The sequence below is a fragment of the Balaenoptera borealis genome (genome assembly GCF_965194805.1).
Source record: "Balaenoptera borealis genome assembly, chromosome: 2".
Classification (NCBI taxonomy): domain Eukaryota; kingdom Metazoa; phylum Chordata; class Mammalia; order Artiodactyla; family Balaenopteridae; genus Balaenoptera; species Balaenoptera borealis.
Genome location: NC_138867.1, coordinates 184728226 through 184972034, shown reverse-complemented (window position 1 = coordinate 184972034; position 243809 = coordinate 184728226). Strand labels below are relative to the sequence as shown.

General features: G+C 61.6%; 15 protein-coding genes across 47 annotated transcripts; 10 read left to right on the top strand and 5 right to left on the bottom strand.

The window, feature by feature from the left end:
- Positions 1-2029: 2029 nt before the first annotated feature.
- Positions 2030-4926, top strand: ELANE (elastase, neutrophil expressed; the record flags this gene model as incomplete). Its single annotated transcript, XM_082381270.1, has 5 exons — positions 2030-2810; positions 3151-3307; positions 3506-3647; positions 4322-4552; positions 4720-4926. The coding sequence occupies exons 1-5, from the start codon at positions 2621-2623 to the stop codon at positions 4924-4926; spliced, it is 927 nt and encodes a 308-aa protein (XP_082237396.1). The 5' UTR covers positions 2030-2620.
- On the bottom strand, positions 4897-30267 carry MED16 (mediator complex subunit 16). Of its 9 annotated transcripts, none has more exons than XR_014241718.1 (17): positions 30116-30266; positions 28551-28728; positions 27875-27982; positions 27431-27600; positions 24550-24981; positions 23776-23881; positions 21581-21736; positions 20592-20803; positions 19596-19802; positions 18409-18619; positions 17876-18009; positions 17509-17701; positions 16794-17010; positions 15570-15653; positions 14919-15061; positions 14426-14463; positions 13154-13305 (listed from the first exon to the last, which is right to left on the bottom strand). XR_014241718.1 is itself a non-coding variant. In XM_082381261.1 (17 exons), exons 3-16 carry the CDS (start codon positions 28681-28683, stop codon positions 14935-14937), a joined length of 2490 nt encoding a protein of 829 aa, XP_082237387.1. In that variant the 5' UTR covers positions 28684-28728; positions 28875-29019; positions 30116-30255; the 3' UTR covers positions 13662-13797; positions 14919-14934. The 9 variants fall into 9 exon arrangements, 7 of the variants coding, with proteins under 7 accessions (XP_082237390.1, XP_082237392.1, XP_082237388.1 ...); XM_082381261.1 differs by lacking the exons at positions 13154-13305; positions 14426-14463 and adding exons at positions 13662-13797; positions 28875-29019 and having other exon boundaries at positions 30116-30255; XR_014241719.1 differs by lacking the exon at positions 13154-13305 and adding an exon at positions 13697-13797.
- On the top strand, positions 7328-9720 carry CFD (complement factor D). Its single transcript, XM_082381275.1, has 5 exons — positions 7328-7494; positions 8155-8311; positions 8398-8542; positions 8633-8890; positions 9502-9720. The coding sequence occupies exons 1-5, from the start codon at positions 7437-7439 to the stop codon at positions 9661-9663; spliced, it is 780 nt and encodes a 259-aa protein (XP_082237401.1). The 5' UTR covers positions 7328-7436; the 3' UTR covers positions 9664-9720.
- A 2129-nt stretch (positions 30268-32396) lies between the features above and the next one.
- R3HDM4 (R3H domain containing 4) lies at positions 32397-41488 on the bottom strand. Of its 4 annotated transcripts, XM_082381273.1 has the most exons (9): positions 38547-41255; positions 38037-38195; positions 36587-36741; positions 36067-36191; positions 35527-35650; positions 35247-35332; positions 34693-34778; positions 34559-34614; positions 32397-33404 (listed from the first exon to the last, which is right to left on the bottom strand). In XM_082381273.1, exons 2-9 carry the CDS (start codon positions 38048-38050, stop codon positions 33301-33303), a joined length of 750 nt encoding a protein of 249 aa, XP_082237399.1. In that variant the 5' UTR covers positions 38051-38195; positions 38547-41255; the 3' UTR covers positions 32397-33300. The 4 variants fall into 4 exon arrangements, with proteins under 4 accessions (XP_082237399.1, XP_082237397.1, XP_082237398.1 ...); XM_082381271.1 differs by lacking the exons at positions 38037-38195; positions 38547-41255 and adding an exon at positions 41337-41488; XM_082381272.1 differs by having other exon boundaries at positions 38037-41255.
- Positions 41489-44651: 3163 nt separating this feature from the next.
- KISS1R (KISS1 receptor) lies at positions 44652-48275 on the top strand. The gene is made up of 5 exons (XM_082380692.1): positions 44652-45178; positions 45965-46089; positions 46601-46736; positions 47046-47278; positions 47468-48275. The coding sequence occupies exons 1-5, from the start codon at positions 44767-44769 to the stop codon at positions 47966-47968; spliced, it is 1407 nt and encodes a 468-aa protein (XP_082236818.1). The 5' UTR covers positions 44652-44766; the 3' UTR covers positions 47969-48275.
- Positions 48276-54547: 6272 nt separating this feature from the next.
- On the top strand, positions 54548-90520 carry ARID3A (AT-rich interaction domain 3A). Of its 4 annotated transcripts, none has more exons than XM_082380423.1 (9): positions 54548-54691; positions 58231-58885; positions 59886-60204; positions 79050-79122; positions 82484-82667; positions 83027-83274; positions 85441-85722; positions 86682-86780; positions 87288-90520. In XM_082380423.1, the coding sequence occupies exons 2-9, from the start codon at positions 58497-58499 to the stop codon at positions 87461-87463; spliced, it is 1770 nt and encodes a 589-aa protein (XP_082236549.1). In that variant the 5' UTR covers positions 54548-54691; positions 58231-58496; the 3' UTR covers positions 87464-90520. The 4 variants fall into 4 exon arrangements, with proteins under 4 accessions (XP_082236549.1, XP_082236550.1, XP_082236548.1 ...); XM_082380424.1 differs by lacking the exon at positions 54548-54691 and adding an exon at positions 54762-54852; XM_082380422.1 differs by lacking the exon at positions 54548-54691 and adding an exon at positions 54861-55014.
- A 2512-nt stretch (positions 90521-93032) lies between these two features.
- On the top strand, positions 93033-102090 carry WDR18 (WD repeat domain 18). Of its 3 annotated transcripts, XM_082381269.1 has the most exons (11): positions 93040-94058; positions 95275-95385; positions 96590-96723; positions 97006-97147; positions 97648-97791; positions 97880-97944; positions 98030-98154; positions 98379-98545; positions 99238-99306; positions 99540-99705; positions 99850-102090. In XM_082381269.1, the coding sequence occupies exons 1-10, from the start codon at positions 93816-93818 to the stop codon at positions 99669-99671; spliced, it is 1332 nt and encodes a 443-aa protein (XP_082237395.1). In that variant the 5' UTR covers positions 93040-93815; the 3' UTR covers positions 99672-99705; positions 99850-102090. The 3 variants fall into 3 exon arrangements, with proteins under 3 accessions (XP_082237393.1, XP_082237395.1, XP_082237394.1); XM_082381268.1 differs by having other exon boundaries at positions 93041-94058; positions 99540-102090; XM_082381267.1 differs by lacking the exons at positions 99238-99306; positions 99540-99705; positions 99850-102090 and adding an exon at positions 98692-98967 and having other exon boundaries at positions 93033-94058.
- A 2558-nt stretch (positions 102091-104648) lies between these two features.
- Positions 104649-114009, top strand: GRIN3B (glutamate ionotropic receptor NMDA type subunit 3B; the record flags this gene model as incomplete). The annotated part of the gene is given in 15 exon segments (XM_082379868.1): positions 104649-105104; positions 106756-106770; positions 106774-107157; positions 107159-107349; positions 107821-107962; positions 107965-107997; positions 107999-108856; positions 112183-112328; positions 112395-112410; positions 112412-112514; positions 112617-112768; positions 113100-113264; positions 113362-113420; positions 113591-113636; positions 113638-114009. Coding segments are annotated over 15 exon segments (3114 nt in total). The 5' UTR covers positions 104649-104672.
- An 80-nt stretch (positions 114010-114089) lies between these two features.
- Positions 114090-122507, bottom strand: TMEM259 (transmembrane protein 259). Of its 3 annotated transcripts, XM_082379862.1 has the most exons (11): positions 122021-122499; positions 117620-117898; positions 116921-117020; positions 116698-116808; positions 116293-116415; positions 116113-116213; positions 115975-116032; positions 115801-115884; positions 115576-115708; positions 115404-115503; positions 114090-115290 (listed from the first exon to the last, which is right to left on the bottom strand). In XM_082379862.1, the coding sequence occupies exons 1-11, from the start codon at positions 122249-122251 to the stop codon at positions 114745-114747; spliced, it is 1866 nt and encodes a 621-aa protein (XP_082235988.1). In that variant the 5' UTR covers positions 122252-122499; the 3' UTR covers positions 114090-114744. The 3 variants fall into 3 exon arrangements, with proteins under 3 accessions (XP_082235988.1, XP_082235987.1, XP_082235989.1); XM_082379861.1 differs by having other exon boundaries at positions 115801-116032; positions 122021-122507; XM_082379863.1 differs by lacking the exon at positions 115801-115884 and having other exon boundaries at positions 122021-122503.
- A 372-nt stretch (positions 122508-122879) lies between these two features.
- CNN2 (calponin 2) lies at positions 122880-136655 on the top strand. Of its 3 annotated transcripts, XM_082379866.1 has the most exons (9): positions 122880-122945; positions 123756-123817; positions 125456-125599; positions 132806-132927; positions 133451-133517; positions 133618-133755; positions 134683-134799; positions 134952-135098; positions 135658-136655. In XM_082379866.1, the coding sequence occupies exons 2-9, from the start codon at positions 123815-123817 to the stop codon at positions 135931-135933; spliced, it is 1014 nt and encodes a 337-aa protein (XP_082235992.1). In that variant the 5' UTR covers positions 122880-122945; positions 123756-123814; the 3' UTR covers positions 135934-136655. The 3 variants fall into 3 exon arrangements, with proteins under 3 accessions (XP_082235992.1, XP_082235990.1, XP_082235991.1); XM_082379864.1 differs by lacking the exon at positions 122880-122945 and having other exon boundaries at positions 123659-123817; XM_082379865.1 differs by lacking the exons at positions 122880-122945; positions 123756-123817; positions 125456-125599 and adding an exon at positions 128831-128994.
- Positions 136656-137842: 1187 nt separating this feature from the next.
- On the top strand, positions 137843-155730 carry ABCA7 (ATP binding cassette subfamily A member 7). The gene is given in 58 exon segments (XM_082380473.1): positions 137843-138800; positions 138888-138981; positions 139175-139519; positions 139671-139747; positions 140049-140129; positions 140363-140573; positions 140662-140776; positions 140979-141000; positions 141004-141096; positions 141098-141112; positions 141301-141356; positions 141358-141466; positions 141608-141763; positions 141766-141836; positions 142114-142290; positions 142503-142795; positions 142798-142829; positions 142969-143190; positions 143282-143483; positions 143767-143862; positions 143865-143882; positions 144115-144286; positions 144653-144784; positions 144885-144972; positions 144976-145024; positions 145227-145364; positions 145543-145727; positions 145817-145889; positions 146228-146430; positions 146687-146735; positions 146949-147103; positions 147105-147284; positions 147508-147632; positions 147715-147813; positions 147991-148278; positions 148519-148551; positions 148665-148842; positions 148928-149097; positions 149468-149645; positions 149879-149994; positions 150279-150423; positions 150516-150639; positions 151377-151503; positions 151575-151703; positions 151705-151750; positions 151752-151832; positions 152893-152999; positions 153218-153339; positions 153342-153358; positions 153915-153941; positions 153943-154050; positions 154133-154139; positions 154142-154235; positions 154564-154613; positions 154616-154655; positions 155110-155350; positions 155452-155473; positions 155476-155730. Coding segments are annotated over 58 exon segments (6771 nt in total). The 5' UTR covers positions 137843-138734; the 3' UTR covers positions 155598-155730.
- A 125-nt stretch (positions 155731-155855) lies between these two features.
- ARHGAP45 (Rho GTPase activating protein 45) lies at positions 155856-170590 on the top strand. Of its 5 annotated transcripts, none has more exons than XM_082379850.1 (23): positions 155856-156324; positions 158224-158554; positions 161927-162070; positions 162256-162340; positions 162416-162488; positions 162672-162738; positions 162824-162961; positions 163124-163188; positions 163371-163481; positions 163555-163635; positions 165296-165484; positions 165731-165868; positions 165983-166173; positions 166293-166417; positions 166491-166574; positions 166701-166805; positions 166917-167089; positions 167428-167616; positions 167711-167848; positions 168081-168307; positions 168388-168598; positions 169323-169431; positions 169802-170590. In XM_082379850.1, exons 1-23 carry the CDS (start codon positions 156043-156045, stop codon positions 170170-170172), a joined length of 3627 nt encoding a protein of 1208 aa, XP_082235976.1. In that variant the 5' UTR covers positions 155856-156042; the 3' UTR covers positions 170173-170590. The 5 variants fall into 5 exon arrangements, with proteins under 5 accessions (XP_082235976.1, XP_082235977.1, XP_082235978.1 ...); XM_082379852.1 differs by lacking the exon at positions 155856-156324 and adding an exon at positions 157121-157375; XM_082379854.1 differs by lacking the exon at positions 155856-156324 and adding an exon at positions 157475-157593.
- A 3073-nt stretch (positions 170591-173663) lies between these two features.
- POLR2E (RNA polymerase II, I and III subunit E) lies at positions 173664-181263 on the bottom strand. Its single transcript, XM_082379867.1, has 7 exons — positions 181122-181263; positions 179412-179586; positions 175578-175693; positions 175064-175144; positions 174634-174692; positions 174450-174528; positions 173664-174323 (listed from the first exon to the last, which is right to left on the bottom strand). The coding sequence occupies exons 1-7, from the start codon at positions 181176-181178 to the stop codon at positions 174258-174260; spliced, it is 633 nt and encodes a 210-aa protein (XP_082235993.1). The 5' UTR covers positions 181179-181263; the 3' UTR covers positions 173664-174257.
- A 5802-nt stretch (positions 181264-187065) lies between these two features.
- GPX4 (glutathione peroxidase 4) lies at positions 187066-189551 on the top strand. 3 transcript variants are annotated; one of them, XM_082383133.1, is made up of 7 exons: positions 187067-187224; positions 188272-188366; positions 188447-188591; positions 188725-188876; positions 188984-189008; positions 189168-189227; positions 189300-189551. In XM_082383133.1, exons 1-7 carry the CDS (start codon positions 187141-187143, stop codon positions 189330-189332), a joined length of 594 nt encoding a protein of 197 aa, XP_082239259.1. In that variant the 5' UTR covers positions 187067-187140; the 3' UTR covers positions 189333-189551. The 3 variants fall into 3 exon arrangements, with proteins under 3 accessions (XP_082239258.1, XP_082239259.1, XP_082239260.1); XM_082383134.1 differs by lacking the exon at positions 187067-187224 and adding an exon at positions 187595-187942; XM_082383132.1 differs by having other exon boundaries at positions 187066-187224; positions 189168-189551.
- Positions 189552-190668: 1117 nt separating this feature from the next.
- On the bottom strand, positions 190669-238119 carry SBNO2 (strawberry notch homolog 2). Of its 7 annotated transcripts, none has more exons than XM_082381852.1 (32): positions 238008-238119; positions 221934-222125; positions 217556-217629; positions 216851-216959; positions 204691-204852; positions 203467-203550; positions 203079-203175; positions 202589-202743; positions 202348-202481; positions 202177-202267; positions 201921-202064; positions 200196-200313; positions 199815-199920; positions 199242-199395; positions 198336-198512; positions 197752-197849; positions 196875-196957; positions 195775-195966; positions 195371-195540; positions 194693-194824; positions 194097-194232; positions 193910-194022; positions 193706-193777; positions 193486-193594; positions 193306-193380; positions 193072-193218; positions 192900-192994; positions 192735-192827; positions 192464-192595; positions 192192-192268; positions 191904-192094; positions 190669-191815 (listed from the first exon to the last, which is right to left on the bottom strand). In XM_082381852.1, exons 2-32 carry the CDS (start codon positions 222084-222086, stop codon positions 191337-191339), a joined length of 4152 nt encoding a protein of 1383 aa, XP_082237978.1. In that variant the 5' UTR covers positions 222087-222125; positions 238008-238119; the 3' UTR covers positions 190669-191336. The 7 variants fall into 7 exon arrangements, with proteins under 7 accessions (XP_082237978.1, XP_082237977.1, XP_082237980.1 ...); XM_082381851.1 differs by lacking the exon at positions 238008-238119 and adding an exon at positions 234352-234491; XM_082381854.1 differs by lacking the exon at positions 238008-238119 and adding an exon at positions 234352-234491 and having other exon boundaries at positions 193072-193215.
- Between the last annotated feature and the right edge of the window lie 5690 nt (positions 238120-243809).

The following is a 243809-nucleotide window of genomic DNA, read 5'->3' as shown; positions in this document are numbered from 1 at the left end:
ATCTGGTGGCAGCATGCGAATTCAAGCTGGAGCCAGAACCCCCAGGGCTGCCCCCTTTTTAACTGTTTCACACCTCAGCCGACCACCCAGGGGAGGAGATGAGACTGGTTTTCCGCTTCAGCAGGAGCAAGGGTGTGCTGAGACCTGGGACAAAGCCGAAATCCTGGCAAACGCACGCTGATAAGTGTTGTGGGAACGCAGGGAATTTTCCGCATTTCCCACGGGCCAGCGGCAGGGAAGTGGTTTCTATAAAAAGCCCAGAGGGATTTTGGTGCCCAGCACTGGGGGTAAATGAGGTTTGCTGGAGGGAATGTTGGATTGAGCCCATTGATGGGAACAGAAAGACCCAGAAAGAACAGCCCCGGGTGTTTTCTATTTTCTTTTTTTAAACTTTTTTTTTTTTGACTGCCTTGGGTCTTTGTTGCTGCGCGCGGGCTTTCTCTAGTTGCGCGAGCGGGGGCTACTCTTCGTTGGGGTGCGCGGGCTTCTCACTGCGGTGGCTTCTCTTGTGGAGCACAGGCTCTAGGCGCACAGGCTCAGTAGTTGTGGCTCACGGGCTTCAGTAGTTGTGGCTCACGGGCTCTAGAGCGCAGGCTCAGTAGTTGTGGCGCACGGGCTTCGTTGTTCCGTGGCATGTGGGATCTTCCCAGATCAGGGCTCGAACCCGTGTCCCCTGCACTGGCAGGCGGATTCTTAACCATTGCGCCACCAGGGAAGCCCGTTTTCTATTTTCTATGAGCTTGTGTACATGTGTGTGACAGAGGAAAGTTCTGCACAGCAAAGATCAGATCCAAGAAGGGGAGGTGAGGCTGGGGGATATAGGGGCCTGGGTTGATTTGCTGGAGGTTGGCCGGGGTTGTTGAGATTCAGGGGACAGACCCACAGGAATCATAAACAGGATGTTGGGCAGATACGACCTGGGGGACCTCGGGGAGAGCAGGGCGGCTCCCAACAGCGCAGGGGTCCCCCAGCTTCCAGCCGTGGGAAGGACACGCAAAGCATCATTTTCCTGTTGCGGTGTGACAGGGATCAAGCGAGGGACTCCCCGTGGCATCACGGCTCTGATTGTGAATCAGAATTCCCCCAGATGCCCAGCCCTGCTCCCCAAGCCAATCACCACCGTGCCCTTCGGGAGCCGGTTAATGGTTAACAAGCCCTCAAGGACGGCACTTTCTCATCTGAGAACTTTACAAAAGTTCATTCATTTAATCCTCGGGATTAAATGTGAGATGGGAGCCTATAACTTCCATTTTACAGACGAGGAAGCTGAGGCATGGAGGGGTTACACCCATAGCCTGAAGTCATAGTGGGCAAGTGGCCACTCCAGGATCTGAACCCAGAGTCCACAAGCTTAGCCCCCATGACCTGCGAGGAAACAGCATACAGGTGGTGCTCAATATAGATGCAGCTTTTGTTTAAATCCGGTCTCCCTGCCTGAGGCATGGTCTCCTCCATTCTTCCCACCCCCACTGGAAACAGTGTTGTGTATACAGCAGGTGCTTACCAAGTGCTCTATGGTAACTTTAACTCAACAGGGTGGGGACCCCACTGAGAGGGGAGAGATGGGGGTTTGCTTGCCTGTGGCCACAGACCAGGGAGGAGCCCAGGGACAAACTGGACTCCAGCCCCAGCCCACCTCTGGGTGTCCCTGAGGGCCCCCGCCCGCCTGTTCCTGCAGATGGATCCGTTGGTTCCCTCCCCTGAACCCTGCTCCGAGCCAGGAGAACGTTGCTTCTTGCGACAGCCTTGGCTACGGCCGTTGCAGCTGGAGCAGCCTGGGACAGGGGTTGGGGGGTGGGGAGTGGGAAGGTGAACGGGGGCCACGGGGCTGGGAACTGGCCCTGGTGGACCCCATCTCCATTGTTCGGCTTGAGTTCTTCCAAGGTCCAGGCTGAAGTTCTCAAACTTGGCTGGAGATCCATGGTCCAGCCTCCAGGCCTGGGCGGGAATTTTTTCCTCTGTCTCAGGCTGGAAGGGGGTTCAGAGAAGCTCAGAGGGGTGCGGGTGGGGTGGGGGTGGGAGGGATTCCTTCCCAGAACCTCTGAGGGCCCCCAGAGACTGACCAGGTCCCAGGTGGGAGTGAGTTCCCCGTTAGGAGCAACAACCAAAGAGAGGTTGGAAGTCCGGGCTCCAAGAGGGAGATCCAAGGCTGAGGAATAGGCAGCAAGTCTCCCTCCAGCTGTGCATTGTGGGCACCTGGGTTCAAAGCCCGGTTCCCCCACCATGTCACTGGGTAGGCAGCTCATGGGGGGGCCCCTGCCACGCCTCCCAAATGTCAGGACAGGGCTGCGTGCACGTGGTTGCCGTTGCCCTGGGTAAACTGAGGCACGTGGGCATCCCAGCCAACTCCTCTGGGCCGGGGTGGACAGATTTAGCAAAAATACAGTACGCCCAGCTAACTTTGAATGTCGGATAAACAAAGACTAACTTTGTACGTAAGTACATCCTGTGCTTATACTTGGGATATACTTATGCTTAAAAAAAAAAGTTTATCTGACGTTCCAATTTAATTGTGCATCCTGAGTTTGATCTGGGGACTCTCCTGGAGCCAGCCCCGCCCCTTGCACACATCCTCTCCCCGCTGTTCTTCCCATCACCCTTTCATCCCCCACGTCCCAGGATGGGGAGAGGAAGTGGGGGCACCAGGCCCCCTCACGGGCAACTGCAACGGCCTCCGGCCATGGGGGCTATAAGAGGGGCAGGTGGGCACAAAGGGCAGAGACACCAGAGCTCCCGCCCAACCATGATCCAAAGCTGCAGACCCTCCGGCCCTGCCCTGGCCGCTGTCCTGTTGGCCGTACTGCTGGGCGGTGAGCGGGGCCCGGGTCTGTCCCTGGGGTCCGTTCCTGCCTCTCCACCTGCTGGGGACCCTCCCGGCCCCCTCATCCTCATGGGGAGTGACAGCTGGGATAAGGAGGAGGCTGAGGTCCTGAGTGGTGAGGTCTGAACAGCGGGGTCTCTAGGGACTCCCAGCAGGTGAAGTCCAGATCTAGCTGCGCCCTGGCAGGGGGACCGTGCAGGCCCCCTCCCCTCTCTGGGCGACAAGCACGCCAAGAACCCGACCCGGTGGGGTCCTGGGAGAGGAGCGGTTCCCGGGCTGGGGCGGGGCTCCTCCGCGCCGCTCACCGCCGCCACCGCCCTTGCCCCCAGGCCCCGCGCTGGCCTCGGAGATCGTGGGGGGCCGGCCGGCCAGGCCGCACGCGTGGCCCTTCATGGCGTCCCTGCAGAGGCGCGGACACCACTTCTGCGGCGCCGCCCTGATCGCGCGGAACTTCGTGCTGTCGGCCGCGCACTGTCTGAGCGACCTGTGAGTGTCCCCGCGCGTCCCCATCTCGGGTTCCAGTCCGCCCGCCGCGCGAGGGTCGCGCGGGCCGTGCTGCGGTCCCGGGGTGGGGCCTTCCGGCGAAGGCGCGAGGGTCTGCAGGTCCTCCTGCGCTCGGGCGGGGTCTCTCCGCCGCTCCCGACCCCGGGGGCGCCCCAATCACCTCCTGTCCCCCCGCCCCAGGAACTTCCGGTCGGTGCGCGTGGTGCTGGGGGCACATAACCTGCGGCAGCGAGAGCGGACCCGGCAGACGTTCAGGGTCCAGCGGGTCTTTGAAAACGGCTTCAACCCCTTGAGCCTGAAGAACGACATCACGGTTCTCCAGGTGCGCGGCCGGCGGCGAGGCAGGAAGGGCAGGTGCAAAGGCCCGCGGGAGGCTTGGGGAGGGCGGGGGAGGGGCAGGAGCCTGGGGGACAAGGCTGGCGGGCGCAGACCTGGTGTCGTCCCCATCTCTGTGTGCCTCAGTCTCCCCCTCTGTAGAACAGAGAAATACTCCCCCCCCCGCACTCCCGCCGTGCAGGGCTGTCAGAGATTAGATGAGGTGACAGAGAGAAAGGTATTTTTGTGCCTGCTGGCGGAGGGCAGGGACAGTCTCCCTCTTTGCCAAATGGGGCAAAATTCCCCACATTCGAGCCAGTGGGAGACTGGAAGGAGAAACCTGCCTTTCCCCTCTGTTTGCCCAGCTATGATTATTCTCAGGGAATGTTCTAGAAGAAGGGTTTTATGGTCGTTGCTGTGGCCCATAGTTTGCTTTATTACCTACTGTTTATTGCACTCAAGACAGATCCAGGGATGCCCTGAGCCACGGTGACTGCTCCCACTTTACAGACGGGGAAACTGAGGCTTGAAGTGGGAGGCACCCTGCAGGGCGGATGTCCTGCTCTGAAACATCCCAGGACCATGGTGGAGCCTCGGTTGGGGAAACCAGGGCCCAGAGAGGCGAGGGTCGTCACTCCCCACCCTCTGTGACATGCCACTGCTCCGTCCCACCTGCTGCAGCTCAGTGGGATGGCCACCATCAACACCAACGTGCAGGTGGCCCGGCTGCCCGCCCAGGACCAAGGCGTGGGTGAAGGGGTGCAGTGTGTGGCCATGGGCTGGGGCCAGCTGGACACGAACCGGCCACCGCCCCGAGTCCTGCAGCAGCTCAACGTGACCGTGGTGACAGCCCTCTGCCGCCCCTCCAACGTGTGCACCCTGGTGCCAGGCCAGCACGCTGGCATCTGCTTTGTACGTACCCCATGTCCCCTCGAGCCACCACCCCACTCCCATCCAGGCTGCAGCAACCAGGACTACAGCCAGACCCGTGGAAGGAATCCCCGACCCTGAAGGGGGTGGATGGGGGTGTGAGGGTGGGGACTGGAAGCCCAGCCTCCCGAACTTGTCTGGCTCCACAGGGGGACTCCGGCGGGCCCCTGGTCTGCAACGGGCTGGTCCATGGGATCGATTCCTTCATCCGAGGGGGCTGCGGCTCTGGGATCTTCCCAGACACCTTTGTCTCCGTTGCCAAGTTTGCAGACTGGATCAACTCCATCATCCACCTCTACGGTGACGATAACAGCCCCTCTCTCCACCCTAGGGATGCTGCAGGCAGGACCTGCTAGAAGGGGCTTCTCCTGTCACCCCACCTCACCTGCCCCTGGCCGGGCCCTTCCCATGCAGCATCATGCGGCACCTGGCACAATAAAAACATTCTGTTTTGTAGGATGTGTCTGGGTGTTTGTTGGTTGTGCAACCGAGTGTCGAAAGTCCTCAGGAGAATGTCTTGGGCATGTCACGAGTACGCTGCCACCAGGTGGCAGCTAATTCAGGGCATTGGGGTAAGAAGTCCCTTCCCCACCCTCTACAAAAGGATACTGATTGCCGTTTCTGGTTTTTCCTCCTATAAAGCATAATCAAACTAATGTTGCAGGTGGCGATAATGAAAAGCACTGTAGCAAGTGTTCGTGAGTGCTTACAAGGCATAGAAATCATTCTGAGTCTTTGCAAGTATTCACTCAGCTGGTCCTCTCCACCCTCGAGGCAGGTCCTATGAGTTGCCCCACTTTACAGATGAGGAAGTGGAGGTGCAGAGAGCTGTGAAGCCACGCTCAGGAGCCTGGGTTTGAGTCCCAGCTCTGTGACTTTGGGCAACTTGCTTGCTGTCTCTGAGCCTGTTTCCCTGTGGGGAAGAGTGAGGCGCTATCTGGGAAGGACCCAGCCAGGGGTTGGGGTACCAGGCCAGCCTTGGCCTCACTGGGTGGGGAGACAATCCCTCCCCCACCTCCCCAGCCTTCTGCCTTGGCAGGGGTCGGGGGGCAAAGCCGATCAGATGTTTCACAAGGAAACACCCAGCCCCGAAGGAGTCACAGCCCTGGGGGAGACGACCAGCCTGTACCCCTCTTCTGCCTCTGAGCCTGAGAAGGAACCTCCTGGGGCCACAGGTGGGGGACCACGACACATGTGGCCTCTGCCATCACTTGGCTCACAGTCTGATGGTGGGGGAAACAATCACCCAAGCAAGCAAATGAGAGAAGTAACATCAGGCAACACCCCTTACCCCACCCTGGACCCCACACCAGGGGGCCAGGATAAATCTCTCCCTCTCTGTCCCCTCGTGCCAAATCCTCAAATACCCCATCCCTGCAGCACGCCCCCCCGGGGGTCCCACCTCAAGGTCGTTACGTTTGCTGTTCCCTCTGCCTGCCAGCTCTTCCCGCAGGTTGTCACCGGGGCACACCTCCCCCCAAGTGCCAGCGGCTCAGAAAGGTGACCCACTGCCCTGCAATCACTTTTTCCACTTAATACTACACCCTGGCGGTCTTTCCATGTCAACAAAGCATCCGGGGACATGCAGGGTTATTTATTGAACCATCTTGTCTTGCTGGGTCATTTCCAAATTTTGTTGCAATTTCCAACACTCTTACTTACATAATCTGGACTCCACATGCGAATGGGCTTTCGTTTCAGAGTTTCTGATTTGAGTAAGAAAACATGTTGGGATCTAACAAATCATATTTGCTATGTTGTTTTCTATTTTTCTTTTCACCATGAAAAGAAGTAGAGGGGGAAAGATTGTGCACTGTTCCCACTGGGAACAGCTTGAGGTCCTCCCCGCCCTTCTGGTCACACGCAGCATCTCCCCCTAGTAGGTTCATGAGATGTTGACCCACCATCCCGAACTTATAGAGGGCCACATGACCCAGGTTCTGCTCCTCAGAACCTGCCATCCCCTGCCCACAGTGACGGTGTAGGGGCATGAGATCCAAGCTCGGCCAGGCAGAGGCAGGCTTGAGATTCTGGCTAGAGCGATGGGGAATTTGCAGAGGGGCTGACTGAGCTCCTGGGCTGAGTCTGGGGCCCCTGGAGTCACAACAGGGGAGCCTGGTGAGGAGAAAAGCTATCAAGGAGGAAAGGAGGAACCAAAGGCAGAAACCTGACCTTGTTCAGGTAACTGGATCAAGCTACACCTGAAGGTAGTCCCATGAACTTTCCACGTAATTTCCTTGTAGAAGGCTCCACCCAGTTTGCCTCGGTTTTTCTGTGACTTGTATCCAACAGTCTTTCCAGCTGCCCCATACACACCACCTTTCCAATATTCTACATGTTGGGGTATCAAGCTCCAGAGCCACAGCAACAGGGACAAGGGTGTTGGATGACCTACCTCTTCCCTACCCCCACCCGACCTCCTCTCCAAGTTGCAGGAGGAAGAGAAAGAAGAGAGAAGCAGAAAATGAGGAAGTGGGTTGTTTACAAACTGTGGTTTCCAGCTGCTGTTGTGAAACTTTGGGGCTGCAAAGGCACTCTGGGGAGACGGGGCCGTGGGGTTGGGTGTAGGTCCATCCCTCTGCTCTGCCTGCTGCCAGTCCTGAGGGGCTGCTCCCCACACCGGGGCCAGCCCCGGGCCAGGCTCACAGAGGCGGGACGCACGCCCAGCAGCCTGTCTATACTCCTGGTACAAAGTCCGTGGAAGACAACCACACCCCTGGGGAGGGTGGACAGGCGGCTTCCCCTTGCCCAACTGGGCTGCTGCTCACCCGGCCGATAGGACCTGTGGGAGTGCCCGCCCCCTTCCACCCTCATAAAAGCACACCCAGGGCCTGGCCTGGGTCAGTGTCAAGGCCACGGCAGCATCATGGCGGACCGCTCCCTGCACCTGGCGGCTCTGATCCTCCTCGGGGCGGCCGTGTGTGGTGAGTGGACCTGGGCCTGCGGTGACCGCTGGGGGCCACCAGCCTGCAGGGCGGCCAGCCAGGGGGCCTGCTCCGTCAAACAGGACTGTCCTCCAGCCCCCTAAGTGGGCAGGGAGGGGGGCAGGTTTCACGTGAACAGAAGGCTCTGAAAACCAAGGAATTCTTACAATTTTGGTGAGGTTTTTTTTTTGGGGGGGGGAGGGGGCCGGGCTGTGCAGCTTGTGGGATCTTAGTTCACCCACCAGGGATTGAACCCATGCACTCGGCAGTGAAAGCAACGAGTCCTAACCACTGGACCACCAGGGGGAATTCTCAAAACTTTGAACCTAGCTTTCCACACACTGGAAAACCGGCAGCTTGAGGGGCAAATGGCTAGCAGGGGTGCTGGGTTTGGACAGTCCGGCTTTCCTTATGTTTAAACTGAAGCCTCAGGCCCAATGTGTAGGTATGGAGTTTGCCCCAGACTCAGTCACTCCCTATCATCTGTCTTCTCGGGCATTCCTCCCTGGGCCCCCCGGAGTTTGCAACTCTGTGGGGGAGGATTGTAAGGATGGAATTCCAGGTCTGAGGGGTGCTGGAGCCGCCTCGGGATAGAGATGGAATCCTAGCGGGGGGCTGCAGTCACCCCCGAGGTCCTCGCGCTGACCTGACTACCTCCAGGGGCTCAGCCCCGCGGCAGGATCCTGGGCGGCCGAGAGGCCATGTCCCACTCGCGGCCCTACATGGCATCCGTGCAGGTGAAGGGCACGCACGTGTGCGGAGGCTTCCTGGTGGCCGAGCGGTGGGTGATGAGCGCAGCGCACTGCCTGGAGGACGTGTGAGTGGCCTGGGGCAAAGGGCGGGACGGGGTGGGGTGAGGTGGGGCGGGAACGTGGCTCTGACGTGGGTCCACCCCACTCCCAGGGCCGACGGGAAGGTGCAGGTGCTCCTGGGCGCGCACTCCCTGTCACAGCCGGAGCCCTCCAAGCGCCTGTACGACGTGCTACGCGCAGTGCCCCACCCGGACAGCCGGCCGGACACCATCGACCACGACCTCCTCCTGCTGCAGGTCTGCTGAGTCTAGCCCCAGTCCCCCGTGCTGCCCCGGGGCCCCCGCCCCCGCCCCGACGCTAACAGCCCCTTCCGCCCCAACCCCCAGCTCTCTGAGAAGGCCGTGCTGGGCCCCGCCGTGCAGCCCCTGCCCTGGCAGCGCGAGGACCGCGACGTGGCGGCCGGCACGCTCTGCGACGTGGCCGGCTGGGGCGTGGTCAGCCACACTGGCCGGCGGCCCGACCGCCTGCAGCACCTACTCCTGCCGGTGCTCGACCGCGCCACCTGCAACCTGCGCAAGTACCATGACGGCACCATCACCAACAGCATGATGTGCGCGGAGAGCAGCCGCCGTGACAGCTGCAAGGTGCGAGGGCGGGGCTGGGCCAGTAGAGGGGTGGGAGCCGCGGCCTCGGGAGGGCGGGGCAGAGGGGGGGGGCCGGCCTGCTGGGGGCGGAGCCAACAGAATGGGCGGGGCGCGCGGGAATACGGGAGGCGAGGCTGATGGAAAGGCCGGGTCGTGCGGGGGAGCTCGCAGAGTGCCCCCACCAGGGGAGTGGGCGTGGCCTGAGGCAGGTGTGGGGCCTGAGATGGGAGGGTCAATGACACAGACTGGGTGGGCGTGGCTGGCCTGAGGTCCAGGCAGGGTTGGGAGGAGAGGTGGGATTTGGAAGAGGGTGCGGACGAGTTGGGGCCCGAGCTTGGAGAGGGCCAGGATTGGGGCAGGGTCGGAGTAGGGGGCTGCTCCACTTCCGTGGGACGGAGTGCGGACTGGAGCCCGGAGAGGGGCGGAACCGAAAGCCGGCGGAGGTGGGGCCTTGGTGGGCGGGGCCTGAGATTGACGAGCGAGGGAACTGTTGGGACCGGCGGGCTGAGGGGGATTGCAGCAGGCGCCTGTGGAGCAGGACCGGACGCCGAAGGGCAGGCCGGACGCCTGCGGCGGCCCTGCACCGGACCTCATGACATCGTTCCCTGCAGGGTGACTCTGGAGGCCCGCTGGTGTGCGGCGGCGTAGCCGAGGGCGTGGTCACCTCGGGCTCACGTGTTTGTGGCAACCGCAAGAAGCCCGGCATCTACACGCGCTTGGCGAGCTACGTGGCCTGGATAGACGGAGTGATGGCTGAGGGCTCAGCTGCCTGAGGAGGACCTGAGGGGCGGCGGTCACGGGGGCCCGAGCAATAAAGTCATCCACTCCTGCGCCCGGTCCGCCTTTACAGATTGCACGCTGCGTGAGGGAGCGGATGGAGGCGAGCCAGACTGAGGGGGGCGGCAGCGTCCTGGTAATGCGGTGCCAGGAGGTGACCCAAAGGCTGAGACGGCGTGCCTGGCGGAGGGATCTTCGGGGACAAAAGCCCGGAGACCCCACGCCCTTCAAGCCGGGCTGGAGCTGCCAGGAGTCGCTTCACGTCTCGGCCACGCGGTGGCGCCCTTACTCTCCCCTGGAAATAGGAGAGACGCCCGGAGACCCAGGGAGGGGCACGAGTGGGGGTGGGTGTTCCCTTGGTCCTTGCTTCCCGAGCAGAAAGTGAGGGCCTGCTGTGTGCCAGACCCTGCTCTGGGCTGAGATCTAGGTACACAGAGAACTTGTGTTCTTAGGACCCGTGTCCCAAATGGGAAAACAGGCTGAGAGGGGCCGTGCGACTCTCTTGACATCACACAGAAGTTCCTGAGGTCACACACAAGCTCCTGAGCAAAGCCTGGAAATGAGCCCAGAGCCACAGGGCCTGCGTTCATAGGCCACCCCCAGGTGCTGTGCGGTTCACTGAGCAAAGCTGACTGGTGTCCCAGAGCAGCTCCATTGATTGGAGGCCCAGGGGACTCGCTGTCCTCCTGGGTCTGTTTACCCTTTTGGGAGGTGACAGGGCAGAACCCAGGTCCTGAGGCCCTGTGCCCTCTCTCCCACTTGGACGAGGGGCCACTGAAGCCCAGCACCTACTAGGCCCCAGGTGTTAAGCCTGGTCCACAAAGGGGGTCTCTGACCTCTCTTCGGTCGAGGAGACTGAGGGTCTGAGAGGTGGTCGTGTGCGCCACCAGGGATTGGAGTTGGAACCTATGGCCAGTTTTTGTTTTTCTGCTATGGAGCGTTCATTCATAAGGAAGCACTAGTTGAGTGCTTACTGTGTAGACACAGCTGAGACCCAGCCCTGCTCACAGGAACCGGGTCAAATATTCCATTGTGCAGGATGGAACTCATGAGTCATCCTGAAGACGGGCCTGGGGTTCTCCTCAGCGTACGCAGGAATTTCGTGTGGAATTTAAGAAGCTGTTCACATTTAAATGAGTGGGGAAAGGGAAACATAACTGCTGGTCATTTCAGCCATCACAGACTCATTCATCCCATAGGTATTTTCTGAATGAAGCGATGACACCAGGAAGTGGCCTTGAAATGATCCACCGTGGAGGTGGCAGGAGGTGGCATGGTAGGATTACCTACCAGATTTAGCAAATGAAAATACAGCATGTCCAGTTACATGGGAATTTCAGGAAAACAACAAATACTTTTTATATCTCATGTAATATTTGGGACAGATTTAGACTAAAAAATTTATTCACTGTTATCTGAAATTCAGATTTAACTGTCGTCCTGCATTTTACCTGGCACCACTAGTGGGGGCTACAGACCAGACTAGGCTGTCTGTGTTGGTGAGCCAGGGGCCCTGAGGTCAGAGCAGGACCAGATGGAGTGGGTGGGGCGGGCAGAGGGGGAGGGGTCTGTGGGTCTCCAGGCAGGAGACATAGGCTCCATGCTTTCTACCCCATGGGGGGTTTCTGCAGTCACATGAAAACTCAGAAGTCCCTGTGACACAGCCGTCTGACAGCCCTGTGACCCTGCAGGGCCTCTTCTAGCAACTTCCCCACAGATGCTGGTGGGAGGGGGAGGGGACAACCCTGAGCCACAGGGGAGGAGGAGCGTACAGGGAGGGTGGCCCACGTGGCCGTGTCCCCCCACTGCAGACGGCAGCCCACTTGCCATGGGGAGTCAAGGGCAGCTTCCCGCTTCTATTTCCAGAGGATGGTGGCCTCGGCCTCCTCACCTGCAGCTGGGACCCGTGGACCTGGCTCTGAGGAGGCTGAGGGCACAGTGGACACGCAGCCCGACGGACTGACCTGCCTCTTCCTGTCACAGTAACACCTGCCCTTGTTGACCCCAGAGGGGGGGACCCGTGTGGACACATGGTGGGGGCAGGACGGGGGGCAAGGGAACATCCCCACCCACAAATCCCCTCCCAACCTGGAGGAACATTCCAGCAGGGCCCTCAGCAGGTGGCCCCCCCATGGCCCCCAGATGAGCCCGACGCTTCTGGACAGCCGGGCCCGCTTATGCCCCCTGGGCTTGTCACAGCAGTTCACGGAGCGTTCCGGTTATCTGCTGCTGCGTAACAAACTACCCCAAACTCGGCGACGCAGAGCCATCCCCGTTCGCCATTCACTGCGCTCAGCTTGTGCGGGTCCGGGTCACTAGGATGTGGGGAGGAGGGACGCGTGTCCCTGTCCCACCACCTAGATGACCAGAGGCCTGGAGGCTCCAGGATGAGGGCCCAGGAGCCAGGCCGGTTCCCACCAGCCTCAGGGTCACCCGGGGCCACTTCCCCTGCATAGGACAGATGGGAACAGGTGCGAGCCCCAGACCCAAGGGGAGGAGATGCGGACCCGCCTTCCAGGGAGCGTCCGAAGATGGTGGCCGGGGTGTAAATGCCCACAATTTAACCTTAACCAATGAAACATGAGTGCAAGAAACAGGCTCATTTTCCTAAGACAAATAACTGGTTTAAAGACTTCAAATGACTTGAGAAACACAAGTTGCTTAAAAAAACATGGTCAAATGGGGTAGAAGGCTGAGAAAAAATATGTAGGAACGTGGACCACATGCCCCTTGACCAGGGAGGCAGCCCTGGGTCCCCTTTCCCCAAGGGGACAGAAGGCGGTGGCAGCAGCACGGGAGGTGAGTCCAAGGCAGGGTGTCTCCACCCCTCCCGGCACAGCCAGCAGCTCCGGGTCCCCACAGGTCCCCGCAGAAGCACCTCTCAGACGGCAGGACCTAGACGCCAAGTGCTGCTGCCGCAGGCGGGCGGGCCGGCGGGGAAGCGGCCCCTGGCCCAGGTAATGGGGCCCCTGGAGCGCTGCCAGCCCCTGAAAGCCCGACAGACACCGCTGCCGCGTGTTGACCTCCGCGGGGCGCCCGGCCGGCCTGCCCTCCCTTTCGCCTCCAGAAGGAAAACAAGAGAAGCAATCACCACTTAACAGGCAGGCGCTGTGCCCGGGGCCTGCGGGGGGCCAGGCATAATGGGTGGAAGCGGCTGCTGGCGAAGCAGGACCCCTGGGGGCCGCGGAGCTCAGGAAACCCAGGGGAGAGGGGAGGGGGAGGGACGCAGAGGGAAAGCAGAGACAGAGACACTCACGTGCGCAGGAACCCAGGCGGCGGGGAGCAGCCCCCACCCACGTCCAGCCCACTGCTTCCCCCGTGCAGGGACCCCTGTGCCTGGCAGACACTAGGTGCTCAATAAATGCTGACAGAGCAGGAGAGCAGCACACACAGGGGCAGAACCACATGCCTGTGGAGAGGGAGGGAGGCTCCGGGGGCGAGGGGGCTGCCGGGTGGCGCCCAGGACACCGACAAGACACCAGCCACCCAGTGGGGACGTTTACTGGTCTGCCCAGGTCAGAGACGGCGGTCGCGAGGGCTCAGCAGTGACAGGTACAGGTGAGGAACCCGAAGCAGACGCCCGGGCTGGTGTCACTGACAGTGGCCACTGGACACCCGGCAGGTTCATGTGGGATGTTCTGAAGGACAGAGGCCTGAGCTCTCCTGGACCCTCTGAGCTGGGACCTGGGAAATCCAGGGCGGTCACTGCGCTCTGGGGTCCCAGGGGTCGGGACACAGCCGTGGCTCTACCCGGGGCAGTGAGATCCTCAGGGCAGGCCCAGGCCTGTCTCAGTCACCACCTGTTATGGTGGCCATGCGGCCAGGCCCTCCACCCGGATCCGCCTGTAGGCTCCGAGGAAGAAAGAGCAGGGCCCGCTGGGCCGAGGGTGCCAACTTGAGGCTTCAGGCCGTGTCCTCACCTGCCCTGCCGGTTACAGAGGTGCTGGCGCAGCTGATAAGGGCCCAAAAGCATAGTTCAAGGGTGGCATTGTCTCACGCACCCAATGAAGGTCTGGAGTGCGTGGCTGCTCTGTGACCAGCAAGGGGACAGCGTGCCTTTCCTTTAAACCCATCGGGAATCCACTGACATTTTGCACAGCAAAGGAAACCATAAACAAAACGAAAACAACCTACGGAATAGCAGAAAATATTTGCAAACGATGCGACCAACAAGGGCTTAATTTCCAAAATACACAGCTCATACAACTCAATATTAAAAAAACAAACAACCCAATCAAAAAAATGGACAGAAGATCTAAATAGACATTTTTCCAGAGAAGACATACAGATGACCAACAGGCACATGAAAAGACGCACAACATCGCTAATTATTAGAGAAGAGCAAATCGAAACTACAACAAGGTATCACCTTACACCAGTCAATATGGCCATCATTTAAAAGTCTACAAATGACAAATGCTGGAGAGGGTGTGGAGAAAAGGGAACCCTCCTGCACTGTTGGTGGGAATGTAAATTGGTGCAGCCACTGTGGAAAACAGTATGGAAGTTCCTCAAAAAACTAAAAATAGAACTACCATATGATCCATTCCTGGGCAAATGTCCAGACAAAACTATAATTCAAAAAGACACATGCACCCCAATGTTCACAGCAGCACTATTCACAATAACCAAGACATGGAAACAACCCAAATGTCCATCGACAGATGAATGAATAAAGAACATGTGGTATATATACATATATATACACACACACACACAAAAGAATATTACTCAGCCATAAAAAGAATGAAATAATACCATTTGCAGCAACATGGATGGATCCAGAGATTATCATACTAAGTGAAGTAAGTCAGAAAGAGAAAGACAAATATCATACGATATCATTTACATGTGAAATCTAAAATATGACACAAATAAACTTATTTACCAAACAGAAACAGACTCAGACATAGAATACAAACTCATGGGTACCAAAGGAGAGAGGGATAAATTAGGAGTGTGGGATTAGAAGATACACACTGCTACATATAAAATAGATAAATGACAAGGTCCTATGGTATAGCACAGAGAACTATATTCAATATCCCGTCATAAACCACAATGGAAAAGAGTAGGAAAAAGAACGTGTGTGTGTACATATATGTATATATATAAACTTATATACTGTGTTATATACCAGAAACTAACAACCTTGTAAATCAACTACAACGAAATTTTTAGAAAAGTTATCCAACTAATAATTAAAGACCATATTCACCAGACAAGAAAAAAAAAAAAAGAATCTACTTACAGGGGCCTGGGCGCAGTCAGGGGTAGCTGAGGGGCATCCGCCACCAGAGCCCCCCACACAGGCAGTTCTTGATCCAGCGCTGCTCCCACTGTTTGACAGCCGTGGTCTTGTTGGGTGACTTGAGCATGGTGACACAGCCGCACCTGCGGGCAGAGTCGGGAGGGTGGGGCACTAGGCAGGGTTGGGTGGTGGCCACACGGCCTTTGCACATGCTGTTCCACCCCAGGAATGCTGTTCCCTGCAGCCCCCACTCCCCCCACACTGATCTAATTCCTCCACATCCTTCCGTCCCAGTTCAGATACCACCCCCTCACCTCCCTCAGTGGACAGAGGAGGGGTTGTGGCTCTGAGTCCTGGCTCAGCCCGTCCCTAGTGGTGTGACCCTGGGGTCGTCTGGCAGCACTCGGGGCCACGTTTGCAAAGGACAGCACTGCTGCAGTCACTCCTTCATGTCTGCACTTGTCAGGTCACTGGGAGCCCCTCAAAGGCAGGCTCGGGTCAGCCGCTCACCGCTGGGCCACCCCGGCCCTTTATGAAGACCGCCTGGGGCACCCGCTCAGCAGCCCCACAAGGGAGGCACTCCAGGACCCCCATTCCCAGGCGGGAAACCGCCGGTGGCAGAGCGGGCCCGGCGTCTGCTGCAGCGCTCACCTGGTGCAGGCCTTGCAGGCCTCCGTTGGGTAGGCGCCCAGGTGCAGCCTCCGCAGGTGGTCCATCTTGGGCTGGCCCGGCGCCCTGACAGAGAGGGGCATGGGAGTGGCTGGAGGGCGTACACGCACGCATGCGCACGCACGCGCACACGCACGCACACGCCAGCACAAGTCCCTCTCCTAAAGGCAAAGCGTGCGTGACGCACGCTCGCCGGGGAACAGGGAGAGTCCGCAAGCGGGGCTTCTATACGCCCTCCGCCCACAGACCCCCGGCCGGGGTCGGGGTGGCGGCCTAGAACCGCTGCGACGTCTGAGAGCCTGGCACCCAGAGCCCGTCAGAGAGGACCTGGGGCTGGGGCGGGGCGGCCTGTTATGCTCGTATCACACGTTTGAAAACTTCTGAGACTGTGAAACCCCTTGTGCGACCAGCCACCTCTCCTTGTAAAGTTTTTTCTGAAACCCAAGCACAAACCACAATGTGTGATTCATCAGGCTGTTCCTCCCACAGCGAGACATGCAAGAAAATGCGGAAGGTGGAGAAGCAAGGCCCAGGGCGCTTCCCGGGGAGGCGGGGACGCGAACCTCCGCTTGGGGATTCATCGCTCGAGCACCTTTTCAGGCAGGTGGCCTGTGGGGTGCTGGGTTTGGGTCCTGGCCGGCTGCCTCCTGACTGCATCTCTGAGGTTCAGTTTCCTCGTCTGTTAAATGGGGACAAACCCCCACCCCAAGGCACTGCTGGGCAGTCGTGAGCTCACTCAGCAGGGGTGGGCTGTCCAGACCCCACACATTCCAAAGAATGGCTCCTGAGGTCACCTTTAAGCCCTGGGAGGTCTGCCTGAGAGGGTTCTGATTCCCTGGGGCCTCCGGCCCCACCAGGCAGTCCAGGCTACAGTGCGATTCACGGTGGGGGACTGGGGCGTCAGCTTGAGCTCTGAAAGGGCTGGAGCCCAAGTAACTTGAGCTCTGAAGGGGCTGGAGCCCAAGTAACCAAGGTCAGCCACGTGGGCCCTCCAGGCAGGCGGTGACAGACCAGAGGGAGGATGATGTCACCCAGACAAGCGAGGGCACAGATCAGCACAGGCTGAGGCGACTGGATGGAGGGAAGTGACCAGGAGGGGAGAGAGGGTGGAGGTGGGGGAGTCTCGGGAGCAGCACTGAGGTCAGGCTGGAAGGAGGCAGCGCACACAGCACGTGCAAAGGCCCCGAGGCAGAGACGGGCATGCACCTGATGAGGCCGTCCAGCTGCAAGCTGGTGGCACTGCCGGGCAGAGCGGGAGGCTTGCCGAAGTGCAGACGCAGCGGCTGCTTGGGCTGCAGGCGGCTGACGAGGCCGTCGCTGACGGGCAGCCAGTCCAGGCTGGGGGTGAGCAGCTGGCTGGGCAGCAGGCAGCACTCGTCAACGAGCGCCTCATCCGGCTCACTCGTGGGGCCCTCATCGCGGCCTGCGGGGAGGGGACCACGGGGACATCTTGCGCAGCAGCCCTGCCCAGAGCGCTGCCCACCCAGGAGGCATCACGGCCTCCTCAGACCTCACAGAGCACCAGGCGCAGGCCCCAGCCCTGCCCCGACTTCCTGAGTGGCCCTGGGAAGCTCCTTCCCCTTCTCGGGCCTCAGTCCTCTCCTCTGTAAGATGGGGACCCACTTATTCATTTAAAAAATATGCAGCGAACACTGGGTGCCCTTCCTGGCATCACGGATGTGACAACGATAGAGCCTGGCCACAGAAACACACGACCTGGTGACACAGACAAACAAATGCCTAAGAGTGGCTGATGTTAACGAGCACACACACTGTGCCTGGACCTGTGCTGGGTGCTGGGGGAACAGTGGGGGCCACGACAGAGCCAGTTTGACCTGTGGGAGCTTATATTCTGCTGGGGGGACTCAGCCAGGGCTTGTATTTTGGTGGCGGAACGACAGTAGAGAGCTGGGCGTCTTACAGCAGATCCAGAGCTTGGTGAGCAGGCGGAAGAGCAGGGACATGCTGTCCTGGGTGTCAGAGGTGGCCGTGTACACAGGCAGGCAGCTGGGCTTCAGCAGGCCCCAGATGCGGATGACGACCATCAGCTCCCGCAGCATGCCCAGCGACGTGCCATCCCGCAGGAAGCTGTGGCCGGGCCGCAGCGGGGAGCCCTGTGGGGAGAAGGGCTCAGGTGGCTTCCTTCAGCGTGTGCAGCATCCTAGGACCTCAGCAGGTCCTGGGGGGAGGGGTCTTCTGGGAGGGGCAGGGAGGTGGGGCTTCAGGGGACAAGGCCAGGGGTGGGGCTCCTGGGTGGGTGGGGCTTCCAAGCAGGAGTGCGGGCGCACCTGGTTGGGCAGACTAGCCAGCAGGTAGAGCACAAAGTCGCCCACCCACTGCAGGAGCTGCTGCAGCGCCTGGAGCGTGTTCATGTCCAGGACGAACTCCTCCGTCTTGAGGTTGATCATGACCTTGTCAATGTCTGGGAGGGGACAGGCAGTCAGGGGCAGTCAAAACCTCACATGTGCCCATCAGCGCGCACGGTGAGCTGGGCCCACCCCCACAGGCCGACGTCGTGAACAAGCAAATGAGGGATGGGCCTAGGACCCTGGAAGGCAGGGTTGGAGGGAGGGGCTCTGGGTGTCCACCGCTGGCCTTCAGAACGCTCTGCCCGCCCCTCGGACCCCCTGTGCCGGGCACCCTGCAGCTCCCGCCGGCCTCCAGGCCTCCACACAGGCAGTGCCCCTGGGGATGCCATCCCCAGGCTGGGTCATCTTTGTTCCCATTAACGCCCACCGTGTGTCCCCAACACCCCACACATGCGCGACGGCCGAGGGGTCCTCTGCAGCCAGGGCAGCCTGCAGGACAGGGCAGGACCCACCGACGTCCGTGATCTTGGCGCAGATCTCCGTCAGCCGGTCGCCGGGACTCTTGTCGGGCGTGTTGAGCACGTGCGGGCGCAGCAGCGACTTGAGCGTGGAGCTGGCGGCAATGAGGAAGAGCTTGGCGTGGTACTCGCACACGCGGGTCACTGCGCAGGGCGACAGCTTGCAGAGCGAGGCCTTCATGGCCAGGATCCGGGTAGAGAGGACCTGGGGGGTGGAGGATGTGAGTGGGCGGGGCATGCGCTTGAGGGGCCGTGGAGAGCCAGGCGCTGGGCCAGCCGGGCAAGCCGCAAACCCTCTCTGGGCCTCGCCCTCCTCATGGCGGAACCAGGTAGGAGGACCTTCCTCACAGGATGGCAGGGTCTCAACCTGCGGGCGCGTGTGCCCCAGGGGCCCGAGGGCCACGCCTGGGACACCTCACGACTGGGGGCGCTCCTGGCATGAAGTGGGTGGGGCCACAGATGCAGCTCCACCCCCCACAGTTCCTGAAACCTGTTGTCTCCCAGGATGACTGGAGGACTTGAAGCATAAAGATGCTTGCATACAGGGAACCCCCTGGTGGTCCGGTGGTTAGGACTCTGCGCTCTCACTGCAGAGGGCCCAGGTTCAATCCCTGGCGGGGGAACTAAGATCCCCCAAGGCATGAGGGGTGCGGCCAAAAACAAAAAAAACAAAAATGCTTGCACACAGCTCTGCCCGATAACAAGAGATCTGATCACTCCTGGCGTCCCTGGCTCTGAACCCAGCTCCGTCACTGTGCTGTTCCCCGGGTCATGCTCCCGGGTCAGGCCCAGCACTCTCACATCTCAGCAGGTTGCTAATGGGAATGGGAGCTCTCCTTCCTGTTTTCTCCTCAACGGCTGGCCCAGAGGACAACTTCAGATTCTTAGCAGCGCTGACCTCTACAGCTACCCCGCTGAAATCGGGGTGGGGGGGGGCTCTGGGTTTTACAGGCGCGCCACCAAGGCGTCTGAACGATCACTTCTCCCTGGCTCGCCCGTCTGTAAAACTCCCGTTTACTGCTCTTATCGCACAAGCAAAGGCCTCCAAAGCCACCCAGAGGCAGGTGGCGTCAGGCCCACAGCCACGCACTCCTGGGCTGAGGCAGCAGCGAGAGGTGCGCCGTCTGGCCTGCGGGTCACCCTGACGGAGGGACCAGGCGGCAGCCAAGGGGGGCGGGCACCTGCTGCAGCTCGGCCTTCTGGCGCGTGTACTCCTCATGCAGCTTCTCCACCAGGCTCTGCACCATGCTGGGCTGCACGTGCAGCAGGATGTCCCACCAGTCGTAGCCGGTCACCATGCAGTACTCCAGCAGGAAGAGCAGGTGCCGCAGGGCCAGCCCCGCGTCCAGCGAGTGGCCCATGGAGGGCGAGATGCGCAACATGCTCAGCTGTGGAGGAGAGGGCGGGGCCTGAGGGGGCGGGGCCTGAGGGGGCGGAGCCCGAGGGGGCGGGGCCCGAGGGGCAGCTGGGGGCAGGGAGGGCACGGCCGGCGCGGGGCCCAGGCCTGCCCGCTGTCCTGTCACACGGGAGGGCTGCAGAGCCACAGCCCAGCCACGTGGCGTGAATGGGGGCCACAAGCCCCAGGTTTCCACAGCTGTGGCGATTCCCACATAGGGTCTGAAAGGCCTCCTAGCCGGCAGGGCGCCTGTCGGGTGACGGGGCCTGCAGGTCCACTTGGGGAACCCTGGGAACACAGACCTCGTGCTCCCGAGAAGCCCAACCCACCACCCGGAGACACCGAGGATGGGGCCGGAACAGAAATCACAGGGTGCCCGACAGCAACTCACAGGAGCCCACTGCGGGGGGCGGGGGGGCACGCGCATGTGGGTGTGAGTGTGCAAACATGTGCACGTGTGCAAACGTGCCAGTAGGACAAATGTGAGGTGTGAGCGTACAAGGGTGTGAATGAGCGTGCAAACACACGGGCAGGTGTAAGCGAAAGCGTGAGTGTGTGAGAGTGGCTGTGAGGCTGCCCGCCCTCCTGCCAGGCCACAGACAGATTCCCCTGGGAACCAGGAGGCCAACTCGCAGAGCACCTGCTGCGCAATGGGGGCCTAGGACTCCTTGACGTCAGAGCAGCACCCTAAGGGCCCCCACTTCCTGAGCGCGGGCCCCCCCCCACAGACAGCAGCACGGGGACCCCGCCTCACCCTCGGTCCCCCCGGGACAGCACTGACCCTGCCGTGGTTGTCGATGCCCACGAGGGCCAGGGAAGTCCAGGAGAGCTGCATGGCCTTGAAGTGGACGGCGGGGCCTGTGGTCCGAGGGCGCTTGATAGCCGGCTCGTCCACGGAGCGCGGGGCTGCGGAGCTATAGAAGATGGCCATGGTCTGCAGCGAGAGCCGGTGCACGATGTGGACGCTGCCGTCATGGAAGGCCAGGGCCAGCCCTGGGGGCACGTGTAGGGTCAGGCGGCCGAACCCAGCTCTGGACAATGGGAAGGGGCTGCCACCACGCCCAGCAGAGGCTGTGCTAAGGAGCGGCGTGAGCCCCGAGCCACCGGGGTGCACCACCCCCCAGTGGGGTCCAGTCCTGGCTAACCGGCCCCCGAATCGGTGGCGCAGACTGCACCCTGTCTGGGCACCTCTGCCCCGCTCCCCTGCGGCCGGCACTAAGTTTGGCCAACGTGAGGCAACAGGTGACTTCCAGGAGGACAAGTGGGAGGGGCAGGCGGAGAGGACAGCAGATGGAAAGAGCCTGGGCCTGATGTACACAAAGGGCCTTGGGGCGGAACGGAGGCCAGTGAGCTCAGGGGCTCCTAGAACCCAAAGCCCGTAATCCACAGCAGGGGGCTGGGGGGCTGCCCTGGGTCGGCACCAACACGGCCAGCCTGACTCACCCAGGGTCACAGACGCCAGGGCCCAAACCCAGAACCTCCACATGAGGTACTACAACGGGGGTGGGGGTGGGCATGGGAGGGAAGCTTATCTGGAAAGTTTTCCCCAAGTTCCCAGCCTCCCCTGTGGACTGCTAACAGCCCTCTACATAGTAAAGAGCACAGCTTGACGGTGGCCTCACAGCCCTTTGAGCCCATCAGATCCTGAAAGCAGCACCCTCGGCCCCACTGGGACTGACGTGAGGCCGGGGGCCAGGCTCCCAGGACCCTGTGATGGAAGCCCAAGCTCAGGGCCCACCCCCTTTCCCCCAGGGCTCTGAGACACCGTACCGAGGCCGGGGTAGAACTGGGTGTCGCTGGCCACCTTCAGGTCAGTGTTGGTGAGCGAGATGGGGAGCTTGGGCAGCGCCACGGCGGACACACGGTCCAGGTCGTTGGTGGCTGACAGGATCCGCCATTTGAGAATTGTGGGCTGTTTGTCACCAACTAAAAGGAGGTGGGGAGGGACAGAGAGCAACAAAATGAAGACAAGACAGGGGGGTGGTGGTAGGGTGAACTGGGAGATTGAGATTGACATATATACACTAATATATGTTAAATAGATAATGAGAACCTGCTGTATAAAAAAATAAATAAAATACAGAAAAAATTAAAAAAAAGAAAACAAGACAAACACGACAAGGGTGGACCTGACCCAGCACCCTGCCCCTCCTGGAGACCCAGCGAGCTCACGTGACTGGGGGGGGAAGGGCGGGGCACCCCAAAGGATCCTGTCCTGGGCCTTCACAGGAACAGGAGGAGGCGCCCGCCTGGGCCACGAGGCTGTCAGGTGGCGGGGGCGGCTCCACCTTGTCCCCTCGAAGAAGCCAACGTGCTGAGAAGGGGAACCCACCCCCGACCCTGCCACCACACAAGCCCCAAAATTCCCCAGTGACTCGGCCGGCTTACGCGGGGTTCTGTCTCTGTGGTCTGAGAGGTCCTGGGTGGAACCCCAGCTCTCCCCATGAGCTGGACCGAAAGGTGGCCAAGACGGGCCCCTCCCTGCGTCCACACCCTCGGTGTGATCATGAAGCCCCCCAGCAAGGGGTGGGGTGGTTCCCATCAATCTGGGCTTGGCCCCTGGCGCTGCGGGCATGATGTGAGCAGAGGCTCAACGGCGCCCGTGCACCTAGACTCCAAGGTGACACTGAGGTGAGCCCGGGCGCCCAGCCAGTGGCCAGCACCCCAGCTGCCCTGGGGCGACAGCAGACACAGGGAACCAGGACGGAGCAGCAGAGGCGGCCTGGCCCAGCACCCTCCGGGCTGTGGTTCTGAGCCAGAGTTTGGGGCTGGTGTGTGACGCGGCAAAGCTGGCTGCGACAGCACGCCTCTACCCACCTGCCCTGAGAGCTCTTCCCTGGACGGCCCAGCACAAAGGGGCTCTTGGCAAACGTCACCCCACTGGGAGCCCGAGGCCCAGAGAGGGACGACGCTGAGCACAGCTGTAACGGCGACAGCTGTGGCGATGCCCAGGGAGGGAGGGCGAGCGGGCCAGGCACCCACACGCAGCCTGGCGGCCCCAGACATTCCGAGCTTAGAGGGGAGCGGCCGCTGTCAGAGGGGGAGCGGCCACTGTCAGAGGGGGAGTGGCCGCTGTCAGAGGCTGAGCTGCTTGCCCGAGTCCACCGGGACCCACGCGTCCACCCAAGTCAGGCTGACCCCTGGAGCACGGGCTGGACGGTGGCTGGCAGAGCGGGGGCCTGAGGGGGAGGATGGGCTGGCGGGGGGCGCTTAGGGCAAAGGCAGGGAGGTAGGACAAGAGGCAGATCCAAGAGCCCGCAGGCCGTTCGAAGCTAGGACGAGGGGCGGGGTGGGGGGAGGAGGTGTGGGTGAGCTCAGCACAGACCCTGCCGGCACTCGGACATCTGCATCAGAACAAGGCTCTACCAGCTGACAGGGGTGACGGCCCTTTCTCATGAGATGTGGTCCCGCTTGTGACAAGGTCCCAGGGTGTGCGTGGGGGCCATGACCCGCCTGACGGCCGCGCCCACAGCTACTAGGACAGAGGAAAGACGAGGGAAGGGCTGGGACCCTTTGTGGCTCTGCCGCCCCGCGGGGTCGCTCAGGAAAGGCAGCATGACCTTCTTCACATTTAGTTCCTCTGAGGCCACATCGAGCAGCTTAGGCAACCACCTGCGGGCAGACGGAGCCTCAAGGGGCCTCTTGACACGGCCCCTCGGCCACTCCAGGGCCAAAAGTGCTGCCATCAGCGGGAACACGCCCCGTGTGGCTGCAGGTTCACCCCCGGCTTCCAGGGAAGTAGCTTTTCCGGCTTCCCAGCCACATAGGTGTCAGGAGGGGGGCCAGTCCCGGCGGGGGACTCGGGGCTCCGCGTGGGTGTGGGGACAGAGAGGGAGGGAAGGGAGTGGCGGGCACGTTATTGGCAAACTCAGGTCATCCCCGCGCCCCACTCTACCCGAGGGCTCCCAGAGGACCCCAGGTTCTCGGGAGGCTGCGTGTCCCTGGCTGGCCGGAGCAGGACTCACCGGCGGGCGAGAGCTGCTGGAAGATGTTGTTCACAGGGAGCCCCTCCTTGCGCAGAGACCAGCACTCCACCACGCTGCTGGTCTGGCTGGACGCACACAGCAGCACCTGGGGGGGGCGGGCGGCTCGGTGAGCGGCCTGGACCAGCCCCTCGGCCTCTCCGGGCCTCCGGCTGCTCCACGGGGCTCACATCGGCACCCGCCTCACAGCCACTGATGCCGACCCAGGTACACCCAGCCGGTGCCGCACCTGCCCCCACGACCCCGCCTCCCCTGGGGAAGGCAGTCACTCAAGGCACCCCCGGCGGGAAGCAAGGGGGCCGGGGAAACATACTGGGACTTCGTGAAGCTGGGGGCTGATCAGTGCAAGGTTATGAGGGGACCCCGGTGCAGCTGGCTGAACCTCGCCCCCAGAAATGTCCCCATCCTGGTCCCAGGACTTGTGGATGTGTCAGCTCATGGGGCAGAGGAGACTTCGCAGGTGGGATTAAGTTAAGGCCCCTGAGACGGGGAGGACCCTGGATTCCCCGGTGGGCCCAGCGTCATCACAGCGTCCTTATAAGAGGGAGGCGGGAGGGTCAGAGGCAGAGCGAGATGGGAGATGCTGCGCTGCTGGCTGTGAGGATGCAGGAGGGGCCGCGAGCCAGGGATGCGCGCCTCTAGAAGCTGGGAAAGGCGGGAACCGCTGCTCCCCTGGAGCCTCCGGAAGGACCGGCCCTGCCCACGCGTGGGTTTAGCCCCGAGCTATCCTGCCACGGGGTGGCCGGGCGGGCACACCTGCTCTGACATGTCTCGGGCCAGGAACTTGAGGTGGGTGATGGCGGGGAGCCGGTCCCGGCGGTTGAGGTCGGTGGTGCAGCGCATGAAGAGCGAGGGCAGGATCTCGGTGTCGATGCGGCACTTCTCATTGACGACGCTCACGCACACCTTGTAGAACTGCACTGGGGATGCGCTGCTGCCGTCTGCCGTGGCCACCACGATGTTGCCGCCGCCCGTGAAGGCGATGTCGGCCAGGGCCACACGGCCACGCAGCCGGCACAGGCTCTCCGTCGAGGTCAGCACTTGCCCGCTGGGCTTGAGCAGGGACACGGTGACCAGGCCGCTGACCGTCACTGCAATCCAGCCCTCCATGGGCTTGCCCCCAAACAGCGTGAGCGATGGCGAGAACTTGACTCGGGAGAACTTCTCGCCAAAGCTGGAGGCGCCTGACTGTGGGGGAGGGGGAGGGGTCAGCTCGGGGCAGCACCAGCCCCGGGCACATGCTTGGCCTTCAGGGGTCTGCCTTTGTGACCCCAGGACGCCCTTCTGGGAGTCGCACCCTTGGGAACATGGAGGAACCACGTGGCAGAAGCCACGAGAACATGAACTTGAGTTCAGATCCTGCCTCAGCCACTCAAGCACTGTGTGACATGGGCCTCTCTGACCCTCAGTATCCTCATCTGTACATCCGAGGACTGTGGTGAGGATGACATGGCTCAACACGCGCAGGACAGGACCCACCATGTTTTCCTCACAGGGTCAGACACTCAGTATTTTTGGTTTTGTGAGCCAAGTGGTCTGCTGCAACCACTCAGCTCTTTCCCTGCGTCTGCAGCAAAGAGAAGCAGCCACCAGTGAGACTGTTTACAAAGTGGACGAGCGAGCAGGCTGCAGTTTACAGACCCCGGAGGTAAAGCATTCCGGCTGTGCTGCAAAGTACAGCTGCCACTGCTATTTTACCTTTCCAAACCAGGTTTAAGTTACAATTAACATACAGCAAAACCCACCTGTTCTCGGCTTTCGGTTCAAGGAGTTGACAACCACCCCATCGTGGAAACTGCTCAGGAACGTTTCCACTCCCCTCGGAGGGGCCCTCGGGCCCCCAGCCAACCCCCGCCCGGGCCCTGGTTTCTGTCCCCGGCTGTGCCTTTCCCGGCGTTCCAGCCGGGTGGACCCGGGGGCAGCCTGCGCGCCGGGTTCCTTTCAATCCGTGCAACACGTCTGTCACTGAACCAGCACGAGCTGGAGACTAAGCAGGGCTCTCTGGGCAGTGGGAGAGTATGTGCCCTCTCTGTCTGGGGAGCAGACCCACAGGGCCAGGCGTCCAGGGAGGGCAGGGCTGACCACGGCCCCAACAGAGTCTTCCGGACGTGGGGGTGCTGGCAGTGTTGGAAAGAAAGAAGCAAAAGCCCCCAGATGACCCCCGAGGAGAGACGCTGGCAGTTTGAAAAAGCAACGACCCACAGAGAGAAAGGTCCAGAAGGTTAGGCAGCAAGGCCTGCAGTTAGAATCCCTACCAAGGGGAGAGGGGACAGACGCCTGACCTCAACATCGTGGGCTTCGAGAGCCGTGTGCATGCCCGAGCGTTTTAAATGAGCACATACGTCTTTTATAATTTAGAGACAAAGGTATGTGGTAAGAAGAACAGTAACCCTGATGTTCGCAACAGCGTGGACAGACCTTGAGAACACGACGCTAATGAGAGAAGCCAGACACAGAAGGACACATGGTGTGTGATTCCATTGATGGGAAACATCCAGAACAGGCAAGTCCACAGGGACAGACAGTGGGTTCATGGTTGCCAGGGGCTGGGGTGGGGAAGGGGAGTGAGGCTAATGGGGACAGACTTCTTTTGAGTTGAAAGGAATGGTCTGGGCTTCCCTGGTGGCACAGTGGTTAAGAATCCGCCTGCCAATGCAGGGGACACAGGTTTGAGTCCTGGTCCGGGAAGATCCCACAGTCCTCGGAACAACTAAGCCCGTGCGCCACAACTACTGAAGCCTGCGCGCCTAGAGCCCGTGCTCCGCAACAAGAGAAGCCGCCTCAATGAGAAGCCTGCACACGGCAACGAAGAGTAGCCCCCGCTCGCCACAACTACAGAAAAGCCCACGCGCAGCAATGAAGACCCAACGCAACCATAAATAAACAAATAAAGGAAATAAAGAAAGAAGATACTAAAAAAAAAAGGTCTGAAATTGACTGTGGTGATGGTTGTACTAGCCTGTGAAGATACTAAGTAAACCACCAGTCTGTATACTTCAGATGAGTGAACCATACTAAGCGACTTGTATCTCAATAGAGCTGTTACATGAAAAAAGAGAACAGACAAGGGGAAGGCAGCACGCACCCCCTGCCCCCACCCCCGCCCCCGCCCCCGGCGGCCTGGAGCCAGCGTGCATGCACTGCTGCCAGATGCAGACAGTTAACTGTCCCCAGGCCCTGCACCGGGCACAGGGAGCAGACACGGGGAAGGGATGGGAGAAAAGCCACTTCCCACAGCACCAACCCAGGAGGGGCTCCTGGCTCTGCGGAGCAGCGGCAGAGCAAGCCACGTGCGCCCCCGCGGCCCAACCGAGCCCTCTCAAGTCTTCTCGCGCTGAACCCTCACCACGGCCAGCGGCGGCCCCACTTGATGGTGAGGAGAGCGACAGGTGAGGCGTGGCATCGCGATCTGAGTTCAGCACCCTGCACCCAGGCGGCTCCCCTCTCAAGGGGACGCTGGGCTGAACCGTGGGGTACAGGCAGGAATTCTGAGATCTCACAACGTCAGTCACACAGGGGCTGCTGGCCACACGGGTGCTGACCCTGCACGGCAGGTGTGAGCCGGGCCCGGGCGAGGCAGACCAAAGAGTGCTGGTGACACAAGAGGAGGAGCCGCGCCCCCAGGTGGGACACCCACCTTTTCCACGTGCAGGGCCAGCTTCACACCGTTGTGCAGCCACGACAAGGCCACGATGGGGTCCCCCTCCACCAGGCTGCCCACGGGGCTCTCCCAGCTGTTGGCCAGGTGGTCAGCCATGCTCCAGCACTTGATTTGCCCATCGGCATCAGCCGACAGCAGCCTCGAGCCTGTGCGGGGTGGGGCGGGGGGCAAACCCGCGTCACAAGCCCCCCCCTCACTGTCCATCAGGGGCCGGGGTGGGAGAGGCCGGCCTGGGGGCAGTAGAGCAGGGAGGGGCACAGGCGAGTCCGGAAAGGACTCTGGACAGCAGGAGTGGGCAGAGCAGGGCCCACAAAGCCACAGGTCAAGGCTTAGAGTCCCAGCTCTGGACACCGGGGCCAGGACCAGGAAAAGAGCGAGCAGGTGGCCCTGGGAGTCAGGGTCAAGGAGAGCTGCCCTCACCTGACTGGTCCCACTCGAGGCAGGTGATGGCTTCGCTGTGCTCCGAGCGGATGGAGTGCACGTCCCAGGGGTGCTCGGTGTCCAGGATGTGGATCATGCGGGTCAGGTCTGTGAGGGACGGTGCGGTCAACACGGCAACAACAGCCGGGTGCCCGACGACCCCCCCCGGGGGCATCGGGGAGGAAGCAGCAAAGCCCCGGCCACGGGGACTCAGGAGCTGCTGCTGACACGCCGGCGGCCCGAGTAGAGATGGAGCGGCCCATGACCCTGCCTCCAGTGGGGCAAAGGAGACGTAGAAAATGGCACCGGAAGAAAACAAACCCCAAATGCTAACACTGGGCGTCTCTCCGTGGAAACTAACGGCTGGTTCTTTCCCTCATCCTAAGTTTCTGTGTTTTTCTAATTCCCTCTCCTGAGTGCACGTCACTCAGTGGCAGAGACAACACAGGCCCGGCCGGCAGAGCGCACCTCAAAGCCAGGTGGTGACACGTTTGGTCTGGAAAACTCAGGCAGGAGCCTCAGCAAGCTGCATGGGGCCACCCACCCCTGGCCCCGGCCATCCCACGGGGTGCTCCCAGCGCCCCCGGCTCCAGGCCCTCTGAGCTCCTCGCCACCCCTCATCTTGGAGGAGGAGACCCTGTGGGAGCCGGTGGGGGTTGGGGGGCAGCTGGCGCACCCTGGTCATCACTCCGCAGGTCCGTGGTGAAGGCGATGAGGTTACGGCAGGACCAGGTGCAGGCCAGGGGCACCGACGGGCAGTGGGTGCTCTTGGGCCATTTCTCCCACTCGCAGATGTAAGCCAGGTCCATTGTGCCCACCTGCCAAGGTCACACACGGAGGACAGTCACCAGCTCCTGCAGTAGGGAGGACTGGCTTGTCATCGATGTTCACGCAGCACCTGCAGGACCCCAAGGGCAGTGCTGGACACTGGGCTAGTGCGGGGGACAAAGTGGACTCAACCCCTGCCCCACACGTGGCGGGGGAGCGGCATTTTACTCATGCGTGGCCAGGGAGGCCCCCCTGGTGGAGGTGTGAGGGATCGAGGCAAGCAGCCTGAAGGAAGAGCATTCCAGGTGGACGGAAAAGCCAGTGCAAAGAACCAGAGGCTGGACTGAGTCTGGGCACTCAAGGAGTGGCATGGGACCCTGCGGGGCAGGAAAAGGGTGAGTGAGGGGGCGGGGCAAAGTAAGGGTGGGGAGGAGACACGACAGGTTGTGCAGGGCCTGGGGGGTTTCACCCTGAGGGAGGTGGCAGCCCCAGGAGGGCTGAGGCCTGTTTATGTTTCACAGGCCACTCTGGCTGTCTGGAGGGCGAGGCTGGGGGACAGGGTTGGGGTGACTGCACTGGTCCAGGTGAACAAAGCTGGGGACAGTGCAAACTGTGAGGAGCGACAGGGTAGGACCCGGGTCTATCCTTAAGGAGGAGTCCACGGACATCCAAGAGCACCGGTGGGGCTGCCTTTGACAGAGGCTGGGAGGGGGCCGGGCAGCAGCTTGGTGCCGGGCTTCCACAGGTAACTGTAACAACGGGAACGGTGAACGTTTCCTCAGCGCGCTCCATGCGCCGGGCATCGATTAAGGTTATTTCTTTTCACCTTTACCAAAGCGCAGTGAGACTGGGAGTACGATCGGCCCCGTCTTCCTCAATCACGACCCCCAGGCCCCAGGCTTCTTCAAGCCCTGCCCGGGAACACCGAGGCCCCGCCCACAAGCCCCTTCAACAGTCTTTAAGCTCTGCCCCCAAAGCCTTCCGGCCCCGGCCCCTACAGTATTTGCTTTCCACACCCCACTCCCAATTTGCCCCTTGTGTCCCCAGGCCCGGCCCAAACTCTGTTTTCATCCCAGGGTCTCCCAAACAACCCCAAGGCCCCGCCTCCATACACCTGGCCCTCCAGGTCGCGCCCCCAAGCCTCCCCACAACGCACCTCAGGCCCTCCCCGGGGAGGTATAACCTTAGGCCCCGCCCCCGACCGTTCCAGGCCCCGCCCCGATTTCCCCCTGCTCCGGATGCCCCGACCCCCGGGCCGCCTCAGGTCCCCCCAAGTTTCCGCCACGACCCCCAGACCCCGCCCAGCGTACTCAGGCCGCGTACCCAGCACCCTTTGCTCTCCAGGCCCGCCCTCTGACCCCACAGGCCCCGCCCCGGGCCCGCTAGTTACCGCCTTCCCCGGCCGGCGATCCCCGCTGCCGCGGCGCCGTCCGGAGCCCGGCCGACCGCCCGAGCTCCCAGCCCCGCACTCACCGGGCCGGCCTGTGCGCCCAGCCGAGCGAGTGGCCGCAGCCTGCACTCGCCCTAATGCCCCGGCTCCGCCGCCGCCATCTTCCCAGGAGCAAAGATTCGCCCACGCAGCGCAGCCGCTTCCCGGAGACTTCTGGGACGGCAGCGGCTCCGGCTCCGCCCCTCTTCCGGTATAATTTGCATGCGATCATGGATTCCCAGCAGCCACCTGAGTCATATTTGGTAGAACAAAAAACACTTTCTCAATTTCAGTGAATGATCCCATTTGTTTAAGGTATTGTTGCACTAATATCATAAAAGAAGAGACGAATTGCTGAATCGGTTTTTAATGGAGTTCGCCCTTAGTGTAAAAGAGTATATCCTGTGCACTCTAAATAGCCCTGGGATCAAGCATTACACTGTGCTCGCTTCGGCAGCACATATACTAAAATTGGAACGATACAGAGAAGATTAGCATGGCCCCTGCGCAAGGATGACACGCAAATTCGTGAAGCGTTCCATATTTTGCCGTTTTCCTTTGGTATCCGCGGTGTTAATAACTGGTCTCTGTAAGCGACTTAACGCATCGAGGGTCTCTTTGGATTCCACCCCCATCCGCAATTCCTTCTGCAAAAGTTGGCTCTATTGGTGTCGGACTCTCCCCAGTTTGAAAAGTCTTTTCCAGAAAGACCTCCTAGGATTGCAGGGAAGAGTGCACCGGGGGACAGGCACCGCCTGGGCAAAGGTCGGGGGGCCGGGCTCTCTGGGGGCCCGGCTGGAGTAGCGGGGTGGGGGAAAAAACCCACGCACCAGCCAGGGGCCAGGACAGGAACGCAGTTCGCCTGAACGGTTCTGGAGACAGGCTGTGGACTCCCTCAGAGACCCGACACCCGCGCCCGGAGCCCCAGCCCGTCCTGTGGGCGCCGGCAATTCGGTCCGCTTCACAGGTGGGAGCCTCCAAGCGGGTTACTCAAGTATCTCCTTGTGTCCTCCGTACGAGCCCTTGGGATTTCCGTTATTTAACATCTATGTGTAGAACTTTTTAAATGCCTGTTAAAACGGAAGACAGCACACCCAGCACCCAGATCTTGGTTTCTAAAACGGTGCCCCAGGGAAAGGAACCAGGCTCCTTGGCGAAACGGCTGGTTCTAGGACGAAGCAGGAATATGCAGAGGAGCCCTGTGCACCTTGTAGCGGCAGAAAGTAAGGAGGGTGCTGGAGGGTACTCGAATAAATAAAACCCCGCAACTATGGGAGTGCCTCAGTGACACACAGGAGCCACTGAAAGGGCTCCCAGCAGCCGAATCTGGAACAACCTGAGGAATAAAATTAAGGAATATTGGATTATAACCCAAACTAGAAAGTAAATGCCCACGCGTCCGTACTGATATAAATGGTTAAACAAATACACAGGGGAAGAGACAAATCTCCCCTGTAGAATTTCCAGTAATCAACATAGATACTCCGCCTTCAGAGAGGTGGAGGAGATCAGGGGTGAGGTCAGTAGAGAGGAGCCCCGTGGGCAGCAGGGACCCCTGATGTGGCCGGGTGAGAAGGGAACTTCCCTCAGCGCGATCACAGGAGAACAGCAGATAATCCAGGCTGGGGGACCCTGCAGGATGCACAGCCGTTCCCAGACACACACAGAAGGAAGACACGGGAAGGAGGCCACGTGAAGACGGAGACAGAGGCTGGAGGGATGCAGCCACAAGCCAGGGGCGGCCGGAGCCCCTAGAAGCTGGAAGAGGCAGGGAGGACACTCCCCTGGAGCCTCTAGAGGGAGTATGGCCCTGCCACACCTTGATCTTGCATTTCTGGCCTCCAGAACCAGGCGACAATAAACTCCTGTGGTTTTAAGCTGCAGTGTGGTGTATTTTGTTCAGCCACCCAGGAAGCTCACACAAGTGACTTTTTTTTTTTTGGCCATGCCACAGGGCACGTGGGATCTTATTTCCCCAACCAGGGATCGAACCCGCAGCCCTGCAGTGGAAGTGCAGCGTCTTAACCACTGGACCACCTCCAGGGAAGTCCCACAAGTGACCTTTTCGGAGGTCACACAGCTGGGAGGTGGCAGAGCTGGGGTTTGAGCCCGGGCACCTGGGAGGGGACCAGCCAGGGCAGCAGAGCCAAGGGCCGGGCCACTCCTAGCAGAGTCTCCCCACACACCTGCCTCCACGGGGGGTGTCACTCAGAACCAAGCTTCATCCCCTGAGGCCTGCAACCCTCAATGACCAGGATACAAGGGCATCGTGAGTGCCCATCGTGCCCCCAGCCCTGCCCCAAAGGAAAACCCCACAGCAGCAGACCAGAGCACCAGAAATTTATTGAACGCTCCACTTTTCCCAAAGCACAACTAGCCACACACACGGGGGTGCAGGGCAGGGGTGCAGCCACCAGCCCTGCTTCCTGTGCCAGGCCGGGGTGACCAGCACGAGGACACCCCAGAGCCAGGCTGGGGGCAGGGGCAAGGGGACATGGAGAGAGGAACAGGACAGTCTGAGGGTGGAGGCTTCTGGCTGGAAGTCCCAGATCCTCAGTATGAAGGGAGCGGGGTGTGTAGAGCAGACGGGGCCCTAACAGCCACCAAAGGGGAGCGGGGAGGGCAACACACATTCCCAAAAGAGGGTGACACCAGCCTTTAAGACGCAGCTTCCATCCTGGGTTGCGGGGCACACACATGCACACGCGCACGCGCACACACACACAAAACGTAATGCTCCCAGGGCAAGGGGACCCTCCACCCAAGCCAAAACTGGGAGAGGGTCAAGCAGGGACTGGAATGGAAGCCCCCTAATTTATCACTTGGGGCGAGTTTTTGGTTTTTTTTCTCAAAAGGGAAATTTAAAAATCTACAACAAATCACGCCAAATTCATTAAAAATGATAAAAACCCAGCCTCTCCCTCCTTGCTTAAGCTTCACACGGGGCCAAAAACGCTGACCCAGGAAGGGACAGGGAAGTGACCAGGCCGGGTGTCTCCTCCCGAGTCTAAGCCCCGGGGCGGGAGTAGGGCGGATATTGTGCTCGTTTGGGGCAACCCAGCCGCCAGCTTTAACCCGGAAAGCTGGGCGGGGAAGGGGTGGGATGCGGGAGCCACCCCAAGGGGGAGAGCACGTTTCCAAAGGAAAATTCTAAAAATAATAAAGATATTTTAGCGACGGTACGGGAGGTCTTGGCACTGGGGAGGCGGGGCCGGGGGCAGGGCCGCCATCAGCTACGCTGCTCCAGGTACGCGGACAGGAGCAGCCCCGGCGGCAGGAAGTCCAGGTGCCGATTGCTGACCTTCATCTGCCGCTTGCCCTCCAGGTCACCACCTGCCGGGGGACAGGCAAGACACGGAGGAAGGCGAGGGTTGTGGCACACAGGAGCCCAGCCCTCGCCCTGTCCTGCCCCAGGTCCCCACGAGCTGGGCTGCCCCGACCCCCCAGGTGCCAGGCCAGGCGCTGAGAGCAGCTCGAGCTGTTCCTTCCTCTCCCATTACTTATCCCGTGTCCTACGGGCACAGAGACGCACGCACCACCGAGACACACTGGCCCGAGGCCAGGGGGACTGAACGAGGGTCCCGCCCTGACCCTTGGTCTCCCACCTCCATCCCTGCCCTCAGAGGGAATCACCTAGGCCCCCGGTGGCCCAGGCCCCACCAACCTCCCTTCACCCACCTCCCGTCACCCCAAAACCTGAACCATAGCCATACACAACCCAAGCTGGGCCCACCTCCCAGCCTCTGGCCCGGCGGCTCCCTCTCCCCTGCTCCCCATCTTGCCAGGCCCCGCCTCCTACGTTCAGGCCACGGCTCCACACCCGCAGAGAGGCACCCCCAGCGCAGCCCCTCCATCCCGAGTCAGTGGGAACAAAAGCAAGTGTGGGGGCTGCATCTCCCTCCCAGGCAGCCTGAGAGGAACCATCCTGGGGTTGCCATGGAAACTGTCTCCTCAGCAACTCCAGGCAGGAGGCAGAGAGACGGGCGTGGAGAGAGAGGACCCGATGGGATGCCGAGGGCCAGCAAGGGTCTGCGAGGACCCTCCGTGGGGGGGACTGTGTCCCAAGATCACTTCCATCGTAAAAGGGGCACACAGGCCCCTGGAGGAGGGACTTGCCAGAAGTCGCATGTGTGGCACAGTGGAGGGTGGCTATAGCTAAATGCGAACTCTGCAGACATCGGGGTCCCCTCATCTCATCTCGGGGTCCCTGGAGGCCCAGCTTCATCAGACCCACACAGGCCCCTCTCTCCCCAGCCCTGAAGATGCAGGTGGAGGGGTGTCTGTGTGCACAGCGTCATCCATCGTGGGGCCAGAGGTACAGGTGCTTCTGATGAATTAAGGCAGCATCGCACTGCCGCCTCTGTGTTCACGCTGTCCCTCCTCTTCCAAAGCCTGCCACCGGGTGAGCAGACCCCGGGGAAGCCCAGCCTTGGTTTCCCCCAGACTGAATCAGCCAACTGGGGTCCCACGGGCCGCCAGGCACTTACTGGCTGAGATGAGGTCCATGTACTGGCAGATGGCGTGAAGCAGGAGCCTCTCAAAGCTGCAGGGAATGGATGCTGAGTGGCCAGAGCCAGACACCAGGGGAGCTCACCGCGCCCACCCCCACCCACCCAGTCACCTGTTGTCCAGCATGGCCGTGTACACGGCCTGGGGGGACACAGAGAAGAACCTCAGCAGCCGCTCCTCCCAGGTCTCCAGCGTTTCCTGCAGGAGAGACAGGCCCAGGGGTCAGGCCGACTGTGGCACCCTAGCCAAGATGTCCAGGCCCCCCACATCCATGACAGCCTCTGGAGCCCGAAGCCCTGGGTCCAAATGTGGCCTCTGATTCACTACATGAGGCTACTTAACCGTTTCCAAGGATACCAGGCACTCAGATACATCCACACCTTTGAATCTCTGAGTCTTTGGCCTGGTGAACTCCTACACATCCTTCAATACCCACCTTCATTGCCCCTGTCCCTCCCACCCTCAAGGAGAACCCTTGCCCAGCCCTGGGTCCTGCACTCGGATCTCACTAGTCTGTATCCTGCCCTGTCTGCTCCATCGCACCACGTTCACTGGGTTACTGGTCTCCCCTCACTCTGCCCCTGATTGAGAAGCTGAGAAAAAGGGCCTTCAAAAAAGACCAGGCAAGTGGAAAGAGACAAGGCCAAGGCCGGGCCTGGTACTCACCATGGGAATACGGCTCCGCTTGAGAACGGCTCGTAGACGCCGGCTGATACGCTGGAAGCACTCGCGGGGCGTGTAGGCCGGGTCCTCTGCAAGAGTCCATGCAGTGGGGCAGAGATGGGAGTGAGCCGTAGGCCCCGCCCACACACCAGGCTCCTCCCACCTGCCCGGCCCCACCCACACACCGGGCTCCTCCCCACCTGCCCCGGCCCCGCCCCCCCACACCAGGCCGGGCCCCCCATCATACCTCTGCCCCACACCCCCAACCCCGACCCAGGCCCACCTCTCCGCCGGTCTTCCCCGCGGGCAGGCCCCCTCCTGCGCGCCTTGCTCTTGCCCTCATTCTCCAGGTAGCGGAGAACCCGCTCCTGCTCCTCCCCAGAGCGGTTCATGAAGTCGTTCCAGACCTGGAAGAGAGGCAGGCAGGCCCTGACTAATGACTGCAAGCCCCCGAGCCTCAGTTTCCGCATTTGGCTAATGCACATTGGGGGGGGCCACAAGTGCACAGAAATACTCCTTGTGCACACATGTGACCACTGGGCCGGCCAGGAGTTCGTGGGGCACTTGCGGACCCACCTGTGTGGGGCGGGGAACCGAAATGAACCAAACACACCCCCAATCACATCAGTAATTCCAAGTGTGATAAGCAGATGAACCATGGGTGCTGGAAGGTTCTGGGGTGGGTGGGTTTCAGGCCTCTGGAGGGAGACCCGGGGCATTCATCAAAGAACCAGGGAGGGGATGGGTGCTCCTGGCACAGGGTCCAGCATAGGCAGTGCCTGGTGGTGGGCGGGGGAACCCAGGGCAGGATACGGGGCCCCACCTCGACATAGGTCTCGTTGCTGCAGGCCTCTGCAAAGATGCTGGGTGCTGCAGGGGGCGCCAGGTCCCCATCCTCCAGGCCAGGTGTGCCTCCGTCTGTCTCCAGCAAGGTCAGGAGGTACTGGGCTAGATGGAAGCAGACGGTCTCTGGGCTGGGGGTTGCATTCGGGCCCCCTCCCCTCGGGCCCCCCCCCGCCCCGCCAGGCTCCATGGGGTCCAGAGGACCATGTTTCCTCCCCCACACCTCTATATTTAGGGCCTTTACTCTCACCAGCCTCCCCTCCTCCACGCTCCAGCTGTCTTTCCCAGAAGGCACAGGAACCGTCCAGCCTCCAGAACTCCTCCTACCTCTCCCAGGCTTGGCTTGTTGAACTCCTACACCTCCTTTAAAGCCCCAGCTCCAATGCCCAGAGCTCCCTCTCGTTGTCCAGCTCAGGGCCAGGCTCAGATAACAGAACATGCACACCATTGCTGTCTGAGGCCTAGGAGCCCCCAGGAGGCGCCCCTCAACCCCTGCTCACTGTTCTCCAGGCGCTGGAGGCTCTTCCGCCCCTTGGCCTTGGGCACGAGGTCTGAGTTCCGCACAGCCTGGTTGATGAAGTGTTGCTTCCGCTTGGAGGCCGAGAGCCTCTTCACCTGGGAGCCAGCTAGAGCGGGCAGGCAGCCCGGAAGGGGCCTGTGGGCCGGGTGTTGGGGGGCAGTCCTCAGGGCCAAGACAGACCAGGACGCCCAGGCACAACCCTACCATCGCCACTCTCTCACAGCCATCCCCTGCTTTGTTTCCCTCCACAATGGGAAGCTCACCCCCTATCACATGTGCAGCCCTTAAAATGTCATTGTGTCTCATCGTCACATCACCCGGGAAGCAGGTACCGTGGAGGACAGGTTAGTAAACCAAGGCTCGGAGAAGGGGAGCCACACATTGGGTGGGAGGCCAAGAAAGCTGCTGCCCACTCCCCCAGGCTTCCAGGTTTGAGCTGCAAGCTGGTGAGGCCCAGAGTCTCCCTCCTCTGGGAGTTTCTCGAGACTTCATTTGATGGAGCATCCCCTCACCCCCAACCCCATGCCTCCAACAGAAGATAACCCAGAAAACGGCCCCCAAGAGCTACGGTGATGCCCCGGCCCACCTGACTCATGCCCCAGGGGCCCCCTTGCTGGAGGGGGGAGGCGGACAGAGTGGCTCCCCACCCCCACCCCGAGCACTAATCCTGGAGACGGATTAGCGGCCCAGGCAGGCCTCTCGCTGGGGACCCGAGGGCCAGGCGGCAGGTGGCCACGCGGGAGGGAGGGGGGGGGATACTGAATGGAAACTTCCGGGAAAGAAGCTGCAGGGCGTCCTCCCCGGTCAGCCCCTGACCACAGGCTGAGAGGAGGGTCCCACCCGGCTCAGAAACCCTCACGCTGGGAGCCAGTGGTGGACTCTGAGCCTAAGAGGGTCTAGGGTGCCAGGATTCCCCCTCCTCACCCTGCGCCTCCGCTCCAACCCGCCAGGCAGCCCAGCCTCTGGGCCTCTGCACCAGCTGTGCCCCCGCCTGGTGCCCACACCCCAGGCTCCGAATGGCTCACTCCCATCTCCTTTTGGCCTCTGCTCAAACCTCCTCAGGGGGACCCCGGCCCCTCACTGCTCTGTTCTCCTGATGGCCACACGTTCTACCACCCTGCCCACCACCCACCGTGATCTCCATGAGGGCAGGGTTTGGTGTCCACTGTAGCCCTGCCTGGCATACAGTAGGTGCTCAAAAAAATAACTGCCCAATCAGGTCTCCAGCAAAATCTCACGATTCCAAGACTGAGTAGAACCCAGAGTCCAGAATTCCACCCAAACTTTCCTAGTGTTCAAAGTTCCCAAGACACAAATTAAACAGAAAAGCATGACCCCTGCCCCACAAACAGGCACTAGAAAACGCCATGAAGCCCTAGGACAGTGGGACAAGGTGCCTCAAAGAGGTTAGGATTGAAGCCCACACTCACCAAAGTCTATACATATGTAAAGAGTCCCCAGCCTTAAGTTTTTTGCCCCGGCCAGAAAGGCTGTTACATCTTGATCACGAAGCAAATAGGCTGATGAGCCTCAGCCCTGTCTGAGGTCGGAGTGGGGCAGGCTCCATGGATGGCACTTCAGGCAAAAATCTATGAAAAATTATCTGATGGGTAAACTCATGCAGGCACAAGTACCCATCAATAGGAGACACACAACCAGTGGTTACAATTCGGCGTTTTCACTGCCGGGGCCAGGGTTCAAAGATCCCACAAGCTGCGTAGTGCAGCAAAAAAAAAAAAAAAAAAAAAAAATAGGAGACTAGGAGACACGCAGGCAGGGGTAGAGCCTGGAAGCTCAGCCCTGAGTTTGAATCCCAGCTACGACGGACACTTCACTGTGTGACCTGGAGCCTCAGCTCTTTCTCTGCAAAGTGGGGATAACAATGGCCCCTGCTGGTCTGGGAGGGGGCACTCAGAGCCAAGAGGAACCAGGACACATACCTTTCCCCAAGCTGCCACCTGTTTGGTTTCCTCCTGTGACTGGGAGCTCACCCCCTGGACCACACCATTGATCATAGCCTGGTTAAGCGATCGCCTTCACCATCACCCCAGGAGGCAAGTACTATTGTTCTGATGCCTGTTATACAGATTTGCAAACCGAGGAGCAAAGTCATTACCCCGAGACCCCACAGCTGCAAAGAGGGCAGCTGGGACAGGGCAGGGCAACTCAAGTCAGCACAGAGCCCACAACTCTGAGGCTGGATGCAACCTTCCTGAGGCCCAGGCACCCCCACCCCAAGCTCCAGATTCAGCCGTGGCCTCGCTGTGGCTCCAGGGCCTGTGTCTCCACCCCGCAGCTGGACGGAGGCCAGGACAGTGGCCTGGCAGGGCAGATAACAGGACCACATCCGAGGGGAGCTGTCGGGGAACCTCAGAGCAGGGTGGGACTCAGTGAGAGAGCTTGGGCCCTCAGGACGTGGGGCTCCCTGTCACCTCGGGACCCGGGGTGGAACCAGGATTCGAACCTGGTCTGAACAGGACCACTCCCCTGAACCACCCAGCCTCCCGCTTCCCTCTGGGGCCACAGCGGTCAGAGGGGCTCAAACTCAGGTCCCGCTGGACCCCTCAGACCACAGCCCACTGGACTAAGATCCAGCTGCTCCCAGACCTGCTCCACCATCACCTGTGGCTCCTCAGCGCCCTCAGGACAAGGCCCAGCCTCTCCCTGGCCTGGCATTGCAGGTCTGGCGCCTGGTCCCACAGGCCTCCTGGGGCCTCACTACCCTCTCGGATTCCAGCAGGTTCCAGGAGGAGCCTGGGGCAGACTGCAGAGCCCGGAGCCACAGAGAGGGCAGGCGGAGGGGGCAGCAGATTTGTAATGAACGCTGGGGAGGAGGTGTGGAGGACAGCATAAACTTTATATAAAATACATCCACATCAGAACATCAACACCCATCTCTCTCTGCCTCATGGCCCCTGCTCCAGGCACAGGGCCCTTTTACTGCATCGCAAACTGATCTGGAACAGCCCGCCTCAGGGCCTTTGCATGTGCTCAGCCTCCTGCCTGAAGAACCCTTTCTCTGGCTCCTTCTGGTCCCAGCTCAAAAGTTACCTCCTGGGAGAAACTGCCCCACCCCACAACTAGCCCAATCAGCCCCGTTTCCGGCTTCACCGGTTGGCATCAGAAACCAGCTGGTCCTCATACTTGTTTACTCCTGATTCTCACCTCCTTCACTAACCCGCACGATAAGGACAGGGTCCCTCTCGGCCGCTCCTGTGTCCCCAGCACCTGGCCCACGGCAGGTGCTCAATAGCTGTTTGTTGAATGAATACCCGAACTTCTGTTTACACACTCACCCGAGGGCCAGTTCATCTGCTTCCCCAGCCACCCAAAGAGACCACTTTACAGATGGGGAAACTGACCGCCCAGATGGGGCACCTGAGGCTTCCTGGACCCAGCAGGCCTTGGGAAATGTCTGCACCATGGCAGGGGCCAGCGTCCAACAGAGGCGGACAGGCCCGACAGTGGAAACAGCTGCTAAGTCAGGTTGAGTTTGGGGAGGACAGGTTCCTTTGCCTCCCCCAATTCTCCCTGCGGGTTTTGAGATGGGGCCTTTGACACCCACTCCCCTAGACAAACACACCCCCTCTCTGGCACCTGCCCCTCCCCCAGGAACAGGCCAAAGAGGAACCTACTTTCTCTAGCAGGAAACCAAGGAGGGCTCAGAGCGGAGGTGACTCAGGCTGGGGTGGGCAGACAGGAGGAGCAGCAACTCCCCTCCCCCCCACCCAGGGCATGGAGGTGAGGGGGGATGGGGGCAGGTTGGAGGGACCCACCTGGCAGGTAAATACCCACTTTGAGTGGTTAAGGCCCCTTAAAAGAGGGTAGATAACCACATCTGTAGAGACCAGTACAGCTTCTGGGTAATAATAACAATAAAGTAATAACAAATATAATAATAATAAAGCAATCACAAAATACCAAAATGAGAAAATTATTTTAAAATAATAAAACACCTCCAATAGTAAACTATTTAAGATAATTATTAAAGAATGGACACTCCGCTTTGCTGGGCACCTCCAAGTGCAGGGTCACTGACCCCAGCCCCTCAAAGAGAAGGCCGCTGTTATTTCATTTTACAGATGGGGAAACCGAGGCACCGAAGGGGTAACAGCCTGCCCGGGGCCACTCGGACGGGCACACGAAGGAGCAGAAATGAAACCCCAGCAGCCAGGGTGGACCACCTGGGTTTCTGCATCAACACTCGGGTTAGAAAGAGATCTGCGAACCTGGGGGAGGGGGGCATACCCATATGGGGCCGGAGAAAAACAAAGAGCGCGTCCACCGGGAGGTGGGGGGCTCACAACCCCGCCGGGTACACAGGACTGGCTGGGGGGTAAACCCCCGGCTGGGGGACAGGAACAGCCGCAAGTGGGTAACTACCCAGAACACCACCAGCGCGGATTCCGGGTACACCGCGCGCAGCGGCACTGCCTCACCCGACGCGGCGCCCAGGACCCCCGAAGCTCGGGGACTTCAGCGCCGGGGGTCCGCACACGCGGACACGGGGGTGTCCCCTGCGCCCCGGCAAAGACCCGGGAGTACGGGGATGGGGTTTCCCCGGGAAACACCCACTGACAACAAAGCCCACCACCACCCCGCTCCACCCTAGTGGGGTACCCCCCAGGGAAGGGGGCGGGGCGGGCCGGGGGCTGCAGCCCGGGAGGGGGTAAGAGGAGGGGGCCCCGGAGCCCGGAAGCGCGCCCCGCCCGCCCGCCGGCCGCGCTCACAGCGTCCGCCGCCCGCCCGGGGCGACCCCCGCCGCCGCCGCCGCCTCCTCCGGGCCGCCCTCCGGGTTCTCCAGCGCGACCATAGCTTGCACGCCGCCGCCGTTGTCGCCGCCGCCCGGCAAGGCCTTCTCGGGGCCGGGCAGGAAGTGACGGGCGCCCGGAGGCGGGGCGGGGCGGAGCCTGGAGGCTGGACGCGCCGGGTGGGGGTCGCGTCCACGTCCCGGCCGGGCCCGAGCTGCGGGCCGGGGACACCCAGCCCCGGGGCAAGGACGGGGACACTGAGGCGGGGGACACCCAGCCCCGAGGCACGGACAGGGACACTGAGGCGGGGGCACCCAGCCCCGGGGAAACCGGGGCAGAAGGCCGCGCCTGTCCTGCGCCCAGGCGGGGCTGTGGGCACGGCACCCAGCCCTAGGGGGACAGATGGCGAAATTGAGGCCTGGGGAGGGAGGAAGGAAGCGGACGTCCTTTTCAGAGGCTTGGACAGATGAAATGACCCATGCTACTCCCACCCAGCACCAACAGGGCTTTCCTTCCACCAGACCCCTCCCTGTCCTCCGTAAAGTGCAGCCTCCGGAGTCCTGGCTGGGTGCCTCAGTCTACTCTTCTCTAAAAATAGGACAAAGCTAACCCCACCTCCTTCTGCCTTTTAGAATTTATTCATTTAGCAAATGCCCACTCTCCTTGGGATGGGGGCTGTGCTCTCCGGACCCAGCAGTGATCAAACAGAACCTCCCCGCCATGGGCTAGGGAAGAGGAGACCTTTGGAAAGGAGACTGGCAGCCTGCAAAAGTGGGAGGGGTGTGCCAGGCAGAGGGAACAGTCAGTGCAAAGGCCCTGGGGCACCCAGAATGGCCAGAGCAGGGTACTGAGTAAAGGGGGGAGGAGCAGAATAGAGGTGGAGGAGAAGGGGCAGACCGATGAGACGGGGGGGGGGGGGGGGGCGGGGGGGCATTTGATGACAGACCTGGTTTGTTTGTTTGTTTGTTTTTTAATTTTTATTTATTTATGGCTGTGTTGGGTCTTCGTTTCTGTGCGAGGGCTTTCTCCAGTTGTGGCAAGCAGGGGCCACTCTTCATCGCGGTGCGCAGGCCTCTCACTATCGCGGCCTCTCTTGTTGCGGAGCACAGGCTCCAGACGCGCAGGCTCAGTAATTGTGGCTCACGGGCCCAGTTGCTCCGCGGCATGTGGGATCTTCCCAGACCAGGGATCGAACCCGTGTCCCCTGCATTGGCAGGCAGATTCTCAACCACTGCGCCACCAGGGAAGCCCCAGACCTGGTTTTTGACCCGAGGGTTAAGAACAGAGAATTAAACCTGCTCTAGAATCTAGAATCCACCCTTCATTCTACAAGAAAAGTGGGGAACTAGGACCACGATAAGAGTCCAGCCTGGTGGAAATTGTACAGGACAAACAACCCAATTGCTTTAACATATAAAGAGCAAGAGGGGGAAAAAAGAAAAAAAGAAAGAAAAAGGAGGAGGAACTATTACAAGACCCAAGAAAGCACACAGTGTGTGGCCTCATGTAGATAAATATGAAAGAATCAAGGTGATACAACTTGGGTGATGGTACCTCTGGGGAGAGTGCTTGGGTGGGGGCTCTAGGGGCCGGGATGTTTGGTCTGCGGCTCTGGCCCATGATGACCAGCTGCTCAATAGATGTGCTAACTCTACAGGATGCAGCCTGGGCCTTGCCCTGATTCTTGGGCCTCACTCATTCCTGTCCTCACCTTCTTTTTTTTTTTTTTTTTTTGGCCTCGCAGCCCGGCACGTGGTATCCCCGACCCGGGATCGAACCTGTGTCCCCTGCAGTGGAAGCGGGAAGTCTTAACCACTGGACCGCCAAGTCCCTGTCCTCACCTTCCTAACACCCTCCCAGACCCTGGGCCAGTCCATGAGCCGCTGCTGCCAACCACCCCCCCCCACCCCACCCCACCTCCCGCCGAGCCCCCCTCCAAGGTCCAGCCCCCTGCTGAGTTCTCTCCCAGGCCCATTCAACTCAGCAGCCTCCCCGGGACAGTTCCTCCATGCCCACCGAGTATCCCTGGGTCTCCTTATCCTAACCTGGCCCTCATTACCACCCCAAAGGGATTTTTTTTTTCCTTTTCTGAATTTTTAGGCCATTGTCAAGAATGATGTTGAGGGCTTCCCTGGTGGCGCAGTGGTTGAGAATCTGCCTGCCAATGCAGGGGAAAACGGGTTCGAGCCCTGGTCTGGGAAGATCCCACATGCCGCGGAGCAACTAGGCCCGTGAGCCACAACTACTGAGCCTGCGTGTCTGGAGCCTGTGCTCCGCAACAAGAGAGGCCGCGATAGTGAGAGACCCGCGCACCGCGATGAAGAGTGGCCCCCGCTTGCCGCAACTAGAGAAAGCCCTCGCACCGAGACGAAGACCCAACACAGTCAAAAATAAATAAATAAATAAAATAAATTAAAAAAAAAAAGAAAAATAATTAGCAATGGACTGCTTAGTTTTTAAAAAAAAAAAAAAAAAAAAAAAAGAATGATGTTGAAGCCTGTCTCCCCCTGCAGGCTCCTTGTGCTTCCTTCTGGAGATATTTGATGCATTTTGATGCCCATGCATATTTATTCATTTCTTTTCCCCCTTTTAGTCTTTTGTACACAGATGGCATCATCTTTTCTTTTGCTACTTAGAACATCCCAGTGCCCTGTTTCATGCCTCACAGGCTAGTATCTGGGGTACATTTCTGGGTGTGGGTTTGGGGATCAACATTAACCTTTATAAACTGCCCTCCACCTGGTTCCCACTACCAGCAGCACAGGTGTCTGTGTCCCAGTGCTGGTATCTGCCAATCAGTGCCCGTTAGGTGGGAGGTGGACACTCTCAAGGGGTCTGATTCGCAGCAAAGTCCTGAGGAGGTTGAGTTTTGGTTGCGTTTTTGTTTTTCTTTTGTTTTGTTTGAGGTTAAGAACAGGCATCTTCTAACCACAAGATCCCGGGCATCCCTCCTTTGCCCTGAACCTTCCATGGCTCGCCAGTGTCCTGGGGCAAACCCTGGCAGCAGATACTGAGGACCTCTGAGGGCTGACCTCACCGCCAGCCGGGGCCCACCCACCCGGAGCCCCAGCCCCATGAAAGGTCAAAGTCATGGCCTCTGCCTCATTCCCTAGACTCTGTGGCTTTGTCCCCCTGCTTTTCCTGATGGTGGGTCTCTACCCTTCCCTCCCCTGGGGTAGGATCGGTCCTTCCCGGGTCCACAGCAGCTTCTGGGAAGCCTACCCCACCCCTGCTCCGCCCCAACCCCCTCCTCCAGCCTCCCTCCTCCTGTGCTCTTATCCTGACCCCAAAGGTGGGAGGAGGAGGGAATGGGAGAGAAGGGTGCTGCGCTGGTGAACCGCAGGGGCGCAGGCAGGGGAGGGAGTGGCCAGCGGCTGCCGGAGAGGCGGGAAGGCGGGGACACGGTGGGATGCGGGGTATAAACGCGCGGCGGCTGAGCGCCAGCGGAGGATCCACGGAGCCCAGCGAAGCCGCGCTCCAGACCTTGTGGCGCATCCCAGGAGGGCGGCCGGGAGGAGGGTCACTGCCCCATCCCCGGGCGCAATCCCGGAGGGCGGCTGGGAGGAAGAGGGCGGCAATGCGCGCCTTGGCCACGTCCGGGCCCAACGCGTCCTGGTGGGCGCTGGCCAACGCATCCGGCTGTCCCGGCTGTGGCGCCAACGACTCGGACGGCCCGGCCCCGGCGCCGTGGCCCGTGGACGCCTGGCTAGTGCCGCTCTTCTTTGGCGCGCTGATGCTGCTGGGCCTGGCAGGGAACTCGCTTGTCATCTTCGTCATCTGCCGCCAGAAGCAGATGCGGACGGTGACCAACTTCTACATCGGTGAGCGCCGAGGCGCTGCGCGGTGCCTGCGGGCCATTCCGGGGGTCGCCACGAGGGCAGAGTGGCCAGGGGCGCCCCTAGCGGTGCGTCGGAGTCCTCTCAGATAGGGCTCTCTCCCCTGCAGGGCTCCCTGTCCTTTCCCTATTGTCCCTGTACCTTAGGCTGGAGGTCGCAAACTCTGGCGTTGGAGGGTTCCACGGTGGCCGGAGTAGTTAAAAGGGAGGTTGGAGAGTGTGGCCCATGGAGCACTGGCCATGCCACTCAAGGAAGATGTCCGATTGAAATGTGGTTCTTATAACATGGTGTCCGATGAATAAAAGGAGTGGGGGAAAGACTGCGTGGCCCGCGGGTCCCCAGTTTGCCCCCTCTGCCTCAGAGGCTCAGTTTACACATTTGTGTGATGGGGGTGCCCTACCCGGCTGAGTACTCGGTCAGTGTTCTCCATTCTATGTTGGCTGTTGGGCAACACCACTCTACCCAATTTTCAGGTAAGAAAACTGAGGCTCAGAGGGGCGGGGGCCTACTCGCAACCCCCACAGGGGTGAGCAGGGTCCACTGCTGCTTGAACAGCTATGAAGCCCGTGCTGGGGGGTGTTTGAAATATAAAAGGGTGAGCGGAGGCTGCCCCGACTTCTCTGCCCACGGATGCCGGGACCTCTCTGGGGGCCTCCCGAGCCACCCTGCTGGTCACTGGGACAAAGGCGAGGCCCAGGGGGCTGGGCCAGGGCGCTGGGCGGCTAGGCAGATGCACCCCACATCTAGCACCCGCACGTCCCCCCCCTGCAGCCAACCTGGCGGTCACAGACTTGACGTTCCTGCTGTGCTGCGTGCCCTTCACCGCTCTGCTCTACCCGCTGCCTGCCTGGGTGCTGGGCGACTTCATGTGCAAGTTCCTCAACTACATCCAGCAGGTGCGTGGGCTGGGGGAAGGGGTTCGCGAGCCAGGGGAGGAGTCGGTGTGGGCGAGGCCAGGCCGGACCTCCTGCTGGGCGTGGAGGTGGGCGGGGCAGGGACAGAGTCTAGGTGGGTGGGTGGGGCTGGGGCAGGTGGAGCCTGGACTGGGTGGGAGGGAGGAAGACGGGGGCAATGGGGGTTGGGCGGGGAGTGGAGTGGCGGGTGCTTGGAGCCCTGCTACTTCTTGCCCCACCCGTCTCGGGATCCTAGGATGCATCTGCCTCCCCTGGTCTCAGTCTTGGGGTCCTCAGCCTACCCCTAATGACTCCGCCCTCCCCCACCACCCTGGGCTCCTCTCTGACATCCCCTTCTCTCCTCCCCTTCAACCTGTGGGCCCTGGAGACCCTCCCGGGACAGGTCCTGCCTGTATCCGAGTGGCTGGACAGTGGGGGACCCGCAAGGAGGGCGCAGACAGGGAAAGGTCCAGACCAGGCAGGGGGGCACACGCTGGGCTCCCGGCCCTCCCAGGTCTCGGTGCAGGCCACGTGCGCCACCCTGACCGCCATGAGCGTGGACCGCTGGTACGTGACTGTGTTCCCGCTGCGCGCCTTGCACCGCCGCACGCCCCGCCTGGCGCTGGCTGTCAGCCTCAGCATCTGGGCGGGTGAGTGCAGCGCGGAGGCCGCACGGGGTAGGGGGGACAAGTTTTCGTGCCCTGGGCTCACACCCCACACACACACTCACTGCCTCTCCCCGGGCCTCGCTCCTGCATCTGGGAAATGGACGCAATGGCGTTCCCTGCGAGGGCTACTGAGGGCGCGGACCCGGGCAGACGCGCGCCTAGGAGGCGCTCAACGTCCGCTGCCCTAACCCTAGCCCTAACCGGGGTTAGAGGCACCGGGGAGACCAGGGCCCGGGCCCCCTCGCGCCCCTCGTCCCCCGGGCCAGGTCTTCAGCCGGGCCTGTGGTGCAGGCTCCGCGACCGTGTCCGCGCCGGTTCTCGCCCTACATCGCCTCTCGCCCGGACCGCGCACCTACTGCAGCGAGGCCTTCCCCAGCCGCTCCTTCGAGCGCGCCTTCGCGCTCTACAACCTGCTGGCGCTCTACCTGCTGCCGCTGGTCGCCACCTGCGCCTGCTACGGGGCCATGCTGCGCCACCTGGGCCGGTCCGCCGTGCGCCCCGCGCCCGGCGACAGCGCCCTGCAGGTGCGCGGCTGGGTGGATGGAGGCGCGGCAGGGCAGGGGGTGGGGGGATGGCACAGTGCGGGGGAGTGAGGTGCATCTGAGCGGGGTGGCGCGGGGGAGCGAATTTAAGAGGGGCAAGGAGCGGAGAGCCCTGGGTGTCGCCCCCGCCGGTCCTTCGCCTTCCCTCCTACCACCTCCCCCCCTCCCCAGGGGCAGCTGCTGGCGGAGCGAGCGGGCGCTGTGCGGGCCAAGGTCTCGCGGCTGGTGGCGGCCGTGGTCTTGCTCTTCGCCGCCTGCTGGGGCCCCATCCAGCTGTTCCTGGTGCTGCAGGCGCTGGGCCCGGCGGGCGCCTGGCATCCGCGCAGCTACGCAGCTTACGCGCTCAAGATCTGGGCGCACTGCATGTCCTACAGCAACTCGGCGCTGAACCCCCTGCTCTACGCCTTCCTGGGCTCCCACTTCCGTCAGGCCTTCCGCCGCGTCTGCCCCTGCGCTCCACGGCGGCCCCGCCGGTCGGAACCCTCGGACCCGGCCGCCCCCCAAACGGAGCTGCACCGCCTGACCGCCCACCAGGCCCCCGCCAGGACCCCGAAGCCAGGCAGCGGTGGGCTGGGGCCGCGCAGGCTTTGTGTCCTGAGGGAGCACGCTGCCCCCCTCCGAGCCCTCTCTGGGGGAATCAAGATGAGCCCCTCTGGAACAGGAGCTGCTTAAACAGCAGCTGCTGTAGTTCTGCTATTAATGTCTTTATTTTTGTCCATGTTCATCATAGTGAAAATGTTTTGCGCTCTTGTACAACTTTGCCACTATTGATATTGTAATTATTATTTCTGTGTTTCCTGAAGTTGAAGATGCTTTGCTGATGGCACTTCCTGGAACTTTCAAGGAAGCATCAATAGACGTTTTCACACACTGCCTTGCAGTTGACTGTAAAATTGTAAGATTCATGCCATTTTCAGAGATGTTAAAAAGTGAACACGATGTGCATCTTAAGATTGATAAAAAGGTGTTCTTCTTGCTACCAGGTGAGCATCCAGAATCCTGGCTGGAAAATAATGGGTGTCATTGAATAAATAAGGCCTCCCTGGAGCACAGTGCACAGAGCTGTTCCTGGGAGACGGAGGATTAGCACTACGTAACAAACCACCCCAAAACAGAGAGGCGTAGAACAGCATCAGTGTATTACCACTCACGATTCGGTGGGTGAGTGGGCTCAGCTGGGCGGTTCTTGTGACCCATGTGGTGTTGAGTGAGTAGCCGACCTAGCAGCTGGACCAGGAAGGCCGGAGAAGGCTTTGGTCTCACGCTGGCAGCCAAGCACTCCTCCACAGGCTGCCTGAGCTTCCTCCCAACATGGCAGTCTGGGGAAAGTCAGGCTTATGCCTTGACGTAAACTTCCAAGTAGAGGTGGGAGCCACAGAGCCTCACTCCTTCCACGTTGAATTGTTGGGTGCTGTCAGAGTCACACCCAGATTCAAGGTGGGGGGAACAGACCCACCTCTTGGTGGGTTGAGCTGTGTGTGCCTGCTGGGCAGGGGGAGGGTTAGGGTGAGGCCCTGCAGGCCTCAGGCTTAGTCACCCTGAAGGACAACCGCCCATCTCTTGGAGGGCCCCCGTCCTCCCAAATTATTTGGGGACATCCTAGGTCTCCAAAGAGCCCAAATTTGCAAAGATGTTATGTGAGAAGGGGAGGCCATTCCATTCTGACATAGACATTGGCCTGAAGCTCTCTTGTTCTGGTCTTCAAGTCCTGGTCTCTGGACCAGGCCGGGCATGAGAGTGAAATCTCCCCTTTGCCCACAGGCCCTGCCCACCTCCCTCCCTCTCCTCGCCCCATCCCCCAAAACTCAACTCAGGGAATGAGTGGCAGGATTTCTTGTGAAAAAGGAATTTGAAACAAACAAACAAACAAACAAAAACCAGGGAATTCCCTGGCGGTCCAGTGGTTAGGACTCCATGATTTCACTGCTGAGGGCCCATGTTTGATCCCTGGTTGGGGAACTAAGATCCCACAAGCCGTGCGGCCAAAAAAACAAAACAAACAAAAACAACCGAACACAGTTCCAGAGGGACTCTTGGGCACCTATCTCAGAGAAATGAAAACTTCTGTTCACACAAAAACGTGTACTCACGTGATCATAGCAGCTTTATTTGTGGTAGCCCCAAACTGGAAGTGACCCAGACATCCTTCGACAGGTGCACCCGTGGTCCGTCCACACCCACTCAGCAGGTCTGAGTTGTGAACACACTGTCGATACACGCACACCCGGGGTGGATCTCTGGGAATGACGCTGAGTGTAGGAAGGAAGTCCCCGAAGGTTACATGATGTACCATTCCATCTACGTAATGTCCTTGAGGTGACAAAAATATGGGAACGGAGAGCAGATGAGTGGTGGCCGGGGTAGGAGATGACAGGAAAGGGGCAACATGAGGGACCCTTATGACAGAGCCACTCTGTCCCTGGACTGTGGTGGAGACACAAACCTACGCAGCTGATAGAATTGCAGAGAAAACTCACACACGAGTACAAGTAAAATGGGAAATACGAATCCATGGGTGGGATGTAGCAATTCCAATATCCTGATCTCCATGTGGTACTACAGTTTTATAAAATGTCACTGTTGGGAGAAGCCTGGTGAATGGTATGAGGGAGATATCTCTGCATGAGAATCTACGATGATCTTGGGACTTCCCTGGTGGTCCAGTGGCTAACACTCCGCGCTCCCAATGCAGGGGGTCCGGGTTCCATCCCTGGCCGGGGAACTAGATCCCACATGCATGCTGCAACTCAGAGTTTGCATGCCGCAACTAAAGATCCTGCGTGCCGCAACTAAGACCCAGTGCAGCCAAATAAATAAAGAAATATTTTTTTAAAAAGTGTACAATAGGGCTTCCCTGGTGGCGCGGTGGTTAAGAATCCGCCTGCCAATGCAGGGGACACGGGTTCGTGCCGCGGTCCAGGAAGATCCCACATGCTGCGGAGCAGCTAGGCCCGTGAGCCACAACTACTGAGCCTACGTGTCTGGAGCCTGTGCTCTGCAACGGGAGAGGCCTCGACAGTGAGAGGCCCGTGCACCGCGATGAAGAGCGGCCCCCGCTCGCTGCAACTGGAGAAAGCCCTCGCACAGAAAAGAAGACCCAACATAGCCAAAAATAAATACATTTATTAAAAAAAAAAAGTACAATGATCTCGAAAAAGTTTTTTAAAAATGAAGTTAAAGGGTTTAAAGGGACATCCAGGAAGAGGCATCGTTCCAAAACTGCAGACCCTTGGTTTATCCTCAAGTCTGTTCAGCTGGGCAGTTTTCAGAGCCCCTTCTGCGTGCCAGGCTCTGTGTACGAGGCACCCTCTGACCCCTGCCCACACAGAGCCCCTGTCTAGCTGGCAAAGGGGCCAGTGAGTGGCGAACTACCTAGAGAGATGCAAATAACAGCAGTGAAAAAGGTTACAAAGGAGATATGTGTGCCCTTTGTGAGTAACTGTGAGCCTGACCTTGGTGGCAGTGATTCCAGCAAGGTTTCCTGGAGGAGGTGCGACCAGGAAGTGTGACCTGAGCTCAGAGGTGAGGGAAGAGCATACCAGATGGAGGGCACAGCCGGTGCAGCTGAACTGGGAGGGGGTGAGGTGGGGGGTGGGACCCGAAGCCACAGCATGGGGATAAGCCCCGGGGTTCCGGGCGGGTCGGGAGAGGTGTTAATTCCAATTTCAGATAAACAGTGAAAAAAATTTTAGTATCATTATGTCCTGTGCAATATTTATTTGGGATACATTTAAAGTTATTCGTGTTTATTGGAAATCCAAATGTAACTGCAAGTCCTGTATTTTGTCAGGCAACTCTACCCTGGAGCATTTCTAAGGAGCCACAGGAAGGGCTCGGCGGGCCTCAGTTTCCCCGTCCGACCCGAGAAGCTCGTTTACAGGTGAGACGGCGCCCCCTGGCGGCCTCCGGCGGAAGCCCCGCCCCCGGCTGCAGTCCACAGGTGCCCGGCAGGGGGCGCGCGCACCCCGCGGATGGTCCTGGCTTCCCTGGGTCCACCCCACAAAGGGACCCCAGGGTCTAGGGGGACTCGCTCACGCGTATCGCAACCTGGACCCGCGGTTCAAAGTGTCCCTGCTGCAAAATGGGTCAAGCAGAGCCGCACTATGAATGTTCTGGGTCTCCTGGGCCCTTTCTATGAAAAAATATTAAAAATTCTATTTTGCAGCTGCGTTGGTATAACGACGAATTACTTTAGGCTGGATTCATGACTATCTATTCCTTATAATTATACTCGCTTTTTTCTTCCTACTTTAAAAGAAGTTATAATTACATTTTCATAGACCCCGGTTCACAGGGACAAGGCAACCTGGAGGCCAGTCCGGGTTCTGGGATTTGGGGCTGGGCCCAGCATCCCCTCCAGGTCTTTCTTTTTCTTTCCTTTTTTTTTGAGATTGAGATGGTGAATAGTTAACTTGCCCTCCACCTCTGTGTAGACAGACTCCAAAAATACCATGGGATGAGGGAGGACAGAAGGAAACTCATGAATTCATTCATTCAACCAACATTTATGTGTCAGGCCCAACCTCAGGATTGGAGATGCAACCAGCCGTGATCAAGCCTAAGAAGGTTAAACAACTGCAGCTGTTTTGAACAGAAGAGCCCGGATGAAGATAAAACAGGGTGATGTGAGGTTCCAGTTTGAATGAAAAGGCACAGCTGGGGAAGGGTGGTCCAGGCAGGGGAATGGCCAGGGCAAAGACCCGGGCAAAGGCCCTGAGGCAGAAATATGTTTCAGGGGGAATATATGTGGGAAGGAGGGCAGTTTGGGATCTGGGCGAATTTTTATTTTATTTTATTTTATTTTTTAATTTATTTTTGGCTGCATTGGGTCTTCGTTGCTGCCCTCAGGCTTTTTTTCTCTAGTTGCGGCAGGTGGGGGCGAGCAGGGGCTACTCTTCGTTGCGGTGCGCAGGTTTCTCATTGCAGTAGCTTCTCTTGTTGTGGAGCGCACGGGCTCTAGGTGTGGGGGCTTCAGTAGCTGTGGCTCGCAGGCTCAGTAGTTGTGGCTCGCGGGCTCTAGAGCGCAGGCTCAGTAGTTGTGGCGCATGGGCTTAGTTGCTCCGTGGCATGTGGGATCTTCCCGGACCAGGGATTGAACCCCTGTCCTCTACATTGGCAGTCGGATTCTTAACCATCGCGCCACCAGGGAAGTCCCAGAACTTTTAAAAAGATGCCGCACCCCCCAGCCTGAATGGAGGGCAGGAGGAGTGACTGTCTGAGGGGCTAAGTGAGAATCAGGCTGGTTTTTACAGGACCCCCACAAGCTGGTCTGGCCAGGAAACCTTAGAGGGCTGGGGGTCGCTGTACCCATTTCCCAGCTTGAGAAACAGAGACCAGAGCAGGGTCTGTACTAACCTAAAATCACACAGCCAGGACCCAGGTGCAACCCAGGCCTTCTGCCCGTCCCTGGTAGAGCCAGCAAATCTGGTATCAATTCCCAGCTCCCTGCTGGGCTAAAAATAGGACCCCCTTCACTAGAGGCAGCTGGGAATCCTGCAGCTCCTCACCCTTCCGGGCCAGGCACCTCTGGGAAGTTGCACCCAGCTACTTAGAGACAACCACTTCCCTCTGGGAAATGGGGGACAGAGTGGCACACTTCCTGCCCTTCAGGAGACCCCTCCCTGCCCCCTTCCCTTTGACCAGAGGGGAATGTCATCCTCAAAACCACTGTAGGAGGAATAAATTTAAATTGGCCCATTTTAGAGAGGAGGAAACTGAGACACAGGGAGGCCCATGCACCTGCCCGGGGTGGGGGAGGGGTTGCATTCTGAGATTTGGCTCTTTGGTGGAGAGGGGGCTTTCCTGCACGTTGGAACTGATCTGGGGCCTGGGCCTTAAAGGGTGGCTTCCCTCTTCCAGCTCACCTGGGTCTCCAAACTCTCCCCCCTCCTCGGGCAGGGCAGTTGTTGCCCCTCTGGTGGCAGGGGCGGGGCAGGCAGCTGGGGTTGGCGGTTTAATAGCCTCAAGGTGGAGGCCTCCCTGCCACCTGCTGTCATTAGGCTACGGGCAGCCCAGGGGCTGGAAGGCTGGGTTAGTGAAAGGGGCAGGCAGACTCTGGCCCTGGGCTGGGGGTGGCTCTCTTGCACCATCCCATGGGCTTGGGAATTCCCCAGAGAGCGGATGGGGGCGGGTGATGTCCAGAGGGGGGACTACCCACAGAAGATGGCAATGCTGTGCGTTGTGTGTGTGTGTGTTGCGGGGGGGGGGGGGGGCTGCACACAACCCCCCCACCAAAGATCAGGGACTCTGGCCCCTCCCTGTGAGGGCCCTCTGGGTGGCCCCCGCCGGCCCTCCAATGCTTCCACTTGGCTCTTATCTGAGCTGGAGCCTGGGCCCCTGCGATTAGCTCGCAGGCGCGGCCTCAGGGGCTCACACCTCCCACCTGAGTCCACAACCCCAAGCCCACCTCCCCCAACCGACTCTGGGCCTCAGTTTCCCGCTCTCTGAAATGGGGACATTAAGAGTCTCTGCTACACAAAAATGTGAACCTCATCCCTTGGGCACATGGCCGCACAACCGAGCGCTCAAAACGTGGAAATTGTTGTTGAACTATTATTACCAAGAAGATAATCTTGCCTCTCCTTCTAGAAGGTGTGGGTAGTCAGGTTCCCAAGAGATGATGGGAACCTCAGGTGGGGGTGGGAGGGTAGGGGTCAACAGGATTTCGCGAGGAGCCCTCCTAGGTATCTTGGACGCCCTTCCCCACCCCCACGCCTTTGCCAGTGCGGTGCCCCCGCGCCTGGCAGCCCCGCCCTCTCCCAGACCCCTCCCCACCGTGTAGCGCCCCCATCGCAGGGCCCTGGCTCCCTCCCTCCGACGCCGCCCCGCTCTCTTTTTCCGTCGCCGCAGCTCCTTCCTTTATCAAGTCTCTAATCCCCATTTTACAGACTTGGAAACCGAGGCACCACTCTTGGGGGGGTGAAGTGTCGAGTTGCTTAGTCTAAGGGGCGGGGGTGAAACTCTGAGCCCGGTAGGTCTATCCTAGGCGCTCGGTAAGATGGGGAGGGGGGTCCCGGACCAGGCTAGAGTCCCCAAATCCCATCCAGACAGAGCCCCAACCTCCTCCCCTCCCTCTCCCCCTGGGGCGCTCCCAGCCCCGTCTGCGCCCTCGGCATCATGTACGCTCGGGCCCGCGGCGCGCACTTTGCCCACTGTCCCTAGATAGGGGGCGGGGTATACCGCGTCCCTGTTCCCCTTCCCTTTTATTATTTATTATCATTTAAAGGGGCCGCGACCTGAAAATTTCCGTCCACTCTCTCCCCTTCCCCAGCACCCCTGTGCTTGTCGAGCGTAGTCGGACGAAGCGCGGGGGGCGAGGGGGCGTCCGGGAAGGCGGAGGGGGCCTCACGAGACCCCTCCCCGCGTCCCGAGCCGCGGCGCTGAATCACCGGCGAGGTATTTGCATCTGAGAGCGATTTGTCACCCGGTGATTTGTCTGCGGGGCGGTGAGCGCGCCGGTGGGGGGGGGGAGGGAAGGGGCGGGGGAGGCCGCGCGCGGGGAGACTTTTACCAATCGGGTCGGGGGGGGTGTAGACGCGGACTCGGCTGGAGACTCGGTGAGTCGGCGCGCGGCACAAACCCGGCGGTGGCCGGGAGCCAGCAGCGCGCAGCTCGCGGCCCGGGCCGGAGGCCAGGCGCGGCCGGGGCAGGGCCAGACGCCAGGCGTGGGGCATGCGCCCCCCGAGTGGGCCCTGCGCCCCCCGAGCGGGCCCCGCGCGGTGAGGCTGGGGCAGGGGTGGGCCGGACTTTTAAATCGCGCGTTCGGTCCCGGGTGGGCGCCGCGCGCCCTGGAAGCCAATGAGGGGGGTCCCCAAAGTTGGTCAGGGACGTGGGTGGGGGTCCAGGGCCGGAAAGGCGATCCCAGTGGGTCGGAGTTGGTGTGGTTTTCTCTGCGACTCCCTTGGAGATCTCACCCCCTGCCATATTGTACGGGGGCGAGCGCGGGGGTGACCGGGGGTCGCGAGCGTGTGTGCCCCCTCCCAGCGGAAGGAAGTGGTCTCTATGCGCGCGCGGGGGGCTGTGGTCGGGGTTGTTTCATCTACTCCCGCTGGAATCGGTGTTTTATTCGGTAGCCCCGAGGGGAGTGGGAGCGCCGGGTGGGGAGGGCAGTTCCCTGGCGACCCTCCCCAGCCTGGATGGTTTATTTATAAAGTGTCGGCTCTGGGGCAGAAAGGGGCCCCTGGAGGGGACACCACGGGGCCCGCGGCCGGGGTGGGCTCGGCCCGGGCCCTGACTCTCTGGCGGGGATCCCCGGGAAAAGCGCCCCCTGCCCCGTTCAGTGCCCCCCCCCCAGACACAAAAGCGGGCGCAGGAAGCTCGGGGAGCGCGCGTTGGTCAATTCCAACGTTCCGCGGACCCCGGGCGGCCGGTTTGTCAATAATCTTCCGTTTTCAGTCGCCCGGCCCGGAGGGGTTGCCCCCCCATGCAAATCGGCCGCTTTCCAAGAAGCCTTTGAAATCGGACTGGGGTTTCTGTCGTATTATTTCTTCTCCCTCTTCAGTGTTTCTTTTCTCACTTCCTCCGGGCCGCCCCCTCCGGACTCTCCTAGCCCCCTCCCCAGCTTTCTGCCCCGCCCTCCCCCTCCTCTTCCCTTCGTGAAGTGAGGGCCCCCTTTCGCCACCCGTGGGCCCCAGCCTTGCACAACTCTTTAAATAACCGTGTTTTGCAAGCCCTGGGCCGAGCGGGTGACCTCTCTCTCCGGGAGGCATGGGGGGGGAGGGTGTGGCCCCAGATCCCTCCCTGCCCCCCCCATCCAGGTCCCAAGGGCCACCCAGCACCCCCCCCATCCCCGCCCGGTCCCTGCCAGGGAATGCCTCTCCCCTAGGGTTGTCATAAAGTGGGGGTAGGGCCTGAGGACAAAGGGCTCTTGGGGGGGAGGGGTCGGGAGGGGGTGGGCGTCACCAGCTTAGGGTTAATGGCGGCCATGGGGGGGGCCCAGGCTAGAGCCCAGGGGGGCTCCGGGGTTCCCACCTGCCCCCTCCACCAGCCCCAACGTGGAGGCCTGCCCTGCTCCCCTCCCCCACCCGTGGACCCGGAAGGGTCATTAAACCCAGCAGGCCTGTGGGGGGGTGGGGGTGGCTTGAGGGGGCGTGGCTTCCTCTGGCCTCTTCCTTCTGCCCCCCAAAGAGGGGGGGCGTTGCCCAGAGCGTTTCCGTGGGGAGGGGGGGCTTGTCTTGAAGTTGTCAAAGGTGGGGGAGGGGCAGCAGACCAGACTAGACACTGGGTGAGAAGTGTCCCCTCAGCACTTCTTGGGGCTGGTGGGGGGGGGTGACCGCCTGTCCCCCGGGGGTGGGGGCTGGGTGCTATCCTGCTGCCTCTAAGGACAGGCTGTGCTGGTCATTCTTCAGCACTATGGACTCTGAGAGGGTCTTTGTGCCCTGGGACCCCTGCCCCTGCTAGATACTGAGGCCCTTCGGGGAAAGTAGGGTCCCTCCCTACTTTCCCACAGGGACCCCCCCACCTGCCCCCCCCCCCCCACTGCCCTTTCACCTATCCTGCTAGAAGACCCAGGCACTGGGGAAAGGGCCCCTCCCATGACTGGGGAGGCTGGGAGGGTCTACACTGCAAGACTCCCCTGGGGGGGGGTGGTCAGGCTTCTCTTACCAGGTCACAGGAGGGGCCGGGAGGGCGGCCAGCCTGGTGACCCAGTGTCCGCCCGCTACCAGGAGCCTCTGGCCGCTGGACCCTCCTGTGTGTGGGACCCCTTTGCCCCAGGAGCTGCTCAGGAAACTTTGGGGATTCATTTGTTGGTTGGAGTGGCTCCTGGACCCTCCTGTGTTCCCGTGATGTACCATCTGGGGTGTCACTGCCGGGCCTGTTGGGTTCTGCCTAGTCTGTTTTATTGGCGGCCTGGGCGGGTGGGGGTGTGACCTGGGCTTGGGTGAGTGGGGCTGGGGTGGGACCTGCATCCTCCTGTCCTTGGTGGTGCCCAGCTGTGCCGGGCTCTGGGACATTTGTACCCAGAGCCCGCCTGAGGCCCTGGCAAGGTGGGTTGGCGGTGGTCCAAAGGTACCCCGGGCTGGGGGCAGAGCGCATTGCCTTCTGGGACCTTGGCCCCTCTTGGGGTCCCAAAGGGCAGGGGAACTCCCTGCAGAAGGCACATGGGGGCCGTGTGGGAGGCTCTGACGTAACCCAGACCTGGGTTCAACTCCCAGTCTTGCCTGGAACCTGCTGTGTGTACTCCAGCAGGGCAGCTCCAAGCCTCAGTTTTCCCCATCTGTAAAATGGGGACCATCCAGCCTCCTTCCCTAAGTCCAGCGAGTGCCTGCTGTGCTCCCGCCTTTACCATCACACACTCGCTTCATCCCTGCTTGGGTGCAGCGAGGTGGGTGCCATTCGGGCACCATTTTGCAGATGGGGAAACTGAGGCCTAGAGAGACTGAGGTTTAGAGATGGGGTGAGAGCATGAATGGGGGAGCTTTAGTCTGTATACAGCAGGTGCTCAATCTGGGTCAGCCGTCATGCCTGTGAGATGCCCGGAGCCCCCTGGGCCAGGCTGCACCAGCATGGCCGTGAGCAGCACCTAGAACTCAGAACCGGAACCCAGAACCCCAGGACTCTGGTGCCTGGTAGCTGGCTGTAGCCAATCAGAAGCCAGAAACACCCTGTCCCCCTGTTTCTGTGTATGAAGCCATAATCCGAGGTCTTTCCCCTGGGTGCTGTCGTCCACTAAGTGTTTCTCTGTGGCCCAGACGGGTGGGGGCCGACTCAAGGCCCTCGGGAGTCCAGTGCGGGGTGACCCTGCTTCCCAGCCCTCTGGAGGGTGGACAGAGTGGGGGCAGATGGGACAAACGTGCTCCTCCACCTCCAAGGAGGCCCCCAGGTTTGCACACTGATGGACGTGGATGGAAAGGATTTTCCCAGAGGCCTCTGAGGTCCGACCTCAGTGGGAAGGAGCCCAGGCGTGGTCTGACGGTCTCTCCTGTCACCCCCAGGTTTCTGCAGACACGTGAATGAGCCACCCGCCAACCGCCACCCCCCAGTGCCCGGTGTGAGAAGGAGGCGTCGCCTGCCTGCCGCTGGCATGCCCCGCCAGCCCTGAGCCTGAGCCCGGCGGCCCCCGCCCCTGCCCCCCGCCACCCTGCACTGCCCCGGCTCCCCCGCGGCCCCCACACTGCAGTGCGGCCGGGGCCCCTCCCCCCAGGGGCCGCCCCCGCCGCCGCCCCGCCCTGGTGCCCGGGGCGGCCCGGCCCGCAGGGCCATGAAGCTGCAGGCCGTGATGGAGACGCTCCTGCAGCGGCAGCAGCGGGCACGCCAGGAGCTGGAGGCCCGGCAGCCACCGCCGCCACCCCCCGAGCCCTCGGCTGGCCCCCCGGCCCGTGCCAGGGCCACCCCGGACGAGGACAGGGAGCCCGAGAGCGCCCGGATGCAGCGGGCGCAGATGGCCGCGCTGGCCGCCATGCGAGCCGCCGCCGCCGGCCTCGGCCACACGCCCAGCCCCGGCAGCTCCGAGGATGGGCCCCCCGGCTCGGAGGACGAGGACGTGGCCCCAGAGGGGGCACCAGGATCTCCCCCCGCACCCGGCCGAGGCAGGGAGGCGACTGGCCTCCCTGAAGGTGACGGCCACTTCGAGGGCTCCGACGATGACCTGTGAGTTGGGGTGTGTGGGCACCCCATGCTGAGCACTTGCCATGTGCCGGTGGCTCTCAGCCCTGGGGACACAGCCACAGAGGAAGGACAAAACCCCTGTCCTGTTGACCACCCAGGATGTACCATCCTTTAGAACTTCCTGGGGGACGGTGGACATTTCTCCACCTGCACCACCCAGGATCGGGGGCCACCCGTCTCAAAAGGCTGACAAATAATTGAAGTGTGGCCATTGCGGCCGGGATCTGCTTGTGTAGCTTTATTTCATCTTGATTTAAATGGAGCTGCTCACGTGTGGCCAATGGCCCTCATTGCCTGGCGAGGCTGTAGTAGATTTAGTGGCGGGGACAGGTGGAAGTCCGTAGCTTGGGTGCAACCTGCTCAGGGTGCATCCATTGGCCCCCGGATGCGTCTCCCCGGGGTCTGATGCAGGCCCTGAGCTGGGCGCTGGCAGAACTCCGGTGGGATCCTTCTGGGAAGACGTTTAACGAGCAAAGCAGCAGGGCGATTGCAGGCTGCGATCGGAGTTGTCAAGAAAATAAAGCAGGGGTCTTGGGGAGGGGGGTGGCTGGGGCCGGGATCAACTTCGGGCAGTGGTGGGTGAAGGTCTCCCTGCGGAGGTGACAGCCTCTAGGAAGGGCAAGGGGGAGCGGGGAACAGCATGCCCGGCAGAGGGAACAGCCTTAGCAAAGGCCCCGAGGCCGGAACTGGGTTGGCATTTTCAAGGCCCAGCAAGGAAGCCTGTGTGATGGAGGGGACGGGAGGGGAGACGGGGTTAGCAGGCGGGCAGGGGCTGGGCTTTCTGCCAAAGGGGCACCTCTAGTTTCTCTGGGCTAATTGGGAACGAGGGGAGTAAGGCCCACGACCTAAGCTGGTCTCCCCACGGGCGTTCTCCGCAGCCAGAGCACATGGGGCTGCTCACCCGCGTCCAGACAGGGAAAGTGAGGCGGAGGAGACGCGGGCCTTGCCTTCTCCCCTGACCCACGCCCTGTGTCTGCCCCAGGAAGCCGAAATGGGAGGAGGAGGAGGAGGAGGAGCTGGAGGACGATCTGGGGGACGAGGAGGACGACGAGGAGGACGAAGACTACGAGGACGAGGAGGGGCTCGGCCCCCCGGGCTCCGCCGGCCTGGGCCCCACAGCCCTGTTCCCGCGCAAGGCCCAGCCGCTCCAGGCCTTCCGCGGCGACGGCGGGCCCCGGGCTCTGGGTGGCCAGGAGCGCCCGGGGGCTGGCCCGGCCCTCTCCGGAGGGGCTGCCCCCGCGGTGCCCCAGCTGCAGCCGCCGGACCACGGGGAGTGGACGTACGAGGAGCAGTTCAAGCAGGTGGGCCTCGCGTCCTCACCGGGGCTGTGGGCAGTCGCTGCCGGGGTCCTTCCGACCTGCCCCCCGATGGTCAGGCATTCTCTTGCCGGGTGCTGGGCATCTCGTGGAAGCCACAGTGTGGGATTGTATCCTGTGGGTGGGACGGGCTGGTCGGTAAATGCATGGATGTGGGGACACGAGGGGCAAGTTCAGGGGGCTCCATCTGCACCAGAGGACAAGCAGAGAGAGAGAGCAAGGAGGGGGTTCTGAGCAGAGGGACCGGCCCTGGGAAAGGCCGCGCGCCTGGACGAGGCTCCACGGGGCTCATGGGTGTGGCCGGCGGGCGGGCAGGGGCGGGGGCTCAGGGACACAGGGCCAGAGGCCTTGTCCGTGGCGTCGAGTCTGGTCTGTTGAGCCTGTGGCTGTGGAGAGGGGGTTGAGCAGCGGGTGGCCACGTTGGTGTGGACGGCCAAGCAGCTCCTGGGGGCTCCGGAGGGGTGGGGAGGAAGCGGGCCGTCCTGGTGCCTTCCCCGCGGGCGGCCAGGGCAGAGGAAGTGGCCGGGCGGGGGATCCTTTGAAGTTGGGCCTCGCTGGGCTGGGCAGATGGAAACCAGATGGCGGCCGGGGCGGCCGGCTGGGCTTGCATTCCAGCCTGAGGCCAGCTGGGCCCTGCCCCGACCTCCGAGAGTGGACGGTGGGGACCTAGCCTCCCAGGCCCAGCGCCCGAGCCTCATGTGAGGCTACGGACGCACCAGGCACATGGGAGCCGGGAGGTGGCCGTGTATGGCCTTGGGGCACCCTCCCCCCATGCTGGCTTCCAGAACGGGCAGTGGGACCCTCCTGGAAGGAGCATGAGGTCCAGCCACCATGTGGGAAAAGGGCGCTGGGACCCTGGCAACCCTCAGAAAGCTCAGATAAAGTACAGAACTGGAAACTGGAGACACAGTGTGAGAGGAACAAGCCAGGGGCTGTGATGGGAGTGACGGGGCAGGTATAAAGGCAGAAGGGGACAGTGCCCGCGGGGTGGGCACGGCCAGGGCAGCGGCCCCGAGGCAGGAGGCCAGCCTGAGGAATGGGCAGGAAGGTTAATCCCCTGCCCAGGCATCTCGGGCTGGGTGGGGCCGCCTGGCTTCCGGCTGGGTCCTGGCATGCGGGTGGCAGTGCCAAGGGGTGGGATGACAGCCAGCAGACGTCATCTCCTTAGGGCGTGGCTGGCCGCTTCCCACGCGTGGCCCCGGCTGCCCCCTCCCGCCTGAAGGCTTTTCCTCTGCGTGTGGACCCCAGCCTGAGCCAGTGCCTGGGATCAGGGCCCCCCCCCCCGCCCCCCGCTCCCTGCCTCAGTTTCCCTCCTCTTCTTGAGGAGCCGCTTGTGGCTGGGTTGTTGTCTGTCTAGTTCTGCAGATAAGAAAACAGGGGCGAGGCATTTGGGGTGGGGGACAGGTTTCCCAGAACTGAGCTCTTGACGTCCGCTGGGGTCAAAATAACACAAATGGGAACCTCATGGGCGAGTTATATTTATGGACTCACCGAATATTTGCCATCTGCGCTGAGTCCAACCCTCAGGAAGCCCCAGGCTGGGGGCCAGAGCCAGACACCTCCCACCCCCCGCCTCCCAGGGTCACGGCCAGGCCAGAGGAAGGGACAGGGCCGCAGCCCCTGTGGGGTTGGGGGTCGACAGGTAGCCCTGGCCCCGCCCAGCAGCTTCTGCTGCGTGGCCCAACACTGGCGGGAGACGGGGCTTGGGTGGCCAGGCCAGGCGGAGTCCAGGGATCAGGTGTCCTGGCCACAAAGCCCCCTCGGCCCATCAGGAACAAAGGGCCTCCAGGGGCCATTGTCCCGCTGGTCTTTGGACACAATGATGATGTCTCGAGGACTCCCAGGGTCAGGGCACGGGTGGGGAAACTGAGGCCCAAGGGGCCCAGGGAACCCGGGTCACACAGTCAGTCTCACGCTTATGGAGCACCTACTGGATACGCAGCTCCTCTGCTGGGCGCAGAGAAGGCCCGTAAACAAATGGGTAGGAAGGGGTGAGGAAACGTGACCTGGCATCCAACTGGGGATGTGGGGAGGCCTCTCGGGATGTGGCACTTGCTCCAGGCCTGGTCGGAGAAGGAGCTGGGCCCTCACACTGAGGGGTGGTGGTGCGGCAGGCAGAGGAAACAGCCCGTGCAAAGGCCCCGGGGTAGGATGCAGCTTGGCTTGCGTGTGGAGACTAGACGCCGCCGCCCGGCTGGGCCCCGCGGGGGATGGAATTGGATTCCAAGACGGTGGGGGCTGAGGGAAGTTGTGGGCAGGCGGGGGGCTGGCCTGCAGCGCCAGGATCCTGTGCCTGCCTGTTTGTGGCAGGTCCAGCTGCCAGCACTGCCCTCCCGCCCAGCTGGCCAGGCATCTGTGCGGCCAGTGTCAACAGTGGCCCGGGCCCAGCCAGCCCAGCAGATGTCGGGGGCTGTGTTGACTCTGGCGCCTGCCCCACCCCCTTCCTGGCACGTGGCAGCCGGGCCGGCCGGCCGCCTGCTTGGCACCATCACTGCCTCTTCCTCCCCGGTCTTGGCAGGGCCTGGGCCTGACTTCCGCCCGAAAACCCTCGACAGCCGTGAAATTCTGCCGCCGGCTACAGGGTCTGGGGGGGCAGCCAGACTGGGGAGGGGCCGGGAGCAGCGGGCTCAGGGCCACGGAATCTTTCCTTGAAAGCCTGGAACCTCGCTGCCATGGGGCCCCAGGGACTCATGCTGATGGAGGCCAGCACTGGCTGGGATCGTAGTGTGTCACGGGGAGCGAATAGGATCTCAGCCTGCTGCCATCAGGTATGGCATCCTGGTGAAATCCTGGTGGTTTCCTGTTACCAGCAGGGCTGTGCCATCGTGGGATTTTAAGCAAGCAGAGTCTTTAATTGCAGATCTTCAGCCACTTAAGGATTTGAATCTTTAGTCTCAATGACTCAAACGCTGGGGTTTTTATTAACAGCTTTATTGACTTGAGATTCACCTAGCACATAATTCACCTATCGAAAGCGCGATTTGGTCGTCTTTCGTACATTCACGGGGTTGTGCGGTCAATTTTAGAACATTTTCATCACCTCAAAAATAAACCTTTTAAAATGTACCCTTTAGCTCTTACCCCCACCCCCTCTTCTAGCCCCTGACAGCTAGGAATCCACTCTCTGACTCTGTGGATCTGCCTGTTCTGGACGTTTCCCATCCGTGGAATCACACCCTGTGTGTCCTTCCGTGTCTGGCTTCTCTCCCTGAGCATCGTGTTCTCGGGGTCCGTGCACGCGGTAGCGAGTGTCAGCGCTTCTTTCCTTTTTGTGGCTGAGAGATATTCCATCATACGCACGTATATCCTGCACTTTATTTACCCATTCGTCCACCGATGGACACTGGGTCGTTTCTCCCTTTGGCTGCTATGAACGTGCGTGTACAAGTTGGTGCGTGAACGCCTGCTTTCAGTTCTCACGGGCATGTACCTAGGAGTGGAGGTGCTGCGTCATGTGGTCACCCTGTGTTTAACCTTCTGAGGAGCTGCTGTTCACGGCGGCTGCTCCATTTTGCGTCCCCGCCAGCCCCACGAAGGTTCCAGTTTCTCCACGTCCTCGCCGACGCTTGTGGTTATGACTTTGATTCCAGCCGTCCTGGTGGGGTGGCGTGCAGTCTCACTGTGGTTCTGATTTGCATTAAAGGTCGGGATCTTTATTGTCCCTCCTGTCCAAGGTCGTGTCTGCTCCCCACAACTTGTAAATGAGCTCAGAGGTATAGAGGTGACAGTTCTAGCTGGTATTTGTCGCCCAACTATGCAGAGACAGCAGATGGAGCGTCTCACGTGTGTCTCGTGTACCTTCACTTCGTGGTGGGGCGGGGGGCGGGGCACTGCATTTGCCCCGTCGTGCGGCTGTGGAAGCTGAGGCACGGAGCCGTGGAGCAGCTTTGCCCACGGTCGCACGGGGGAGGTGTCAGAGCTGGGATTTGGCCCCAGGGTGTACTGGAGGAGTGGACAGATGGTGAGGGCCAGGGGGCAAGCCCCCCCCGGCTGCAGGTTTCGGGGGAGCCCGGGTGGCCCTCTGAGCCTCGGTCTCCTCATCTGAAACGGAGGCGGTTAGTCCAGGGCCCGACAGCAGGGCGTCAGGAGCCGGTGCCTGGACACACAGGCCCCCAGGCAGGAAAGGCCTCTCGGGGCTGCTGAGGCCTTGCTGTGGACCCCGCCCGTCCCCTCTCCCCTCCCTGGGCCTCCTGGGGCCTGTTGAATTCCCGTGGGTGTCCTCCTCCACCCCAGCGTGTGTGGCCCTGGAAATGGGTTCAAGCAACTTGGGGTGAAGCCCTGGGCCTCAGCAAGAGGCCGGGGTCACATTTTGGTTTTTCTTTTCTGCTCCTTTCACCTCACTTTGATTTTTTTAAATTATGGGAGGTACACGTATATACATTTTCAAAGTCCTTTTTTGATGCCAGAAGTGACACTTGACACCATTCCGGTGGGGGATAAAAAGGGAAGGATTCCAGTGAGGCCTGAGACCTGCCAGCCCCCTCTGTGACCTAGCTGGCAGCAGCTACGGTTTTCCCAGGCCTTTCTCTGTCCATTTACACAGAAATGTGACGCATAAGGTATCGAAGTGTGGTCTCTCGGTGGGGGGGGGGGCTGCCAGGATCTGCCAAACGCTGAGCTGGACGCACTGCTTTTCTCCTTTTTTCTCATCATTTTCACTCTGCATCTGTCTGTTTTATCAGAGTGTTTCAAGTAGCCGAGTTCTTTTCAGCTGTTGCGGGTTCCCTTGTGGAGCCGACACCAACACGCTGGTCTGTTTTCCTGTTTCCCTGTTGTAAACAACACTGCAGTGAACATCTCTGGGCTCATGAGAGTTGCTTGGAGCTGAATGGGGTGCGGTTAGGGAGCAGGAATTGCCGGAACTCCGGGAAGAGGTGGCAGATGGTTTCTTCATCCTACCTGGGAGCCCCCAGAGACTGGGGGCCCAGAGAGGGACACACGCACTTCAGCCCTGAAGAGTCAGGGCTGGGCTAGAGGGAAGGCTGCCCAGAGGAATGGGCTTTGGAGCTGGGGCTTTGCAGGACATGTAAGAGTTGGCCAGATGGAGAGAGAAGGGTTAGGGCCTGCATCTTGGAATGGCGTGGCTGGAACATAAAGTGGGAGGGGTAGGGGTGGGCAGACATTAGGGCAAAGCAAAGGTGGGCTCAGAGGGGGGCCTTAGCATGGTTTAGTGCTGGGGGAGAAAGAGGGATTCTGGGAGAACCCTCTGGGCTCTACAGTCCAGGGAGGAGTGGAAGAGGCCAGCGCTACAGCCAGTCCTGCGGGACCAGGGAGGACGAGGAGGAGAATTTTTTGGTGGAGTGTGTTCTGGGCACAGGCTGGAGGTCAGGCACTGGCTTCTGAGCCCAATGACGTTGAGCCAGTTTGCTTGGGGCAGCGTGGGCTGGGCCCAGGCCCGTGGGTCCTGCAGGCCACCTCTGGCGCCGGGCGTCTTCCTGGGGCGCCGGGGTCCCTGGGCCCCGTGCTGGGGGCGGGACCTGTGCCAAGAAGCCCCCCGGGAGCCCAGCCCTGCCCGCCCGGGACAGCGCCCACCTCATCAAAGCCACTGCGGCTGCTGGCGTGGAGCCAGATGGGCCGTGGCGGGCGCGGGGAGGATGCCGCCTGCAGCCCTGGCACCGTGCCCCCGCCCGTGCCAGCCCTGGGAACCACACTGACTCAGCCGGAAGAGCCTTATCTGGCCCCGGCGCCGCCGCCCGGCTGCCCGGTCACCGCCGAGGGGTCACTGCCGCTGTGGCCTGGCCCCCCACACCCACCGCTGCTCCCCACCCCGGTGGTCACTGCCAAGCACCCGGCCACTCCCCACGCTTTCTAATGACACGCATGGTGCCAAAGGGCGTGGTGCCCGGCGGGCATGGGGCGCACGTGGGGTCCAGCCCGCTGACGTGGGCGAGCGCGTGTACGTCGGGACGTGGTGGCTACGTGGGGTCCCTGTGGGCTGGGGGTTCCCGTCTCGAGGGACCCTGTGTGTGTCGGGGTCTGTGTTTGCAGAGCGGGGTCTCTGGGGGCGTCTTGAGACCCCCCCCTGTGGTGTCCTTGACCGTGCGTTTGCTGGCGTGGCTCCCCCGTGTGTCTGTGTGCACGGTCTGGGGCCATGTGGACCCATCTGCAGCGTCTTGTGTGTGTATCTGTCACCTCAGGCGCCTGCTTGTGTGTCCCCGTGTCTGGAGTGTTTGTGTACATCTGCGTGCACCCCCATGCGACGTGGCCCTGGCATGTGTGGACGTGTTGTGAGTGTGTCCTGGGGTCTGGGTGGCTGAGCTTGTGTATCCGCGTGTGTCGATCCCAGCGCTGTGCCTGTTCCGCACGTCTGTACAGTGGATGACAGGTGACCCTTTCCCGTGGCTGTTTTGTGTGCAGGTGGCTGTATGCTTGTGGGTCTGCAAGCACACACGTGTGCCCGTGTGTGAGCCTTCCGTGCCCCCCACTGGCCCCGTGTCTCGGGAATCTTGAGCGTGCGGTGGGGCCCATTAACCGTTAGCCAGAAGGTCACGTTGCCCCAGTCAGTGGCTTGAATCGGCGGCCCGGGCACAGGTCAGCCGCCCGCGCCCGTCCGCGTGGCTTCCCGAGCCGCCTTGCTGACGCAGCCCCCGGGAGCCGCGAGGTGTGACCAGGGCCTCAGGGGCTGCAGGGGGTCCCACCGCCCGGTTCCGTCCCTTCCTCCCCTCACGTGCTGTGTGACCTTGGACAGGGGTGCGCCCTCTCTGATCCAGCGGTGCGGCCGGGGGATGCTGGGCAGGGCTCACCTGCTCTGTGCCTCAGTTTCCCCACCTGACACAAAGCCCCTTCAACCCGCCGAGCCTTCTGATCTCGAGCCAGCACCCCCTGCGGTGACTTGGAGGGGCATCCCAGGCCCTCTGGAAGGCCCAGCGACCCCGTTTGCAGACGCCATCCACTGCTCCGGGCGGGGCCGGGGGCAGCTGGGGTTGTGGGCTGTGGGTGGGCACACGTGGGGGCGGGGCCGGACCGCCCTCCTCTGCTCGCCCAGTTGCGCTCGGCCAGAGGACAATTGGGGGTCACGGGGTTAAACGGTAACCAATCTGCCTATTGAAGGCCCCGGCTCGGGACGCAGCCTTGCCCCTCGTCAGGGCCGGCGGGGGTCTCGTGGGCCCGAGGGGTGTGGCGGGCACAAAGTCAGCACCGCCTGCCGCCACCCCCGCCTTCCAGACAATGAGCAAGGAACAGATGAAACCCTGATTCCAGGAAGAAACCTATCGGGGGGCATGAATGGGCACGTCTGCCCAAAATCTCGGAGCGGGGACCTTGTTTGGAGATAGGGTCTTTGCAGGTGTGATGCGGTTAAGATGAGGCCATAGTGGAGGAGGGTGACCCGTGCCCTTAGAAAAAGAGGAGGGACACACAGAGACAGAAAATGGCCGTGTGACGTTGGGGGCAGAGACTGGGGTGGTGCAGCCACAAGCCCAGAGGCCCCCAGAAGCTGGATGAGGAAGGGAGGACCCTCCCCCGAGCCTCTGGAGGGAGCGCAGCCCTGCCTCACCTGGATTCTGGACGTCTGGGCTCCAGAGCCGTGGAAGAACAAATCCCTGTGCCAAGCCCCCCGGCCTGTTGCCGCCCCAGGAAATGAATACAAAATCCAGTGAGGGCTTTGGGTCCCTGATCCTTGGGGCTCAGCAATGCCGGGCAGATTCTCATGGAGCCTCCTTAGGGGACCCCGACCGTGTGGTCCACGGGGTCATGGGACTGCTTTACGGCGCAAAGGCCAGGCTGGGCACCCGGGTGCGTGTGTGTCTGAGTCTGGGCCTTCCACAGGGACGTATGGAGCTCCTGCTGTGTACCAGCCCCATTCTGGGCACCAGGTATGCACCTGTGAACAAAGCAGACAGAAGTGGCCGCCCTTGTGGCCACGTGGCAGTGGGGGCCGGGTGGGTGCAGGGGCCGAGGGCGGGCCGTCTGGGGCCATTATCTGAGAGCCAGCCAGCGGACGAGGGTGTGTCTGTGTTTGTGTGTCTGGGTCTGGCTGGACGGGCGTGTCCATGTGCGCCTGGAGACCACTCCGGGTGGTGGGACCTGCTGGGTCTGGGCAGGGCTGAGGGTCCACGTGTCGGGCTGGGAGCATGCGTCCAGATAGGGCTGGGAGGGTCCGTGTGCAGCCATGGGGCAGACCCGGGTCCATGCCACGTAGAGGTCCAGGCGGGGGGCCATGTGGTCTGTCTGGGCGGGGCCAGGGGTTCTCTCAAGGCGGTGGTGTGACTCCTAGTGTCCCTGGGGGTAGGTGTGGCATTCTGCCCAGGCTGGAGTGGCCGTGGGCCCTGGGGCTGTGTCACATTCTCTTTCTGCCCCGTGAGGGGTCTCTGAGGGTGCCCGTGGCCACCCCAGCCTCTGCCTTGTTAGGTTATGTCCCCCAGCCCACCCCATGGCTTCCAATGTGTATCTTCCGGGCTTGTGAGGCCCCTACCCAGGGGGGCGCCCCCAGCCCCAGGGGCTGCCAACTCTGGGCGGGGTGGGATGCCCACTTCTTCTGTTCTGTATCCCCCCTTTTAGGACGAGCCCCGTTACGTTCTTCCCCGGGGCTCTGGCTGGGCCTGGGGCCTTGCTGGAGGCTGGAACCGGTGTGACTCGCCCAGGCCACCCTGCCTGGCATGGGGGAGCCGGGCCTGGAACCTGGCCGGGTCCGTCTGTCCCCAGGTCTCCGGTTTCTCTCTCTCCCTGACATCTCTCTCTGTCTCTCCCTCTGTCCTTTTCCTTTCTTCTTTCCGATCTCCACCCTCATCTGCCCACCTGCCCCCATCACCCTGTGATTACTCCCATCTGCCTTTTTCCCGTGAGTGCCCAGTGGACGGCGTGCATGGGCCTGGCTGCCACATTCTCCCGGCCTGGCGGCCCCCGCCTCAGCTGGCACCCTGCCCGGCCGACGGCCCGCCCGGCCCCTCCCTGTGTCCTCCAGCTGGTCCATGTATCCGCCAACAGGGTGCCCCGTTCTTGGATGAGAAGTGGGGCCTGAGGGCACCTCTGGGGCGCGGCTTGCGGGATCTTAGTTCCCTGACCAGGTATTGGACCCGCACCCTTTGCAGTGAAAGTGCAGGTTCCTAACCACTGGACCACCAGGGAGTTCCCGAGCGTTATTCTTTTCTTCGATGCCATTGCCATCTGGGGGGAGCCCAGCCAAGCTGGGGTGCGGGTGGCAGCTGCTCTTGACACCCTCCTTCTGTGCACCATTTCCCCGTCTAGAAAACAGGGGCAGCGTCTGAGCTGGTGTTCTGTTGTCACCATTGTTGGTTACCGGTCACCGAGGGTCCTGGTGGAGGAGAGCGGGCGTGGTGGGCACCAGCTCGGCCCCCGGGCGCCCAGCGTGGGTCTCATCTCTCCTCCTCATTCACTGCAGGAGCTGCTCCCTGGGAGGTGGGATGTTCCAGGAGCAGGGTCCCCCCTCTTGCAGTCGGCGGGTAGGTTTGTTGGCACCCTGAGCCCGCTGGCCACCACAGGCAGGTTCTGTTTTACCGTCGGCCTGGAGTCTGGCAGAGGCTCCTGCAGGTGTGCCGGGCAGGAAACCCCAGCCCTGAACCGTCCGGGGCCCCTTCCTCTTGACTCCTGGGTGGGAGGCGGGAAGCACCCCCCTTCCTTCCTGCGCTGTCTGGGGGAGGCCCAGGGACAGTGAGGACCCGGTCAGCACAGCCAGGGAGGGGCAGCGATCTCTCTTATGCTACTGCACTTCCGTTCAGCGAACCTGGGCCGGGAGTGACGGGGACCTCGCTCCCTGGGCAGGTGGATCTTTATGAACAGCCGGACCGCTAGGAGAGTCCCTTGTGGTGCTTTCCCGGCTGCCGGCGGCTCTTCTGCAGGGAAACAGGGCTGCTTCCTTTCAGAAGAAACCCCATGGTGGGAGTTTTAATCCCCGGGCGCCAGGCCCTGGGTGCAGGGCTCAGAACCCTGAGCCAGCGGCTAAGTGGGAGCTAGATGATCGTCCTTGGGTTTCGGGGGCCTGGGACCCCCAAACGAAATGCCCTGAGAGCAGCATGGAACGTCGGGTTCATAATTGCTGGCGGAAGGGAGGGAGGGAGTGAAGAGGGAGAAGATTCTGGATTTTTGGCTGTCTGACTCCAAAGCATTTGCCCGGTGCCCCCTGAGTGCCAAGCGGTCTCGGGCAGGGTCCCACCCCCAACCCCACAAGGCTCTGAGGTGGTCCAGAGGGGCTCAGTACTGGGTTCGAGTCCAGCTCTGCGGCCTTCTCTCAGCACCTCGGTTTCCCTGTCTGTGAAATGGGCTCCCATGCAGATAGCAGTCTGCTCAGAGCCAGGCCTGTGGGTGGGGGCTCCCAGGTGGATGGGAGGCTGCCCGCCCGGATTTGCATGTCATTTGCATGCCGCGGGGCAGCTGCCTTCCTAGAAGTTTCTCCACATTGTTCCCCATCCTGAGTGCGTCCTCAATGCCAGGCCTGCTGGCATCCCCGGCTGTGACATGGAGCTGGCGGGTGACTAGCCTTGTCCTGCCACCAAGGTGCCTCCTCCTCCCTGCCCCCCAACCCCCGGCCCATTTTCCTGGAGCCAGACTCTTCTCTCTGCACAATCTGCTCCCATGGTTCCCTCGTCCCCCACCTGGATGATGCAGGTGCACCCTGCCCACTTCACAGGTGGGAAGACTGAGGCTCCAGGAGACCCCAATTACATGAAAGGTTGACCCAGAGACAAGGGCACTTCCCCGGAACCTCACCATCTGGAAATCCAGAAAGAAGCGCCTTTAATCGTCAGCTTCGTGGTCAGGCTCTATGACTTGTTTCTGGAACTTTTATTAATATCTGTTTCGTGGGTGGGTGTGCCGTGTCTTTTCGGAGAGGGGGCACATGCTGGTTGTGGGGGGGGCGGGGGTGGCCAAGCTGGCAGATGTTTCTGCCTGGCCCAGAATCACTTCCCCAATTTCCTGCAGGCCCAGTGGGGGCCCCTGCAGCCCTGGAGCGCTGACGGGAAATGAAAGGGCCATGTGGCCCTGCGCCTGGCTGGGGTGGGTGGCCCCAGGGGTCAGGTGCGCCAGGAGGGCAACTTGTGGGAAGAGCCTGAGGTCGCCCGGTGAACACTGATTAAGCCCCTACTGTGTGCAGCAGCAAGCAAGCCTGCCCTTCCCCCATCCTGCTGCAGGGATGGCTGGCTTCAAAGGCGCCCCCGCTCCCTCACCACCTCCCCCTGCCTGTGTGTGACTCCTGCTGTGCCCCTCGCAGGCCTGGGGCTCCCAAGGGTTGTCTGGGTCTCTCTTGGGCACATTGCATCCCCAGCATCCAGCACAGGCCTTAACATACAGAAGGATGGGAATTCCCTGGCGGTCCAGTGGTTAGGACTCCGTGCTTTCACTGCTGTGGGACTGGGTTCAACCCCTGAACTAAGATCCTGCAAGCCGTGCACCGCAAACGGTGTAGTGCAGCCCAGGAAAAAAAAAAAAAAAAGCATACAGAAGGTGCTCAGTCATGGATGCAAAATTGATTGACCTGGCCACAGCCCCGAGGGCTGACAAGGAGGGTTCCAGACTCCGGGTGCTTCCGCCCCACCCGGCCTCCTCCCGCCAGACTTCATCCATCCATCCATCCATCCATCCATCCATCCATCCGTTTGTCTGTCCCTGCCCCGGGGTCTCTGGGGAGGGGGCGAGAAGGGGCAGGAGCGCACCCTCTGGGCCGGGCTGCGGAAGAGGATGGTTAAGCGGGGCTACAGCGCGGCGGCACCAGTGCCGGACCGAGACCCGGTCACCAGGTGCGCACGGAAGCCCCTGCCCGCCTCAGTGGGCACGAGGGGAGGGGCCGTGGGGGGGTGTGGGTGCCGCCCCTGCCCCACCCGTGCCCTGCCCCGCCCCCCAGCCCTGCGCGTGGGCGTTTCTGTGAATGGGGGAGGCTGGTTGGCCCCCAGGGACCCGGCCCCTGCCCACCTGGGCAACGGCTGCCAACGCTGAGTCATCCGGGCGCAGGGCCTCCCAGGGCCCGATAATGTGAGGAGGGGCTTTATCAGCTGGGGTGGGGCCGCCAGGAGGGGGACACCAGGGCTGAGCTGGGATGGAGCGTGAACCAGGGGCCAGAGCCCGGTGTGCCTTCTCCTCCCTTCCTTCTTTAGCACCTGCTGTATACTGTGCCTACCCACTGTTACCTATTCTGCCCTGGGGGCTCTCATCTGGGTGGGAAGAAAGAAGGGAAGGAAACCATCCCCAAAATAAGTACAGAACCACGTGACCCGTGACAGATGCTGGGGGAGGGGCAGGGAATGTCACTGGGGGCACTGCCTTGGCTTGGGGGTCAGCAGGAGCCAAAGAGGGCAAGGGTGGAGGAGGGGGACCCAGGTGGGGGGACCAGCAATGCAGAGGCCCCAGGCAGGACCAGGTTGGGAGCAGCGAGGGGCCAGCGCCGGGGAGGGACCAGGTGCAGGCATCTGCGGGGCCAGGACCACACCCCAGCCTGGCAGGCGGGAGGTCTGGCTTTTTCTGACAGCAACAGGGAGCCAAGGGCCTCTTCGAAGCAGGGGAGACACAGGCTGATCTCGATGTAAAGATTAAAAGCTCCCCGGACTCTCCACCCTGGGGGGCTGCAAGGAGGAAGTGTCATCCTATTGCTTTTGGGCGTTCTGTGGGGGGACGTTGAGGGGTAAAAACCAGCTGTGCGGGCTTCTCTGCTCTTTCAGTGCAGTTTCACTTTGCTTACAGGAGTTACAATGAATCAGTTCTTGTCCAAAGCCCAAAGAATATAGAAATAGTGAGATTCGTAATAATAGCCAAAAAATGGAAATAACCCAAATGCCCATCAGTGGTGAATGGATAAACAAATGTGGTCCATCCACACACGGGAACATCACTCACCTATGAAAAGGGGTGAATAAGCCCTGACACTCGCTACAACGTGGACGGACCCTGAGAACATGATGCTCAGTGAGAGAAGCCAGACACAGAAGGACACAGTGTGTGATTCCACTGATGGGAAACGTCCAGAACAGGCAGATCCACAGAGACAGAGAGTGGATTCGTGGTTGTCAGGGGCTGGGGAGGGGAAGGGGGGTGACTGCTGATGGGGACGGGGCTTCCTTTGGGGTGGTGGAATGTTCTGGAACTAGATAGGGGTTGCGGTTGCAGAACAATGTTCAATGCACCAAAGGCCACTGAATTGTTCACCTTAAAACGGTGAATTCTGTGTTACGTGACTTTCACCTCCATAAATATTTTTTTTAACGATCCAGGACCAGGTAGGTGAGATTAAGGCCCTGAGGCTCCCGGGCGGCGCCAGCCCTGCCTGACGCCTCACTCCACCGTTCATCCTTGTCCGTTCCCAGACCCCCTCCAAGGGCCAGGGTTCCAGCGGGGTCCCCATGGTCCCCACACATGGACGGTGTCTGTTCCCGCCGTTCTGGCCGTGGGGGAAGCCATCCTTCTCTGGTTGCCCGTGAGCCGTATTGGACACAAGTGCAAAAACGGGCCTTTTTCGGGACTTCCCTGGCAGTCCAGTGGTTAGGATTTGGGGCTTCCACTGCAGGGGCCCCAGGTTCAATCCCTGGTTCGGGGGGACTAGGATCCCACAGGCCACACGGTGGGGCCAAAAAAAGAAAAAAACCACGAGGGGGCCTTTTCCACCTGTTCCCAGCTGTGGGCCTCTCCCTGCCACATCGGTGGCTGCCAGGGACAAGGTTGTTCTTCTCCGGGGCTGGGGGTTGCCAGTCCCCCGAACGCTCCTGGTTTCTCCTGATTTTGTCCCTGTATATGCTGTCCAAGGACACGGCCTCACTCCTGGAGTCCCCCTGCCGCCCAGTGGCCTCGTGCATCCGAGGTAGGGCCCCGCGGACTTTGGAGCCGCCTGGGTGTCGGGAGGGGGGCTGAGCAGACACCGTTAAGGGGGCAAAGTTCCTCCTGGGGGCCCTGGAGCGGGTGCTTTCTTTACAGCTGGGGCCCCTCGGCCTTGGGCTGGTCGCCGCCCTGGGCCCCGTGCAGGCTGGAGCTGGGGACACGGTGCCGGGGAGGGGTCTCCCGCGTGTGGGCGGCCCTGGGGGCGCCCCTCCCCCCGCACCAGGTCCCCCCCCTTGTGGTCTGATGGAGGCCACGGGCCTGCCCTCCTCTTTCAGGCTGGCAGGTGGGCCCAGGGCATGCATGGTGCCCTGGCTCCCGAGGGGTCTGCTGTCCCCGCAGGGCGGCTTCGTGGGAGGGGGCCCCACCCCCGGGGGTCATCGAGGCCTGGTCAGCAGCACAATCCACTGACCTGGCTGGGAGCTCCTCGAAGCTGGTGGTAGTGAAAATGCTCACCTTTCGCCACAAACAAGAATTTCCTGTTTGCCCCTTGCGCACTTGGGGGAGGGGAGGTTATCTCACTTTTTCCTCCCTGGTCCCTCCCCCGCCCACTACCTGACCCCGAGCCTGCCCTGCTTTATCTGCTTCCTCCTTGCAGACTGGCCCCTCCACCCTCTGCGGAAGGGTGGGTGGCGGGGTCCCTCCGCGGGACCCCCTCCTTTCCCCTCCAGCCTCCCTCTCCTACCTGGGCTGGACCCAGAGCGAGGCAGGTGGCCTTTCGTGCTCATCCTCTTCCCAACGTGGTCGAGTGTCCACGGAGAAATCCATGTGTGGCATGAGGCTGGGTTGCGCCTTTGCTGCAAAGGAAACTGAGGCAGAGGCCGGGGTCAGAGGGTGAGGAGGGGCTGGGAGGGGAAGGAGGGAGCCTTGCGGAGATCCGGGAAACTGCATTCCAGAGGAGGGAGCAGCAGGTGCAAAGGCCCTGAGGTGAGGGCCTGTGACAAGACCCACGGGGGCCGAGCAGAGGGAGGTGAGGGCAAGGAGGTGACAGGCCAGCAGTGACCGCAGGGGAAGTGAGGTCCTTGATGGGGGCAATGGGAAGCCATGGGAGACTGTAAGTCAGGGGAGAGGCTCGCCCAGGCTGCCCGGGAAGGCCCCTCTGGCTGCTCAGCAGGGGTGGGGGCTTGGCTCTGCTTGGTCTGTGCCTCAGTTTCCCGTCTGTGAAGTGGGTGGTGCTGGGGAGGGGGAAGATGGACACGCGGGCAGTCCAGCCTCGGTAACTAGCGGATGCACGCCCTCCGTCACTGGGTAGGGGCCCAGCCACAGCAGAGACCGGCGGAGGGGCGCGGGGCCTGTCCCGGTGACCCCGCCCGGCAGGTGGAAAACGGGAAGGGAGGTGTGTGCGTGGGAGCCTCTGTGGGAGCCCCCAGCCCAGGCCCGCATGTCCACGCCCACATCCTCGGGGTTCTGTACCGCCTTCACAGATGCGGCTTGGGGAGGACAGGATGTGAACCCAGCAGGGCAGACTCCAAGTGCCCCCAAGACCCTTGTCTGCCCGATGCCAGGACGCAGGTGGCCCGAAGCGTGGGTTGTGCACAGACACATCTCGGGCTTGGGAAAGGATAGGGGGTCCCACCCCCACGTTGCACTGAGAAATCAAGGTCCACTTAACGAGCATTTATGAAGCAGCTGCTGGGTGCCCAATTCTAGATACTGGGAACCAAGCAGACAAAATCCCGAACACCCTACCAGGGCATGTGGACAGGAGACCAGACCAGTGTGTAGACCCATGCGGCTTGGTGGTGCGGGGGAGTGGGGTACACGGGAGAGTCGCCCGTGATCGGTGCATGTGCCGCGGAGCTTCTCTCCAGGACGACGTGGGAGCAGAGACCTGGGCGACGACGGGGAAGCCCTCGGGGACAGAGCTAGGGCAGAGCCAGGACGGCATTCCGAGAGAGGAGCTGCCAGGTCAAAGGCCTGGAGCGGGGACCGCGGCCCCTGGCGGGTTTGAGAAGCAGCGGGAAGGCTGGTGAGAGGTCAGCTGGGAGCGGCCCTGGCAGGTCTTCTGGGACGCGTGGCCGCAGAGAGGCGGGGTGTCCTCAGAACTGGCGGGAGGTGGAGGTGGCCCCGTGATCAGAGCGCGCAGTGGCCCCGGGGAAATCAGGCTCTGGGGAGGGGAGAGTGGGAGTTTATCTGGGGCCTCAGCCCAAGGCGGGGGTGTTTCCTGAGGTTTTGCCCAACCTCCAGCCTGGGTTTGCAGCTCCGGGTATGACAGTGCCTCCTGGTCCGTCCAGAAAGGGACAGGGTTTCAGCCAGAGGGCCCAGGTGGGCCCGAGGCCTGGGCGTGGCTCAGGATGTGTTGTGGCCCAGCTGTGTGGCTTGAGAGCCTTGTGAGGACAGGCAGCCGGGCCCAGGGGCTCACGAGGGGGGCCCCCCCCCCCCGGACACCACCACAGGGGGCCTGGACACCGCCCCCAGCTCCCCCATCCCTGAGGCCTGGTGGGCAGCCCTAGCCGGCTGGCCAGGGCAGGACACACCCTGCAGGGGTGCGGAACTTGGGCCCAGAGCCCCATAAAGCTGGGGCGGCCTTTACTGCCCGTCTTTGTTGTCGGCTGCCCACAGCAACAGCCATTAAAGCTTCCTTCTCTGTCGGCAGCCTGCCCACCCCCTTTATGGCCTCACACAATGCCCTGGCCCCCGGGGGTCTGGCCGTGCCACGGCCGCCCGCCCACCGTTTGGCCTGGGAGTTAACGGGCCCCCTACCAAGCCGGCCCGCCTCTGCCCGGCAGCTGTTCTCTGCCCTGAGCCTCAGTTTCCCCACCTGGAATATGGAGGTCCTGATGGTTCCAGGAGCTCAGGGTGAAGCTATTGTGTTTATCACCCACTGTCTCTGAAAGATGGGGAAACTGAGGCAGGAGGGGCACTGGGATCTCTTGCGGGAGCTGGGCCCAGGAAGGGGTTCATGCCGGGTGGACCCCCCTCCACCAGGGTCGGGATCTCAAGGAAGGAGATGTCGCCCCCTCGTCAGGAAGGGCTTGAGGTTCGGTGGTCCCCTGTGAGCTTCCTGGAGCGGCCATAACAAATGACCACAAACTGGGCAGCTTAGAACAACAGGGATTTACTCTCAGTTCTGGAGGACTGACGTCTGGGGTCAGGGGATGGCTGGGCCTTGCTCAGGCTCCAGGGGACGGTCCTTCTTGCCTCTTCCGGCTTCTGGGGGCTCCAGGCGTCACCCCAGTCTCTGCCTCTATCTCCCCGTGTGTCTCTGTGTCTCTCCTCCTCTCATAAGGACACCAGTCACCCTACTCTGGGACCTCATCGTAACTAATGTCATTTGCAGAGACCCTATTTCCAGATCAGGTCCCATCCTGAGGTTCCGGGTGGATGGGAATTTGAGGGCAATTCCCCACAAGTCTCTCTGGTCTTCTCTGCCCAGCCTGGGCCACGTTGCGGCCGAGAAAATCAGGGTTCACTTAACGAGCATCTATTAAGCAACTGCTGTGTGCTCAGCCCCATTTTAGACACTGAAAACAGAACAGACAAAATCCCCGACGTTCCAGCCGGGCAGACAGACAGGAGACTGGACCAGGTTGTGAACCATGGGGATCTGATGAAGGGACTGAGGGGAGAGGGGGGCGAGGGGCGCACACAGTGCTGGGGGCCGTGCGGGCAGGGGGAGTGGGGATGGGGCAGGGGCGGTGGAGGCGGCCCAGGCGGGTGCATGCCCATGGGAAGGTCCACCTGCAGGCCCCACACCCCTCAGGCAGGAGGAAAAACGGGGCCTCCCTGGCCACCATAAATCAGTGCAGGAATGCAGCTGGCCAGCTGGCTCTGGCAGGGTGGAGACAAAGGCCCGGCCTCGACCACCCAGGTCTGGGCTCCTGGCCCCCCCCCCGGCCTGTACCCTGACGGGCCCCACTTTCTCTCCATTACACAGATGAGGAAACTGAGGCCCAGAGAGGGGCGAGGTGGCTGAGGGGTAGCCAACCCGAGGACCCTGCCTCCCCAGGCCCGGGGATGTCCCATACCGCAGGAGCTGGGCATCAGTGTGTTCCTGGGCCCTGATGACGGATTATCCCAGCCGGGGCTAATTGGTGGTTTCAAGGCCCCACACAGTCCCACTTGCTCTCTGTCCAGGTGGCCATGGGGACTGCATTCCCCAAAGCTTAATTTGAAGCCTGCTATCTGCACTGCCCACCCCCGGCAAATCCCCCTCCCAACTTTGCTCTCTAATTATCTCTGCTGGCTTCCTCTGCCTGCCAGCACCTGGGAGCTGAGGGTTGAGTCTGGGGACCCCCTGCCCCGCTGATAGCCCAGACCGAGGCCCTCTCCCCGCCCCGGTGACTGGTGAACCCAGGCAGCAGGTGCGCAGGACAGAGCCTGTGCTGAGAGTCCCCGAGAATCCTGACTCCAGGCTCAGGCCTGCCTCTGTGCCTCAGCTACAAAATGGGCCGCCTCTCAGGAGCACATGCGTGTGACTCGGTGGACCGTGCCGGACGTCCACCATCCTCGTGGTGGCGATGGTCTAGGTGGGATAAATTGTGCCCCCAAAAATTACATGTTCAAGTCTGAGCTCCAGGTACCTGTGAACGGGACATGATTTGGGAATCAGGTCTTTGCATATGTGATTAGTTACGGGTGGAGATGAGGTAGCCCTAAAGCCAGTGAGTGATGCCCCATAAGAAAAGGGGGATTTGGACACAGAGACACAGGGAGAAGCCACGTGAAGACAGAGGCCGAGGCCGGGGTGATGCAGCCACAGGCCCAGGACACCTGGAGCCCCAGGAGCTGGAAGAGGTGGGAAGGATCCCCCCGCAGCCGCCCCCCGCCCCAGCCTCTGGAGGGAGCACAGCCCTGCCACACCTTGATCTCAGACGGCTGGCCTCCAGAGCCGGGAGAGGATAAATCTGTGTGGTTTAAGCCAAGTGTGCGGTCAGCTGTTACGGCCGCCCCAGGACAGGTATCTCAGGGTCCTTGTCTGACAGTGGCGGGGGCAGGCCTCAGGAGATGTTTGGACTGTGGGGGGCCGGGGGTCTGGGGCCGGGACCCCTCGGTTGGCCCTCTGTGCCATGTGGACGTGGCACCCGCACCCAAGCTCTGGCACCAACTAATCCATCCCCTCCCTGCCGTCGCAGCTCTACGAACTGGACGGGGACCCCAAGAGGAAGGAGTTCCTGGATGACTTGTTCAGCTTCATGCAGAAGCGAGGTGAGGCCTGCCCGCCGGGAAGTCCCGGATGTGAGCACGCAGGACGGGGGGCCCTGCTGGCCACTGCCCGGGGCAGGTGTGTCAGCGAGGCTGTGAGTGAGTTCTCTGTGGCCGGAGGCATCCAAGAGATGCCTGAGGGGGGAGACACAGCCCTGCCATGGTGGCGGGGGAGGTCTGAGAGAAGTGGCACCATCCTGCCATGGGTATCTGACAGGAGACACAGCCCAGCCCTGAGGGTCTGATTAGGGGAGACACAGCTGTGAGAGTCTGAGGGGTAAGTCCTTGGGTGGGGGGGGGTCTCAGGGCCCCAACCCAGAACTGACAGTCCAGGCTTCCTCCCTTGCTGCTGAGACCCGGGCGCAGTGGAGTCCTGGCTCTCCGGATCGCCCGCAGCGGGGCTTCCCCTGTTTGGGGAGCAGGGCTGGATTCCCCAGTCAGGCAGGCGGGCGGGCGCTGGGTGGCAGGACAGAAGCTCCCCACAGGCTAGAGCCTGGCCTTCCTGCCGCCACTGGGGGGAGGTTTGGGTCCAGGCCCCTCCCTGCTCCCACCTGGGGCCTCAGTTCCCCCATCTGTAAGGTGGGCCACCAACATTCCCCCCCATGTGGCAGTGCCCCAGATGCGCTGCGTGCCAGGTCCACAGTTATTATGCGCCAACAGTGTACCAGGCCCAAGCCACCTGTATTCCCCTACGCCCTGGGGTCTGGGGTGAGGTGGATGCCAGACGCGGCCTTGAGAACAGCGAGACGACCAGGGACGGAGGCCAGGCCTGGGGAGCAGGGACTGGTCTGGGTGGGTGTCCAGGTGGGGAAACGGACGGCCCAGACGCTGGGGGACGTCGGGGGCATTCAGGGTGAGCCAGGCCCAGCGAGGATGGGGGAGGAGGGCACCCAGAGGGTCCCCAGGGCCCTCCCTCAGCTCAGAGCTGCCAGCCAGCCAGGGGTCCCAGGAGCACCCACTGCGCGTGGGGCTCATTTCCTTGATACCTCCTCCCCCCACACCCCCTCATCAGGGTTATCACGACCCCCACTGTTCAGGGAAGGAAACTGAGGCCTGGAGAGGGGAGAGGGCCTCTGAGCCACAGAGGCAGGAAGGGGCGGGGCCGGGGCGGGGCTGGCGGGGGTGGGTGGGGCGGGCAGGGGAGCCGCATGGGCTATGACTGTGGCAGGGGCCAGCCAGGCGGCTTCTTTGTCCAGGGCCCCTGGCTGCCCCTCCCTGCCAGCAGCTTCTGTAAACACAGACCCAACCAGGCCCAGGCCGGAAGGGAAGGAGATGAGAGGGGAGGGGGCTGCGGCCTCCACGTTAACCCCTCCTGTGCCAGGGGTGGAGGAATCCAGACCCAGCCAGGCCTGCTGCCCCCCCTCGCCCCCCCCACCCCCCCATGTGGTCAGAGAGATCGACCCACCCTTTATCATCCTGTCCACACCTACCTGAGCCCCCCACTACCCGCCCCCCGCACCATGGGGCTCCAAGCTCCCAGGCCCGGAGCCCACCCATTTTGCCCCAGATTGGGCTCCTGGTGTCCTGGAGGCACAGAGAAAGTATGGTGAGCTGCCCCAGAGCGGTGAGGCTGGGGTCCTCTGGGGACCCCAGCTCCTGGCCACACAGGGCTTCAAGGGTCTGTGTCCAGCCCTGTCTCCCTCACCAAGCCAGGTGCTCCTGGAGGACAGGAAGCAACAAACTCCTATGCAACCCTCAAAACCCAGCTCCAAGGCCCTCTCTTCCCTACCTTCCTCTTGAACCCTCCCCTCTATAATTGGAGTCGGGGGCTTTGGGGCTGAGAATCTGGATACCATGTCCTGCATCCCATAATAAAGTAGTCTTTCACCCACATCACAAAGTAAAAACCTCCAACTGGATATCTCTCAGAATTCTCTGGGGGCTGGACATGGAGGAGGGGTCCTGCCTGCACCCCACCCTCCTGCAGTTTCCTTGATGACCTCTCCGCCCTTCCTTATCGCCCCCCCACCCACCCCCGCCTGCCTCCATCAATGCCTCTCTGTGCTCTCCCAGCCCCGCTCCTTCTATAAACATCCGCCGCCTGGCTGCCGAGCCAGGGCGCAGGGTCCCAGGAGGAGCTTTGGTGTGATTCCTTCTTTTTCCCAATGCAGAGCCTAAACCAGCGTCCTGGGTGGGCCGGGTGGGCGCTGTGGGCGCATCTCTGGGGCTGGGTGTGCTGCTGACACCTGGCGTTGCTTTTCTCTCTCCTTCCTGGGCTGGAAAGTGAAGCGGGTAGCGTGGGGGTCTGAGGCCCATCTTCCTCCACCCACTCCAGGAGGTCTTCATTCGTTGGGGATTTTGCAACCCGGGAAGGGCCCGGCAGTGGTCAAGGTTGGCAGGAGGTGGTTCCGGGATGTCCAGCTTGTAGAGGGGGGACCAGGAAGCAGGGTCCTGGGTACAGGGCATTGTCCAGGGCTGGGGCAGGGAGCAGGAGCCCATCCTGGAGCTTCCCTTTGCCATCTCTGCAGGGGCGGCAAGCATGCCCCCAAGGCTGGGATGGGGGCCATCAACCTTCACTGTTTATTGAGCACCTGCTGTATGCCAGGCTGGGCGCCGGGGACCCCATGTGAGCAGGACAGCAGGTGGGGGCCACAGACAGTAAACCCGTACTTTCACTGCCAGGGAGAGAGGTTTAAGTGGGGGCTTCTCCGCCCTCAGCCAGGATGGTGCCAGGCAGGCTGATCTGAGACCTAAGGGCTCCCACGGCTGGGGCTTCTGGGTGACAGGGAGATGGCGTGTGCAGGGGCCTGGAGCATCAGGGTGGGTGTAAGATGGGAGCAGGGCTGTCTTTAGGGAGGAGCCCCCTCCTGAGGCTGGGCCACCCCCAGCCTCCCTCCCTTCCTCCCTCCCTCCCAGGTCTGGCCCACCTCCCCACTGTCTAAGCTGCAAAGTGGATTAATCAAGCCCTCCCTCCCCCACTGCAAAGCCCCCAACACAGCAGAGTTGTTTTGGCAGCTGTCGTGTCTGTAGGAGGAATAACAACGGCTGTGTTTCTCATGCTGGGCCCCCAGGTTGACCCTGCAGCTCCCCCCTCACCCACCCAGGTGAGAGCAGCATGAGCCCAGATCACTGATGGAGAGACTGAGGCAGAGCTGCCTCCTCAGGGCTCTCGCAAGCAGGGGTCTCACCCGGGCGACCCTGCCCCCAGGGGACACTGGGTGACGCCTGGGACAGCTGTGGTTGTCACACTGGGGGCTTCTCTCCTGGCATCCAGTGGGTGGGGCAGGGAGGCTGCTCCACCCCTCACAGCGTCCGGGACGGCCCCCAAGAGAGTGAGCCGCCCCAGCTCAGCTATGCCGAGGGGACCCGCTCTCACCGACGCGTCGGGCACCACCCCAGGTGACAGCACCCCCCCTCCCTGCAGGGACGCCCGTGAACCGCATCCCCATCATGGCCAAGCAGGTGCTCGACCTGTTCATGCTGTACGTGCTGGTAACGGAGAAGGGCGGCCTGGTGGAGGTCATCAACAAGAAGCTGTGGCGGGAGATCACCAAGGGCCTCAACCTGCCCACGTCCATCACCAGCGCCGCCTTCACGCTGCGCACCCAGTGAGTGCCCACCCGCGGCCTCTGGGCAGAAAGGACCCAAGGCAGGGAGGAGTGGGGGGGCGGTGGGCGGCCAGAGCACAGGGTGGAGGCTGGAATGTCCTGGCTCTGAGGCTATGCAAATTGAGTGTTGAAGGAATAGCAGGTAGTCGATGTGGGGACGGGGATGGGGACATGTCACAGGACAGGCATTGAGACAGAGGGAACAGCACAGGCAAGGACCACGACTTGGAGGGCTGCCGGGTGCTTCCGGGCAGAGCTGTGGGATGGGGATGGGGAGCTGGTGCTGCAGCGGGGCTTGGCTTTATGCAGACCCCAGAGACATCCCAGGTGCCATCCTGTCCCCTTGCCCCTGCCCGCAGGTACATGAAGTACCTGTACCCCTACGAGTGTGAGAAGCGTGGCCTCAGCAACCCCAATGAGCTCCAGGCGGCCATCGACAGCAACCGGAGGGAGGGCCGGCGCCAGAGCTTTGGGGGCTCCCTCTTCGCCTACTCACCAGGCGGGGCCCACAGCATGCTCTCCTCGCCCAAGCTCCCTGTGTCCTCCCTGGGCCTGGCCGCCAGCACCAACGGCAGCTCCATCACCCCAGCCCCCAAGATCAAGAAAGGTGAGGGCTGCATGGGGCCTGGGGCCTGATCTTGACTCAGCTTCAGCCTGGCAGTGTGTCCCAGGGAGGGGGCCGCCTTTTCCCTTCCCTGGGTAACCGGGATGATAGACCCCAAAGTTGGTGTGTAAGAGGGCGGCCAACCTGCTTGTGCTGTGCCTGTGGCAGACATTACTAATCAATTGCCATTTTTCCAGCCCCAGGTCCGTAGCAGGCAGACATCACTAATCAATTCATTTCCCCTGAACCTGTGCCCTTGGCAGACATCACCAATCAATAATTTTTTCCTCCAGTTCTATGCCAAGGCAGACATGGCAAATCAGGCAAAATTTTCCCATCCTATACCCGTAGCAGACATTACTAATTAATCACTGTTTTACTGTAGCATTGGCCCAGTCCACTTGCCTGTGGCTGGTGTTTTTATTTTATTTATTTATTTATTTATTTATTTATTTATTTATTTATTTTTGATTTTTTGATTTTTTATTTATTTTTTGGCCACACAGCATGTGGGATTTTAGTTTGCTGACCAGGGATCAAACCTGGGCCCCCTGCATTGGAAGGCAGATTCTTAACCACTGTGCCACCAGGGAAGTCCAAGACTGATGCTTTTCATCGCTGTCATTCTCTCTAGTCCCTTGCACGTGGCGGACATTACTAGCTGATCACTGTGTTCTTTTCCCTTTGAGCTTTAGAATCCTCCTGAACACACTGACCCACCAGACACCAAGCGTGTCGTGTGGGTCATCAAATGGACTCTTTAACCACCCCTGAAGCTATTGCTAGGTGCCCCTGGGCAGCTCACTGTCCCTTTCTGAGCCCAGCTTTCCTTACACGTAAAGTGGGGGAAATTATGCCTTCTCTGTGGGGGTGTTAGGGAGCCTTCAGTGTGTAAAATGCCCAGCGTGCAACAGGCCTGGGGTTGCAGGTAGCTGGCAGCCCCCCACCTCTAGTCCCCATCCATGGCAGACATCACCAGCCGATCACAGTCCCCTCTTCCAGCAAGTCTCTGAATCCTCGCTAACACAGAAGCACCAACAGCACATGTGGTGGCCCAGCCTCAAGCAGGTCGGTGCACCTGTCCGAGGTTCCGTTTCTCATTTGCCACATGAGCTGTGACTCCCTACTTCCCAAGCTTGGCCCGGGGATCCGAGGTGATCCTCACAGCACCCTGAAAATTTGGGGCTGGTCAGATCTAAGGTGAATGGGGTCTCACCAGTGTCAGCTCCCTCCGGCCTCTGTGAGCCTCAGTTTACCCCCCAGCCTTGGGGAGTTGCAGCGATACCCATGAATGTCATTAGGCATCTGCTGCATGCGAGGTCCTGTGCTGGAGCTAGGGAGGACGGGGGCGGATAAGAGAGAGGTTCGGACCTAATGGAGCTACTGAGGGGGCCAGGAAAAGCTGGTTCTGATGGGTCCCAGGGGCTCTTTTCAGCTGAGAGGGAGGCAAGCAGAAAGGGCTACAGAGACTCCAGGGCAGAGGGCCTGGCAACTGCAAAGATTGGAGTGGGGACCCTCCTGGAGAGGCAGCCCCAGGCCACCAGGGATAGACACGGGAGGGAGAGTCAGAAGAGGAGACAGTGGGACCAGTGGGTGGGAACCACGGGGACGTTTGTTTCAACCACAGGACAGGGGAATGGTTAGGAGCTGGTTCTGGAGTTGGGCTGCATGGGTTTCATTTCAGCTCAACCTCTCTCCAGGTCTGTGGCCTCAGGAAAATTATCCATCCTCTCTGAGCTTTGGTTTCCTCAGCGGTAAAGTGGAGAAAAGGGTGACTAGGTGGTTATGGGATTGTTGAGACGGTTCACGTTAAGTGCTTTAGACAAGACATGTGGTGAGCTCTTGTCGTAACTAGTATTATATGTAATATGTGCTATTGTGGTCTCTCTATAACACTAGTGCTAAATACTACTATGATACTGTCACTGTAACTAGTATTGTCACCATGACCTATATTACCATTATGCTGGTATCTGATGTCAGCCTGATACTAGAAAGGATCTTACAGCACTTGTGTCTTTTCAAAAACCTGTCCACTTCCCTGGAAAGGAAGTGAGCGCCCCATCGGTGGAGGTATTCAAGGGGGCACATTCCTACCTTGGATGGGAGGTGGGGAGTGGGCCACCTCTGTTCCATTCTGGCCACCAACCCCTCTTCTCTCCTGTCCAGAGGAGGACTCGGCCATCCCCATCACGGTCCCCGGCCGCCTGCCAGTCTCCCTGGCAGGTCACCCTGTGGTGGCAGCCCAGGCAGTAGCGGCCCAGGCGGCCGTGGCGGCACAGGCAGCCGCCCTGGAGCAGCTCCGGGAGAAGCTGGAGTCTGGGGAGCCTCCTGAGAAGAAGATGGCCCTGGTGGCAGAGGAACAGCAGAGGCTCATGCAGCGAGCGCTACAGCAGAACTTTCTGGCCATGACGGCCCAGCTGCCTATGAGCATCCGGATCAACAGCCAAGGTACCACCCTGGCGCTCAGACCCTCTGTGCTTCCTGCATGCATTCCTCGTAGCCACCATGTGTAAAGAGTGCTTACAGATCAATAAGATAGAAAGGCAAACAAACCAGTAGAAGAAATGGGCAGCTGTGACTCGTAAACTCATAGGAAAAACTGTTCAACTCCATCTAGTTGGGGATCTGCAAGTTAACGAGGAGATACCATTTTTCACCTGTCAGAGTTTGATAATATCAAACGTTGGTCAGGATGTGCGGAAATGGGCCCCATCGGTCCTGCTGGTGGGAACGTAAATAGGTGACAACTTGGCAATCTCTTTTAAAAATAGAAAATGTGCTTGCCCCATGACTGGGTGATTCTGCTTGGTATCTCGAGCAGAACTAATGTAGGGAAACAAGGAAACACAGGTTTTCAAGGATGTTCACTGCAGTTATTTGCATGACGTCACTAGTGTGTCCATCAGTAGGGGAATTCATGAATCAAGTCTGGAATACTTTGTGGTCATTAAAAAGAATGACATGGGGAATTCCCTGGCGGTCCAGTGGTTAGGACTCTGCGCTCTCACTGCCAAGGGCCTGGGTCCAATCCTTGGTCGGGAAACTAAGATCCCACAAGCCACGTGGCACAGCCAAAAAAAAAAGAATGACATGATTTGGGTGTAGGGACACCGCTTAAGACTTGTAATCATGCTGTACACCTAAAACTAACACACTGTAAATCAACTATAGTCCAGTAAAATTTATAAAAAAGAAAAAGAAAAAATACTTGTAATCAAGAAAAAAGCAAACTTGAGACAAATTCATTCTTATTCAATAAGTATTTATTGAGTACCTACTGTGTGCGCTGCTGAGAGATCCTGTCCAGCGCTTCGTGAAGCTTCACGTCTGGTGGGTGACCCACGTGACCCAGATCATTGCATAGGTGGGTTTATGATTACAAAGGGTGGTTTTTCTTCTTCCCGCAGGCTCCGAGAGCCGCCAGGACTCGGCTGCGAACCTGACCAACACCAATGGCAGCAACAGTATTAGCATGTCAGTAGAGATTAATGGAATCATGTACACAGGTAGGACCACCCAGCCCCCATGCCCACCTTGACCACATCTCTCTCTCCCGAGTCCTGGTTGCCCCCCCCCCACGGGGGGTGTGGCTTCTTGAGCCCAGACCTCTTCCCTCATGAGACTCAAGCAAGATAGTCTGTGTCCTATACTTAGCACGGAGCTCAGCACAGAGTAAGTGCTCAGAAATACATATCCTGTGTTATATATCTTATAGCAAACGATGTTTCCAGGTTCCTTCTAAAAAAAATGTGATCAGACCCATGGCTCCTATAGACCACCAGGTGGCGATGTTGACACAGAACAGCTCGGTTGCTGTAAAGACCCCCACCCCCCACCCCCCCCACCCCCCCCACCCCCCGCCATGGGGGGAGGCTGAGGAGATGGTGGTGACCTGGAAGCCGGGGGTAGGGGGGCGGGCACGCTCTTTACAGGGGGTCAGCGCTCAGGAATCCCTCGCACCTGTCACATGATCTTTTAAATTCTCCACGACTTGTCTCCTGTCCTTGCACCAGGAGTGCTGTTCGCCCAGCCGCCGGCCCCCACCCCACCCTCGGCTCCCAGCAAAGGCGGAGGTGGCAGCAGCCGGGGAGCAAACAGCGGGACCAGCAGCAGCGCGGGCAGCCAGGCGGGGCCAGCGGGGTTGTCTGCACCCCCCGCATCTTCTACCTCAAATAACTCATTGCCTTAACCGCTACACTCCTCACCCTGGGAGCCCACCAGACGGGGCAGGGGGTCCAGGTGGGCCAAGCAGGGGCCGGGATGGCGGGAGATACGGGTGGGGAGGGGAGGTATCCACAAAGGAGCAACAGCTAACGCCAAAAAGAAAAGAAAATATATATATACATATATATATATATATATATATATAAAGAAAATTTAATAAAACAGGGGAAAACCAAGGAACACTTGAATTACTCAGGTTTCGGACATTCAGAGAGACGAATTGTGAGAGCAGCAAAGGAAATGAGAAACAAGAGAGGCAGATGTCTCCTAGGGCTTTCCTGCAGCCCTGGTGGACCCACGTGGGCTGGTGTCTAGTTTGGACAGGCCAATCCTGTTTACCTCATACATCCCTGCACTGTGTTTTTTCATTTTTATCTGTTTTTTTCCCTTTTTTTTTTTTTTCCCTCTTCATTACACACTCACCACACCCAGCTCCTTGCGTTGAATGAAACCCCTGAGCCAAGATCAGTTGAATTTCTTTTCTTGTTGCTTTCGGGAACTTTTTTTTTTTTTTTTTTAAAGAAATAGTGAACTTCAAAGTCTGTAGGGTTTTTAAGAGGTTTCGGGGGTTTTGTTTTGTAAATATTCTATTTTATTCTTGGGGGAGGAATCAAACCTAGGAAAAGGATATATATATCTATATATTTGTGTTCATTCAGGGAAACTGGACTTGAAAAAGCAAAAAAAAAAAAAAAGAAAAAAGAAAAAAGTAATACCCTTTTTATTTTTCCCATGACTGACTTGGGTTCGGTTGTGCATTTCCTGTGGCGCAGTGGGCAGCTGGCAGGTCCAGGACACTGGATCCCTGGGCTAGAGTCAGCAGAGCCGATGAACTCAGGTGCTGTGGGCCGGGCTGGGGTAGGGGCTGCATGCCGGGGGTCCGTGGGGAAGGGGAGCAGGAATGTTGAATGGTAGACATCACCGTACTTGTTCTTACTTCATGCGGGGCTCCTCAGTCAGGAATCCCGAAGTCTTAACTCGAGAGGAGAAAGTGCTGGGAGGGGGTTCACCTGTCAGCCCCAGGCTCCTGTCTCAGGGATGAATACGGCCTGGGGACTCCCTTGCCTGAAAGGGCTGCTTTTGGAGACTTCTCCATGCCGGGGGACAGGGGTGAGCCGGCCTTGGCTCAGGGCAGGGTTTCTGTGGGGCCACGGCACCCTGAACACCACCCCTCCCCCCAGCATTTTCATCTCCTCCACTTTGTCCCTTCTTACTTCCTGGGGGCCCTGCAGTAACTAAAGGAACTAAATAGAGGCCGAGAAGGGGCCGCGCCCCTCCCTCTGTGACCCTGTCCCCCGGGTCAGAAGGTGGGCATCGGGTGGGGCACAGCTGGGGGGGCATTAGTTCAGGGCTGGTGAAGGTCTCCACCAGGCGAGCTGCACATCCGTCCTAAACCCAGGCGCGGTTTGGGGTCCCGGGGGACCAGGTGGTGTTGGGTGGGGCCGTAGCTCCCACAAGGTAACGCTCTTTCACGTTCCTCTGGGGTGGGGTGGGAGGAACTCAGCTGTTCCCAGGGTGAGCCTGGAACCTCTAATTGGGCCCAGGGAGCCCGGCCTAACGAGCCCGGAGCGGCAGGGCACCGCTGGCCGCCTCCGGCCTCCAGACCCAGGCGTCATCTTGTTGCCTTGCAGACCATGAGGGTGGTCCTGAGCTCACCCCCACCCCAATCTTTGGGAGGGAGCCCGTTTCCTTGGTATATCTCAGGGTCGCTGACGCCCCCCACCCTTCCAGGAGGGGGTAGCGCTGGGCGTGGGGCTTTCTTCCTGCTTTTCCTTCTGGAAGGTTCTCCCCTCCCTTCTCTCACTGCAGCGGCACAATCATTGTGGGAGGGGGATCCTTTTGTCCCCAGACACAATCTGCCCCCCTCTCGCCATCACCCCACCTTCTCCCTCTCCTCTCCCCCCACCTGACGGCAGGAGCGTGGGAGGCTGCCCTCTGCCCCCCCCCTCCGCCCCCCATTCTGCCGGCCGCGTGGGTGGGGGGGGTCTCTGCTGCGAGTTTCTTTCTACCTCAGGTCTGACTTTTGATGCCAAAACCCCCGCCCGGCCGCCCACCCCCACCAGCCCCCAGCTCAGGGTCCCACCCCCGTGTGTCCTGTTGAGCATCCACGTGTGTCTGGGGGAGCGGGTGTCCTGCAGGAGAGGCGCCTTCCCCCGGGTCTAACTCAGGGTGTGCCTGCGGTGCTGGGCGACGCTGATGATTGTAGGGGATGGGGTTGGGGGGGCGTGGGCCCAGGATGGGGGGAGTCTACCGGCCGTGGAAACGCGAGGGGGGCCCGGGGCCAGCAGGCGCTCAGCCCCCAGGGGGCCCTGCCTTTGCCTGGGGTGCCCCCATCAGCCCCTCACACTCCCAACCCCGCCTGTCAGTGGGGGTTTCTGGGGTGCCGCTCAGCACCCCTTATGCAAACCGGGACGGGGATGGGGGCTGAGTGCTGTTCATTTCAGAACAGGTGGGGCTTAGCAGCATGCTGAGGGTGGGGACCCCCAAACTCAGGGTGGAGAGGGGCTCCAGAGGCTCCCCTGCTCTGGAGATGCTTGTGGATGGGCTGCTTCTAGAACCTTCCTTGTGACCTCCAAACCGGCCGCAGGGCTGTAGCTGTCCGGCTGGGGGGGCGGGCGGGGGGGGCGGGACGGGGCATGGGGTGGCGGGTTGGTTTGTAATAGTTGTGTGTTTGTACAGTCACTTTTCTCACTGTTAGCATTTTTGCCCACTACCATCCTTTTTTTTTTTTTTTCCCCTTAATTTTGCTTCTGCATTTTTTCTTGGCAAACATGACTTCAGCCTTTCATTCCTGACATGTGAAATTTCAGTTTCTCTGGGGTTTGTCAGAGGGCGTGGGGACCGCGCCTGAACTCAGGTTAAAGGGAAAAAAAAAACTTCTAATAAAAAGATGTAAAACTACTCTCTACCTCTGGCCGGGCCCAGCCTGTCGCGCCCTGGCCGCGGCGGGGCAGCCTGTGACGATTTATTTCAGTTTTTGCAGGACATTCAGGTATTAAAAGGGAGGGGAAAAAAAAAAAAAGACCAAAAAAAGAAAAAAAGAAAAAAAAAGGTGTGATTTTGAAATTTAAAAGAACACTGAAAGTTTACATTTTATAACATTATTATGCAGATTGTATTTAAACTTCAGAAATATTTAAGACAATTGTAACCCTGTAAAGCTGATGAAATATTAAAACAAGACAAAACACTTCTGACTTTTAACAGAGAACGGCTCCTGTGGTGGTTTTTTGGGCGTCGCCCCACCCGCACCCTGGGTCCTGGCAGCAGAAAGCACAGGGCCTGACCCAGACGGCGTCCAGCAGGGACTGTGCCCCCCAGGGGACACTGGGCCACGTCCAGGGATGTGTGCGCTCCTGGCATCGAGTGGGGGGGGTGGGGGGCCCACAGAGGACGACCCTCCCCCATGTCAGCAGTGCTGGGTGGTGTCACCCTGACCTTCTGTGGGTGAGATGCAGGAGCTGCCCCACGCCCACTGGGAGCAGCCCAAGCAGTCTTGGCCGTGACAGGGGTCCACTCTGCCCCCCCAACCCCCAGCCTTCCTGCTGTGGTTCAGTCCACATTTCTACACTTGACTTGTGGCCCCAAAGAAAGCAGACCAAGGGGCGGGCTCAGCCCTGGGGGCAGTTTGCGACCCCTGGGCTCAGGGCACGTGGAAGGGAAACCCCACAGAGGCAAACCAGCACAGCAGGATTTTCTGGGCATGCATTCCTCAGCCACCTCTTGCCCCCACCCCCTGCCCAGAGGACGTGACGGGCTCAAGGTCAGCGTGGCCGGATGGTGGGCAGGGCAGGCCTCCTGCCACCTGGCTCCCCTGCCACCTGCTCTGGCCACGGCTGGCCTGGGCCGGTCCCTCCCGCCGGGGTCAGCCCCCAGGTCTGCTTTGAGTGAGGAAAAACAACTCACTCCTCCTGTTGCAGATGCCTCCCTGTGGCCCATCCACGTGGTTCCAGCCTCTGCGGGCCCGGGGGACCAGGAGAGGTCAGAGGACAGGGGTCAACCCACCTGCCCCTCAGAACCCCCTGCCCCCCCAGGGAGGTAAAGGAAAAGTGTTTTTTTGTTTTTTTGTTTTAAAAAGGCCCATTCAGCAAACTGGATCGGCCTGTCCAACATCTTCATTCCTCCTCTGAAGAGGCCCAGAGATGGGGCAAGAGGCCCTGAGGTCACACAGCCCTGGGGCAGGGGGGAAGCAGGGAGGGGGTCGGGCCCCGCCACCTCCTCCCCAGCCTCCCAGATCCCTGAGGAGCCTCCCGCCTGCTGGGCCTCCTGCTCTGTGCTTGTGAGGAGGCCCAGGGAGCCTCCCAGGTGAAACTCAAAACCATGTCTGATCAGCGGAGCTGCAGGAGCCCACCAGAAGCCAAAGGAAGGTTTGGATGAAAGGAAGCCGGAAAAAGAAGAGGGTTTTCGCTTGAGTCATCCGCCTTCCCCTCCACCATTAGTGCATTTAACGGGGCGGCCCCACAAACGCCAGGGCTGCTGGGTTTGTTTTGGGTCCCCGCCGCCCCAGGTGGGCAGGGGGTGAGATGGGGCAGTGTGTACCCTGGGCCTGCAAACAGGAGGCGCTCAGTACATGTGTAGGGAATGAAGAATGCGGGGCTTAGACCCGGAGAGGTTGTGCAGACCTCTGTGCCTCAGTTTCCCCGTCCTGCTCCCGCCGCCAGCCTCATGCCCTCCAGGCCTAGGATTTAGTGGACCTAGGACCAGGAGCCAGGCTGGCACCAAGGAGGTCTGGTGGCTGGGTGGTCCGAGAGGCCCCCAAAGTGTGGCTTTTGTCCTGCCCTTCTGACACAACTGGTCTGTCCTCATTCCGGAACCAGGCTGGGGGTGGGGTGACCTCTGACCTCACACAGCAGCCTGGCCGAGCTGGGTCCCCCCAGGAGGGGTGGAGGGGAAACAGGAGGAGTGGAGAGAGAGGCCTGGGAGGGGGCCGGGCGGGCCAGCACTCCAGCTGCCCTGCCCTCCAGCAGAGCCCGGGCCTGCCCCTGCCTGAGTGTCCACAACAGCGACTTCTATTTGCACAACTGGTCCCCCTGCAACCGGAACCTGCAGGGCCCATCCTGCGTCTTGGAACCTGGGTGCTTGGCAACTTCCAGGCCAGACCTCCGCAGATGAGGACACACACCCAGGGCTCGAATCAGCATCCCTGATTTGCACATGGGGAAACTGAGGCCCAGAGCTGTGCAGTGACCTGTAAAATCCAGGTCCCCATATCCAGCTTCCCCCTCCATGATCTGCCTCAGAGCCTTTGCACGCACCTCTGCCCCTTTCTCTTCAGGTTGTTAGTTCCCGCTCTAAGGACACCTGCTCTGGGAAGCCCCTCCTCCAATTCAGGCAGGTCCCCCCTGACGCCCCTCCTCCCGGTTGCTGCTTCTTGCGGTGGCCCCTGGGCTGGGAGCAACTCCGACCGGCATCCCGGTCGGTGGCTCGAGCCTGCCACCTGGCGGCCGGGTCTGGGGCTGCGGAGCCCCAGCTCCGGGCGCCGTTCCTCCTCCAGGAAGGCCCCTCCTCCGCTCTCCTCTCCACTATCCTCTCTCGGATGGCAGAGCGGGGTTGGGGGACGCACCCCGCACCCAGTCTCCCCAACGTTGCTTGTGGGTACGCCGCCCAGGACAGCCATGAGACCACGACTCCTGAGCGAAATTCCCCCTTTTCAAAGGTTAACAACTAATACCACATTTTAAAATGCACTGTTTGTAGACGTGGCCTGCGGCCGGCAGCGCTGACGCGAGATTGTTGGGTGCTCCCCAGACGGAGCTCGCGACTTGTTCGACCCGCACCAAGTTGCCGAAATAAAAATGTGGATTTTGTGGCCCCCGAAGAAGAGAAGTCCAGGGGGGAGGCGGACGATGGATCCGTGAATACGCGTCTAACTACGTTTTGAACATCAGCTACCTGTTATGTTAGGTGCGTAGTCTGTTTTACGTACAATGTCTCATTCGGGCCTGTGAGGTCGGTATTCAATATCTGCACGTTAAAAATCATCATCATCATCATCCGAGAGGTTGAGTGCTTGACCAAAAGCGCCCACTGGAAATGGCCAAGCCAGACCTCCAGGCTCTGAAGCTACTAACTGCTCTCAGGAGACTCTCGGCCTTGGTTTCTCCATCTATTTTTGGAAGAAATCTCCTTCCAAGATCTCTAACCAGGCGGTGCGCCCCTTGATTCTCCGCGGAGCGGGAAACAAGAGCCCACCTGATTCACAGGGCGGCCCCCTCCCCGAGTCCTGTGCGCACGCTCGGGTCGGCCAGCCGCCGGGAGCCGGGGAACGTGGGCACCGCTCTAGCCGGCACGGCGCAGTCGCCCGCGTCTCGCTGGTGATGACACATGTCCGGGGCGGTGGAGAAGGAAAGATGGCGGCGCCCATGGAGGTGGCCGTGTGTACCGACTCGGCGGCCCAGCTGTGGAGTTGCGTCGTGTGGGAGCTGCACTCGGGCGCCAATCTGCTCACGTACCGCGGCGGCCAGGCCGGGCCTCGCGGCCTGGCGCTGCTCAATGGCGAGTATTTGCTGGCGGCGCAGCTGGGCAAGAACTACATCAGCGCCTGGGAGCTACAGAGGAAGGTTCGGCGGCGCGCGCCCGGGCGCCGTTGGCGGGATGCGCGGGGTGCACGGGCCTGGGGTCGGAAGAGGGGGCGGTGGGGGCCGCACGGGCCCTGAACCCCGGTGGGAAGTGGGGAATCCTGTTAGGATGCTCTGCGCACGCGCGGGTCTGGGGGCTTTTTGAGGGGGGGTAGGGAGCCGCGCGCCCGGCGTCGGTAGCAGAGGTTAGGGCGCTGCGCGCACGCGCCGAGCTGAGGGTGGGCTGCAGCTTGGAGGTGTGGCGGGCGGGCCTCTGGGCAGCCAGCGGTGCGCACGCGCACAAGGAGAGCTGGGTGTGGGTCCCTTGGGGGCCCTGCGCTGGAGCCGGCGTGGGGCGGGAAGTGTAATTGAAAGGAGTTTGCCTTAGGGGTTCCGTGGGTATCGTGGGCTTGGAGGGTGAAGGTCCAAGGCCTGGGGGAGCCCGCTGAAGGGGAGCCCGGAGATTCGTGTATTTATCACCTCTAAAAAGACGCTTATTTTTTGCCATTAGGGCCCACGGTTTCTCCTACAGAAATTTCAAAACGCAGCCCCTGAAGCTGCTCGCCACCTGTTTTTGCCAGCTGACATCTCTTTCGGCAAGCTCTGTGTTCTGGCTCTGCCTGGTGTGGTCCACACACAAACTCGAGAAGTTGTTCCATTTTAGACATTTAGAAACTGACGCTCAAGGTCCCAGGCGAGACTTCAGGGGATGCAGGACTGGGGCAAAAGCCTAGTGGCCAGATGGTTCCTCTGACCCCCAGTCCAGAGACGCACTGTCTTGCCTTTTTTTTTTTTTTTTAATATTTATTTATTTATTCGTTTATTTGGCTGCGCCAGGTCTTAGCTGTGGCAGACGGGATCTTCGTTGCCGCGTGCGGGATCTTTAGTTGGGGCACGCGAGATCTAGTTCCCTGGGGACCAAACCTGGCCCCCCCCCCCCCCTTCCCCGGCACTGGGAGCTGGGAGCACGGGAAGTCGCAGTGCTGTCTTGCTTTTCAGGAGAATCCACAGGCCTCCACCTCCACCCCCGCCCTGCAAAGCCTCAGCTGGAGCAAATACCCCCGTTCCTGAACCATGGATTTGGTCAAACCACCTCTGTCCCCAACTCCTCTTTCTAGTCCTCCTGGACTTACCAGCTGTCTGGGTGCCCCTCCCACTTGCCTCACTTCCCCCTGCTCCCCCATCAGGCATGAAACTCAGAAGCTTCTTCTTTGTCTAGGACCAGCTTCAGCAGAAGATCATGTGCCCCGGACCGGTCACCTGTCTCACCACGTCGCCCAACGGCCTCTACGTTCTGGCAGGGATCGCAGAGAGCATATACCTGTGGGAGGTGAGCATAGGAGCACAGAACCGGGGTGGCGGTCTCAGCCCGCGGGCTGCCAGCTGAGATCACTGACCCAGTTGTCACCGACAGTCTGTTACGTTTGGGGGGGGGAAGCTCACCTGACTTCCTGCGTAGACAGTGCAGGATCTGAGGCAACAAGATAAGGCCTTTCCTGACCTCGGCACCAGCAAAACGACCTTCCTGGCTGCCCCAGAGATCAGCAAAGAGAACCGACTGTTCTCTGTGGACTGTCCGAGGCCCGAAGAGATGAGAGGGAGCTGGTAATCTCACCCCGGGGCTCTTAAACTTCAGTATGTGATTCTGAAACTAAGAGGTCTTGCTCAGGCGCAGGGAGAGAAACGGAGGCAGGTCGCCCTGTGGTAGAAATCCTTCCTCTGCTCGCTGCCAAGCTGGTGCAGGGGGTGTGGGCAGACGTCAGCGGCCTGTCCGCCATCAGCAGACGTCTCAGGTGGTTGGCCTCCTTGATGGGGGACACTGTGTGGTCCTGGCTCCCCACCCTCTTGGAGAATTCCTGGCCAGCGTGAGCTGTGGCCACGAGGGGGCGCCCCACGGGGCCGACTGAAGGCTGGCACGCAGGCTGGGGGCTTTCTGACGCCTGTATCCTCCTCTGTGTGTAGCCTCTGTCCTTCCTTTTGCGGGGGGTGAGCGGCTGTGTCTGTGTCCAGGTGTTCCTCTTACAGAGACAGTGGCCACCTCACTCCCATGTCACCTCATCTGAATTGATTACGTCTCCAGAGATTATGTCCTGTTCAAGGGAGGTCACAGGTTCCGGAGGTTGGGCATGGACACGTGTGTCTGGGGGACACAGTTCAACCCACGGCAGCATCTGTGCCCCCCGCCAGCCAGCTCAGAAGATGGTGACTTGCAGCTGTGCCTGCAAGGATCAGCCCTGGGTCCAGCCGATCCTGGAGAGACCCTCCCTCACCAGCCCCCCCTCGGCCTTGTCCCCTCGCTCACACCTTCCCTGGGGCTGTGTTATCTCACTGGGGATAGGGTGGGAACAGGTGCTGGCAGGACCCAAGGGGGCATGACCCCCCAGCCTCCCTGTTCACTTCAGAGCCGCAGGCCAAGCACTGGTGCAGGAGGCCTGGGGCGGGCCCTCCCCTCCCTCCCCTCCCTCCCCTCCCTCCCCTCCCTCCCCTCCCTCCCCCAGGGCTCCCCGTGACCCGGTGCCCTTCTGCCTCCCCAGGTTTCCACAGGGAACCTTCTGGTCATCCTGAGCCGCCACTACCAGGACGTGTCGTGCCTACAGTTCACGGGGGACAGCAGCCACTTCGTCTCGGGGGGCAAGGACTGCCTGGTGCTGGCTTGGAGCCTCTGCAGGTAGAGCCCTGGCCCTGGCGGCTCCCCATCCGGCTGTGGTCTCTGGCCGGGCAAGGCCGTAACCACGAGGGCGGGGAGCCTGCTGTGCAGAGAGGCCAGGCCCCGGGGTGGGAAGGGGCTCCGGGCCAGGTAGGCTGGTGCCAGGAGGACGGGGCCCTGGGCAGCTACCCAGGACTTTTATTCGGGTGAGGGGGCCTGGTTACTGCCCGGAGACAGGGTATAAAGGCGTCGAGATGTGGGCCGCCCTCCCTGCTGAGATCCGGCTCCTCCCCCACCCCCAAGCGTGCTGCAGGCAGACCCCTCCCGGAACCCCGGACCCCGGCACGTGTGGTCTCGCCACACCCTCCCCATCACAGACCTGCACTGCGGCTTTGGTGGGCCCCTGGCCCGGGTGGCCACCGCCTCGCTGGACCAGACAGTGAAGGTAGGGCCCTGCCCTGACCCCTGCAGTGGATCTGTGAGCTGAGCCCGGCGGCTGGCGGGTTCCTGGCCCACGGGAGCCAGAGCGTCATCTCCTCCCGCTGGCTGGTGCGTCCCGACAGCTCTTAATCCCCCGCTGCCTTCGGCCTCAAGGACGTCCGGGGTCGGGGGGGGCAGCCCAGGCCTGTGTCGGCTTGGAAATTCCCACTTGACCACTGCACCTGGCAGCTCCTGGCAGCTCCTGGCCAAGCCTCAGGGGATTTGAGGGAGTCCCCAAGTCTTCGTCCCTGGTTGGGGCAGTCCAGGGCTGACCTGGTGGTGGCCTGGGGGCTGCAGTAACTGAAGCCGGTGGTGGCGAGGGGTCCCAGCATGAGAACCAGGTCCCTGAACCCCCAAGACCCCCGTGGTGACAGCTGCTGTCTGAGGTTCCTGTGGCGTCCAGAGTCTCCCGGCCGGGCTCAGCCGCTCTCAGACCCAGGCCCCCGCCCTCGCCCCTGCCCGCAGCTGTGGGAGATCTCCTCCGGCGAGCTGCTGCTGTCTGTGCTCTTCGACGTGAGCATCATGGCCGTGACCATGGACCTGGCTGAGCATCACATGTTCTGCGGTGGCAGTGACGGCTCCATCTTCCAGGTCGACCTCTGCACCTGGGTGAGTGGGCGTGGGGGGCCGGGGGGTGCGCGGCTTGGGGCTGAGACGCAGGCGTGCCTTGTGCTCACCGGCCCTCCCATTTCCACAGCCCGGGCAGAGAGAGAAGAGCTTCCAGCCGGAGCAGGACCACGGGAAGGTGTTCAGAGGGCACAGGTACGGGGACGGGGTCGACCAGGAGGTGGTGGGGGGGTCATTGTGCCGCCCTCCTCCGGGCGCCAGGTGACCTGTCTGTCCCCAGGAACCAGGTGACCTGCCTGTCAGTGTCCACGGACGGCAGCGTGCTCCTCTCGGGCTCCCACGACGAGACGGTGCGCCTCTGGGATGTGCAGAGCCAGCAGTGCCTCAGGACGGTGGCTCTCAAAGGTGGGCGCGCACCGCCCTCCTGGAGGCCCTGGGCCCGGGGGGCCTTGCCCTTTTGTCCGCACCGCGGGCAGCCCGGGGCTGGAGCAAGGACCCAGGGTTTGCCTCGTGGAGGGTGCGGACGGGAATGCACGGGAGTGTCAGGGCCAGGTGGGTGGCTGGAGGAGCGGAGGGTGGGAGCCCGGACCCATTGAGGGTGGGTCCCGATCGCCGCTTGCCCGCCCCAGGCCCCGTGACCAACGCCTGCATCATGCTGGCGCCCATCAGCATGCTGAGCTCCGACTTCAGGCCCAGCCTGCCCTTGCCCCACTTCAACAAGCACCTGCTGGGCACGGAGCATGGGGATGAGCCGCGCCACGGGGGCCTCACGCTGCGCCTGGGCCTCCACCAGCAGGTCTGTCTCGCCCTCAGCTGGGACCCCCACCCTTGGGCCTCAGCCTCTGCGGTGTGGCTCTGGGTGCCCTTGGGTTGGGTCCTGGTGGGGACCTTCCACGTTCTCCTCTGCTGAAGAGGCTTCTTTGCCCTTGTCGTTGAGGACAGCCTGATGGCTGCCCTGACCTCAGGAAGCCCTGGAACCTTCCAGAGAGGGAGCGGGCCACGCACAGGGTGTTGTTCCAGGGGCCGATCAGGACCCAGAGGTTGTGCACGTGCAGCCACCTTCCCCAGCTGGGTGGCGGGAGAGCTCACAGCCCCAGTGCCCATGGGACCCCCTTCCATGACGGCCTGCCTGCCCCTCCAGGCCCCCGGGGCCCCTCCCTGCCTGTCCTCAGCGTGGCCAGCCTTGCACACTGAGGCCGGGCTCTGTCTGCTGTCTCTGCGCCTCGGAGTCACACGAGCCTTCGGGGCTGTCCACGCCCCTCCCGGCGGCCTGATGGATGGCTGTGCCAGGCTCCGGGCTGCTGGCCCAGGGCAGCGTGCCCAGACGGGGTCCAGCGGGAGACGGATGGCCTCTGGGCAGCAGCAGGGTCCATCATCTCACCGGGCGGGTGAGCCCTCCCAGGGCTGGAGGCTCTAGCCGACTGTGGGGCTGCTCGTCCCTCGAGGCTTGATGGGAGTGGCTGGCTAACGTGACCCCGTCTGTTCCAGGGGTCAGAGCCCAGCTACCTGGAGCGGGTGGAACAGCTGCACGGGGTGATGTGCAGCACGTTGGAGAAGGTGGGCGGGGAGAGGCCCCAAGATGGGGGAGGGGCGGGGCCCAAGATGGGGGCTTGTCCGGAGGGAAGGGCGGCAGGGGGCCTGGGCTGTGGGTTGGAAGGGATGTGCCCCCGCCCCACCCTCCGTCATGGACGGTGGGGACAGTGGCCCTCAGTGCCAGCCCCGCCCCGCTGCCTGCCGCTGGGATGTCTGAGGCCCCTCCCGCTCTGAGCACTCTGCCGCCCCTCCCCCAGAACGTGCTGGGTGGCCAGGACCAGCTGCGGATCCGCGTGGCAGAGCTGGAGGACGAGGTGCGGAACCTGCGCAAGATCAACCGCGACCTATTCGACTTCTCCACGCGCATCATCACTCGGCCGGCCAAGTGAGCGCATGTGCCCGACCCCGGCCAAGTGAGGCCCAGTGAGCACGCGCGTTGCCCGGACCCACACCCGGACCTGCCCCCTGGGCTCCCCCCAGGACCCTCCCGACTGGCTGGCAGACCCCGAGGCCCGAGGCCCGAGCCCATCCTCTGCCGGCGTCCTATCATTTGGATTTGCCCACCAGGGGGTGTGGTCCAGTGTTGACCTGCTGTCCTCCCGTGACCTGCCATGTCGTGTTGGTGCTGTGCCGTGTCTAACAAAAGACCTGAAATCCTGCCTCTCGGCCTCCTTGTGCCCACGCTGGGCTCAGGACCCCGGTGGCGGGACCTGCTTCAGGGACCTCACCGTAGCCATCACAGGGTCCGAGTTTCAGATCTAGCGTCGAGAAGCCTGGGTTCTCACCTCTTCACTCACCTGCCACCCCAGTGCCTTTCCATGACCCAGAGGCCATGCCACCCGTGGGACGGGACAGGGACATTCTGGGAGCTGCAGGACGAGGTCCCCAGGGGCAGGAGTGACTCCGGGACAACAGTGCAGTCACACTGGTCCCGTCCCCCCAACCTGGGTCAGGGCAGCTGGCTCTGGGGTGGCAGCCAATTCTGGGCCAGGGTCATCTTGACCAGAACCTTCTTGGTGTCAGGGGCCGGAGGGAGGCCAGGCCCCACCCCCACCCCCACTGCCAAGGGGAGACAGGGACACCACCAGCTGGCACCTGGAGCCCAGCCGAGAGGTGGTCCCTCAGACTGCCCATGGAACCTTCCAGAAAGCTGCCCCCAAATGACAGCCTGCTTAATGGTCCAGAAAATCCACATGACTTAGCAGGTGCTGTAATGACCTCGGCTGGGGGCTAGCTCCTGGTTCATGTCTTTAGCTAGTGGGCATCCCCGCTGGGGCTCTGCACCCACCCTCATGGCCCACCTTGTGCAGGAAGCTGCCAGGAGAGGAGTCCTGCTGGCTGATAGCGTCCACATTGTAGGTGCAGCCCCTGGGCCCCTGGTGGATGCCAAGAAGTGAGGCGGGGTGGGGGAGTGGGTCGCGAGGCAGCTCATCAGAGCAGAGCTGGGGGTCGGAGCTGCGCCCTCCTCCCCAGAGCACCCAGGGCTGTTTTCCTGTCTGCAGTCTGCGTCCAGTCCGTCCTCACCCCCTTGGTTTCCGGAGGGTCCGGAAGATTAGGAGAGGGCCTCAGAATTTGGCTGAGATTCCCCTGGGGCCAAGGGCCACCTCACCTGCCCGGGCCCTGCGTCCCCAGGCCCTGGCGCTGGTGAGGGTCCCTGGCAGCCCTGGTGCTGAGCCTGAGGCCTGCTGCCCTCTGCCTGGGACGCTGCCCCACGCCCCCAGCTGTCTGCACTCGCCCCGTGATTCAGTGGCTTGGAAGGAGAGGCCAGTTTTTGAGGCCCCAGTGTTGCTCTTTGTCTTGTGGAGTCCCAGGCAGGAGCTGGCAGGTGGCCAGGAGACGGGCTGGGGATCGGCCAATGTCTGGCAGCCACCTCCCGGGCTCTGGGTTTTTCCCTGGGGAGCAGGGGTATTGTTCTCATTGCCCTGGACCCTCAGCTGCCACCTTGGGTCCTGGGATTCCTCCTGGCTCATCTGCCACACCCATGGCTGGGGTGAGGGTAGGCACCCCTGGGTGGGGTCCCCACCCCTGGGGCTGTCCCTTTGATGACTCGGCCCTGAAGGGGGGTGCCTGGCTGGGCCTGGGAAGATCCTCCAGTTGACACGCAACCGTCTTTGCCCGCGCTGTCCTTGCCACCTGTCCTTGTGGGCCTGCAAGGTCTGTCCCCCTTCCGCGGGCCATGCTGAGAGAGTTCACAGGAGGTCGGTTGGCGGGAGCTGGTTGCAGAGAAGGTTGCTGGTGGGCCGTGAAGGCTGGAGCCCCTTTACCTCTTTCCCTGAAATCCCCACATGGCCCTGGGCAAGCCACACCTGGCCCTGAGGCTCAGTGTCATCTGTAAAAGGGAACACACACCTCCTCGGCCTGCGAGGAGCCTTCAGGAGCTGGTGTGCAGCTGAGCAGGTGTGTGACAGGCGCCAGGCACACGGCCAGCAATGCCGCTGTTGTCCTGTCTGTAAGAATCTGTAGAAGCACAATTTGACCCTGAATCCTGGGCCATCACTGCCAGAGGGGCAGGTGCAGGCGGCACCCAGCATTCACAGATGACTCCTGCATGTGCGCTGAGTTTATGTGAACCGCAGTGACATACTGCCTCTCACACACCAGGACAGCTGTTATTTAAGAAACAAAACGTGTCAGGAGGCGATGGAGAAATCTGAGCCCTTCTGCACTGCTGGTGGGAAGGTGAAATGGTACAGCCGCTGTGGCCAATAGCCTGGTGGGTCATCAAAAAATTACATGTGGAATCACCATATGCTCCAGCAATCCCCCTCCTGAGTGCATCCTCCAAAGAAATTAAAGCAAGAGACTCGAGATGTTTGCACGCTTGTGTTCATAGCAGTGTGATTCACAACAGCCAAAAGGTGGAGACAACCCAAGTGGCCACTGACAGGTGATAAACAGAGTGTGGTCCAACCACACAAGGGAATATTATTCAGCCTTAAAAAGGAAGGAGATTCTGACACCTGCTACAAAAGGGATGAACCTTGAGGGCATGATGCTCAGTGAGAGAAGCCAGACACAGGACAGATACTGTCTGCTTCCACTCACAGAGGGTCCCTGGGGGAGTCAGATCCACAGAGACAGGAAGTAGATGGTGCGGGCCAGGGGCTGGGGAGGGGCTGGGGAGTCAGGGTTTCACGGGGACAGAGCTTCAGTTTGGGAAGATGAGAAAGTTCTAGAGGTGATGGTGGGAAGGCTGCACAACGTGATTGTGCTTAATGTCACCGAGCTGTGCACTTAAAAATGATTAAAATGGTGAACTTTACATTATGTATATTTTACCACAATTAAGGAAAAAACCTTGCCTGTGTCCACTTGTTTGATGTGCACGGTAGCTGGGAGGTCAGAACTACTACCATTGAGCTTGTAAAGATGGGAGCTGAGGGACTTCCCTGGTGGTCCAGTGGTTGAGACTCCGCCTTCCAATGCAGGGGCTGCCGGTTTGATCTCTGGTCGGGGAGCTAAGGTCCCACGTGCCTTGGGGCCAAAAAACCAAAACATAAAATAGAAGCAATATTGTAACAATTTAATAAAGACTAAAAATGGTCCACGTCAAAACAAAAAAACTTGAAAAAAAAAAGCTGGGAGCCGAGGCGCAGAGGCCAGGGCGCCCAGCGCAGGTCATGCAAGTAGTGGGCCTTGGGGGAAGGTGAGGCGTAACAGCAGGGCCCGAGATGGGGCGGCTTCAGGGGGTTACCCCGTGAGTCCCAGGGGGGCCCAAGGCGCTGTCGGGTGCTCGCGTACCTACCAGAACCAGCAGCCAGTAATGTTTGTTGACTGACTGCTGAGGGCCACATTAGGGTGAGGAGGTATCCCCTCCCCAGGATGGGTCCGTTTCTGGGGACTCATGCTGGCATAGGGACCTTACCCCAGGGTGGGGTGAGGCCCAGGTGGTCCCTGAGGACACTTCTTAACCTGGCGCCTCACCCAGAACAGTGGGGGGGGGGGTGCTCCCTGGTATGACCCTCCCTGTCCTGGGATGCCTGGCCAGGTGGCTGGATGAGGTGGCCTTGTCACCTGGAAGCCAGCCACCCAGCTCTCATTAGTCATCTCAAAATTCCATTCATGCTGCTGGCCGGTACTTGCATTTTTCCTCATCTAATGGAGTTTGTCCCCTGCGTCTCTAACACTGGCTCCAAAAGGAGATGGTTTCTTGTGCGTGAAAAAAATCAACTGAGTGTAGACGTGTTCCTTAGAGCTGGAATGTTCCATGCGCAGCTGCTGCCCTGTGCCCTGCGGGGTCTGGGGAGAAGCCTGGCTTTCTCCACTCCCCCACCTGGGATGGGAGAATTCCACGCAGGGTGCTCCTGGGCCCTTACTTGACGGGTGGTTATTGAGCGCCTCCCACAGGCCAGGGCCACAAGAAGGTCTCCATGGCATTTGTCTTGGGGAGGCCCAGAGAATGTAGGAAGAGGCTGGGGGATTGGTAGGCGGCAGGGAGCTAAGGAAGGTTCCGGGGCAGCGGAGAGTGATGTAACCACGCGTCCTTGTCTGAGCAGTTGCTCAAAGCAACAAGCAATTATAAAGTGCCTGCTGTGTGCAAGCACTGGAGACAGCAGTTAACGAGCCAGACCCGCCCCTGTCTCCCAGAGCTGGCCACTGAATAAAGCAAATAAAGGGACAAAAAGACGATGGCGTGTGATGGAGTTCATGTAGGCAGGGATGACGGGGGTGTTCTGAATCTTTCTGGGTGACAAGCTAGGAAAGTTTTTCCAGCAGGGGCATTTGGCACTGGGTCTTGAAGGGTGAAGAGGAATTCTCTGGCTCAAGTTGTCTGCCCGCAGCTGGAGGGCAGGAGACCTTCCCCACAGGTTCCCATCAGACAAGTCTGCTTCAGTTTCCCTGGGGCGCCAACGATGGTAGAGCACGTGGACGGGTTGGTCTGGGTAGACGCTGCTCCCTGGAGGAGGAGGGTGCAGCTGGGTGACTATGGACGCACACTGACCCCTTGTGGGCCTTAGTTTCCCTGACTGAGAAATGGGAACCGTTGCCAGGCTGGAGGGGGGATGAGGGAGGGATCCAGGGGTGAGTGTGGGCACCGGTCATGATGCAAAATCCCTCCCTGCTGCTAACGTCGGCTTCCTCATCTGTAGAGTGGGCACAGAGCCAGGAGGAGCAGTGGTTCGATTCCACACCCCACCCCAACCCCCGCCTGCTGTGGCCATCTGAGCCTCAATTTCCCGCCCTGCGTAGTGTGACCCACGCCTCCCTAGTGGGCTGCCTGGCACTGGGGGACCGGGAGGGGGGAGGGCGGACGCAGGTGGGCGGGCTCGGGCAGGGAGGGAGGCGCCGGCCCGGCGGGGGCGGGGAGGGAGCGGCGGGGGCGGCCGAGATCCCGCCTCCCGTGGTGCCACCCGCGGCTCCGCCCCGCGGCGCCCGCCGGCAACTTTGGGATGGAGTTTGTGGGGGCGCAGTGGCTCGGCCTGGCGCTAGCGCTGGGGCCGGGGCCCGCCGGGGGCCACCCGCACCGGTGCGGCGTCCTGGTGCGCCTGGGGGTCTCGGTGCGCCTGGGCGCCCTCCTGCCCCGCGCGCCCGCCGCCCGCGCCCGCGCCCGCGCCCGCGCCGCCCTGGCCTGGGCCGCCCTGGCGCCGCGGCTGCCGCACAACCTGAGCCTGGAGCTGGTGGTCGCCGCGCCCCCGGCCCGGGACCCCGCCTCGCTGGCCCGCGGCCTGTGCCAGGCGCTGGCGGCACCGGGCGTGGCGGCCGTGCTAGCCTTCCCCGAGGCGCGGCCCGCGCTGCTGCAGCTGCACTTCCTGGCGGCGGCCACCGAGACCCCCGTGCTCAGCGTGCTGCGGCGGGAGGCCCGCGCTCCCCTCGGCTCCCCGGTACGCGCGGACGCCGGGGTCAGGACGTCCGGGGACCCGGGGTCGGGATGGGAGAGATCCTGGGACGCTCTTGGAGCGCGGGGCCCGGGGGTCCGGATAGCTGAGTCCTTGGGACACGCGGGCCTCAGAGTCTGGACCCTAAATGCAAGAGTCCGGATGCGGGGAGACTCGGAGTCCGGATGACAGAGGCCCAGGGACGGCCCTCGGGTTCGCGGAACCTGGACCCCTGAACCCCGGATGTCCCCGGAGATCAGGGACCCGGAATGGGAGGCGGGAGCCCAGGGGCGCAGGAACCTAGAGCCACGGAACCCCGCGGCTCGGGAACCCCGCGGGATGCCTCTGGACCCCAGATGGCGGATCCCACAGGACGCTTCCCTGGGCTTTGGCGGTGGAGTCCCACTAGGAGCGCGGCCCCCTTCCCCGGTCAGGTCAGAGGGCGCCTCCGGATTCCCACCAAGCAGGGCTGCGGGGCTGGGATGGGGAAGCGGGTCTCCCTGCTCGCTCTCCAGGGGCTGCAGTTTCAGGGGCTGCAGCTGGAGACTTTCCTCCTGCCAGGATCCTACCAGAGGCCCTCGAGGCCGAGGCTACCCACACCCCACAGCCTCCTTGATGGCCTTCTCAGGTCCCCAGGGCCACCCTGTCTCTCCTAAACCCTCCATCCTCCTCCACCCTGTCCTCGTTCGTCCTTGGAGTTTATTCTCTTTTCTTAATTACACCCCCAGGCTGGAATTTGGGTCCGAATAAGTAGAGAATGGGACAAGGAGGAGAGAAGGGTGGCAGAGCTCTGGGGACCCTGTTGTGCCCCAGGGAAAGAACCCCCTCCCAGGGCCAGCAGGGAGGGGCCCAACGCTGGGACATGGGGTCTGGAAGGGGGCCTGCCTCTCTCCAAACCCACCTTGAAGCCCCCTCAGGCCTTCCTTCTCCTGAGGGCGGGGAGACCCTGACCCTAGAGGAGGCCCAGGTCTCATTAACCCCCCTCTGTCCTTGACCCCCTCCCGGTGGGAGAGATGCAGGACCCAAATCCATGCCTGTGGCGCCCTCTGCAGCCGGATCCAGGAACTGCACCCTCTGCAGTTGGACCTGTCAGGCTTTGGGGGGGTATTGGCTTGCCCCGCCGCCCCGCGGGAGACTGAGCAGCAGCCCCCAGCCTTTCCCCCTGCACTCAGCACCCTGTCCCCACCCGGACAACACCCTGCCTACGTTAGGTGTCTGGCAAAGCTCTCTCGTGCTTCCCATGCTCAAAGCAAATTCAGGAGAACTTTCTGGGTCCCTGAGCACGGAGGGGGGGCCCCTCAGTCCCTAGCTTGCCTGGTAAGTCTGAATAGAGGTGGGGTAGTGGAGCTGGGTTTTGAAGGATGTGTAAGAGTTGGCTGTCATAGATGGGAAAAGGTATTCCAGCTGGGGAATGCAAAAAGCCTCAGGGTGACTGGAGCCAAGAGAACAGGCCCTGAATGTCAGGCCAGGGCCGGACTTTGTGCTGATGGCGACGGGGAGCCACAGAAGGGGTTAGAGCAGGTGTGGGGCTGGGAAGAAGCAGGCACAAGGTCCAGTTATCAAGGTGTCGTGCGTTTATTGAACATGTACAGACGGGGTGGGAAGAGTGTGGTGGGACACTGAGTTTGCCAGCCCTAACTGACCACCCCTTTGCCAGAACCCCTTCCACCTGTAGCTGGACTGGGCCAGCCCCCTGGATACTCTGCTGGACGTGCTGGTGTCCTTGCTGCAGGCGCACAGCTGGGAGGACGTTGGCCTGGTGCTCTGCCCCGTGCGGGACCCTGGTGGCCTTGTGGCCCTGTGGACAAGCTGGGCGGGCCGGGCTCCGAAGCTCCTGCTGGACCTGAGCCGGCCAGACCCAAGTGATGCAGGGCTGCGGGCCCGCCTGGCCCCACTGGGGGTGCCTGCGGGGGGAACGGCCCCAGTCCCTGTGGCCATACTCCTGGGTTGCAACGAGGCCGGCGCCCGGCAGGTGCTGCAGGCCACACCCCCCGGGCCCCGCTGGCTGCTGGGCACGCCGCTGCCTGCCGAGGCACTCCCCACCGAGGGCCTGCCGCCTGGGCCTGCTGGCGTTGGGCGAGGTCGCTCGGCCCCCGCTGGAAGCCGCCATCCATGACGCGGTGGAACTAGTGGCCTGTGCGCTGGGCAGCACGGCCCGCGTGCAGCCGGAGCGCGCCCTCCTCCCCGCCACGGTCAACTGCAATGACCTGCCGCTGCCCGGGTCCGAGTCCTCCGGCCGCCTCTTGGCACGGTGAGCAGGGACCCTGCTGCAGGAAGCTGCGTGAGAGGCAACATTATCGGGCATTTGCTGTATGCCAGGCGCTGTGTCCATCTTGGGTGGAAGCAGAGCCCAAGAAGGAGATTCTGCGGGCGTGTGTGTGTGTGTGTGTGTGTGTGTGTGTGTGTGTGTGGGTGTGTGCCTTTGGGAGAAGCGGGAAAGGAGGGAAAGGAACAGAAAGGAACAGGTGAGGCTCTGCCTGACCCGGGGAGCCCTGGAGCGGGGGCAGCACGCAGCAAGAAGGCCCCACCTGGGCCTCTCAGCTGGGCTTTGGGCTGGGCTGTCGCCCCAGCCCCCAGGGCGTGGGTACCCCGGCTGGGAAGGGGATCTGGAGTGGGGGGTACAGCAGCATCCCCCGTGGCCCGGTGTGTCTGAGGCAGGGCGATAGGTCTCACCTCGGGGGAGGGATCCCTCCGCCACCCTGATGCCGCCCACCCCCACCAGGTTCCTGGCCAACACGTCCTTCCGGGGCCACACGGGGCCGGTGTGGGTGACCGGCTCCTCGCAGGTGCACATCTCCCGGCGCTTCCGCGTGTGGAGCCTCCGCTGGGACCCGCGGGGCGCCCCGGCCTGGGCAACGCTGGGCCCCGGTGGCAGGATGGGCGGCTGGAGTCAGAGGCGGGGGGGCGCGGCCGGGCGGCCCCCACCCCTGCCGGGTGCCTGGGCGCGGCCCAAGCTGCGCGTGGTGACGCTGGTGGAGCACCCGTTCGTGTTCGCCCGCGAGCCGGACGAGGACGGTCGGTGCCCGGAGGGGCAGCTGTGCCTGGCCCCCAGCGCCAACGACTCGGCCGCCCTGGACGCGCTCTTCGCCGCGCTGGCCGACGGCTCGGCGCCCCGCGCGCTGCGCAGGTGCTGCTACGGCTACTGCATCGACCTGCTGGAGCGCCTGGCGGAGGACGCGCCCTTCGACTTCGAGCTGTACATCGTGGGCGACGGCAAGTACGGCGCGCTGCGCGACGGCCGCTGGGCCGGCCTGGTGGGCGACCTGATGGCCGGCCGGGCGCACATGGCCGTCACCAGCTTCAGCATCAACTCAGCCCGCTCTCAGGTGGTGGACTTCACCAGCCCCTTCTTCTCCACCAGCCTGGGCATCATGGTGCGCGCATGGGACACGGCGTCGCCCATCGGCGCCTTCATGTGGCCGCTGCACTGGTCCATGTGGCTGGGCGTCTTCACCGCGCTGCACCTGACTGCGCTCTTCCTCACCCTCTACGAGTGGAGCAGCCCCTTCGGCCTCACGCCCCGCGGCCGCAACCTGGGCACCGTGTTCTCCTACTCCTCCGCCCTCAACCTCTGCTACGCCATCCTCTTTGGACGCACAGTGTCCAGTAAGACGCCCAAGTGCCCCACGGGCCGCCTCCTCATGAACCTGTGGGCCATCTTCTGCCTGCTTGTGCTGTCCAGCTACACGGCCAACCTGGCCGCCGTCATGGTCGGGGACAAGACTTTTGAGGAGCTGTCGGGGATCCACGACCCTAAGGTGCGTGGCCGTGGGGTTTCAGGGGTCAGAGCCTGGAGGTCACCCCCGCCCCCAGTCCCCACCCAGTAGAGGGCGGCCATCTGCTCCCGCAAACTCGTGTTGAACCCAGGTGGGACAAAACAGGCGAGGCTGCTGGCGAGAATCAAGAGAGAGAAACAAAGTAGATGGTGTGTGAATTGGTGATAAAGTTCCAGGGAGGAAAATTAGACAGGGTGGGGACACAGGGAGCACTGGGGAGGGATGATTTCTCAAACGGGGGTCAGGAATTCGTCTGGGAGAGGTGATATGTGAGGGACTTTTATGTAGATATCAGGGAGGAATATGGTAAGCAGAGGAGGCAGCCTGTGCAAAGGCCCTGGGACAGGATTGTGCTTGGCAGGTTGGAGGAACAGCAAGGAGACCTGTGTGTGGCTGGAGCAGAGTGAGTGAGGGGGGAGAGGGGGGAGGGGAGAGCAGGGAGGGGGATGGGGCAGGTCGTGCAGGGCCTGCACGTGTGGGAGGACCTGGGCCTCCACAGAAGCCCCGTTTAGACAGAACTTTCACCAGGAGTCCTGGAGGGCTGTGGGCAGAGCAGGGCATGCCCCAGCCTACATATTTTTCTCTTTTAATGAAAAAATTTTAATATTCTAGAGTAGGGAGCAAGGCCCACCATGAATGAACCCATTGCCCGGCTCCAAAGTCAACTCCTGACCAGTTTCGTCCATGCACCAGCCATAGCCACTGGATTACCATGAGGGAAATCCCAGGTCTCCTGTCATTTTGTCATGAGTATTCTGGGAACTTAAACATCAGGCAGCCATTTTTCTCAGTTGTTTTTTTTTTTTTTTTCACGGTTTGTTTGAATCTGGATCCAAAATGTACAGACCCAGAGGAAGGTAGAAACCTCCTTGTTACCAAACCAAACTCGGGTCCACTCACCTGCAGGCAGTAAAGCCAATCTACTGACACAGGGTCCTGGTGAAGGAAAGCACAGTGTTTACTGCAGACGCCAAGCAAGGAGTCTGCACAGCTAGTGCTTAAGACCTGAACTCCTGGATGGCTTTCAGGGGAAGGTTTATTTTTGTTTGTTTGTTTTTTAATTTTTATTTAAGTATTGGGGAAAGGTGTTTTTATTTTTTTATTTTTTTATTTATGGCTGTGTTGGGTCTTTGTTTCTGTGTGAGGGCTTTCTCCAGTTGCGGCAAGTGGGGGCCATTCTTCATCGCGGTGCGCGGGCCTCTCACTATCGCGGCCTCTCTTGTTGCGGAGCAGAGGCTCCAGACGCGCAGGCTCAGTAATTGTGGCTCACGGGCCCAGTCGCTCCGCGGCATGTGGGATCTTCCCAGACCAGGGCTCGAACCCGTGTCCCCTGCATTGGCAGGCAGATTCTCAACCACTGCGCCATCAGGGAAGCCCCTGGGGAAAGGTTTTTAAAGACAGGGTGAGGGAGGGGGGTTGTGGGGTGTGTGATTAGCTCCTGGATGTTCTTCTGATTGGTTGGTGGTGAAGTAATTGGGAGTCAACATCATCAACCTTCTGGTTCCAATCAGTCTGGGGTCTATGTGCTTGTGGGCAGCATGCAGTTAACTTCTTCCACCTGGTGGGGGTTTCAGTATCTGCAAAAGAGCTCAAAGGATCTGGCTCAAATTTTTTTTTTTTTTTTTTTTTTTGCCATGCCACATGGCCTGCGGGATCTCAGTTCCCCAACCAGGGATTGAACCCATGCCCCCTGCAGTGGAAGCACTGAGTCTTACCCACTGGACCGCCAGGGAAGTTCACTGGCTCAGAATATTATCTACAGCCCTTGAGAAGGAATTAAAAGTCCTTGACTTTAATGGCTAAACTATTATTATTATTTTGTCTTGTTTGACTGTTTTCCTTTGTTTCTGCATTTTCTCACTTCTTTGATTAAATTTATTCTTTGGAACTCGGGGAAGGCCTAGGAGACTAAAGTTTTTCTACAGACAAGAGGCAGGCAGAGGACTGGGTGGGGGTCTGTCCCGGGAAGGCCCCATGGGGCCATCTTGACACTCCATCTTTTTGTTCCCTAGCGATTTGTTTGTTGGAGAAGTTGTTTTTTCTCCTGCAGCATCTCCCAGTGTTTGGATCTAGCTGCTCTCGTCCCCTGCTGCTCCCCCACCCCAGCGTCCTCTGTTAAACCAGTAATGAGACCTAGATGCTTGCTGTCCCGTGGGCCAGCCACTCTCCACATGTGGCTACTTTTTTAAAATAATTTTTTAAAACAATTTTTTTTTTTTTTTTGGCTGTATTGGGTCTTCGTTTCTGCGTGCAGGCTTTCTCTAGTTGCGGCGTGCAGGCTTCTCATTGAGGTGGCTTCTCTTGTTGCGGAACACAGGCTCTAGGCACGCGGACTTAGTAGTTGTGGTGCACGGGCTTAGTTGCTCCCCGGCATGTGGGATCGAACCCATGTCCCCTGCATTGGCAGGTGGATTCTTAACCAATGCACCACCAGGGAAGTCCCGTGGCTACTTTTTAAATTGATTTAATTGAAAGCACTCAACAGCCACTTGAGAACAGCACAGGTGTAGAGCATTTCCTTCCCCAGAAAGTTCTAGATGGCCCTGCTTGCCTCAGGTCTGTCTTTTCGGAAGTGCTGTAGCCCCGATAAGGAGGCCCTGGTCAGGTGGCCTCAGCAGCCACTCATGGTTTGCTTTAGGGAGGTTGCACAAACAGTGGGTGGGCCGGAGAGCCCAGGGCTGAGGGGGCAGCGCTGGTGCAGGAGGAATGGGGGATGGGGGCCTTGGGTAGGGGCTGCGGAGGGGCGAGCACCGGGCAGGTCCAGGGTGTCTGGAGGGCAGTGCCCACAGGATCTGCAGGTGGACGGGACGTGGAGATGAGAGGCGCAGAGGCGGGCAGAGGAGGGAGAGCGACTGAGGTGGGAAGGTGTGGGGTGGCTCGGGAGTGGGTCTTGGACGCGGTGAGCTTGGGGTTCCCGGGGGACCCTAAGGAGAGACGCAGAGGGTGCGGCGGAGGCGGAAGTGTGGAGTTAAGGGCCTGGAGATGGACGTGCGGGTGTTAGAACATTTTCAACTGGGTGGTCCTGCCCCCAGGGGACACGGGCCATGTCCTGGCACATCTATGGTTGTCAGACTAGGGCAGGGGGCTCCTGGCATCTAGGGGGTGGGGCCAGGGATGCTGCTCCACACCCCACGGAGCCCAGGACGGCCCCCCAGAGATGACGTGGCCCACGTGAGCCGGGCGAGGGGAGACTCTGGTTGAGAGCCCTGGGCCTGGGCGCTCCGGGCTGGCGGATGGAAGGGGGGTCGGGGAGAGCCGGGCCGGGATCAAGGCCCCACCCCAGGCGCTGACCGGGCGCTGGCCCGCAGCTGCACCACCCGTCCCAGGGCTTCCGCTTCGGCACCGTGCGGGAAAGCAGCGCCGAGGCCTACATCAAGAAGAGCTTCCCGGAGATGTACGCACACGTGCGGCGCCACAGTGCGCCCACCACGCCCCACGGCGTCGCCATGCTGACGTGAGGGGGGCGCGCGGGGCGGGGCCAGGCGGGCGGGGATGCTCACCCCGTCGCCCTCCCCGGCAGAAGCGACCCCCCACCACAAGCTCAACGCCTTCATCATGGACAAGTCGCTCCTGGACTACGAGGTGTCCATCGACGCCGACTGCAGACTGCTGACCGTGGGCAAGCCTTTCGCCATCGAGGGTGAGCGGCCCCCGGGACCAGTGATCTGCGGGCTCCAGGCAGGCGCAGCTCCTGTGGGTCTGCGTCCAGCCCGGTTCCAACCCAACGCCCGGCCTCCCCCAGGCTATGGCATCGGACTCCCCCGGAATTCGCCGCTCACCTCCAACCTGTCCGAGTTCATCAGCTGCTACAAGTCATCCGGCTTCATCGACCTGCTGCATGACAAGTGGTACAAGATGGTGCCTTGTGGTAAGCGGGTCTTCACCGTTACAGAGGTAGGGCAGGCCCGGGACGCAGGGAGGGGTAGGCGTGGGGGACTCTGAGCCTGTGTGGTCCTTCACCAAGGTGACCAACCCCTGCTCGTTCCCAAGACTGTGTGTTTGCCTGCTTTTCTGCACCCTATTCATCCTCCAAAACCCCAGTTCCAGTGGCCTTTCTTCCATGACACCTCACCTCTGAAAATGGAGCCCTAGCCTTCCAATCCAGCTCCACAGCCCCAGGCCCTTCTCTCTGGCCCAACCTCTGCCCCCACCCCCGTCCGAGGCCAGGGCTTCCCAAGGGTCTGCCATGACCAGGAGGGGTTTTGTGCCTGCGTCCTGCCCACAGACCCTCCAGATGGGCCTCTACCACTTCTCCGGACGCTTCGTGCTGCTCTGCCGGGGCCTGGGCAGCGCTCTGCTCGGCTCGCTGGGCGAGCACGTCTTCTACCGCCTGGCGCTGCCGCGCTTCCGAAGGGGCAACAAGATGGAGTACTGGCTGCACACGAGCCAGGTGAGGAGCGGGGGCTGGGGGTGGAGGGAGGGCGGAGCGCGCGCAGGACGGCCTGCCGCTGACCCGACCCCGACGCGACTTCTGTCTTGGCTCCTAGAGAATCCATCGCGCCCTCCACACAGAGCCGCCCGAGGGGCAGGAGGAGCCGGAGCCGAGGTAAGGGGCCCTGGGGGCCGCTCTCCACCCCAGCAACTCCCATCTCCGCCCTCCAGCCGACCAATGGATCCATACCACCAGCCACCCACGGCCTCCTCAGGAACCCTGACCCTAAAGGGCAGAGTGGGACTGTGGGTAGGACACAGCTGCCCAGCCTCATCCGTCCCCAGGGGTCCCGAGGAGCCGCAGCAGGACACTCTGGCCGCCCCCGCCGGCCCCGGGGGGCTGGACACGGGTGCGCCGGGCCTCGGTGAGGGAGCGTTGCACGCACTTCCTGCTGGAGCCAGCCGTGGCCACCGCTGCCGCTCCCGTTGAGGATGCCCCAGACGCGGATGCAGATGCAGCCGGGCCGCCCGGGGGCCCCGTCTCGCTCTGCTCCAACGGCCACCCGCCCGCCCAGCTGTTCCCTGGCGCCCCGCGCCCCGGGGAGCTAGAGCAGCTGGAGCAGCGCATCGTGGGCACACGCGAGAGGCTCCGCCAGGCGCTGGTGCAGCGCGGGCAGCTCCTCGCCCAGCTCAGGGACAGCACCCGCGACGGGCCGCGCAGCCTGCTCCAGGCCTCCGAGGAAGCACCCGTGGCCGCCCGGTGACGCGGGACCAGGCCCTCCTCCACCTGCAGCGGGGGCTTCGAGGGACCCCGCCCCCTCCCCGCACAGACAAACGCTGGCTGGACGCTGTCAACAGTTTATTCTATATACAAACACCATTTTGTACACTGCAATTAAATAGAGTGGAATGAGCCCTCTTCTGCATTCCTCACCGCGTAACTGGGTTGGGCCACCGGCCATCTCCTCACCCTGAGCAGGGCGGGACCCCGGCACCCCCCGTGGCCGCCTTCAATGTTGGTGCCTGGGCGCGTCCTGGGCCCAAGCTTCGCCTTCCCGGGGCCCCAGCCTGGCCGTGTGGGATGGCGGTGGAAAGGCACTGCACACGAGGGAGCACCAGCTGAGCCGGCCCCACTCATTTCACCTTGCTCAGAGGCTTGCCCGTTTTGCCCTGGGACAGCTTGCTCCAGACCTTTCACCAACCCCTTGCAGAACCTTCCATGGAGCCCCCATCCCTTCTCCCACCCTGGCTCATCGGCTGGTCTTAATTCACTGGCTGAGGGGGCCCACCATAGACAGGGACAGGCTGCAGGCAGGCCCCACGCCCTGGGGGAGCGAAGCCCGCCTCCAAGCAAACCTGATGGACTCCGATACCACCTAAGGCAGGCTGGGCAGTCCCAGAGCCATTGGGGACAGCCTCCCTGACCCCGGAGGGCTACAGCCAGGTCACACCCAGCTGGCCTGGATGGCCAGGGACAGAGGTGGTCAGCTGCCCAGGGCTCAGGAGCCGACCTCCGAGGGCGCATCCACTGGAGCCGTGGACGCAAGGCTGGGCCCACTCACCCCAGCGGTCTGAGGGGCTGTGTCAGACCCTGGGGAGTCGCTTGTGGGGGCACTGTCCTGGGGGGCCCGAGGGAGCGCCCCGCTGGGGCTCAGGGGGCTGGCCGGCCGCCGGTCCAGGAGAGAGGCGCTCAGGCCTGACAAGAAGGAGGCGTCTGTGATGATGGCGGCCGTCTCTGCCATCCAGCCCAGGTCACCACTGGCTGCTGCAGCTACCGAGGCCGCCGCGGCCACCAGGGAGCTGGGTGCCTCAGCCACGGGCCCAGGGCCTCCGCCACCACCCTGCAAGCCAGGGCCCAGGGCAGGGGGCTGGCCGGGAGAGTCGGGTGTGGCGGCCGGGGCGCCTCCGTTGTTGTTCAGGTCGTCCGGCAGGGCCGTGGGGCTGCCAGGGCCCAGAGGGGGCGTCTGCAGCAGCATCTCCTGGACGCGGATCTGCTGCAGAATGGCGGGCAGCTCGTAGTGGTGGAAGAAGTAGATCATGGAATGCTGGGAGGCAGGCACCGGGTCAGGCGAGGCCCGAGCCAGAACGCAGCCTCCATAGAACCCCCAACAGGCTGGATGGACCCCGGGGTCACCAGTGCCAAGGGCAGCCACCTCACCTGGATGAAGAGCCAGGAAGTGACGAGGGCCAGGCTGCTGTACTGCCCGTTGAAGCGGTAGTGGTAGGCGTAGAAGGCGAAGTGGTACAGGTAGAAGAACCTGCGAGGGGGACAGTGAGGCGCTGCCCACCCGGCTGCCCCCACCCCGGACCACACGGACCCCGGTGCCCACCGAAGCCAGTGCCGCTTGCTGGTGTTGGTGTGGCAGCAGATGGCATCATACTGGTCGGCCAGCCACACGATGAGGATGATGTAGAAGGCCGTGGTGGTGTCATTGAAGAACTCAGACATGATGGCCTCCATTCCTGTGGGGAGATGGGAGACTGCTGGTTGCAGGGGGGACGGGCAGGTGACGGGCCAGGGCAGGGGGCAGGGCGTGGGGGCACGGGGTCCTCACCCACGAGGGCCAGGATGACGGTCAGCAGGGGCGCTGCGGGGAAGGCGATGGCCATGTTCATCTCCAGCATCTGCAGCAGGTCCACTGCGGGCAGAGGGCGGCGGGCGGGCAGACCGGGTGAGGCGCCCGGTTGGGGGGTGGAGGGTGGGGGAGGTGGCCGGCGGGGAAACTCACCAATGAAGACGAAGATCTGGTGGTGGGAGTAGCGCAGCAGCATGGACACGCTCAGGGTCTGCAAGCAGCGCAGCGTGAGGCCTGGGGCAGCCGCCTCGCCCCACGCCCTCCGGCCCCCGCCCCGCCCGCGGCACTCACGAAGATGACCATGATGACGAAGGCGGCCAGGTAGGACGTGCGGGCCATCCACATGCTCACGAAGCGGTAGTGCTCCCCGGACACCACGTTCCGCAGGAAGCCTGCGCGGGAGGCAGTGAGCCTGCGCCCCAGACCACCCCGGCCCCGCCCCGCCCCCGCTCACCCGCCTGGGCCCCGCACCCTTGTTCTCCTCGTTTTCCGCCAGGCCCTTCACACTGGACATGAGGATGTCGTCGTAGCCCAGGAACTCAGCCAGCAGCAGGCGGCTGAAGCGGTCCCCGAAGCACTGGTCCCGCATGGGGTCTGTGGGCAGGACCGTGACAGGGGTGTGCACCTGGCCAGGCCCCCACCAGCCCCAATGCTGCCGGAGGCCCGGGGAAGGCCAGATCTCCACTTCTGGGAGTGGAGGAGCCCCCGCCGCCCCCGACCCGAGCAGTGATGTGCGCGACAGCCCCAGAGGAACGGTCAAGGGATGAAGCCTCGGGCAGCTTCCCGCAGCTGGAGAGCAGGGGCGGCCCCCAGGCCCCAGAAGCAAGTGCTTCTGGGTCACCCCTCCCCCAGAACCTCACTGCAGGTGACACTCACCCAGGGTGACCACCATGACTGGGATGCTGAGCCGCTGCCGCGTGGCCTGCGACAGCCGCAAGAAGCCGTACTCCAGCGAGTACTCCACGATGTACTCGTCCTGCGGCCACGCTGTGGGTGGGACAGGCCTGGTCAGTCTGCGGAACCTCTCTCCCCTGGGAGGGGCGGGGTGACCGCAGCCCACCGGGGGTACTGGCCTTTAGCCCCAGTGAGCAATGAGTACCTTTTGTGGGCGTCTCAGGAAAGGGGAACTCCTGGCTGTCATTTAGGGCCTCGGGGCCACCTGGTGGCTTGAACACCTTGGGCTCGATGTCCAGCTCAAACTGCAGAGAGGGAGGCAGGGGTCAGCAGGCCCATGGTGCCAAAGGGCCGGGCCTGGAGGCCTCTCCCTCACTGACTGAAAGGAGATGCGCCCCTGTCCCATCAAAGCCCCGACCCCCAACACTGAGCTCCCTGAGAGCCTGTCTCCGGGTGAGGGTCTGGGAGGGATGCGGTCCCCTGCTGAAGTCTGCACCAATACCCTACCCACACCGATCCCTGGCCCACAGGACCCTGGCCTCTGGCTGCCCAAGCACAGCCCTCCCTGAGGGCTGTGGGCCCCACGTGTCCACTGGCATGCCTCTGCCGACGGGGCGCTGCATCACCAGGATGCCCAGGGCCCCCTTAGAGCTCTCAGCCCAGAGCCTTCTTCCCGGCTGTATCTGCCCTTGGCACCCCCAGAACTGGGCCAATCCGTTTCAAGTGACAGCTGGGAAACAGCCCGGGGTCCCAGTCGGCCCTGAGGCCACGGGAGCGGGAGCAGGAGCAGACAGGGAGGCCTGTGGCCCTGAAGGTCAGGAACACTTCCAGCAGCCTGTCCTGCACAGACTGCGTCACCAGTTCCTCTGTGCGTTTACGTGGCGCTGCCAGCCAGCTAGCTCACCTTGATGGAGCTGTTCCCAAACATCTCCATGGTCAGCTCCTCCTCCTCCTCGTCCTCCTCCTCCAGCTCCAGGCCTCCCGGCTCCACAGCCAGCCCAGGGAAGCTGCCGCCGCCATTGCAGAACTGCAGGAAGACGGGCGCGCGGCTTGAGTTGTGCTGCACCTCCACGCGCAGGATGCCGTCTCTCGGCCACTTGTCCCGCACATGCTCCAGGCAGTTGATAGGCGACCGGGAGAAGACGATGTGGATGTAGGCCAGGACGAAGAGCACGAACAGGGCCTGGGGGCAGGGGGCAGTCAGCAGGGAAGCTGCCTGAGACCCCACAGCCCAGCCTGGAGGACCCCACACGGCATATCAGGCTGCAGACAGCGTGGCTGAGCTCCCCGGGGAAGGGAAGGCTCGCCAGCCCCTCCGGGCAGCCTGGGTCCTGTGACTGCCCGAGTGAGCCAGGATGAGGCCCTCCGGGCGCCTGCAGGACCCCCACCCAGGCTGGGCTCAGGCCCACCCAACAGGGGCCCAAGCAGAGTACGTGGTCCCATCACCCAACTGCCCCAGGAGAAAACTCCTGACCTCACCAGCTAAAAACGCCCTCTGCACCTCTTCCGGGCCAGCCTGAGCCGCTGAACACAGCCGACCCTCTTGGCCAGGCCAACGAGCCCATGGCAGGGCTCGCTCTGTCCCCTGAGGTACGGTTTCCCCAGAGTAAGACAGGACAGCCCTAACTGCACACTGGGGGGATCCTGACACAGGGCCACATCTTGGGATGTCTGTGGTCATCGCAACTGGGGGGCTCCCGGCATCGAGTGGGCAGGGCCGGGGAGGCTGCTCCACACCCCACAGCGCCCAGGACGGCCCCCCACAGAGAACGTCCCAGCCCCGATGTCCACAGTGCCGAGGAGAGGCCCTGCTCGACGTCACCCCAACCCCCTGCTCCAGGAGCCCCCGTCTGACCGCTGTATTTCTCATGGGGTCCCGGTTGGCCAAGTGTCACCCTTCCGGCCTGGACGCCATGTCAAGGGCATCACTCCCGGGGTGAGTTCCCTGTGTGGTACAAATGATCGTGGGGGACCAGAGTACGAAGCCGCTCCTTGTCCTCTGTCAACGATGATGCTCAGGGGTGTGGTGAACTGCCCGTGGCCACGCGGCCACCGGCAGGGCCGCCAGCACCTCGTCCTCTCCACGCCCTGCCATGAGCACCATAGGGTGGTGCCAGCGCTGGCTGTGGACCGCCCGGCCTCCTCTCTGGAGCCTGCCCTGCAGACTGGGCACGGGCTGGGTCAGCAGAGCACCCGCTCCTGTCCTGACAGGGTGGGAATCAGAGCACTGCTGATTTAAGCAGAGACAGACTGCACATCCCACGCCCCTAGGGTTCAGGTCACGGCAGACAGATGCTGAGCTGAGAACAGAGCTGGGACCCTGCCTGGGGAGGAGGGGCCAGGGAGGCAGTGGGGAAGGCCAGCTAAGGCCCCCACGTCTGCAGAGCCTCCCACAGGCCAGCCTGCGCCAGGGCCCTGAGACGTGGCCACAGGCCAAGCGTCGCTCGGGACCCCCAGCACCTCTCCCCAACGTTGTGTCTGGGGACCTGGGAGCTGGTGACAGGAGTCACGACAGTGTGGGACCCACAGCACAGCAGGGTGAGGTCAGAGACCTAACCCACAGCCCCAGTCGTGCTCTCTGGGCCCAGATGTCCAGCAGGAGCCGCGTCTGGGACATTGTCTGCTCTGGGCCATAAGAACAACGCTGTACAACGTGCCGAGATATCACAAAAAGCGCTGACACACAGGGTGGCCCGATGCCAGGAGGTGCCCGAGCACTTCCCCTGGAGACACACATGCCTGCCATCACCCCCAGTTTGCAGATGAGGAAACCAAGGCACAGAGGCCACGCGGCCAGGAAGGGTGCAGCCAGGAGTTCAACCTGGAACACATACCAGGCAGGGCCAGCTGGGCCCCAAGAGCAGGGGCACTTGAACGGACCGGGGGCTGGTGGCACCATGACCTTGCTGAGTGGCCCCCATGCCCGCACTGTCACCCTGGCGCCCTCTCCAGCATCCCTCACCAGGGTCTGCCCCATCACTGTCCTTATCCGTGACCTGAAACCCCAGGTGGGGTCCATCGCCCTTGACCGGGTGCATGGGTCCCCGGGGGTGGGCCAGGACCCTCTCACCCCCCTGGACGAGGCCTGCCCCGGATCTGGACTTGTTTCCCCACTGTGGAACGAGCTGGCTGTCCAGGCTGCCCTCTCCCTACGGCCCATCATCAGACACACAGGGCAGCCCTAGCCACGTGGGGAAGGCAGGGTGCCCTCAGCAGCCCCGCCCACCTCGCTCTCAGGATTTCAGGAGTCTCGTCCAGGGCCTTTCCTGCCCTCTGCCTGCCAGCTGGCCTGGCCACCTCACAGGCCCTGGGTGCTCCAGCCCCCCAACCTCTGGCACCCTGTGACCCCCATGCTCCAACTCACCAGCCACACGGCTGCGCCGTCCCGCCAGCTCCAGGGCCTCTGCATGCGCCGTTCCTGCTACCCACCTCCTTCCTCGCAGCCTGAGGCTGCCTGATGTGACACAGACCCTGCCCTGCGGACTGCCGTCTCTCCCCCTTCCTCCTGGTCACCCCACTCATCGCTGGGCCCAGAGACTGGCACGAGGCGGTAAAGAGGATGGCAAGGGCGGCTCCCGCCAGCAGTGAGCAGAGAGGAACAGGTACCACAGGAAGAGGCCAGGGAGCGGGGCTGGGAGGGGAACTTGATCTCTGTAGCAAGAGCCCAGAAGCTGGGCGGCCGAGAGGCAAAGGAGCAGAGCTTTCTGGAGCTTGAGGCGGCCTCAGAGATCAGCCAGCCAAGCCCTCCCTTTGCACACGAGGGAAACCAAAGGCGCCAGGGGTCAGGCAGGCTCTCGAGGAATGAAGGGCCTCCTGGCTGCAGCCCCGAGGAGAGAGCAGGTGCACGGGGCCGAGGGCAGCCCGATCACCCGGCCGCACGCACCAGGGACGCGGCCTGGATGTGCAGCCCATCTGCCTGGCCAGCCCAACCCCTGGCCTGCTCCTCGGGCAGGAAGCGGCGGGACAAAGCCAAGGCCTCAGGCCGGGCTCTCAGGGGAAGCTCAGCTCCACGGGGGGCCCACCTCACACAGGGCACCCCCTCGAGCGACACGGGCTCCTTCTGAGCCTGTCGGGAGGAACAGTGCTTTGTTCCCCAAGCTAATCACGGCCTCACATGGCCTTCTGCCTACGCCCAAGCTGCCCATGGGTTCCAGGATTGGGGTAAAGGAAGGCCGACTCAGGAATCCTCCGGAGTCCCACACCCACGCCCCCGCAGGGGACGCCTGCCGCTCCGGGACCGGGGGTTTCGGGCTGGGACCCGCACCCAGGTCTGCGGGACGGCTCGCACCCCTGCCACCCAACGCCAAAGAGCTGCCGGCTCCCGACCAAGCTGGCCCAGCCGGCACCGCACGTGCCTTGCCCGCCAGCTCCAGCCCCCTTTCTGCAGACGAGAAATCCGAGCTTCCTCGGACATCAGCACCCCTGGCCCCGGCCCCCCCCCGCCCGCCGGGGGTACACTCCGGGACGGGACACGACACAAAACAGCCATTTCTCCACTTCCTCAGACCCGTCAGGCAGCCGGGCTCGGCCCCCAGCGAGCTCCCTCTCTGAGTGAGACCCCTCCTTGGAGGGATCTGTGCTGGCCCTCCCGGCACCGCTGAAAAGCTGAGAGCTCTGCCACCCGAGCGAGGACAGGGGGCGGGTCCACGGGAGGCCCCTCACAGAGCCACCAGCAGCACCACTGGCTGGACTTTGCCACTAAGCCCCACGGCGTGACCTCAGCTAGGTCACCTTCCCCCCAAAGGTTCAGAGCGGGGAGAATCCGAGTGGGGGCCAGCAGAAGGGCCTGAGGAGAAGAGCCCGAAGTAAAAGGGGGAGAGGGAAGAGGTGCAGGTGGGCGGCCCGGGGGGTGTGTCCTGGGAGAGGGCAGTGGTGGTGAGGCCCGGAATCCCTCGAGTTTGGGGTTCGGGGCCAGGCCAGGCTCGGCGAGTGGGGAGGCGGTCATCCCGGGCTGAGGATCCCAGGCGGCAGGGCTGGGGGTCACGGGGCTGGGCTCCGGCCTCCGGAGGTGGGGGACGCTGGGAAGGGCGAGGCGAGGGGTGGGGTGCGGCCTGGAGGGAGCTGTGAGTTTCTGGAGTCGGGATCAGGGGCCACTAACCGGGGGAGACTCGGGCCTTCCCGGGTGGAAGTTTCTGGGCAGGGGGGCAAGGGCGGCAGGCCTAAGGAAAGGGTCCCAACGGGTCGGGTCGGGCCTACGCCACCGGATGGGAGGGGCGCGCTGCCCCGGGCGGGGTCAGAAGTCGCAGATCTGGGGGAAAGGGTCCGGCCGCCGGGACCCTTGAGCAAGGTTCGGGGCCCCGGTCACCTTGAGCAACACGAAGAACTCGAAGAGACGACGGAAGGCGGGCGGGAAGAGGCGCGAGTAGGTGACAGCCATCTTGAAGAAGAGCGCATGGAAGAGCCGGTCGCGCACGTTGATGAGAGGATTGGGGTTGAGGTTGGGGGTGCGAGGCCCACGCGGGGGGGCTGGGCCGCCGCCGCCGCCGCCGCCGTTGGGCCCGGGCCCCGGGGCCCCAGGCGCCGCGAGCTCCGACATGCCCAGCGTCGCGCCTTAACGGCCCGCGGGTCCCCGAGGGCGCCTCCCCGCCGCCATCGGCCGTCCTCGCCACCGTCTCGCTCCTCACGGCCGCCCGGGCGCCGCCGCCATCTTCCGCCTCCGCGCCGCAGCTGACGCCAGCGAGTAGCCGCGCCGGCAAGAGCGGCCTCCCTGCGCCCGCGGGGAACGCTGGGATGCGGTCGGGCGGCCCCCGGCGGCTCCGCCCTGTGGCCTGGCTCCCGGGAAGGGAGCGCCGAGCGGCGGGGCTGCGTCTGGTCCGGGTGTTTTGCCTATCGCCCCCACAAGCCTCCGCGGCTGCAAGGCGGGCGGTAAAATTAGTCAATCTCTGAGGAATTTCGAGGTGATAAAATAAACTGAAAGGAAATACGACTGCTGGAGATGTTTTTTACTTGGAGCTCTGGAAAATTATACCGAAGATAAGATTACGTTAGGGTGTTCTAGCTGAAAAGTGATTTAATTTCCGGCCTTTAAATAACTTCGCTAAAAAGTAGGTCTTCAGTTTGTGGGAGCCGCTGCTGCTTTCTCTCTACCCCGTAATACCAAGCGAGTCCCTTTGGCGTCGTATTGTCTTTTTCTCCCCCTCCCGGCGGTAACGACCGGACAGACTTCTTTCTCTCTCCGCCCTTGTGGCCGGCTGGGGCGTTTACAGAGCTCCTGGCTGCACGCAAAACAGGTTAAGCAAGCTGGTTTTCTTTGCTCTTCCACCTCCCAACTGCGATTCCTCGACCTTTTCGGCACCAGAGACCGGTTTCGTGGAAAACAATTTTTCCACAGAGTGGGGGAAGGTTTGTTCAGGCGGTAATGCGAGCGATGGGGAGCGGCAGATGAAGCATCGCTCGCTGGTCCGCTGCTCACCTCTTGCTGTGCGGCCCGGTTCCTAACAGGCCGCGGACTGCTATCGGTCCGCGGCCCAGGGGTTGGGGACCCCTGCCCTAGCGACTTTAGCTTTTCCTTCTGAGAACCAGGCCGCTCAGGTGGGTCACCCCCGCATCTCTCTCCTGCTCCCTGGCCGCCAGACCCCTGTCCCGGCCATTCGGGGGTGACGGAGTGGACAGGCCTCCTCCAGCTAAAGTGGGGTCACGAAAGGTCCGTGCCTGGCCATGCCTTCCTCTTGGCTGCCACCGGGGGCCTGCCCGCGGTGTCCCAGGGCTGGGGGCCCACGTCTGGACCACATACACGCTCACTCACTCATCTTTGAAACGTCTCGGCGCCTCCTAGCAGCCATGGTAGTAATAGGACCTAACATTCATTGAGTACCTACTGTATGCCAGGTGCTTCCACCCCTTGCTCCAAAGCAAGGCGTTGTGGGCTGCGGCAGGAAGTGTGGAAGGGCAGGAGGAGCCGGAGATGAGGGGCCTGGGAGAGGATGCCTGACCCTGGGGAAGGACACGTTCGGGGGAAATGGCTTACAGTGCCCCAGGGCCTGCACTGGGTGTTGGGGACACAGCGGTGGCCACTACAGTCCCGGTTCCTGCCCTCGCAGAGCTCAGGGACCAACAGGAGACAGGCAGACCGCCAAGTGGATGTCTGGTCTGGTTCCCGATGGTGAGCATCCCACTGAAGGGCACAGTCAGGGCCTCTGAGAAAGACCAGGGCGTGGGGGGGGCGGTGGTTCCTGGCGGGGGGTTCCTATTCTGAATTGCACTGGGTGGTCAGGGAGGGAGGAGACTTTTCAGCTATGACCTGGAGCCTGAGAGAACCTTCCAGACCTACCTGCCGGGTTTCATAACCCTGGGAGCCCCACTCCCTGGAGGTGGATGGGTCTACCACAACCAGGAGGCTAAAGTCATTCTCTTCCTGTTTCATAGGGAGTGCTCTGCACAGGGCCTGGCATACAGTAGGCACTCAATCGATGCAAATTCTTTTTTTTTTTTAATGAATTTATTGATTTTATTTATTTATTTTTGGCTGCGTTGGGTCTTTGTTGCTGTGCGCAGGCTTTCTCTAGTTGTGGCGAGCGGGGGCTACTCTCCCTTGCATGGGCTTCTCATTGCCGTGGCTTCTCTTGTTGCGGAGCATAGGCTCTAGGCGTGAAGGCTTCAGTAGTTGTGGCACACAGGTTCACTAGTTGTGCCACACCAGGCTTAGTTGCTCCGCGGCATGTGGGATCTTCCTGGACCAGGGCTCGAACCCGTGCTTCCTACATTGGCAGGCGGATTCTTAACCACTGCGCCACCAGGGAAACCCGTAAACTTTACTTTTATTGGTGTAATTTGTGTTGAAATAGGCCCGTGTGGCAAGCAGCTGCTGTGTTGGGCAGCGCCGTCTAGCGCTCACTCCCACGTAGGGAAACATGCGGTCCTGGAGAGCAAGTGAAAGTCATGGTCACAGAAAAGGAGTACAGCGGGAGGTGGGGGTGGAGAGAGTTCCAAATCTAAGCCAAAGATGCAGGGAAGGACCAGACCCCAGGCCCGCCCTTCTGGGGACAGTCGGGAATTTAGAAGATGGGCTGGATTTTGGAGGATGCTGTGGTCATCATGTGGTACCTGTCTGGGATGTGTGGGTGGCATTGGGACCTAGAGCCTGGGCTGGGGCTCACTGAGAAGGTGCTGGAAGGTGGACAGTGAACAGGCCAGGTCCAAAGAGTGTCAGGCAAATGGCGCAGCCAGGGCAAAGGCCCTGAGGCAGGCCTGGCGCTGATCGTTAAAGGCAGAGCGAGGAGAAGACCCCGTGTCTGGAGCAGAGTGAACAAGCGAGAGCGTGGGGCCTGGAGGACACCTTTGTTGAGGGGGCAGTGGGCAGCCATGGAGGATTGGGAGCAAGGGAGGTTCCTGACCTAACAGGCTTGAGATTTTATTGTTACTTTTTTTTAAATTTTGGCTGCGCCGGCTCTTAGTTGTGGCATGCGGAATCTTTAGTTGAGGCATGCGAACTCTTAGTTGCGGCATGCATGCGGGCTCCAGTTCCCCGACCAGGGATGGAACCCGGGCCCCCTGCATTGCACGAAGTCTTACCCACTGGACCACCAGGGAAGTCCCTGTTGTTACTGTTATTTTGTTGTCGCTGCATCGTTGGGGCCATAGGACCCTCCGGGGTTCTCACTCAGAGCCCTGACACTGCAGGGAAGGGACCCAAGACCCTCACCACACCTGCAGCCCCTGTGCCCAGCTACCCAGACCGCCAGGCCCCACCCCCATAGCCCAGCACCGGAGGCTGAGGCTCTGGGATTTCCTGCAACACCAGGTCCTCCAGTCCCTGGCCCGCGTCCCTCTGGCATCACGGAGATCCTGCCCCAGAATACCTGGATCCGCCCCCAGTGAGCCTGCATCATTCCACACCTCCCCTACCCCCACCACAGTCTCCCCGGGATCAGTCCAGGACAAAGAGGTGAGTGCAGGGGCGCGGGGGGGGGCGGCGGGGGCGGGGGGGCGCTGGTCAAGGATGGAGGACAGCTGCAGAGGCCCCAGACCTCCCTGCCACGTTCTGAGGCTGAGCCAAAATTCCTAAGATTTTGACACGTATTGACTCAACATGCCCTTAACCTCAGCTGACTGGGGATTGGAACCCAGGCCCAGGTGGGGGCCGCTGAGGTCGTAGGATTATACAGAACCACATAATTCTGTAAGTTTTAGGTCCTGGGGGAGTTTCTCAAATTATAATATTCCAAGCTTTTGGAACCCCAGGATTTCAAAATCTGGGATGTCTGATCTGAATTTCTTGAGTTCCAGGAGGCTGAGAATCTAGACCATGGGTCAATAAGCTTTTTTCTTTCTTTCTTTCTTTCTTTTTTTTCTTTTTTAAGCTTTTTTCTGTAAAAGACCAAAAAGTTAATATTTTCAGCTTTGCAGCCCAGAGACTACTCAGCCACAAGCAGTCTGTACACAAACAGCTGGGCGCCAATAAAACTCTGTCCAAACATGGAAATTTGGATATTATATGATTTCCAAGTGTCATGGAATAGTATTCTTCTTTTGATTCTTTAAAACCTCTTAAAAATGTAAAAACCATTCTTAGCTCGGGGGCTATACCGGAAAAAAAAAAAAATAGCATCTGAATTTGGCCCACGGTCCAGAACAACGTTGGGCAGTAGAAAAATCAGACAAACCATACACAGAATTTTAAATGTTGGCTCATGTTAAAGAACTAAAAGAGAATAGTTTTGGTCATATATTTCACTTCACTTGATATCTGGGAAATATGATCATCGCAACAGGTAATCGATATGAAAAATGATGTACGAGGTATTTCACACCTGTTTCTGTCCTGAGTCTGAAATCTGGCCTGTTTCCCGACACTGACGTTTCCTCGGAGACACTCATATGTAGCCCGACTGCGTAAAACTGACGCTGAAAAGGAAAATGCATGCACACCCAAGTGGTTTCACATATACTCAGACATTTTCCAAAAACTGGATCCAGTGTTGGTTCGTACTTTTAAATTGGAATCGATTAAAATCAAGGAAAGTGAAGCCTTCCCTTCCTTGGCCTTGTCAGCCACACCTGCAGGACTCAGGAGCCGCGCAGCCAGCGGGATGGGGCCCAGGAGGGCATTATCGGTGCCATCTCGGTCCCATTGGTCAGCACTGGTCTAAATGCCGAGATTCGCGTCACCCAGCACTTATGTGGTGCCTACAATGTCCCAGGCATTTTTCTGGGCACCTGGTGAATGTCAATGCCTGGGAGGTAAGCCCATTTCTCAGGCGGGAGACTGAGGCCTGGAGGCACTGGGGGGCTTGTCCTTTTCACCAGAGGGAAGGCAGGCAGGTGGCTCTAAAGTTTGGAATCATCCAGGCTCAGTCTTCTGTGGTTTAGCTCCTGTCAAGCCCTGCAGAGGCCCCACAGCTGCCTGGCGCCCCAGACATGGCCGGCCACTGCACTGGAGTATGCCTGTCTCGGTGGGTATCAGCGGGCGTCACGTGCAACTTCCCTGTCCAGAGGCCCCCAGCTCTGGATGGTGTCCCTAGAGAGACACTGGTGGCCCCCCTGGACAAGCACCAGGGGTCGGGGCATGACAGGAGGACCATGGGCATGTTGCCGGCAGCCACTGACCACCCCAGGCTGGAGTAGGTGCTCAGGGGACTGGCTCGAGCCTCCTTCCCCACAGTACCCTGGGTCCTGCCCACCCCTGTGCCCCAGCGGGACCTGCAAGGGGTCCACCCGAACCGCCCTCTGCCCCCACAACTCCCCACCTAGACACTGACGAACCACCCCGTTCCCACACTCCACTGCACTGTCTCATTGTTGACCACTGGTTCCCATTTTCACACATGAGGAAACACACCCAGCAGGGAAGGGACTCACCCAAGACCACCCAGCTAGGACTTGAACCCTGAAGAAAGCCTTCAGATAGATGGAATGGGAGACGTACAGTCAGGGAAAGTCAGTAGATATCCGGGGAGTGGGGTGCCAGGGAGGAGTGCTCCCAGGGAAGGGCAGGGTGAGTCATCTCTAAGCCTTCACAGAGCCCAACCAGCCACTTGTCAAATGTGCCAAACTCCTACTTATGCTTCAAAACCCCACATCACACATCCCCTCTTACATGCCTCTTTCCTTCACCCCTCCAGTGGAGCACCCACTCCCTCCCCAGTTTCCTCCACCGCAGGTCCCTCCTTCTGTCCTGTACCTGCTTGCATGGAGCAGGGGTGCCTATGCCTGGGTTTGTCTTCCCAGGGATGGACAGGGCCAGAGCCAAGGTCTCCTGGGAGCCAGTATCGCCTAGCAAGGGGCTGGCCCAGAGGCCCCGTCAGGGAGCTTTCGATGAATGAATGAATAGGTGTGTGAATGAATGAGTGATTTACTGAAGAAATAATTTATTTATTCTATTATTAATTTATTGATTTATCTGTACAAGCAGGCAGCTCCTATTGAGTGCCAAGTGTGTGCCTGGCCTGGTTCCCTTGGCAGCCTCAGCCCTACCCCCAAGGCATCTCCTGACTTCAACTCTCTGTTGTTTCAACCCCTCCCCATTCCCCACCATCCCTCAGCCCAGAATTGAAGACCCCTTCGCATCCCCTACTTCCCCAACCTATCAGATTGATCTCTACACGCTCTCAACCACTGACGGTCCCTCCAGGTCTTTGCATGTTCTGCCAGGAACACTAATCCCTTTTGGACTGGCAAACTCCTACTCATCCACCAAAGCCCCAGCACCAATGGCCCCTCCTCTGAAGAGCCTGCCCTAGTTCCCTTGCTAACCACCCAGCTAGGAGAGTTCCCAGAAGGGGGCCTAGACTGGGAGGCGCCTCTAAGTGGCAGAGAGGGGGTTCCTCATTAGTGTCCCAAGGGAATTAGGGTCCCATCCAACCATTCCCCCCTGCCATCATCGTGCAAAAGGGTAAACTGAGACCCAGAAAGGGTGAGAGAGCCGCCTGGGGGCTCCCAGCAGGGAGAGGGCAGGGGTGCCGGGTCTCGACGGTGCGGGGCCCCGGTCCGTCCTTGCCTCAGTCTCCCGTGGGTTCAGAGGGGGCGGAGCCCTCCGAGCGGCTGGTGACGGGGTGCTGCGCCGAGGCGGGGGTCCGGCGGTTGAGGGGCTCAGGAAGCCCGCAGCCGCAGGAATCCGGCGCCGAGCGGCCTTATAAGGACATGTGCGCCGGGCGCCAATCAGCGGCGGGGGCGGGGCGCCGGGTCCGCGTCCCCCGCCGGCTCGCTTGCCAGCCCAGCCGTCCATCCGTCCCGTCCCGTCCCTTCCCGTCCCTTCCCGCGGCGCCGCGCCCGCCAGCCATGAGCTCCACGCAGTTCAACAAGGGGCCCTCGTACGGGCTCTCGGCCGAGGTCAAGAACCGGGTGAGTGAGGGGCGCACCCCCGCCCCGCCAGCCCAGCCCGTCGCACCCTCCGCTGCTGCAGGGCGGGCGCCCCGCCGGACCCCCAGCATCGGGGGCGGCCCTCCTTTTCCCTAACCTCTGGGGGGTGCCCCCGACGCTCCCCCAACTCGGCGGAAGCAGTGAGGTCTGTGCTCTGGCAGCCCCCAACATCTGGGAAAGGTTGGGTCTAACCCCTTCCGCAGCCCTGCTCCTCCAGCCCTCCCCCGCCTGAAGCCCCCCGTCCACCGCTCTCAACCCCCCAGCCCTGGGCCCCTCCAAAGCTTCAAGGCCTGAGAAGGCCCGAGGGAACCCCAGCGGCCCCCTTCTCATCCCCCTCCCCCACTTCTGCTTTTGGGGCCACTTAAGCTTAGGGGAGGGGAGGGGAAAGGGGCGGGCCGGGTGTTTGTGAGAAGCCCGTTGCCCCCCCCAGGAATTTCCCGACCTCTTACACCTGGGAGGCGGGGCACCCAGGGGGAAGGTGGAGTTGAGGGGGCCCGCCTCCCACCCCGCCCCCCCTGCTGTTCCCTTCCACATTCTCTTTGTCCCCGTCTGACAAACTTTAAAGGGTTAGAAAAGGCGTCCGCAGGACCCGTGGGGTCCCCTGAATGTGACCCTAAGATGTGGGTTTTGTAACTTGCGAACGCGGGCTGGGACCTGGGGACACACTTTTAAAGGAAGCACTTGTGGTTCTGGCTCAGAGAGAGGGGCAGGCACTTCTGCAAGGCCACGCAGCAGGGTCAGCGCACCTAGGCAGAGAGGAGCAGAGCATGATCCCAGCCCTGAGGGAGGTCCTAAGCCTCACCCGCAAGGGTCATCCAGCTGGAAGGGGAGTTTGTCATCCCTGTCCGCCCGACACGCACACACCGCCACCTGGGAGTGTGGTCCCACAGCGGCAGCCGCCCCGCCGGGAGCCTGCCTGGGCACGCCGGGGACACAGCCCTGCCAGCCCCCAGGCCCCTGCCCGGTCGGCACTCCAGGACCTGCAGACACGAGGGAGAGTTTCCGCATCACCTCTGTGAGCCCCGAGGAGCCTCCTTCCAGCCCGTTTGGGAAGTTGAGGGACCGAGCATGGTCACTGGGCAAGCTCCTCATGATTCCCCCTTAAACACACAATTCCCCACTCCAGCAATAATGCCACGGTGAGGAGGGGGGTGTTTACAGGCCCCACCCAGCGCCAAGATGGTCTAAGACCCCTGGTTTGCACACGGGGTTCAGAGACATCGCTCAACCTGCCCAGAACCACACAGCTGGCCAGAGACAGAGTCAGTCAGGACTCACACCCAGACCTGCCGCAGCCACTGCCCCATGGCCACCGGTCCTCCTGGCAGTCCAGGCGTCTCCCCTGAGGCAGCAGGAAGTGGGTGAGAGTACAGCACCCCAGCGGGGTGGGGGCTGCTTCCTGCGATGGAGTGTGTGGAGCCAGGTTGACATCTGCCCTGTCGGGGATGAGGTCAGAAGGCTTCTTGTGACCAGCCCTCAGTTTGCAGGTCTGGAGAATGGGCGGGCCACCCCCGAATTGGAAACCAGGTTCCTGTGGCTTCTCAGCCACGCCCCATCCACTTTACCAGCTGCTTGAGAGGAGGAGGGGGACCCGGGGCCCTCTCTGCCCAGCCCCCCAGGCCTCAGTCCCCCACCCCACTGTGGCCCGGAGGCAGGCTGAGGTCCAGTGTATCCCTCTGAGATCCCCGGCCGGCTGGGGGGCCCGGACCACTGGGAACAGCTGGTCCCGATTTAGCAGGGAGGCAGCGGCTGCATTCCTGGCAGTTTGCGGTGGGGAGGAATGTGCTGAAGGCTGGCTGGGCAGCGGGGAGGAAGGCAGCCGCTGCGGGCGGGGCTGGGCCAGGCGCCTCTGCTGGGACGCTGGCCCCCTGGCCCCTGCAAGCCGTCGGGGACGGGGCCCAGTTGGGCAGGCGGGCCAGGCGTCCAGACCAGCCTGCCTGCTTCAAGCTCGGCTCCCGTAATGACACCCTCTGCTTCCTCCAGCCCTGCTGCTCCCTGGCCCACGGGAACCAGAGACCCGCCCAAACCTGAGACCGGGCACAGGGGGTTAGCAGGCCAACCTCCCGCCTTTGTGTCCCCTGTGCTCTGGGCGGCTCAACCCTGGTCCTGCGTCTGGGGCTTTATATGCAGGAAGCAGGAAGCGGCGCCCAAGTTTGGAAAGCCTTATGAAAACAATTCAAACATAAATGGGGAAACGGAGGCACAGGGTGAAAACTTTCCATGGTCATCGGGGAGCTGGGGGCAGAGCTGGGAGGAGGACTTGGGGTTGCAAAGGTAGCTCTGGGTCCCTTTGCCCTCCGGGTGTGTGGAGGAGAGGAAGAGAGAGGGGCAGGGATGGCGTGAGTAAAGGTGGGCAGGGGTCTGGGGTAGAAGCCCACCCAGCCGGGCAGCCAGGTCCTCAGCTTCTTACCACCCCTCCAGGGAGCCGCCCTGGGGCTGCCCGCACACCACACCGTCCTGGGTCTCCCTGGGTGCTGTGAGATGCTGTCATGGGGAGCGGGGAGCGTTGTGTCTGTGGCCAGCAGTGAGCGCTGATGCAGGACCATGAGCATCTTTATCCAGAGACAGCCTGAGCTGGACGGCGCGGCTTGCAGTGAGGATGGAACGGCTTGTAGTGAGGATGGAACGTAAGCTAGGAGATAGATCATATGGCAGAAGGTGGAGAAAAGCTAGAAAGAAAATAAAGCAGGGCTGGGGGTGGGGGGGGATGAGGAGGGCTGTCGTAGCCAGGTGGTCAGGGAGGTCCTCTCCAAGCTACAGCTGGAGTGAAGGGAGGGACCCAGCTGTGCAAACATCTGAGTCCAAAGTGACAGCATGTGCAAAGGCCCTGAGGCAGTAACTGGTCCTGTGGCCAGTTCAAGGGGCAGAGAAAGGTTTGGTGGTTCCTTAGTAAGTTAAGCTTAGGATTATCTTGTGACCCAGCAATTCTACTCCCTGGTATATACCCAAAAGAACTGAAAACAAGTGTTCAAATAAAACTTGTAAATGGATGTCTATAGCAGCTTGATTCACTAGAGCCAAAAGGTGGAAACAGCCCAAATACCCATCAGCAGGTTAATGGTTAAACACGTGTCCCTCCACACATGGTAACATCACTCAGCCATGAAAATGGGTGAAGCCCTGACACTCGCTACAGCGTGGATGGACCCTGAGACCATGATGCTCAGTGAGAGAAGCCAGACACAAAAGGCTACACAGGGTGTGATTCCATTTATGTGAAACGTCCAGAACAGGCCAATACACAGATACAGAGAGTGAGTTCATGGTTGTCAGGGGCTGAGGGCAGGGAGGAGTGGGAGGTGGCAGCTTATAGGGACGGGCTTCCTTTTGAGATGACGGAATATTCTGGAACCAGACAGAGGTGATGGTTGCACAACCTGGTGAATGTACTAAATGCCACTGATTTATGAGCTTTAAAATGAGCTTTAAAATGGTACCTGTTGTGTGTTTCTCAACACAATTTAAAAACAACAGAGAAAGGCCAGTGTTTCTAGTGCTGGGAGACCAGGGAGGTGGCAGACGTGGGGGCAGATCCTTCCGGGGCCGTGTTGGCTGCCCTGTGGGGTTTGACACCAGTGAAAGTAGATTAGCCCCGACAATTGTCAGTGAGAGATTTGGGGTGGTTTATCTGTGCTGATGGGAAAGGGTCTGCTTGGGTGGTGTGGGGACCTCCAGGCCCCTCGGTCTTTTCTTCCTCTGGAGCCCTGGGCCCTGCCCCATTAAGAGCTTCACTGGGCTCCTGCTGGGTATGTGCTCATGCCAACACTGTGCCCTCTGCCCTCTGCCCCTCCAGCTGCTATCCAAATATGACCCTCAGAAGGAGGCAGAGCTCCGAAGCTGGATCGAGGGACTCACTGGCCTCTCCATCGGCCCTGACTTCCAGAAGGGTCTGAAGGATGGGATCATCTTGTGCACGTGAGTGCGTGTATCCGCATATGCTCATCACCCCGACTGTTCTGCACAATGAGGTCACGCTGCACGTGCTGTGTGACGTCTGCTTGCTTTTCCTGATGGGTCTCTGGTCTTTCTTGCTCTTCTTCCTTTTTCTTGTGTTACTGCTTTGTCTAGGATCTCTAACGGGGAGCATCCTCTCGGGAGAGCCTATAACATTTCTGGAAGACCTTCTTTGCTGTGCCCTATTCAGCCGTGGTTCAAACATTCCATGGTTTGCACCTTAAAAAATGTTAATGGAAATTCCCAGATTCACTCCCCAGATTCAGTGGTTCTGGATTATACTCCCAGCGCTGGCTATTGTCATTCTTTGGCACCTTTGCATCTTTGGTGGGTGAAGACTGGGGGATTGTAAGAGGGGAAACTGAGGCCCGGAGAGAGGCAGTGAGGTTGGCCAGGAAGGCATGAATTAGTCTCTTGGGTCTCTGAAGTTCTCCTACACTAATGGAGGTTCCCTTTTCCCCACCATCCCATATGTCCCCCCCAGACTCATGAATAAGCTGCAGCCAGGCTCAGTCCCTAAGATCAACCGCTCCATGCAGAACTGGCACCAGGTGAGGCACGGGGGGGTGGAATGAGGATGGGGCTGGGGGACCCCATCTGACAGGTGGGTAGACCGAGGCCCCTCACTATCCTTTTCCTGCTTCCTCCCAGCTAGAAAACCTCTCCAACTTCATCAAGGCCATGGTCAGCTACGGCATGAACCCTGTGGACCTGTTCGAGGCCAACGACCTGTTTGAGAGTGGGAACCTGACACAGGTGCAGGTGTCTCTTCTCGCCCTGGCCGGGAAGGTGAGGCCCAGAGAGGGGCAGCAATCTGCCCAAAGTAACACAGCGAGCCAGGCAGGGATTTTCAGATGCTGTTCATTCATTCCTTCACAAAGATTTCTGAGCACCCACGAGGCGCCGGGCACTTTGGATCCAAGGGTGACCAAGGCAGACACAGTCAACCCCTTTATGGGCAGACAACGAACAAATCTCCATTTTTTTATTTACAAAAAATTTTATGTTAGAGCATTTTTAGGTTCACAACAAAACAGAGTGGAAGGTACAGAGACTTCCCGTCTACCCCCTGCCCCAACTCATGCACACACCCCCCCACTTTACATAATCAGTGAACCTCCGTGGACATCTCGTTAACACCCAGAGTCCCCATTAGGCTTTGCTCTTCAAATCATTGTTTTACAAATTATAAATCGTGAGAAGTGCCTTGAAGGAGAAGAAAGCATAAGGCCGATGTCTAGGGTCTAAAACAGAGAGCAAGGCGGGCTGGAACAATGTTTCAGGAGGAGGAGGTTTTCACGTCAGGGAATTGTGTTCTGAACGGTGCTTTCAGAAGCCCCCTGCGGCTGCCACGTGGGTAGTGAGGTGGGGAGACCAGGGAGGAGTCGGGGACAGGCGTCCAGTGGGGAGACGATGGCCGTGGCCTGGCCGAGTGGCTGGGGCTGGGTAGAAGGAGGTGATGGAAGGTGAGAGAGATAGGAGGTGATGACGCCCCCTAAAATTCTTGGCCTGTGAAGCCGTAAGACTGGGGCTGCCATTGCCTAGGGAGGGAAGGCTGGGGGCCACAGGGCTGCTGAGCCCGAGGTGTTGGGCGGCTGGTGCGGGGGGCAGGTTGCAGCCAGATACCTGGGCCTCCCCTGGGCTCACACACCCCGGGCCTGGCTGCGGGGACCCGGCTGCCCCTCCCTGATACTCCCACCCCCTCTCTCCCCCCAGGCCAAGACAAAGGGGCTGCAGAGTGGTGTGGACATCGGCGTCAAATACTCGGAGAAGCAGGAGCGGAACTTTGATGATGCCACCATGAAGGCGGGCCAGTGTGTCATCGGGCTCCAGGTGGGTGCGCGGCTGCTCCAGCCCCAGGGTTCGTGGGTGCTGGGCTTGTGATGCGACCCAGGCCCTGTCCAGCCTGGTGGCCCCTCAAGTCCGGGGCAGGGTCTGGAGGCCTGGTGGGGGCAGCCTGACCTCTCCCACCTGTGTCCCTGCAGATGGGCACCAACAAATGTGCCAGCCAGTCAGGCATGACGGCTTATGGCACCAGAAGGCATCTGTACGACCCCAAGAACCATATCCTGCCCCCCATGGACCACTCGACCATCAGCCTCCAGATGGGCACAAACAAGTGCGCCAGCCAGGTGGGCCTCCCCAGTCCCCCCGGGCCCCCACCCACCTTACCAAACCCTGAGGGCCCATCCCTGTCGCTGAGAGCATCTCCCGCTGAAAAGCCCACTCTGGGTTTCCCTCCTACCCCTCTGGCCGTGCCTGCTCTGACTCTGCCTCAGCCTGCTGTGTGTCCCAGGGGAAGTTACTAACCAGCTCTGTGCCTCAGTTTCCTTCAAAGTTTTGCCCAGAGGCCCATCCAACTCTGATACTTTTAGACCCTGCAGTTGTTACTTTTCCTGCTATGTTGGTGTATCAGTGTGATGCTTTTGGAGCATTCAGGGCCTGGCAGGCCTGAGCCCCAGCCTGGGGAGCTTCCTGGCTGGCAGGGAGAGCTGGACCCAAACACCAGATCAACTCAGCACAGAGTCAGAAAAGAGAGGGTTCTGAGCAGGGCTTGGAAGGATCCGTAGGAGTTTGCACTGTGAGTGCAAAGACAGGGAGGTGGGAAAAGGTGTGGGAATTTAGGGGAAGTTCTCTGGGGCCTCTGTTTCCCCTTTTCTTCCTTCCCTGATGCCTCTTCTCTCTCTCCAGGTGGGCATGACGGCTCCAGGGACCCGGCGGCACATCTACGACACCAAGCTGGGGACAGACAAATGTGACAACTCTTCTATGTCCCTGCAGATGGGTTACACGCAGGGCGCCAATCAGAGCGGCCAGGTCTTTGGCCTGGGCCGGCAGATATACGACCCCAAGTACTGCCCGCAAGGCCCAGCGGCCGATGGGGCTCCAGCGGCTGCTGGAGATATCCCAGACCCGGGGGAGGCCCCAGGGTACCCCCCCTACTACCAGGAGGAGGCAGGCTACTGAGGCGCCCATGCGGGCTGTCTCCCATCATTGCCCCATCCGGGTTTTCGGGTTTTTCTGTGTTTTTGTCTTGTTTTTCTTACATGCCTGAGTGTTGCCAGCTGAAGGTCTGGGGAGAAGGGGTGAAGGCCATATCCAGATGCATGTGGGGTGGGGGTCCCTGCCAGGGCACCTCCAGGCATGTTTCCCAACAGGCTTTGGGCCAAGCTGCAGGGGAGAGAGACGAAACCCGGGCAGGGAGGGGGACCGACCCCAAGTGGTTTCCGGTTGCTTCTTCCCTTCTTCTCTTTTCTCTGCCGATCACTTTGTGGTTTCTGTACCCACAGAAGTTTCAGGCTGTTTTAGTGAAATGAAAATACTTTTTTTTTCAGGGGAATGGTAGGGGGATGGTGGAGGGGGCTACTGGGAGAAGGTCAGGCCATAGTCCCAAAATATTTTAGGCCTTGTGAGGTACTGGATTTCCCTAGGACCCTCAGACCACCAACCCTGGCCCCTCCCAGGGGCCCAGTGGGGACACTGAGGCCCAGGCAGGATAGTGCAGTTCTGAGTGGTTGAGGCAAAGCCAGAAGCCCCCATACTTGTCCCCACACCCCACCAAATACTGCACAGGGACCCCCAACCGGACGCCCTCCCGGGGACCAGCCCCTGCCCAGGAGCCCTGGGACCAAGAAATAATGTGAAATACCGACTGTGGACCAAAGGAAATAAAACCTCTTTTTCGGAAATGAAGGTGGTGGAGTTGGTGCCCAAGACAGCCTGGGGGACGGTGCCTGTCTTGGATCCCTTCTGGGGCCCTGATCTGGGGGTGGGGCAAAGGGCAAACCTCTAAGTGGGTCCTCAGGACGGCTTCATCCAGCCTCCAGGCCTTTGTGCATTTACTTGTCCCGGAGTTCCCTCCTGGCAAACTCATACTCATCCTTAAAGCCCCAGCGACGACAACAACAACAAACTCCTTTCATGGAGCCCTTCCCACCCTTCTCACCTTTCCTAGCACCTTCAGGGCTGTGGATCCACACACTTGTTTCGTCAGGACCTTGTGAAATATACCCAATTTTCTGGAGGGGGAAACATCTGGAGGTTTCTTCCAAATCGGGGTCACCATCGTGACCCAAGATTCTAATCTTAGAATGTTGAGGGCCCCCTCCCGCTTCTGCCATCGCCTGGCCCACTGTAAGGACCGAGGAATGTTTGTGGAATGAATGAATGAACAAATGATGACTCTAGTCGAACCCCCGTTTTATGGATGGGCAAATGGAGTCCCAGAGTATTAGGGCGAGTTTGGCTAGGACTGGGGTCCCCCCCAGGGAGAGTTGGGAGAAAGGGACCTCCTGAGACCAGGAGCTGCGGAATTGCAGGCAGCTATGCAACGTGGGAAGACAGCCTGGCCGGTGTGTTCGGAGGCCAACCCGCGTGGGGTGAGCCGGGCGCCCCTCTTCCTTGCGGTGCTGCAGCAAGAGGCGAGCGATCCCTTTAAGAAACCCGGCTCGGCGCGGCCCAGCTGTGACCCCGCCTCCCCCGTCGGCGCGCGCGGCTCCGGCTGGCCCGGCCTCTCAGTGGCGGGTATGGAAGCCAATGGGAGTGGACGGAGCGGGGCGGGGCCTGGCCGGGGCACGGGCGCCGGACGCCAGGTACAGGTGGCTGCCGGGATGCTGCGCCCGCTGCGAGGGCTCCTCTTAAAGGAGCCGCCTCCCCAGCCGCTGTCGGGCGGAGGGAAGGAGGCAAGAGCTGGGGGCTGGAACGGTGGGAGTGTCCCTGAGAGAGAGGAAGGCCCTGAGACTCGAGGATGCGGGGGTGCGGATGGGTGGGAAGGAGGCAGATTCCGTGGGAAATCAGGGGTGAGGCCCGACTCCAGACTCTTACTCACCTTCACTCGCCGGGGAGTGTTGGGCGCGGCAGAATTGATCACTTAAGTCTCCACAGGGAGGTATGTACATCAGACTCACCAACCTACACCTGCAGCCCCTCTCCCCGTTAGTACGCCGCTAAGCTCTCTGCCCCGTTTTACCAATAGAGAAACAGAGTGGGACCCCGCAGGTCCCACTTGTAAAGGAGAGTCCTGGAGTGAGGGTCAGGGGTCCTGGGTCCACTCCCTGCCCCTCTGTCGGCCTCAGTTTCCCCATCTGTACAATGATGAAGTAAGCCAGGCTGGACAGTTCCAAGCAAGGGACAGGATCAGGAATCGCTGGTTCCAGGCACCGCCCCTGCTCTTCACTCATTTTCTGGATCTTGTGGGTCTTCTGAGCTGAAAAATACTACGTGAGGGGAGGGCAGAGCTGGGGCCCTGCCTCCAGCTGGGTAACTTGCCTGCCTCTCTGGGGGCCTGGGGTGGCCCCTCTTCCAGCCAGTCGTGTAAAATACTCGTTGCTATTATCATTGGAGAAGAGCGCAGGGGGTGGGGGGGAGGGAATCCTTCCCCGAGTTAGGGATGAGACTGGGGAACAGGACCTGGAGGCCCCACCAGGGGGTCTTAAGGTGGAGCCCGGTGAGGAAAGAGTTAAGCCTAGGCTCCGCCCCCTGCAGGATTAATTTATCGCCTTTGGGCCCCCAGCTGCAGCCCTGGGCCCGCAACCAATCAGATGCGAGGACGGATTCGGGCAGGGCTCCCATTGGCTTACTTACTCCGCCCCCCCCCGGGGAGACAGGAGCCCCTTTAATTAGCGCGTACTGTTTGCTCTAAGCAGAGCTTCCAGGAACCCTGCGCGATGGAGAGATGATGAGGTTCAGAGAGGGACCGGGAGTTGCCAGCAGCCACACAGTATGTCCTTAGCCTGACCCCTCAGTCCTGTCTCCTGTCCATTCCCACCATGGCCTTCTGGACGCAGCTGCTGCTGCTGCTTTGGAATAATTTCCTGTACCGCACGAGGCAGCCGGTAATGTCTGGTCGGGTGGGCCGGGGCGAGGCGGCCCGGGCGCCCCCCACGGTCCCCCACTCCCCCCGGCCTGTTCTGCCCCCGCAGATGCAGCTCTTGGTGGAGCTGATGTGGCCAATCTTTCTCTTCTTCATCCTGGTGGCCGTACGCCATTCCCACCCCCCACTCGAGCAGCATGAATGTAAGACCCCCAGCGTCCAGCACTTTGGGGTTAGGGTTAGGGTTAGCAGTGGTCACCCTGTTCACAGGGGCCCCAGTGAGAGTCCGGAGCACAGACCGGGCACTCGAATAATGGCTGAGAGGGGCACTTTGTCCCCAGGGCTGTGACCACGCTGTGGACTCAGGCGAGAAGCCCACGTCCGGCGTCCCCGCAGGCCATTTCCCCAACAAGCCGCTGCCGTCAGCGGGTACCGTCCCTCGGCTCCAGGGCCTCATCTGCAACGTGAACAACACCTGCTTCCCACGGCCCACGCCCGCCGAGGAGCCTGGCGTTCTCAGCAACTTCAGGACTCCCTGTAAGCCAGCGGCAGCCGGAGCGGCTGGGTGTGTGTGGGTGGAGGGCCGCCCAGCCACCGCCTCCCACCCTCTCTCTGTCCCCAGGGTCTCCTGGCTCCTGGCAGATGCCCCCGCTGTCCTGGGGGGCCCCAGGGCCCACAGGATGCTGGCTAGCCTGAGGCAGCTGATGCCCACGCTGAGGGCTGCACGTGGAGCAGGAGCAGGTGAGAAGGCAGGGCCCGTGGCCGGCAGGGCAGGGCCGGGCTCTGAGCGTCCACCTGCCTCCACTTGCTGGGCTGTGAAACAAGCACGGGGTGGGGCGTGTCTCGGGTTAAGCTTTGCCTAACCCTGGGCTTCTGTGCTTTACTCCCTCAGCCTGGCCTCGGCTGCGTGACCAGCCCAAGGAGGGACTGTCCCTGGCCACTGAGCTGCTGAGGACACTGCTGCAAGGGGTGAGGTGGGGCAGGGCAAGGCCAGCTGGACCCCAGGACACTGTTCTCATGGAGTCCCGCCCTGCCCCTCGTGGGCCAGCCTCCAGGCCTTTGCCTGGGCCGTCCCTGGTGCCTGGAATGATATCCCTTATACTCCAGCCCTGAGACCTTGAACAAGCCCATGTGCCTCTAGCAGCCTCAGTTTCCCTGTTTGTAAAATGGGGCCTATGATAGTATGGACCCCCTGGGAACTTGGCAAGGTACTGGACCCCTAGTGAGACAGCAGTGAACGTCGTTGTCACCTTGTCATCTTTCTCCCCAGGAATCCCTGGCGTTTGTGCTGGGCCAGGCCCAGGAGTCCTTAGACAGCCTTGTGGAAGCAGCAGAAGACCTGGCCCAGGAGGTAAGAGGCCCGTGCAGCCTCTACCCCAGCCAGGAAACCGGAAGGGTGGTCTGCCTGGAAGGGGAGGTGACAGGGCAGCCCCAGGCACCTATCCTCGGTAGGTTTTGGGGGGCACTTGGGCAGAAAGAGGGGGACAGGGTGCTCCTGGCGGAGTCCCCTGCCCTGGTTAAGGCTTGGCGGTGGGACCATGTGGAAGGGAAGCCTGCCCGGGCCCTCTGGTGACCCGTCTCCAGCTCCTGGTGCCGCCCGGCCTGGTGGAGCTGTGGGCGCTGCTGTGGAGACCCCAAGGGCCAGGTGGCCCCCTGGAGGCGGTGGCAGAAGCCCTGTGCAGTGCCAGGGGGCCCAGCAAGCCGGGCGGGCCCTCCCTCACCTGGTACGAGGCCAGTGACCTGAAGGAGCTGGTGGGGCAGGAGCCGGCGCGGGCCCTGCCACACCACAGCCTGAGTGAGTGGCCGAGCCGGCTTCCCAGCCCGGGAGGTGGGGCCGGAACGTGGGCGGGCGCAGGGCCTCATGGTGCACCCGTTGGCGCTAGGCTCCACCCGCACTGAGCTGATGGGGGCCCTGGACGCCCACCCCCTGTCCCGCCGGCTCTGGGGGCGCCTGAAGCCGCTGGTCCTGGGGAAAGTAGTGTTCAGCTCACGGCCCAGGTGATGGTGGGAGGGGTCCCAGGAGACGGGCTGCCCCTGGGCTGGGTCCGGGAAGCAGGGTCTAGAAGGGGTAGGAGTTTGCCAGGTTGCAGGCAGCGCTCACAGGCACAGGATGCAGCAGAGAGGAGGAAGCAGGAGGGGTGGGCAGGGGTCCTCAGAGGAGGGAAGGGTCGTGAACAGGCAAGGTTGGCATAGACCTCAGTGCCTGCCTCCTGCAGGTGAACTGAACCTTCCAGGAGCTGGCGCTGTTGAAGGGCATCCAGGAGGTGTGGGAGCTGCTGGGCGCCCCGCTCTTGAACTTCGCAAATGACAGCGCCGGCCGTCGCACGGCTGCAGGTGGGGCCAGGACGCTGGGCAGCAGAGTCACGCCCTGCTGAGGATTTGGGCAAAGGGCAGGGCCTTCTGGGCAAGGGTGTGGAGCTAGGAAGTGGTATCCACGGTGAGCTCCGGCCGCAGGGATGGGAAGAGGGTTGACAGGCCCTGAATGCCCGAAACAGACTCCCACCTTCCCCGACACCCCCCAGAGGCTCCTGCAGATCAAAGGAAGAAGGCAGCCAGGAGCTGCAGGCCAGGACCTGGGGGAGGCAGGCTCTTCGTGCCTTTCTGAACCCCCGAAGTGGTGGCTGCAGCTGGCAGGAGGCCCATGCTGATGTGGGACACCTGGTGGGCACACTGGGCCGTGTGATGGAGGTGAGGGGCCGCCCACCTGGGGAAATCTCTCTGAGGGGAGGGGCAGCCCTGCTGTGGGACTCCTAGGAGGAAACGCGGCTCCACCCTCAGGTCCAGGGGAGGACCCTGGGACCTCGGACCCACGCCCAGGCCCCTCCGCAGTGCGTGACTCTGGACAAGCTGGAGGCTGCGCCCTCAGAGGCTGCCCTGGTGGAGCGGGCCCTGGAGCTGCTCTCCGAGCACCGTTTCTGGGCCGGCATCGTCCTCCTGGAGCCTGAGGACTTCCCGGACTCCTCGCAGTCCCCAGGCCCTGGCCATGCGCGCATCAAGATCGCATCAAGATCCGCATGGACATCGATGACGTCACAAGAACCCATAAGATCAGGGACAGGTGGGGGGCCTTGTGGGGCGGGGCCGAGGGAATGGGGATGCCAGGGAGCATCCCACCTACCATAGACCTTGGTAGGTGGAGCCCAAGACTCCTTAGACCAATTGGGGCCTGCGGTGGGTGGAGCCTATGGTGTGAGGGGCGCGGCCCAACACCTCGGCTTCTGGGATAAGATTAGAGCTGCTTGGCAGGTGGGGCTACATGCGTAATTGAGGAGGCAGGTGAGGGCGGAGCTAAAGTTGTGATGGGCAGGTCCCAGCCACTCCCATACTCCCATCAGATTTTGGGACCCCGGTCCGGCTGCTGACCCGCTGATGGACCTGCGCTACGTGTGGGGCGGCTTCATGTACCTGCAGGACCTGCTGGGGCGTGCAGCCATGCGCGTGCTCACTGGAGCCGCGCCCCGCGCCGGCCTCTACCTGCAGCAGATGCCCTACCTGTGCTACGTGAACGACGCGTGAGCGCCCCCTCCTCACTCATTCACTCAGATGCCAGATTCCGGGTCTCAGGGTGCGGCCAGGGTTCCGTGTGGAATATTCACGCAGTCAAGGCTGAGAACTACAGTTTAGAGGGACCACTCCCCGTGACTTGTAGCGGGAGGAGCAGGGATTCCTGAGGGTCGGGGGTCTCCGGGCACTGGGAGAACGTGGCCTAACAGCCGGAACCCTGAGGCGCCATCAGGGGTCTGATGATAAGGGAGGACAAATGTCCTCGGCGGGCCTCACCTTGGGATCCCAGGGCGCGCACCGTCGTGCCAGATAGGGGCAGCGTGGGGTCTCCGGCCTCCACCCCAGCTGCCCACTGCCCCAGGTTCCTGACGATGACCTGGATCTACTCGGTGGCGCTGACCGTGAAGGCTGTGGTGCGTGAGAAGGAGACGCGGCTGCGCTGCACGGTGCGCGCCATGGGGCTCAGTGGCGCCGTGCTGTGGCTGGGCTGGTTCCTCAGCTGTCTCGGGCCCTTCTCAGCACCGCGTTGCTCGTGCTGGTGCTCAAGGTGGGCGCACCCCGGCCTTCCCGGCTCCAGAATGGGTGCGCGTGTACGCGGGAGGGTAACAGGCAGGGGGCGCCTCGCGGGGTTGCGCGTCCCTGGGCGAATCCGTGCGCTCCTTCCAGCTGCCTTTGCCTCCCTGCAGCTCGGGGACATCCTCCCCTACAGCCACGCGGTGGTGCTCTTCCTGTTCTTGGCGGCTTTCAAGGTGGCCACGGTGGTCCAGAGCTTCTTGCTGAGCGCCTTCTTCTCCCGAGCCAACCTGGTAGCCGCCTGCGAGGGCCTCGCCTACTTCGTGCTCTATCTGCCCTACATGCTGTGCGTGGCCTGGCGGGACCAACTGCCCGTGGGCGGCCGTGTGGCCGCGGTGAGAGCCGGGTCGGGTGGGGTGCGGGGGTGCGAGGCACCCTCAGCTGCCCTTGCTTTCCACCCACCTACCTACCTGCCCCAACCCGCAGAGCCTTCTGTCGCCCGTGGCCTTCGGCTTCGGCTGCGAGAGCCTGGAACTGCTGGAGGAGCAGGGCGAGGGCGCGCAGTGGCACAACGTGGGCACTGGGCCTACAGCCGATGTCTTCAGCCTGGCCCAGGTCTCGGGTCTTCTGCTGCTCGACGCTGCGCTCTACGGCCTCGCCACTTGGTACCTGGCGGCCGTGTGCCCAGGTGGGCCGTAAGAGGTGCCCAGGCGCAGGGGAGGCTGGGCTGAGGGGCGGGGCCCAGGATGGGGCGGGGCTTAGGGGTCTGGAAGCCGGAGGTGAGAGGGTGGGGATTCCTGGCACCTGAGCACATGCGCACAGGTGGCTGCGTTTGAGGGATGGTCTGGGGCGGGTGGGCGGCGCTTCCTGATTACCTCCTACCTGGATGCCCTAATCCCAGGGGTATGGCCCGCAGCCGGCGCACTCCAGGGGAATGGGCTCAAGGGGTAACTGAGCACCACTCCCCACAGGCGAGTATGGGATCCCTGAACCGTGGAACTTTCCTTTTCGGAGGAGATACTGGTTTGGGCCTCAGACCCCCAAGGGCCCCGCCCCGCCCACCCCCCTGCCCCACAGGACCCCAAGGGTGAGGCCCGACAGACCTTAGCAGCCACTTCCCTGTCTGGATCCCCAGGCCCCCCCAAAACCCAGGTTCCCGCGGATCACAATCCTCTGGACACCCCCAGTTCTCCAGGCCCCCTGAGGCTCCCCTAACTCCTACAGACCCCTGCCCCACAAGTCTCCGACTCCACAGACCAGCTTGAACGACCCCCAGGGCTCTGGGGGCTCCCATGGCTGAGTCTGCCCTCCTTCCCCAGTGCTGGTGGAAGAGGCGCCCCCTGGCCTGATTCCAGGGGTCTCCATACGGAGCCTGGAAAAGCGCTTTCCTGGCAACCCGCAGCCGGCCCTGCACGGGCTCAGCCTGGACTTCTACCAGGGCCTCATTACCGCCTTCCTGGGCCACAGTGGGGCTGGCAAGACGACCATGCTGTGAGCAGCCGTCGCTCCCCTCCCCCCCAGTTCCTCTCTTCCCGCCCCCCAGGGCCTCAGCTTGCACACCTGTTCAAGGGGAAGGACATCTGGGGTCAGAAGGTCCCTGTCTGTACAGTGAGGGCAGGACACCCCCCTCCCCAGTTCACTTTGGATCCCCCCACCCCAAGTTCACTTTGGATACGCAATAGGTAGGCAATAAGTATTTTCTCTGAGCCTCATTTTCCTTCCCCTGTAAAATGGGAACATAATACTCTTTCGGTCTGGGCATACAGTAGGTGCCCTATATGTGCTGGTACCTCTTCTCTGGGAACCTCAGTTTCCCCCTCTGAAGGAGCAACTGCTCTGCGATCCCTACACCCCCAGGTCCATCCTGAGCGGCCTCTTCCAACCCACTGCTGGCTCCGCCTGTGTCCTGGGTCACGATGTCCGATCCAACATGGCAGCCATCCAGCCCCACCTGGGAGTCTGCCCACAGTACAGTGTGCTGTTTGACATGTGCGTCTTAGTGGGCCTGGGGCATGGCAATGGGGGGCTGGGTGCTCTCTTGGCCCCTGCCCACCATGGTAGCCACCCTGTCTTTTGCCCATGGCCACAGGCTGACCGTGGATGAGCACGTCTGGTTCTATGGGTGGTTAAAGGGTCTGAGTGCAGCTGCCGTGGGCCCCGAGCAGGACCGTCTGATGTAGGATGTGGGACTGGTCCCCAAGCGGCATGCACAGACTCGCCACCTCTCCGGTGAGCCCAACCTGGGGAGGAGCCTCTGGGTCTGCAGAGATGAGGATGGGGAGCGGGCTAGGGCTTTATCCTGAGGATGGTGGGATGCCAGAGGAGACAGGAACCGAGGTCCAGGTGGGTAGGGAGAGGCGCAGGGAGAAGGGAGGTAGCCCTGCCCAAGCCTGTGGGTCCTGCTGAGATCCCAACCCCTGTCCCAACCCAGGTGGGATGCAGCAGAAGCTTTCAGTGGCCATTGCCTTTGTGGGTGGTTCCCAAGTCGTTATCCTGGATGAGCCCACAGCTGGTGTGGACCCTGCTTCCCGTCGAGACATTCGGGAGCTGCTGCTCAAATACCATGATGGTAAGAATTGGGGGTGGCATGAGGTTCCCCTGGATTCTGCTTGAGAGGCCAGAAGATGTTTCTGACAAAGAGGTGTTGGGGGATGGGGTTTTGAGGGGTGAGTAGGAGTTCACTGTATGGGACAGAGACCACAGCTTCAGCAGCCTGATGGCATGAGTGGGTTGGGTCCCATGCCCAGATCGCACATTGATCCTCTCCACCCACCACCTGGATGAGGCAGAGCTGTTGGGAGACCATGTGGCAGTGGTGGCGGGTGGCCGCTTGTGCTGCTGTGGCTCCCCGCTCTTCCTGCGGCGTCACTTGGGCTCCAGATACTACCTGACACTGGTGAAGGGTCCCCCAGCCCTGGCCACCAGCAAAAAGGTGAGGGCTGGAGCTGACCTCCGACCCCTGGCCCTCAAGGCTCTGGCCAGCCCTGATGGCCATGGCAGTTGGTGCCCCTCTGCCCGCAGGGTGACACTGACTTGAAGGACAACATGAATCCTGGGCAGGAAAGGGAGCCAGGCAGGCAGGCCAGCACTGCCGGTGAGGGCTGGGATGGGAGAGCCAGAGTAAGGGGCTGGTGGGTGGCAGTGGCTTGGTTCAGGGCAACAGAGCTTCAAAACCCCGGGCTTGACCCCTGACCCCGGCTGAGCCGACACATGGACCTACTCCTGGACTCTGACCCTGGGTGAACCCTGGCTCTGACCCCGGGTCAAGTCCTGCCCTTGGGTACCTAATCCTGACATCCTCTGCCCTCAGGGACAGGTCCCTCATGGGTCACCCAAGCCCCTTCTCCAGGGGGTCAGGGATAGGAGGGGCGGGGCAGGAGCCAGGGCTGCCCACGCCTCCAGGGCCCCTGACATGCCCCGCTGCCTGCCCAGGTGTGGCCCAGCTGCTAGCCCTGGTGCAGAGCCACGTGCCTGGGGCACGGCTGGTCAAAGAGCTGCCACGTGAGCTGGTGCTGGCGCTGCCCTACCAGGGCGCCCTGGACGGTAGCTTCCCTGAGCTCTTCCGCGAGCTGGACCAGCGGTTGGGGGAGCTGGGACTGGCCGGCTTCGGGATCTCCAACACCAGCCTGGAGGAGGTGTGGCTCCTGGGGGAGGTGTGGGGTTGGCAGGAGGAGGGCTGCCTGGAGGAGGTGGTGCTTGGAAGGATGAAGAGGAGTCTGCCTATTGACAGCTGGGAGTCCCAGGGCGGAGGCAGGGCACATACAGAAGCCTGGAGACTCATGGACCCTCCGGGAGGCCTGGGGACCCCCAGTGTATGAGGGGTGGTGGCTCTTGAGTCCCCCTCCCTCCCCTGTGTCCCCAGGCTCTGAGCCCCCTGCTTTGTCTCCCCAGATCTTCCTGAAGGTGGTGGAGGACTGTGCTGTGGACACAGGCCCAGAGGGTGCAGCCGCAGGTCCCTGTCCTGATCCCTCACCCTAGTCCAGAGTTGGACCTGACTTTAGACCAAGTCCCCATTCCTGGCTGATGTGGCCCAAGGCATAGCCCTGACCTCCATCCCTGATTCCTGACCCCTCTATTATGAGCCTTGATGTTAGCCCAGACCCCAGGCTGAACACTAACCCTGACCCTGACCCCAACACCGGTAACTCCGCAGATGGTAGGCCCAGGCAGCACCCATGCTCAGGCATTGCTCATCTGGACGTGACTGCAAGGCTCCAGATTCCTCCAGAGGAGTCAGCCCTGGAGAATGGGGGGCCGGGCGAGTTGTCCCCACCCAGCTCTGTGGCCCCTCGTGGTCCCCAGGGCATGAGCACTGACCCTCCCATCCCTCACAGTGGGATCTGCTCCTGAGACACAGGCCTTGCAGGGCTCTGGGCCAGACGCCGCAGGCCATGTACAAGGCTGGGCGCTGACCCACCAGCAGCTCCGGGCCTTGCTTCTCAAGCGCTTCCTGCTTGCCCGCTGCAGCCACCGTGGCCTGTTCGCACAGGTGAGGGGGACCAGGCACCCGGGAGGGCGTGTGGGGGACCCTGAGTGCCTGTTCTCCACTCTGTGACCTAATTCAACAGCCTAACACCAGGCGTATCCCCCACTCTGAACACTTTTATTGAGAGCACTGGGGAGCCATGGATGGTTCTAGAGCGGGATCAGGGAAGGGTGCAGGCAAGCTTGGAGGGCAGACCGGGAGGGCAGCTGATGGGCTGGTCCTTCAGATTGTGCTGCCTGCCCTCTTCGTGGGCTTGGCACCGGTGTTCAGCCTCATTATGCCTCCTTTCAGATACTACCTGGCTCTGCAGCTCAGTCCCAGCCTGTATGGCGCCCAAGTGTCCTTCTTCAGGTGGGTGCAGAAGAGAGGGGCCTGGTGGTGGGAGTGCCAGGGGCCTGTGGTTACAGCCCTGACCTGCGCCCCCTTTGCGCAGCGAGGATGCCCCAGGGCACCCTGAACGTGCCCGCCTGCTCGAGGCGCTGCTGGAAGAGGCCGGATTGGAGGAGACTTACCTGAAAAATAACTCCAACAGGTGAGGGCCCGCCAGCCTGGACCTTTCTCCTCTCTGGCCTCAGTTTCCCTATCTGGACTCTGGCCAGTGGGCCTCAGGGTGCCTCAGGTATCCCCCATGCCTGCTTGGGAGCTGGGCGCCCCCACATTCCAGGAGCCCTGGGAGCCGGGTGCCCCAGCCCTGCACCCACCCCCGCAGGGCACCTGAGTGCACACAGCCTGCCGTCTGCCAGTTCTCAGTGCCCAAGGTTCCTGCAGATGTGGCTAAGGTCTTGGCCAGCGGCAACTGGACTCTGGAGTCTCCGTCCCCTGCCTGCCAGTGCAGCCAGCCTGGTGCCCACAGCCTGCTGCCCGACTGTCCTGCTGCGGCCGGCGGCCCCCCGCCTCCCCAGGCACCGACCAACTCGGGCGAAGTGGTCCAGAACCTAACAGGCCGGAACCTGTCTGACTTCCTGGTCAAGACCTACCCACGCCTGGTGCGCCAGGGGTGAGCACTGCCCTGGACTTGGCGTGCCCGGCCGTAGCATGGGTCCTCAGGTGGAGGAAGTGTTCTGGTCCTAGGGGAGGTTGGGGAGAGGGGGATGTCCAGCCTGGGGTTCCCGGCTGGGGCCTCCTGGGAGCCCTCCATGCCTCATCCTTTTTACTTATCTCACGCAACTCAACTCCCCAGCATGTCTCTGTCTCAGTCTCACTCATCTTTCTGTCTGTGTGTCTGTCTCTCTCACAGCCTGAAGACCAAGAAGTGGGTGAACGAGGTCAGGTGAGGAGTGTCCCCTGCCTGGATTCCATTCCTGTGCCCTCTGCCTGCCTGCTGGGGGACCTGCCACCCCATCCTCCTCGACCCTCAGCTGCCCCTCCTCCACTGCCTCACAGGTATGGGGGTTTCTCCCTGGGGAGCCGAGACCCGGGCCTGCCCTTGGGGCTTGAGGTGGGCCGCTCTGTGGAGGAGCTGCGGGCACTGCTGAGCCCCCAGCTGGGCGGGGCCCTTGACCGCATCCTGAACAATTTCACAGCAGGGGCTCTTGGTCTGGACACTCAGAATGGCCTCAAGCTGGGAACTGGGAGTGGTGGGCTGGTGCTGCTGGGCGTAGGTCTGACCCCAGCACGCTGACCCCTTGGCCCTGACCCTACCACAGATCTGGTTCAATAACAAGGGCTGGCATGCCATGGTGGCCTTTGTCAACCGAGCCAACAACGCTCTCCTATGTGCCCACCTGCTGCCAAGCCCCGCCCGCCATGCCCACAGTATCACCATGCTCAATCACCCCCTGAACCTCACCAAGGAGCAGCTGTCTGAGACCGCGCTGTGAGTCCCCCAGCTCTGTGTATTCCCCCAGCCTCAGTTGGTTTCTCTGTTGTTTGGGGCGGTGGGAGTTGGATTTACGCTCTGCCATGCTCTTGCTGTGTAAATGGGGAACAGGAACTGCCCCTCTCTGCTCCCTAGGCCAGGGTAATGGGACATCATCAGGCTCCATGGGCTCCAGTCTCCCCCAGTTGCCTGCACATCCTCGTCACATCAACTTTTATTCTACTAGAGACCTGGAAAACCTCACCCTGCCTAATGACCCAAAATGGCTCAGGTCATCTCCCCCATCCGTGCCCAGCCCTGAGAACCTCCGTCCCATCAATGGTGTGCACAATTCCCCTCTGAACAGCTCATGTACCCTCGCCCCCAGGATGGCCTCCTCAGTGAACGTGCTTGTCTCCATCTGTGTGGTCTTCACCATGTCCTTTGTCCCGGCCAGCTTCACCCTTGTCCTCATCGATGAGCGTGTCACCCGAGCCAAACACCTGCAGTGTGTGGGGGGCCTGCCCCCCACTCTCTACTGGATCCACAACTTTCTCTGGGACATGGTGCGGGGACTGCCTGGAGGGGTGGGGGCCCCGCCACCACTTGCCACTGTCCCTTCTGGCCCTTTCTGGGCAGGGATTTGTCTAGGATGGCCCAAGTGAAGTCTTGGGGATTGTGGGAGACCTCATGTCCTGCTACCCAAAGCACAGAGAGGAGGTCAGGGTGGGGCACAGTGCCGAGGGTACCAGTTCCCACCCCTGCACACTGAGGGGGGAAACTGCCATCTCCAATGCAGTGTAACTACTTGGTGCCAGTGTCCATTGTGGTGCTCATCTTTCTGGCCTTCCAGCAGAGGGTGTACATGGCCCCTGCCAACCTGCCTGCCCTCCTGCTGCTGCTACTACTGTATGGGTGAGGCCCCTAGCCCTTCAGGGCCTGTTCTTACTGACCCCACCCCCCAACACTGTTGAGGGAGATGGGGCTCTGTAGCAGCTCCTAAGGAGAGGGTATGGAGCTCTGAAGTGAACCCAAGTGTGATCTAATTCAGTGGTGTGCCGAGGTGGCCTTAAAAGCTCATCTTGGCCTGATCCACGTTATAGAGGCCTACAACACAGAATTAGGAAGGGAGATCTGTATTCCTTTCAGGGCTGCTCAGCCCCTGTCTGGCAGTAACAGTGGCTCCTGTTACCCCTCAGCTGGTCAATCACACCGCTCATGTACCCAGCCTCCTTCTTCTTCTCCATGCCCAGCATGGCCTACGTGGTGCTCACCTGTTTCAACCTCTTTATCGGCATCAACGGCAGCACGGCCACCTTTGTGCTCGAGCTCTTCTCTGATCAGGTGGGACCCGACAAGGCTGGGCCTTGGGCTGGGGTTGGACTGGGCATCAGCCTTGGCCCCTTACCCACCTCCTTCTTCCTGCCCCTGAGTAGAAGTTACAGGAGGTGAGCTGGATCCTGAAATGGGTCTTCCTTATCTTTCCTCACTTCTGCCTGGGCTGGGGGCTCATCGACATGGTGAGGAACCAGGCCATGGCTGACGCTTCTGAGTGCTTGGGTGAGAACTTCCCTCCAGGTGGGGAAGTGCCAGACGAGAGTCAATTCTATAGGGTAGGGACAAACAGTAGCCCCCAGGAAGAGACCTGGAGGTCTTAGGTGGCCCCCAAGGGCTGGAGAGCCAAGTTAGACGTGCAGCAAAGCAGCCATAACATCTAATTCCATTTGATCACATCGTAAGAGGTCTAAGGTCCTAAATAAGGGAGGTGGTGATACCGCTGTTTTTCTTTTCTTTTTATCTTATATATATGTATATATTTAATAGATTTATTTAATTAATTAATTTATTGGCTGCATTGGGTCTTTGTTGCTGCGCGCGGACTTTCTCTAGTTGCAGCGAGCGGGGGCTACTCTTCGTTGCGGTGCACGGACTTCTCACTGCGGTGGCTTCTCTTGTTGTGGAGCACAGGCTCCAGGTGCACGGGCTCAGCCGTTGTGACTCACGGGCTCCAGAGTGCAGGCTCAGTAGTTGTGGCACATGGGCCTCATTGCTCTGCAGAATGTGGGATCTTCCCGGACTAGGGCTCGAACCCATGTCGTCTGCATTGGCAGGCGGATTCTTAACTACTGTGGCACCAGGGAAGCCCCGATGCCGCTGTTTTCCATGCCAATTAGACCCCAGTTGAGTGGCCTATTCAGCTTGGTCCTTTCCCTTAAGAACCCAAGGTGACCTGAATGGGGAGAGGCCCAGAAACCAAACCCCTAAAATGACCCAATCCCTCCTTCATGTCCTCACAGGAGATGGGCAGTTCCAGTCACCCCTGCGCTGGGAGGTGGTCGGCAAGAACCTCTTGGCCATGTTGATACAGGCCATCTTCCTCCTCTTTACACTCCTGCTGCAGCACCACAACTGCCTCCTGCCACAGTCAGTGGGGACCACGGAGGGTGGTAGGGGCTGGGACCTGGCTTTGGGCCCACTCATGTCTCTGTCCTCAGACCTAAGCTGAGGCTGCTGCCCTCCCTGGGAGAGGAGGATGAGGATGTGGCCCGTGAGCGGGGACGGGTGGTACAAGGAGCCACCCAGGGGGACGTGTTGGTGCTGAGGGACCTGACCAAGGTGGGTGCAGAGTGCTGGGGTGGGCGGCTCCCACTGGCCCACCCACCTTTCTCATGGACCTGCATCCCTCCCAGGTGTACCCTGGGCAGAGGACACCGGCTGTCGACCGCCTGTGTCTGGGGATCCCCCCTGGTGAGGTAAGTCCAGGGTGGAGGTCCTGGTGCAGGGGTGAGAGACTGCCCTACTGTGTACCCAGTGCTCTTTACTGTGTTTGTGCCTATCTCCTTCTACTGAACACCTACTGTAAGCGTGTTGCCCTTTATTGAGCACTTACTGTGTACTTTTATTGAGTACCTACTGCCTGCCAATATTTGAAGTCCTATTTTGAGCCAACAAATCTCATTAAGCACCTACTGCATGCTTACATTTATTGATCCCTACTGTGTGCAATAAGGTATTAATAAGATCCTAGTGAGGACAGATTTATTATTGAGCATCTATTGGGCTCCCATACACGTGCCTGCTACCTTAATCAAGCACCTACTATGTGCCAGCACTTATTGAGTACCAGTTGTATACACTAAAGCATTACTGAGCCCCCTTGTGTGTACCAAAAGTGTATTGAATGTCACCTTTGTGATGATCAACTTTTATCAAACCAACAGCACTTATTGAGCCCCTACTATATATGTATCAAGCACTTGCTAACAACCAATATTTAGTAGGCACCTGCTTTATACCAGTTCACATTCAAGCAATTGCTTTGTGCAAACTTTTCTGCTGTGGGCCGTTTACTGGCCACCTACTAGGGGCTGGCACATACCTCTGCACACGTGTGGTGTGTTAGTGTTGTAGTCACTCTTTAGCAAGTGCCTACTGTGTGCAGCCAACCTCTCCACCTTGGGCTGACTGCGCACCCAGCATGAATTCTCACCAGGTGCCATTGCCATCAGGTACCCACTGCATGGCAGGAAACATTCTGAAATCTCCTGCCTCGATATTTATGGAGCACTGGCTGTGTGTGACCTTTATAGGATACCTACTGCGTGCCAGGATTGATTAAACACATGCTGTGTGCCAACCAGAATTCCTGCTATGTGACAGCTTTATGTCTACTCACACACCCCAGTATCTGCCCCAGGGGTCCCCTTGTCCACAGCCCTCCAGGTGGAAACTGAGAAACCCACCCCCAGAAATCAGAGATGCTGGGACAAGTGTCCAGGCCTCTGTAAGTACCGTCTCTGGGTGTACCCGCAGTGTTTCAGGCTGCTGGGCATGAACGGAGCGGGGAAAACGTCCACGTTCCACATGGTGACCGGGCACACGGTGCCCAGTGGGGGCGAGGTGGTGCTGGCAGGCCACAGGTGAGGGGCTCGGGAGCCCTTGTTCCTCCCCACCCCCGCCTTTGCATGCATGGACCGAGTGGGGCTTGAGTCCCTGACCCCCACACCCCTGCAGGGTGGACCTGGCCCTGAGACACCTTCTGTCCCTTACGAGGGTGGGTGGGCCCTGAGACCCCTGCTTGCCCCCAGCATGGCTGGGGCCCAGCTAGTTCCTGAAGCTCCCTGTTCCCCATCCCCAGCGTGGCCCGGGAACCAGCAGCAACTCACTGCCGCGTGGGCTACTGCCCTCAGTCGGATGCCATCTTCGAGCTGCTGACTGGCCGTGAGCACCTGGAGCTGTTTGCACGCCTGCGCGGTGTTCCGAGGCCCAGGTTGCCCAGGTGACACTCCCCACAACCAACCCCTCCGGTCTCTGCCCCCCAACCCCGCCCCTGGACCACAGCCTACCCTGGTGCTCCTTGGCCACACCCTGAGTCCAGGTCCACCCACGCTTGGTCCTCTGGCCCCGCCCCTGCCCTCCCCCAGCTCCTACATACTCACTTGGGTCTACCTCCCCTTCCCACAGTCCTCCCTGCTTAGGGACCCACCCCTTCCCTCCTTGACCCTTCTGGCTATTGCCCCGCCTACTCACGTCCTGCTTAGGGCTTCCTGGTGGCTTCCTGCCCTGGGCCAGGTCCTGCCTCTCCCTTACTCTAGCCCTGCCCCCAGGTAGCAGTCCCGCCCCTGTACTCGTTCTGGCCCCACCCTCTTTAGTTATCTTCCACCCCCTTCCTCGCCCTAGCCCCTCCCACTCACCCTGCTCCCCCATGCTCACTCTGCCGCCCCCCATTCTCTGACCCCCACTATCGTGGCCCCCCTGCTCACTCTGGTCCCCCTACTCTGACCCGGCCCCCCCCAACATGCTCACTCTGCTACTCCCACTTCCTCCCGCCACAGACAGCAAGCTCGGACCTGGGGCGCCTAGGGCCTCCCTCAGTATGCGGACAGGCCCGCGGGCACCTACAGCCGTGGCAACAAGCGGAAACTGGCGACAGCCGTGGCTCTGGTGGGGGATCCAGCTGTGGTCTTTCTGGTATGTGAGGGGGAGGGCAGGGGGGTGTGTGCGCAGAGTAGGGGCGGGACAGGGCCATGCTTAAGCATCTCCCCGCTCCCAGGATGAGCCACCACTGGCATGGGCCCCGGTGCACGGCGTTTCCTCTGGAACAGCCTTCTGGCCGTGGTGCCGGAGGGCCGCTCCGTGGTGCTCACCTCACACAGGTGGGCCCCAAGCCGGACGCCTGGGTCTGTGGGTCCAGGTGCTCTAGCCTGGGGAGATAGGTGGACCAGGCCCGAGCTAGAGGCTCTCAGAGCACAGGGTCACAGGGGATGGGGTGGTCCTCCCTTGGGGGAGGATGCCAGGCCTGAGTGGGAGAACACACGGAGGTGGTACCCGGCCCGGGGAACAGAGCAGTCTGGGCCCGACAGGAAGCGTTCAGAGCACAGGGTGGTCCAGAGCTGGAGGGTGAGGGTCCCCAGCAGGAGCAGCCCAGTGCCCGGCACCGCCCGTCCAGGCCTGGCCAGGGCTCACGGCTCCGGGCTCCCACAGCATGGAGGAGTGTGAGGCGCTCTGCACGCGCCTGGCCATCGTGGTGAACGGCGGTTCCGCTGCCTGGGCGGCGCGCAGCGCCTCCAGGGCCGGTGAGTGGGGTGAGGCTTCAAGGCCTGGGTGCAGGCAGGTCCGGGTGGGGGTGTAGGTGGGGCCGGAGGGGAGATCACGCGGGGCCAAGTTGGCTCTCAGCGGGGAAGAGACAAGGATCGTGGACTGTCCAGGATGAGAGGGGGAATGAGGTCTGATGGCTGAGGGTGGGTCCATGGGCGGAGACACGAGAAGGTCTGCAAGTGGGCGTGGCCCAGAGATTGGACTTGGGCGTGGCATTGTGTGGGCGGGGCCTGGGAGAAGCAGGGTTAGAGTAGGGATGAGCATGTAGGAGGAGCGAGGACGAGCAGGGGTTGGGGTCAGGTGTGTTGGCAGGGGGTCAAGAGGAGCCAGGTATAGGGGTGGGGCTAGGAGAGAGCTGGAGGGTGGTGTGGGTGGGTCTTAGGGAAGAGTGGGCCGTGGGACTCCACCCCACCCCACCCCACCCCACCCCAGGTTCGGGGCTGGCCACACGCTGACCCTGCGGGTGCCCGCGTCTCAGACCGAGTCGGCGGCAGCCTTCGTGGCAGCCACGTTCCCGGGGGCCGAGCTGCGGGAGGTTCACGGTGGCCGCCTGCGCTTCCAGCTGCCTCCGGGAGGGCACTGCGCCTTGGCGCGCCCCTTTGGAGAGCTGGCAGCACGTGGCGCAGAGCACGGTGTGGAGGACTTCTCTGTGAGGCAGACCACGCTGGAGGAGGTGACCGCTGCGCCAGGACAGGGCTGGAGGTAAAGGTGGGGATGGGGGCCAGACCCTCAAGCTGACCTCCCCTCCTGTTTCCTTGGGCTGCCCACCACTAAGTATTCCTGTACTTCTCCAAGGATCAGGGAAGGAGGGGGACGAGCAGGAGGCAGAAGTGGGGGCGGACCCTGTGCCAGGCCCGCAGACCCCCAAACTCATCACCGAGTTCCTCGATGACCACAGCATGGCCGAGACGGTGCTCTGAGCCTCCCTCTCCTCCGTGGAGCTGGTGGGAGGCCCTGGGAGTGACCAAGGCAGGGCAGAGGGGCTGGAGCCGGGACCCAGACTCCCTGAGGGGTTGCCGCCCTGGAGGAAATAAAGAGAAGTCGTGGTGTGAAGCCCTACGCACGTGTGTCCATATGTCAGGCTGCATGCTTGTCCAAAAATGGCTCTCTATGTCTGGATACCGGGCCTGGCACCCGAGTGTGTGCAGGAGTTGGTTTGTGGACACAGATGCAATCTCTAGGGTGCAGGTGAGAACCCAGCTACAGCCGACTGGACTCCCAGCTTTGAAGCCCTCTATGGTGGGCTGGGGCGTGTCTCCCTGCAGGTTTACCCTTCATAATAGCCTGGACAATGGTCCCGGGGCCCGTAAGTGCCCACGTGGTTCTGGCGCCTGAGGGCGGTACCTGTGAGTAGCTGGTCATGAAATGGGCATGCTGTCAGGGCTCAGGAATGTCTGGGGCAGCTGGAGGAGCCCAGCAGGGGTGACCCAGGCCTCAGGCCTCCCGACCAGGTCAGAAGCCCACCAGCCAGCCAACCCACCAGCTGGCCCTCACCCCCTGATCCTGGTCTCCAGAGCAATGAGTGGTGGGCAGAGGTTCCTTAAGGGGCTTCTGGGCGGGGTCTGTGGATGGACTCGGGCCTGGAGAGTCGGGTTTGCCATGAGGGGCTGTGGCCTGCATTCCCCGTGCCCAGAGATCACACCTGAGGTCAGTGGGGACCAGTGTTGGGACTCTGGAAGGGGGCGGGGGGAGGAAGATCTGGGGAGGGGAGAAGGCTCAGATTGGGGGGCTCGAAGAGAAGAGGTGGTCATGGGGGGAGGGGGCCGGAAGCTGTACACACCGCCAGCGCTCCAGATCGGGGGACCCCACCAGGGAATGGAGGAGGCGGCGCGGTGACCTCAGGAGCGTTAGCAGCCCTGCTGCTGGCCAGCTGTCCCGTGGTCACGGTCGGTGCATGTCCCTGGAATGTAGAATGGGGGGTGAGGGGCGGGAGCTGGGCCGAGGGGAGGAGACCCACTATGCCCAGAGCTGCGCAGGGGCCCTGGGGTCTGCAGGGGGGTCGCCAGAGGACGTAGGGCAGGCACGTCCGTGAGAGGTGGGAGGACTGGAGGGCAGGTGTCTGTGTGCAGGGGTACCCGTTGCATCTGCGGAGCTGGGTGGCTTCTGATCGTGTGTCCAAGCCTGTGTCCCTGCGTGTCGTCGTGCTCCCGTGTCTGCACTCCTGGGTGCATCTGGGTGTGGCCGAGTGAGGGCATCAGTGTCTCTGCAGTCCCCCGTGTGCCCGCCAGGGCCTTGCCCGGGGCGCCAGTGCCAGGCAGGGGCACCTCGACCAACGTGCGTGCGGACCAACGTGCGTGCGCGCGCAGAGCTCCTGAAAGCGGAAGCTGGGGGCGGAGCCTGGGACCCCACCTTCAAGCCCACTGAGCGGAGGGGCAGGCTGAGGCTGGGGAGGGTCAGGGGCGGGTCTGAGTCACCGCCTCCGGAGGCCTTTTCCTGTGGGGGGAAGCACCCGCCAATGAGGGCTGGGCCTGTCACGTGGGCCTGACAGCTGGGGGGGGGTGGCCAGCGACAATGTGGTCCCGAGGCCACTGACACCAGGAGCTGCGGCGCTGAGACCCCCGGCCCGCCCCCCCCTCGGGCCCCTCGGGCCACTTGGCCCGGCCACAACATGTTCTCCAGGAAGAAGCGGGAGCTCATGAAAACCCCTTCTATCTCGAAAAAGAACCGGGCGGGAAGCCCCTGTCCGCAGCCCTCGGGGGTGAGTGAGCCTCTGCTGGGAGCTCGGAGCGGGCGGGGATCTTGGAGCGACACGCGGGCAGCAGGGGGACCGGGGGACACCCTGCGCTCGGGCCCGGCGGGGCAGGGCCGGGCAGTGCCATGCTGGGCCGGCGGCGCGGGGCTAGAACCAGCTACAGCCCCGGGGCTGGACTGCAGGGGCCATGCAGGACGGGCTGGGATCCCCACGTTCAGCTCATGGTAGGAGCCCTTGGGATGGCCACTGCACGCCCCACCCCGTCCAGGGCTGCCTGTGGGGTCCAGGGAGTGTGGGTGCTCTGGGTCCAGGACTCTGTAGGGTGAGGGCTCAGGGAACTTGGGGCCTCCAGGCACCGTTAGATGTGAGAGCTCCAGCCCAGCCACTGGGGGAAGGTTTAGAGCGAGCAGAGTGATCCATGGGGTGGGCCTCGTACAAAGCTGGCCTGTGGTGTCCGCGGGACTCAGGGGCCTAGTGGACCCTCAGAGTAGAAGAATCGAGGAGGTGTCTTTACCAGTGAGTAGGTGTGTCTGCAGTGGCCTCCCCTGACGGGCGCTAAGGAGACCCTGGACCTCCCTACCCCGGCCCCCCCCCCCAGGAAGTGGGGTGCCCCTCCCCCACACCCTGGCTGTGGTTTGGGCAGAGGCCGTTGTTTGTGAAAGCTCTGGGGAAGAGGATGTTGAGTAACAGGTGCGGGAGGGGCACAACACCAAATCTCAGCCCTCTGACCTGTGGCCTTTGACCCCCTGTGGGGTCAGGCTGAAGACCCTCCAGAGCCCCACTTCACTTCTGGGAAAACTGAGGCAGGGCCACAGTGGGAGCACCTGCTCTAGCGGCTCCCCCCACCCTCCCAGGAGCTGCCCAGGAGAGATGGGGCTGATGCAGTATCCCTGGCACCCAGCCTGGAACCACCAAGTGTGGCCTTGAATGCCAAGGCCACGGGCACACTCAAGAGGCCCACCAGCCTAAGCCGCCACGCCAGCGCTGCCGGCTTCCCACTGTCCGGAGCCAGCACCTGGACGCTGGGCCGTGGCCACCGCAGCCCACTGTCAACAGCCAGCCCAGCTGAGGGACCCATCCAGGGACCCTGCCCCGACACTGTGGAGGACATCTCCCACCTGCTGGCTGACGTGGCCCGCTTCGCCGAGGGCCTTGAGAAGCTGAAGGAGTGTGTTCTGCGTGAAGGTGAGAAGTGGCAGGGACACCGCGGCCTGGGTGGAAGGCAGAGTTGGACACAGATATCCCAAACCCTGTGGGGTCGAGGCAGGGTGGAGGGAGGGATTTGGGGAGGCTCCGAAGAGGGTTGTAGGGAGGACTTCGTGGAAAAAGCCATTGCAGCTAGGGTTCTGAGGGATGTATAGGAGTTTGGCGGCAACCAGGAAGAGGGAATGTCATGTGCACAGGCTCAGAAACATGGAGTGGAGGTGCATTTGGGGGAACAAGGTTCGGGTGTATGAAGTGTGTGAGGGTGGAGGCATTGAGAATGGCAAGCAGAGGGACCCTGGACGTTATCCTGAGGGTGGTGGGGAGCCATAGAAGGTGTTAGAGCAGAGGTGGAACAAGGTCAGATCTGCATGTTGGACTGAAATGGACTGGAGGCAGGCTGAGGTCTGGACAGAGAGAGATTCAGGACGGACAAGGGGCAGGACCGGCATGTAAGCTGCAGGAGTGAGCGGCCTGTGGGATGGCAGTTCCGTTTTCTCCACGCGTCTGCTGACAGCCCAGCTTCCTGCCGAGTTATTTTCATCTGCTTCCTGTTTGTCCCTGGCCGCCAAGGAGGGCACTATGATCTCTCCTGCCAGAAACCGCAGTGCCAGGGCCATGCTAAACACCCTGGCCTGCTCCCCACAGGTGCCTATTTTACAGATGAGGAAACTGAGGCCCAGAGAGGAGCCCTGACTCCTGGCTCAACCAGCCAAGGAGGGGCCAGAGCCCGGATTCGACCTCAGAGTGGAGAGAGACCTCAGCTTTGTAGGCGCTAATGGGGGGCTCTGCTGGCCCGGCCTCTGCTGGGTCGGGGGGTGTCAGCCCCCAGGGTTATCTGGTCCTGGGGTGGGGCTGGAGTTGTTTCCTGGGGAAACTCTCTAATCTCGGTTCCTTTCCGATCCTGGCGCTTCCTTGGAGGCCAGACCTGGGCGGGGTTGAGCCAGTGGGCGTCCTGCAGGAGGATGGGCCAGGGCAGGGGCACCCTTCTTTGAACCTTGGGGCAGCCCTGGGCCAGGGGAAGGGCCTGGAGCAGAGAGCATGTGGGTTTGCATCCTGCTGCTGCCCCTGCCAGGCTGTGAGACTGGATCAGCTGTCCCTTCTCTAAGCCTCTGGCGTTTCATCTGTGAAACGGGGCAATGATATGCCCTGGGGAGTTGCTGACTGTAACCAGATGTCCTCAGCTCACAGTAATTGTTGTGGGGACAGTGAGAGGGCTTGGGGACCCTGTGCTGTCCACCTAGGAAGCAGTGGGCGGCAGGATCCACGTGGGCGGGGTCTCCCCACACCTCCCCACGCCCTGTACCTGGGCCTGTTTCCCTGCCTGCCCTTGGCCGGCCCCATCCCGAATCGAATTGCATCTCCCTGGGTCCCAGACTCCTGCTACCTGAGCCTGGGGAGCTAGCAGGATGCCGGGGCGGAGCTTTCCTCGGAGGGGGGCGGGTCTTTGGACCGGCCAGAGCCGGTTTGCTTGCGGAGGACCTGGCACCAAAGACCCCGGACCAGCCAGTTGCCTAGCCCGGCCTGCGCATTCACGGTCCCTGTGCCCTGAGGGCTGCGCCATGTGTATCTGCGGGACGGTGCACCCGGCGCTGGACCAGGCGCCGGTGCGCTGCCAGGCAGGGCCCCGAGGTGAGGGGACCGTGCGGGGTTGGGGGTGCAGGGCCTGGCCAGGAGCACGTGGCACTCGGGGCATTTGCTGCCCGGGGCTTGCCTTGGCCAGTGCTGAGCTGGGCATGTCCAGGCTTCGCCAGAGTCCCACCTGCCCAGGTGGGTGTGCTGCGGGGACACAGGTGGCCGAGGCCCAGGCGACACGAGGGGCCTGGTGTGTGGGAGGAATGTCCTGGGAAGGGGCGTGGCCCGGCCTTTCCTCAGCTGGCCTTTCATGGATTCCGCAAGCTCCTTCCCGCCTCCCTGAGTTGGCCTTGGATTCAGGCAGCAAATCCTGCCTGGTGCTGAGGCACCGGGCTGCACTCGGAGGAATTTGGGGCCAGGGACTCCGTGGGGGTCTCCCTGTCGGTGGCATTCCGTGGGGGTCCTCAGTGCTGAAAAGGGATCAGACACCTATTTTCAGATTCCATTTAAAAAAATTTTTTTTATAAATGTATTTATTTATATTTTTGTTTGTGTTGGGTCTTCGTTGCTGCACGCAGATTTCTCTAGTTGCGGTGAGTGGGGGCTACTCTTTGCTGCAGTGCGCAGGCTTCTCGTTGTGGTGCTTCTCTTGTTGCGGAGCACGGGCTCTAGGCACACAGGCTTCAGTAGTTGTGGCACACAGGCTCGAGTGCAGGCTCAGTAGTTGTGGTGCACAGACTTAGTTGCTCCACTGCATGTGGGATCTTCCTGGACCAGGGCTCGAACCCGTGTCCCCTGCATTGGCTGGCGGATTCTTAACCACTGCGCCACCAGGGAAGCCCCAGATTACATTTTTAAAAATTTTAATTTATTTTATTTATTTATTTTTTTTGAGCATCAGGTACCAGGCACAGAGTCAAAGGCAAACAGGTGCGGGAGATATCCTCCCAGCTGGTGGCCAGGTCCCTCCTGGGTCTCAGGGTCGGCTCATTCCTTCCCCATCCATACATTCCTTCGGCTTTGTTTCCACTAGATGGTGCGTGTTCTGCCCGCACACAGCGCTTTTTTCCAATTAAGAACATCTGAAGAGGGCATTTAAAGCCACGTTTGAAGATGCAGATCTGACCTTGACTCTCCTTTGCTCTAATACCTTCTATGGCTCCCCATTGCCCTTACGGTAAAGTCAGGCAGGGTCCTTCAGCCTGGCATTCTCATGCCTTCAGAGCTAGTGGAGATGGAAAAGCTGCGTGATCCTTGAGAAATGACTTCTCCCCAGTATGCCTCAGTTTTCTCATCTGCAAAATGGGGGTGATGACAGCACCTGCCTCATGGGGTGGCTGGTCGGGAGAGAGTGCGGTAACGGGGTGTTTAAGCCCCAGTGCCCAGGCAGGCAGGACTGGGAGAGAGCTGGACAGAGCCCTGAGAGTTTGGGGCAGGGAAGGGGCCAGGTGGGTTGCCTGGAGGAAGAGGCCACCAGGACTGCAACTTGAAGGTCAGCGGGAGTTTGTTTTCTGGAGGAATGAGGAAAGGGTGTTCTGAGCAGGACTGTCTAGACTGACATCTGGCCTTTGATGACCTGGCCAGCAGTCGAGAGAGGGACAGTTCCTCACACCACTGCCCCCCCAACAAGGTCACACACTGAGCCTCAGGCAGTTACCTTCTCCCACCTTGGCCTCAATTTCCCCACCCGGGGACAGGAGCTCTGAGGAGGGTTAGGGTTAGGTGGTTAGGTGGGCAGGCTTTCCCTCCCTCCCTGCTCATACCCACTCTGCCTGGCAGACCTCCTAGAGGCCCGCCGGCCGCTTGCCCATGAGTGCCTGGGTGAGGCCCTCCGCGTGATGCACCAGGTCATCTCCAAGTACCCACTGCTGAACACCGTGGAGTCGCTCACAGCTGCCGGCACCCTCATTGCCAAGGTCAAAGGTCAGCCAGGACAGGGCAGCAAGGGCTGTCTGGGAGGGCTTCCTGAAGGAGGGGATGTTTGAAGTGGGTTTTGAAGGATGCATAGGAGTTTGATGGGCACAATTCCAATGCTCCCCCTTCAGTTAGTTGCACGGGTGGTCACCTCCCAGACTGGGCCAACCTCTCTCGTCCTTGTCTGCCCCCAGCCTTCCATTATGAGTGCAACAATGATTCAGACAAGCAGGAGTTTGAGAAGGCCTTGGAGACCATCGCAGTCTCCTTCAGCAGCACGTGAGTGTGGGGGTGGGGAAGGGTGGCGGAGGGTGGGGACCATGTGCCTCTTGACACGTGCCCCCTGACCTGCAGTGTGTCCGAGTTCCTCATGGGTGAAGTGGACAGCAGCATCCTCCTCTCAGTGCCCCCTGGGGACCCGGGCCAGGTGAGCAGGGATGGCCTGGGTGCTGCACGGGGTCAGGCTGGCAGGGCGGGTGAGTCCCCCCCCGCCCGCTCTGTGGACCGTGGTCTCCCGCTCTGTCCAGGGGGGGCGGTGACTGTCTCCTGCAGGGTGGGCATCAAACAGGACCCAGCCCGGACTGGACTCACCTGTCTCCCTCTGGTATAGTCCATGGAGAACCTGTATGGACAGGGGAGCGAGGGTGCCCCGCCCAGCAGTGAGGACTGTGATGAGGGTGAGTACTGAGCCTGGGGGCAGAGGGCTGAGGACGGAAGGGTGGGCTGGGCTGGAGCCCGGGCTGAGGGGTGTCTGTCCCGCAGGCTGCCTCTCCCCGGAGGCGGTGGACACGCTGCTGCAGCGCTGTGAGGGGGGTGTGGACGCCGCGCTGCAGTACGCCAAGAACATGGCCAAGTACATGAAGGACCTCATCGGCTACCTGGAGAAGCGGAGCGCGCTGGGTGAGAGCTGGGGCCCGCGGGGCGGCGTCTGGTTGGAAGGCCCCTCCCCTCACCCCTGCGCTCACACCCCTCCCCTCACCCCTGCGCTCACACCCCTCCCCTCACCCCTGCGCTCACACCCCTCCCCTCACCCCTGCGCTCACACCCCCTCCCCGCCTGCAGAGATGGACTTTGCCAAAGGCCTGCAGAAGATCGTCCAGAACTGCAGACAGAGCGTCATGCAGGAGGTGGGGAACTCGAGGGAACGGGGTGGGGTCCCTCAGGCCTGGGTGTGTCTCGCCCCTCCAAGATGGGCCAAAGGAAAGGGGTTTCCCATCTCTGCAAGGGCAGCTGAGGGAGCTGGGGAGGCGGCAGGGCTTCCACGAGGGCGCCTGTCCCACCCCCGTGACTGCCGGCCCCGCCCCCACAGCCGCACATGCCCCTCCTGTCCATCTACTCGCTGGCCCTGGAGCAGGACCTGGAGTTCGGCCACGGCCTGGTGCAGGCGTTGGGCACGCTGCAGACCCAGACCTTCGTGCAGGTGAGCTTCGCCCTGGAGGGTGGGCGGGGTGGAGGGTGCCCGGGTCCCCATCACACCCGTCTCCTCCCTCCAGCCCCTGAACCTGCGGCGGCTCGAGCACGAGAAGCGCAGGAAGGAGATCAAGGAGTCTTGGCACCGTGCCCAGAGGAAGCTGGTACCGCGGGGCGGCGGGGCTAGGAGGGGGCAGGGTGGGCCGGCTTGTGCACGCGCAGTCCCCTGGTGCACACCCGGGTGGTCCTTTCCCGAGTTTTGCGGACACCCGGTAGAGTGCCCTGTGCCCGCGTGGGGCTCACTGTGGCGTCACAGGTTGGAGTGGGTCCTGCCTCCCAACTGCTCCAGCCCCATTACCCGCAGCTGCAGCAGGAGAGGCCCTGGTCCGGGGCCCCCATCACTGTCACGGGTCAGATGTCTGGAGGGACCGGGTCACCCGTGGCCGCCAGGAGCAGGTCTGGGTTAGAGGGAAACTGAGGCTCTCTCAGGTCTGGTGGATGCTCCAGGTTCGTCCATGTTGCTCTTTTCCCACCTCTCTTTTGGGCTGTTCCAAAGGCACTAGCAATCTTTTGCACTGCTCTTTAGGCCTGCTAACAGGGTCTGCGGTGCACAGAGCCCCCACGGCCCCTGCTCCAGCTAGTGGTGTCCTGTGGCACATCTGGCAAATGAGCCTCTCCCCCCTTTTCTACACCTGATGACAGCTTGCCGAGTACCCTGTTCTGCTTCTGGCCTTTTACACTCACCTCCATATCCAGAGACTGGCCCCATCTCACTCCATGTGAAACTCCTCCCTTTTTCTCAGCTACAAGTGCTCAGCTGCAGAGCCACAGGGCTTAGTTCACTAAATCCCTACTGATGGACAGTTTAGTTGTTGTTGAGCTGTTGCTGTTTCAAACACCACTGCTGTGACGAGCTTGTGCCCCTGTTGCTCAGACATGTGACCCACCATTTATCTCAGATCAGTGCCCGAAAGGTAATGGCTGGGTCACAGATGTCATGAGCATAGAAGCTGACCTCCCGAGCCACAGCCATGCTTTTCCTCTTCTGTGAGCTCTCAGTTCATATCCTTTGCTCACCTCGGATTGTACAGTAGCCTGTTTCTTATTGACTTGCCAGAGCTCTTTACATATTAGAGAACCCAGGCCTTGATGAGATGCGTTACAAACTCCCCCACCCCCAGTTTATTGTTTTGACTTTTGATTTAACCTGTTGCCTGTTTTCCCAGTTGAAACCCATGATTGTTAGTAGCAGTCTTTTATGGTTTCTGGGTTCTGTGTCACGCATGGAAAGGCCTTCCCCATGCTATGTTTATTTTAAGAAATTCTCTCATGGTTTCTTCTAGTACTCTTGTGAGCTCTTTTCTTTATGTTTAAGCTTCTGATCGTGTAGACTGTGAGGTGTGGCCCCCAGAAGGCCCACTGGGTTTTGACTAAGTGCTCTTCCTGCCAACCCTGAGGGTGCCTGACTTCCTGTCTGAGCGGCCTCACTGTTCTCATCTCTGAGACAGGAAATGAAAGAGATAGAAGCACAAGTCGCTCTGGCGGGTGTGGGTGTAGGTGTCAAGAGGATGATGTAGTTGGTGTCTCCTTCAGAGCTTAGCTGTGCCTCAGCTTCCCTGGCTGTGAAATGGGCATGCCAGATGCTGGCTCCTCCCAGGGTCGCCCTGTAGGTGTCACCTCCTATTCTTCCACCACTGGTTCTTGGGCGGGGGCCTCTGTTTGCTTGACTGGCCATGGGATTTTGGCCCAAGGGATGTGGGTGGCAGAGGTCCCTAACGCGGTCTCTGGCCGATGGTGCTGGTCTGGCTCCTCCCATGTCCACAGCAAGAGGCAGAGTCCAATCTGCGCAAGGCCAAGCAGGGCTACGTTCAGCGCTGCGAAGACCACGACAAGGCCCGCTTCCTAGTGGCCAAGGCGGAGGAAGAGCAGGCGGGCGCTGGCCCAGGTGCAGGGGGCGCGGCCTCCAAGACCCTGGACAAGAGGCGGCGCCTGGAGGAGGAGGCCAAAAACAAGGTGAGGGCGGGTCAGGGGGCAGGGGGTGCAGGACAAGACCCATGGCATCAGGGTCTGATGCCCTGTGCAGGATTGCCCACCGCCGCTGGGCCTTTGTCTGGGCTGTGCCTCCTGCCAGGAATGCCTTCCTGTCCTTTTGTTCCTGGCTGATTTCCGGGTGGGGCCTGAAGATGCCCTGAGGGCTGAACCGCGGGCTGAGGCCTCTCTGGGCACCCCACCCCGCCCCCACCCCCACCCCCACCCCAGGCGGAGGAAGCCATGGCCACGTACCGCACGTGCGTGGCGGACGCTAAGACGCAGAAGCAGGAGCTTGAGGACACCAAGGTGACGGCGCTCCGGCAGATCCAGGAAGTCATCCGGCAGAGCGACCAGACCATCAAGTCGGTGAGCGCCGTGCTCCCGCCCCCGCCCCCGCCTCTGTTGGGGTGGGCGGGGCGGCTGCCCGTCCAGCCTCAGGACCGCCAGCACTTAGGGCCCCTCCCACCTGCCTGCCCGCAGGCCACCATCTCCTATTACCAGATGATGCACATGCAGACGGCCCCGCTGCCTGTGCACTTCCACATGCTGTGCGAGAGCAGCAAGCTGTACGACCCGGGCCAGCAGTACGCCTCCCACGTGCGCCAGCTGCAGCGCGGCGAGGAGCCAGACGTGCACTACGACTTCGAGCCCCACGTCTCCGCCAACGCCTGGTACCCCGCCGTCTGCGCATGCCCGGGGGAGCCGGACTTCCCTCCTGAGGTGGGGGCGAGGGCAGTGAGCCTCTGTGACCCCCATCGTGACCCCTTCTTTTGGCTGTTGGTCCCATCAGGTCCCCGGTCTTGCGCGCCCGAAAGGGCAGCTTCAACGTCAGCGATGCCGCGGTGGCGGAGGCCGCGGGCTGCCCCCCGGAGGAAGGTGGGCTCGGCGACGGGGAGCTTGCCAAGGAGCGCAGGGGTGAGTGTATGGCAGGGGCGGGAGCGGCCCCCCGGCAGCCCCCTTCAGCCCTTCACTGGGGACACCTTCGCAGGTGGGCGCGGACACCAGGTGCACAAGTCGTGGCCGATCGCCATCTCAGACTCTGACGCCAGTCTGGACCCCAGCCCTGGCTCAGGTGAAGGGGCCTGGCCGGCGGTGGGGGGCTCACAGAGCTGCCGCCCCCGCCCCCAGGTTTCAGCGGGCTCATCGTGCAGCCGGGGGCCCTCGGGGGAGTCTCTGACAACCCCTGTTTCCTGCTCAGGGGACTTTAAGAAGTTCGAGCGCATGTCTTCCAGTGGCACCATGTCGTCCAGCGAGGAGCTGGCTGACCAGGAGGGCAGCACAGGCGCATCAGCCTTTGACCAGGGTGAGGGGAACCCTGGGCGGGGCAGTGGGGAGGGGGGGGTTTGGACTCTCTCTGTGCGCCTGGCCCTGACCTGTCTTGGTGACACTTACCACCTGCCCCCGCCCCCACCAGATGACCTCAATGGCATGGCCCCGGAGCTGCCTGTGGCCCTGCCCAGAGGGCCCTTCCGCCACGTGGGGCTGTCCAAGGCGGCCCGTACCCACCGGCTCCGGAAGCTCCGCACGCCGGCCAAGTGCCGGGAGTGCAACAGCTACGTGTACTTCCAGGGCGCCGAGTGTGAGGAGGTGAGTGGTGGTTCTGGGGGAGCCAGGCACCTGCATGTGCGCCCTCAGGACCGTGCCATGCAGAGCGCTGGAGGGAAGTGAAGCCAGGAGCACTTGCAGTCTCCTGGGGGCGAGCATCCCAGGCGGAGGGCTCAGCCAGTGCTCAGGGAACCAGAAGGCCGTGGGAGCAGCCCAGGCTGCACCGGTGGCAGGGGCACGTCTCCCAACCAGGAGGGGTGAAAGTTGCCCTGTAAGGGGGGTGATGAGAGCAGCGGGGGACGCGGTGGGAGGGGGAGCCGGGGGTGTCTGCGTGGGGCTGGGGCGCCAGGAAGGTCTGCTCACTCCTCGCCCGCCCCCAGTGCTGCCTGGCCTGCCACAAGAAGTGCCTGGAGACCCTGGCCATCCAGTGTGGCCACAAGAAGCTGCAGGGCCGCCTGCAGCTCTTTGGCCAGGACTTCAGCCAGGCCGCCCGCAGCACCCCGGACGGCGTGCCCTTCATCGTCAAGAAGTGTGTCTTCGAGATCGAGCAGCGGGCGCTGCGCACCAAGGTGACTGCCGCGGGCACAGCTGCAGGGGCCCCGGCCGAGGGGCCGCGCAGGGAGGGGAGGGGTGTGGGCCCAGGCTGACTGCGGGCTCCCACAGGGCATCTACCGGGTCAATGGGGTGAAAACGCGCGTGGAGAAGCTGTGCCAGGCCTTCGAGAATGGCAAGGAGCTGGTGGAGCTGTCGCAGGCCTCGCCCCACGACATCAGCAACGTCCTCAAGCTCTACCTGCGCCAGGTGAGACAGATGGGGACAGAGCAGAGCGGATCCTGGGCTGGACCTGAGCCTGGTGGGGGGCGTGGCCAGCTCTGAGCAGGGTTGTGGTTGCTAGGCCAGGGGCGTGGTCAGTACAGGGTAGGCGGACCGGTGCCTGTCAGGGGCAGGCCTGCTGCTAGGGGCGGGGCCAGTGCAGGACAGATGGCATGGGGCCAGGCCCACTGACCCCCACACCTAACCCGTCGCCCTGCAGCTGCCTGAGCCGCTCATCTCCTTCCGCCTCTACCATGAGCTTGTGGGGCTGGCCAAGGACAGTCTGAAGGCAGAGGCCGAGGCCAAGGCGGCAACCCGAGGCCGGCCAGATGTCACCGAGAGAGAGGCTGTGGCCGTGGCCATGGCGGGCCGGCTGCGGGAGCTCCTGCGGGACCTGCCGCCGGAGAACTGGGCCACGCTGCAGTACCTGATGCGGCACCTGCGCAGGTGAGGGCTGGCCAGGCCGGGGTCAAGGGCGGCGGGGTCCCGGGAGCCGCTCACACCTGCTTCTGCACTCCAACCCCCAGGATCGTGGAGGTGGAGCAGGACAACAAGATGACGCCGGGGAACCTGGGCATCGTGTTTGGGCCCACGCTGCTGCGGCCCCGGCCCACGGAGGCCACCGTGTCCCTCTCCTCCCTGGTGGACTACCCCCACCAGGCCTGCATCTTGGAGACCCTCATCACCCACTACAGCCTGGTCTTTGAGGAGGAGCCCGAGGTGGCATCCGGGTGCCAGGTGAGGGTGGTCCACCCTGGGCAGGGGTGCAGGGCTCTGTGAGCATCATGGGGGCCGGGAACCTCGCTCACCCACGGGGGGATTAGACAGGAAGAAGGGCTGGGAGATGTCTGGCTCGGATGGGGCCAGAGCCCCATCAGGGGCACCCAAGGCATCTTTTAAGCAAAGAACTAGATGAAGTGTGGGTTCAGATCTGTGGACGGAGCCCCAGGCAGTGCAGAGGCCCTTCGGCCTCCCCCCGCGTCCCCTGGAGCTCACATCAGAACGCACTAGACCCAACGTCCTGCCCCTTCTCCCATTTCCCATCTCTGCACCGCCTACAGCATGTCCTCTGGGTCCAGCCTGCTGCTCTCCTCAGCCAACAGGCCTTGTTTCTGCAAGTCTGTTCGCTTCCAGGCAGCATCAGCTCCCACGCTCAGTCCCCACTGTGCGTCTTTAACCCCTCATCTGGCGTCTCTGGCTATGGAGGTGACACGCCTGGGTGTGGCCTCAGGACAGTGGCTCCCACGCTGGTGTCCTTGCAGCCTGTCCCTGCCTCAGCCTTTCTGGCCAGGGCCTCTGCCCGCTTTGGACGAGCTCAGCCTGCTCGTGACTTGGGATCCGGGGGCCTCACGTGCTCAGCTGCAGCGGGTGTTAACAGTTTTTAGGGTTTAACAAGACAGAAAAATGGAATGTGGGATGGCCGGAACCGTGGCGCCCCCTGACCTCCGTTCCGCCTCTGCAGGATGTGACGTCCAACCAGGGGGCCGAGGTGGTGGTCCAGGAGCCGTACCCGGAGGTCAGCGGGGGCGCGGCCTTCCCCCTGCCGGAGGAGGCTGAGGATGGGGGCCTCGGTGAGCAGTGGGCCCAGGCGGCAGATGACACAGTGGGTCCACCTCAAGGGCTGCATCCCGGTTTGTCTCCCGTGGAGACCATGAGTGTCACCTGCTTTTTCACCGTCTCTAACGTGTTACAAACTCTTGCAAAGAGACACCCTTTCGAGGTGTTTTTGCCAATGCCGAGAAATGGGCATCCCGAAGTGGAAACGACCCCAGTGTCTGAGACCCTGCACCTCCGCCTGACCCGGGAGGGTTCTAAGGGAGCTGGGCCTGCTGGGGGGAGGTGGACGCCCAGTCCTCCGCCCAGTGCCCCCCACCCTGCTCACAGGCTGTCCATCTGTCCCTCTGTCTGTCTGTCCCTGTCTCTCTCCCTTGGACTTTCCAGAACCCCACGCTGCCTCCAATGACTCCGACTCAGAACTGGAGGAGGCCTCGGACCTGCCGTCCCCGGCGGGTGGGGCGGCCCTGCACCGCCTCGGCTTCCTGGAGAAGCTGGGCAGCGAGGCGGGCGCGGAGGGCGGCCGGGACAGCCGCAGCGGCAGTGAGGAGCAGCTGGGCACTGCCACTGGGGAGGGGGAGGATGGGCCCGGGCCTGGGGTCTGGGAGGACCTCGGGGAGGAGCCGGTCCAGCGGCTCGCCGAGCACAATACCAACCAGTGCAACAACGTGGCTGCGGCCCGCCTGCCAGCCGTGAGGCTCCGCGGCGGGCGGCTGGCAGGGGGCGCAGGCTGGGAGAGGCGGCCAGAGTTCGTGTAGCTGGGGCAGCGGGCAGGTCTGCTCCAGGCTCCTGTCCCTGCGGACACGTCACCGAGAGGCCTCTCCTTCCGCCCACAGCGGCAAGGGCATCACTGGCCAACTTTTCCAGAAGCTTCTGCCCGCGCTGCTCCGCACGCCCACCAGGCCCCACTCCGCTGAGCTGGGGGATTCTGCTCTTGGAGTCGCCCAGGCTGTGATGGAGGGACCCTGCCCACCCTGGCGCTGGGCCGTGGAGGCCACATGGCAGCCGGGAGGAGGGCTGGACGCCTTTGTGGATGGTGGGCAGGCGGCCTCGGGATGCCCTGGCTTTTATGGAAAACTGGGTTTGGATACCTGGGGCTGAGGATGCAGTGAAGTTCCACGATGGAGTTCTCTTACAGGAACATTCCTTTTGCATAAAATAAAGTCTTTAACCTGAGCCTGTCTTCTCTGGCAGCAGTGGCCTAGCGACCCAGACACACAGGGCACTGAGCGCCGTCCCCAGCTCCTCGCTGGGCTTGGGCAGGGAGCTGTGAAGAAGAAATTCCACCACAAGGCAGCCCCGTCAGGCGTGGGAGCCCAGGTGGCCGGGGGGCCCGATTCCCGTCGACTCCTGCCTCGGGCCGCCAGCCCCCGGCGGCTCCCGAGCACTGAGGTGCGGCTGCTGTGCTGAGGAGCCGCCGCTGAACTCTACTCGCACCGAAGGCCTCAGGAAGACAGCGGCCACCGCGGGGACCGGCGCAGCGGGGAAGAGGCGAGCACCCCTCACCCAGCTCAGAGACCCCAGTCGGGTTTATCCCAGAGGGCTGGGGCCGGCTCAGCAGAGACCCAACTATTCATTTGAGGAATCAGATGGAATTCACACCCAGTCATGGGTGAAAGCTGCTGGGCCTCCACTCCTGATGCAGAACAGCTCACCCCAAACTGCAGGCCCCCACCCAGGCTTAGGTACGACCCGCTGTGGCAGTCAGGGCACTCTGCCGCTGCAGACGCTTCCTAAGAGTGAGCGGGAAAAGCAGCCAGCAAACTACCAATGTGTTTTGCAAACAGAGATAATGGGCCGGGGGCCACACCCTCTCGGTTACATGTGGCCTGTGGCCACTTCTGCCCCGTAGAGTTGAGCAACTGTAGCAGGGCCACCTGGCCAGCAAAGCCAACATACTGACCGCCTGGCCCTTTACAGCAAAACTTTGCTGACCCCGATCTACGTTTTTTAAAAAAACGGTCAGAAGAATGAGCAAATCTATTAACATTTCAGAGTGCTCAGCAGGACAGGTAACGGCAAGAAAGCATCCCACTGTCAGGTGCCAAAGCATCTCTAAGGAGCCTGGCGGATCATGCCACACAACTTCACAGGTTGCACCACCTTCAGACAAGGGCTGGCCCAGGCTCACAACATGTCCTGGTGGCTGGAGTGAGGGGCTGGGGGTGCTGCGTGAAAGCCAGCCCCTGCCTCCAGACCCGGGGGGCCCCACTTCCTGAAGCCCCGAGGCAGGCAGGCGTCAGGACCAATCTCAGGGACTCAGAACAGGCTGTGCGTGGTGGCGCAGGCAGGCGGAACCGTTGCCCCAGCAACAAGCAGGGGACCCCAAAGGGGAGCTGGTGCCGCTGGATGGAGGGTGTAAGGGGCGTCCGCACCTCGCACCTGAGACCCCGCACCCGGGGACAGGTCTGTGCCCAGCCGGGAGACCAAGCACCCTAACCAGGAGCAGAAAGAATTTTCAGGGAATCAGTGAGTTGATTCTAGAATTCATTTGCAAGAATCAATACTCAAGAACAGCCAAGACAATTTTTTTGAACTGTAAATTATACATATTTACCATTTTTGACACTTTAAACTGCACAGTTCACAGGCACTAAGCACCTTCACATTGTCGTGCAACCATCTCCACCATGGTCTCCAGAACTTTCTCATCTTCCCAAAGGGAGACTCTGTCCCCGTGAAACCCTGACTCCCCATCCCCTCCCCCACCATCTGCTTCCTGTCTCTGTGGACTTGATTCTTCTAGGGACCCCTGTGAGTGGAATCGGACAGGATTCATCCGTCCGTGTCTGGCTCCTTTTGGCCAAGATGGTTTTGGAAAACGATGTATGTCTATCTGGGGGAAAGGGGAGACCTGTTCTCCTGTCAGATGTACTATAAAACTATAAAACTAAGATTTTAAAACCTAAGTTCATCAATGGAAAAGAAGAGGATCTCAACACAGACCCACGTGGATCTGTGCGTTCACTACGAGAGTGGCAACTCAAGGCAGTGAGGAGAGCACCTCTGGTTCTTCACTAAACAGTGTCAAGACCGCTGTCTGGGGGACAGTGACAGCCCCAAGTCATACGATGCCCAGAAGTAAATCCCAGGATTCGAGTCCTATGTATAAAGGCTACAAGGGGCTAGCTAAGAAATACAAAAGGTGGGAAAACATTTTTGTAAAACGTATATATCTAATAAGGGACCCGAGCCTAGAACATATAAAGAATCCCTAAAACTCAGCAGAGACAAATAACCCAGTTAAACAAGGGGCAAAGGACCTGTGCACAGACATGTCTCCGAGATGACGGGCAGGGGGCCAGCGAGCCGGGGAAAGGGGCTCACCACCCTCAGCACCAGGCATGTGAATCTGAACCACAGCGACTCACCCCCGAGCCGCGAGAACCAGCGTTGGTGAGGAGAGGGAGACGCAAATAGGAACCCGGGCAGCCGCAGCGGAGACAGCCTGTCTCTCCAAAAGAAACAAGAGCTTCTGCAGGACCCAGCAATTCTACTCCGAGACACACCCACAGCCAGAGAAATAAACACAACCACACCACCTCGTACCTGGACGCCCACAGCAACATGCCGCACAGTCGCCAACAAATGGAAACAGTCTGTGTCCATCAACTGAAGAATGAACGTGTCCCTCCACACACGGGAGCATCACTCGGCCGTGAAAAGGGGTGAAGCCCCAACACTCCTACAACGTGGACGAACCGTGAGAACACGATGCTCCGTTAAGAGAAGCCAGACACAGAAGGACACACAGTGTGTGATTCCACTGATGGGAAACGTCCAGAACAAGCAAATTCCACAGAGACAGATTCATGGTTGTCAGGGGCTAGGGAGGGGGTGGGGGTGACTGCTGACAGGGACAGGCTTTCTTTTTAGGAGGGTGGAATATTCCAAAATTGACTGTGGTGATGGGTGCCCGATTGTGCATGTACTAAGAATCATGGAACCATACACTTTAAATGGGTGAACTGTATGGTATGTAAATCCTACCTCAACGAAGCTATTAAACAAAAACACAGACAACTGCGCTTAGCCTGGGTAGGAGGCCTCTGAAATTAGTAGAGGGAAAAGGGGGTAGTTTGATCCCAAACTTCTATGCAAGAAAAGCACCAAGAAGCAAAGCTGAAGGCGGCACTGGAGCCCCTCCCTCACAGCTCCACCAGGGGGAAGTGGGCCGAGACCCCGTTGAGGGGCCAGAAGCCCGAGCAAGGCTGCTCACAGCAAACCGGGTAAACATTCCACCTTGGTCTTTCAGACAAGTGAACTTATTTACTCAAGATATTTTTAATTCTTTAAGATACCCAGCATTCCGTAGCAATCGGGTCTCACTCCCCACTGCCCTCGGAGCTCGCAGACGGGCAGCATCAGGGCCACTGTGGGGGGGACACGGCGACGGAAGGCCGGGAGGAGCTGGGGGCCACCCTGCGGTATCCTGTCCCCTCCCGAGGCACCGTCAGGTGGGATCCAGGGTGGGGCTCAGCGTCCAGGAGCCCAGGAGAGGCCACGGGGACCCTCATGCCAGGAAAGGCAGGCCCAAGGCGGGCCACCCTGGGGCCCAGGGGAGCAGAGGCAAGGTTCCCAGGAGGAGCGGACTCCCGCGGGCAGCCGGCCACCACGCTCCCGGACTGGTGGGTGGTCACAGCCCATCTTTCCGTCCCCCAGGGGACTTGCTGAGAGAGAGGGGGCGGCCAGCAGTGTGACCCGTCTGTCGCATGAGCTGGGCACGCAGGCTGGATGTGAGCTCCCTCCAGAGCACGTAACAGGCGGGGCTCACTCACAGGGCTGGGACGGCTGCCCACACCCGGCCCTCGGCGCCCTCTTGCCTCATCTGTCTGTCGGGCTGCTACTGTACCAGCCGGTAGGTGATGTACCTGCCTGCGGTCTCGCTGGGCCGGATGATTTTCACCACCTGCAGAGGCAGGAAAGCAGGTGGGCTGGCTCCCGGGACCCGGGGTCCCTCCTGCCCTGCTCAGAAGCCTGGGCTCTGAAGGGGGCTGGAGGTGGGCCCAGCTCCTCCCTGGGAGGCGCTTCTCACCTGCCCTCGCTTTATCCCAAAGTAACGTGCCACGGGGTCTCCCGCCTGGATCCTGGGCAGCTGGTTCTCTCGGAGTTTACTGAGAAGCAGGTCAGGGAAAAGGCCTCGCTGGACTGACTGGGGGCGTTGCGGGGAGAGGTGTAGGGGAGAGGAGCCGGGCCCGGCCGGGGGCCAGAAAGGATACTACCGGGCCAGCAACTCCGTCACCTCCTCCTTGGTCATGACAACGTGCTCTGGGACCAGCTGCGAGAAGAGAACCTGGTCTCCACAGGGCTGCGACAGACCCCACAGGCCCTCCAGAGAAGGGGTGCGGCGTGGGCCCCAGGCGTCTGCGCAAGTCCTGACTCCCCACTGGGATGGGGGCCCTGGAGCCTACACCCCTAGCTGTGCAGATGGGACGCAGGGCACAATCCCGGGGCCCCGAGGCTCCTGGGGACATGCAGATTCCACCCACCCCAAGCTCCTGACGCTGCAGGCTGCGTGGGCCTGGCAACCTGCCCTCCTAGCAAGGCCCCAGCTGCTCCTGGCCCAGGGGCCACACACTGAGACCCCGCCCCACCTTCTCTCCACCATGAAGGGGCTCCCGGGTCTCCAGTCTCGTCCCCCACCCCTACCTCATGCTCCGTGATGTTGATGAGCAGCTCCTGCTGCAGAAACTGCTCCAGGATGTACTTGGGGGCCATGTCGACCAGGGACTGGAAGAGACGCCGACCCTCAGGCACAGCCGAGGCGGCCAGCCACCCCCTGCGCTGGCCCCGGGCCCGCCCACCCCGCCCTTCCTCGCAGGCAGCTGGCACCCGGGAAGCTGTGCGGGTCCCGCGTCACACATCAGGAAAACCCACCCCAGTGGGTAGGGTTTCCACCTGGGGAGAAGCCCACCCCGCCCCTCCCAGGCACTCAGCACATTACCGAGGCCTCAGTCTCATCGCAAGAAGCGCGAGGGCCTGTCTGTCAAAATGCTCCCAGGGTTGCCCGGAGCTGGTGCGGCAGCCCCTCCCTGGACCCCACAGCCTGTGTCCCCTTGTCCGCACGGGGACAAAGGTGCTCGCCAGCTGCCCATCCCAACCACCAGCCTCCACTCAGGCCAGTCCAACCCACAGCCGGGGACCAGAGGCGGCGGGCACCCACCTGCTTGGCGGAGGGCGTCATGCCCTGCTGTACCACGATGAGGGCCCGCGTGATGTTCTCCTCCTGCATCCGCTGGCAGTACACCTTGATGGTCTTGATGCCCACCTTGGGCTCCTCTGCAGACCGAGCACAGGCTGGTGGACGCTGGGCAACCCCCCCCCCCCCGGTTCTAGCCCACCCCTGCCAAGGTGCTGCGGTGCCGCTCCCCCGCTGAGGCCTCGGCCTCCCGTTTGCAGAGTGAGAACCGGGCTGCCGGTCCCAGAACAGGGCGCTGGCTGCCTGCATGTCACGTGGGAGCTGAAAGGTGCCCTGGGCCCTGGACCTAAGGGACCTCTTTCTGAAAGTGGGGTCTGGGAGTCTGGGTCTGCTCAGTGCCTCAGCGGTTCTGAGGTTCGGGAAGTCCCAGACTAAGCAGTTTGTTTAGTCCGGGGGCCCACGAGACCAGGGCTGGGGTGTTCGGAGGTGAGTGGAGGCGAGACGACCCGGGGAGCACGGTCCCAGCATGGAGACAGCCCACCCAGCTCCTCGCTGCCAGCACCGGGGGTCCTCACGGTCTCGGCAGCGCACAGGGCCTGGGGCCTGTCACGAGAGAACGGCTGGACCCTAGGAGCCCAGCAGGTCGGCGGCTGGGGCAGCCCCGGAGTCCGTGTGCAGCACGTCCGCTGCCTCTCGCCGTTCTCCTCACACCCCACTCCACCGACCGGCAGTGCCCTGTCCCCGAAGTCCCTCTGTTGGAGTCCTGACCCCCAGGAACCTCAGAATGGGACTGTGTTTGGAAATGGGGTCTTTAAAAAAGTAATTACGGTAACACAAGGTCGTGAGGCTGGGGTCCTTAAGAGATCAGGACACAGATACACAGGAAGGGATGAGCATGTGAGGACACAGGGAGAAGACGGAGGTCTACACACCAGCGAGAGGCCCCCAACACTGGGAGAGAAGTACTGTCTGTTTATGCCCCTGGTCTGTGGGGTTTTGTTACAGCAGCCATGCAAACTAACACAGGCAGGGACCTCAACCCTGTGCCACGGCCCATCTGAGAGAGCAGGACACCCCCACTGTCAGTAAAGACCAGGAAGTGAGGTGGCCCCACCCCCGAGATGGCACCACGGGAGGCACGTGCTTAGGCACCAAAGTCTACAATAAATACGCTTCACACACAGGGGACACTCTTCTTAAAAGTGCCACCTAGATTCATCCCAGGGTCACAAGGATGGTTCAACATATGCAAATCAATGTGATACACCACATCAACGAAAGGAAAGACAAAAACCACACGACTGTCTCAACAGATGCAGAAAAAGCATTTGATAAAATTCAGCATCCGTTCATGATAATAATTCTTATGAAAGTGGGTATAGAGAGAATATATCTCAACATAAAAAAGCAATTCATGGATCCGCAGCTAAGACCCGGCACAAATTACCCATGACATTTTTCACAGAACTAGAACAAATACTCTTAAAATTTACATGGAACCATAGAAGACCCAGAATTGCCAAAGCAATCCTCAGAAAAAGAAAAAAGCAGGGGGCATAACTCACCCAGACTTACAATACTACTACGAAGCTACAGTTTTCAAAACAGCATGGTATTGACACATAAACAGACATGGATCAATGGAACAGAATAGAGAACCCAGAAATAAACCCACACAGCTATGGTCAATTAATCTTCGACAAAGGAGGCAAGAATATACAATGGGGAAAAGACAGTCTCTTCAGGAAGTGCTGTTGGGAAAGCTGGACAGCCACATGTAAATCCATGAAGTTAGACACTCCCTCACATCATATACAAAAATAAACTCAAAATGGCTCAAAGATTTAAATGCAAGACATGAGGGGACTTCCCTGGTGGTCCAGTGGTTAAGAATCTACCTTTCAATGCAGAGGACGTGGGTTCGATCCCTGGTCAGGGGACCAAGATCCCACACGCCGCAGGGCAACTAAGCCCGCGCACCACAATAGAGGGCTCACGCACCTTAGCTAGAGAGCCTGTGTGCCGCAAACCACAGAGCCCACGCGCTCTGTAGCCTGCATGCCACAACTACAGAGCCCACGCACCCTGGAGCCTGCATGTCACAACTAGAGAAGAGAAAACCTGCATGCCACAACTAGAGAGAAGCCCGTGCGCCAGGCTGAAGAGCCCGTGCGCTGCAATGGAAGATCCCGCATGCCTCAATTAAGATCCCACATGCTGCAACTACGACCCGACGCAGCCATAAATAAATAAACAAACAAACAAATCTTAAAAACAAACAAACAAAAACAACTAAAAACAGAGTTGCCATATGACCCAGCAAGCCCACTCCTGGGCATATATCCAGGCAAAACTATAATTCAAAAAGATACATGCACCTCAGTGTCATAGCAGCACCATTCACCATTGCCGAGACATGCAAACAACCTAAATGTCCAGATGAATGGATAAAGAAGATGTGGTACATATATACAATGGAATACTACTCACCCATAAAAAAGAATGAAATAATGCCATTTGCAGCAACATGGATGGACCTAGAGATTACCAAACTACGCCAAGTAAGTCAGAAAAAGACAAATATCATATATCACTTATATGTGGAATCTAAAAAAATGATACAAATGAGCTTATTTACAAAACAGAAAGACTCCCAGACATAGAGAACAGATGTGTGGATGCCAAGGGGATGGGGGGTGGGGGAGGGATGGATTGGGAGTTTGGGGTTAACAGATACCAACTATTATATGTAAGATGGATAAACAAGGTCCTACTATATAGCACAGGGAACTATATTCAGTATCCTGGAATTAAACCATAGTATAAAACAATGTGAAGGGCTTCCCTGGTGGCGCAGTGGTTGAGAGTCTGCCTGCCAATGCAGGGGACACGGGTTCGAGCCCTGGTCTGGGAAGATCCCACATGCCGCAGAGCAACTGGGCCCGTGAGCCACAACTACTGAGCCTGCGCGTCTGGAGCCTGTGCTCCGCAACAGGAGAGGCCGCGATAGTGAGAGGCCCGCGCACCGTGATGAAGAGTGGCCCCCACTTGCCGCAACTGGAGAAAGCCCTCGCACAGAAACGAAGACCCAACACAGCCATAAATAAATAAATAAATAAATAAATAAATAAAATGTGAAAAAGAACATATATATATGTATGTATATATATTTATAACTAAGTCACTTTACCGTACAGCAGAAATTAACACAACATTGTAAATCAACTGTACTTCAATAAAATACATTTTTAAAAAAAGTGCCACCTGGGTCTGTTGAACAAGCATTTTCTGCCCACCCCTTTGATTCAAGGCACTGGGGTGGGCCCTCAAGGTGCTCATGACCCAACATGGCCCCTTAACCTTTGGGGCTTTAGAGCCAGGCTGCCTCAGTGTAGGACGTGCAAAGACAGAGGAACACAGGGGTCCTGGGACACCCTTGGTGGTGGGGGGGTTGTCTTCACTCAACCCGGGGCTCAGAGGGGGTTCCCAAAGAGGAGGCACTTGAGCTCAGTCACCAGGGACGATGGATGGACACTGACCAGGCAGGCGAGGGGGGAACGGGCAGGGACGAGAAAGGGCAGGAGTCCTGCAGCAGCGCAGGAAGGGCAAGCGCTGGGAGCAGAAGCTGGGCTGATGGGTGGGGGCAGGGAGGACCCAGGGGCCCAGCTGGGAGGCCTGTGATAACCTTGATCGGAGAAAAGGGTTGAGGAAGAGAGAATGGGGAAGGTGACCGAGAAGAGGAAGCTGGAAAAGGAGTCCCCACAGCAAGGAGGGTGAGGGGGCAGAAGGATGAGAGCAGGCAGACTCTGGGTCACAAGGCAGGTGACTGCTACGAGCTGGCCCTGAGCTGCCCCTCACCTGGGAAGAAGACGAACATCTGGTCGGTGGGGTCATCGTTGTGGGCCACCAGCACCGTGAGATCTGTGCGCCGAGGCCGCCCTTCACTGGGCTTGTCCCCAAACTGGGCCTTGAACTCCTCCAGCGTCTGGTCCAGCTCATCCTGGGTCACCAGGTAGCCACGATCGTGGCACAGCTGCGAAGAGAAAGGACCAGGTGACCCCAGGGCAGAGGGGGGACGGCAGCAAGAACTCGGGGTAGGCGAGGCCACTGCGGAGGAGACCGGGACAGAGCTGGGACGTGAGGAGGGCTGCTGAATGCAGAGTCAGGCCCCAGGGTCTGGGGCAGACAGGGACAGCTGGCTGGGAGGGTGCTGCTGGGCTGGTTGGGCAGACGCTGGTTGGAAAACCAGGCAAAGGCCTGAGGGTCAGCAGTTCTAGGTCCTGCCTCAGAAACTGGGGCTCTTTGAGTGCGTGGACTAGATGAGGACCCAGAGAGAGAAAGGAAGGTTGGAATCGCTACCCAGCCCAGCCCTGCCCACACCCCCTTTCCTCGGCCTAGGCTCCCTCCAGAGCCCTGGGTCTCCTTTCCCAGGGGCCCCCGATACTGTCAACCAGAAGCACAGTTGCTCCGGCCCTGTCTTTGGGCAGCTCTGCAAAGCGGCAAAGAGGCTGGGGGCCACCACCCGGCCTTAGCCCAGCAGGATTCCTGGGAGGGTGGGTGCTCTTGATCAAGGCCGCAAGCCTCCGTGGCATCACACTGGTCCCCTCCCACGGGGTGGCTTAAAGAACGAGGCACACAGAGAACACTGGTATGACTCGGACCCGGCCTGAGTAATTCAAAGTTGGTGGCTGAGACATCTAAGTAGCCACCAGGCAGCGGTCGTCCAGCCCACCAGGGTTCCTTCCACCCCCAGGACCCCGAGATTCTGCGTTATGCACTTGAGGTGGTGCCGATAAGACAGTCTGGGACCTGGGACCTTTTGCTGAAGCCTTTGCACCTGGGCAAATGTCTCCTCCAGCAACAGAAAACCCAGAAACTATATGTAAGGGACTAGAAATAACTAGGCACATGCGCAGTTGGGGGAAACAAGGACCAAGATACAAAAAGGCCAAGAACCCAACTGCCACTTCTGAGGAGCCAGGAGCAAAAGCAGGGTATTGGGCATGATCCCTGCACACAGCACCACCAAGGGGGTGGGCAGACCCCTCCAAGCCACCCCTCCGGCCTGACCCCTGGACCCGCCCCCACCCTGACCCCATTTAAGGGACCAGCTCGCCCTCCTTGGAGCAAGGGCACCTGTTGCTTGTTTTCGCTATTTCATGCTGCAGCACAAACTCCAATAAAGCCTTGCCTGAATTTCTCGTCTGGCCTGCTATCAATTTCTACTGATTAAGGAATTCAAGAACCCCGATAAGTAACATGAGAACCTTCCATGGACACAAACACGCGCCGGCCTACCGTCTGCCGTCCTCCCTCTCTCCAGCTCGAGCGAGACCCTGACCCCCTCCCGGGGAGCTCTTGGACTCGCTACTCCGTCCCCCGCAAACCCCCGCCCCGGGGGCCCCGCCTGAGCCCGACCCCTCCTCTCCAGCCGCGCGGCCGGGGGTGGGGAGGCTCATTCCTACCTCCGGGCCTCGCACCCGCCGTCCGCGCCCCGGCTGCTGCGTGCCCGGCTCACCTGGGGGAGCGAGGCTCGCTCTCACCGCGTTCGCCAAGCGCGCTGCTCACCTGCATGATGGTCTTGCGGATCTTCCACAGCCGATACGTCTCCTCCTCGTCGTCCATGGCTGCCGCCGCTTACACTCCCTGCGCCTGCGCCCGGCAGCACCCGCGCCCACTGCGCCTGCGCCGAGCCCCGGTCAGGCCCCCTCACGTCGCCCTCCCCTTGCAGGGCTGTCGCCGGCGAATGCCTGAATGCAGCGACCTTCGGGAGCGGCAGCGCCAAGGGCAGCCCGAGCCTTACTAAAGCGATGGTTGGCTGCGCGAGAAGCGTGCGACCAGCACCGCCACCCGCGCCTCGGAAGTTCTCGCGAGGCTTTGACCGCAAGGCCCCTCGGGAGTTGTAGTTTCCGCTCAGTGCCCGCCTGGGAGGGCCGTTTAGAATCCAGAGAACAGAGGCGAGGTGTGGGCGGGGAAACTGAGGCCTTGACGGGGTTAGGGGTCTGCTCAGCTCCCGGGGACCGTCGGGCGGCCTAAGAGGCGCTCCATGAGTGTTTGTGCATCCAATTGTAGGGGGTTTTCTCAGTTGGCTCAGGGCTACATGCAACTTAATGCCCCCGAGCCTCAGTTTCCCCTCTGTACAATGGAAATAGTGTCCCCATTTTAGAGGGTTAGCTGGGGATCTAAGGAGATGGTCGTACTTGGGAGGAGCTTGGAATAGTTCCTGGTGCTTATGAAATGCTCCCACCTCTGTCTTCCCCCTCTCCTGTCCCGTGAGCCCCAGCCCAGCCCCTGCCTGGATACCCCACAGCCCCCAAGACTGTGCATGTTTTTACAGTCCGCATCTGCCCCTGCCCCCGAGTTCGTACAGGAGGTTTGCCCACCCCTGCCGAGCCCAGTGCCCCTGCATTGGTAACTTCTCATTCAGTAATGCATTCATTCAATGATTCAATGTTTAATGAGCAACCACAGGGACAGTGAACAAAACAGGCCAAGCACCCTTACATGTCAGGGAGAGACAGGACAGAAGCAGTGAACATAATAAGTAAATGAGAAAGTATGTTAGACGGTGACAATGCTGTGGAAGAAGAAATAGAGCAGGCTGAGGGAGACGGGAGGTTTGCAGTCCCAAATGGGGTCAGGGAAGGGAATTCCCTGGCGGTCCAGTAGTTAGGACTCCGTGCTTTCAGTGCCGAGGGCCCAGGTTTAATCCCTGGTGGGGAAAACTAAGATCCCACAAGCCGCTCGGCCAGAAAAAAAAAAAGAAAAAAAAATGTGGTCAAGGAAGTTTCCAGCAAAAACCCAAAGGGTGAGAGGGTAGGAGCCGTGAGGATGTCTGGAGGAAAGTGTATCAGGCAGGGGTGCAGTGTGTGCAAAGGCCCTGAGGCTGGACCATGCCTGGTTGTGTTGGCAGCAAGGAGGCCGGTGGTGGGGGAGGGGTGGCAGAAGAGGTCAGAGGGTCAGGTGGGGCATATCCTGGGAGGCCTTGTTGGTTGGGTTGAAAAGTTCAGGTTTGCAGCCATTTTCAGCATCTCCACGGGGCAGAAGCAGGGAGACCAGGGAGGGGGCTGGGGAAGACCGTCCTGGCCAGAGATAGGTATGGCTCCAAGGGAGGGCCAAGCAGCGGGCAGGTCCAGGGTGTCCGGAGGGCAGTGCCCACAGGATCTGCAGGTGGACGGGACGTGGAGATGAGAGGCGCAGAGGCGGGCAGAGGAGGGAGAGCGACTGCGGTGGGAAGGTGTGGGGCGGCTCGGGAGGGGGTCTTGGACGTGGTGAGCTTGGGGCTCCCAGGGGACCCTAAGGGGAGACATCCAGGGGGCAGTGGGATACAAGTCTGGAACTCTGGATGAGCTTGGAGTGGAGACAGACGTGGGTGTTGTGGGTGTACAGTGGAGACAGGAGCTGGGAGCCTGGATGAGATCACTGAGCAGATCGGATGCCAGGCACGAGGCTTGCCTACCTTGTTCAGAGGCCGGGAGGAGGGGAGAGAAGAGCAGAAGGTAGAGGGGTGTGGCCACCTGGGCTCCAGTCCTGACTGTGTGACCCGGGCACGTTACTTAACCTCTCTGTGCCTCGATGTCCCACCCAACTTGTAGAACAGGGACAAGAACAGCGCCCACTGCATAGGTACTTGGCTGATGATTGCAGCGCTGGCAATACTTAAGTGCTTCTTAAATAGAATAGAGGGACTTCCCTGGCGGCGCAGTGGTTAAGAATCCGCCTGCCAACACAGGGACACGGGTTCGAGCAACTAAGCCCGTGCGCCCCATCTACTGAGCCTGAGCTCTAGAGCCTGTGAGCCACAACTACTGAAGCCCGTGCGTCTAGAGCCCATGCTCTGCAGCAAGAGAAGCCACCACAATGAGAAGCCCGCGCACTGCAACAAGAGTAGCCTCCACTCGCCACAACTAGAGAAAGCCCAGGCACAGCAACGAAGACCCAACGCAACCAAAAATAAATAAGTAAATGAACATTAAAAAAAAAAATAGAGGGTGGGTGGAAGCCAGGTGTCCATGAGCCCAGTGAAGCAGCTGTTGGAAGGAGGAGGGACGGAGCAGCCATCAAAGCAGGTCTGAGGATTGAGCAGGGGATTGGCCAAGGGGACACTGTTTGTGACCGCAGAGAGCAGATCCAAGGAGGGGGCCCGGCTGGGGGAGGCGTTTATGGGAGGAAAGGTATCGGAGATGTGGATGTAGCAGGGGGGACAGGGAGAGGGTCCAGAGTGGGTTTAAGACAGGACAAAGGGTGTCTGTCTAGGTGATGGGCAAATCTGGGTGGGGGAGGGGGCAGAACTGCTGGAGGATCCAGAGGGTGGCCTAAACGGTAAGGGGGGAGGGCCCAGGTGCGAGTGACAGGGGACATTAGGTAGCCTTGCTGTTCTTGGGGGCAGGGAAGAGAGAGGAGAAAGGGCTCACAGTAGTAGGCGGGCCCAACCCCAAGGCCCATGACTCAGAATCCTGCCTGTGACCGTGTGGCCTCAGCAACAGCACATGGAGTGGCAACTTTCTCCTTGGAACCTCGCCACCATGCAGTCCAAGTGGCAGAGTCCAAGGTTCAGAAATCAGGCCACTGGGCTTCCCTGGTGGCGCAGTGGTTAAGAATCCCACCAGTGCAGGGGACACGGGTTCGAGCCCTGGTCTGGGAAGATTCCACATGCCATGGAGCAACTAAGCCCGTGTGCCACAACTACTGAGCCTGCATGTCACAACTACTGAAGCCCGCGCCTAGAGCCCGTGCTCCGCAACAAGAGAAGCCACTGCAATGAGAAGCCCACACACCGCAACAAAGAGTAGCCGCTGCTCGCCACAACTAGAGAAAACCCACGCGCAGCAACCAGGACCCAACGCAGCCATAAATAAATAAATAAAATAAATAAAATTTTAAAAAGTTATATATGTATAACTGAATCACTTTGCTGTACAGCAGTAATTAACACAACTTTAAAATCAACTATACTTCAATAAAATAAATGTTTAAACAAAAAAGAAATCAGGCCACCACCCTCACACTCCTGGGTGGGGATGTGAGATGGGCCAGTGGCTGTGGGAAAGTCTGGCTCCTCAACAGTTCCTCAAACAGTTACACAGAGTTACCATGTGACCCGGCAGTTCCACTCTGAGGTGCATACCCAGCAGAAATGAAAACATATGCCCACACAAATACTTGTACAGCGTTACAAAGCCAAAAGGTGGAACCCATCAATGGACAAATGGATAAACACAATATGGTCCATTCATATAATAGGATATTACTCCGCATGAAAAGGAGAGAAGCACTGACACACACTACAACATGGATGAACCCTGAAGATGTGATGTTCAGTGAGAGACACCAGACACAAGAGGCCACATAGTACATGATGTGAAACGTCGAGAACAGGCAAATCCACAAAGAGTGGATTCATGGTTGTCAGGGGCTGGGGGAGGGGGCTGGAGAAGACTGGTAATGGGGACAGGGGGTTACTTTTTGGGGTGCTGAATGATATAAGCCAGTCACAGAAAGTGAAGTACTGTCTGATTCCACTCATAGTAGGTCCCTAGAGAAGTCAAATTCATAGAGACAGGAAGTAGACGGTGGGGGCCAGGGGCTGGGGGTTGACTACAAATGCGGATGGGGTTTCTTTCTGGGGTGATGAGAATGTTCTAGAATTAGATAGTGGTGATGGTTCCACAACATTGTGAATATACTAAAAATGACTTAATTGTACACTTTGGTTAAAATGGTGAATTTATGTTATATGGATTTTAACTCAATTAAAAACATTTTTTTTTTCTAAGAAAAAATCAGGCCCTGGTTCCGGAAAGGCCTCTGGCTGGTGGGCAACTCAGCGTCCCCACTGGGGGACACAGGCACTTTGGCCACCACAGGGAGCCTCGCTGGAGCCTTGAGACTTCCCCAAGATTCCACTGCTCCTCTGCAAAGTGGGGAAAGTGTGGAAAAGCGGTGAAACCCAGGCACAAATCCCTACCAGAGCCAGTGGGACCACAGTGGGCAGCTCATCCTGCCCAGTTCTGCTCTTATTGTAACTGGCCTGAAGTCAGGAATGGGGTGAGGTCTTGCTCCATCTCTCCCCCTCGGTGGGTTCCAAGGGGAGGGAAGGTCGCCCTGAGCTGTTTTTCTGCAAACCCTCAAGTAAATAGCCAGCCGGTGGCCATCTTCACGACAAAGTTACAGATCCCAGCTGAAGGGAAACTGGGAACAGCTGAGGCTTCCCAAGGGCCACTCAGACTCACCAGTGTGGCCTGACACCCAGTGCTGCCAGGGGGCGTGAGGGGGGGTTTCCTGAGAAGTGCGGCACCCAGTTGAGATAATGGGAGCTCCCAGCCAAGAAATGACTTCAGAACTCGCCGGCCCCTCGTGACCAGGCTGAGAGGGAGAAGCACGTGAAGGCTATTGGGCAAGGAAGGAATGTAGCAACCTGGCCCCGGGGATCCTGTCCCCTTTGCCACCGAACTCGGCCGTCTAAGCCCTGGGTTGGCCTGGGTTGGGGCAGAGGGAGGGGGCTCGTTGTCTCCCCCAAAGGACCCCAGCCCCGAAAGCCCTGCCCCCTAAGCCTCTGCAGAAACGTTCACCGGGAGGGTCCAAGAAGGAGGAGAGAGAAGTTCACGGGCGGCACAACACCCTCCTGGCTGCAGGTCAACGTCCAGCCACGGCTGGGGGTGGGGGCAGCCAGGCCGGTGTGGAATTCCGTGACTCAGGTCCCGAGAATGGGGTGGGTCTGCTCTCTGGGCGTTGGCCAAACGCCTGAGCCTCGAGTGGGAATGAGCTTGGAGCCAAGCCAACGGGAGCCCCATCCCGAACCGCACGCTGTGTCACGTTGCAAATGACAACAGACCCCTCTGGGCTTGCTCTTTCCTTGCTAAACACACACCTGCGCGTCCTCCAGGAGAAAGGGGGCGGGACCACAGGGTAACTACTAACTGCCCTCCCCAGGGCTCACGTGCCACTTATATAAGCAGTTAAGGCGGCGGTGTCCAAGGGCGGCGACACTCGGCTCTGTGCTGACGGCGCACCCTGCAGCAGGGACGCGGCCGTGCGGGGCTGTCGCCGCAGGTGACCCGCAGGCCCTCGCAGCGACACCGCAGCCCGAGTGGGGGGACTCCGACACCCAGCGTGGTTTTATTTACATTAAAAACAAAACCCCAAAAACAGTTTTCAATGAGCTGGGGCGAGTTTTCTGAGAGTTCGAGCCAGCCCCCCCCCACTCCTTCCCCACCCCTCCCCCTCCCCCCCGCCACGGGTTTCCAGTAGTATCTCAAGTTGTTGAGCATCCCTCAGTGTAGATAACTGTTCGCAAGCCTTCACGGCACCGCTGGCGTCGACGCTGCCACCCGCTCTCCGATGAGCATGCGCAGTCACAGCGACAAACAGCCGCCGGGCCCCGGCCCCCCCAGCCCGCCCCCCACCCCCACCCCGGCCTCCTATTGGCTGGCGCAGGCACGCGTCTGCAGAGCCTACGCATCCAGCCAATGAGGGCTCTGGTAGGCGTGGCCTAGGGCGGGGAGGCGAGGCGCGCCGGTGCGCGTCCATTGGTCGGCTCGGCGAGGGGAGGAGCGCTGCCTCTCGGGGAGCTCCCGCTGCCGCCGCGATGAGCTTCAACCGCTTGTGTCGTCTGTTGAAGCCGACGCTTCTCTGCGGGGCCCTGGTAGTGCCCGGCCTGGCCAGCACCATGGTGAGCGCGGCGCCACTGGTCGTTGGGCGGGCCGTTGGGCGGGCGCGCGGCCTGCCTTCCGGCGCTCGGGGCCGCGGCGACCTTGGACGGGGGGCGCCGGCCTCGGGCGCGCGGACAGCACTCGGCGCCCCCTCCGCGGCCGTCGGGGCCGTGGGTAGCGCGCGGGCCGGAGTCACGGTCCGAGTCTCGGTGGGGGGCGGGGGCCGCGTCCGGGGGAGCCAGAGACAGGGCTGGGCGGTTGGGACCCCTGGGTGGGCGCCCCTGACGCACAGAAGCTGCAGCGTCGGGGCAGCTGGGGGTGGCGTCGTTGGCCACTGGAGCCCCGCCTGCGGCTCGGAGAGCGGGGGTGTCCGACGGGGTGGAAATCCGGGATCACGCGCCACGGGGCGTCACTGCCCCTCCCCCGCTCTGCGCGCCCTGGGGCCCCGCGCGGTGGCGTCACAGAGGAGCGGCCCAGCGCCCTTGGCTACCGGCCCTTTCTCCCCCGGGCGCGGCGCTCGGTGGGCACAGGTGCGGCCGGAGACGGGCGGGCATGGGCCGCGCAGCCGCCGGCTCCCCGGGTCGTCGCGGGCAGCGGCGCCGGTTGCTGGCCGGGCGGCGGCGCCGAGCCTCCCGGGGGCGGCGGCACCGCCGAGCCCCCCGGAGGCGGAGGGCTCGAGCGTGCTGTCGCAGGAGGGCGCGCCCCCGGCTTCCGCCGACTACCAAGAGCCCTGGGCAGGTGGGGACCGCGGCCGAGGAAAGCTTTGGCTGCGGCAGCGAGTCCCAAGACCCGGTGCGCGCGGGGCCCCCACACCCGCGGGCGGCGTCCCCACCCACTGGGGTACCTGGCGGGGTTCCGAACACTTCCTGGGTCTCAAGTGTTTCCGGTCAAATGTGCCCTGCTGTGCAGGGGAGCGCACGCCTTTGAGGAGGAGGAGCCTCCCCTTTTACTTGCCCCAGGGCTCCGGTTTTCCTCCCTTGGCACCCCGGGCTGGGCGAGCGGGCCGGTTGGCCGCGGGCTCCAGGCCCCGAGGTCCGCCGGCCACTCGGCACGCCCTTGCCTTGCAGTGCGCGTCCCGCGACGACTGGCGCTGTGCTCGCTCCATGCACGAATTCTCAGCTACGGACATCGATGGGCGCATGGTTAACCTGGACAAGTACCGGTGGGTACCTGCCCACTTGGTGGAGGGAGCAGGGAGAAGGTCGGGGCCATGACCTGACCGCCTCGTCCCGCCGCCTCCAGGGGCTACGTGTGCATCGTCACCAATGTGGCCTCGCAATGAGGCAAGACAGAGGTAAACTACACTCAGCTGGTCGACCTGCACGCCCGATTCGCTGAGCGTGGTTTACGGATCCTGGCCTTCCCTTGCAACCAGTTCGGGAAGCAGGTGCGTCATGGCTGGCCCTGGATATCCCTGTGTGTCCCTGTGTGCGGGCGTGGGGAGAGGGTCTCTCTGTGGAAGCGGGAGCCAAAGGGGTACAGGCTCCTCCCCACTCACCCCAGCACCCCTGTCTGCACAGGAGCCAGGGAGTAACGCCGAGATCAAAGAGTTCGCTGCCGGCTATAACGTCAAATTCGACATGTTCAGCAAGATCTGTGTGAATGGGGATGATGCCCACCCACTGTGGAAGTGGATGAAAGTCCAGCCCAAGGGGAGGGGCATGCTGGGAAAGTGAGTTGGGGGCCGGGGCGGGGGGGGGGGTCAGGATGGCTCCCCAGGGGCAATGGGGGGTCTGCAGCTGCCACGGGATTCCTCACGATCTCACGCTTCTCTTCTAGTGCCATCAAATGGAACTTCACCAAGGTAAGGGGTGCTGGGGGCCTGGGGGACGGGGACAGACCCAGCCACAGCTGGGCTGCTTCGAGGGTCCCTGGCCCTGACCTAAATGGGGCAGTGCATGGGGACTGCTGGCTCGCCCCAGCCCCATGGTGGCCTCGGGTCCTGACACGGCCTCCCCCACAGTTCCTCATTGACAAGAACGGCTGTGTGGTGAAGCGGTACGGTCCCATGGAAGAGCCCCTGGTAGGTGTCTGTCGGGGAGCCTGCCTGGGAGGGCCCTGGGAAGAGGCGCCCCTGACCCCCTTTCCCCCGCAGGTGATAGAGAAGGATCTGCCGTGCTACCTCTAGCTCCACAAGTGTGCTCCCCTGACCCGAGCCTGCCGCCTGTGCCCCTCGGAGCCTTCCACCCGGCGTCCATGATGGTCTGCCTGAAAACCAGCCCCTGGTGGGGCAGACCCGAGAACCCGGCGTGCACCCCTGCCGGAGGAAGGTCCCTCGGCCCGGCTAACGGCTCGGCAACCCCACCCCCTGCTGCCTTGTGGGAATAAAACACACAGTACAAATTGACTTGCTTGTTGCTTTTGCTTACTTGGGGGGTGGGGGGTGTCTTGTCCCAGGCCCCTCTGGGCTCAGGGGCAGGTATAATCAGCTCCCCAGGCTGGGTGCGGGGGGAATGTGGGAGGTGGAGTTCCCTCAGGGTTCAGAGGGCTGCACCCGCCCTGCTGCCCCAGCTGCTAATCTCCTCAGCCCAGCCAGGGCAGAGCTGATCCTGGCGGAGGTGCTGCCTCCTGACTGGCCCACTGCTCTAGGTCTGCGGGGGGACCTCGGCCTCCTCCAGTGTGCCCAGGTGGGAGGGTCAGGCGACCTGGGCCTTGTGGGCCTGCCTGCTGGAGGCTCACTGCACCTGAGCTGGGCGTCGGGCCCAGCTGGGCACCAAGCCGGCCTCGCGGTGAGGACGCGGAGTCTGCACCAGGCCTGCCCACGGGCTTCACCCAGCAGAGGGAGCCCCCCCCAGGAGGGCTGGTGGGCACAGCCTGCCTGCCTGCAGCTCAAGAGAGCCATCCTGGTGAGAGTGGGGGGGAGCACAGCTGTAGAGTGGCCAAGCTGCTCTACCAGGGCCTGCTTCTAGGGCCCACCAGTCCGCCTCCCCAGTGGGGGCAGCCCCCTCCCACTTCCGGGCCAGAGGCCGGGCACGCTCCCCACAGCTTCCAGGAAGGGCCTGGCGTCCAGTCCTGCCTTCCCAACTCGGCCCAGCTCTTGGGCTCTCCTGTCCCCAGGCTGCCCCACCTGCCTCAACCAACAAACACCCCGAGGAAGACCTGGAAAGAAACCAAGGCAGAGCCCTCAGTCCTGAACACGGGGTTCTGAGCAACGGGCCCCTGAGCAACGGGCCCAGGCGGCTCAGGTCTCGGCGGGCAGGAGGCAGCAGTGTCTGCTCCAAGACGCCTGGGGCCTGGTACGGCCGGTTCAGAGGCAGCTGGCCTGCCATCCCGGTGCCAGGACCACGCAGTGGACAAACAGCCTCTTGGGGCGGGTGTCTCCCCGAGCCTGGCCCCGGTCATCCAGAAGGCCAGGCGCTGTGGGTGGGATGAGGCAGCAGAGGGAAGGCCAGCAGCCTCCCCGGACCACCGTACGCCCCCTCCCCGCCGTCCCTGCAGGCCAGAGCAGCAGACAGCCTGGGAAGTAGTGAAAAGGCACATATATTTAAAAAAGATCTCTTTACATATATACACTTGAATTCATTATAAATACACATAGAAACCAGGGGGCCACCCACCAGCTCCGCAGGAGATTCCAGGCCCTGGGAGAGGTGGCTGGGCAATAATTTAGGGCACAGAGAGCAGGGAGGGGGTTGCATATATTAATAGAAGATCTGCCCCACGGAGCCCCCCAGAGGCGGTGGGGCCCTGAGCACCTGGGGTTTCCTGAGTTTCCAGCTCTTGGGGCCACCCAGTTTTGTGGATTTCAGGGATCCAGGCCTGACCCGGCCTGGTAAGGTGGGTGGGGTGGGAGCCCCAACCCCGGCCTGGAGGGGGGCAGCAGAGGACAGAGGCACAGAGGAGGCCCCCCACCCCCAGGCCCTGCCTGGCCCCTAAGTGTCCTGAGTGGGGCCTGCGCATGGCCACTGCCCACCAGGCAGGGCTCGGAGGGCCCCCCCAGGGCCGGCAGCGTCTCGAGGGTCTGCCCAGGCACCAGCGGGAAGGCACTGCAGTGGAGGCCTCGGGAGGCCGGACGAAGGGCCCCTGGCCCCGCCTGCTCCTCTCAGTAGTCCGCTCACCACCCGCTTCCCCGGCGTAGACAGGGCGCCTATTATAGATAAATAAGTTTCGTGCGGGAAGGATGCCTCGGGGCCTAGGAGTTGGGGAAGGGGGGGCTGAACTGGATGACGCTCTGCCGCTCGGGGCCCCCACTGCCCTCTGGCGCGCCTGCTGCCCCCCTGCCGGCGCCCAGCGGGCCGGGGGGCTCAGGGGGCGGCGCGGCGTTGAGGGAGCGCAGCATATCCTCCAGCACCTCCTTGAAGTTGATGTCGCAACCCTGGTGCAGGAGCGCCGCGGGGTCAGCCGGGGCATCGGGGGCACCCAGCAGCAGGCCGCCGGGGCCAGGGGCTGGGGCCGGGAAGGCGAAGGGCGAGGGCGGCGGGAAGGCCTGGGCCGGCGGACTGTACGTGAGGTCCAGGACCTCGCCGGGGCCACAGGGCAGCGCGAGCGGGCGTGGGGCGGGCGGCAGCGCGGGGAGACCCCGGGCGCGCGCCTGCTTGCGCTTCACATCGGCGTCCATGAGCTGCAGCTCCTGCAGGACGCGGCGCACGCAAGCCTCGGGGATCTTGATGCCTGCGGGGTGGGGGCGGGGCCGGCGGTCAGGGCCCGAGGGGCGGGGCGGGGCGCCCCCTCCCACACCCCGCCCACGCCCACCGCTCACCAACTTGCTTCTTCTTGTCCTTGGTCTTGAGGCGCACGATCTGCAGGTAGCTGCTGCTGGTGACGTCGGCCATGACGGCGGCGATGCGGCCCCACACGCGCAGCAGGGCCCCGCACAGCATGTAGTGGTGTCGCAGCCTCAGGCCCTGCGCGCAGTCCTTGCCCTCCTGCACCAGCCGGCAGTGCCGGTTCCTGCGCGGGGACCACGGCTCAGACCAACTGCTGCACAGGCATGGGCGCGCCCCCCCAACACCCCCCCCACTGCCCCCAGGCTGCCCTGGGCCCTCACCACGTGGTGTGGCTGCAGTGTGTCAGCGAGAAGGTGTAGCTGCTCTCCCAGTGCTCTCTGGCCTCCTCCGCTGTCACCTGCGGACACAGCCGGTTGAGCCCCTGGACCGCGGGCAGGCGGGGAACAGGAGGTCCGAAGGCCCCAGGCCCGCTCATCCTGCACCTGGCGGCCAGGGCAGCGGAGCATGGAGGTGGAGGGCCGGCCTGGGGTTTGCAGGAGACGGGCGCGCCAGGGGCACAGTGGGGGCGCACTGCGGGGCCGTCGGGGCCTACCCGGTGGAACCTCCGGCACAGGCTGTCCAAGGTCTCCAGCTGGCTCTGCCGACCGATGTTGGGCTTGTACACGGTGAAGAGCTTGCCGCGGTTCTGCTGGGCCAGCAGGCAGCTGGGCTTGTTGCCGCGGACCTGGGTGGGGGCGTGTGTGAGGCTGGGGCTGCATCGCATGTGCCGGTGCGGGCCCGCGCGGGCCGCCGCCCTCCCCTCCCAGCCCACCGGCGGGGGTCCTGCCCGTGGGGGGGCGCTGGGGGCTTGCTGGGGGGCCCACCTTGTAGGAGAGGTAGAAGCCGTCATGGGTGCCCATCAGCTCCAGCGACCGGGCATAGGCCTCCTCCCACTTCAGGCCGCGGTCCACGCTGATCTGCGGGCACGCGGGCATCAGGGGGGGTGGGGGTGAGGGGTGGGGGCGGGGCGGGCGGATGTAGCCACTCACCTTATAGAAGACCACCTGCCCATCCTGCGGGTGCCCGGGGGCCAGGAACACCTGCTGGCTCTCCTCGTAGATCTCGTCAATGCCGGGGGCCAGGTCTGGGGAGGGCGAGCGGGGTCAGTGGCCGGTCTCGGGGCCCGGGCCTGGGGGGAAGGGCATCCCCAGCGGGGCTCACCCAGGATGCCCATGTCGTATTTGCCCTCCTTCTTGTCGGCGGCGATGAGGTGGTCGAAGGTGTCGGAGAAGTACTGGAAGAGCGTGTTCTGCTTGTGCACCTCCAGCCCCAGGATGCGGTTGAGGAACTTGCTGATGGAGCAGTCTGCTGGTGACAGGGGCCCTCAGGCTGCGTCAGGCCGGCCCTCCCTGTCCGCCCACCCGGGAGGTGCGGGGCCGGGGGCGTGGGACTCACCCTTCTCCACGTCCAGGCAGCCGGACCGGGACTCGCGCCCGCCGATGCCGACCGACAGCAGCCCCTGCTTCATGTCTGTGGGGAAGGAGAGCCTCGCACGCCTGCCCACCCCACCCCACAGGGGCTCCCCCTCATCACCCGTGTCCCCCTGGGGTGTGTGGGGAGGGTCCACCAGCTCACCGCGAAAGAAGACGGCGTCCCCTCCAGGGTAGCCCTGGGGCAGCGGCACCTTGCTCTCTGTCTGGCTTAGGATGGTGGTGAGGACGCAGCTGAGCGCCCGGGCGCCGTACTGTGGGGAGGGGTGAGGGCCGCGGGCCGCGTCAGAGGCTGGGGCACCCCAGGTGTCGGGGTTCTGGCACCCCGGGGACCCTCCTCTCCTGGGCCACCCCCCTTCGGGTACCTTGTTCTCAAAGTTGTACTTGCTCAGGTCACGGGACTCGGTGGCTCGGCGGTCCCCGTGGGTCAGAGCCCCCTGCCCAGGATGGGGAAAGCGGTCACACGTTGCCCACGTGTTGCTCCTCCCTGCGCCCTGCGCCCTCCCCAGGGAGCCTCCCCACCCAGTCCCCCGCCCAGCCCCGCCGGCCCCCCCCGCCCCCCAACTCACCAGGCTCTCCAGCCGCTTGGCCACGATGGAGGCAAACCTGCGCTCCCCGGCCAGCTCCGAGATAAGGAAGATGTACTCAGGCGCGGAGACCTGGTTGGAGCGGTGGGTCCGGCCTGGAGGCAGAAAGGGCTTTTAGGGACCAGGCAGGCCCCGGGGTGGGGTGGCCTGGGGTGGGGGCGGGGCTCACCAAACTGCTGGATGGCCCGGTCGGCGCTCCAGGGCAGCTCCAGTGTCATGTGCACCCTGCGCCGCTGGTTGGGGACCCGGCGGTCGGCTTGGAGGGAGATGCCGGAGCTGGAGGCCTCTGAGATGATGGCCACGAGCTAGAGGGACGTGGACGGGGACAGGTCTGCGGGGCGGCAGGGCGGTAGCCTGCTCCTCCTCGCCCCGCGCCCTGTGTGCCCTGGGTCAACTGGCTGCATTTGGGGTGACCCACACAGGAAGTTCAGACGTGTGTGTCCGTGAACGTGTCTCCGAGGGCTTAGAATGGAATCTGGACCATCCCGGGTCACCCCTGGAGTGTCTGCCTGGCCTGTGGACATCAGCTCCCACGGGGCAGCCCAGAGAAGCGGTGGGCCAGGCACCGACACAGGACACGTGCGACTCGGGCTGAAGGCGGGGCTGGCCGGGGGGCGCTGTGAGGGCCCCACGCAGGCACAGGAGCACAGCACACACCCCCACACACGGCTGGTGATCCTCCAGCCAGCCGCTCGGGACCCCTGTGCCTCCCGGCCCACGCGCAGCTGCACAGGGGTGCCCTCCAGGCACAGCCCCGCACCCCACCTTCTCTCCGCTCATGAAGCGCTCCTTCTCCCTGAGGTTCACGTGATCGATGGAGAGGCCCTGCTCCGCCCGGGACTCGAAGGCCACTGTCCCGTCGGACCTGGACACTACGCGGCCCTTCCTGCCGGTCATCTGTGGCCGTGGTGGGGGCGAGGGGACAGGTTGTCAGCCGCTGTTGTCGCCCAGGGGCTGGTCCCCGTGGGCCTCAGTTTCCCTATCCCCCCACCTGGGACCCTGGGGCTCTTGGGTGTGTGTGGCAGGGGGCTGCCAGGACCCGGCCTCTTGCCAGGCTCGGGTGCCCACGGGGCCATAAGCAGGAATGTTCACTGCATCTTCCTAAGTTTTTTTATGGCAACCCAGCCGCCTAGGCCAAGATGAACCTGAGGTGGCACCAGAGGGACGTCCCAGGAAAGAGCACAGGAACACAGGGGGAAGGAAGGACGGGAGGGGGGACAGGGTGGGGGACGGGGTCGGGGGTCAGGCTTGGGGCTTGAGAGCACACCCAGACCCCGGAGGCCCGGGCTGGGAGCCCTGGCCCAGGGGGGCGTGCGGGGGAGGTGGGTGTGGAGCTGGGTGGCAGTGGCTGAAGGGGTAGAGCAGGACACGGGACGCTGGACCCAGCAGCCGCCCCCCCCCCCGCCACCGCCGAGCTGGCCACCAGGGGGCACCAGAGCTCACCTCCGCCACGCACTCCGGACCCCCAAGCTGGTCAATGAGCTCGTCCAGGGTGTTGACGGGCAGCTCCCGGCCCAGCGTCCGCACCTTGGCCAGCAGGTCCTGCTTCAGCCGGTCCACCCGCTCCAGGACACCGGGGCCGTGCAGGTCCCGCGGTGCGGGACACAGGGGGCCTGTGGGGCCAGAGGGTCAGGGGGGACTGGCCAGGCCGCCTGCCCAAGGTCCTGTTCCCAGCCCTGGCCCTTGAGGATGACAGGGGTCTCTGGGGAGCGGGGCTGAGCCAGGGGTCCAGAACCTTCTCCCTAAGCCCCACCAGCCCTTGCCTAGCTGCACGCCCTGACCCCCACACTCGGAGCCTGAGAAGCAGGGACGTGGGGGGAGGGTGTGGGGGCGGCCACAGGCCTCACCGCGGTCGTCGGCCGGGAGCCCGATGGCGTCCACGATGACCACGTCGTCGTCCATCAGGGACTCGGGGGAGGAGTGGAAGTCGCTGTCCAGGCCGCCATCCGACTCCGTGCTGCTGTCGTCACTGACGCGGATCACGCCCGCTGCGTCACACGCCAGCCTGGGCACCTTGGCCCCGCGGCCCCGCGGCCGCCCTGCAGGGGAGCAGCCAGGAGTCACTTCCACCTGGCCCCGCGCCTTTGTCCTGGCGGCACGGTCCGGGGACAGGCCCGGGTGCCAGGATGGTCAGGGCTCAGGGCCGGAGCCCCCTGCTCCATCCACCTTTGGCAGGTCTGGGCTCTCCTGGTGGCCGGGGCGCGGCGTAAAGGGGCATCTCTAACACCCCCGCCAGACTTCCTGACACGGCAGTGTGTCCTCGGGTGGTGCCTGGGGAGGCCACACGCCCACCCTCAACAGGGCGGCCCTGGGTGGGTCGGCCAGAGGATGAGCCCAGGTCCTGATGAGGTGGCAGTCCAGGGGTCTATGTAACTAGGCTACCCTCCAGGACACCCGGAAGGCCGGTCCCAGGAAGTGGGAGGGGCAGGACTGGGCCCCCCGAGGCTGGCCGTGTACCCTCAGGTAAGTTGCTTGGCCTCTCTGAGCCCTACTTCCCCCCTGGGAGTGGATGCTCAGTCTTTGCCTAGAGGAACAGCGGGCAGTGCATGCCAGAAGGTGCTATGAGGCCACTTCCCCGTCCCGGGGTGCTTTTAAGGGCTCCACCCTAGTCCCTGGACCAGTGTGGTTTCGGCCTTGGGCTCACTTTCACCTGGGGAGTGCGAGTCCCCGCCTTCTGGGGGTGAGGCTAGAGGCCATGGGGATGCGCTAGCCACACCCCCATCCTGCAGCGCTGGGGTTTTTAGCTGACTGAGCAGCTGCCCTGGAGGGTTGGGGAGGGCATCAGGGGTCAGGCCACGTGGCTGTGCAGCCAGCAGCAGAGGGAGCAGCGGGAGTGACAGGCCGACCCAGATCAAGGCTTAGAAAGGAGGGAGGCCGGAGGGAGGCGGCAGGAGCAAGGGAGGAGGCCACAAGGCGCCCGAGGTCCAGGCGGGCGGCGGGCGCTTACGTTTTCGCTTACTGCCTGGTCCTCTCTCTCGCTTCCTCTTGGTTGAAGGAAAGTGCTTCTGAATTAGCGACAGAAAGACGCCTCTGAAAGTGAAAAGCAGAGTTTATTTTCACTGGGAGACCTGGAGGGGTTGGGTCCCGTGTGTGGGTTTGCTCTGGTGGGGACACCCAGCGCCAGGGGGGCCCACGGGTGGGTCTGGGTGCAGGGGCTCAGAGAAGGTTGGTGGGAGGGGAAAGGAGCTGCAAGGACATGGGGGCGGGGGGAGCAGGGGGGGCGGGGGGAGCGGGGGGGGCGGGGTTCCCACCCACACGTGGTGGGCAATGGACGGAGCGTGGGTGGGAAGCTGGGTGGGGCTCCTGCCGTCAAAGGGCCCACAGTTCTGCCCACACGCGCTGACGGCCTCTGAGGGCCGAGGGGGTGGCTCCCAGGATGGGGTCCCACGGGAAGGGAGGTGACGCTGGGCTGAAGGGAAGGGGCCAGGATGAGGCGAGCCAGGCAAGGGGCCTCGTGCTGGGACCCTCACCCAGGGTGGGAAGGGAGGCCAGGGGCTTCGGGGACCACCAAGGCCAGTCCCTAGAATCAGTGCAGTCCTTGAAACGGCACGGTTCCCACGTGGGGGGGGGGTGGGGGTGGGTGCGGGCGCCGGGAAGCCTCATTCTAAAGCCCTGGGACCCTCGGCCAGCGCCCTCCGAGTCCTGGGGTCCCCACGGTTACCCTTTCTGGCGAGCTGGGCCTAAGGTCACTGAGGGCCGGGGCCGCTCCCTAGGCTGGGAACACAGGCAGAGCCAGGCCACAGGTCGGCCCCAGGGTGGGTCGCACAGGGAGGGGTCCCCGGCATAGCCCCCACCCTCCCCCCAAGGCCGCAGGCATCACTCACTCGGCAGCGGACACGAAGCCATCAAGCTGGCCCTCCTTCTCGCCCAGCACCTCCCGGGTACGCGCCTCACCCGTGGACTGCAGCCCAATAACCACGCACTGCGGGGGGTGGGTGGTGGTGAGCAGAGCCCCGACCACCAGCCCCGGAGTGCGGCCCCAGAGGGGCCACCAGGGAAGCCTCAGGCCCCACACCCGCCCTGTCCCGGCAGCCGAAACCCAGGGTGGGCCTCAGTCTCTCCCTCCTCCCACCCGTGTCCCTCGGGCTGCCAGGCCCCGACAAGCCCAGATCCACCTGGAAAGTCCACCTGGCAGCCCACAGCCAGCCTCAGCTCCCGGACCCCCACCCCCATCCTCCGCCCTGTTCTTCCTGGGGACTCGCCAGCCCAGCCTGCACAGGGGGAGCCTGGGGCAAGGCGGGACCAGAACCTTCCGGGCCTCAGCATCGCCCTCACCAGCCCCATCCTTGCAGGTTCGACCCAGCCACGCGCAGGCTCCTCTGCGATCGTGAGGCTGACACGGCGTGCCGGGTTCTGCCCACTCGCCCCTGACACAGGGATGCAGGGGGCCCGGCACAGCCCACCTCACCTTGTCCCGGGCCAGCTCCTCCCGGGCCAGCTCCACCAGCCGGCGCACCTTGGCGGCAACACATAGGTACTTGAAGAAGCGCTGGTGGGCCGACCAGAACTGGCCCCACAGGGACTTGCGCGACTCCAGGCCGATCCAGTCAGCGGCCTGCTGGAACACGCCCAGGGCCTCGGCCCACTGCAATGACACGCCCGGCTCAGCTCACTACCACCGCCTCTGCCCGGACCCCGGCTGCCCTCGCCCCGTGGAAATGTGGGCCAGGGAAGGAGGGTGTAAGTAGAGCAACAAGGAGGCCCTGGCGATAGCTGGACGGTCGGAAATGTCAGGAAACAACAAGTGTGATGCTGGCGACGCCGTGGTGGAATGGCGCTCGTGCAGCCCAGGGGCAAGTGGACACCGCCTCCCGAGGCGGCGGGGACACCCACCCTCCCTTCCTGCCAGCGGCCTCCGACTCCCCACACTTCAGACCAGGGGTCTCGCCGGGGCGGTCCTGCCCCCAGGGGACACCGGGCCATGTCTGGGGCATCTGTGGCTGTCACACTGGGGGGATCCAGGCAGCGAGCAGGTGGGTCCAGGGAGGTGCTGCCCAGCCCGCAGCGCCCAGGACGGCCCCACGGAGACAGACTGAAAACGGCCACCAGCTCTGGGTCCTGTCCTGGGGGCAACGTGCTCACGGAATCGTGGGGAGGGGAGGCGGGGACGCGGTCGTACAGTCCGTACACAATCCCCAACTTGAACAGGATCAAGATGCTGGGCTCCTGCCAAAGACCGAGGCGGGTGGGCCAGCTGCGCCCTCCCGTCCACAGTCTGACTAATCCCCGTGGTGTCCTTAAGGGCAGATGCCGAAGGTGACGGGGGCGTAACTCCAAGGGGACACGCAGGCTGTCCACTCAGTCAGAGGCTCACCAGCAGGGCCGCCCGGTTGTAGATGTGCTCGAAGGCCGGGGCCAGCGGGATCTCCTCGATGCGGAAGGTGACGCCGGAGAAGCTGAGCTGGCGTGCGATGTACATGCCACTGACCTTCATGTCCATGGCCACGATCTCCATGGCGCCCACACCCCTGCGGGTGAACACAGGCTGCCTGGGCAATGGCCTGGGACCACATGCTAGGTTCCACCCAGGGACAGAGCGACCCGGGGAGGGGCTGTCACCCAGCACTGAGCCCTGGAGGGTGAAGAAGGGCCAGGTACATGGAGCAGAGAGCACTTGCAAAGGCCCTGTGGCCACCAACGGCCTGGTGGGCCTTGGAAACAGACAGAAGGTGGTCTGCCTGGACCAACGAGGGGCCTGCACAGGAGCAGGAAAACTGGGGAGGGGGCCCTTTCCCCCCGAGACCGATGGGAAGTACTAGGCAGAGAAAGGATGGGATTTGCATTTTACGATCTCTCTGGCTGCCAGAGGAGCATGGGCAGGTGTGAGGGTGACACCTGGCCCCCGCTCCCATCACGTGGGGGATGGGCGTGGGGGTAAAGAGCACACCTCTTCTCGATGGCATGCAGAAACTCCTCGAAGGTCCGGAAGGGCGTGCCCTCGCCCCAGATACCCAGGCGGCTCATGTAGATCATGTTCCGGGGCTCAGAGGCACCTGGGGGAGGGGGGAGCCACCGTCAGCTCCTCTGACCTGGGAAGGTCGGGGGCCTCAGGTGTGGCCCCAGAAATGGCACGAGGGCCAGGAATGGGGACCTGAGCCTCTTGGGAAAGTGCCCACAGCCAGCTGGCAGAGGGGAGGCCCCTGACGGGGGTTGGTGTCTGAGAACAGGGCCTGGCAGGAGCTGGGCTGCAAACTGGACGCTTCCCCGACCCCCTCCCACACACAGCTGCGCCAGGGCAGGCATCGCTCATCGATGACCAGGCCCTCACCTGTGGCGCTGGCGTAGACCACCCTGGCCAGGGGCAGCTTGTTCTGCAGGTCCAGCACGGCCTTGCCCATCTTGGTGGAGCTGGCGTTCTTGGCTTTGTGGCACTCGTCAAACACAATCTGGGGTGGGCGTGGGTTAAGGACTGTTCTGGAAGGCGGGCCGCCCCACAGACCCACCACGATGCCCTAAGTGGTCCCTTCCTGGTTGGGGGGAACTCCGGAAGGTGCCTGGGGGGATCTGGCCATGGGGTAGGGTCCTTGGGGTGTGTGAGGCCACCAAGGCCAGAGGGAAACAGCCTCTAGGCCCCGAACAACGCGGACAGGAATTGGAAGACACAGAAAGTAATTAATGTTTTCAGGGGAAAAAGAGCAAGTTACAGACAAGTATGTCTGTCACGAACCTACCTGAAAGACAAGGTGTGAGTGCCAAATGCACGCGCACGTGTCCACACGTGTGTATAGGGGTTCGACGGAGGATTAGTGGAAACACGAGTGAGGTTAGCCTGATGCCGTCAGGCAGCCCCCAAGGTGTGAGGTTAACATTGCTATTTTTTTATGCTGCTGTTGCTGAGCTGAGGTGTCACCTGACACCGGGCGCCCAGAAGCATCAGTAACCCTGCTGCTTCTTCTGGCTCATGGGAGCTCTGAACAGACTATGCCTCGTGAACAGAGGGCCCACAGGCCTTGTCTCATCGGAGGGAGCGAGGGGAGCTTCGGGAAAGTGCAGTCACCCCACTTCTGGGAACAAGGGTGAATCCCAGGGAGATAGAGCCTGAGGGTCCTCTAAGGGCCCCTGCAGAAATCCCCAGGGGAAGCTGTGGCATCTCACTGCGCGCGCGCGCGTGTGTGTGTGTGTGTGTGTGTGTGTGTGTGTGTGTGGAGGGGGGGAGAAGCTGGGGAGAAGGCCGAGGGGGGTTGGCCTGAAGGCTGTTACTGGTAAGAAGAATGCGTGAAACAAGAAAACGTTAACACCAGACAAGCATCAGACTCTAGCTTATAGTCTTCTATACTTCTTTTTCCTACAGCTTGATGGACTTTCCTTTTTTTCTTTTTTGGCCACACCAGGCAGCTCGCGGAATCTCAGTTCCCCGACCAGGTATCAAACCCGTGCCTCCTGCATCGGAAGCGGGGAGTCCTAACCATTGGACCACCAGGGCAGTCCCTGGTGGACTTTCCTATGCTTTGTTTCCTACAGTTTGGTGGGAGCAAAAAGAAAGTAATCTCAGGCTGAAGAGCAAAGGAGGGAGACGCCTGGGGCTTCGGCCCAGTCAGGAAGGGCCTGGGACCCACAGCAGCTGGCAGAGCTAGAGCAGCAGGGCCTCTGGCCTAGCTGTGCTCTGGCTCTCCTGGCCTGCCTCCCGCCCCGCCCCCACGGAGCCTGGGTGGGACCAGCTTGGGGGCCGGACAAGGACGGGGGCCGAAGTGCTCTGCGCCCCGAGACCTCCGGCCCCGCCGCCCGCGGTGTCGCAGCAAATACCACCCCGACCCTGTGGTTACGGGTCCGGCCGGCTGGAGCCAGGAGGCCGAGCCAGACGGCCAGGGGCGGGTAACAGCGGTCCCTGTGGGCGAGCCTGAGCCGCCAGGCCCTCCCTGCCGGGACTTCCTCCCGCGCTTCCGCCCCCTCCAGCGCCGGCCAGGACCAAAGCCTCCCGGCCCCCCGGGCTCGGCCCCGCCCCTCCCGGCCCCCTGCGCTCGGCCCCGCCCCCTCGTCGCGGCCGCCAGGATACCACGCCGTTGAAGGCCTCGCCGCACCACTCCAGGATCTGCCGGATGCGCGTGCGGTGCTGCCCGCCTGCCTGGCTCTCCCCGATCAGGGCGGAGTAGGTGGCGAAGAGGACGCCCTCTGAGGTAGTGTTGTCGCCGTACTTGATCTGGGGAGAGGGCCGGGCATCGGTGCGCGCCGGGGCATAGCCACGCCCGTGCTCCCGTGCTCCGGGACCCCCACCCCTACCCCTACCAGGCGAGGGGCTGCGGGCCACCCACCTTGCTCAGCGCGTGCACCGCGATGCCAGGGGCGGCGATGTCCCGCAGGTCGCGCTCCGCGTCGTACTTGAGATCGTTGGAGACGCTGAACCTGGGGGTGCGGGCCAGCAGGCTTCAGGAACCCCCTGCCCACCTGCCGGCCCGCCCCACGCCCAGGGAGGGACAGCTCACCACAAGGCCTTCTTTCTGCCCCGCAGGTAGTTCTCCAGGATGATGCCGGCCACCGTGCGGCCCTTGCCCACACCCGCGCCATCGCCGATAAGGAAGCCCGCGCGCTGCCCGCCGGGCAGGAGGACCTCGTGTTGCTGCGGGGGTGGGGGAGGAGACGGGGGTCAGCGTGCGGCAGGCTCAGGGTGGGCACTGAGACCCCCCCCACACCGGACGCAGACCTGCTGGGAGACCCTGGGATCACCTGGCAGGCGTAGGTGATGGCCTCTAGCTGCAGGGCGGAAAGGGCCCCGCTGTCGGAGGAGGCCAGGGCGAGGGTGTAGGTGATGTCTGGCGGCGGAACGCTGGACAGCGTGCTGGTCTCCACCACGCGGTCCGGGTGCTGCTTCCCAAGCTTGGCTAGAGGGGCGTGGTGAGGGGGGCGAGGCAGGTCGGGGTGTGGTCTGGACAGGGTCGGGGGCGTGGCCCATAGGTGCAGAGCGGGAAGGCGGCTGACCTCTCCACTGCCCCCTCCGCCTATCTCCGGTTTTGTGCCGAGTGAGAAGCACAACCCCGATTACAGAACCGCCGCTCCAGAGCCCTCCCACAGCTCCCACACCTGCCTTGGCGGTTTAAGGGACCCTGGGACCATCAGGGATCCCGGAGATGGTCGCCCCTGGCCGGAGGACACAGACCCCGTGAGGCTGTGCAGCCCGGTGGCCGCTGCTGGGGGTCTTCTCCCACAGGACACTCACACTTGGACGGCACGTAGTCGGCGTAGGTCTCCGCGTGGCCCAGCTCCTCCGCCTCATCCTCCTCGGCGTCATCATCCTCCTCGGGCTGACTCTGAGACTGAGGGCAAGGTGCTGTCACGCTGGGGACGGTACTGTCCCCTGCACCACGCCAGCCTCCCCACCAAGGGCAGGAGCCTGGCCCACCAGCCAGCCCAGTGACTCGGAGTGATAGGGAGAGGTCCCCCCTCCCAGCATGGTGCCTCCCTGGGACCTCAGTTTCCCCATCTGTATAACGGGCAGACCATACCTCTAAGCCGGCCCAGGGCCCGCATACAGCAGGTGCCTGAGTGAGTGGCCCTCCCTGGTCCCCAGGAGGGGTGGGCAGGGGTAGGGAAGGGGCCTGGCTCACCTGGTAGCTGACGAGAAGTGGGGTGCTGGAGAGAGAGGACACAGGGTCCTCAAGGCCTGTAAACGGCCCGCTGGGCAGGAACAGCTGGAGGGGAGAGGCAGGGAGAGTAGGCATGAGCCTGCAGGCCACAGGTGAGGAGGAAGTGCCTCTATGGGCCCCCGGCCTCCAGAGGGGCTCGCCTTGCGGTCCTCAAGTCCCTCAGCTGGCCACCGGCCTCCTTCCTGCTGCCTGCCCACCTAGATCTGGTAGATACATAAGTACTAGGGATACATAAGGTACTAGATAAATAGGTACTAGGAATGCAACGTACAACATGATAAATAGAATTTGCACTGCTGTACGTTATATATGAAAGTTCTTAAAGTAAACCCTAGGGGTTCTCGGTACAAGGAAAAAAATATGGTTTTTACTTCTTTAATTTTCTTTTCTTTTTTTTTGGGCACACTGTGTGGCTTGTGGGATCTTAGTTCCCTGACCAGGGACTGAATTCACGCCCTCAGCAGTGAAAGTGCCGAGTCCTAACCACTGGACCGCCAGGGAATTCCCTCTATTTCTTTAATTTTGTATCTACATGAGACTATGGATGTTCACCGACTTATTGTCGTCATCGTTTCATGATGTATGCAAGTCAAATCATCATTCTGTATGTACACTTTAAACTTACTGCTGTATGTCAATCACATCTCAATAAAACTGGAAGGAAAAAAAACAAAGTTTTTTTGAAACGAAAATAAAATGGAAGTGAGGTACAGGGAGGTCTGAAACCTACTCTCAATTCCCTCTCCCTTTTTTTTTTTGAATTAATGAAAACAAACAAACAGCCGCAGACGCAGGTTCCTGGAAGGCTGACTCAGGTTCCCGCAGGCAGGGCTGGCCGCAGCAGCAGTGGGCGTGGCGTTTCAGCTGCCCGCCTGGACCTCAGGTTCCCCGGGAGGCTGGGAGCCGGTAGGAGGGCCCTGGCGAGGCGAGGACGGGCCTGGGTCGCCTGCCGCACCTACTCTGGGCACTTCGTATCCCCCTGCCAGCCCCAGACTGGGCCCAGACCCTTCCCGCGGGCCCGGGGGTTTCATGGGCACTGAACCCGTCAGGGCAGCTAGGCGTATGCCCACCGGTGTCCACTAGTGTGTGCCGGGCTCGCCGGAGCCCCTGCATCCTCTGGCCTACATGGGAGACACGAGGGCACCCTCCTCCGTGTCTGTTCGGCCGAGGATGGGGCACACTGACCTTGTCGTGGGCGGAGGGGCCAGTGCTCACGTCCCAGATGGTGGGCACCTGGCTGAGGCTGTCGGCGGGCAGGAAGTCAGGTGTGTCTGCGATGTCCGAGAGGGAGTCCACGGACGAGGAGAAGATGGAGGCATTAGAGAGGTCATCGAGGTACGAGGAGTCCTGCAAGACAGGCCGGGTGAGGGCAGCTGTGAGGCCCAGCCACGCGGTGGACGCTGCTCAGCCACAGAAAGGGGTGACGCACTGACGTGCGCTACCACGTGGACGGACCCTGAGGACACGACGCCCAGTGAGAGAAGCCAGATGCAGAAGGACACACACAGAAGGTGTGTGATTCCATTCATGGGAAACGTCCAGAACAGGCAAATCCAAAGGGACAGAGAGGGGGTTCCTGGTTGTCAGGGACTGGGGAGGGCGTGGGGTGACTGCTGATGGGGACAGGGCTTCTTTTTGGGGCCATGAGAATGTTCTGGAACTAAACAGAGGTGATGGTTGCCCGACTCTGCGAATGCACTGGAAACACTGAATTATGCACTTCAAATGGGTCAGTTTTACAATATGTGAATCATATCAATAAAGCTGTTTGAAAAAAAAAAAAAAAAAAAAAAGGAAAAAGGCAAGTGGAGGTGAGAGAAACCAGACCCCACAGGCTCTGCGCTGGACCCTACTCAGGGGACACCGGGAGAAGGTGACGGACACCCCGTGCCTGCCCTGGCCCATTGCCGTGGAGGAGGTGACACCGGTGTAGGGATGCCAGGACGCACGGACCGCCACAGCTTCAGGAGACATCTGCTGCTGTGGAGGTTACAGTTTCTAAACCTAAATTTAAAGGGAAATGGGGGACTTCCCTGGTGGTCCAGTGGTAAAAAATCCACCTTCCAACGCAGGGGATGGGGATTCGATCCCTGGGTGGGGAACTGAGATCCCACATGCTGCGCGGGGCAACTAAGCCCGCACGCCACAACTACTGAGCTTGTGCGCCTTAACTAGAGAGGCTGCGTGCTGCAAACTACAGAGCCCACGCGCCCTGGAGCCTGCACGCCACAACTAGAGAGAGAAAACCAGCACATCACAACTAGAGAGAAGGCTGCGTGCCGCAACGAAGACCCCGCGTGCCGCAACTAAGACCCGACGCAGCCGAAATAAATAAATAAAAATAAATAAACAAAGGGAATCGGGTGCAGCGCCGGGGGTTCCCGTACCGGCCTCCCTCCCTCCCAGTCCTGGTCGCAGGCATGGAGCTCCCGAGTGTGCCTGGCCTGTGCTGGACGTGGGGACATGCAGAGCCAGCCCCTTGGAGCTTCTGGACCGGGGTCCCCTGCGGTGCCCCGCTGGGTCACGGTGCCCATGCCGCCTGCCACCTGGGGAGGGCAGTGCAGCACAGCCCCCCGTGCCCAGAGCTGGGGAAGGTGCAGGCCCCCCACCTCCCTGAGCCCCTCCAGGCTCAGATGTGGGGCAGCCCTCAGCCGACCCCCCCAGGGAGGGACCCCCCCACCCCCGCCTGCCTGCCATGGGTGGAGCCAGGTGGGCTGTGGCCACAGCGGGCCCATCAGCGGGAGCATTTCCCGAGCAGGGCAGGGGCCAAGGAGGAGGGAGAGCGGCCCTCTGGGAGCCCCCGGCCCCGTGTACTGTTCACACATCTCAGCCCATCAGGGCTGTTGGAAGGCCGCGGCCGGGCGGGCTGGGACAGAGGGTGTGGTGTCCCATTAACCAGTGAGAGAAGGCCAGGAGGGTGGGAAGGGCTGACCGGTGGGGGTCTCGGGCCCCAGGGGCTCAGATCAGTGGACTCTGGGGAGGAAGGGTGGGCCTGGGCCTAGGGTCCACCCGATGTGCCCAGCTCAGGCCTGGAGGCCACAGCTGAGCTGGCTTCTGGGGGTGGAGGGCAGGTCTCCGCAATCCCAGGTCACCGAGAACGGGCCCCTGATCTCAGCCAGTGCCCAGTCCTGCCCCACGGCCCCTCAAGGGCCATGTTTCTGGGGCTCCCCTCCTACTGATCTGCATGGGAATCAGCCCCCCATGCCCTGGGGTGCGGGACCTCCAGGCAACATTGTCCAGCTTCCCCAGGACCCCGTGCTCAGATGCTGGTGCGTGCACAACCCCCAACAAGCAGGCTTGAGACCACTGTGCGAAAAGGACAGCGGGCCTGGCAGGAAGGGGTGGGGCCCGCTCAGCTGGTATAAGGCTGGGGGCCCCCTGTGGACGCCTCCCACTGCCCAGGGTGCCCTGGCTCCGGCGGTTTGTAAGGAGGGCACTCTGCCCGCCAGGCCCCTCCTGGCCCCTGCCCCCTGGCCACGTGCAGTCTGGTCCCACGGAAGGGGGGCAGACCCCAACCTCCCCCCACCGCCTGCGGCTGCAGGACCTGGCGACCTGGGCAAGTCCAGGCGAGGAGATGGGGGCGTGGCAGACGGTGTCTAGCAGGACCGGCTCAGGCCCGGGCAGCGGCCTGGGAAGAAGCAGAGGGGAATGCCAACCCCAGAGCAGGGAACAGGTGCTCCATGATGCTCCTTGGGGCACCCTGCACCCCCATGCGAGAGCCTGGCGACTCAACAGGCCAGAGCATCCATCTCGGGGGACGCTGAGGCGGCGGCAGTGGGTCTGGCTCTGCTGACCCCGAGGCCTGCTCCCTACCCCACCCCTGGTCAGCTGGGGTCAGAGGTGGCACATCCCGAGCCTGGTGGACAATGCCAGGGAAGGGTGGGCTGCAGAAGCTGGCCGCCCGGACCCCATGAAGTGACATGGGGTAGTGACCCCCAGAGACTCCAAAGGCTGGCTGGGGTGGGGTCCGGGTACAGGCGGCGACAGCTGTCTTTGCTAAAATCCCTCTGGGACCAGCGTGGCCCTCCCAGCGAGCTCTGCCGAGCCTGGTCAGGGTGACGATGACCCTGGGCCCTGGAGCCCTGAGAGGTGGGCCTGCTTCCCAAAGGTGAAACAGTCACCGGGCAGTGGGCAGGGAGCCGGGCGGGACCTCGGGGGCCAGCCCCGAAGATGGCAGAGGCAGGGGCTGAAAGGGGCGCTCGGGGGCCACCCTGTGTGAGGGCTGAGCACGGAGACCCTTCCCAGGAGGACAGCGCGCAGGTGAAGAAGCCCCCCGTGGAGGAGCCAGGAGGTCAGGTCAAGGTCGGCAGCAGGGATCCTTGGGGTGATGGCTGGGAAGGGCACCTCCCCTCCGAGGTCTCCCCTGGGGAACCCATGGCCCCAGTGAGACCACGAGAAAACACCGGACAAACCCAGACTGGGGACGTCCTGCAGGAGTCCCAGCCCAGGCTCCCCATGACTGCCCAGGGCCCCAGCCCACCCCAGGAGAGCGGGCGACACCGGCACAGTCTGGGGCCCCTGGTGCCACAGTGGTCCTGGGGCAGAGGCGATGTGGGGAAGCGTGGACTCTGGCTGAGGATGACGTATGAACACGGGCCCATCAGCTGGGACGTGGGCGGCGCCGAGGGGCTGGTCGTGGGCACACGGGGACCCTCTGAACTGATTCACAGCCTCTCTATAAATCTAAAACTGCCCTAAAAAATATAATTTATTAAGAAAGTGGGTGCTCTCTCCCCAGTCTGTGGACACCGTCTCCACCAGATGCCCTGATGGGCAGCCGGCATTGTCTGGGGGCCCCTGGATCCCTTGGGGCAAAGGGAGGTGGGCCTCACTTGGGTCCCCAGGGGGTGGGGGTGGGGCTCCCGAGGTCCCTCCCCCTCCCCACCGTGGATGGCGGGTCGCTGGATGGGAGTGAGAGTGGACCCCCCGGTGGGCTGCCTGCCAGTGTTGGGACCTGACTCCCAGCAGCCACAGGAGACCTCCAAGATGACCCAAACCCAGAATCACCTTCCTTGGGTCCCCAGGACCCGGTCAGGGCAGGGCTGTAGCTCCCAGGCCCTCACCAGAGCCCCCAACCCGGCAGCCTGTGTCCACCCCTCCCCGGGCTCACCTCCCGACCTGCGTCCCCACCTGGAACTCCTCCGGGATCCCAGGCCCCCCCCCGCCCTTCCCACTGCAGGCCCCAGTGCGGGGGAGCTGGCTGGTTACCCCGACAGTTCTGAGGGGCCAGGAGGGCACAGGGTCGCCCACTGTGCTTACTGCCTCTCAGCATGTCGGGGACCCTGGACCAGTGAGGAGCTGCCCACGCAGTGACCCCCCCACCTCATCTCTGCCACCGCCCAGCAGGCTGGGACAGGATGGCCCCCAGACTGGACCTGGCTCTGGGTCTGCTCAGCACCCCCTCCCAGCCAGGAAAGCGACCCCAGAAACACTCTTCGGACACAGGTCCTCTCACTGGCCCTGGGCAGGGGCCCTGAGGAGGGACGGAGAGACAGAGGGACGGAGAGACAGAGAGACAGAGAGACGGAGGGACGGGGACCGATCCTACCTGCCCAATCAGAGCCCGTCTCAAACCATGCCCCGCCCCGGCCCACAGAGCCACTGCCACCATCCCAGGACACGGAGCGCCCACAAAACTCCAGGTGGGACGGCTCCAGCCCCCTGCAGCCCCCTGCCCTCCCTGGCTGTCCCCACAGTCCACGTGGCTCTGCTCGGAAAACTCCAGCAGGGTCACCCTCGCTGCCAAAAAAAAAGCCAGACGGAGCAGGCTGGAGGAGCCCTCCCCCCGCCCCCAGCCCGGCTGTTCCTGGCGGTTCCCACGGGCCCTCCCAGCCCGGCCCCCCTCGCCAGGCAGGAGCCCAGGGTTACCTTGCCGAGGGCTGCAAACTGCAGCCAGAAGCGCAGCTGGGACATGGTGGCCGCTGGGTCCCGAGAAAGCGGTGGGAGCAGCTGCCTCATGACCGCGGGTGGCTCAGCCCGCCGGCCCTCAGCCCTCAGCCCGCCCGGCCGCATTTGCATGTTGGTTTAGTCACCGCCTGCGCCTACTTCCCCTAAGGCCGGCTGACTTTCAGGAAATGATGCCTGCCTGGTAAGTCAGGACGATTACTGGCAAAGCGCGGAGAATTACTGAACGGGGCGGAATCTACCACAGAGGGCTGTCAACAACGCCTGCCGGCTGCCACTGGCTCGCCCCCTGCCTGCCCCGGGCGCTCTCCTGGCCCCGGCCTCAGTTTCCCCCAGAGCACTGTCCCCCCAAAGCACGTGCCCAGCTGGGCCTAGCAGGGACCACGGCTGCCCCTGGGATGCCCACAGCAGAGACTCGAGGTTCAGAGGTCCCCGCATCGCAGGGAGGAAACCTAGGCTGGCTGCCCACTCCGTGCCCCCCACGCCCTCCCTGGCCTGCCCTCAGCTCCTCAGACTGGACCTTCACTGTCCCAGAGCCCGCCTCCAGTGCCTCACAGGGCCCGCCCCAGGGCCTTTGCCCGTGCTGTGGCCCCACCTGGAGGGCCGCCCCCATGGGGCCCCGGGCCCCACCCTGCTCCTCCTCCTCCAGCCTTGGCGAGCGTTCTGGCTGTCCCCGAAAACGCTGCTCTTCCCTGTTGCGTCAGCCCCTGCAACCCGCAGCCCAGAACAGAGGGCAGGACGCAGACAGGGCCAGCGGCAGGGGGCACAAAGCCCTGAGGCCCGGTGCCCATCCTGTTTGTTTCTTTCGATCACCCCCCCATCCCAGGACGGTTCTGTGAGGATCCGCGGCCGAGAGGAGCGAGTGGGCCCATGGGACTCCCTGCAGCTGCCCAGCACCCCAGAGCTCTGACTGGGGAGGGTCCCTGGGGTCAGGGAGACCTTGGCCCAATGCGGCAGCCCTCACCTGTCTCCAGCCCACAGCCAGCAGGGGGGCGGGGGGGAAACATGGACGGCGGCCACTGCCACAGGTGAGGAATGTGTACAAATGTCAACAAGGGGAGGAAGGACACGCAAACTGTCAGGCAACGGGGAAACGCAACCCGAAACCAGCAGGACACACTTCACACCCGCCCGGACAGCTGGACCCACAAAGCCAGCAGGGACCAGTGTGGGGAGAAGGTGGAAAAATCGGAACCCCTACACGGCCGGTGGGGGCGTGAAATGGGGCAGCGTCCTCGGAAAACAGTCACAGTCACCCCACGACCCTGATTCCACTGCCAGGCACCCACCAGGGGCAACGGAGACACACGTTCACAGCAGCCAAAGGTGGACACAACCTAAGTGTCCAGCAGCGGATGACGGATAAACACGACATGGTCCCTCCACACACAGGAACATCACTCAGCCACGTAAAGGGGTGAAGCCTCGACGCTCACTACAATGTGGATGGACCCCGAGAACACGATGCTCAGTGAGAGAAGCCAGACGCAGAAGGACACACAGGGTGTGATTCCATTGATGGGAAACGTCCAGGACAGGCAGATCCACAGACAGAGACAGAGAGTGGGTTCCTGGTTGTCAGGGCCTGGGAAGGAGGTGAGGGAGTGACTGCTGATGGAGATGGGGCTTCCTTTTGGGGTGATGGGACGTTCCGGAATTACATAAAGGTGGTGGTTGTAAAACTCTGTGAACACATTTTAGAAGGATGAATTTTAAGGTGTGTGAATTTTGTCTCAATTTTAAAAAGAATTACTAGGAAACGGACATGAAAAGAAGACCCACAAAGGACAAGCACAAACTTTTTGTGATTAGATTTCAGCTGCAGGATACTGGTCAGGTTGCCAGCAGTTTCTAAACTCGGACTCTCTGCCCCCTGTATCTCATCACCAGATGGCTGGTCGGCCCCGTCGGGCCAGCGCGTCCGATCCGTGGGGCTGCCCGGCCGGCGGGATGTTCGCTGGTCCCTAGGCTGCCCCCTGGCTGGCCACAGAGGGGCGGGCGTGGCCCATGTCGGGACCTCCTTTGGAAATGGGGTCGCTGCAGATGTAGTCAACGAAGATGTGGTCGCACTGGAGCAGGGCGGGCCCTAAGCCGACGGCCGGTGCCCTTACAAGAGGGAGGTCTGGACACAGACAGAGAGGAGAAGACCACGTGGTGACCGAGGAAGAGGTGGGGTGACACACCCGCGCCTGGGGCCCCAGGAGCTGTGAGAAGCAGGATGGACCCTCCCCTGGAGCCTGCGGAGGGAGTGCGGACCCCAGGGCGGGGGGGGCTTGGCCGTGGCCCCGCGTGACCCAAGGGCTTCCCGTGGGAAGCAGCCCTGTACCGCGCCCTGCCAGCGCCAGAAATTGCCAGGAGCCTGCTGGCGGGGTAGGCCAAGCCTCCGACCCTGTGGAAATCCGTTCGCGGAGCAGTGGACGTCGCCGACCCCTCTCTGTGTGGGGAGCTGCCCATAGTTTGCAAAGCACTTTTCTGAGCTGTGACCTCATCCTGCTTCCCAGAAGCCTGGGCTGGCAGACGGAAAGTGTCCTTATCGGGTGGATGCGGGGCCCACCTGAGATACCTGGAGGGACCCTCAGGGCGCACGCCTGCCCTGCTGACTGCGACTGCGTGAGGGGGTCTCAGCCCACCGGAAAGAGCCCTCCCCCTCCCCGGGGCCCGGCCAAGATGTGAGGGTCCAGGGGGCCTTGGGAGGAGGGCAGCACCTGACCCCGGGGGCTGCAGCGGGGCTCGGCCCTGGGGGGCAGTGAAGGAGGGCGGGGCGGCCACCCCTGCAGACAGGACCCCAGAGAAACCAGGGTGGGGAGAACCCAGAGGAGGGCCTGGAGGGGGAGGGGCAGCAAGAGCTGGAAGCACAAGGCCCCGGGGGGCATTTGGAAGGCTGGGCACCCCCCCAACCCCGACTCCAACAAGGCCCCAAACAGCCCTCCCAGCGAGAGTCAGCCACACCTGCAACACACGCTCACACTGAAGTCTACACGCACGTCCACACCAGCATGATTTATGGCAGTCGAGAGGCGGAAACGACCCAAGTGTCCATCGATGGACAAACACATACACACACGTGTCCCCCCACACACGGGGACGTCCCTCAGCCACGCAAACGGGTGAAGCCCCGACACTCGCTGCAACGTGGACGGACCCTGAGAACACGATGCTCAGTGAGAGAAGCCAGACGCAGGAGGACCCAGAGTGTGTGATTCCACTGATGGGAAACGTCCAGAACAGGCCGATCCACAGACACAGAGCGTGGACTTGTGGTGTTGGGATGGGGGAGGGGGAGGGGTGACTGCTAAGGGGGATGGGGTTTCTTTGGGGGATGGAATGGTCTGGACTTGGACAAAGGTGATGTCTGCACAACACTGTGAATGCACTAAAACTGCTGAATCGTATGAAATGCAAGTCATATTTCAATTAAAAAATAAAAGCCATACGTCCACACTCCCCAACGCGTACTACACCCTGGGGTGGGAGGCCCCACGTGGGGCCCCTCAAGGTGTAAGGGGTGTAAGGGCCTGAGCAACTCTGTGCCAACCTGAGGGTGGGAAGGACAGTGCACAGCGGGGGGACCCAGAGAACGCTGCCTCACCAGGGGTCAAGGTCAACCCACCAGCAACGAGACGCATTGACACAGGGCCTTGAAGACAACGTGCCGTGTTTGTGGGCCTCCTGCCAGGGACGCAGACCCCCTCCCAGTGTGGGGCACCCTACAGACACCTGGCCGGTTCTCTTCGGAGCCTCAGCGCACCCATGGGTGTACACGGGTATGGTCACCTGTGTTGCACCAGGGCTAATTTCTGCCCTGCGACGCTGGCCTCGGCTACGTAAGATGCTACGTGTAATGTGTAGGCAAGAGTGTCAGAGCCGAAATTTTCAGGCAACCCCTGGGTGCACTTCCCCTCCCACACTTGGAACCCAGGGCCCCGGCTCTGGGGGCTCAATGGGTGCCAGGTCTGATGGCCAGGACTGTCCAGTGAAGCAGAGCTGCCCCAGAGCAGGGACCGGACTGGCTCTCCGTGTTCCCCAGGGCAGAGTCCCTCCGGCTAGAGATCCTTCCCAGGTACCTGGGAAATGGGGACCCCACACGGAGGCCGGCTCGACCCTCACCAAAGGTCCTGGCCTGGGCCGGCTTGTGTGCAGCCCCCAGGGAACTGCTCCCGGCCCAAAAGGGAAGTGGGGGAGAAGCTTTCTCCTGGTAGGCAGCAAGAGTCACACAACACATCTCCTTTCTCTTTTCGCTTTGGCTGCTAGGAAACTCAGGGCTCAAGTTTAGTAACCAGGAGGTGTGTTAAGGCCTGTGGGTTTCTATTCACTGCCTGCCCCCAGCCCAGCTCTGGATTCCCCATTCCAACTCCTTCTGATGTACAAACAGGAGTGAACGCTTCAACGGTGTGCCATGGGCCTCGTGAGGGCTTCACGTGGTGAAGCGGCTGTAATGAAACTACAAACTTCACGGCTTAAAACAACACACGTTTATTACTTTATGGTTCTGGAGGTCAGAAGTCTGAGATGGGCTGTCAGAGCCGGTTCCTTCCAGAGGCTCCAGGGGAGCATCGGTTCCCGCCTTTTCCAGCTTCTAGAGGCGCCGCATCCCTGGCTCGCGGCCCCTCCTGCATCCTCACAGCCAGCAGCGCAGCATCTCCCGTCTCTCTCTGCCTCTGACCCACCCGCCTCCCTCTCATAAGGACCTTGTGGACTTCTGTGGTGGCGCAGTGGTTAAGAATCCGCCTGCCAATGCAGGGGACGCAGGTGCGAGCCCTGGTCCAGGAAGATCCCACATGCCGCGGAGTAACTAAGCCTGTGCGCCACAGCTACTGAGCCTGCGCTCTAGAGCCCGTGAGCCACAACTACTGAAGCCCGTGTGCCACAACTACCAAAGCCCGTACGCCTAGAGCCCGTGCTCTGCAACAAGAGAAGCCACCGCAATGAGAAGCCTGCGCACCGCAATGAAGAGTAGCCCCCACTCGCCGCAACTAGAGAAAACCTGCGCGCAGCAACAAAGACCCAACGCAACCAAACATATATTAATTAATTAATTAAAAAAAAAATATATATATATATATTAAAAAAAAAAAAAAGACCCTGTGATGACACTGGGCCCCCCAGGGAATCCAGGGTCACCCCCATCTCAGGGGCCTTAATTTAATCCCACCTGCAAAGTCCCCTCTGCCCTGTGAGGTGACAGATCCACAGGTCCCGGGATCAGGACGGGGACGTCTTTGGGGCTGTCCCTGTGCCGGCCCCCGTGCGACGTCACTCAGTCTGAACCAGAAGCAGAGGCGTCTGTGGTGGACCCACCGGGCCAGGGCTGGGCTGGGAAGAGCCTTGAATGCCAGGCTCGCTCTGGACTCCGTCCTGGCTTGGCCCACAGGCCCAGGGTCCTGGGGGAGGTGGAGGAGGCTGACCACAGGGCCTCAGACCCTCAGCCTGGCTGAACTGTGGTCTCGCATCTGTCTGACCCCACGGTTGGCAGTGAGGTGAGATTTCGTTTGAAGAAGGTTTCGCTGCTCTAAAGGGAGATCTGGGTCCAAGTCGCCCCCTGCAAGGGCAGCTGGAGGGCGGGTGGGCTGCGGCCGCTCTCAGCGAGCATCTGTGGGGTGGATGAGCAACCTCCAACACGGGGCACGCTTCCCCACCTGCAGCAAAGAGCGGACGCGGCGCCCCGGGGGCTTCTGGGCTCGGAAGCCACGTGGACCCCTCGCAGAGCTGGGGGAGCAGTGGGAGCAGGTGAGTGGGGGGCGGAGCGAGGCCAGGCGGGTGGCCGCAGGAGCCGGGACACCCCCAAAGCCTTCATCCACCCAGCAGGGACGCCCCAGCGGGGGAGCAAGTCTGGACGCGGAGCCGTGCCCAGGACACGGTGGACAGGAGGCCTGTCAGCCGCCAGCCCGCGGCCGAGCCAGAGACGTGGGGCCGCGGTGGGCGGGGAGAGGGTCCTGGGCCGTCGGCCGGGTGCCCTGGATGCTGAACCCACTGGCCCTTCCTCTCCTGGAGGCCAAGGGTCTCCTCACGGGCCAGCGGCGGGCAGAGAAAACTGCGTATACCTCTGTAGAGGCAGGGAGGCTGCGACCACAGGCCTGCTGTCCCTGCCCCCCGGCCCTCGCCCTCACCCTGGGGGACTTGGGGCTCCCGAGGGGCAGGCTCTGCTCCCGTCGCCACGAGGCCCAGCCGTGTCGCTTCCTGGGTGGCCACAAAGGGTCACTGACAGGGCAGCTCAGGGCAGACGTCCAGGGTACGGTGTGGCGGGGCTGTGCCCCCCAGGCTCTGGGGTCCCCCACCTCCCCAGCACCTGGGCTCCACCTCCCTGGCCACGTGCCTACCCCCCACCCCGGCCCCCGCGGCTGTGTCTCCACAGGGACCCCCAGCGGGTTTAGGGCCACCCTAACTGGGAGGACCTCAGCTCCGTCTACCTAATCACACCGCAAAGACCTGACGGCCAAGTAGGGTCTTGTCATGAGGTCTCGGGAGGGTCTGGATTTGGGGGGACGCTGTCACCGCAGCACACACCCCTCGGTCCGGTTCTCTGCCCGGTCCTGCTGCTGCCCCGGTGAGTGTGGGCTGGTCTGAATGGCCCTGGCCTTGGTCCAAGTGAGTCCAGCAGGTCTGCACCGGCCCGTGTGTGCCGTGGCCTCCCTCGGCCTGTCACCTGGTGGGGCCCATGAGCCCCCACTTTACTGAAGGAAACTGAGGCTCAGGGGAGCTGAGCGCCTGACACCCCACTCCCTGGCGGGCCCACCTGCATGCTTCCCAAACTGAGCGCCGAGGCAGCCCAGACACAGAGGCCAGCACAGACGCCGCTGAGGGTTTCAGCTTCCCAAGGGAAGCCCGGCGCCACTCGGCCCCCGTTGCCCCCACTTCCTGCCCCCGGGTCGGGGTCACCCCACAACATTGCTGGGCTCCTTCCCGCAAACCCCCTCTGAGGCTCTCAGGCTCGACGGCTGCTGTGCGGGACAGAGGTGTGGGACCCACTTGTGAACCCCTCGGAGAAGGCTGCAAGGCGGGGTCCGCCTGACTCCCTGGGGGCTGAGCTGCCTGGCGTCCCCCAAAAGATCGAGGTCAGACGTCCTCCTTTCCTCCAACTCGAGGGGCTCACGTTCGTCAAGCGGCTGCTGTTTCGGGGACATAAATGCTCACTATGCTGTTTCGACCTGATTGGGCATCACTCCGGCCTTGGGGGGGCGCCGGGAACGTGGACCCCACCAAGGCACTAGGGCGCCCAAATGGAGCAAGTACAGGTCTGGGCGAGGCAATCGGACGCTCGAGATGTGGCCCCATAACCCGCAGACGGGCAGGAGCGCAGCTGGGCCCCCAGCCTCGGTTACGTGACCTCCGACCCGGAGCCCCCGTCTGCTGCGGGGAAGTCACACCAGCCCGTCCCCCAAACAAGCCCAGTCCCCCAGCACTGACACCCCACGTGGGGCACGGCCCAGCCGAGGTCTCCTACCTGAGGAAAGTCGCTGCTCTTTGGCGGGAAGCTGGGGGTGGCGGCTGCAGGGCCATAGCTGGTGTCCATGCAGGGCTGGCCCACAATGAAGGAGGAGTTCATGAACTGGCTGGAGGCGGAGAAGGAAGCTGAGCCAGCAGGCGTGCCGGGGGCGCTGCCTGCCCACCCCAGGTACAGGACAGGCCGGCAGGAACAACTCCGGCGCCTCAGAAACTCCACTCAGGAGGGGCCCACGCACCCATGTCTCTGGACACGGCGCCCCAGAAGAACCTCGAGGCTCTGGCTACGTGTGCTTCCGTGCCCTTTGCATGGGCTGTTCCTTGGCCTGGTACCAGGCGTGCTCTCTTGGCAAACTCCTACTTACCCTTCAAAACCCAGCTTGCTGATGCCCTCCATGGGGAAGCTGCCCTCCCGGCTCCTTTCACCCCTGAAGTTTCTCACCACCACCTGGTGTCCCCTCCACAGTAGAGCCCTTCCTGGTCCCCTCGTCCCCACTACCCCTGCCCTCTTCCCTGGAGAGTTCTCGCTAGACAGACCACAGCAGGTCAGTCTCAGCTCTCCCCATGCGGCCAGGGCCTGGCCCACAGCCCTCCTGACTGAGAGCTCTAGTTTTCTTTAGCCCATGACTGCGGGATGAGGAGGCAGAGCGAAGCCCCTGCGAGGGGGGGACCCCCCCAGCAGGACGCAGTGTGGCTGGGCACTTACTGGCTTTCGCTGGAGAAGGCTGGGTATGGCGTGGGCGAGAAGCTGTTCCACCAGGGGTAATGCAGCATGGCATCCTGAGACAGAGTGGCGGGCGTCAGGGGAGAGGACAGGAGGGCAGGGTCCCTGGCCCTCCCCCCCCCCGCCCCGCGGCACTGCCCTGGGGCAGGCTCCGGGGAGCACTGAGCCCGCCTACCCAGGGGCTTCCCAGCTGGGTCACCGGCGCCTCGGTTTCCCCGTGTGCACAGAAGAACCCACCCAGAGGGCTGTGGTGAAGAGGAAGGCTTTGGTCAGCACACAAGCAGCGCTGGGGACCAGCTGGGGAGGGGATGGCGGGCGTGGCCACGACTCTGGACTGGCAGGGCCCCCAGAATCCCTGCAGGGCCTGGGGAGCCCAGGCTGGACGCCTGCGTTCTAGAAAGTGGAGGAGGGGACCCTGTGTAAAGCAAGACAGCAAGAGTCCCTCCTGGGCCAGCACCCATGAGCGAGACGTGCAGCCTGCCAGCAGGTGGGTGGGGGAGAGGGGCAGGGGACTTCTCAGAGGGGCGGGGGCTGAGGCCAGGGTGACGGGCTCCCACCAGGACCGTGGACGGTCTTTCCCAGCCAGACTCTCGCAGCCCAACCCCTCCAGGCAGGTCTGAAGCCCGGCCTTCTCAGAGCTCCCAGAGGCCAAGCCCCTGTGGCCCAAGAGTAAGGCACAGGCAGGGGTTCTGGGGAACCTGTTTTAGGAAACACCAGGGGGAGGGAGGGTGGCTGCAAGGTGAGCCTGAAGTCAGCAGGGGAAGCATGTGCCAGGACTGGCTTGAGGGGTAGGGCTGTGGACACTCACACCCTCTGTAGAATCGGGGTGCTGCATCCCTGTCCTAAACGGGCCACTGGCCACGTGAAACTCCATCAGGGAGGCCCGCTGGCTGCAGTTGCCGTGCCCGCTTGTGCCAGCCCTGGCCACACAACGTCCGCCCCTCGGGACTCAATGACCTAGTACCGGCCCAGAACCAGGCTGGGGGGCCGGGACCGCCCCTCTGTGCCAAGGGGGTTGCCAGACCCACTTTCCATTACTGTGCCCCCAGCCCTGGGCTGCCCACAGGGCCCCGCCTGCTTCCCCACGGTCCAGCTCAGAGAAGAGGCATGAAGGAGGTGTGGTGAGATGGTATCGACTGGTAGAGGCCCCTTGGCCTCCAAACTAGAGGCCAGTCCAGGCTCTAGTCTGGGTCCAGAAGGGGGCAGCCAGGGAGGGGGGCGCCGAGGGGCCCCTTGCTCACCAACCTTCTCCACCTGCACCCAGACTGGGCCTGGGGCAGTCCCTGTGGAGCTCCCAGACCAGGGGACCCCCAGGTCCTTGAGGAGTTTGAGGCCTCAGGCTGGGAGGGTCCCTTATAACTTTGTCCACCCAGCACCCCAACCTCCTCCCGCAGCACGTTGCTCTGGCAAGGCTGCCAACCAAGGACATCCAGGCCCACCCCACAGGGGTGGTACAGCATGGCCAGCCAATCAGAGCCTTCCTCAGGATTTTACACTTGCAGCCAGAGGGGTGACTCCACCTTCAGAGGGCAGGCCTGTGGGACCTGATTAGTCCAAAGATGGGCCCCTTCCCCAGCTAGCCAATCAGAGCCTGCCTGGAGACAGAGGCTGGCCCTCTTCTGGGAAGGAGCAGGCCCTGGGAGATTAGCCAGAAGCTTCCTAGGCCATGTGCAAACTGATGAAGGAAGATGATATTCCTGCTAGGGCAGAAAGGGCGGCAGATAACATAGGGCTGCCAGATAAAAAACAGGAATTGGAATTTCTGATAAACAAAAGATAATTTTTAGTGTAAATACTGTGTGGAACACACATGTACTAAAATTTTATTTGTGTTTATGTGAAACTTAAATTTCACCGGACACACATGTACTAAAATTTTATTTGTGTTTATGTGAAACTTAAATTTCACCAGACTCTATATTTTTATTTGCTAAATCTGGCCACCTTAGGGACACTGACAGTCCTGGGGGCATGTCCCTGCCAGGCAGCCCTGGGGCCAGCTCCACTCCCCGCCTGCTCCACCCTGGGATCCTCCTTACAAGCTTGGTTCGGCCAGGACACAAGAGAGGAAAAGTAAGGAGCACGGTGCCAACACTGATGCCTGCAGCCTACACGGGCTGCCCGGGCTTCTGGTCACTCTTGGGCCAGGCCCAGTGTGGCCTGAGGGGCAACCCCCACGTTCGGTGGCCCGAGAGGAACAGGCTCTGTGCACAGCCTGAGCCCTGGAGGGCACCGGGAAGCCTGCCCTGCTGGCTCTGACTGCCCGCAGTGGGGCTCGGAGCCAAGGTCGGGCTCCACGCGGCACCTCCCTTGTAAAAGGGTCCCTATCTTGTTCCAAACATCCCTCCCCCAATTCCAGTGTCTGAGCCCCTCTGGTCCACACGGGCTGTCCAGACAGAGCTCATGTCCTGGTCCTCAGTTGGCTTCCTGGGTCACCACCACGGGACGTGGCAGGAGCCCATTCCCTGTGGAACAGCTCCATCCTCTGCAAACCCGCCCGAGCCGGGGCTCGCTCTGACCCAGGAATTCTATTCCAGAAACACACCCCCAGGGACTCATCCAGGAGGGGGGAGGAAAACGCAGTGGCGCTATTTATAGCGGCAGAAAAAACTGGAGTCACCCCAAAGGCCCAACAACAGGAAAATAATTAGGCAAATGATGGTATGCTGAGGAGGAGGAATCCTGAGGCGTTATAAGAATGACAAGCGCGTGCTCCGAGCCTGCGAAACAGGGCGACACAGCACCCGAGGAAGGAGCACACTTTGTGCCGCGTGTGGGATGCCACCGGGGCATCCGAGAGCCTCAGGGCGGGAGCGGGCGGGCAGAGGCTTGGAGGGAGGCGGGGGCTGAGGAGGGCAGGGGCCCCGTGGGCACAGCTGGCCTGGCACACGTGCGCCCGGGACACTGGCCGGAGGCTCTGGCCATCAGCCGAGGCTTGGAAGCTGTGGGCAGGTCTGCAGCTGTGACCCGCTTTTGCTCCCTCCCTGCCAACTGGCAAGGCCTGCTCGATGTGGCTTGGCACCGTGCTCTGCCCCGTTAGGGTGCCTTGTGGGCACAGCCGGGCACAGAGTGAGTCCTGGGTTTGCGCGCACCTGCCAGCCCCGTCTGATGCTACAGTCTGGGGCCTGGGACGCCCCATGACGGCTCTGGACCCTCAACCCGGAGCTCCACTTGGGCCCCGAGGCCCAGGGCCCAGCTTCTCCCAACCCCGAGCTGGATCCTCGCGCTCTCTCCCCGTGCAGGTGTGCGCGTCACTGCCGCAGCCCACGCGGCCCACTGGCGCCCGCACCCCACCTGGTCTCCCCACCCGGCAGCTCAAGTCTCCGCACCGAGAAACTCGGCTTCTTTTCTTTTCTGCAGGGAAAGAGCCCCCGTTTGGCTCCAGGCCTGACTCACTGGAGGATTCTGGACACTTCTCTTCGCGAGGCCTCTTGTACCTTCTGTGATATGAGGAGGCCCGGCCCCTAGGGTCGTTTTACCACTCGCGGTACTTTTATTGCAGCCATCAGAGCTCAGAAGCAAGCGAGTTGTCCCTCAGTGGGTGGAAGCAACCGTGGGACATGCGGACGATGGAAAGTTGTTTAGTGCTAAAAAGAAATGGGCTATGAAGCCAGGAAAAGTCTCGGAGGAACCCTAAATACACATCGCTAAGTAGAAGAAGCAGATCTGAAAAGGCTACACACTGTGATTCCAACTCTGGGACATTCTGGAAAAGGCAGGTCTCTGGAGCCGGGGTTAGGATCAGCAATGCGGGGCTTGGGGGGAGGAGGGATGGACAGGTGGGGACCAGAGGGGTTTTAGGGCAGTGAAACTACGCTGTGTGACACCGTAATGGTGGATGCGGGTCATCTGACATCTGTCAAAACCCACAGAACATCCAACACCAAGAGTGAACCGAATGTCACTGTGGCCCTTAGGTAAGGATGCTGGGTCAGCACCGGCTCCCAGTTTGGAACACGGCACACCCACGAGTGTGAGATGTTAACAGTGGGGGAGTGGGGAGGGGAGAGGTGTACAGGAACTTGCTGTGCCATTTTCCTGTAAACCTACAACTGCTTAAGAAATAAAGTCTCATAAAGTAAGAAGAAAGAAGCGATGAAGCAGAGCGGACGAGTGTGACCTGCCGCAGCGGTCCAAGCCCTCGATGTCCCGCAGGTGAGGGCAGCCGCCTGGGCCAAGCGTCCCCCGAGGGCCAGCCGAGGCCTTGGCAGGAGAAACCTCACGGCTAACACGTGAGGGACTCGGGGGCGACGGGAGCCCCCCGAGGGTCCTGCCTGCAAACCTGGGGGCTGGGATATGGGCTTGAGGCACCAGGGAGGAGCCGAGGGGCCGGGAGGAGACCCCGAGGGCTGGGGCTCACCTGGACGCTGGGCCCGCACAGGGGGGTCTGCAGGGGCGGCGGGCTGTACAGGACGCTGCCGGCTGGCGGAGGCTCATGCGGAGGGAACTCCCCGTCCATGGTGGGCCCCACTGCCAGCATCGGGGGGCTCCACGAGCCGGGCCGCAGGGGCATCTATCTGGGCTTCTTGCTCCGTGGTGGCGGCATCATGACCTGGGGAAAGACGTGCATGTCCTGAGGTTGCCCTCTGATCCCGACAGGGGAGGGCGCCCTCCAGGGACAGGGCCAGCAGGCTAAGGGGTGGCGGGACCCCCAGGGGACCCCTCAGATGTCCCCCCAGCCCCTCCGACTGCCCCATCCATGCAGGGGGCAAGCTGACGCTCCCAGCACCGCTGCCGGGGTGGCCCTCCTGCTGTCTGGCCACCCCCTCCTGGGGACACGGGCTGGGACCTCCAGGGTGAGGGCAGCCCCTTCTGGGTGGCCAGGCCCCGCCGCTCTTCCGCCCTCGTTCTCAGGCCCCTGAATAATGTTGGCCGGGGGCTGCTCCCTCCACCCACAAAGTGGGCCTCGAGCCCTGGGAGCCCAGCATGAGCCGTGGGGGGGCGCACCCACGGCTCTCTGTGCCTAGCATGTCTGGCAAAGAGGAAGCCCGGCCAGCGGGCAGCTCTGAGCTGGGGGGCCCACCGGGGCCGGGCAGCCCCATACCTCTGCCACCAGGTCAGGCTTGCCGAGGGTCTCCGGGTGGTTGGGGCCAAGCTGAGTGGGGAAGAGCCCCCAGACCCGGATGGGGCTAAGGTCGCACAGGGTCCCCACTGAGAAGGAGGGCAGACAGCCAGCCGGGAAAAGCTGCAGGGGCCAACCTAGCCCCACGCGATCCCCCCCATTCGCACCCGCCTGTGGCCTGGGACCCCGGTCCCCCAGGCCCCATCGCCCGCCACGGATAGCAGGGACCCCAGGCTGGCGGAGCACGCCTCGGGGAGCAGCCCCAGGACGTTAATCACCCAGGGAGGCAGGAAGGGGAGGCGGCTGGCGCTCCCGGCCAAGCCCTGAGTGAAGAAATCCTCAGGACTTCCAGTAATCACTGCCGCACACGGGCAGCTTGTGCAATCCCGTGGGGGCGGGGAGGGCCGCCTGCACGGGCTGGGCCGCCCGTGCGCGCCTCGCCCTGCGGCCCAGAGGGAAAGGGGCCCGGGGGCCGGGCCACAGCCCACAGCTGCGTCCAGCCGTTCAGGAAGGCAGCGGGGGCCGGGCCGCCCCGCTCTGCTCAGGCCTTGGGCTCCGGCTGCTGGCCGGCCTCCAGTGCCACGGCCCCCAGCCTCCTGCAGGCCGGACCTGGCGGGAGGAGGAGGAATGCGAGGCTGCTCTGGGACCCACGGTCTTGGTTGGGCGGACGGTCAAAGCCCAGCTCCGCGTCTAAGGGTCGGAGAACCTCCCACAACTCGGGGCGCCTGAGCTCCTCTGAGCTTCGGTTTGGTCATCGGGAGGATGGGCTGCTCGGGTATGAGCACAGCGCTCATCTGGCGCTCAGTGGAGCCCAGAGCCTCCGCGATCGCGAGCCACGCCAGTGACCGCTGCCTCCGCGGAGGCCCCGGGAAGCTCCTCGATTCGTGGGACCCCTCAGCGGATCCACCTGGGACGGAAGGCGGGCCGGCTCGCTGTGTCCCTGGGGTCCCTTGTCTGCAGCAACTGCAGGGGATGTGTCTCTGCCTGAGACCCCCACTAACCCCACTGACACCCCTGCTGCCACAGCGTCCCTCTCTCGGCAGCCACACCCCGAGCACGGCCGACCCCGGCCCACTCGCGGGCACTTCCGGGCTCTGCGGCTGCGGAGGGCAGGGCTGCTTTCTTGGGAAGCACCATCCAGAGCCCACGGCCGAAAAGCATGGGAGGGGGACCCCGGGCCGTCCCCAGGGTGCGCTGTGCCCGAGGAACCCCCACCGGCAGCAGGCCAGGCCTGCGTGGCCCCCGTGGCCCCTGTCCTGAGTGGCAGCCCCAGCAGGCTGAGGCCCCACGCCGTCACCTGCCATCCAGGGCATCACGTTCCCCCAGCAAAAGAGGTCTGTCCCCGCAGCGAGGGCTCCATGACTGGGTGGGAGTTCCTGTAACGGAGCCTGTACGTCCTGTCCTCTCAAGGACACAGGGCGGGGGGCATGCCTTGGGGACCCCGCCAAGCAGGGGGTTCAGACCAGGACCCGGAGGGGGGTGTGGGGAGGGGAGCGACGTGGTTGCGAGTCAAGGTGTCTGCTGGGCACCATTATCCGGGATGGGGCAGGGGGGACGCGGCGGGTGAGAGTGAACGTGGTGCCGCCTGGTGGTCGGCAGCTCCTCGCACGGTTAAACAGTCACCACGGCAGCCAAAAGGTGGACACAGCCCGAGTGCCCACCAGCGGATGATGGATAAACACGTGGTCCCTCCACACACGGGAGCATCACGCAGCCACGCAGAGGGGTGAAGCCCCGACACTCGCTACAACGTGGACAGACCCTGAGGACACGATGCTCAGTGAGAGAAGCCAGACGCAGGAGGACACACAGTGTGTGATTCCATTGATGGGAAACGTCCGGAACAGGCAGATCCACAGACAGAGAGCAGTTGTCGGGGGCTGGGGAGGGGTCGACACTGGGCCCACCGCCATCCCCATGCCCCCAGGGCCACCCCTATGGTGTCCCTGTCCTTCGACGCCCAGGCCCAAGGTCATCTCCCCGCCCCCACCTCCACAGTCTTGGCCTCCTGCTCGCCCGTCCCCTCAGTGCTGGCACTGGGGCAGCCGCCCTCAAACACCCATCCCCTCACTTTCCGACCTCTGCTGAGCAGCCCCACCCAGCCCCGCCCCGCCCCGGGCTCAGGACCCTGTCGCCAGCCCCAGAGCTGCGGAGGGTGACCTCGCCACGTCCCTGGGGGGCTTCCAGCCGCCCAGGATCGACCCCACCAGGTGGGGCCTTGGGACTGAAGGAGGCCGGGTCAGAGTGTATTTTTAGACGTGAGCCCCATGACACGTGCCGCGTGGGTGCCCACAAGGTGCTCTCGGGGAGGGGCCCACGCTTCACCCAGCTTTGAGTTGCAGGATTTCCTTTTGAGATCAGGTTTCGAATGAGTCATTGTAAAAGAGAAAGATCAAAGAATTGGTAGCCCAGACCAGACGATGGGGGGGGTGGGGGGGGCGGAACGTGGGAAGAGGCGAGATCTGGGACAGCCGGACCCCCGGGGTGCGCCCAGCTGGTGGGTGACCACGGCCACCCCTGCCTCTTGGCTGAGCCCACTTCACCCCGTCACCCCGGCCGGACCTCGCTGCGGGGCCGGTGTCCCCAGGGCAGGCCGCTGGGTCTCACCCCACGATGCGTGCTACTGGCTCAGCCCCCCAAGCACCCTCAGAACCGGCCGCCCGGACCCCCTGCCGGGTGGTGCCTGGGCCCCACTGGCCACTTGTTATCCGGCCCCCCAAGAACCGCGTCTCCAGGCATCAGGGACCTGCCGGCCTCCTCCAGGCCACGGGACGGCAGCCCCTCTGGCCACCCCTCCACTGGGCTCTGAGCAATGGCCCTGGGATCCTGGGACGGGGGGGCAGAGTGGGGGGCTCGCGGGGACAGAGGCCCTGGTGGAATCGGGAGGCCTGGCTGGGCCCCGACTGGGCTGACCGGGGTATCTGGGGGAGGGCCGGGGTGGGGAGCTCCCTCCTCGCCCTGCTGGTCAGAGCCAGCCTGGGGTCAGTCCCCAGTGGGGGCGCCCGGAGAGGCTCCGTGCTGAAGTCGGAGGGACAGAGGGACAGGGATGCTTGGGCAAGGGGATGGGGCCCTGTCCTGGGGGCACCGGCCACGCACTGAGGTCCCACCTGGGCTGGCTGGCACCACTCGGCTATGTCAGGACCCCCAGGAGGGCACGTGCCCCTGGACAGTCACCTCCATAGACAGGCCGGAAAGGGAGGGGGAGTGGTGGGGGAGGGTCCCAAGGGGAGCCTCAGGGGCCTCCCCACCAACTGACCAGGCCAGGTACTCGGGTGGGACGCGTGGGGACACAGGGCCAGCTGGTGAGCGATGGGGGTACGGGGATTTGGCGGACAGGGCCCAGTGTGCAGGAGGGAGGGGGTGGGACAGAGGACGTATGCTGGAAAGACTGGTGTCCCCCAGGTTCACGTCCACCAGGAACCTGGGAATAGACCCTCATTTAGAAATAGGGTCTTCACAGATGAAATCAATTAAGATGGGGTTGTACTGCAGTAGGGCGGCCCTAACGCAAAGACTGTGCCTTTATAAGAGGGAAATTTGGACAGAGAGACACAGGGAGAAGCCACGTGAAGACAGAGGCCGAGGCCGGGGTGATGCAGCCACAGGCCCAGGACACCTGGAGCCCCACGAGCTGGAAGAGGCGGGAAGGATCCCCCCGCAGCCGCCCCCCGCCCCAGCCTCTGGAGGGAGCACAGCCCTGCCACACCTTGATCTCAGACGGCTGGCCTCCAGAGCCGGGAGAGGACAATCTCTGTGGTTTAAGCCAAGTGTGCGGTCAGCTGTTACGGCCGCCCCCGGACACTAGGACAGGACGGGGAGGCTTCCTTCAGCCGCTTCATTCAGCAGAGCTAAGGAGCCACCCTGACACTGGGCTCTAATTCCTGCCACCCGGGGCTGGGCGTACCACTGACCAGGGCGAGGCTGGCACCAAGCGTGCGACCCAGGACCTCCACGGGTTCCCAGGAGGCCTGCGAACGCAGCAGCCCTGGGATGCTAGAGCTGGGGAGGGCCCGGCCCCTGAGCACACGCCCGGGAGGGACAGGGAGCCCCATTGTCTGGGACAAGGAGGACGAGGTGGGCCCGCGGAGAAGGCCAGGGGTCCAACTTCCAGTTCTGCTGTCAGTGGGGGGAGGATCTGCAGGCCCCCCAGCTCCCACACTTCACTGCCAGCGGGTGGCTGAAGTGACAAGCAGTCTCTTGCAAAACCTCCTGGCCTACTGGACACAGACCACGCCCCCCCCCCCCCGGCCCCCACCCCCATCATGGGGCCGCAGCATCAGAGCCTCGGCCCCGGCCCGGTACAGTCAACACCAGGCCGCACGGAGAGGCCCTGGGGGGAGGGCGACCACAACAGAGCCAGACCACATGGGCGCCGGCCACGGGGCACATGCACGGTGACCCCGGACGCCAACCCAGGGATGGTGCCGCTACCCCAGGAGCCACCACGGGGGCAGGCACATGCCTGAGGACAGGCCCCGGCCAGCAAAGCAGGCGGCGGGTGTCAGGGTTCCCCCCACGCATCTCGGATGGACCAGAGGCCAGGAGGGCAAGGCCAGCCATTAGGAGAAACTGCACCCTGGGATGCAGAACCGACCCCAGACCCAGGTGACAGAGCGATATTTGCTGAATGTTTATGCAGAAAAGGAGACCCTCAGGCTGAGTGTCAGAGGCACCAACCCGGGGTCACCTGCACTGGCTGTGTCCGCACCCACATACCCATCCGCATGTGGGCGCAGAACAGCCGGCCTGGGGTGCTCTGATGGCCCACGGCAGGGCGGGTGCTTCACAAAGCAACTCACACACCCAGAGCGGCCGCCCCGAATCTATAAGGACCTGTCAGTGCCTTACAGCCCTCAGGAGGACAGTCAGTGCCCCCCACCAGCCCTGAGGGCACAGCTTGCGGGCACGCAGCCCTTTGTATCTGCTCAAGGGCCCAGCGGGGAATGGGGTTGAAGACCAGGAGCTTCCTTAGTCACAGCTGGGGATACCGAGCCTGGGTCTTGGGGCCCCGACCCCTGGTCCCAACTCCCAGGTGTGGTCCAGCCTTACCAGGGGAGAGCCCACAGGATGGAGCTCCAGCTGTGGTGCCTACTGGCCCACCCTTGCTGCTGGTGGACCTTCCAACCTACGTCCACGTGGACAGGTGTGGAGCGGCTGCCCACAGCGGCAGGGCGTGTTCACGCGGGCTTCCTCCACTGGGGAGTGCCTGCTCAGGGCTTGTGATTACTCGTGCTCTTTAAAAGGCTTTAGAAGGACTTCCCTGGTGGCAGAGTGGTTGGGAATCCACCTGCCAATGCAGGGGACACGGGTTCGATCCCTGGTCTGGGAAGATCCCACATGCCGCGGAGCAGCTAAGCCCATGCGCCGCAACTACTGAGCCTGCGCTCTAGAGCCCGCGAGCCACAATTACTGAAGCCCGCACGCCTAGAGCCCGCGCACCGCAACGAAGAGTAGCCCCCACTAGCCGCAACTAGAGAAAGCCCGCACACAGCAACGGAAGACCCAACACAACCAAAAATAAAAAATAATTAAAATAAAATAAAAGGCTTTAGACACACTGAGCTTGTGGTCTCCTCTGACCCCCAGGTCTTCTTCCCCTGAGTGGATGTTAAAGCCAAATCTCAGCAGGCCCGACTTCCTAGTCCTTTGACACTGATGTGCCCCAGTCTGTCCAGGTTCTGTGGGGAGAAGGGTCTGTCCCCCCTGTCACTTGCTGCTTGATGACAGGAGTGTCTCAGGCCAGCTGGCACGCCAGGTCTCTCTACCCAGCTCCTCGGAGAGTCCAGAGCGAGACAGTGGCTGGTGCTGCCCACAGCCGGGTCGCACTAGTCCCAGGTGAGTGGTCAGACCCGTCAGCACCCTCCTTGGGCTCCTTAGGTCCAGCCTGGTGCCAAGAACATCCTAAGAGACCTTCGCCCAAGCCAAAGGGCACCCGCCCCCAAATCACAGCAGATGGAGCCTGCGTTCGCTTCTCCTGTCGAGATGAATAACCACAAACTCAGGCCCTCTCCCAGGCCTGCAGGTCAGAAGTCCAGGTGAGCTCGCCAGCCCTCGGCTCTGGGTCTCCAGAGGCCCGGCTTGGTGCTGATCCTGTCGGCAGGGTGGGGCTGCAGCCCGGCTTCAGCAGCAGCATATGGAGGCCCCTTGAGCTCCGACTCAGTCCCCTTCAGCCTCCATGGAGAAAGTCCTCTGCTTATAAGGACTTTGTGATGACACTGGGCCCCCCGGGGAATCCAGGGTCCTCCCCATCTCAGGGCTCCTAATTTAATCCCACCAGCAAAGTGCCTTTGTGTGTGGGGTGACACGTCTGCAGGTCCCGGGGCCAGGACGGGGGCATCTCTGGGGCCGTTACTGAGCCGACCCCTGAACCCAGCTAGGACACAGCCCATGAGTGAACAGGCAGCCTGGCCGGGACTGGCCTGACCCTGTGCATGGTGCCACCCCACAGGTGCTGGAGGTGGTGAGGCCCCCGGGGAGCCTCCTCAGGGCCACAGAGGGGCTGCGGGGCCTCCTCTGCGCAGGGATGCGGCCCGGGTCTTCCAGATGGGCTGGGTGTGCAAGGGGAGTGGCAGGTCTGGATTTTGGGGTGCAGTCCCAGCATGGGGTGCCTTCCTCTTCGTGCCCACGGTGCCGGGGGCAGAGCTGCCAGACTCTCCAGTTACAACCCAGCTCCCCCCGGCCAGGGTCCTCCTGAGCGCCACCCGACGCCCACCTGCAGGCTCACTCACCCTGAGCCCAGCGCCCAGGACGGTGGCTGAGCCTCCCGGAAGGCCTGAATCTCACGGAACTGCCCCCCAATGCCCCGGCCCGCGGACATACTCCAGGCAACACCAGGAGGGCCCCGACGCCCTGTGGCACCCCGGCCGGCCGGGAGTGGGTGGTGGGGAGGGTCCCACGCCCCCACCGTGCAGCTCCCAGGGCCGAGCCCCGCCCCCAAGCCGTGCAGGCCACGCAGAGCTTTGCAGACACTGAGCAGCTCTGCTGGCGGCCCCTGCTGAGCTCCGAGCCCCCCCAACGCTGCAGGGCTGCTGCAGGGCTGCGTCCGCGAGAGGTGAGGGCTGAGGGCGGAGGGCGGAGAGGCCAATCACTCAGGCTCGCCCTGCCCCTCACCACTGTCCCAGCTCCTGCGCTAGCCTTTCCTCACCGTACCTCAGGTGCTGGGGTACACCCGCTCCTGGCGCCTCCCGGCCAACTCCACGCGGGATTCTCACCCCATCCCCATCCGGCGATGAGTCACAGCCATACAGGCTCACTGCGCCAGCGGCCCCAAGACGCTCCCTCCTCCCGTCCTCCTCCATCCCGCTTCCTGTGTCAGCCTCTGACCCGGGGGCTGCAACTCCCACCCCGGCTCCCGGGAAAGGCGCCGGCCTTCCGGAATGTGGCCCGGCTCCCGCGCCAGCTGTGGACCTGGCAGCGAGGCCGGCGAGGCCTCTTTCGGTTTCACTTGGGGCCTGGCTGCAATGGGGACAGAGGCCAACCCGGAGGGAGGTACCTGCCCGCAGGGAGAGGGCGCAGCCCCGGGGCGAGGCCAGCGGGGAAGGCGGGGCGGTCGCCTGCCTGGAGGGAGGGGTGGCCTGAGGACCCCAGGGAGGCGCTGGGTGACCGCTGCCCCCACTCCCGCCCCCCACGTCTGCCCCCGGCACACAGCGGGGCCAAGTTCAATGCCTTCCCTGGTGGTGTCCCTGCCTGCCGTGCGGGGGATGCCCTTTCTGCCCCGTGGGCTCCACGGGAGTGGGGGGGGGGAGTGCTGAGCCGACCCGGGAGGGGACGAGTCACCTAACGGGTGAACGTGGGGGTGTCCCAGCCAATCAGGCGAACCTACAGGAGGGCCAGGGCACGGCCAGCCCGGCCTGCCACCTCCCACAGGGCCGGGCTTCAGGGAGGGGCTCCCAGGCCTCCCACCACGGCCCAGGCACCCCTGCACCAGGAGCCCACGTACCCGCAAGACCGCTTCCTGCCGGTGGCAGTCAGGGCAGAGCTGGGGCTTGGGGGCTCCCAGGGGAGCCTCGTTCACCCACCATAAGATGGGCAGACGGCACCTCCCCTGCCCTCCTTGTGGGGCTGGGAGAAGACAGACCTCCACGCTCTGGGCCAGCTGACGCCCGCTCACCCCAGGCCGCAGAACCGGGCATCTGAGGGCTCAGCCAGGCCCTGCTATCTCTCTTTTTTTAAACACTTCTTTGTTTTATGGAGTCGCGATTCACATGCCATACGCTTCACCAGTTTAAAGTGAACAATTCAGTGGCCTTTAGTACATCCACAGACTTCTGCAACCACCACCTCCATCTAGTTCCAGAACATTCCGTCGCCCCAAAAAGAAACCTCACTCCCATCAGCAGTCACCCCCACCCCCTCCCCAGCCCCTGACAACCACTAACCCACTCACTGTCTCTCTGGATTGGCCTGTTCTGGACGTTTCCCATCAATGGAATCACACACCGTGTGTCCTTCTATCTGGCTTCTCTCACTGAGCATCGTGTTCTCAAAGTCAGTCCCTGTCGCTGTACATAAACGACAGGCCTTAGCTCTGCCCCCCACCCCAGGGGGCTGGCAAGCCCAGAGCCTCAGAAATCGCCCTCACCTGAGTCACCCGCCTGAGGGCAGGGCGGCCCCACCTCCCAGGGAGGACGCTGGTGGCTGTCACCATGGCAGGAAGATTAAGGAAGTTTGCTGTCCTCCCCAGCCCAGCTCAGGTCGCCCATGTGGGACTGACCTGCCAGCAGCAGAGGAGAGGATAGTTCCAAGGGACAGGGACTGGGGTTCCACTCAGGGGAGAGGGGGCCCACGGACACCAGGCCGCACCCAGGCTGGGCAGATGGGGAGACGGTGGGTGAGCAGGGCTGGCCAGGCCTGGACCGGGCCTGAGTGACCTCGCTCTCAGCTACTCCAGGCAGCCTTCCGTAACCAGCCCTCCCCGCATCTGACCACACGGCCCTTGGCTGTGGAAAAGTGGCTGGAGATGCTCCAAGCCTGCCCACTGACGGATCGCACGTACGCAAGACACACACACACACACACACACACACACTCATACTCACTCTCACATGTATGCACAAGTGCAACACGCATGCACACGTGTGCATGACGCGTGCACACTCTGGCATGTACGTGCACTGCTGCACACGAATCTGCACACATGCACTCGCACATGCGCACACTGACACGCACCCCCTGGAACTGTGCTGACGCCCTGGGGGCCTGTCTCCCCACTCTGTGTGTCAGCCTCCAGATGCCTCCACTTTTTGATGACAAGACCCCCCCCTCCCCCCCGCACGGAGAAAAAGCAGATCCCCGCCCCCGGCAGCCTCTGTAAAAGCCTCACGGGTGGAGGCCGTCCTGGGAGGGAGGCGGCCTCTGGGGACTGGGCACAGTTGCCTCTTTATTCCCAGCCTGGCTCGCTCACGTGGCCAGAGCCCTGTGCTGGGTCAGCGTTTCCGGCCCGGCCCCTGCTGGAGGGGTGTCTGAGCCTTTGCTAGAACCAAGCTGGGCCAGCTGGGCTGGTCATGTTCCCAATGGGGGCCAGCCTCCGTTCCCCCACCCCACCCAGGTCGAGGTGGTCAGGCAGCCGGAGAGCGCTGGCCCTGGGCTGCACACCTGAGGGCCACCCCGCCTGGACTTCAAAGCTAACTGCTTCTTCTGTGCTCTGCCGCGAGGCTCCCCTGGAAATCAGGCCCCTCATCTGGGCCCCAGGGCCCACCACCCCGCCGCCAAAGCGTAAACATCTCCCCCAATGCGTGCACACGCGCGCGCAAGCGCACACACACACACACACACACACAGGGTGGGTCCGGCTCCAGGCAGGTGTGAGCAGACATCTCACAGAGTTAAACAAAGGGCCCTCCAGCCCTCCAAAATCCCAGAGAGCCTTCCCCTGGGTCCCCATTGGCTGTCCCTGGGGACGGTGTCTCACACTCTCCAGGCTCCCCAGGGTCTGTCAGGCGCCTGCCTGCATCTCCCCGGCCCTGGGGCGTCCTGGGACCACCCTTCCCCAGCCCACCCACCCAGGGTCCAAGCAGACAGCCCTGAACAGCCACTACCCATCTCTGGGGACTCCCCTGGGAAAATCCAGGGCGCTTGGAAGAAAAGGTGCAGCTGGGCTGGCGGTGGCTTCTCCAGACCGCCCAATAGCTCCAGGTCTCAGCCCCAAGGACAGGGGCCCACGGCTTCTCCTCTGTTCACAAGGGTCCCTAAGGGCAGAGCTCCCAGCACAGCCAGGCATGCAGGGCCCAGGGCAGGGACGGGAAACGCAGGGTCAGGTCCAGCCCTGGCCGCCCAGCCTGGAGGAAGGGCGGGCCTCACGTCCACTGACTTGTCTGGAGTCTCACGCCTCTGACAGGTGGCCTTTCTTCCCTCCGGGCTCTCCGGCCCCTGGGGACCAGCCCCAGTTCCCTTGAACCTTTCCTACGGGGACAGACCCACCATGGTGGGCTCAGGGCTGGATCACCTGGCCCGGCAGCAGGTAGGCAGGTTCCCACCTAAAGTCCGTCCGACACCAGCCCCCTCGCCACACGTGGAACACTCACCCGCACCCCCCCACCCCCACCCCGTGACTGCCAGCAAGCTCCATCCCAGGCCTTGTCCAGGCCTGCCCCGCGTGCAAACAGATGGCACCAAACCTGGCCGGGCCAGGCAGTGGACAGGCAGAAAGGATGTCCAGGGCAGGCGGGACCAAGGCGCATTCCGGGAAGCAGAAGCCGAGGGGGGCAGACACACTTCACACGCTCGGTTCTTTTTCCTTTTCCAGGACGTTAACAACACGATGCTATGAGACACTCCTGCCTGGCTGTACACGCCTCTGCTCCCCTGCCCCGGCCCCTCCCGGCCAGCGCTGGGGTGCTGGGAAGGGGCCTCCTTTCCCCATCCACCGTCACAGGCTGCTCCTCCACCCACTTCAAGTCCCGGCAGCCCTCTGCCCACCACCTCCCCCAGCACATCCTTGGGGGCCGTTTCCAGTGCCAGCTCCGGGAGACACTCCCACCCAACATGCTCTGCCAGCTCAGCTAATACCAGCAAGGCCCCCATCCCAAGGCCACAGGATCCCACCCGTGGAAACACAGGGAACAACAGCCCCAGGGTGGAGAAGCCAGGACAGGAGGGGTCCTGGGAGAGGGGACACTGAGGAGGAAGGGCAGAAATCTGCAAGCAGCCTGGGGTCAGGGGTCACCCAGAAAAGGAGGGGCTAAGGTAATGGAGCTGGAGAGTCACAAGCAGAGAGGGGTCGGGGAATGACGGAGGAGCAGTCAGGAGGGGGTCACCAACTGCAGGAGAGTCACAGAGAAGTACGGGGTCAAGGGTCACCAAAGTAAAGTCCGGGGATCACCAAGACGGGAGGGGTCAGGGAATCGCCGAGGAGGGCGAGAGGAAAAGGCTGGGGAGTCGCCTGGGTTCAGGGTTTACGCCAAGGCGAGTGTCGGGCGGGGGTCACGGAGCAGCGCAAGGTCGAGGGTCGCCGAGGAGGACGGGGTTAGAGAGAGTTCACGGCGGACGACGCGGTCGCAGGATCGCGGCGGAGGACGTGGTCGGGGGTCGCCCAGGAGGGCGGGGACACGCCGCCGCGCTCCCCGCGCCCGCTGCCCCGGAACCCCGGAACTCCGGAACCCCCGGCCCGGGGCGCGGGCGGCCGCGGGGTGCCAGGGCCCGCGCAGGCCAGGGAGCGCGGCTCAGCCGGGCGGGGGCGGCGAGGACGGGCCAGGGGGTGGGGCCGGGCGCGCCTCACCTCGGACCCGGGTCCGGCCGGGCGCGGAGCCCGCGGCGCCTCCGTTTCTCCGAGCTTCGCCGCGGCCGCGCTCACTTCCGGGTTTCGGGCGCCATCTTGGGGGCCCCGCGCACTTCCGGTCATGCCGTGGGGCGGAGCCTCTGGTGGGCGGGGGGTCGTGGGCGGGGTCGTGGGCGGGGCCATCTCTCGGCGGCCCCTGAGCCCCTTGAGGCCCTTACGCCTTAGGGAGAGGCTCGGACTCCATGGGTCCTGGATTCGAATCCCGCCCTGACTGTTGCTGGCTACCCTCGCGAGCCTCAGTTTCCTCCTCTGCAGCATGAGGAATCACCCCCACCTGCAGGCCTTTGCATGGCTGTGCCCTCCCCTGGTGCACTCCGACCCTGACCTGTCAGCCACTGGGGCTCTTGGACAACCCAGATCTTGGCCTCAAAACCATCTGCAAGGGTCCTGGGTCCCCCAGTCATGCTCCCTCCCTCTATTGCCTCCCCACCGAAAGTAGTCTGCTCACGAATCTGTCTCCACCCCAGAATAGGAGTCCTGGGACCACCCCCCACCCCAACGGGGAGCCTGACACAAGGGTTCTGATAAGCCCCAGGGGCCACCAGGAGAAAAAGCAGGATCCTCTCAGGCAGGGCCACGGGGTCTGGGTGGCTCCCCTCCTGGCCCCCTCCCCGTTAGGGCTTCTAGGGGCCTGATGCAGATGATGCTGGCATTTGCCTTACTGCCAGGAACAGGGTGGGACTCAGCCCTGGCACAGACAAGCTGTGTTCCTGCGACTAGAGCCCACTGGGCCCACCACAGGGTGGGCCTGGCGGTTCAGGCAGAGCCAGGGCAGGAGGCACCACCCCCTCCCCAACAGGGTGTGCAGGAATGAAGATGCCACCATATCCCTGGACCCACCTCACCACCAGCCAGAGGCCTCCTGTACCCCTTGAATTTAGAGATCACCTCTCCACTTGCTTGTCTATTCAGTGAATTCTTATGGATGCTGCTACGTGCCTGGAGACAAATCCGGGGCCCCAAAGAGGACTCAGTTCTCATCCCTGCCCTCAGGAAGCCCCCAGTCTAGGGGAAATAGGGCCAGGACCAGACACTTCCATCTGCAAGGTCAGGCCTAGAGCCCAGGGAGGAGTACAGTGTCTGCCTAGGGCATCATGGAAGGAGGGGTTGAGGGGGTGTTGAAGCTGGGGCTTTGAAGTTCAAGTAGGAGTTTGCCAGGCAGCTAAACTTAGGAAATTATTATTATTTTGGCCGCACCGTGCAGCATGTGGGATCTTAGTTCCCCAACCAGGGGTCAAACCCGCACCCGCCGTATTGGAAGCACGAGTCTTAACCACTGGACCACCAGGGAAGTCCCAAGAAGGGCAAATTATAAGCTGTTCAAAGGCCTGGTCTGTTTAAAATCTGTTTGCCCTAAAAAATTCAGGCCAAGGACCCCCTATACCCAAACCCACAAGCACAAGGGAGGAGATGGGGAAACTGAGACCCAGAGAGAAGTGATTTATCCAGAGCGAGCTTCACTTTGACATGCGTAGTTTTTGGCAATTGGGTTATAACCTTGACTTTGGAACTACTTTTTACAGCTAATGAGAAGAAATCAAATTGAGCAACAGACTTAAGCTTCGAAAGGGTGAATAAACTAATTTACAGAGTATCTGGTGGCATTTTCCCGTTTCCGCTCACACAGCACCAGCCACACCATTTGCGGGGCCCAGTGAAACGTGAAACGCAGGACCCCTTGTTCAAAAAGCATTAAGAACTCGGAGACCGCAGAGCATTCAATTGAGCACAGCGCCACCCCCACCGCCCCAGCGCCAGGCCTGGGCGAGGTCCTGAGTCACACGCCCCCAAAGCTGGCCCTGTTCCCACTGCGGCCCTCTGGGGTCAGGACCGGTGTTACCTACGTTTTGCTGGTGGGGAAACCGAGGCACAGAACTGTTTTGCAGCTGGCCCAGGTCAGGGAGCGAGCTGCGGGGGGGCGTGGACTTGACCTCCACCACGTCCACCTCAGGTAAACACAGGGTCTCTATGGGTAACTCTGCCTGAAATGGGGGCAGTTTGCTCAGGCCGTGGTGGGTCCAGCCGTCTCAGCATGGAGGAAACTGCCAAGTCTGGGGATGTCTAGGGAATTAGTCAGATTTGGGGATTTCCAGGGAATCGCAAGAGGAGGCCTGGGAGAGCAGAAGGGATGCAGCTCTGGAGCTCGAGGCATGGCTTTGGGCTGGGTGCTGTGTGACCCCTGAAAAGTGAGTTAACCTCTCTGTGTCTCCGTTTCCCACGGATAATAGTATCTATCTCCAAGGCTGTTCAGACAGCTAAATGAACAGTGCCTAGTATTAAGCCATTATGAATATTTCCAGGTGAACATCTGGATCATAGGGTCACCTAAGTGAACATTCAATAGTCAGAAATGCCCAAGGCTCCTCGTCCGGTGAGGACAGGGCTCACAGAAGGCCACAGGTCTGTCTGGTGAAGATCTGTTTGAGGTCAAAGAGCCTCCCCTTCAAGCCCTCCTTCTGCCCCCGCCCCACGCAGGGGCCCCCTAACTGTCCCCCAGGCACCTTGACCAGGCTCGAGGAAGTAGGGTCGCCACATAAAATGCAGGACACCCACTTAAATGTGAATTTCAGGTACACGGAGAATAATTTTTTAGTGCAAGTATATCCCAGGCAATATTTGGGATATACTTATACTAAAGAAGTAGCCTCCGTGTATCTGAAATTCACATCTAACTGGTTTGGGAGTCCTGTGTTTTTATCGGTGAAATTAAGGGACCCGACATGGGGAGACCACAGAGAGAAATGGGGCCCAAGAGCCAAGCCAGGAGGGGTCCGGGCGAGCAGCTCCCTCTCTCCGAGCCTTGGTGTTCCCGCCTGCTAAATGGGCGAGATGCTAGCATCAACATACAGACAAGCTCACTGTGCGGGTCATTATTTTAAAGAGCAGAAAACTTCAGATTGACAGAGGTCAGATCCCTGGGGGCTTCCTTGTGAGTCAGGAGATTCTTGGGCTAACCCTCAGTTAGGAGAAATCCCCCCACCCACCCGCCAGCCTCTGTTTCCTCCCTGGGAAAGACTCCTGGGCTAGGCCCATCCAGGGAAGAGGAGCCCGGGTGATCAGGCAGGTGAGGCGGGGCAGGTGGGCCCAGCCTGGCCCGTCCAGCCAGCGGGGGCAGAGACTAGCCACTTCCTGTTTCTCCACGTTCTGGAAAGCCCCGGTGTTCCCGGGCCACGGAGCACCTCCTCCCTTCCTGCTCCTCAGGGCCTGGGTCCCTCACCACTTCTCCTTTCCACACCCACTTCCCCCCTGCCCAGTGGGTTGGGTTCCCACCTACCCCACCCCTCCCCTCTCCCCCTCCTCCCCCTCTTTTCCCATCCCTTCTCCCACTCCCTTCTTTTCTCTCCTTCTCAAGTCCCAATCAGGCCCCCCCAGGGTGCGGAAGAGGAAACTGAGGCAGAGGCAGCAAGGTCCCACAAGCCACGTCTGTGCCCCCCCCACCCCGGCCTCTGTCTCTGGTCACTTTCCTTCTTTTCTGCCCCCTCTCTCTCTTTCTGTCTGTCTCCGTTGCTGTCCCCACCTCTATCTCCGGCTCTCAATAGCCCTCCCGCCTGGAGCCTACTCCGTCCAGCCCAGCCGCCTCCCTGTACCCGGCCCACCTGCCACTTGCCCCGAGGTGTCCTCAGGTGGCGCCGGCTGGCAGGTTCCAGGGCCCTACGGCTCTCTCCTGCCTGGCCTGAGCCCAGAGCGGGATCCTCAGGCCCGGGCAGGGCTGCCTCTGAACCAGAGCCACTTCAGGGAACAGCAAACCTGTCTAACGGGTTTGAGATCCGCCCCAGACAGGCCTTCCCGCCTCTGCACGGAGCCTGGGACACAAGGGCGGCAGGGGTTAAATGTGACACCTGACTAGGAACGCCCCCCCCAGGCTGGGTCAGGGCTGGGCCCTGAGGTTGGGGAGCAGGTGGGAGGGGAAAGAAGATCAGCAGTCCACCCACCAAGCCCAGAGGGGTAGAACTGTTAGAGGGAGGGCCCGGCACGTGCAAAGGCCCAGAGGAACATGTGTGTGTGCGGCGGGGGTGGGGGGGGGGGGTCGGACACACACAGGCAGTGAGGCTGGGAAGGGAGAGGTGGCATGGTGGGGGGTGTGGAAAGCTAGGGCGAGGCCTTTATCCTGGAGACACTAGGGAGCTATTGAAGGTTATGGAGCAATGGCGTGGTATGGTCAGGGAGGGGCTGGAGGTCACTCCATCTGCCACATATGTTGGAGAGGTGGGCACAGAGGGGCCACCTCTCCAAAGCTCATCTGGTGGAAACATGGAGGCTGGAGGAGGTGGAGCTGCTGTCCCAAAGCCGGAGGAGCCAAACTTTGAATTTCTTTTTATCAAAGGCCAGCAGTGAGCCAGGCCTGAGCTGGGGAGGGGTTGGGGGAGGGGTGAGGACCCTCAGGATGTGCCCTCACCCCCAACCCCACTTCAGAGGGGAACTCGGCTTGGCTTTATCCCCAGGGCAGTAGGAAGATAGGGAGGATTTAGAGCACCAGCAGAGAGGCAGCTAGGGCAAGGGTGGGCCTAGGGGGGGGAGAGGGCCCCGGGAGGGAGGTGGGTGGGCTGCCGCAGGGGACAGAGACGAGGCTGACCGCAAGTTTGTGGCCACACGTTCATCCATTAAACATTTATCATCCTGGGCCAGGCACAAGGGATGGAACAGAGAGCAGGGCACACCCGTTATGCTCCTGGGTCACAAGGGAACAGGACACCCCTGCAGCACAGGGCACGGCCATGCTGGCCTTTCCCGGCAAGTCCCTGCAACACAAGGGCCAGAGGAGGATCTGAGCAGGTGGACCAAGCCTCTCCTTGCCCCGGCCCGTCCTCTCGGGTGTAGACTACAGCCAGCCCTGCACACTGATGTCACCTGCGCTGGAACTTCCTGAACCTTCACCTTGGATCTGCCCCGACCCACGGGAAATTCCAAACCAGCTGGGGCCAAGCTGACTCACGTCCAGGCCCCAGTGGCACATGAGCGGCCAGGCTCCTGAGGGGCATTGGGGGCATTTGTAAAACCTTGTGGAATCCCACCCCCCTGCATACCCCAAGTTGAGGGAGAAGCCCGACTCCCCAGCCCTGGGTCAGGTGTCCCCATCAGAATCTGCAGGGTGAGGCCAGGAATCTAGTTCCAGTGGGTGAGAATTTGGGGGTGGCTATTGGAGCTGGTCTGGGGTGTTTGTCCTCCCCTGATGGTTGTCTCATGTCCCCAGGGCTGCAAAAATGACCAGCAGAATGGAGTGGAGGTCCAGCAGCAGACCATGAGGTTAACACTTCCTGGGTTCAAATCCAGCTCTGCCAGTGGCTGGGTCACCCCAGGCAGGTTACTTAATCTCTACGTGCTTCGGTTTCCCCATCTATAAAATGGGAAAAATCATGGTACCTCCCTTGGAGGGTTTTTGTGAGAATTTGTCATGAACCAGTATGAGCTTGGAGACTTTATGGTAAAAATTGTTTAAAAAAACAAATTCACAGCAACACGATTCATAACAGCCAACAAATGGAAACAAACCCAATGTACTTCAGCTGATGAATGGATACACATGATGTGTCCCTCCACACACGGGAACATCACTCAGCCCTGAAAAGGGGTGAAGCACTGACACTCACTACGGTACGGATGGATCTTGAGAATACGATGCTCAGTGAGAGAAGCCAGACATAGAAGGACACACAGGGTGTGATTCCATTGATGGGAAACGTCCAGAACAGGCAAATCCACAGACACAGAGAGTGGGTTCCTGGTTGTCAGGGGCTGGGGAGGGGGGTGGGGGTGAGTGCTATTGGGCACTTGATGTTTTTAGGGGGTGATGACAATGTTTTGAAACTAGAGAGAGATGATGGTTGTACAAGGTGAATGTGCTAAAAGCCACTGTCCTGTACACTTTATTTTTTATTTATTTATTTTTAAAATTTTATTTATTTATTTTTGGCTGTGTTGGGTTTTCATTGCTGCGTGCGGGCTTTCCTCTAGTTGGGGCGAGCAGGGGCTACTCTTCGTTGCAGTGCGCAGGTTTCTCATTGCGGTGGCTTCTCTTGTTTCGGAGCACGGGCTCTAGGTACGCGGGCTTCAGTAGTTGTGGCACAAGGGCTCAGTAGTTGTGATTCGTGGGCTGTAGAGTGCAGGCTCAGTAGTTGCGGTGCACGGGCTTAGTTGCTCCGTGGCATGTGGGATCTTCCCAGACCAGGGCTCGAACCCATGTCCATGGGGCTTTCCTGGTGGCGCAGTGGTTAAGAATCCGCCTGCCAATGCAGGGGACACGGGTTTGAGCCCTGGTCCGGGAAGATCCCACATGCTACAGAGCAACTAAACCCATGTGCTGCAACTACTGAGCCTGTACCCTAGAGCCTACAAGCCACAACTACTGAGCCCGCGTGCCACAACTACTGAAGGCCAGGCGCCTAGAGCCTGTGCTCCGCAGCAAGAGAAGCCACTGCAATGAGAAGCCCGCGCACTGCAAAGAAGAGTAGCCCCTGCTCGCCGAAACTAGAGAAAGCCCGTGCCCATCAATGAGGACTCAATGCAACTAAAAATAAATAAATAAAATAAATAAATAAAAAACATTTTTAAAAAATCGTTCATTGTATGTCATGCGAATTTCACCAAAATAAAAAAAAAAGAAGAAGCAAAAGGCAATCAACTGTGGCAATCAAAGGGGTGATAGATGTCACAGCCAGGTCATCATCAAATCCTAAACTAAAGTTGCATTCAAATCCCAGTAAGCCTCCAAAAAAACAAAAAAACGAGTTGCAAACACACTCAAGAAGTTCCGTGGCCCCTGACTGTGATCATCGGTGTGGACAGCATGGACCCTTGAAGTGATGGGATCAGAAGCCCCCTCCCCTCTATGGTCTTCCTCCCCAAGCCCATCACCCCGGTCGAACCCTGAGAACAATACCAGACAAACCCCTTCCAAAGCTGTCCAGTCATCAAAAACAAGGAAAGTCTAAGAAACTGTCACAGCCCAGAGGGACCTAAGGAGATGTGACAACTAAATGTCATGTGGGATCCTGATGGAGTCTTGGGGGCAGAAAAGGGACATTAGGGAAAAACTAAAGAAATCTGAAAAAAAAAAAATGAGGACTTTAGTTGATAACAATGTATCAATGACAAATGTCATTGTCACTCATGGAAGATGTTAACGGCAGGACAAAGTGGGTGCCAGGATACAGGAACTCCCTGTACCATCTTTGCAACTTTTCTATAAATCTAAAATAAGCCTATTAAAAATAATGAAAGTGTAAGGACTGACCTGTCCTCCCACCCCACCCTGTGGAATGAAGCCCACCCAGGCTGGCCACCCGTAGCTTCCATATCCAAAACCCCCTACATGAGTCTTAACTCCAGTTTGATTAGAATCTTTTGGTTGCAAGTGACAGAAACTGAAACTGAAACTGGCACTTTTTTCTTTTAAATGGGAAATTTTGCTCATGGAACTGAAAGGTCCAGGGATAGATTTAACTCAGAGTTCCCCCCCTCAGTACTGCTGACATTTGGGATCAGATGGTTCTTTGTGTTTTGCAGCTATCCTGGGCACTGTGGGGTGTGGAGCAGCCTCCTTCTCCCCCACCCACTTGATGCCAGGAGCCCCACAGTCTTGACAACCACAGACGCCCCAGGTGTTGCTCAGTGTCCCCTGGGGGCAGGACCGTCCCTGGTCCAGCTAGTTTCAGGCTCACCTGGATCCAGGACCCTCAAACAGTGTCACAAAGATTTGTCCACCTCTCCGTCTCTCAGTTCTGCCATCCTCTTTCTTGGCTTTTTTCCTCAACAGTCTCCCCATTTGAGGGGACAAAGATGGTGCCGACAGCCCCAGACCAAATCCCCCCATCAGCCTAACAGCCCCAGCAGAAGGTCAGCACTTCTTCCTCAAGAAAAGCAGCAAAAGTCGCAGGGAAGGCTTTGATTGGCCCAACTTTAGTCACATGTCCTTGTTGAACCAATCTCTGTGGCCAGGTAAGGGAAAGCCCTGATTGGCCAAGCTGGGATCACATGGTTGTATGGAGTCAGCCAATGGGATAAGAACCCCATGATGTCAGCTAATGGGGTGTATAAAGTCAGCCAGTGGGGTAAGGACCCTCTGGACTGGATTGGAAGCAGGAGGAATAGCCCTGGGCAGTAGAGACCCCTGCTGGGCGAGGTTGGCCAGTCATCCCGCTCTGGGCTTTGGGGGGGGCAGCATCAATAAATGAATGAGTGGTATACAGTAGTGCTCAATAAATACATGCTGGATGTAAAGTAATGAATGGACCAACAAGTGGTGGAAGCTGGGATTGTCCCCACATATAGCTTGTATTAGTTAGCTGCTGCTGCATAACAAATTTCTCCAAACACAGAGGCTTAAAACAACACACGCATTGATTATCTCACAGTTTCCAAGGCTGGTGGAGCTGGGTCCTCTGCTCAGGGTGCATCACTGGTGTTGGCCAGGGCTGGGGGCTGATCGGGAGACTCCACCATGGAGGGGGCTGCTTTCCAACCCCCTCACGTTGTTGCAGGATTTATTTCCTTGCTGTTGGAAGACTGAGGGTCCTGTTTCTTGCTAGCTGTTGGCTGGAGGCCGACCTCGGCTGCACGTGGGCTTCTCCAACTCAGCTTCTCACTTTGTCAAACCCACAGGGAGGGGATGTAGATCTGGTTGTGTATGATGTCACCTCGGCCACAGCCTGTTTGTCCCGCCCGTCTCAAGGGGAGTGGACGACACCAAGGCATGACCAGCAGGAGGTGGAATCACAGGTCACTTAAGAGTCTGTCCTCCACACAGCCTCCAGCCTCAGCAAAGAAGGACCACCGTCTTGCAGCTCAGTGCTTGAGTGCAATAGAGTGAGGTTGCCTGAAGGAGTCTGCAGACTCTGGTCCGCAGGCCCGGTCCAGCCACCATCCGTCTGTATGAGGACTCTATCACCCTAAGAGTGATGTTTACATTTTGAAACGGGTGAAAAAAATCAGAAGAAGGCTTCTCTTGTGACACATGAAAATGACATGAAATGCACATTTTACTGTCCGTGAACAAAGTTTCACTGGCATGGACACGTACCTTCCATTAAGCATCATCTGTGGCCACTTCGATGACACAACGGACCGAGCTGAGCAGTTACGAGAGTCCATCCAGCTGCAAAGCTGAAAATGTTTGTTTTCTGGCCCTTGACACAAAGGATTGGCTGAGTCCTGCTCTACACAGATGTACGTCCCTGGGCAAAGATGCAGGGACCTCTCTGAGCCCAGGAGTCCCCTCTGTCAAAAGGGGTTGGTGAGAGGGAGGAAGGACCTTGGCCTCCAAGCCAGCAAGAGGTGAACTCCGGGTCAGCACTATGATGAGAACTGTCACTCTTTAGGTGGCCTGGGGCATGGGGCCTCCAGCTTTCCCAGGCAGCAGGTGGGAGAAGAAGCCACACCTGAATCCTGTGCACCTGCACGTG

Excerpts from the sequence above, each read along its gene's own strand:
- TMEM259 (XM_082379861.1), bottom strand. The coding sequence starts at position 122,251 with ATGTCGGAGCTCGCGGCGCCTGGGGCCCCGGGGCCCGGGCCCAACGGC. Across the intron at positions 117,899-122,020 it reads AGTTCTTCGTGTTGCTCAAG|GCCCTGTTCGTGCTCTTCGT; the intron begins GTGACCGGGGCC and ends CCCTGCCCCCAG. Across the intron at positions 115,291-115,403 it reads CTTCCTGGCTCTTCATCCAG|CATTCCATGATCTACTTCTT; the intron begins GTGAGGTGGCTG and ends CCTGCCTCCCAG.
- ARHGAP45 (XM_082379850.1), top strand. The coding sequence starts at position 156,043 with ATGGGCATGCTGTCAGGGCTCAGGAATGTCTGGGGCAGCTGGAGGAGC. Across the intron at positions 162,962-163,123 it reads GGAGAAGCGGAGCGCGCTGG|AGATGGACTTTGCCAAAGGC; the intron begins GTGAGAGCTGGG and ends CCCCGCCTGCAG. Across the intron at positions 163,189-163,370 it reads GACAGAGCGTCATGCAGGAG|CCGCACATGCCCCTCCTGTC; the intron begins GTGGGGAACTCG and ends CCGCCCCCACAG.
- KISS1R (XM_082380692.1), top strand. The coding sequence starts at position 44,767 with ATGCGGGGTATAAACGCGCGGCGGCTGAGCGCCAGCGGAGGATCCACG. Across the intron at positions 46,737-47,045 it reads CAGCCTCAGCATCTGGGCGG|GCTCCGCGACCGTGTCCGCG; the intron begins GTGAGTGCAGCG and ends CCTGTGGTGCAG. Across the intron at positions 47,279-47,467 it reads CCGGCGACAGCGCCCTGCAG|GGGCAGCTGCTGGCGGAGCG; the intron begins GTGCGCGGCTGG and ends CCCCCTCCCCAG.
- POLR2E (XM_082379867.1), bottom strand. The coding sequence starts at position 181,178 with ATGGACGACGAGGAGGAGACGTATCGGCTGTGGAAGATCCGCAAGACC. Across the intron at positions 175,694-179,411 it reads GATGTTCGTCTTCTTCCCAG|AGGAGCCCAAGGTGGGCATC; the intron begins GTGAGGGGCAGC and ends CTCGGTCTGCAG. Across the intron at positions 174,529-174,633 it reads ACGGAGTTGCTGGCCCGGTA|TAAACTCCGAGAGAACCAGC; the intron begins GTATCCTTTCTG and ends CCTGCTTCTCAG.
- CFD (XM_082381275.1), top strand. The coding sequence starts at position 7,437 with ATGGCGGACCGCTCCCTGCACCTGGCGGCTCTGATCCTCCTCGGGGCG. Across the intron at positions 8,543-8,632 it reads ACGACCTCCTCCTGCTGCAG|CTCTCTGAGAAGGCCGTGCT; the intron begins GTCTGCTGAGTC and ends CCCAACCCCCAG. Across the intron at positions 8,891-9,501 it reads GCCGCCGTGACAGCTGCAAG|GGTGACTCTGGAGGCCCGCT; the intron begins GTGCGAGGGCGG and ends CGTTCCCTGCAG.
- WDR18 (XM_082381267.1), top strand. The coding sequence starts at position 93,816 with ATGACACATGTCCGGGGCGGTGGAGAAGGAAAGATGGCGGCGCCCATG. Across the intron at positions 94,059-95,274 it reads CCTGGGAGCTACAGAGGAAG|GACCAGCTTCAGCAGAAGAT; the intron begins GTTCGGCGGCGC and ends TTCTTTGTCTAG. Across the intron at positions 97,945-98,029 it reads AAGGTGTTCAGAGGGCACAG|GAACCAGGTGACCTGCCTGT; the intron begins GTACGGGGACGG and ends GTCTGTCCCCAG.
- R3HDM4 (XM_082381271.1), bottom strand. The coding sequence starts at position 41,419 with ATGGTCGCGCTGGAGAACCCGGAGGGCGGCCCGGAGGAGGCGGCGGCG. Across the intron at positions 34,615-34,692 it reads ACGGCCATGCTGGACAACAG|CTTTGAGAGGCTCCTGCTTC; the intron begins GTGACTGGGTGG and ends CATTCCCTGCAG. Across the intron at positions 33,405-34,558 it reads CATGGACCTCATCTCAGCCA|GTGGTGACCTGGAGGGCAAG; the intron begins GTAAGTGCCTGG and ends GTCCCCCGGCAG.
- ARID3A (XM_082380423.1), top strand. The coding sequence starts at position 58,497 with ATGAAGCTGCAGGCCGTGATGGAGACGCTCCTGCAGCGGCAGCAGCGG. Across the intron at positions 60,205-79,049 it reads ACGAGGAGCAGTTCAAGCAG|CTCTACGAACTGGACGGGGA; the intron begins GTGGGCCTCGCG and ends CTGCCGTCGCAG. Across the intron at positions 86,781-87,287 it reads TAATGGAATCATGTACACAG|GAGTGCTGTTCGCCCAGCCG; the intron begins GTAGGACCACCC and ends TCCTTGCACCAG.
- CNN2 (XM_082379864.1), top strand. The coding sequence starts at position 123,674 with ATGGCTTACAGTGCCCCAGGGCCTGCACTGGGTGTTGGGGACACAGCG. Across the intron at positions 123,818-125,455 it reads GTCTGGTCTGGTTCCCGATG|GTCCTCCAGTCCCTGGCCCG; the intron begins GTGAGCATCCCA and ends CTGCAACACCAG. Across the intron at positions 133,756-134,682 it reads TTCTCGCCCTGGCCGGGAAG|GCCAAGACAAAGGGGCTGCA; the intron begins GTGAGGCCCAGA and ends CTCTCCCCCCAG.
- SBNO2 (XM_082381852.1), bottom strand. The coding sequence starts at position 222,086 with ATGCCCCTGCGGCCCGGCTCGTGGAGCCCCCCGATGCTGGCAGTGGGG. Across the intron at positions 197,850-198,335 it reads AGGAGCTGGCCCGGGACAAG|TGCGTGGTTATTGGGCTGCA; the intron begins GTGAGGTGGGCT and ends CACCCCCCGCAG. Across the intron at positions 196,958-197,751 it reads GGCTTCGTGTCCGCTGCCGA|AGGCGTCTTTCTGTCGCTAA; the intron begins GTGAGTGATGCC and ends TTTCACTTTCAG.
- MED16 (XM_082381266.1), bottom strand. The coding sequence starts at position 28,683 with ATGGACCTGGCTTACATCTGCGAGTGGGAGAAATGGCCCAAGAGCACC. Across the intron at positions 27,601-27,874 it reads CCTCGAGTGGGACCAGTCAG|GCTCGAGGCTGCTGTCGGCT; the intron begins GTGAGGGCAGCT and ends CACCCCGCACAG. Across the intron at positions 24,982-27,430 it reads TGGCCCTGCACGTGGAAAAG|TCAGGCGCCTCCAGCTTTGG; the intron begins GTGGGTGTCCCA and ends CCTCCCCCACAG.